The sequence below is a fragment of the Nomascus leucogenys genome, chromosome 8 (assembly GCF_006542625.1).
Source record: "Nomascus leucogenys isolate Asia chromosome 8, Asia_NLE_v1, whole genome shotgun sequence".
NCBI lineage: Eukaryota > Metazoa > Chordata > Mammalia > Primates > Hylobatidae > Nomascus > Nomascus leucogenys.
This window is the reverse complement of record NC_044388.1, coordinates 9,201,475-9,489,832: the sequence shown is the minus strand read 5'-3', so window position 1 is coordinate 9,489,832 and position 288,358 is coordinate 9,201,475. Positions and strand designations below refer to the sequence as shown.

The following is a 288,358-nucleotide window of genomic DNA, read 5'->3' as shown; positions in this document are numbered from 1 at the left end:
ATCCTTCCCCGCTCAGGGAAAAGATGGGTGATCCACAGCAACCAAGACTGCAGGAGTATTGGTTAAACCAACACTCCAGTTTACTCTTATGAACCACCTCAGAATCCCTTGGGGTTTCCATTCAAGGGAGCAGGACAGTAGTATCATTTGGGGACTTCCAAGCACGGTGTTAGGTCATGAGAGCCAGGGAGGTGGGGATTGTCAACAAGCAGATACAAGGACCCTTGGAGGTTGGGGGAGGAGAAGGACTCTGAGCAAATGGGATCAAACAGGTGGAATGTTTCTCTCACAGATTCTCGAAGAGGGTGACTAAGGCTATCACAGCATACATAGTCTTCCCATCCACACAGGAGCTTTATTTCCTGATCTATACTAGCAGAGGTACAGATCAATCCAGGATAATTATCCTCAGCCCCTGTTGGTTGAAGATGCCAGGCAAGCTGGGAACGACACAGAAAATGGACCAATATCTTGAGCAATCTCAACAGAGCCAGGACCAGGCATGGATCAAAGTACGACTCTCCTGGATAAAGCAATATCCAGAAAAATCTGCTTCGAACATTATATCATCTTGAGACAGTTCCATGGCTCAGATTCGTGTTGTTGTCTCCTTTGTCTTTGTGCCCCAGAGACGTGTTCCATTGTGTAAATGACACGAATGAGGACATCATTCTCTTGTCAGTGATTCTCAAACTTTTTCACCCAAGGGCCTCTAACAGTGGAAGAGAGAAAACGTTGATGCTGGGAACTTTGAGGGACTTGAATCTAATCAATATGTCCAAAGCACAAAATCGATTCCATGTCTCCCAGTTACCTTAGGAACCCAGGTGTACTTTGTATTCTAGTAATAGCAGGACAGGAGACCTCCAACTGTGGTCCACTTTAGCTATGTTTTAGTTGGCTGCTGTTTTCTGTTGCTGCTGTAGTAAGTCACCGAAAACTTGGTGGCTTAACACACACAGTTATCTTACAGTTCCATATGTCAGAAGTCCATCATGGGTCCCACTGGGCTAAAATCAAGGTGTCTACAGGTCTGTGTTTCCTTCTGGAGGCTTAGGGGGGAATCCCTTTCCCTACCCTTCCCAGCTTCTAGAGACTGTCCCGATTCCTTGGCTCATGGCTTCCTTCCTCCATCTTCTTCTTCTATTTATTTATTTATTTATTTATTTATTTATTTATTTATTTTGAGACATGGTCTTGCTCTGTCACCCAGATTGGAGTGCAGTGGAACAATCACAACTCACTACAGTCTCAACCTCCAAGGCTCAAGTGATCCTCTTGCCTCAGCCTCTTGAATAACTGGGACCACAGGCACATGCCACCACACCTGGCTAATTTTTTGTTTTTATTTTTTGTAGAGGTGGGGTCTCACTGTGTTTCCCAGGCTTATCTCAAACTCTTGGGCTCAAGTGATCCTCCTGCCTTGGCCTCCAAAAGTGCTGAGATTACAGGCTTGAGCCACTGCACCCAGCTCTTCCATCTTCAAAGCCAGCATTGTGCATTTCTCTGACCTTTCTTCATAGTCATGTCTCTCTCTCACTAACTACAATTGGGAAAGGTCCTCTGCTTTTAAGGACTCAAGATTATATTGTGCTTATTCAGATCATGCAGGATAATTTCCCCATCTCAAGGTCCATAATCTTAATCACATCTGCAAAGCCTCTCTTGCCACGTAAGGTAACATATTCACATCATCTTGGAATTAGGACCTGGACATCTTTGGGGGCCCATTATTCTGTCTATCACAGCTGCTATTGCAAGAAGCCCTGCTGTTAATCCTAGGGAAGAAATTAAGGAAATTCTTATCTTCCTGAGAGGGGAGGCAGGCCTATGGTATTTCCAGACACTTCTTGTCATCTAGAGATCTAAGCTTAACTGTATGTTGCTAAGAGTCATCAACCTCTCTCACATGAGCTACCAAGAACTTTTGCAAAAGAAGCTGGAGAAGACTTTGTGTTGGGGTAAGTTGGAAAAATGAGGCACCCACTCTGGATAGACGTATGGCTTAGGAAGAAGCTCTAGTGGTTTCTGTGGGAAAGGGATGCACAGTGTTCCTGGATGGCAGAACTCTTTTTTTTTTTAACGTCTTTGGGAGGGTTGGTAAAGGTCAGTCCTGTGACACAGATATGGAGGAGCAACCACAGGGCTACCCTTGGCTATGGCTGCAAGGGCCTAGACAGCTGATGTTGGACTACGTGCTGGGAACAGGTGAGCTCTGGCCCATGGTGGTGTATGCATGGGGGCATGAAGAAATGAGGGCTTCTGCTCGGCCTGCAGCTCATTCTCTCCTAGACTTTTCTTTTCTCAACCCATCTGTTTGTATGTAAGATTCATGGTGCTTCTGCTAATTCAACTTTGACCCTATTTTATGTAAACTAATTATCCTGGCCTTACTATGCAAGGAGAATATTCTCCCATCTCTTTCCTGGGTTCCATCTCTTAACTTCCCTGTGTTGGCACATTACTTCTCCCCGAGCTCAGAAAGGCTGCCTATGGTTGCGGTGCATGGGTGTGTGTGGGTGTGTCTTGGGGTGGGAGGTGGGAGGCTGGCAGTGCTTAACCTACGATAGGTTCCAATGCTAGTTTCCTTCCCATCCCTCCCTTGCCCATTCTAACAGCTTGGTTTTCCCCCAGGCCCTCACCCACCAAATCATTGTGACAACTGAAAACACCCCCATGGATTTCCCAAAGACCTCCCCGGGGACAAGGCCACCCCCACTGGGAACGTCTGCTCAGAGGGGTGTGAGTGGAAGGCAATGTCTGTTCCCGGCAGGGCTTTGGGGGCAGTTTCTGGCTTACAGAAGCTGAAGAAATTTCCTGGAATAATACCTACTGGGCTCCACTGCTCTAAATAGTGGCTGTGATTTTTTACCAGTTAAAGCAATCACCTCTCTCTGAAGCTCCTGTTGTTCAACCTTTGGCCATGATATACCCAAGGTGGGGCTCACCTCAGGGAGTCTCCACCCTGGCTGCACGTTGAAATCACAGGGTATCTTTAAAAAATACTGATACCCAGGTGTCACCCCAGAGAGTCTGATTAAACAGGCCCGGTCCTCTAGCTATTTTAACACTCCCGGTGATTAGCCAGAGCTGATAACCTGTTATTAGGGGATTTTCTCTGTGAATAACCTTGACGCTGGATTGAGGAAGGGCTTAGCAGCGTTGAAATAAACGCTTCCCATTGGCTGGAGAAATTTCCTCATGAGCCACTCCCCCTTTAATTTATCCCACTCTTTCTCCTTTCCTCCCTTCTACGCATTTTTGTTATAATTATTTAGAATTAATCATACAGTTCCCTTTCGTTCATCCAAGCTATTACTCTGTTGCAACAAAGGTCAGGATGAAAAGGGCAGCACAGTTGGCAGCTCCATATTTTTACTTCCTTTTGGTGTAAAGTTTTAGTGAATAAAGGGAGTGCTACAGTGAGACGCTCAGATGAGGGGTAAATAGGAAATGAGCCAATGCCCAGCTGGGCTCAGCCTGGTCCACCCCACGTTGCCAGTCATCAGACTTTCTAGAAAACACAGGCTGAAGGCACCCCTGCTGCCTCTCAGACTCTCCGAGGTTTTTTGTTTTTGTTTTTTTTGTGTGTAGTGCGATGCTCACACCTGAAGAAGGCCAAACCTCAAGCTTTCTTCACGTACCTGTACATTTCGGTCTCTGAAAGAAAGCAGTGTCTACTATGAATGTTTTATTCTGCCATCTGCCTGGTGGAAATTAGTGAGGGAAACAGCTGGTTCAGCACTTCCACCACTAGCTTTTATAAAGGAAGAACCAAAAAACTGTTCCTCATTAGTTGTGAAGCCTAGGTTTCAGAATGTACTGCTTTTATATTCTCATGAAAATTACCAAAGAATATTCCAGTTAGTTGTCACTGTTTCAAAAGCCACACAGTTGATGAGTTACATATGGGTGGGCTGCATGGCATTTCTGCAGTCATGGGAATTGTAGTTGTGCATCTTAGACTCTATGCGCCTAGTGTTAGGATTAGAGACAAAATGTGAGGAGAGAAATCATTTCTACTTTCAAAGGTGGTGGGGTGATGTGCTTCTTGGTTTAAAAAATTAAAAGTATCATTTAATTTGTAGCTAAAGGAGCAATAGTTTATGGCTCGTTTGAACCTGATCTGAATTCATTAAGACAGTCTTGACTTGACTGGACAAGACATAATTTGATCTGAGTATACATAGAGCTATAGAGGCATGTACACATATATTTCTATAATATATGTCTCTTAGCATATGTTTAACCTAAGGAATGACCACGCTGTGTAAAATGCATTATACACAGGCCTGTTTGCTTTCAGACTTCTTCCTCACCCTTCACCTACTCTGCTCTTTGTCTTACCAGTGCCCACTTTTGCAAACAGATTTTCTCTGGCTGCCAGGTCATCTAGGCTCCAGCCCGGCTTAGCCAATGAGAAACACTGGAAGGCAGGAGGAAGGAAAAGCCCAGGGTTTCTCTCCCTAAGCCTCTCAGATGTGGATGGTGCCTCTGACAGTAGCAGAGGCCTGGCTCCAGTTCCTGCCAGAAAGGCTGCCATGGTTGTGGCTGTGCTCAGTGACCCTAGTCCCTGGACGTTGGTAACATCATCTCCTCCAATGGTTCCTTCAGTCCAGGATTGGGAGTGACTTCCTGCCGTCACTATTCTAAGCTTCTCAGATTCTCTGTCACCTGTGTAACCAAGTCTCTATATTAAATTCCCTCTGTTATAAATACATGTAACGGTTTTTGTTCTGATTAGACCCTGACTGATACATATGTCATGGTTAGAACACATTTTCCTTTAACATAGATTAGCCATTAGTAGATTCTTTAATTACAGTTGTGGTTGCCAATCTATTATTATCTGTAATTATTTGTTTGAAGGGTAGTTCTTAACCTATTGAAGTTATTTGTATTTGCCCAAAACATTTTAAAATGCTTAAACATCATAAATGCTTGTGAATTCCACCATCTTGAGCTTCAAAGGAGTGGCCTAATTTTACTATATATGTTCATATGGTAAATGTAATGGAAATAGTAAATCATAAGCCAGTGAATAATTGTTATTCATAATGGAACTACTACTGTATTTTGTAGAAATAGCCCACATCTATTCTTGAGCTAATATACATGCTGACTTCCAACAATAGTGCCATGGAGGAATTATCCAATAGTAGTTACAGTAAAAGAAATGCTCATAATAGCTTTGGAACTTGGAAGTAATTATATCTTCCTCTTTAAGTGACTTATTTTTATCATTACTTGCAGTGTCTTTCCTCAACCTTAGCCTAAAATCCTCTCTCCTGCTGACGGCAAATTTAGATCCTTCCAGGAGGGGAATGCATTAGTAGAATATCGTCAAAGGTCCCTCAACTAAAGCAAGTCAATGTGGCTACCATTTCCTTTCTTACCTCCTTTTCTCATCTTACTCAAGCTTAAAAGACCCTACAAGTGTAAGTAAAGCACATAAAGGAGCTAGGATTTCAAACGTGGAACCTGGCACTGTATCTGTCGAGCGCCAATGAGTATCTGACTAAAGATGGCAGATAAGCACACTTGATTTATCCTCACCAAGACCCCACTAAAATGATAGTAATGGCATTTAAAAAGTGATAATCACCATAGTGATGGTAAAGAGACTCTCAGCAGATAAGCAGTTTTACAGAATTTCTGGAGGCTAAACAGTGGATAGAGAAGTGGAGGTAGAAGAAAGATAAAGGAAGCCAAACCTATATTACAAGAGTAAGGGTGGGGGAGGCTAGAACTGAGGAGGAAATCTTTGCAACACAAAATCTAGGAGACTAGGCAACCCATAAACATCAGCCGAGAGAGTGACGGGGCTGAAATCACCATGATTCATGAAATACACCAAAGGAGCAGTTAGCCTCTCACTCCACTTGGCAGCCAGACAGGCCCTCCTCTACCTTTTCTCCCTCACTCCACTAAAAATCTGACAGCCTTGTTCTTCTCTCTACAAAATGAGGTGGCCCCAAAAATGAAACTCCTGATATCCTGACATTTAGGAATTCCCTAGCTAAATAGCTGAGTCCCTACCACGTAATTATAATGCAAGCAATAGAAGCAGCAAATAGTTAAAGAACACTGCAATTAGTACATTATATATTAATTCATTTAATATTCACAACTCTAGGAAGAAACTAAAGCACAGAGTGCTGTTTGAGATCATGCAGCAGTTAACCGCTAAATCACCACAAGGTTAAATCACCACTAGTAAGCTCATTCCAGGTGCAAAAAACAAGCAAACAAACAAACAAAAAACCCCAAAGCCAATTAGCATCTTATTTTCTCATTCTGAATTAAAGACAACCGAGGATGATCAGATATTTGAAGAAAGAATACAACACGATACAAAAATTAGCTGGGCGTGGTGGTGCATATCTGTAATCCCAGCAACTTGAGAGGCTGAGGCACAAGAATCACTTGAACCTGGGAGGCGGAGGTTGAAGTGAGCTGAGATCATGCTGCTGCACTCCAGCCTGGGCAACAGTGAGACTCTGTCTCAAAAAAATAAATAAAAATACATCATGAAATACAGATAAAAATAAAAACAAGAATGGCCCAAGGAAAGAGTAAAGATGAGAAACAGAAGGGAAGAAAGAAACCCCCAGTTGGCACCCCTGAGAAATTTGATGAGACATTACATCATAAAAGAACAGGAGGCAATGAAAAAAGAAAAATCAGAGCATTGTTAGGAGCCCTTGGATATTAAAAACATTCACAAAAAATATCTCTATATTTTTAAACAAAAGCATTAGAATATAAATTCAAAGAAATCTCCCAAAGAGGACAAAAGGATGGAAATCATAAAACAAAAGAAAAGCATCTTAGAGGGCTAATCCAGGATGTTCCACAGCTGACTAATAGTAGTGACAGTAAGAGAAAATGGATATTGAGAAATAGAAGACATTTCCTAGAGCTGAAGGACATGAGTCCATTAGACATAGAATCATTACGTTTACACATAGGGGATAAGAAAAGATCCTCTATGACATTTGTAATCTGTGTTGTGACTAAAACGAAGTCTTTTGTGCTTTCTTTATAGGTTTAGTCTAGGAGTTGAAAATGAGTAACAGGGCTTACATTATGGTGACCATGAAAAATATCGTAGGGTTAATAACCACTCTGATTACATTTCTTTTCTTGTATAGTCTTTTGGTTTTTTTCACTGGAGTTTGTATTTGCCTTTCTGAGCATCTTTGTCATCATTTTATCCCTCAAGTTTATTCAATCTCCTTATGTAATCAGTTATTCTATCAAATCCTCTTCTTTGCTCCTGAGACCTCACCTACTTCAATTTGGACATCTTGCTCTCTGGGTTCCTACACAGGAATCACCCAGGGTCTTCACTGGATTAAATTGCTTGGAGTCTATATTTTGTTCTTTCTGGTCTTAGTTCCTTGGTTTGCTGAAACAGATCCTCAGGTAACTTCTTTAGAAAGGATGTGTAGGTGATCAATTTTCTTTGACATCATATTTAATTATCACCTTTAATTGATACATGAGTCAAAAGTGTACTTTTAGTTTGAAAATTGTTTTTTTCTTGAAACATGGAAAAATTGTTCCAATGCCTTCTAGCATCAAGTGTTGCTAAGAACAGTTCTGATAAAATTCAAATTTTCATTCTGTTGGTAAGAACATTCCTTTCCTCTACTCTCACTCTCTTAAAATGGATACAGCATGTGCTAGCAATATAAGCATATTGCTTAAAGGTATGGAGATATCTACCAGAAAAAATGTCTAAAAAGGTAAGAAACGATTGCCTTTGTACAGTAGTACTGGAGAAGACAGTTCACCATTGCTTTATTTATTTTTTCTTAACAATATGCATTATTATTTTGAAAAAAATTTATATTATAAAACGTGGGTTGCTAAACTATAAAGAAAAGCCAGTGAAAGATTATCACACAGGGCAGGGTTGTGTTATCTCTAGGGTAGGGAGGTGGTTGTGCTCAGAACTCAGAGAGGAATGCTAGGGGCTCCTAGAGAACTGACATTACTGTTATTTGAGTTGAGAAGTAATTGACCAGTTGCTTGCTTCATACTTACCCTTTAAATGGTACAACCATGTTTTATGAATTCTCCTAATATACAATTCACAATTTTTAAAAAGAGGCATATGACAGACATTCATTCCAAATGCCAATGTAAATGTCTGGTCCAAGTCAACTTAGCAAACTAAAAATTGTCTTGCAAAGATAAAATTATCAATAATTTTCTTTAATAGTACAAAAACATATATCAGACCAGACATGGTGGAGAGAAGGTTCCCTCCCTAGGACTTTGGGAGGCCGAGGCAGGATGATTGCTTGAGGCCAGGGGTTCATGACCAGACAGATCCTGTCTGGGCAACATAGTGACACTGTCGCTACAAAAAAAAAAATTTTAAAGCCAGGCACGGTGGCACATGCCTGTAGTCCTAGTTACTTGGGAGACTGAGGCAGGAGGATTACTTGAGCCTGGGAGTTAGCTGTAATCATTCCACTACACTCCAGCCTGGATAACAGAGCAAGACTCTGTCTCAAAAAAAAAAAAAGGTATTATCATTAATTTTCCCTTTTCGCTTTTCGCAGATTCAATATTATAGGTTGAAAATGTTAAGTATTAAGTGCAATCATTATCTAACAATTCATTTATAGATGAGTTAAGCTTATATTTTTGAGGGGTTTTTAAATCCCATGGGAGAGGAAGATACCATTTGAACCTCAGGTTGTTGGAGATTTCAATATAAAGATAAAGTCTTGTTTTTGTAAGGTTATGTTTCTAGAGGTTTACTTCTGATTATTTAATTCAGGTCCACATTGACTGAGTACTTGAGACCTAACAAGAATTCATTTATGCAATAAATATGCCAGGCATGGTTTTGGCCTAAAGCTGCAGACAAAGTCCTTGCTCTCACCAAGCTTACACTCTAGGGGAGCAGGGGAGGCAGATAGTCAGCAATTCAATAAATAATTTTTTTATATATCAAGTGATAAAGAAAAATAGAGCAGAAAAAGAAGCTAGAGTGGAGAGAGCGGGCTGCTATTTCATGCAGAAACCCGAATGAAGTGAGAGAGGGAGACGTGTGGCTATCTGGGATGTATAATCCCAGCACCTGCCTCCTTCTGGGGTTACACAAATAAATATGTCTCTGTCCTCAAGGTATGTATAGGTTATGAAAGAACCCATGATAATCTGAACTCTCAGAATCAGAATGTTGTAGAAGGGGTAAGATTCAGAGTATGTTTAGAGTGAAGATACACAGATGGAGGGAAGGTCAATGGGAGGGCTTCAAGTTTAAGAGAGAGATGAGTAAGCAGGCAAGAATGGAAGAAGCATTTCATAAAGGGAAAGCCAGCTAGGGTGAGCTCAAGGAATAGCTAGGAAAATGGGGTGACGATGGTATACATGAGTGAAGGGAACTGGGGGAGAACTTAAAGCAAAATGAACTATAGGCATAACACAGGACAAATGAGGTAAGCCAGAGAGTGGACAAGAGGGATGGATGATCTTTGCCACAAAGCAGCTCTCTAGGCAGAGTAGAGAGTGAAGCCTGTATTTTCCCCAGATGAAGGAGTGGCCCCGCTGAGGTGGGCCACTATATGCTGCAGCCATAAAAGCCATATCTCTGATCATGACAAACTCACAGGCCAGTCAGCCCAGATATCAAGCATGCACAGACAAAGGAAATCTGAAGACACTCGACTGCAAAATTGAAGGTAACATAAGAACCCCCAAATAAGACTAAGCTGCCTTCAGTCTTAGTAGTACTAGTTTTCACGCCAAAAAAACGAACAAACCAACCAACAAACCCTGACCTCCCCTCCCCCCATCCCCAAAGCTTGAAAAGTAGCAGAGTACGTGCAGACCATGATGAAGGAGTTTCAGGGCATAATGCACAGCAAAACTTCCTCCAGACAGACAAGAGTCCCTTCATCCCAAATCCCTCAGTTCACCAGGGGTGTTTAGGCCTAGAGGCTCTCTCTTTTCTTCTCCCCATCAATCTCTCTGTCTCTGTCACCTTCACCATTTCTCTTCCAGTCTTCTACCACCTCCTCTTTCTTTCTTTCCAAACCAAGCCCTCAGACCTCAACCCAACCCTCTCTTCTTTCCATGAGTTCTGGCCCTTCCCCCTGAGGATGATGCCCCTTTTTTCATCTTTCTCCTTTTGCATCACTTACCCCACAACCTTCCTCCAACCCACACCTCTTGGAAAGTAGAGAAAAGTAAAGAATTCTAAAATTTCTCATTGAATGTCTTCACTCTTGTTACTAACCAAAAAGCAAAAGTTGACATTAGAACTCATGGAAGAAAATTGAGAATCAATTACCTACCAATACAATAGATATTTGTTTTCCAGAGGGAAAGAGTATTGGGAAGGAGAGAAGGGGGAAGAAGGAAAGAGAGAACAATGGCTCCACTATCATTTGTATGTATGTGTGTTTCTCCCATGGATTATGGACCATGCCACACATTGCTGAAGCCTGTATCTTCCACAGTGCCTTAGCAAGTAGAAATATTTGAATGAACGAGTGAATGAATAAATGGACACATTAGCATAGCAAATGAGGCATTGAGTGCAGTGAGATTGCTCCTAGCTGTCTGATGACAGTCCTGGTTCACTGTTACTCACTGTAGATGGAGACAGCTTCTTGGAAGCTATCCTGGACTCCAGCAGTTATCTCCAGGAACACTCCAGTTGTTCCTCTGGCAAGTGTGGTCTTGCAGAACAACACGATCATCAGCTAACTGCTGCAGGAATTCATAACCACCTTATGAAGTCAACGCTTGGGTATCTGGTCTTATCCCAAATTTCTTCAACTCAGGCCCTGTTGGTTGGACTTGTTGATTTCATAAGTCAATAATCCCTTCACACTCTTACAAATAGTGTGGATTAAGTGGTATCAAGGTATAATCTCTTTCAAAATTCTGTGCACAATAGACACAATGCTCATATCTCAAAGTTAACTTTTAAAAAATACCATAAACGTTATTACAAGGAAATCATTACTAACCTACAAAACCCTTAACACTCAGTACATCCCACGTGAGCTGCCTGCTAATCCTCTTTAAACCCTGCTCTCAGCATGGAATTCCTGTGCTGAAAACCCAGCTGCCCAGTGTCTGAAAAACTCTATACAGCAATGAAAGCTGGTCCCACTTTCCAGACCACACTCCATGCATTCCCCATTGCTTCCAACATGCTGCCTTGCAATCAGGTGATGGCCATTCTCATCTCTGTCCCTTTGTCCAGCCAGCTTCTTCTTCCCTGGAGTTTCTCTCTCTTTCCTCTCCTCTCTCTCTCAGCTGACTGAAATCAAGAAATTGGATGGGAAAAAGTTTCCTCCTAGAAGCTCTCCTCCAGGGAGCCTTCCTGACTGGTCCAGTCCTTGCAGCTTTCTGGGCTCCCCACGTCCTCCTTTCCTCATGGTCAGCACAGCCCCACCATGCACCTCGGGATTCATCAGCATATCTCTCCAGGCAGGCAGTATCTTCCTCCTGGAAGTACCCATATCTTTTACTTCTCTCAATCTCTCAGAATACTTAACACATTGCTTTTTGCATAATGGCTGTTACTGCAAAACTCTGATTGAGTCAAAGGAACTAAATCCATTTGTCTAAGCACTTGCAGTTCACCCTGTTTTTCCTCAGATGATGGGCAATGGGAGAATGATAGGTGTAACCAAGATGGAGGGTCTTGGCCTAATTCCAGGCCTCTTTCTCACAATTCTTATTGAAGATCCTGTTTTCATCTTATTTTTAGGATGAGTAGTGGAGCACATGGCAAGATCCTAAGAAGTCTTGTTTCCACTAAATTAATATATGCACACATTGTTATAAACTAAGCTATACATGCTTAGTTTATATTCTCTTAGAATTTCTAAGAGGTGAAGATTACAATGAGAGGAAGGAGAGTTGAGGACGCTCTGCTCAAAATATAAGCACTCCTCTCTTTCCAAGGAGGAATCTCATAGATTACATTATAGAGATAAATGTGGGTAACAGGTAAGAATGCTATATAATAACAATACCCAGAGGCAAAGAATGTCACATTTCTGTATTTCTCAAAAATCAGATTAAACTTGGCTACAAAGTCCTTACTCTCCAAGGTTGGGAAATAGACTAATATCCTGATTACTGGGTCTTCCTGACCCATCCATGGGCATGTACAGGAGCCCCAGGCTTTCACGTGCCCAGAGAAATGGGGATATCCTGATTCATAGACCATGGTGGTTGTCGTGGTAACTGCTGCTCCTGCTACTCCATGTTCTAGCCTTTTCTGCTAGTTGAGCCCTCTAGGGGGCCATGGAAAGGCGTCTTGGTGCTGTGCTTGTCTCCCCTGGCCACAGGTTATCCATGGAGAGCCCTACCCCGGCTCTCAAAGTCGGAGCGTACAGTGTGCAGCCTCCACAGGCTTTCCAGTAGCTCCCACCTGAGTTTACACAGCAGGGGTGGGATGTAGATCCCTGCCACCCTGGAAATCTCTAGCCCAAACACCCACCTCCCACACAGACTTCCCATCTTAGGGGAGTCACCAGTAGGGCTGGACCACCCTCTCCTCCTTTAGCCACAGCAACTGTCTCCACCATCCTGAATAATTCTTCTTAATCAGTCTGGATTTCAAACAAAGATCTGAGTGGAGGGGCTTTATCCTGGGAGCCCAAAAACTTCTCTGTTTTAGGCTCCAAAGCACAAAGGGCTATTTCTTTCCTGAGGAAGGAGAGCCAGCCCAAGACACAAAATTCAAAGCAGGAAGAAATTCCCTTATCATGCTTTTTTGCTGGTAAGGCCGCAGCAGTAAAAAGGACACCAATTAACTTCTCTGCCACTCTCTGTTTCATGGGTGAACACTCAGCCTATGGGTGTGTGTTTGTGTGTGTGTGGTGGAGTGGGGGTTGTGTGGCCAAGTTCATTAACAAAGGCGATGTGGAGCCCTGATAAAATCTCAAAGGGCAGCTCCAAAAGAGGAGCCATCATCTCTACAAATAGCTAAAAAAGAAAGCATTAACTGTAGCAGGTGCTGCTGTGCCCTGGGACCATGGGAAATGAGGAAATGGCAATTTGTAAGGATTTCCTGCGCAGCAGTTGGACTAGGGCTGGAGTAAGGAATAGGACTGCTCATACAGTGGCCCAGGGGTGAGAAGACGGACGGCTCTTCCCTCGCCCAGCCTTGCATCCTGTCACGGGGCTACACTTCAAGGGACGCATTTTCTCACTCATACAAAAGTGTTACTGGGCTGCTGTGGCTCTGTTTAGGAAAGACAGTGGGATAAGAAAATATGCCAGGTTCAGGGGAAGCCTCGGTATTTGGTCGACCGTAAAGACTGACACAATTCTGTACTACATCTAACCTTACATGGAAGCCTCACCAAGCATCAGGGAAACAAAAAGCATTGACACAACCAAATACCAATCAAGGGAAGCCAGGGATGGGGAAAACAAGGCAGAGCAGCATCTTGTCCCCCTCACTGCTCTCCTCATCGAGTTGGTCAATTGGTCAAGTGCTCTGGCTGTATCAGTCCAGGCAAATATGGGGAATTCTTAAATTCTCACTTAAAGTGTTAGAGGAGGGCTTTTAAAGATGATTGTTCCTGCTAGGCTTCCTTATTTGATATTGCAAACAACTGGGAAATTATCTTAATAAGCTTATTCTATATAAGTGTCTTAGAATGGAGAAATTGGGAAAAAAAGATTTGAGATTTCCTTCATTAATCATCAGGAATGACTTTTTTTAAAAGTTCACTTGGGAACTATAAATGTAATATCTGTTAATTGCAGAAAATAATTAGATCACTACCAAATTGCTGTCTTCAAAATTATGTATAATATATGTTATAAATTATATAGAACCAATTTTTTTTCTCATTACTACTACTTGTGTTTGATCTTTTCTCCATACACTTGACCATTAGGCATATTTTTAATCTTTTCCATGTTTGCCAATGTGACAGGCAAATGACCCTCCTTGTATTGGTCTCCATTTCCCTGACGCTAGTGATATTGAACATGTTTTATATACTATTTGTCATTGGTACTTTTTCTATGGCTTACTCCTTTTTTTCTTTGCCCTCTTTCTTGTGTGTTGTTTGTTCAATTAGCACTGATATTAATCCTTTATTATTCTCCTGAAAATACTTTCTCAACGTATGTCATTTGTCTTTCAACAGTGTTTATGGTGTCTTTAGCCAAACAGGGTTTTTGTGCAAAGAAATCTATCAATGACTTACTTTATGGTATTTGGGGTTTTGTGACTTATTCAGGAAGGCACCCTCCATTATAAAAATATTCTGTTTTTCCATTTGGTATTTTTGTCATCTTTTGTTTTTTTGTTTTGTTTTTTTGTTTGTTTGTTTGTTTGTTTCGAGATGAAGTCTCGCTTTGTTGCCCAGGCTTGAGTGCAGTGGCGCAATCTCGGCTCACTGCAACCTCCGCCTCCCGGGTTCAAGCAATTCTCCTGCCTTGGCCTCCCGGGTAGCTGGGACTACAGGCACCCACCACCACACCCTGCCAATTTTTGTCTTGAACTCCTAAGCTCAGGTGATCTGCCCACCTCAGCCTCCCAAAGTGCTGGGATTACAGCATGAACCACTGCGCCTTGCTATTTTTGTGGTCTTTAAAAAAGTTTGTATCATCAACTTAGCTTTTATTTATTTGTTGTAGAATGCAGATGTAAGACCCTTAATTAATACCACCTAACCACATTTTATATGCATTGTAAAGAAAAAAGGAACCTAAGCTCTTTTATTCATCTGAGAGACCGTGGTGAGAACTCTGTGAGAGAGGAAAAGATGTTTCCCAATAAAGATCATACACTCTAATGGGAAGGATATTATGGTAGCCACATAATCCAAATTTTCTAAAGTAGTCCTGGTTTGTAATATTCTTTCTTACTGACACAGTATTAGCACCAACTTCTGATTCAGAAACTGTGGTCATATAGCCAATCAGCCTGTGAAAGAGGACAAGGTAAGCACCACAGGAAGTCTATTGAATTCTACTAATTCAGAGGAGCAAGGGGCATTTCTGCCTGGCTTTCCAGGCAGAAATATTAGGGAGAACATTTGAATTGAACCTCAAAGCAAGTTAAATTTTGATAGACCAAGATGGTGGGAGGGATCCTGCCAGGCCCAGGGAACAAAGGAGCAAAGACAGAGAAGCAGTGAAGCACAGGTTGTGTATCTGGAAGCCTTGCGATCTGTCCAATCGTCTGCCATATAGGGAAGTCATGAAGATTTAAATTAGATGGTAGTTTGAGGCCAGAGGGTGGAAAACTTTGAAAGTCAAGGAAATGAATTTGTGCTTTATTTTCTGGATAATAGATCACCACTGAAATGTTCTTTTAAAAATGGCTTTATTATGATATGATTCACACATCATTCATTTCACCTATTTAAAGTGTAAAATTCACCCGTTTAAAGTGTATAATTCAAAAGTTTTTAGTATAGTCACAGACAAATGCAACCACCAACACAGTCACTTTTAGAAAATTTTCATCACTTCAAAAAGAAACCTTGTACCCTTTGGCTGTCACCTCCCTAAGCCCGTATCTCCATCCCAGCCCTAAGCAACCACTAATCTATTTTCTGCCCCTATAGGTTTCCCTGTTCTGGACATTTTATATGCATGAAAACATAGAATTTGTGGTCTTTTGTCAGTGGCTTCTTTGATTTGGCACAATACTATCACTAAAGCCTTGAACTACAGAATTCTCTAACCAAACTGGCTCTTTAGAGAGAAGGGACTGGATTCAGGATGGTGGATGGGGGCTGGGAGACAAAGGAGAACCATTAGGAGGCCAGTGAGTAGCTGTTATGTGGTCATATGAGTGCTCAGTAAGGAAGATTTTGGCTGCAAGTAAGGAACACTGAACTACAAATGGCGTAAATGACAAAGACATATTATCTTACTAATAGGAAATCTGGAAGTAGGTGGTTCTTGAGTTGGCCCATGACTTACCAGTGTTGCCAAGGACCCAGCTCTTCCACCTTTCTCTCTACTGTCTTAATGTACTGGTTTTTACACTCTGAGCTTCCCCCTCATTGTTGGAAGATGCTGCTGCTCTTCAAGGAATCGCCTCTTCATGCAATTGCCTACAGAAACCTGAATCTCTGGCTTTTAAGGAAAGAAACTTTTTCCCAGTGCCCTACCCAAGAAACTTCCCTTCATGTGCCATTGGCCAGGAACATGCCACACATCCATGCCTTAGTTGAGAGGTAGGCTGAGCATGTGCCTATCTGCCATTGTCAGCCCCTATGGTGGGTGGTGAGCTCTGCCCAGCAAGAAGGAAGGGAGAGTTGGTGGCAATCGTGTAGGCTAACAACAGTGTTTGCCACAAGAGACAAAGAAGATCCAGGATAGTAGAGCATTCTTAGTCCAGCAAAGGACAGTATTTTTTGAAGATAAGAATGTGGTCAAATGGCACAGTGAAGATAAGAAAAACAGTAATCAATAAAAAGATAATGGGGCCAGGTGCAGTGGCTCATGCCTGTAATCCCAGCACTTTGGGAAGCCAACGCAGGAGGACCACTTGAGCCCAGGAGTTCGAGACTGGCCTGGGCAACACAGCAAGACCTCATCTCTACAAATAGTTAAAAAATTAGCCAGGCATGGTGGTGCATGCCTGTGGTTCCAGCTACTCAGGAGGCTGAGGTGGGAGGATTGCTTGAGCCCAGAAGGTTGAGGCTGGAGTGAGCCATGATCACACCACTGCACTCCAGCCTGGGCAGCAGAGCAAGACCCTGTCTCATAAACAAAAACAACAAAATTTTTTTGAGTTGTCTCAGTTTTTCTTATAAATTTGTCATAAGATGAAGTTTTAAAACCTCATATTCAATAGAAAATCAACAGTGCTTGGTATAAAGTGTCCATAATAATAAATACAAAAACAACAAAAGAATCTTACTAATTTCTAGTTAGACAGCATAGCCTACAGAAGATTCTAACCCTGAACCAAGCTCTCTACAAAAGGGTGAGATCCCAAGTGTCAAAGAGGCATTAAAGACATGCACCACGTGATTCAGTGTCCTCTAATGTCTGTCATAGACCATCTTAGCTCTGGGACCCGACAGTGCTAAGCATCCTAAGCTTCTGGGAACATGCAGGAGATCCTTATCTTTGATCTGAAGAAGTACTCTGTTTATTAAATATGAAAAATTATAATTTGTGCTGTTGACTGTAACTCCTGTATGATAAGCAAAGTCAAAAGAATCCCCTGTGTGCCTTGATGCTTGTTTCGCCGTGTGCCTGGAGAGAGGGATGAACATCTTAAGCTTTGCCATCAGAAATTGCCATTTTTGTACATCAAAAAGGGTCTACAATTGTCATTTCTAATACAGTTCGGCCTAATCAACCACCAAGGATGTTAACATTGATTCTGGGGAGGCATGAGGGGATGGAAAATCTTTTAATTATATTTTATTATATTACTCTTATTTATGAGCATGTATTATTTTTGAATCATTAACAATTCTAATTTTAAAAAAAGTAAGGAACAAAAAGAGAGTGCTTAGTCTGAGCTGTCAAAAGCTGTGAATAAGCTGTAAGTCCCTGGGCAGGGCCCGTCATTTTTCTAGTCTAGGATTTCTTCACCTCGGCACTATTGACTTACTGGACCAGATAGTTGTGTTGGGGTCGGGGGATGTCCCGTGTATTGCAGGATGTTTGGCAGCATCCCTGGCTTCTACCCACTGTTGACAGTATTACCCCCCAAAATGACAATAAAAAATGTCTCCAGATGTTGCTAAACGTTTTCCAGGGGGCAAACACACCCCTGGTTGAGAATCACTGCTCTTGTCCTCAGTTTCTCATCAATAAAAGGAAGCACAGAACCAAGGGCTTTAAGCTCCCCTAAAGCACCAAATTCTCTGACTCCGTCAATGTCAAATCTGTAAATGTGTTTTCCAGAAGCTATTTTCCTCCAGAGCCACTAGAGGGGACACTCTGCTACACAAAGGACAAGAACAGAGCACTCAGGCAACTTTGTTTTCCTCTCCTCTTGACTTTGTTTCTGTTTCTGACTGCCCCAGCCTTAAATAAATGGTCTTTGATGTTGAGTGTGATAACCCCTCACCATGAAGCATGAAGAGTTGTTTGTCTTGTGCCTGGTGCCATAAAAGTCAGTGTTTTTAGATATGGAGGGGAGGGGACAGCAAAATGTTCTCTGCTTTTTAAACATTCTTTGTAAGGTAGTCAGATGAATCATGCCTCTAAAAAAAGACATACATTTCCATAAGCAGAGCCTGCAGGACAACCAGGCTGGGAGGTGGAAAATCTAGTTCTCTTCCTGGTCCTGCCACTTCTGGGCTGTGTGATGTTGGCCAAACTTCTTAACTTCTCTGGTTTTATATAGATAACAGAACTGAGGAAACTGAGGCTGAGAAGTTAAGGTCACACAGTATGCTAAGTCGTCAAGCAAGGACTTGCATCTGACCCATCAACTTCATAGAATAGTTGTGAAAACCAAATGAGATGGAGAACATGAAAGAGTCTTGAAAAATAGAAAACCCCACACAAGTTCAAGGTGTGAATGTGTAGATATTGTGGGAATGAGAGAAGGGGATGGCTACAGAGTGGCATGAGGGAGCAGGGTAGGTCCACACAGCAAACAGAAGTTACTCCTTCTGCAAGTGTTGTAAATTACAGGAAAGAGCCTCAGTGCCCCCAAATACTTCACTACTGATGGAGCTTCATCCCTAGGGCTTAAGGTCTCCATCCCTATAAAAGTGGACAGATCACTAAAAGGAGTTTACTTTATGCTCTGATGAGTTGTTTATACACCTTAGCGAAAGTGAGGGATCTACATCAACACTGGTTTTTAAACATTTTTTTTTAAAACCCTGAACCACAATAGAAAATACGTTTCACAGAGAGACCCAGCTCACATACATATTATAAAATTGAAACGAAAGTGTTAGTTATAATGTACTTGGATCTTTTCTATTGTTCTATTTTATTCTATCACTTGAAACCAATGCTGACCCACTAAATGATGAGTCCTGACCTGCGCTTGAAGGTATTACACTAGAAGGTTTTGTGGAGGGGAAAGAGTATAGGGTCCTGGGGCTGGTCTAGGGAGGAAACAGATGTGTCCTCCAAACAATACTCAAGGAGCCCTAAAGATGAAATTTTTACAGTTTTATAGTTTTCCAAGGGCAGATTCTCTGAGGTGTGATTCAGGAGGAAGAAAAGAGAACAATAATTCCAAATCTGAATTCCCAAAATTCACTGAATGAGTGAGGATGGGCCATTGGGTAGCAACCTCTAGACTGGATTCTCAGAGGTTATGATCTAAACCCCCCACATCATTAACATAAAATACAGATAACATAAAATATAGATAGCATAAAATAACCACCAGCATAAAAAACATTTTTAATCTAACATTTATTGAGCCATTATTATATATCAGACATTGCACTAAGCACTTTACATGAGTGATAGGACATAAATTAAGTTTAAGTGTTCCCTGATTTTCTTCTCTTCCTGCCCACTAACAAGAGTTCTGGCTTTGTCTGTCCAATTTCTTTTTCTGCCCCATCAGAAGAAGAACTAGACAGAAGTAGAAGGACCAGAGGAATGCTGATTAGGACTGGAGAAAAAGATTTTAGGGAGTTTGGGAGAAAGAAAGGGAGGCAGAAGCTATGGGGTGTAAGGGGCTTGGATAGGAGGGGAAAAGGATGCTGAGGGGAACTGAAGGGGCTCTTTGTGATGTTTGAGAAATGCAAGTATTAATATGAGTTAATTAGAAATTACTTTTGGTGACTAAACGGGGTTTCTTGGGCTGAAACCCTGCCCCCCACCCCAAGACTGCACGCTGTAGGTCATGGTCTGAATAGGGTTACATATGCATTATCTTATTTAATCTGCATAACAAACCCATGAGGTGGTATTAGTATTTCCTTTTTCTCAGATGAAGAAAAAGAACTTGATACAGTCTAAGTAACCTTACATTACATGCAGCTAATAAATAGCGAAACCAGGACTGGGACTTAAGACTTTTGATCATGAAAGCACAAGCTCTTAAGTCCATGAGCATAGATGATTCCCAGTATAAACAATACCAGTTAATAAAATACTTGAGAATAAATTTAACAAAAGAATTGCAAGACTTGTACACTGAAAACAACAAAACCTTGCTGAAATAAATCAAAGATCTAAATAAATGAGAAGGCTTCCTAGCTTTATGAATCAGATGACTGTATATTGCTAATATGGGATTACTCCCAAAATTGATCTGCAGATACCATTTAACATCTATCAAAACCCCAGCTGTATTTTTTGTGGAAATTGAGAGGCTGATCCTAAAAATCATATGGCAATGCAAGGGATCCAGAATAGCCAAACAATGTTGAAAAAGAACAAAGTTGGTTGACTCACACTTCCTAATTTCCAAACATAATATGAAGCTATAGTAATCAAAACAGTGTGGTACTGGCATAACAATAGATATCTAAATCAATGGAATAGAATTAAGAGTCAAGGAATAAATATTAATATTTAAGGTCAGTTGATTTTTGACAAAGGGGCCAAGACAATTCAATAGAGGGAAGACTAAATAAACTCTTTATTTTAGAATAGTTTTTAAAATAAACTCTTTATTTTAGAATAGCTTTATATGTACAGAATTGTTGTAAGAATAATCTTTTCAACAATTAGTTATGGGACAACCAGATAGCCACATGAAAAGAATGAATGTGGATCCCTACCTCACACCATAAGCAAAATTAACTTAAAGCGTATCATAGATCTAAATGTAAGAACTAAAACTATAAAACTCTCAGAAAACTCAAGTGTAAATCTTCATGACCTTGAGTTAGTTGTTTTCTCAAATATGATGCCAAAAGTACAAGTGATGAAAGAGAAGATTGATATGTTGGACTTCATCAAAATTAAAAACTTTTATGTTTCAAATAACACCAACCAGAAAAGAAATGACAACCATAGACAGGGAGATAATTTTGTAAAATATATATCTGATAAGGGACTTGTGTCTGGGATATATAAAGAATCCCTAAAACTCAAAAATTAAAAAAAAAATCAGGCCGAGCGTGGTGGCTCACGCCTGCAATCTCAGCACTTTGGGAGGCTGAGGCAGGCAGATCACCTGAGGTCGGGAGTTCAAGACCAGCCTGACCAACATAGAGAAACTCCATCTCTACTAAAAATACAAAATTAGCCAGGCGTGGGGGCATATGCCTGTAATCCCAGCTACTCGGGAGGCTGAGGCAGGAGAATGGCTTGAACCGGGGAGGTGGAGGTTGTGGTGAGTTGAGATTGTGCCATTGCACTCCAGCCGAGGCAATAAGAGGGAAACTCCATCTAAAAAAAAAAAAAAGACCAATTTGAAAGATAAAGGATTTGAATAGACAGTTCTCCAAAGAAGATATACAAGTGACCAATAAGCTCCTGAAAACACACTGAACATCATTAGTCATTTGTTAAATGCAATTCAAAATCACAATGAGATACCACATTGTACTCACTAGGATGGCTATAATAAAAAAGACAGGCAATAATAGCGTTGGTGAGGATGTGGGGAAACCAGAACCCTCATAAATTTCTAGTGAGAATGTAAAATGATGCAGCACTTTGGAAAACAGTTTGATAGTTTCTCAAAACGTTAAACATAGTATGATATCACTCAGCAATCCCACTCTTTCATGTCTACCCAAGAGACATGAATGCCATGTCCACAAAAAAAAAACTTGCACATGAATATTCATAGCAACATTATTCATAACAGCCAAAAAGTGAAAACAACTCAAGTGTTCATCAACTAAGATTTGGATAAACAAAATGTTATATACCCACACAGTGGAATATTATTTGGGCATAAAAAGGAATGAAGTACTAAAATATTCTATGCCTTAGTTCATTTGCTGTTGCTTAAACAGAACACTTGAAACTGGGTAATTTATAAAGAAAAGAAATTGACTTCTTACAGTTATGAAGGCTGAGAAGTCCAAAGTCTAGGGATCACATCTGGTGAGGACCTTCTTGCTGGTGCGGACTCTCTGCCAAGTCCCAAGGTGACACAGGACATTACATGGCAAGGTGGCTGAGAGTGCTAGCTCAGGTCCCTCTTTTTCTTCTTATAAAGCCACAAGTCTCTCTCTTGTGATAACCCATTAATCCATTAACCAATTAATCCATTAATCCATGAGTAGATTAACCACCTCTGAAAGACCTCACCTCTGAGTACTGCCATATTGGAGATTAAATTTCAACATGAGTTTTGGAGAGGACAAATATTTGAACCATATATTGTATGATTCCATTTTTAGAAAATGTCCAGAAGAGGAAAATCTATAGAGACAGAAACTAGATGAGTGGTCATCTAGGGCTGGCAGGTGGGGACAAATGAAGAATGATACCTAATAAGCACGGTGTTTTTTGGGGTGGTGACAAAAAGTGTTAAAAAAAATAGGTTACAAATTACATAATTCTGTAAATACACTAAAACCCATTGAATTGTACAATTTAAGTGAGTGAACTTTATGGTATGTAAATTATACCTTAATAATTTTTTTTAAAGAGAGGGAATGAAATGAGAGAAATCTAAGTCAACAAGTATAGACAAGTCTTCCAAGGAATTCCTTGCATTCATAAAGGTTTGGTTTTAATTACCAGCATTTAACTGCATTTGTTGTAGCAAAGGAGGAGGATGCTCCACTTCACGTAGAGACAAGGGAAATGCCATTGTACTTACTTCTCTGTATCTCCAAGTGGATATTTTTCCCAGTTCTCTGATTTTATTTTCACTGTTAGTATCAACCCCAGAGCGTATAACCCAAGAATCTGTGTCTCACTTAAGCTTACTGATCATTTCTGCTTCTGTTCTTTATTTTTCTGTTCACATTATCCTGATAGGATGCAGGGTGAAGAAATAATCAGCCTCTGTTCATCTTATTAGAGAAATAAATACCTGTGTATATGAAGCAAGCAAGGCCACTGAGTCTTTGGGGAAACAGAGCAGGGAGATGCCCAGAGGCATTTTCTGCAGAGAAGGAAGAAAAGAATAAACAAGTCTTCTGCCAAAAATGCCTGGAACTTAAAGCGATTTCCTCAGCCCAAGATCAGGCTGTGTGCAGACACTGACAGTGAACCTGATCAGTTGCTGCTGCTCCCTTGATTAAAAGCATGTGGCTTTCTCTCTTGTGAAATTCACCTCTATAAATTCCACCTGCCTAGGGATTCAAACTACATGGAACAAGTGCAGTTCCTCAGAGTGGCAACTGGCAGAGCTCCCAGGAACAAGGTAGAACTACACAATGTCCCAGGCATCAGAGGCATAGATTGCCTGAGCCAGGGAGAGTGGTCTCTGTGACCTGACACCCCACCCACAGTGGGAAGGAAAGCTGTGGGTGTGTTATCGAGGAGGCCTCCACAAGGGGCTGGAAATTCCTGGTTTTGTCTTCCTCTTGGAATGAGACATTTACTCTAAAAGAATCATGGAAAAGTACAAACCACAGAATCATAAACCACAGAGGGAGAAGCTACCTCGTAGGTCATTCTTATGCTGGGCCCAGATACCCTGATAAGCAGATGTTCTCTTCTCGCCACCCCTCCTCGCCTTTGCTTGCCCACAGCCATTGCCAGGACTCTTCCTCAGGCCCAGAAAGGCAGCTGATTCCTGGTAGGAGGGCACTAAGAGTAGAAAGTAACTACCATTGTCAGGTCCAGATCTGTTCCCAATCCCTTCTCACTCCTCCTGCACTCTAAAACCACACCACAGTTTCAACTCTTTTTCTGAGTCCGGAGTCTTTGAGAGTGCCGTCATGTCCTTCTTCCTGTAGCCTTCTTGTCCACCCCAGATGGACTGACCCTCCCACCTACATCCATGAGGCCAGAAGGCAACAAAGACAAGCGTGGACTCTGGCTCACGCCAAGGTACTCTGTCCCCCGTGGCTCTCAGATTTTGCATCTACCACATGCCACAGGCTTGCGTCCATCCAACCTCCCTAGTTTCTCATCCCCACTTGAACCTGATGACTGACTCGCCCTCCTGGCCACACTGAGTAAGCCACCCACTTGCCAAACCTCAGACCTGGTGTTGACGCAGTAAGAAGGCATGAGGCCCATGTTGCCAGAACATTCCTAATTGTTTCACTGTTTCCTTGTAGGATGTGGTTTCAAGTCCCATCTTTATCTTTGTCTCCTTTCTCCTGGCCAGGGTGCCCTTGGTCAATATTCCTTCATTCACTCCAGCCACTCAGCACCATGATTAAGAAAACAGGATGTGAGATTAGATGATCCAGGCTCTGCCATGAACTAACTAGCTGTGAGGCTTTAGAGAAGTGTCTTAACCTCTCTGAGCATCCATTTCCTCCTCTATGGCATTAGGAATATTAATAGTACCTACCTCACAGCTTTTTTGTTGTGATAATACCAATAAATGAAATAATCTTCATAAAGTGCAGAGGCTTGAATGTTCACTCTAAGTATTTAATGTGTCCTTTACTATTTTATTTTACAATTATCATTCCTTAATTCATCATATAATTACCAAGCCCCATGCCAGGCACTGAGATATAAATAATCCCTTTAAAGAGTGGTCATGTCTTAAATCCAGGAAGAGCTAGTTCATGCTGGCACCCAGGGTAGGAAGTGAAGCCCAGGGCCACAGCACAGAGGCGGAGGAGAATAGACACTGACCACCAGGAGCTGCCCGGGGATGGTGACAAAAGTGCTTTCCACCTTTCCACATCTCTTTCAATACCACTGCAACCCCTTGAGTAAGGTGCGCACCACACAGAAGAAGGGGGATGGCAGAGGGGCAGTGAGAGGTCCCCAGGGAAACACCCTCTCCTTCCCTGCTTCTCCGACGGAGCACGGCCATGCCTCTGCCATGCAGGAGGGTGATGTCCTTTGGGGAGGCCTTGTTGAATCTGTCTGGGGCTGTTCCGGAAGTAGGAAGGGCGGTTGGGGGTGGGGAGACGGCAGGAATGTTCTCCTGGCCTGCTGGTCTGTGCCGGAGAGTGTGCTGAGAGGAGGGCCTCTGGACATCAAAGGTTCCTTTTGTCCCCTTCCGAGTGGCAGGGCAGCCCAGCCCGGGCTGCTGGCGATGACTCAGGCCTGGCCCTGACGTCACCCACGCCCGGCCACTGGCCTCCCTCTGAAGCCAGGAAACTAGTTGGGGAGTGGCACTCGCAGCTGCAGCAAATCTCAAAATAAAGAGGCAACGGCCTTTCTCTTTCCTCCATCTCCCTATAGCACACCTTTTATTTCTTTTCTTCTTTTTTTTAAGCCTCACGAAAGATTTTACTTGTAGATCAACTTTCAAAATGTAGGAAGTCAGAATGGGTGACATCATCAGAAAAATATGTGGAGCTGATCACCACAAGAAGTGAAGAACCCAGAGCATGAAAGCGGTTGTGACTCCTGGGCCCAGGGAGTTGACAGCGTCTGGGCTTCAGAGGAGCCAGCGCCTCCGAGTAAGTGAAGGCCCACTTTTGGCCCCCCCTCACTCGGCGCCCTTCACCATAGGGCGCCATCTTGTTCCCTGACGCCTACAGCTTGCCAAACCCCAGCCCAGAGTTGGGAGTAGGGACTGCATTTGGGAGACCCTCTAAATACGGCCCCAAAGGGATCTGATATCTCTCTTCTCCACAGGATCAGAAAAGAATGCAAAAAAAAAAAAAAAAAAAAAAAAATACTAAGACGGAAACCCTGGGGAGAATGGCCCAACTGATGCCTTTCCCTGTCAACCCTCTTGTTTTGCCTCCTCTTCCTCCCCTCACCTGAGTACTCCGTTTCAGACTGTCAGAATGTTTGTCCAGAGTTCTGGATTGTTTGCTTCCTAGATCTTATACTGAGCGATCAGACATAAAAATAAACCCTGTTCTAGGCAAATACGTGTCCTGTGCCATCAAATGGTATTTTCACACTGAACCTGGTAAAATATGACAGCCCTGGTAAAAAGATGTACACAATTGTGCTGCCTTTACTGAGCACGTTTCTGATTGTTCTGTGTATGAACCTGCATTTATCTTATCACCCTGTTTACAGAGGACTTATTTTCATTCCTACTTGTGCCATCGTATCTGGGATGATATTAAACACAAAGACACAATGTGTCTGTTTTAACTTTGTCTAAAAACTCGTAGTTCTTTACAAAGCCTATAATTTCACGACCTCTGGAAGTTCCTACCCAAGAAAGTTAAGTTCCCAAGAGAAAAGTTTTGACATATACATGAGAACAGCACGTAGGCATAGAAATCATACCCTGATTTTCCCGGCTTCTAAGTCATCCCCTGAGTCAGCATCTAGTCTTCGTATAGCTGACGTATCAGGGGAGATCTGTTCTTCAGAAATTCTATGTTAAAATGATTGGGAGCGGAGAGGCGTAAGTCTCATTTTAAAGCCAGTAAGGAAGCTTGTCATTTACTGGAAAACAGTGGCATATTCCTTTGTAAATAGACAACTCCCTTTGGAAATTAACTATCACATACTAAAATATCTGTTTTATAGGCCTTATGTTTTACTTTTTGTTTTACTTTAATATATTAGGTTGTCTTGAAGTGAGGCTCTGCTGTAGTCCTGTTCTTCTGGCTCTAAGATCTGAACGTTGTGACCACTAATTTGGTAAGTGTCATTTGTCCCCAACAGCTACTTAAATTTAAGTCTCCCAATTCTCCTTTTTTAGTTTGTGGTAAGATTTAAAGAAAAGGGGAAAGGGCACAGAGATTTCTGTACACAATGATAACAGCTATATCAAAAAGGATATTAGGATAGGCTAATTGTTATAATAGAACCCCAAATCTATAATGGCTCAAACACAATAGTTTATTTCTTGCTCATGTAACAGTACAGGTCAGTGGGGCAACTGTCTTTCATGCATTCATTCAGAGACACAGGTAGAGAGGGGCTTTGCCTTCTGCAGCATGTGGTTTTCAAGGTCCCCTAGAGGTGTCTCCACTCCTCAGTGAAGTACGAAAAGAGCATGAAAAAGTGCACATGGGAGTTTTTTATGGGCTCTGCCTAGTCGTGCGTGTTACTTCTACTCACATTCCATTGGCTAAAACTCTATCACATGACCACAGCTAACCACAGAGGAGTCTGGGAAATGTAGTCCCTGGTGGAGCAGCCACTTAGCAGTGACAGCTCTGGAGGGTTTCTGAAGAAGAGGTGGTTCTCTCTGGCACAGCACATAAAAGAAACTTGGAGACACTCAAGGATAAAGTTGCATAGAAACAGTGGGAGAAGTAAAAAATTATCCACATTTAGATTTTCCTGACTGACACTCTTAGGTAACATCTGGCCATGAGGGCAAGATGCAATGGATGAGATTTCTCAACACTTCTGTCCATTATGACCCTAAGCCTTTATGTGAGCACCATCATGTTGCCCATGGCCAGTGAACCACGAAGGACATTTTCCTTATTTCCTTCTCCTTATTTTTCCTCTCAGGATCCTCTTGGTCTAGGACTATACTGGCTTTGTCTCCTTCCTGGATCTAGTCATATTAGTTGGAATTGTGACAGAATTCTGCTCCCCCAACTATGAGCCCCAGTGGTCTATAGGAACGCTCTTGACTTCCTTAGCTCGTAGTTTTCTCTGCTCCTGGAGGCTTTGGAAATGTATCCTACCTGATCTGCTCCAGGTCTTGGGACACTTGATCAGGGGAAAATTCCCTAAGATGAGACCTTTAAACCAAGTTATTAGAGAAACTGTTTTTTCTTTTCTTTCTTTCTCTCTTTTTTTTTTTTTTTTTTTGAGACAGAGTCTCACTCTATTGCCAGGCTGGAGTGCATCGGCATGATCTCAGTTCAGTGCAACCTCTGCCTCCCAGGTTCAAGTGATTCTACTGCTGCAGCCTCCCGTGTAGCTGGGACTACAGGTGCGCACCACCATGCCCAGCTAATTTTTGTATTTTTAGTAGAGACGGGGTTTCACCATGTTGGCCAGGATGGTCTCGATCTCTTGACCTCATGATCTGCCAGCCTTGGCCTGCCAAAGTACCGAGATTACAGACATGAGCCACCGTGCCCAGCTGAGAAACTTTTTTTTTCTTTGAGACAGGGTTTCACTCTGTCACCCAGGCTGGAGTGCAGTGGCACGATCACAGCTCACTGCAGCCTCAACTTCTCAGGCTCAAGCGATCCTCCCAAGTAGCTGAGACTACAGGCATGTGTCACCATGCCTGGCTAATTTTTGTATTTTTTGTAGAAATAAGGTTTCACCGTGTTGCCCAGGCTGGTCTTGAACTCCTGGGCTCAAGCAATCCACCCACCTTGGCCTCCCAAAGTGCTAAGATAGCAGGCAGGAGCCACCGGGCCCAGCCGAGAAACATTTAAAAGTAGACTAAAAAGTCTCAGGCTGGGGCTATTAATGCTACCCCAAAAGATGTGATATAGATGTCTAGCTTTTTATTTTCAGGAAAAGTTTCAAAACATTTCCTGAAATAACAAGTGGTAAAGTTGTAAGCTCTATTTGGAGAACTTTTAATAAGTTTAACATTTTATGTAACCTTCTAACCATTGTTGATGTTGGTGAAGTATTCCCCTCATTGGTAAATACAAACCACATGATGGATGCCTTGTGATGCCCCAGACTTAAAGGCGTGAAATAAAAATGAACTCAAGTCTTTGCCTGAGGTGCCTGGTACCTAGTTCTCTAGTTTTGTCAATATCTGACTAAACACTCTGGTTTCTAATTGACTTTTGCCCCTGGACTTGACCTTTCTGGCACCCACATCCACACCCTGAAGAGCATGTATTGTCTATTGTGTGGGGATACCTGTTACTGGCCAATTTGCCACAGCTTCTCAGATATCTGACAGAGGCTGATGCCTGGCCTACTCTCCTGTTACTGCTGCCTAGCCTCTGCCCAGTCCCCTTACATTAGGATGGAGCTGAGGAGGAATGGAATAGAACAACAAGATGAGTTGCTGCAAAAATACTTCAGCCTCTGAAAGTCTGTCTTTCCAAGTTGTTAGGAACTGAAAGTGTCTATTGATCGGGATGCTGGCTGGGCTAGTGGTGTGGGCTAGTGGTATAAGCTAATGATAAGACCAGGTTGGGCCGGGCACGGTGGCTCACGCCTATAATCCCAGCACTTTGGGAGGCCGAGGCGGGTGGATCACTTGAGGTCAGGAGTTCAAGACCAGCCTGACCAACATGGTGAAACCCCATCTCTACTAAAAAAAATACAAAATTAGCCGAGCATGGTGGTGCACACCTATAATCCCAGCTACTTGGGATGGCTGAGGCAGGGGAATTGCTTGAACCTGGGAGGCAGAGGTTGCAGTGAACTGAGATCACACCATAGGACTCCGGCCTGGGCAACAAGAAAGAAACTCCATCTCAAAAAAAAAAAAAAAAGACCAGGTGAATGGGGAATACAGTGCCTGCTAGAAGGGCGCAGTTGAAGGAATAAGTTAAGAATACGTGCCAGATTTCAAAAGCTGGAGCCAAATGGGGATGACGTGTTGCTGGAAGTCCTAGCCTAACAGAGTCTTTCAGGAAGGGCAGAGCCAAAGGTCTCAGTCAACGTCAGGGTCCATTCATGTGGGAGAGTGGCTAATCACAGCTTGCTAATTTCAACTACCATCTGTTATGACTCCTCAAAGCACTAAGTATGCAGGATTTGACATATGAATGGTGTTAGGGTTGGGGGAGGGGGCCAGCCTCCTGATTTCTAATTTCTAGCTGCATATTACTACAGGAAAGGGAGTGAGACCACCACATCAGGTACCAGAATTTCACTACTGTCAACACTTGGTGTTTGAAAGAAAGCCATAGATCCCTGTGACCACTGGATGCTGAGTGACCTCACAGACAACACCAGCAAAGCAGGATTGTGTACAAACACACATTTTGTAAATATTTTGATATTTGACATTTCAAAAAAAGCATCAAAGTAGACAGCCTGGGAAAAGTTAGACTTTGTTGAGCTTTCTCAACCTTAATTTTGTGTTTTGTTATTTTTTTCTATTTTAATTTCACATGGGAGTAATAATTCAAATTTGAGGCACTATAGTCTTTTCAGAGCTTAGGTCATCTAAAGATCTGAGCCTGGCCTTGTTGAGCCATGATGAGCAGATGTGGACTGAGCACACAGTCTCACACAGGCAGCTCTTACACTAGTTGAGTATTTTAATCCCTGAGGTTTTAGAATTGTCATAGCACAGATGTGCAAGCTCCTTTCTCCCCATGGGTCAGCATCATGAATGTTCTGTCACTGTCCTTAGAGAGTTTTGCAGAAATACCACATCATATTCACCAAAACTAAGAATTCATAGTAATAGGGCTTTATAATTTCTCACACTGAAATCCCCTAATTTCTTGTCAAGAACCAAGTTGGAAAATACCACACTTCAGAGTTTTGTTTTTAACTCAAGAAGCTTCTGGTTTTCATCAGAACTTTAAAGCTCCCTCCTACCTCCAAAATTATATTGTTAGAAAATGTAATGCTGAGACTCTGTCAGAATAAGTAGGTGATATATGCAAAATGATTTGGGCAACTTAGAAAAGTGCATGTCAAGGTAAACTGTTGATAAAGGCCGGGCGTGCTGGCTCACGCCTGCAATCCCAGCACTTTGGGAGGCTGAGGTGCGCAGATTGCTTGAGGCCAGGAGTTCAAGACCAGACCAGCCAACATCGTGAAGCCCTGTCTCTACTAAAAATACAAAAATTAGCTGGGCTTGGTGGCACATGCCTGTAATCCCAGCTTCTTGGGAAGCTGAGGTATGAGAATTGGTTGAACCCAGGAGGCGGAGGTTGTGGTGAGCCACGAATGGGCCACTGTACTCCAGCCTAGGCAACAGAGAAAAAAAAAAAAAAGTGTTGATAAAAAACTAATCATCATAATTATGGTCAGTATTGGTGCTTTGACTTTTGATATTGTTATTATCTTTATTTTAAAGATTTTTTTGTCTTTCTAAGTTGACTTTCATCTGGGATCCTTAGCACCACTTCTAACTAGCCAAAGCATGTTTGATTGTAGGCCAAACTCCCTACGGAGAGGCTTCTGATCTTATTCACAGGGATATTTAACCTGGGGTTCACTGAAACCTTTGAGGAAGGATGGATGAGTCATCTCTCTGCCAAAAGAAGATGATTCCTGGCATTCTATGGGGCTCCCAGTGCACTGGGACAATAAGGCTTGGAAACTACTCCATGGAGGCATTGACCTTGGGTAGTGCCTTCCAAGCCAGAGTGGAGAGAGTGGACCCCTCATCTTTGTCCAAAAGAGCATTAGTATAGCCCCTCACCCCAACGCCACCCCATTCTCTCCTCTTTAAAAGGAGAGAAGAATATATACAAGAAAAAATTGGAAAAATTACATCAAAATGTTAAAAATTGTTGAGATGGTATTTTATGTGGTATTTTGCCCCCATTTAACATTATGTTGTAAACATTTTACCAAATCACTAAATGGTCTTTGAAAACATGATTTTTTAATGGCTGTGTTTCCATTGCACTGATACATTTTAATGTATCAATTTTTTGTTGTTGGACATTTTGATTGACTTTAGTGTTCTACTATTTTTAAAGTTTCTAATGCATATTAGTGAATTGGCCCCTAAAAAGGTACCAATGTCTATTTCAAAACCTTGGTCTTTTTTAGTTTCTCACATTAAAATGCATGCTGCTAGGCCCCAGTGGTATTGGAAGCTCTGAGGAGGAGCCCGGGGAGATGCATTTTAATCTGCCCTTCCAATTTTTCTGCATTAATGCCTGAGAACTATTGACATGCTGCATTCACTTCAACAAATACTCAGTTGGCAAACATTTATTAGACAAAAAAACATTAGGAAACTCTGAGCTAGTATATCTACGCCAGAATTTAACTTAAAGTCTTTTTTTGGCTTCTGATTTTTAGATTTTCCTTTAACTGTAATATGATGCAGTAAAAAGATTATTAGCTAGGAAATCAAGAAGCCGTATTGTACACATGAAATCACTGAGGCCCATAATGGTTCATTTACTTCCTGGTGGTCACTCAGAGATTTAGTGGCAAAGGTTGAACTAGACAAAGGGCCCAGGGTCACCCAACCTTTAGGTAAGAGACAAAAGGCACCAATGAGAAGATTGACTCCTGAGGCAACGCCCTGCCTCAGCCAAGGAGCTCTTACCTGCCCTCAGATAGGCATGCCCGTACTTCAAGACACTCTTGGGCAGCCTAGACCTAGCAAGGGGCACACGTGCCCATCTTGGTCACCTAATGGGGCCAGACCATGGTGTGCCCTGATCCCTGAGGTGGTAGCACTGAAGAAGCTGGACCCAGGAGGACAGAGGGCAGCCGTGCAGGCAGCATCCATGTGATCAGCGCCACAGGAGCAGAGTAGGAGGTGGGATCTGGGCTCAGAAACCAAGACAGCGGAGCAGGGTCAGGGCAAGTGCCAGACTAAAATGTGTGGGCAAATTTGAGGTCAAGGCAGGGATGAGTTGAAAGGAAGACAAGCAAGAGCTAGAGGGGAACTGCAGAGGATTTGGCCTCAAGGATGGAGTCCCACTGTGTGACCTCACAGTCAGGGGAGGTACCTGCCGCAAGCCGTGCCTGCCTTTTTAAATCTGAAAGGTGCTGTGTGCTGGGCTGCCTTCTGACAGCAGGAGAGTAGGAGCACAGCCTGAGAGGAGGCAGGCCGGAGCAGGAGGAACCTGAAAATGGAAATTTAGGAAACAATGGAAAAAACAATTATAGCAACAAAAAACCAATTTCTTTAAACTCTCACCATCCTCTAAGAGGAAGTCTGACTATTCATCCTGCCTGCATAACCCTGCTGAAACCCATCAACCCACCCCCACTGATCACCTGACAGTGTCTGACTGCCTGGCTTCCTCTCATCCCACCACCTCAACTTCTAGAGCCCACCAAGGCATCACTTGACTTTCAAGTTCTGCCTGGACAGACTGCTCAGCTCCCTACCCGCCCCAGTTCATGTTCAGGTTCTAGAAATCAACTTTAGGTTCCTCCATGCCTACGTCTATGTTGATCTCCTGCAAAGGCACCTGGTGACACACAAGAGCCAGAACCCAAAGGAGCTCCTCCACAGGATCCTCCCAGGGCTTAGCCACCGGGGAATTTTGCTGATGATCCCCAAACTTCACTGCCCCATGCAAGTCTCCACTATCTCAAGGGTATCCCTGTTCAGGATTACTACTCTCCTGATTCTTGGCCTCCTAGTCCAAACTCATGGCTCCAGGGTCATGATGAGTAAGAGTTCTGGCAAAGTCTGCAACTTCCCTTGAACAAGAGGTACCTTGAATCAGATGGAGGGTGACTTTCCAAGAATGGCTGGGCTGGTTCAAGTCTTCACTATAATGTTTGCCTGATGTAAAACCCATCACCTTGTTGTCCTGCACAACTTTCTTGAGTGAGGCACCTTCTGATATTCAGATGACATTCTAATTGCTCATGAGACCTGGACCCCTGGGCCAGGAAAGCCCATGTGGTGGTGACAGCAGTGCTTCCAAATCTCACCCACAGGAGACAAAAATAGGAGTTCCATGGCATCCAGACAAGGTGTCCACATGCTGCTGGAGAGTCTTGGGTGGTCACAGAGTACAAAGTTCAAGGGCAAAGATTGTTTAGTGGGTCCCAAGATTTGACAAGTGCCACTGGTGGTCCCACCCTTGCCTCTCTACATTGATTCCATGTCCCACTTCCTCTCACACTATGCTCATAATGATCTAACTTGAGAAATCAAAAGTATTCACACAGCCTCTGGCCAAAGCTACAGGAAGACCCTGGCCCAGGCAAACTCTGTTCCTGCCCCACAGCTGTCATTTCACCTGCCCTACCCCATGGGAGCATGTGCCACTGATATCAAGTCTTCCTGCTGGGCCAAGAGGCACTGCCTCAAAGAGGCTCAGCATCCCCAGATAGCAATGTCCCACCACTGCAGTCAGGAGCAACTGGGCAAACCCGAAGACTCAGCCCCCCATCCAGAGAGACCATCCCATTTTCCATCGCCTAAGTGCCAGACAGCCCAAACTGCTGTGTAGACAGCTACCAGGAAAACTGGAGCAATGAGAGACATCTGAGGTCACCCCAGCTAAGCTCGGAAGGCCACAGAGCTTAACTGCCTTCTTGACTGTGGCCCATCAAAAGGAGCCCCGACACATCTAGTACATGGCTTAAATAAAAAATGCTGAGGTTACCAAATGCTGGCAAACATGTGGGGACACTGGATCTCTCCTACATTGCCTGTAGGAATGTAAAATGGTACAGCCACTCTAGGACACAGTTTGGCAGTTTCTTATAAAAGTTAAACATATACTTACCACATGATCCAGCAATCCTACTCATGCGTATTTACACAAGAGAAATGAAAACTTATGTTCTCGCAATAAACTTTACAAGAACATTTATAGCAGCTTTATTTGTAATACCTAAAAACTGGAAAATAGCCAAATGTTTTTAAGCAAGTTAGTGGGTAAAACACTGGTACATCCACACCTTGAAATACTATTCAGCAATAAAAAGGCATGTGCTCTTTACATACAATTCAAATGGATCACAAGGGCATTATGCTGAAAGCCAATCTCAAAGAGTTACATGCTACATGATTCCATTTAGAGAACGTTCTTGGACTGACAAAATTACAGTGATAGGCCAGGGCACGGTGGCTCATGCTTGTAATCCCAGCACTTTGGGAGGCCGAGGCAGGAGTGCCCAAGAGTTCGAGACCAGCCAGGGCAACACAGGGAGACCCCATCTCTACAAAAATTTAAAAAACTAGCTGGATATGCGGGCGTGCACCTGTGGTCTCAGCTACTTGAGAGGCTGAGATGGGAGGACTGCTTGAGCCCAGGAGTTTGAGGCTGCAGTAAGCCATGATTGTGCCATTGCACCCCAGCCTGGGTGACAGAGTGAGACCTTGTCTCAACAAGCAAAAAAAAAAAAAAAAATTTACAGTGACAGAGAACAGATCAGTGGTTGTCAGGATGGGTGTGATTATCAGAGAGAGCACAGGGAACTGTGGTGGTGACTATTCTCTATTCTGATGGTGATGGTCATTACTCCAGCCTGCACATGTGATACGTTGCATAGAACTGTAGACATACAGGTACACACACACACAGAGTGCATGTAAAAACGGGCAAAATCACATAAGACTGTATCTGCATTTATTTCAACTATACCAGCGTCTGTTTCTTGGTTTAGCCCAAGTACTACAGCTATATAAGACATCACTGGGGGAAGGTGGAGAAAGTAGACACTGAATAACTTCTTGTACATCTTATGCTATTTCACAAAAAAAGGTATTAAAACTTTTTAAAAGTTTTTAAAACTATGTTTAAAACAGGGTTTTCCCACCTTGAGGAGGGGGATTTATCCCCTGGCTTCTCCTTTATGAGCAACTCCTGCTATTTATTTTGCCGCCTTCTAACTTGTGGTTTGAAGTCTACAATGTCCCGCTGGCTTTGGCCGCACCCTCTGCTTCTCAGAGACTGACAGCCCATCTCAGATGGAATCAAAGCTCAAGTATGCCAGCACTGAATGTGAATGTGCCCCATTTACCCCTCCCTGAGACTATAACTTCAAAGCTAGGTAGATTCAGATCTAAGAAATGGTCTCACGGTGAAAATCGAGGACAAATCATCCTTCTCGCCCCTGTGCAGTAATTTCTTTTCTGGAACGACTCTTTGCTTTGCTCTTCATACAGATTATACTCTTCACCTTCACCAAATGGGCCCTCCTTTAATGGAAGGAGATTAACCCTTCTTTGCCCCCTTTCAATCTCATTCAGCTGAGGGCTTTCTTTTAACAGCGCTGCTGTCTCCAGGCCTTGTGCCACAGCTGAATGCTACAGAGTGAGATGGCTGCCTTCTCTTTGAAGCATTTATGTCCCTGTCAAATACCTTTTTGCCAGACTTGGCCCTGGAAAGACAGTTTTGAAATTAAATTTATTGTGAGCTGCCTGGGTTGGCAATATGGAATTGCACAAGGCCATGGTCATTTAGGTCAAGAGGGACTCGCTGCACTCACCACCTTCGGAGCCCTATCTTAATGAAACTCGAGCTGTATTTACTCCCAGGTTCTGCAGAGGAGTCCCCAGCATCACCTAAGATGGAGGCTGAGCATATGGGCTGAAGTCTATGCGGCATCCTGTCCGGATGTGACAATACACTCACAAACCACTGCTACCCCAGGACTGGCCTCAGCCCCCAGCTTCCAACCGTGCCTTAGTTATTAGAGGGACTCATCTCAAGAGACCATGATGACAGGGACAGCGGTGCGCATTTCTCGGGCCTGGCTGTGAGCTGGCAACCAGGATCGTGTGCTAGAAAGGTGACAATTTTAATCGTTGACTTTCTGTAGTCGTTGGTGAATCTCATAGTTTTGCACCTTTTAGTTTCACAACCATACTGAACAACGGAAAATGAAACCTGCAGCTTATTTTTAGCCATTCATGCTAAATCATGAGATTTTTCTTTGCAAACCAAAGAGGATAAAGGCTACTTCAGCAGGCTAAACTTAGTCAATTGACTTAATATAGCAATCAAGTCTGGTTCTCTGACAAGTCTCAAGTGACATTGAGAAGTTCCAGGTGATATTTTGGCCAACATTGACTATTTTGCTTAAAATTATATTTAGTTGAGTTTTGTTTTTAGTTAAACAAATGTAGTATGATATTTTCATCTGAGAGGAATTGGGAAACATGTTATAAACCCTCCATTCTGTCATTTAGTCATTAATTCAATTAACCTATAACTATTTTTAAGTATCTGACAGCTTAGATTTTTTTTTAATTGAGCCAGTGTGTTGAATTACAAAGAGCAGGATGCTAGAAATTAAGGAATATGACTTCTATGCTCATTGCTGAGGCCTTTATTTAAATATGACACTTACTCTCTTTGAACCTAATTTTCTTCTCCCTCAAAGAAATGGTTTAGATGGCATTTTCTAAAGTGTCTTCCTTGTCCTTTAATTCTGTGAAACACGCTCTGCCACTGAGGGCCTGAGGAAATGTTGAGGTGTTCTTTGGGGGCTGTGGCGGTGTTGTCAGGCCACTCTTATTTCTGTCTCCTCTTTCCCTGTTCTAGGAGAGACAGGTTTACACAAAGCACTGTGGTCTGCTTGCCAGACAATTTGTGGCTCCCCTTGGTAAACAAGTGATTAAGTACTTGAAAGATTTTCATAGAGATTTTCAGCCCCCAAGCCCATTCCTTAACTCCCGAAACAAGTACTTTAACTTTAGGAAGTGGCTTCGTGATACAAAGCTGAGGATCCCGCTGGTAGTGGTAGAGAAAGGACTCCAGAGTTTGGTGCTGGTGAGTCCAAAACATCCTCAGTGAGCCTCTCCATGGTGTTAGGAAATGCTGTAGTGCCCTGGAAGATACAAAGATCTTGCAGGAAGCAAGCCAGAGACATGGGCCTAGGTAGATAATTCAATACAACCAAAATGTATTGTGCTTTTATCTTTAGTCGAAAGGAGTTAAAGACTCACTGAGGCTTGTTAAGCTTCTCTGAGAAGAGGTGCATTGTTGTGGCCCTTTCTGAGCTGCAACGTCATGTATCTGAGAGAAGAGAAAGCAAGTAAATTTATTCCCAGGTTTAACTCTTGAAATATTTGTTGCCCAGGGTGTGAAGAAAGATACAAAGAGAAGATTATGCTCTCATATGAGGTGGATTTTTATGGATCTGTAAGAATTCTTACTTTTTTTACCTTCATTTATATCCCCACCTTCCCTTTTCAGCCTAGTTGCTAGTCTCTCCAAAAAGATGAAACTCTACTTCCTTGCTGAATGTGTTTTGGCAATTCAGAATCTAGAAGGCCCTGTTGTTTCACTTGCTCTCCATCTGGTGCGTGACAAGCAGTCATGGCAGAAAATGAACTTGTGATTGGGTAGTAGGAATGGGCACTCAAGGTCATTATTCATGCCATGTTTCAAATGCACTGAGAAATGAAAGCAGCAACTATTCAGTTGCTAAAGCCGATGTAGTGATTTCCATAATGGTGATGACATCTGTTGAGGATGCTCCCACAGGAGGATTTGAGTTGGGTTAGGATGGGTTGAGATGTTGTCCACCACAGTCTGCCTTGCAGCCTATGTCATTTGCCACTTTTCCTTTGTTAAAAAACACATGGTTTACAGTTCCCTTTTCCTTCCAGCTCTTTCCTGGAGGGTAACCCCAGTTTGGTCCACAAGGCTTGCTGCCCAATCCTTGCCAACAGATATGTACTCCTTTCTCACGTCCTACACAGATGCTAACGGATGGACGTGAGGACGCTCGTGTATAAGAACTGGAGAAGGTTTCCTGGAGTTCAGAATCCTCAAGCATGTCATTCACCCAACCCTCCATTCTACTACCTATGAGCATTGAGCAAGATAGTCTTCCTCTCCTATTCCCAGGTGGGGTGGAGCTGGTGGATTAGAAAGCGCCCTTTGAGAGCCATCTTGTTGGCATGTACACTTACTGCAAATGAAGCAGGATAGTCAGCTGGCCACGTACACCAGAAGGCAGGAGACTTGGAGTCCAGCTCTTGGCCTACTTGACCTAGAAAACAAGCTGGGCTTGATTTTTTAGAATCACAAACTTTTAGAACTAGAAGGGACCCGAGACAGAGGCAAAATGAACAGATGATAACAGAGTCATTAAAATGATTTTAGTGTTTAAATCATTTTAATGATAAAATAAAACAGTAAATTTGGTTGAGGAAAATCTCTTACTTCAAAATTAGGCTTTTTAAAAGTCCATTTAAAAATATGTTGGAAAAAAATCATATTGGCTACTTAGGTTATCTGTTCAGGAGAAAAATACTATTTGTGAGTTGCAAGTAGGTCAGTTTCAGCCAGGCACAGTGTTATGAGCCTATAATCCTAGCTACTCAGAAGGCTGAGGCGGGAGAATCAACTGAGAGTTCAAGTACCACCTGGGCAACATAGCGAGACTCTGTCTCAAGAGAACCCAAAACCAAACAAACAAAAGAGAACAGGCTAGTCTGATTGTTACACTGATTTTTCTTTAACTGATCATTTAGAGTAGAACACTCTAACAACCTGATAACAAATTTATTCGCAAATGCTGAATACATTGGGTATAAAAGGAAACTGGCTATAATTTTTAATATAGTGAAAGGCTGCATTAATAATAAACTCACTTATGAAGTGTGTGATCTTGGGCAAATCATTGGATCTCTCTCAGCCTGTTTGGTCACCTGTGAGAGGGAAAAAACTAGACTCCACTAGGTTTTAATAAATACATTTCAAGTGGAAATGTATTTATTAAAATAAACATTCCATCTGAAATATATTTATGTCATTTATTTTCATTTATTTTGCTTCATAAAATATTTTTTGAATTATGGCAAATCTCCCCCTAAAATACTTACTCTGCTTTCTACACTTAACTTTCCAACATGGTCCATCTGATTCCTCCTCTTTCATTGTGTCTTTTCCACCTGCTGGGCCCAGCCTGTCTCCAGCTGGTGGCATCCTAGGTTCCCACAATTCCCAGGTCCTGGAGGGTAGAGGCTGATTCATATAAACAGAGGTAGTCAGGGCTCCAGGGAGATAGAGTCCTCTACCAGGTGTCTGCACAATAAGAAGATTACTGACATCAGGGATGGAGTGTGGACGTAGAAGGAAGTTTTATCCTCTTAAGATTGGTGGAAAGACGTAGACTTTGCAATCAATCAAACTTAGGTTTGAATCCTAAGTCTGCTATTTGCTGTGTGTAATCTCTATTAGTTCCTCACCTAAAATTGAAGATACTCCGTTTGCAGGATTATTGGCTTAGAATGAAATAAACATTGGGCATGTAGCTAAACTATTGAGTATATAGTAGGTTCTCCATAAGGGTAGCTAGTATAGACTTTTTAGCTCTGATCAATGTGGAAGGCAGAAGTTCCTGCCCAGGTCTCTAGGCAAGATGTAGATGTTCAAAGTAGCATTGAACTTTCTCAAAAATCCAAAGGCATTTTTGGTCATTGGTAAATTAAATCACCATGTTGTTTCCAGGACTAAATACGCTATAGACAGATGTAATAACCAACCTCATTAAAAAATCTTAAACTTTTTATATACTAAGAATTTAAACAAAAGTGTATTTGGTAAACACTTTTATTTTTCTTTTAATTTCAATTGGAATAGCCTAACCTGACAACAATGTACCCACAAATGTTGACTACCTCTATTAGGTGTAAAAAGAACCCAGCCGTAATGTTTGATGTGGTGAATGGCATAAAGGAACATGCAAACTGATCCAAATGTTTATAAACCAAGGATTCCTCTGGGACTCAGTGCCCTACTTTATGTTTTTTTAAAACATAGAGAGTCAAGCTTTGTTCATACTTGAATTGTGTACATTGCATTAGCCATGCAATTTAACTTTAACCCACAGGACTGCAAAGAAAATTAGCTCAGCCTGCAGAACAACGAGACCGCGAGCAAGTAAGCACGTTAATCGAAGTGAAAGGCTCACCCCTCACTTCTAGCTCTGTCCTTCTCCAGCCTGTGCCTGCCAGATTATCTCGGGTTCCTCGTGTTTGACTCGTCAAAGTGGCAGAAACAGGCTAAAATGTTCACTGTGGAAAAGGGATTTGCCTTTTAAATTAATGTTTGTGCACATGCCCCGAGGAGGCTGATGAGAAGCACGCAATTTTTTTAAATCATAAGTGAATGCATACCCTTGCCACTAGTAATCATGACAAAGCTGAAGTAATTCAGGCATGAGCATGGTTTTCTGAAAGTATAAAACAGGATTTACTAGTTGAGAATGTCTGCATAAACAAGCTCATTGCTTTGAATATTTTCAACTATAGTTCACATTTGTTTAATCCAAGCAGGTCTGGTAAACGTACCATGTTTACTGATTGTCTTGGAACATCACAAAATAAACCAATACCTGGCTTTTAGGCTGGTTTTGACAGAGGGTGGACAGAGAACCCCACAAGGGGTTTGGAAACTGCCCTGGCATCTGGCTTACAAGTACCAGTATGGGACCTGACCACATTCACCACCCTTCCCTGTAAAGGGAATAGAACACTATTTACTCATCTCCTGGGAACCTAATATGGATTACTGTTGTTGTCACTGTCATTTATTATTCCCGACAGAGGAGGCAGACGACTTAGTTCTATGTGGTCAGAGTTGATTCCATAACGTGTATATTTAGCCTACATGATAATAATTTGCGAGTACTTTTAAATGAATGTCTAGCTTTCAAACGTCATTAATGGGGAATATCTCAACAGACATGAAGAGCATTCAATGCCTAGGTGTTTGCGTCAACCTCCTCCCACCCCACTCTAAGGACTCTGCTTCATAGATGACCGTATATTGAATTGGTGCCTTATAACTCAGCGTGATCATCTCTCTAATTCTCGACCCCCATGGTAAAGGAGGAATTGGCCTAAGGACACTCCATTCTAATTTTCTGACGCTGTCAATGCTAACCAGAGCTCATAGAGCAATGATGTGGGGGTGGGGAAGATGGTTCCACCATTGGTGTGAGACCAGGAGCTACTGTTTTCGTTAGAGCCACATTTATTTCTGGAGTAGTTGTGGGAGAGAGATGTACTCCAAAGAGAAGAGGACTCTCGCTATGGTTCAGGTATGACCCACCATCTGGACAACTCAACTCAGAGACTTTAAAGTATATAGGATATAGGAGGGCAGGGTACATTCCACACACTAAGCTAAAAATCACTTACGCTCTGGGGCAGGAGATAGAATGAGAGCTAGAAACAAAAGATCCAGTTGTGAAACCTAGTACCTCAGCTAAGGTGTTTGAACATATTTTCTCTTTTAAAAAAATTCTGGGGAGCTTCAATGTGTTGCTAACCTGATTATTTTCAGCCAGTCCTTACAGAAGATTGAGGTGCTGGAAAACTAGCAACCCCAGAAAATATTAATTCATTTTTGCACGTGTTAAAATTAACAACAGCATATTCAGTGATGCAATAGGCAATTGAAGACTTTTGGAGAGATAAGAAGAAGAAAACTATAAATATTATATATTCAAAATCAGTCTCAGCATTTTATAAAAATGTTGGCTTATGTCCAGGATCTAAGGGTGGGGGTGGGTATGGTTTCTTTGTAGCTAAAGAAATAGAGTGGAAAAGAATCTGTTCTATTTCCTTAAAAATAAAAGACTTCTTGTTTTATACAGCCTGGCAAATAAAATGCTTTTTGGTTTTTTTACCTGCCGGCAAGATCTGGAGGAAATTTTGCTAGCAAGCTATGCTGTTTTCCTCTTTGGGGACCTGGTGACACTGGTTTTGCAGCAAAACCGTATTTGCTTATTAGGCATTTCTTAAAAATCCTGAATAAGCAGCTCTTTCAACAGTTTTTGTTCCACATGTTAAACATTTCATTGCAATTCGAGCTTCGAGTGTGTGTGTGTGTGTGTGTGTGTGTGTGTGTGTGTGTGTGTGTGTGTGTTGATAGGAAGGAATGAAAGGGGGTGCATAAGAATTCTTGAAGGTTTTTTATTTAAAAAATTAATTCCTCACCATTACGTATTGAAGTATCTGCAGAAGGTGATTCCAATTTATTATATACCACCAAACTAGATCCCATCAATCTTGAGCAGTGGGGGTAGGGAGGTGGTATTGAAGACGACATGAAATTTGGTGTTTGAGTGGATGAGATTTAATTTTCGGAAAACATTTCACTCATAAAACGGGTATCAACCCAGTGTCAGCACTGACCTCCTGATGTCAATGTCATCATGCAAGCATAGCTAAAATAAGCCTCAAAGTAAAACAAAGAAACATTGCATCTCAGCACAATACGATTTCTTCTCTTACAGTATGTACTATCTATAGCCTTTCGGTATTCCTATTAATGGCTTGTTACTTTACAGTTTAGCTTTTGGAGGGGGAGGGAGAAGATAAATCATTTTGCATTTTCTGTGTTCTGAACGCATACAGTATGCTGCTGTAAGTCTTAGTATTATTTAGGTCAGTATCCTAAGGATAGCTTTTATCGTTCATGATGGTCAGCTATACAGCCAGAGGAATTCAGCATCAATTTATTTTTCTGTTCTGATTTTATTCTGCTTCCAAGTTTTAAAAAATCCATTCACATTTTAATAAAATTCTGAGGCGGTATCTGCCGCTCTGTACTGCAGATACATTTAGCAGGATACATTTACACTGCTTGTGGTTAAAGGTTATAGCACGGATACAGACAGCTGATCATGCATTTTTCTACAAGCCTGCCGGCACCATTTAGGATTTTGAAAAATAATCTAGAAATGCTATACTCTTTATGAAAATTATTCTTTACTTTGCAAGAGCTTAACAATTTTGCTTTTTTTCTTAGCAATTCTATAAAATTAACAATCTATAAAATGCATCCCAGACCAGATACATACTGTATTGAAAGCTTTCTTCAGGAAGAGAATATGAGAGTGTTCTTTCCAGCTTATTTTCTTCCTTAGCAAAAGGATTGTTTGATTCTCAGAAGCAGAAGGACACATTCATTGTGGAGCAGCTCTGCTTAAGTGTATGAAATGCCTTCTGTCTGGTTGCAGAATTTGGAGTTTGCTAAACAGTGTTTAGTGATTGGGCTCATCTTGCATCACCAGTTGATGACATTTTTCTTTGTTCCCTCCTACCCAGTTGAACCAAGACTCTGAGGCTGATATGCAATGTCACTTACAACATTAATCAGATACTGCATTTAAGGTGAGCTGTCCCTTGCCTCCTCCTTCCCCAGTGCTCGTGTGCTGCATGCAGTGCGTATCTTGCTTCTGCGAGCCTAAGATGGCAGGCAGGATTAGCCGTGCTTGTGCTGTGTGTGCATGCTGTGTCTAGAATTCATTACACGTTGCCTAGTATTTCAGATGTGAGTATGTAAATGCTCTGTATGCCATATCATCTGGTAGCGAAGACTTGTTTTTGCCTCATTACAGCCATAGATACTTCAACATCACCTTTCATTTCCAATTCATTTGCTTCTGGATGTTTGCTTTTCATCACATTCAAAATATGATTTTACCTGTCTTTTTTTAACAAAACCAAAACCCCCCACAAACCCTAAAAACAAAAACAACAACTAAACTCTGCTACCAGATGGTGTCTCTCCTTTCGTCGTGCATTTGCTGTCTTTTAAATAATGTATGTTGTATTGTTAATTAATGTGAATATCAAATTAAACACTTGAAACTTACATATTTATTATGCAGGTAGGAGGCAAGGTGGATTCTATTTTTAACTCTTATGCACTCCATCATGTGCAAGCAACTTGGGTTCTCAAATTTGTATTTTCAATGCTGGTATCAGTGGTTTGATTTTCAGCAAATGTGACAGTGGCCTTTGCAGTGGTCAGCTCCGAGCTTTGAACTCTCAGAGGAGGAAGGGGAAAAAAATTCAACACACCACCTCCTTGGTTGCAGTCTCAGAAAAACCTTGGATGAGAAACTTCTTTTTTCAATCCTGTTTTCCTGTTGATAAATTCAGTTCTATGATCACAGTTCATTCAAGCTGTTCTGCGTATGATTTTTGTGTGTATGTGACAATTGCATCTAAAACTTGTGAGCAAGAAGACAGAGAAATCAGTTGGTCTCCATCGCTTTACATAAAAATGGCTGAGTGTCTTGTCATGCTAGCACTGCATTAAGTGGTGCATACAGGTAGGTTGAAATTTGCATGTTTTTATAGTTTTTTTTGAGGCATGCAGCAAGAACATTAGATGTATTAGAATATGACTTTTAAAAAAACAAAAATTAAATAAGACAGTTGTAATCTTTTGGGGGAGGGTTTTTAATTGGACAGGCTCTGCTATTCAGATGGTATATAAATGTGTAGCTTTTACAAACTTATTAAATGATTCTGCCATAAAAGGGAGATTTTTTTAAAAAAATCATATATATGATAGGTGTGGTGCCATTAGACAACAAAAGAATTTTTTGAAAAGACTGATGATTCAGCTCCATTTCAGCTTGAAACTAAAAATAAATGGGTTTCTGGAGATGATTTCAAAGAGCGTAAACAAGCTTAATAAGAAACATTAAAAATATTTAAATTTTAAGAAGCGGTCTTTAAACGTGTTATATGAAAGATGAAAATAAAAACTGATATGCTTCCAAAATTAATTTTAGGTAATATACAAGAATACATTATATTATGTATATAATTTGGGGGGATGAGGAGTTACAATTTTTAAAGAGGGAAATATTAAATATAGATGGCCCTCTTAAAAGAAATAGAGCTTCACTAAATGAAACCGAGCCCCTAGAATGGTTCATTGCAGACCATATAGCTGTGGTTCTGGCACTTTTCAAAATAATTTCATGAGCTCTTTCTTTTGAGCTTAACTTCTCAAATATATTTTAGTTTCAAATTTAACACTGGGCCAGAACCTGTTTCCTTGGTAACCAAATCGTATTTAAACATGCAATAACAGATATGCAAAAGAATGTCTTTAAAAAGGAAACAAATGTTTAATGAAAAATTTACAGTTCTTTTTCCTCTCATATAGAATCTGAACTGGTTTTAGATGGTTTTTAATGCGGTCTTCAAGCCTTAAAAATTAAGCCATGTTTCTAAACATATAGAGAAAGCTTGCACAGTGACAGCTTTTCTCTCCCTCCTTTGTGCTCAGTACTTTCAAAATTAAGGTTTTCTTTGCAGTATGCTCCAGAATGCAGGTCAAGGTTTGTGTACAGAGGTGTAGTTTCATTATCACAAGTTCACCAGCACCACTGAAACAAAAGGTATTTCAGAAATTCTGAGAATCAGAAAATGCTTGTACTCTTGCCTTCCCTGATCCCTCCGTTGGTAACCTCAGTGCTGTCGGTAGACAAGGACCCAAACCCAAGCCTACCCCTCCAATGACAAGTGCACCCTGAACCTTTGTGGAAATATCTCTGTAGGTGTGTTAGGAAGATGGTGCTAAACCTGAAACCTCCCCGAGGTTTGCTTCGATGTGAAGAACATTGAGATTCAAAACCATCTGTGTAAATGGCTGCTTTATTCTAGCAGTTTAACTAATACTCTGTTCCATAGCACTATCGTAGAATTGAACCACTCTAATGGGCTGAAGGGTGGTGGTGGTTGTTGTCATGTTGTTTTGTGGCCAACTAAAATATTTTGCTTGGAGTCTTTCTCTGGTTCAATTATTTTAGAACGTGATTCATCTCATACTGATTTTGTTCTACGGGCTTGCCATGAAATACCCTTCCTGCAACACCTTTTTTTTTTTTTTTTTTTTGGCTGTTGGGAGCCATTTTCTTTCTTGCCTGTGACTTTAAATGACTAAGTACATTTTGAATATAGTATCAGTCAGAAGATTGTAAACTGAAGGGAAATATCAGAAACCTGATTCAATATTGCCAATTTTTTTTAGTACCAACAGCATTAACAGTTGCAATAGGATCAAGCTAATTGTCATTCGCTCTTGAGCAAATAATGAGCCAGGCATTTATAATTAAAACACTACTGCTAGTCAGAAAGCTTATAACTACAACGTCTTCTATTTTGATAGGCCAGTACAAAGTAATCATTTTGCACCTATTTGAATCTTAATTACAAGATTAGATGGATGCAATGCAATTGTTTTACCATTAAAATGAATGCCTGATAGATTCAACAGTGTATTTCTTCTTTATAGAATGTCGATTCTTTTGTTTGTAACTCAAGCATGGTTGCGTCATCTTGTAGATTTTCATACTTAATGGGGTTTTTTTTTGTGGCATTATTCACTTATGTTGCTCTTAGTCTTGCCTAAAAGAATTTTAAACCCCATTCAAGGATCTAGAAAGTCAAATAAGATTGTTGGGAAGTGTATCGTATCATCGTCATTCTAATAAATAAACCAGTGAATAGAATAATAATTACTATATATTACTTCGTTGTGTTTCACCTTAATATTTTGCCTTCATATTTCACAGCAATCTTGATAAGGCACAAAGCTTTCCTAAACTTACCCATTTACAATTATTATCGAATTTCCAAGATTAGCTGAAAGTGCTTCTTGATGATTGTAGAGGATGGCACTTACCCCATCTCATTGTTTGAAAAGCTATCCTGAACCCATTTACACTTTTTTGCTCCGGTATTTTTACTGGGCAGGCCAGAGCAGGTGCGACAGGAAGACTGTGCAAACAATTGCACTGTTCTCACCAAAACAAAATGGGCAAATATGTGGTTTTCTGTTGGAATGATCTATAATCTAAAATACTATGATATTTATAATACTATAATACCAAGATTGCATCTCTTGCCATAATACTAGAGTGGTATTGATCTACCTCATCCATTTCCATGGATCCCCCGGAGATGGACTGGTAATCAGACTATGACTTAGAGCCTCTTTACTGTTATATGAGAAGAATCTGGATAGAGATCTAGCACTTTCTCTTTAGTACTAAGTCATGCTAAGTCTTTGAGTTCCTGGTACCATGTGGTTCATTCTAACAGCTCCTTTCCAGGGAAAATGCTGTTCTTAACAGGTCTCTTGGTAAATAAACAGTCAACACATTTATTGAGCATCTACTATATGCCAGGCATATTCCAGAGAATGGGAGGGTGCTTGCAGGGAGGGGAATAAGCAAAAATATAGATGTAAATAAAGAAGGCAAGTGCACAGAGGAAAATTAAAAATTTAAAAATGAAAGTGGGCCAGGCACGGTGGCTCATGCCTGTAACCCCAACACTTTGGGAAGCCAAGACAGGAGGATTGCTTGAGACCAGGAGTTTGAGACCAGCCTGGGCAACATAGCAAGACCCCATCTCCACAAAAAATTTTAAAAATTAAATGGACATGGTGGCTGGTGTGCACCTGTAGTCCTAGCTATTCGGGAGGCTGAGGTAGGAGTATTACTTGAGCCCAGGAGTTGGAGGTTGCAGTGAGCTAGAATCATACTACTGCACTCCAGCATGGGCAAAAAGCAAGACTCTTTCTCTAAAAAAAAATTAAAATTAAAAAAATAAAATAGAAAGTGAGGGTTATGTGGTTCTAGGGAGGAGAGCCACTTAAGAATGGTTGATCAGAATGTTCTGAGGATGTGGCATTTAAGTGCGGATCTGTGTGCTGAGAAGGATCTAGTCAGGTGAAGATCTGACGCGGGGCATTACCAGGAGAGGAGTGCTCATGCTCAGCCTTCAAACTTTCCTTTCTTTTGTAAATGTTGCTATCTCAGAGCCAGGTCTGACAGCTACAAGGGCTGAGGCTTAACTTAGGTAAGCTTCCCCTACAGTAAGAGGATGGCCCAGGTCCCTGTGACTGGTTTTAGCCAGTCAAACTCCCAGAGTCTGGTACTCATGGGGTCATTGCCTTTGACCCAATCACGACCCTGAAACTGCTTCAGAAGGTACAGTACGTTGCAGTGCTAGGTGGTGATGAAATTCTGGCACAGATTCAGTGTCAACCCAAGAAATGCACAGAAGAAAGACCTCTCAGAGTAGAGAAATTTCTGAGAAGCCTCTTGCTTTATTTTTCATAAGAATTCCGGAATTTAAACCAATGGCAAAACGTTGAGATAGTCATTGAATTTTTTTTCAAAGGCAAAATGGTGGAAGGGTTTGTCTCATCTCGTCTGGCCAGTAGATTGTCTTAGTCCTAAAATGCCTCCCACCAGAGTGAAGTTTTTTTCAGGTTTTGCTAAAACGCTTTAGCTCTGCACACATCTTTGCCTGTTGGTGGCTTTCTAAAGAACTAGTGAGGTTTTTTTTTCCTCCATTAGAGCAAGTCATTCTTTAAAAAATTCTTCTTAAGAACCAGAACTCTTTCATGCTTTTCAGGCTGTTCTGTTGACAAAGGTCAGGGAACAAAGGGAGAAGTTTGCTATGCGAGTTAGAAACTATAAGGCTCTTTTGAGCCTTCTAAACATTTCAGAAGCACCTTCTAAAATTGATTCATTACTTAGCAGACTTTGCTTATCACAGTAGAGGCGGCCTGGCTGGCATGTTGTACTTCATTTGGTTTTGAGAGGCCCTGAAACATTCCACAACATGAAGACAAGCTTGTTCGGTTCCTTTGTAGTAAAGTGGGGAAGGGGGCTGGTGATAAAGGGGCTCTCTGCCCATTAGTGAGGAAGGGGACTGCAACAATTCAGTTCACTTCTTTGAGCATTTGTTGAGCATCTGCTATGTGCCAGACACTGCTATAAGCCAAGCAGAATGAAATATGACATAGTCCCCTTATGAAACTGCAGTCCAGGTTCCCACACAAGGGTAGATCATTGTATGGACAAGCACAATTGTGTATCCTCCCTGTTCCAGGAAGAAATAAATGGTGTGCTGTTCTCTTAATGGCCTTTTATACTGTTCGCTGGAGGCCATCCCTCAGTTTTGGGCATTTCAGCTGATGACAAGGACATTTCTTCACTTGGACTTTGTGTCTTGACCTCACCACCTTCCCGAGATGTCTTGGCTCCTAATAAGCCACCGTATGTCTGGCTGCCCTTCTCCAAGCTGGTCCGCCTGCATTGCCAGGTGACCTCAATAACGGCTGCCACTTTTGCATTCATGAGCAGATGTTAAGTTGAGAAGCCCTCAAATGCAAAAATTTGAATTTGTGATGTAGGCAAGATATTTTTGCTTTTTTACCTTCCCTGGTTGACAGTGAGGGGTCTCCATGCTGGCTGTTCTGCAGAAGGCTTTCTGGGCAGCAGGTAAATCAGAGACCAGTTGCAAAATCAATTGTCTTTGTTAGGTGATCCCAGCATGCCACTGCCTTAGCCTAAATGTCTCATTGACCAGAAAATTGCTCTTGTGATCTCATAACTCATTTTGCATTTTTTCCCCCTTAATGTTCTCCTTGCCTCTGCAGCAATTCCTGCTCAGGGTTCAAGACTGAACACTCCCTATGTTTGGCCTGTGGAGGGAGTTTGTTTTCTGGTGCTGTTTGGTTTGAAAATTGCCAGTGTAAATATTCTTTCTGTGCTCATGAAAAGCAGTGGAGGCTTTCATTATATGCTTTCTACAATAAAACAATCCTCTTCCTTACTCTGTGGCCATTGCTACCAAATGGATATTTTGAAATTTCTTTTCCTCTTGCTTGCTAAAATCTCCCACCCTGTCTGAGACCTTGCTCTAATTAAGGCCTAACAGTCCTGCCGACCTTCCCCAGCGCTGAGCATGACGTAGAGTCCCTGCCCCGAGGGCCTTACAAGCCAGTGAAGCCAGAAAACAAAAGCCACCAGCTGAGAGTGTGGTTAAATCCCAGAAGGGCAGTGCCCTTGTCATTTTTTTTTTTTTTCCTTTTCTCTTGTTTCTTGAACTGAGGAAGGGAAGAGAGGAACCTGGAGCAGGGAAAGGAAGGAACTACACCCTGGAAAGATTCTCTGAAGTACTCAGGGTACTGGGGAAACAATGCGGAAGAGAATGGGGTGGTCATCTGGTAAGCAAAATGGGGAGCTGGCTGTAGATAGAGAGGGCAGCACGGGGGCAGGGTGAGGATGCAGAAGATAAGAAAGACGGAAAAAAGGAAGCAGTCAGGAGGCAGCCAGGGGACAAAAGGAGATGCCGCTCTGCTGCGCCATGGAGCTGGCGGAACAAGGTACCAGGGAGAAAGTGGGAAGGGGTTGCAACTAGAAAAAGAAGGCTCAGGAGAGACCTTAAATGCAGGTTGCAGGCCCTGGTTTAGAACTGGGCTTCCCCTGTGACCTCAAGGCAGCTTTAGTAGAAAGAGCACTGGTCTAGGAGTCATGCATGGTTTCATTCCACCACTTAACTCTCCAAGAGACCTTGAGAAGTCCCATCTTCTCTGGGCCACGGTTCCCTCAAAGATAGAGTAAAAAGAGTCTAAAATCAATAAGGCAACAGAAACATGTAGTTCAGATTCCCATAAGAGCATACAGACTGGGTGCTATGATGTACTCTCTGGCTTCGCTCATAATGTTGGCCTTGCTACTTAATTGCCCCACGTTGCCTATTGTGAAGCGCCTACCGATTGATGTCCTTAAAGGTGATTTATTTACTACAGAGTCATATGAACTTTCCATTTCTTTTTTCTTTCTTTCTTTTCTTTTTTTTTTTTTTTGAAACGGAGTCTCGTTCTGTCGCCAGGCTGGAGTGCAGTGACGCAATCTCGGGTCACTGCAACCTCCGCCTCCTGGGTTCAAGCGATTCTCCTGCCTCAGCCTCCTGAGTAGCTGGGACTACAGGCATGCACCACCACGCCCATCTAATTTTTGTATTTATTTTTTTTAGTACACACGGGGTTTCACCATGTTGGCCAGGATGGTCTCAATCTGTTGACCTCGTGATCCGCCCGCCTCGGCCTCCCAAAGTGCTGGGATTACAGGCGTGAGCCACTGCGCCCAGCCTGAACTTTCCATTTCTATCCAAGTCTCCTATTCTACATGCTGAGGATGCCAGAGGGCCCCCTTAACACCACTCCCCACTACCCACTACCACCCTCCTCCCCATCACTGTACTAGATCTGAATTAAACATTAAATGAAATAAGCAGACTTTTTATTCATGCTGTGTGATCAAGTGCTTTTGGTCATCTACAAATCACAGACTGAAGACCTACCCAAAATACCTGCTGTACACTGCAGATTTTAGAAATTATTTTCCCCAAAGTCAGGTTGCCCACTGCAGGCATGCTAGTTTGCTTTGGGAGCCCCCAGAGCCTTCCTCTTCCTTCCTTCACCAGCTTATCCAGCCCCGAGTCTGAGTGCCTGTGGAGCCATCCTCAAAGGATATTCTGATTGTTTGAATCGCTTGGTCTCCAGGAGAACCACACCTGGCTGGCATACCGGCATTTAGCACTGCATCATCCCTGTACTTCCTGCTAAGCTCTTATGGGAATCTGAACTACATGTTTCTGTTGCCTTATTGATTTTAGACTCTTTTTACTCATCTTTGAGGGAACCGTGGCCCAGAGAAGATGGGACTTCTCAAGGTCTCTTGGAGAGTTAAGTGGTGGAATGAAACCATGCATGACTCCTAGACCAGTGCTCTTTCTACTAAAGCTGCCTTGAGGTCACAGGGGAAGCCCAGTTCTAAACAAGGGGCTGACAAACTTTTTCTGTAAAGAGTCAGACAGCAAATACTTTAGGCTTTATGGCATGAAAAAACAAATTTTCCACAAATTGAGTTTAAAGATCTACTTGGTTTTTATTAGCAATTCGTGAATCAGGCAGCACACTATCTATAACAAATAGGAAGGTATTCTGTTGGGCATGGCAGAACAATTGGTTTTTAGAAGGTAGCTTAGGCAGGAATAAGGAAATAACATAATACAAAAAGCAGATTGGTTAACATCAGGTTACTGCAGGTAATTTTCCTTATAAAGGTTAAAGCAGAAGGGACTGCTTTATCATTCTGGCTAAAATTGGCCTATTATCTCTCTCCTAATTTCTCAAGTCAGATAAACAACTTCACTTCAGTTTAGTGATGTGTAACTTTAGCATGAGTGACTCCATTTTGGTTTGGTCTCTTGGGGCTTAGCACAGGAGCCAGTCTAAATCAGTGGCCTTCTATACACTTAATTTAACAGTGGGTCAAGACAAAACTGAAGATACTTCATAGGTATTTATATAACAAGTGACAAAGCAAATTTTCATAAATTTTGTATTGATGAAATTCAAAATACAATAATATATAATGTTAAGTATAGTAATAGTGATATACTATCACAGATACAGAAATGAATAAATGTGACTGTGTCTGGAAACTTCACTTATAAACTCTGAAATCTGCATTTCATATAATTTTCACATCATGAAATACAGGCATACCTCAGATGTCACAGGTTCAGTTCCAGGCTACTTCGATAAAGTGAATGTTGCAATAAAGCAAGCTACACAAACTTTTTAGTTTCCCGGTGCATATAAAAGTTGTGTTTGCAGGCCGGGCGCGGTGGCTCAAGCCTGTAATCCCAACACTTTGGGAGGCCGAGGCGGGCAGATCATGAGGTCAGGAAATCGATACCATCCTGGCTAACACGGTGAAACCCCGTCTCTACTAAAAATACAAAAAAAAAATTAGCCAGGCGTGTTGGCAGGCGCCTGTAGTCCCAGCTACTCGGGAGGCTGAGGCAGGAGAATGGCGTGAACCCGGGAGGCGGAGCTTGCAGTGAGCCGAGATCGCGCCACTGCACTCCAGCCTGGGGGACAGAGAAAGACTCCGTCTCAAAAAAAAAAAAAAAAAAAAAAGAAAAAAAAAAAGTTGTGTTTGCATTATACTGTAGTCTATTAAGTGTGTAATACCATTATGCCTAAAAAAATGTACATACCTTAGTTTAAAAATAATTTGTTGCTAAAATATGCTACTGATATCTGAGCCTTCAGCAAGTCATAATCTTTCTGCGGGTGGAGGGTCTTGCCTGGATGTTGAAGGCTGCTGACTAATCAGTGTTGTGTTGCTGAAGGTTGGGGTGGCAATTTCTTAAAATAAAACAACAGTGAAGTTTGCTGCATTTATTGACTTTCACAAAAGATTTCTCTTTAGTATGTGGCACTATTTGATAGCATTTTATCCACAGTAGAAATTTCTTTCAAAAGTAGAGTCAGTCTTCTCAAACTTTGTCCTTGCTTCATCAACTAAATTTATGTAATATTATATATCCTTTGTTGTCGTTTCAACAAGGTTCACAGTGTCTTCACCTGGAATAGTTTCCACCTCAAGAAACCAGTTTCTTTGCTCATCCATAAGAAGCAACTCCTCATCTGATCAAGTTTTATAATAAGATTGCAGAAATTCAGTCCCATCTTTAGGCTCCACTTCTAGTTCTTTTGCTATTTCCACCACATCTGCAGTTACTTCCTCCACTGAAGGCTTGAATCTCTCAAAGTCATCCATGAGGGTTGGAACCAACGTCTTCCAAACTCCTGATATTTTGACCTCCTTCCATTAATCATGAATGTTCTTAATGGCATCTAGAATGGTGAATCCTTTCCCAAAGGTTTTCAATTTGCTTTGCCCAGATCCTTCAGAGCAATCACTGTCTATGGCAGTTATTGCCTTATGAAATATATTTTTAATAAGACTTGAAAGTCAAAATTATTCTTTGATCAGGACTACAGAATGGATGTTGTGTTAGCAGGCATGAAAACAACATTCATCTCCTTGTACATGTCCATCACAGTTCTTGGGTGACCAGGTGTATTGTCAATGAGCAGTAATATTTTGAAAGAAATCTTTTCTCTGAGCAGTAGGTCTCAACAGTGGGCTTAAAATATTCACTAAACTAGATCTGCTGTCATCTAGTCACTGTTGTGCCATTAATAGAGTACAGGCAGAGTAGATTCAGCGTAATTCTTACAGGTCCTAGGATTTTCATAATGGTCAATGAGCAGTGGCTTCAACTTAAAGTCACCAGCTTCATAAGCCCCTAATTGAAGTTTTGAAGCCAGGCATTGATTTCTCCTCTCTATTTATGAAAGTCCTAGGTGACATCTTCTTCCAACAGAAGGCTGTTTTGTCTACATAGGAAATCTGTTGTTTAATGTAGCCACCTTCATCAATTGTCTTAGCTAGATCTTCTGGATAACTTGCTGTAGCTTCCACATCAGCACTTACTTCACTTTGCACTTTTATGTTATGGAGACAGCTTCTTTTTTAAACTTCATGAACCAACCTCTGCTAGCTCCACATTTTTCTTCTGCAGCTTCCTTACCTCTCCTAGTCTTCCTAGAATTGAGGAGAGTTAGGGCCTCACTCTGGATTAGGCTTAGGCTAAAGGGAATGTTGTGGCTCATTTGATCCTCTACCCTGACCACTCAATCTTTCTCCAGATCAGCAATAAGTCTTTCTTATCATTTCCATGTTCATTGGAGTATCCCTTTTAATTTCCTTCAAGAGATTTTCCTTACAACTTGGCTAAATGCTTAGCACAAGAGAGCTAGCTTTTGGCCTGTCTTGACTTTCAACATACCTTCCTCATGAAGCTTAATCATTTCTAACTTTTGATTTAAAGTGAGAAATGCGCAATTCTTCCTTTCACTTGAACACTTAGAGGCCATTGTAGGGTTAATTGGCCTAATTTCAGTATTTTTATAGATGAGGAAATATGGAGGTCCAAGGAGAGGAAGAGAGGTAGGGAATGGCCAGTCAGTGGAACAGTCAGAACATAAACATTTATCAATAAAGTTCGCCATCTTATATGGGCGTGGTTCATGGCACCCCAAAGCAATTACAATAGTAACATCAAAGATCACTGATCACAGATCACTATAACACATATAATGATAATGGAAAAGTTTGAAATATTGTGAGAATTACTAAAATGTGACACTGAGACACAAAGTGAGCACATGCTATTAGGAAAATGGCACCAGTCAGACTTGCTTGATGCAGGGTTGCCAGAAACCTTCAACCTGTAAAAAAAGACGCAGTGTCTACAAACCCAATAAAGTGGAGTGCAATAAAACGAGCTATGTTTATATTCTCCTTTTGATTTTTTCCCAATAATTAAGAAAATGTATAAACTATTCTTAGCTTGTAGGCCACACAAAAACAGGTATCAGGCCAGATGTGGCCCAAGGGACCTAATGGGTTTTGCGGGCCCATTTTCTCATTGGAAACCTGTAAACTGGGGCCCTATTGGCCAGATTCAGTCCACCTGTGTGTTTGTTTCACTTCTAACAATGTTTTTAGTTGAATGAGTCGCCAATATTTTTGTTTCTTGGTTTTAAAATGATATTACCTTTTTTTTTCAAATTATAAAAGTAGTATATCCCTACTGTGAGGTTATTTCGAGTGCTGAACATTTTGGCCTTTTATCTATGCATGGTGCATTTTTTAATAGTTGAGATAGTATTTTGTAGACAAACTATATATCTTCTTGTCTGCTTAACATCCTAGCAGAAGCATTTTATATCATTTTAAATAAAGACTTTTATTAACATAACCTTTTAAAACTTTATGAAAATCTTAAACATGTGTAGTAGAGGCTAGTTTAATGAGCCCTCAGTTAGTTCTTTGACAATTATCAGCTGCCAGCCAACCTTGTTTCATGTACATCTCCTGTATTTTTTTTTTTTTGCACTGTTCTTGTAACACTTCTATAAGTTTGAAATATTTCGGAATAAAAAGTTTTAGAAATGTAGATTACTTTTAAAATATATTTTTAAAATGTGGATTACTAAAAAAGAAAAGTAACCACAGTACTAGACCACACCAACAAAGAACAGTAATTCTTTAATAACATCAAAACATAATAGCGTTCAAAAAATGAGAGGTCATCTTTTAAAAAACCAATTTATTTGTTCAAGGCTCAAATCCAAATAAAGTCCATACAGTGCAATTGACACTATTAAATTTAATTTATAGGTTTCTCTCCTCTCTTTTTTTCCTTGCTATTGCTGTAAAAATTTTGTTGAAGAAACTGTAGTTTCCTCCTATCTGAAATTTGGTGATTACCTCCCTTGGTGCTGTTTTATGTGTTTATCTCAGAGATTTCCTGTAAATTGGGAGTTACATCTACAGCCTTGATCAGATTTATATTCCTTTTTTTTTTTAAGTAGTCAACATTTCATGGCTTTTATATAAAAATCCTGATTTAGGCTCCCTTAGGAAGTGCTGCAGATCCGGCATTTCCACCTGGCAATAATTGGTCTGGGGTTGGGTAGCCACCATCCCCATTCCCCACCTCCCAACCCCATTTAGGTGGGACTTGAATCCTCCTGCAGGCCAAAATTCATGACACTTCCCATAAGCAGTTTCACACATTTATCTGCCTGGCTCCCACAGGCATGGGAAGTTGACACCCCTATTCTAAACATTGCCTCTTCAAGGGCTTTGGTAGATTTACTACCAAACACATACATCACACACAACAAGTAGCCTTTCAAGAATGTAGTAGAGATGAGAAAAAATGATTTGGAAAGAGACTTCCTTAAAGTGCTTGAAGGGAAAGAGATAAGCAGCCAAATTAGGGGAGGCCAAGTTATAGAATTTGGTGAGAACCCAAGTTGAGGGAAAGAGGAAAAAAAGTAAAACCATGAATTAAATTAACAGAGTGCTGCTAGTGTGAGAGTTGGAATGAGTTAACAGATTCCTAACCAATAGTAGGAAACAAAGACAGCAAGTGGGTTTAAAAAAGATACTTTAGTCTTTTAATATATTATAATATTGAAACCTTAAAGAGAAGACGTTAGTAAGTGTTAAATTGGCCAAGAGTCCTAGTCAGAAGGTGCAAGCAGGCAGTTGTAGGATAACGGAAACCTGTGTGGAGATTAAATGAATGAGGTAGGAAAGCCTTCTAGAAAAGGCCCCTGGAAAAGGATCAGGAACCATGTTGTGGGAATGGTGAAGAACTGGTGGAAATTTAAGAGAGGAGATAATCTTGAAAGTCTTGCTTTTTTTTTTTTTTTTGCAAATGTATTGACATGAGAAGTATTATAAAGATAGAGGAAACACATCATGTTTAGTGGTCTTGAAAATGATAAACTTTTACAGAAAAGAAAGTAATTATGACAACTTGGGCCCTTCCTGGAAATTTCCAGATAGTTCCCCATACTCAGAAGAATGATTAAGAGAGAGAATCTGTGACTGGTTATGAGGAAGGATGGAAAATTTTGAAGGACGGGTTGATTATGTAATTTTTAGACTGTGTTGTTTAAAACTGTTGCTGTGATATTTAGTTATTAATAACAATTTGGGGAAATCTAGCCACTTCTGGAGAAACATTTGGCTCTAATAAGAAAGAAATGCCACTGTTTGTGAATTCCCAAGTGGATGTAAAGACCCATTCACTTGCTAAGCCTCTTAGGAAACCCAGAGCCGGTTTTACCCTTAACAAGCTGTTGACAGAGTCTGGTCAAGGTACCACCTGGAACATGTTAACAATACAAAAAAGTGGATGTGGAGTCAGACCTGTTTCAATCCCTTTATGTCACTCACCATGTGACCCTGGCAGATTACCCATGGAAAATTTCTAGGGTGTAAACTTTGTTTTACACACAGTAGCTATGATTCTCACTGCTTGGATGGTAAGAACTTAGAACTCTCTGAATACTTAACTTCCAGTACCAACAGCAGCCTACAACAGCCTACAATCATAGCACGCTTACATAATACCAAGTACTCTTGAAAATGCTTCACATGTATTATCTCATTTAGTTCTTAAAAAGCCCTACAAGGTAGGCACTAATATTAAAATTAGTCCCATTTTATAGATGAAGAAGCCACGGGAGTTGAGCTAACTTGCCTAAAGTGTTAGCCTTGTAGGCAACAAAGCTGGGCTTTAAACCCAGGCAGGCTGAATCCAAAGCGGAATTGCCTTGCCCTACCACCTCCCACCTTCCAGTCACAGGGAAACACAGAGAGCAATACCGCATACTAGCACTTCCCAACCCTGGTTCCTTATCCATTTGCCTCAGTTTTCTTGGAGGTCTTTGAGTAATTTTCAGAGTTTCCAAAAGCTTCAGTGGAAACATACAAACATGCAATTATTAATAGACCACAAATTTTTTAGGTTGGAATCCACTATTAACAACAGGTTAGCTCAGGTTTTGAGGAAGCTCTGATTGGTAATTGCATATACAAAAACATTGCAGGTTTTTGTTTTTTTTAAGTGGGAAGATGAATCATTACTTAATAAATGCAATTTAGTTGAGTAGATCTTTCTGAACACATGGCGTATGGAGCAAGAATAAAGGGTGCTTGGCTTTGAGGAGGTTGGGAAATGCTAATATACATGTGTACGCATGTTGCCCAAACTATCGGCCTTCAAAACTCTTCATTTTTAAATAACATGATTCTTTAATTTGACTTTGAGTCAATATATTTTTCCCTCATTATTTAAAATGTTTTGTTGGCTTTATATTTCATATTGGAGTCTATTCATCAAGTGATCACATTCTTAAAACACGGTCAGGAACTGGGATGCAGAATTTCAAGTACTGTAGATTCCTGGCTGACAACGTAAAGAATTGACTTTTTAATCTTTTTAAGCTGTGGCCTTGAATTTTTTTTTTTTAAGAAAATTTAATAATAAGACTCTACTATCAAAACACAGGGAACATGGACGATTTAAAAAAAAAAAAAAAAAAAAAACACCTGTCCATTATTCGTGCATTAGCTCCACATGGCCAGCTTGTGGCAGGCCCTCTCTGAATACTTTTTCAATGAGCAGCCCCTGGATCTTGGAAGAAAGATGCCAGCGGCCAGGGCCCTTCATTTAAAGAAGAGGACTGGGTCTTTTGCGTGAAATAGTTTCTGTGCCACGTTGGGAAAAATCAATCTAGGCCTCTCTTGACGGCCATGGAAAAATACAGGTGACTCCTTATTCCTGAGAATTTGATGCAATTGAAACAGCGACTTTGCGAATCCTGTGTGCAGAGTCTGGAACAGGAGCCCACGGACCCTTTTGCGGCCCGAGGCCTTGTGCTGACAGTCACCAGGCTCTGTGGCCCAGAGTCCTAACTGCGTTGTCCTTCGGCAGGTTCTGAATTGTGTCCTCCCCTAGGAGGCTGAGGCCGCTGCCTCCTTGGTGGGGGGCCCCGGCTGGCCACTGGGTCGGGCATGGGGTCTTGCGGGGCCCTCGGGGGTCCCGCCGCCGCCCTCCTGAGGCCTGGTCCTCGGCGCCGCAGTTCCCCTAACCGCGGGCCCGCGGGGCTGCGGGTCGGGCCGACCTCCTCCCGGACAGGCTGCGTCCTCTGCCCCGCGCCGGGGGCGGGCCGGGCCGGCAGAGCCGAGCCGCCGGCGTCCATTTTCTGGGCGGTGCTGTGCAGCGCCACGGCCGGACTCACGGGTCCGGAAGCACCATGGACCCCCGGGGAAACGCGTCGGCGGCGGAGGAGCCGAGCCCCGTAAGTGCCCCTTGCAGGGTCTTAGCGGGGCCGGGGGCGGGACGGGGCGAGGCGCGGCGCCCGGGGCGCCGCCAGCCCGATCGCTCCTCGCTTCTGGAGGGAGCCGGGAAGCCGGGCTGCGGAAACCCTCGCAAGGGTTGAGCTCTGCAAACGCAGCAGAACCGAGCTGCCCGCGGGGAGGAAGCGCCCGCAGGTGCCCCGACTCCGGGGCCCGCGCCCGGAGCGGGGCGGGGCGGGGTGGGTTCGGCTGGAGAGTGCGGGCAGGTTGCGCGGCATCTCGTGGCCCAACTGCGCGGCTGTGCTAGAGGGCGGGGGCCGAGGAGGAATGCGCTCCTGGGGCTGGGGACGTGGTGGGCTCGAGTCCAGCGGGCTCGGGCACTGTTTTGACAGTCACACCTCCCGTCTCCTGGATTGGGAATCGGACCCTAGCCTGAACCTACGGGAATTTGGTAATTTCCTTGATGCAACACTAAGCCCCTGGAATTGAACGGGAAGTGCAAAGGCAGGGCCCTGCCCCCCAGGGGTTTGCAGTCTCAGCCGCCTACTTCTGCAGTAGTAAGGTCTGCTCTGTTGGTACAACATAACAACACAACCGCCCGCCGTTAGCCACTTTTTTATAGGGTACATCATAAATCACCTGAGATTTTAGGCTGTCCGCGGTTCCACTTTATAACTCCTGCACTGCGGTAGGTAAGTGCCTAATTCCATTCTGGACATTGGCCCTAATTGAGTATCCCTTCTAAGCATCAATTATAGGTGATATGTGTTATGGTGCCTTATACATATTTTAAAGGTTAAAGACTTTTTCTGTGAAGCTCAACTACTTGGTCAGATTCTCATGGTTAAAAAATGTGAAAGAGTTTTGTCCTGGTTTCAGAGAAGCAGCTAGTGAGGCGCTATATCTAAGTGTAGCGTTTTTCAAGAGTGGGGGACCCATTCGAAGATTGTGGGATCAGTTTAGTGGGTTGCTACTGGAAATCTTCTTAAAGATATAGAATATATAGTACAATACAGAGAAGAATAGAAAAAATAACGTGCATTGCACATAGTAAGGGTAAGCATTGTTTTATGAGGTTTTTGGTTTTCAGTTTATATCATGTAAATTTTTAAAACAGTGGGTCACTGTCTGAAAAGTTTTTAAAACCCTGACTTACTGGTTAATAGCCCAGGCTTTGGAATCAATTGAATCTGGATTTGAGTTCTAATTGTCACATAAACCAGCTGTGTGACCTTGAACAGGTTCCGTGGCCCATTAGAGTCTCCGTTTCTATAGCTGTAAAATGGGGGAGTGTTCCCTATATCTGAAGGTTGTTATGAAGACAACATGAAACCACATATGTCAACCACTTTGTGGGTGTTGACTTATGTGTTCGATATGTGCTAATTGCAGTTATTATTGTTGCTAAAACATGAAATCCTAGCAGCTAGTCATGGGACACTGCACTTTTTTTTTCTTTTTAGATCTTGATGTGGAAGAAATGGAGGACTCAGAACCAAGGATTTCCAAGTGATTTCTTCCAAAGCGCAGGAATCTCACTCTGTTAAAGCTGGTCTGTTCTAACTGAGGTAACTAAAGTCGCGTCTCTCCTTAGTCTACATGAGATAGGAAATGGTCTTTCTGAGGGACTCCCAAAGGGTATGTGATTCAAGACAGCAATCCACCAAGTTTTGGGGTTACAAAGTGACCATGACACTCAAGTGATATGTTACTGGGAGACCGGATGTGTGAAGCCCCCATGATGAAGGGGAACTAGGAGATCAAGGCTTTAGGACAGCTGGTTTCTTGTTCCAGTTCTGTCAGCAATTGTCGTGGGGTCTTTTACATGTCTCTTCACAGATCTCTAGTTTCCCTAGGCTGGAAGGATGCACTGACATTGCTGAGGCCCGGAGAGTTTAAATGACTCTTCAGGGTTACCAGTGGGTTGGGGTCAAGGCAGGACTGGACCTTGGATCTTCGTTGCTGAGTCACGTAGCCAGCTTCAGGGCCCTCTGTGAGGTGAGCGCTCTGCTAGGCACCGAGTATACAAATGTGAAGAGACCATTCCCGGGACACTTGCAGCTGTCGCAGACAAATATTGACGGCCCAGCACACTAAGCTCTACCTTGGAGCCATAAACAAGGTCCCAGATGGTGACAGTAACAACTACCATTTGTCGAGCATTTGTGTGCGTGTGTACGCTAGGTAGTGTGTGAAGGGCTTTAAGCACAGTATTTTTTTACCCCTCACGATAGCCCTATGAGGTGAGGAAGAATAGGCGTAAAGGATTGGAATGTGAAAATAGAGACAGGTCATGGAGAGCTTTGTGTCTCATACTACATGTATGAAGTCCCTTCTGGGGGCACAGCTCTTTGCCAGGACTACAGAGTGCCCATCCTGGAGGAGCTTGCAGCCTGATTCCAGAGAGGCACAGTAGGATGGATGGTGCTTGCCATTCACCCCCACCTCCTTCCCCTGCTTCTCCAGCAGTTGCAGAGTGGAGTCCATCTCAGGGACAGACTGGAGTCATAGACACACCAAAATTCCTACCTCTAAATTCAATTTTTCTTTTTTCTCCACTTAAATCTATACTTCCACCCATCTATTGAAACTTATGCCCTCAATTTATAAATGATAGTAAGGCCTTCTCTGAATTCATTCATTTATTTTTCATCAACAAATGTTTATTGAGCTTCTACAAGGCACTTGGGTACTCAAGACCAGACAGATTTGTTTTTACAATCATATTAGTCATTTCCAGTCTTTTAGCAAAGAATTTGTTGTTCAAGTGTTAGCAATTTTCTATTGTTAATATGCTGGAATGTCAGCTCCATGGATGTTGGAGATTGACCCATACGTAGAATTCCAAACGGATGTATAGGAAAGTCATTTAAGACGTCTTAATATCTTCAGAAAGGAATTTCACACTTCTCTTTAAAAGTTTGATTTTGTCATTCTTGTTACCTGCTTACAGAGGGCTTTTCATTTGTACATTTAACTCATAATCCAAGAAAAAGCAGTTTGGCAAGGGGGCTTTGTTTGGTTTGAAATGTTCTCTTCTTTTAGCTTTGTAGGCCACAGAAGACTGTGGGTATTCAAAAGTAAAGTAATTTAAGAAATATGTTTGTTTAATTTATAAAGTAGAAAATTAGAGATAGCTCTAAGAATTGCAATAAGCCACAGAAATCAAATCGCAAAACTTGAATGCTACCTGTAATAACTTAATCCCCAAATAAAACGAATGAGATGTTGAATGTGAACCTGCTTTGTAAACTTTAAGGTGTTCTATGAATGTTGTACAGCAATCTACTACAAGTATGACTGTGCTAGAGAGAATGGAGAATTCAGCTGCCACAAAAATCTGGTCTCTTCACTCTCAGACTCTGTTGAGGAAAGAAGATATGCAGAAATGACCATGTGATAAATGCAAAAAGAAGATATTTTGGTAATTTGAGGAGGAAGGGGTCCCTTTTATCCCTAGCAGTCAAGAGACTCTTGAGAAAAAGCATCTAAGCAAGTCCTTGAATGACGTGGCATTTCAATAAAAGAGATGGGGAGGAGGCATTTGAGATAGGAGGACTAGTAGGAGATGGAGAAACTTGGAGCATATTCAGGGAAAAGCGTCAAGTCCAACTGAGTTAGAACTGGTCTATATACAGGCATCAAAACTGGAGAACATTCGGTGCCAGATGATACAGTCTTGAATGCCAACTAGGAATTGTGAATGCATTAACCAATAGGTGTCATTAAAGGTACTTGAACAGGGGAGTGTTGTGGCTGTGCTTCAGGACCAGGCTCTTGTGAGTAGTTTGGGGGGAGATCGGGAGGAGAGGCAGGGCAGAAACTAGAGGCCAGAAAGCCATTTAAGCTACCACAACCCACCAAGGAAAAAGAGGGGCAGGAGAGGCCTGAAATGGATGATAACAATGAAATGGGAAAGGAACAGATGCAAAGGGAAGAACTGACAGAATCTGATGTCTCAGTGAAGGAACAGCTAAAGCTGACACTGCGATTTCCAGAGCAGTGGTACCCATGGAGGAAACTCAGAAGGAAGTGAGGAGCTGCATTTTAGAGGTGCTGTGTTTGCAGTGTTGAAGCATGCTGTCTCCCAGGCAGAAGGGGGCTTTGCGCTCCACAGGAAGGCCAGGGCTCGTTTGGGAGTCTTTGGTTTACAAGAAAAAGTCGAGAGACCAGAAAAGAGATTTTTGAGAGAGAATATAGGGGAAAAATGGTTGAGGATGGAGCCTTTTGAGAAAAGAAAGGAAGATCTAGGGAGGTAGATAGAAGTCTGGCAAGATAGTAAGGAAGAACCATGGAAGAATGCAACTCCAGAAGCCAGCGGAAGGGGGTTCCTGATGGAGGGAGCCAGGCACGTGAGACCGTGGAAGGTGAGGGATGAGCTTAGGAAGACTGGTGGATTGACAAGTGCAAAGTTACATTGTTGGTGTTTTCCTTTTTAAGGTAATATGACGTGTATGATGAATATTAAGTGGTTTAATTTACACAAATTAAACCACTCAAATTTACACAAATCAAGAATCACTCTTAAATTTGTCCCCGGCAAGTCCCAAAACACATTTCTGATTATGAAAATTCAGGCTGTTAAATGTGGTTTTGATAGTAGTCATACACTGTATTCTGTTGTCAGCATACAAATTAAAGAATATCCCTTAATAGAATGAGTCCTTTTAAAACTACATTTCTGTTGACGCAGAAAGTTTCTAACAGTAATATAATTCCATTGCCGTTTACCATATGGCTATTGTAGGCCATGTGCGTGTCTGCGCGTTTTCACGTGCATGTGAGCTTAGTACAATGGAATGAGGAGACTGGGGTCAGATAAATCTAGTTTCACAACCTAGCTGGGCCACTTTCCAGACTTGTGACTTTAGAAGAGTTTCTCTCTAAGCCTGCCTTTTTCCATGCATAACTCATATAGGATTATTTGGAAGACTGATTAATATATAATTGGGTCAGGATTTCTATATACCATAGTAGGTAACTAATTAATATTGGTTCCCTTCCCCTCACAACCTTGTATAGATATGTAAATTTATATATTGTGCATCTACACTTAAAGCCTTATCTTTAAGACTCATTTTAATTTGTTAATTTTATCGCAGAAAGCACACACCTCCTATTACCACTGATTTATTCTGGGTTAGTCCCAGTGACCATCAATTTAGTATGGACAAGAATCCACCTGGGGAACTTGTCAAAATGTAGATTTCCAGGTGGGGCAAGGGAATCTGTGCTTTAAACAGCACTGTCATGGCTGGTGACGAAGATCAACAATTGCCAATTTCTGCGAAGCACAGGAAGAGATAAACCTGAGATTTGAGATGCTAGTTTCAAATCCTGTTTCTACTAGAGATATGTCTATGCTCAAAATTTTTATATCATTAATGTTAATGGATTATATGCATAATCAGATAAAAGCAAATACATTCCAGAGAGTCAGGGAATGGTGGTATTATTGCACCCTCCCACCCCACATGGTCTCATTGCTCTCTGCTGTGTGATCACAGTACTGGATAACATGCTGCCTGCAAACCAGTTTCTTTTTCTGTGGAATAAGTGATGACACCCTGTCCCCATGGCCAGAGTTTGCAAAACCATTGTAACTTGTTTGTTAGCAATATATATATAGTGACAACACTACACAGTCATGCCATTAAAGTATTCTACATGACTCTGTCTTCTGGTGGGTAAACATCTCTGTCATTGTATTATTTCCCTCAATCTCTGCATCTTAAAGTCACTTAATTTTTAGGCTAAAGTTCATATTCTTCATCTATCCCAACTCCATTTTATAGATGAAAAAATCATTTGGCTGGGCATAGTGGCTCATGCCTGTAATCCCAGCACTGTGGGAGGCCAAGGCTGATGGATGACCTGAGGTCGGGAGTTCGAGACCAGCCTAGCCAATGTGGCAAAACCCCATCTCTACTAAAAATACAAAAATTAGCCGGCCTGGTGGCACACACCTGTAGCCCCAGCTACTTGTGAGGCTGAGGCAGGAGAATCACTTGAACCTGGGAGGAAGAGGTTGCAGTGAGTTGAGATCGCACCACTGCACTCCAGCCTGGGTGATAGAGCAACACTCCATCTCAAAAAAAAAGGATCATTTTTTTCTTCCTAGTTGTAGCTCCCCCCTTTGTTTATTCACAACAAAGGATTGAGATATACAGACATGTTTGGTGTTTAACTTAGATATGGAAAGTATAAAACATTTGACATGTATATTGAATTGCTCTTTATGTTCTCTATACATAGTTTAGAAATCAGATGCCTTAGTGGGAATATATTTATGAAAACTATATTGAGTCATTTTAAAACGATGTCAGCATCCTCTTGCTGGTTTGCCTCTTTGGAGGAGGATGCTGATGGCCTGGAGCCTTTCCTAGAAACAGAGTTTCTCTCTCTATACCCACAGCTCCCAAGGAAAGAGGATGGAACTGACATTCATGGAGTTAGGTCTATACCTTATGTGCATTATCTCAGCCATCTTTTAGAACCTCAGACAACATGGTGTGGCAAGTGAAGCAAAAAGAAACTCAACAACTACAGCCAAGATTGTAGAGATGGGAGTTTATTTTTTTTTTAATTATTATTTTTTAAGACAGAGTTTTGCTCTTGTTGCCCAGGCTGGAGTGCAGTGGTGCTATCTCAGCCCACTGCAACTTTGCCTCCCGGGTTCAAGTGATTTTCCTGTCTCAGCCTCCCAAGTAGCTGGCATTACAGGCAACTGCCACCACACCCAGCTAATTTATGTATTTTTAGTAGAGATGGGGTTTCACCACGCTGGCCAGGCTGGTCTCGAACTCCTGACCTCAGGTGATCCACCGGCCTTAGCCTCCCAAAGTGCTGAGATTACAGACGTGAGCCACCGTGCCCATCCTGAGGTGAGATTTTTACGCCCTGGGGTCTGTCTGACTCACAAGGCCAGCCTCTTCTCTCCACACTCTGGGCTGCCTCCCCAGCCACATAGTGAGAGTATGAAACAGGTATTTGTTCCTGATTTTAACTGAGAGGCTCAGAGATCCTCGTCCTTAATATTATTGTAACCTCAGAATTTTTGACAAGAAGCAAATGGAGCAGAGATAATGTGCAAACTTGAATTTGTTCAGCGAATATTTACTTAGTATCAACTACGTGCCAGGTAGGAGATCAGGAGGACCCCACCCTCATGGAGCCTCCCTATATCCCTAACCTATCCTTATCTACTGTCTGTGCTGCTGCAAGCTTTTCTTTTAGAGTAAAACACCAATAGAGTTCCACACTGATCAGATCAATCAATTTGTGTCTTGCTATAGCTGTCACTGTCACTGTGCTGGGCTAAATGTTCCCAGAGCCTATACCAGTTGAAAGTTTAAAACTGCTCCTTGGGGGATTGCCCAGAGGGCTAAGTAAATGTTTGTTGATTACCCTCTGAGGCCCTGAGGAACTCTACAGGGGGCTAGGAAAATTGCCCAGAGCCCCTGCAGGGCTGGGTTGGGGTGAGAAGAAAGACATCCGTGAGAATCCAGAGGGGAGGCCTAGGAATTGTTCCCAGCATGACCTTGCTTGTTTGGTTTCCTCACCTGTAACCAGAGGTTTCGCTCAATGATGGCTGTTTCCTTCCGGCTCTAAGGTGTAGTACTTTATTTTCTTTTGAGCAGAAAAGCAGAGGTGTTGGGACAAGCAGGGGCAGGGACTCAGTCTGAGGTCTCCCAGGGGTCTCAATGTAGGACAGCTCCCTCCTGTCCTCATAGATATGCCGGTATTAGCCAGACTTTGGGTTCTGCCTTTAACCCTCTATACTTGAGGAAAGTGCATGAATTTAAGGGTGGGAGATTGTCCACTTCTGAGGGAATGAAGACTTACAGAAGGATTGCAACTGGCTGGTAATCATGGTTTTCAAATTTAATGCTTATAAGGAACCTGGGAAATAAACTAGCCCGACCTCTTTGCATTCCAGATAAGAAGAGTCCAGAGAAGTCTTAGGACTTGCTCAAGGCCACATCATTAGTGGCAAAGTGGGAACAGAACCCACTGTCCTAGGCCCAGTCTGCCAGAAAAAGGCAGGTTATCAGAAGAGCAGGAGATGGCAGTCAGCAGCAAAGCTTAAAGAAGGACTGGCACTGTCCCATGAGAGCAAGCTGACCATGACATCTGCTGGGCTTCCAGCAGACACACGCAGTAGGACACCGTGATGCAAAGCTTCTGGTCCAGTTGGAGCCCTTGGGTTTTTGCCAATTAAGATAGTCAAGCAAATTTATTTTTGACCTGGGAGAGACAGAAGGCTGTTTTCCATCTTACAAAAGCATTTCTCCTCTCTTATGTAAATGAAAATTCCTAAGCTGTATTATAACTTAATATTGAAAGAAATTAAAACATTTTCACAGGGAGAGAGGAAGACCCAGCTTGCGCACCCCTATTTTTCTGGCCACTACTGTGAGTATTCGTACCAGGATGCATTTTCATGAAAAATCCAGTGGCTGTTTAAGTCCTGAAAGGGTATCCTGGGATTATTTCAGTAACCCATGAAGGCAGGCTTTGTGCAAGGTGAGACAGATATGAGCTGTCACTTCCTGATTTGTGGTTGGATATTGTTTCTAGGCCCTGTTTTATTTATGTTATTTTTCCTGTTCATGTGTTAGAACAACTGACTATTTGTAGAGTTGATTACAATTAGATAATAAGACCACCAATTCAGTCCAAACAAAGATGAATTTATTATCTTGCCAGGCAAGGGAGACCCGCATATTCAGATCAGTCTCCCCATACTTTTGTGCGTTTTCATGTAAGCATGGAGATTTCCGATTAGTTCTAATAGCACAGTGATTGGCTCCTAGACACCTAAATGAGGATATCCTTTTTGAAAAACCTACTCAGCATTCTGATCTGTCCCTGCTTAAACCTATTTAGTCTGGTCTTACAGTCCCTGACTTGAGCCCAAAGAGCAAGGTTTCTCAAGGTCTCCGTGCGGGTCTTTGATGCTCTTTGGTGGAAGAGATTTACAGTGGTTACAGCCGCAACCGGCGCCTGTGGCTGAACCATGCCTTCTGTAGTGTGTTCACCCTTCCCTTGAATTAATGCCTGTTCCACCTTTGCTTTAATGGGAGGGGACAGAAGGACCACTTTGAGGAAGCAGAGGCAAGAAGATAGTCTGCAAAAGCCATGACGTGGCACTGAAATGAAGCCCTGTGTAGGATTTTACTCAGACGTTAGAGAACTGGCTGCCCGTGAGTGCTGTGCTAACTAGGGAGAGAAAAAAAACCCTGACCTTTAAAATTTTTCCTGTAAAGGTCTAGCAATTCTGGAGTGTCTTCAGCGACTACACAGTGTAAAAGCAACTTTTTGCACAAAAGCACCATAAATTACCTAAATGGAAATTTGCTTCTAAGTGAAGTTCTTACCCTGTCTGTTGGATATTTAGTATTGTCAATATTTGTTTTTGTTTTTGACATTTTCAGGAAACCAAGAGCTTTTTGTCACATTTGAACAATCTCTTCTAAGAGTTTCTTTTCTATTTATAATGCATTTCTGATAAGAAGATTTGCACCTTTCTCTATTTTAGAAAATACTTTTTGAAGTCTTTTGTTTTTCCTTTTATGAAGTTTAAATAGTTGTGTTACCTCCAATCCTAGCAACTCCCTTACATTAAAAATGACCTATTTTTTTTTTCTCCCATGAGGTTCCTTTGCTCAGAGAGAATAAGAAAAGTTCTGGTAATTAGTCATTGTGGTATTCTGTAAACAAGTACTTCGGAGGCCATGATTTATGTTACTGGTCAGGAAGAAAAAAAATGGTTTTGTGTATCTCTAGACAATTACCTTTGTGAAAGGCAAGTGCCTCGTATTCCCAAAAGGTCTCTTGGGTGACCTGTTTGTTGTGTTAAGGTCTCTCAAAGCCGGTGGCCATTTTCTGCTAGCTGAATCCCTGTGTGAAACTCCTCCCACTGTGAGGTCTACGAGCATTTGTTTTCTAAAATGAAAGCACAGGCAGAAACTTAAGCTATTCTACAGAACAGTCTGTTCTTTTGATTTTTTTTTTTAGATCAGTATATTTAAAGCATAATTTTTCTAAACAACATAGTACGAGTGTTTACCTGCAGTGGTTTGGAGTTTGTTTGGGGAGTTTTATTTATTTTTTAATGTAGACAACTTATTTACCAACGTCATTGCTCCTTCTGCTCAGATAATTCTACCCCTAAACCAGGTGAACAGGGGAACTATGTAGGCACCTGACTACTGCCAGAAACTTTCCTTCTGTTTCTATTAAATTTCTTTTGGGGTGAAATTGGCAACAGCTGACTGGAACTTAGCTCCCTTAATATTCTTTCCCCCTCCCACAATTTTTTCCACTGGTCTTTTTTTTTTTTTTTTGTCTGAACCATTGTTCATCCATTCGAAAGACTGGCCAGAGTTTTTGTCACTTTTCCATAGTAGGAAAGCCTTTGTGCCTCTCTTTGTACCTCAGACCTACTGGTGGGCTTGCTTGACAGCTCTGCCAAGCGCCTGCGTCTCCTGAGCCTATGAAGAGGCGACTTTCACAATCCTGTGCTGCCTTCGAGCTCTGTGCTGCCAGGCCTGGCCTCCCTCCAGAGGTCGTAGTGTTGCCAGCAGTGGCTTCAAACTGGAAACATGGGAGGAGGAATTGTGGGAAATGGGGAAGAAGAAAATGTTTGTGCAGGGAAAGTGTGTACGTGGACTTAAATAAATATCTGAGGGCCCAGGCCCATACAGATGATCTCTGTAGACTGGTATTTTGCGCCTGGAGCCAGGTGTCTGTTGACAGTGGGGAGGAGGTGGGGAAGACCCGGCCAGCCGACAGCCTCAGCCACCTTCCTGCAGGAGGTCCTCACGCCCCAGACGGTCAGAATGCTCCCCGGACTGAGGAATCAGCTGCACATCCCCCTGATGTCTCTAAAGCTGAAATCTGCTTCCTGGGTTTAGCCACCATTTTCATTGAGCAGTTCTGAGGATTCCTTGTGATCTTGGTGGAGATGCTTCATGGTGTTGACCCTATTGTTTTGAATACCTGACAGCTGGATGGTCCAGGCCCTATTTCTGTGATCTGTTTTTTGGAACTGTTGTATTTGTGTGACACAGTGATGGAGCATGATGTCAACTCCCACATACTGTAACCCAGGAAGGAGCATGATGTCACCTCAGGATACTGGAACTGATAAAAGCTCAGTGACTGTTGCTTCCCCTGTTACACACCTGCTCATGATGACTTGTGGGATGCTTGTTTTAAAGAAGGAGAGCTGAGTGCCTCTGATAGAAAATCTGATTTCATGAAATGCTTATTAGGAGTTAAGTACCCCTTTTTCTTGAAGCTTGAACAGACTCTATCATTAATGTGACTGACTGAAGCAAAGTGAAGAGTTTGATATCTGCCACTCTGCCTCTGAAGATTTACATAGAGAAATTTTCCCCATAGGAATGGACAAACTAAAGGGATCCTTAAGAAATAGTATGTCACCCAAATATATTCTGTGGTAAGGCTTCTCAACACCTGTCCTTCATTAGGACAGAGCACTCTGAGAGTTTTGAAAACTTGAATACTGACATCTCATCATTTAAATTTTAGAAGAACAATGAATCACAGTACAGAGATTAAAATTTCACAGGCAGAACAAAACCTACATGTGATTTATACTTACATTTTTATAGACTAAGATCTAAAACTCACATACATACAGGAACAGGAAGGTAATATGAACGTCAAATGTGGGCTTGGTATAAGAAGGTAAGCAAGTGGTTAGATTGTGGCAAACTGGAGGTTTGAAACTTTTTCACATAGATAGGGGCCTGATGAGAGCGTCTGCAGGCCGAATGGAGCCTATGGACTGCTTCTTGCATGCCGGTTGCACACCATTTGACTCAGTCCGCTGATCTGAATTCCTTCAGTGGCAACCTGCCCAGTCTTCTCCTGCAGAGCATTGGGCTTGAAGCTAAGGCCCAGCCCAGGGAAAAGTAAAGGCCGTTGAACCTCTTTTCCATGTCACCACAAGTAAGTCAGCCACTTTAGATATAACTGTGTCCATTTCATACAGGCAAAGTAATTATGTCAGTGGGGTCAGTAGCAGAGCATAGTATTTGTGTCCAGGGACATCTGGAAGGCATCAGACAGAGCAGCCCTGACTAAGTTGCCCAGTGCTCAGTGTACTGATCCCAGGGTGAGACAGGAAGAACATCAGAGGAAGCCCCTCTGTGTCCAGGCATGTCCCTCTTAAGGCAGCCAAATGGAACCAAGCCTGCAGAGGCTAACCTGGATGGCATCAGGTGATGGATGACAGCAACGGACAGCAGATATGTCCTGATGTACTTGGCCTTTGGTATGTTTGGTCCAAGGATGTTTTCTGAAATATCAAACAGTGACTTCCTAACTAGGCCTAGACTGGGACAATCTGAGGATTGTCCTCTCTCCCTCTGTTGACACTTTATTGACGTTCCACACACCCTGGAATTTACAGTGCTTTCCCTCTTTTCTGCATATCTTTTAACCCTGCCCTTTCTTTCTCAGTGCTGAGTCATAATGTCTCTGACGCACATAGCACATGGCCTGGGATGTAAAAGGTGCTCAGTCAGTGTTAGCTTTTCTTGTTACTGGCATCATCATCATCATCTCCTCCATTCTAGCTATTATTTCCGCAGAGGTCAGGGAACTTGGTTTCCCTGCACTCCATTTAAACCACATCTTTAGGGGTACCTCAGCCATCTCCACCCTGACACAGATGAAGACGCACCAGACATACAAGACCCTTTTCTGGAATCTGTCCTGTTTACGTCACCCATTTTCATTGTAGGAGTTGGGCTTTTATTAGAAATACAAGTTTCTGCCATTGTAAGTGAAGTTGTAGGGCTTGTGCCGTGTGGGCTGGACTCTAGTGGGGCCAGGGTGGAATCATTCTACAAACTTGTTTCAGGATGACTTGACCAAAGAAAAGCCATCAGATGCTGTTGCTGTGGAGTCCTGACATTTGCTACCCCAAGTGTGGTCCTCAGACTGGCGGCATGGACATCCTCTGGGAGTCCGTTAGAAATACAGAGCCTCGAGCCCTACCCCAGACCCACTGTGTCAGAAAATGCACTTAACAAGATCCTCAGCTGACTTACACACATTGACATTTGAGGAGTGCTGCTCCAGACACTCCGGCGAAGCACAGAGACAGACTGACATAGAGATTGGCCTATGTAAGATTGTGGACTTGCTAACCAGGAGGTGCATTGGATGCTTTGGTCTTAGGGGGTGGGGTTGAGGGTTGTGCCTTGTAAGCCCTGCTATAGAAATGTATGATGGGGTGATTGACCACATTAAGAATCTGATTCTGAAGACTCTTGTCCCCTGGTTGTGACTTTAATCTTATAGTGCCACATTCCTTTCCACCATCTCCAGCCCCCACTGACCTTCTGGCCTTGGAAACCCTGTTGCCAAGCAGGGAAGGTCCTATTTTAGGGGACAGAAAACCTTTGTGTATCAGGGAACTGACACAAATAATTATAATGTAGGATTTTAATGGTGGAACGTGTATCAGTATAAAAATGAGGGGTGGTCTGCTCTCAGTGAATTTTTATGGGACCCTTGTAGGTGTTGAAAAGGGAGGTGTCGCTGAACTTCTTTAGTGTTCATGGCTGAGGGCATTGCCTGCTCCTAAGAAAACAATGGGAAAGACAGAAATAATTAATCCCATGCTGCCGTGGTGACCTGTCTGGACTGGAAACTACTAGGGTGGTGAGAAAAGGGCTGCAGAATCTTAGAGAGGAAATTCCAGCTTCATATTACATTAATCTAGTTTAAAAATGAATTAAAAGCCTTTTCAGCCCTTCCAAGTTCTTGCCTACATTTTGAGAGCAGCATGGCCTGGCTTTTTGTGAATTTATGGTTGTTGTGATTTTTTTCCATTCCGTGCAGTACTCTCAGGTGGTCCTTTGCCCTGGACTCACAGTGGCCTGCGGTCCCTTGAGCAGAACACAACTTGGGAGTGCAGCTGGATATCTTAGGAGTCTCTGAGCTGGCTCGCTCTCCCTTCCTCTCTTCTTCGTCTTCCTACCACTGTCAGGAAGCTTAGCGTGGAGTTCTGGATCCCAGCTCCCTCTCACATTCATTCATGTGAGCTACTGCCATGGTGTCAGTAATGGGTTGAATGGCTGCACCCCAAAAGATGTGTCCATGTCCCAGAACCCGTGAGTGTGACCAAATTTGGGAAAAGGGTCTTCACAGATGTAATTAAGGATTCTGAGATGAGAGGTGGACTCTAAAGCCAATGACAAGTGTCCTTATAAGAGACACACAGAAGAGACACTTGCAGAAAGAAGAAGGCCATGTGCAGATGAAGGCAGAGATGAGCGTTATGCAGCCACAGGCCAAGGAGAGACTGGAGCCACGAGAAACTAGAAGGGGCAGGGAAGGATTCTCCCCCTGCAGCCCTCACAGAGAGCACGGCCCTGCTGACTCCTTGATTTTGGACATCTGGCTTCCAGAATTGTGAAATAATGAATTTCTGTTGTTTTAAGTCACCAAGTTTGAGGTAATTTGTTACAGCGGCCCCAGGAAACAAATACAGTGTCCAAACCTAGCCTTGATCCAGCAGCACGAGGGAGCTTGTTAGAAAAGAGATTCTGGGGCCTTACCAGATTCAGTCAGTCTGGAGTGGCATGAAGAAATGAAATCGCAGTAAGGGTCTGCAGGTGGTTCTGATGCACCAGCATCCATTGTTCATGCTCCCCTTTTAGCCCTATTTTCTTTTCATCCAGTTTACTTCAACTTGGGCAAAATGCATGCTCATGTTTGCAACCACCTCCCATATGTCATTGCACTGCACATCTGAGTCTTCACCCCAGCTCCCTTTCAGCACTGAAGTCCATTTTGGATGTCTGTTGATTGAGGGAGCCACCTGCATTTTCCTCAGGCTTCTCAGAGGGAGCACAGACTTCACAAACTTCATTATCCACCTCCCAAACCAGCTCTTTGATCTGGGCTCCTGACCTGTTAGTAGCACATCTAGATGCAGTAGAACTGGCACGTCAATCATTCTTGCTCCACTGCCTTTCCCCTAATTTCCAGTTAGTTGAGTCTTCATCCAAATAGCTTTCAAATTTTTCCCCTCTCTTTCATCCCCACCTGTCTCTTTGCCTTCTTTCAGACTTTTCCAGATATCCTTCTCACCAAACTGCTTTTAGAGTGACCTGTCTGCAAATTTGTCAAATCATTCCCGTATTAAATCTTTTAAATAACTTGCCATTGCTCAAGTTGTACATAGAGAGCTTACTTTAAAAGCCCAGGCTGAGCGCAGTGGCTCACACCTGTAATCCCAGCACTTTGGGAGGCTGAAGCAGGCTTGATCACGAAGTCAAGAGATGGAGACCACCCTGACCAACATGGTGAAACCCCATCTCTACTAAAAATACAAAAATTAGCTGGCATAGTGGTGTGTGCCTATAGTCTCAGCTACTCGGGAGGCTGAGGCAGGAGAATCACTTGAACCCAGGAGGCAGAGGTTGCAGTGAGCCGAGATCGCGCCATTGCACTCCAGCCTGGTGACAGAGCGAGACTCCATCTCAAAAAAATAAATAAATAAAAAATAAAAAGCCCAAGACGCAGGCCCCACCCAGGACTAAACAAATCAGAATCTTGAACTGGGGCCTGAGTGTTGGTGTTTTCTCAAGTTTCCAAAGGCAATTTCGGTATGTAGTTAGGGGGTGAGAACTATGGGACTAGAGGATAAGGTCCAAACTCATCCAATATTGGAAACTTTTCATGACCAGGCCCCACCAGGGTTCCTCCCCATCTCCTAGCACAGCCCTGCACATGCCTGTGGGGCAGCCGTCCCACCTGTTTGCCCCTCCCCAAGTGCGTCATTCTATTTCATACCTTCTTGCCTTTGCTTAGACCTCTGCCTACAAAAGAATGCCTTTTTCCCTCTTGGATTCCAAGGAAATTCTCCCTATCCTTCAAGAGCGAGCCCCACCTCCCGTGCCCTGACTCCTGTTCCCCAGTTTAAGGCTGCTTCCTCCAGAGCCCTGGATGCCCCATCAGTAGAGCACTCTCATCATCATAGGAGCTGTCTGCACGTCTCTCTCCTCCATTGGAGAGTGGGCTCCAGGAGGTTGCTGAATGAGGGAAGAAATAAAGGATTCAAAAAGGCCAAGGAGAGGAAATCATTCTGTTTCTTAGAATTGGTGTACTGATGCTGCATTATACCTCATCAGATACTTGTTAAGAAAACAAAACTGCTTGATTTTAGTGAAAGCATTGAAAATTTGTTAGTAGTAGTAATATGGTATACCATTAATTGAATATTTGCTAGCTAAGGTCTCTATATTCACTGCCTTCTTCAGCTATCACAATAATCTTCTCAGGTGTTATTCTCATTTTATAGAACAAGTTAAACAAAATAATGTGTGATCAAGTAATGCAAGATGGTAGAAAATACAAAGTAGAATATTTATGTGATCACCTGGTCAGCAGTGTGTTAATGGCATGCTACAGGCTGATCAGGAAAAACTGGTTTTGTTGGTAAAGATAGCTAACCATAGTGTATTAGTCTGTTTTCACACTGCTGTAAAGAGTTACCTGAGACTGGGTAATTTATGAAGAAAAGAGGTTTAATTGACTCACAGTTTTGCAGGCTTAACGGAAGCATGACAGGGAGGCCTCAGGAAACTTAATCATGGCGGAAGGCAAAGGGGAAGCAGCCATCTTCTTCACATGGCGGCAGGAGAGAGAGAGCAAAGGGGGAAGTGCCACATGCTTTTAAACCATCACATCTTATAAAAACTCACTGTTCAGGAGAACAGCAAGGAGGAAATCCACCCCCATGATCCAGTCACCTCCCACCAGGCCCCTCCTCCAGTTCAACATGAGATTTGGGCAGGGACACAAACGCAAACCATATCACATATGTAGTTTTTTTTTGAGTGGCAGATACATGTTTGACACTGAATTTGGCATAAAATAAGCACAACTGTTAAGCATACCAATCAAAAGATGAGATGGTGGTTTATATTTGCTAATGTTTAGAATCACACAAATCTAGTCTTCCATTTAAGTATGTTAGAAGTTAGTTTGAAGCTCAACGTCACAAGATCAGGACTGAAAACCCAACCTTTCCAGTGACATGTGATGTGGTGCTGGGACTTTGTCTTCATTTTTCTGAGTCTTGGTGTCCCATCTTTGAAATGGAAATACAATTTCCCAGCCTGCAGTAGCATTGTGAGAAGGAAAATAAGGAGGGGTGTAAGAAAGTGATTTGTAGGCCAGGCGCAGTGGCTCACGCCTGTGATCCCAGCACTTTGGGAGGCCGAGGCAGGCAGATCATCTGAGGTCGGGAGTTCGAGACCAGCCTGACCAACATGGAGAAACCCCATCTCTACTAAAAATACAAAATTAGCAAGGCGTGGTGGCACATGCCTGTAATCCCAGCTACTCTGGAAGGCTGACGCAGGAGACTCGCTTGAACCCAAGAGGCGGAGGTTGTGGTGAGCCAAGACGGTGCCATTGCACTCCAGCATGGGCCACAAGAGCACAACTCCATCTCAAAAAAAAAGTGATTTGCAAATGGTACAAGGCTGCACAGGAATGAGGCCGGGTGTTTTTGTCTTTGTTCTGTTTGGGTCAAGAAGGTTGGCCTTTGGGAGGAGTCAGGATAAGGAAGGTGGTGTTCTGCTGGGTAAGCGGATATGGGCACTGAAACAATCGCAGGCTGCCTGAATTCCAGGCAGGGTGGGGCACAAGGATGCTGGGATGTGAGCCCAAGAAAAACAATTGGAATGAGCTACTTAGGGAGAATGAGGGAATAGAGAAGAACACTTGAATATTAGAGTCTTGCTGTGGTTTTGAAACAGTGAAGCTGAGAGAATGTAATTGAGTTTTGCACTGGGTCACCTGTAACCAAAGACCAGCCCAGAGACCACAGATCAGTTCCAGGGAGCTTGATATCTTGATCTTTTATTCTTAGGTTATTCCCAACAATTCTGCTCCCAGGAGCTCTGAAACTTTCTGGATCTGAGTTCAAGAGCTTACCTGCCTTGTGGCCTCAGTACCTTGATTCCAAACATATTGATGGATTAAGCTGTTCAGAACTGCTTCTTACAGGGTCACATCCTAATGATGTGTGCTCAGTTTCCTTCTTTAAAGATGAAGCCAAGGCTTTCTCTTTTTTTATTCTAATCGATTTAAAACTATTTTCTAAGTATAACAGCACTGATCTCGAAATATGATTTTTGGGGAAGAAGAATGATCCCATTCTGCTGCTCTGTGGAGGTGAGCTAGAATACAGCCATGGCTTTTTATCCCAGTCATCACTGTCCTGAACTTACTGAAAGCTTCTAGAGCAGGAATCAGTAGAGCATGTTTAAGTGACCAGTAGATATATTTTAAGATAGAATTGATGTTCTAAAATATCTCAACAGGCAGAGAAAGGATGGATAAAACAAACGCAATTAAGATTAACCAGAATAAATAAGGGAAATTTTGAGTTTCAGTTAAAAAAAAAAAATTCGGTCCTGGAGTTTTGGAAGCCATAGGAGAGGAATAAAACAAGGGAAGAAAGGAGAAGTTCAGGCAAAAAAAAATGTCTGTATATTATAAATAAAATCAATTATTGAGCACTTACTACTTGCTGTGTACTTGCTGAGTGCTCATATACTCTCAATCCTCCCGGAACCCTATGATATGTATAGTAGTCACTCCATTTTATAGATGAGGAAACTGAGGCTTACAGTGAGGTCAACCACTTTAATAAGTGGGGTCCTAGCATCTGCCATTTGAGGAATATGGCATAATAAGGCATGTGGAATCAGGAGTCTAGAAACTTCTCTCTTTTTTTTTTTTTCTGTTTTTAACTAAGACTGGGTCTTGCTATGTTGGCCAGGTTGGTCTTGAACTCTTGGCCTTAAGCAGTCTTCCCGCCTCGGCCTCCCAAAGTGCTAGGATTACAGGTGTGAGCTACCACACCCACCGAGGAGTCTAGAAACTCCTTTTGGTCACACTATGAGATCTTAGGCTTTTCTGTAAAGTTTTTTTGTTTTTTTTTGTTTTGTTTTGTTTTTGTTGTTACAAGGGAGTAGCTGAAGAAATTGGAGATGTATAGCCCAGGAAAGGGTAAACATTCAAAGGGCTGTCGTATGGCAAAGGCTACAGTTGAGGGCCCCTCAGTTGCTCCCTCCCTGGTGGGGACTTCTCTAACAAGGAGAGTCACACACTGGCTGGAGCCGTCCTCAGCCCCCTACCCCACTCCCCATCTGAAGAATCTCTAAAATCCATTTGTGGCAAATAAGAATGAGTCAGAGCGCGTGTTCCACGAAGCATCATGCCCTCTGTGCTTTTTGTTATCTAAAACATCCCAAGCTCTAGTCATAGTGAAGTGATGCTTACTCATCTGCCCATTTTGAGAAAGGTCTTGGGGCTGGATGACTGGCTACCTGGGACCCAGGAGCATTTCCTTGTGTGGTCTCAGCACCATCTTGTGGACACAGCACTGTGAACTGGGGATAGGCTGTGGTCATCAAATCTAAAGGAACCCCAAAACACAACCCTGAAAAAGCTGCCTCTGGGGAAGGGCTCTGCCCAAGGAATCCTGTTTTTAAGAGGGACTGCCTGCCCTCAGAGCTAGGAACTGCCTTGGGACATTCACTTTTATGACTCTAGCCTCGTTATTAAGCCCATGACACCTGAAAGAGCAGAATGGGCAGGCTCAGCAATGCAGAAAGAGCCAGGCCTTTCCAAGAGTATGCTGCAGTACTGGGCTATCGTTCACTCAGGAGGACAGCAGAGGCCTCCTGGGTAGGGGGAGCCCCATGCCCCTTTCTCTCTCTGGCCTTTCTCCTTCTGCATCCTGCCTCACCTCTCGGGCCAGGACACCCCTGTACCCTGCCTCCTCTCCTTGCCTGGCACTCATTGCCTCTCAGAGCATAAGTCACCTTACTGTGTTTAAAAGGCCCCTCACCACCAAGGCGAGGATGGACCAGGATGAAGCTGTGAAGGGAACAGAGTGCTCCTGTGCTGAGATTCTTTGGCCTTCTTAGCCCAGTCTCCTAATCCTCTGGTGAAGCTGGGTGCCCTGATGTTTCTTTTTTTTTTTTTTTTTCTTTTTTTTGAGACGGAGTCTCGCTCTGTCGCCCAGGCTGGAGTGCAGTGGCGCAATCTCGGCTCACTGCAAGCTCCGCCTCCCGGGTTCACACCATTCTCCTGCCTCAGCCTCTCCGAGTAGCTGGGACTACAGGCGCCCGCCACCACGCCCAGCTAATTTTTTGTATTTTTAGTAGAGACGGGGTTTCACCGTGGTCTCGATCTCCTGACCTTGTGATCCACCCGCCTCGGCCTCCCAAAGTGCTGGGATTACAAGCGTGAGCCACCGCGCCCGGCCCCTGATGTTTCTATGTGTGAAGAAACTGAATAATCATCTAATTCAGGGTAAAGTGATGCTTGGAGGGCAGATTTGCTCAATCTCTTTATTTGGACGGGAAGGGGCAATGTGTGGGCCTATAGAAGCCACTCAAGGGGTAGAAGCTCCCTTCTGGTTGTTTGAACCCCTAACCTCTTCTCTGTTTATTCTTCACGGTGGGGCTGTGCGGGTGCCTTATCCTTAATGGGCATGCAGGGCTCCCCAAAACAATATAGTCACTTAATTTTGTGTCTGTTAACCCACAGTTATTGACTGTATTTATCACAATATTGCATCGTGATGCATGTGTCTATTCTTTGAAAGTATTATAAAAATACTTTTTATATAATTCTTTGAAAGTATCAAAAAATAGGTTTTTTTCACTGTACCAAAAATATTAACATATTCTCCCAAAGCCTTAATATATGAACTCTTACTGTATTACCTATAGTCCCTTATTTTGTTAAAAATTTGGTTTTGCATGTACCTTCCACAAGTACTTTTTCCCTGGCTTCCCTTCTTTTGGGGTCACCCTGGCCTGAGCCCCTCAGCTCCTGACAATATGGCCTGCAGAGCTGATCTTGCCAGGACTTAGAGGAAGCTCTTAAAGCCTGAATCTCTCCAGGCCACTCAACTCTCCACTTCAGCGATAGGGAAATCTCCACTTACGAAGTGACCCCGCTTCCAATACCTTTCAACCATCGAGCGCTTAATTGGTTGCTAGTATCATAATGAGATGGACTGGAGAAAAAAAGCTGTAGTTACAGGTTTTTGTTTGTTTTCTGGAATTTTCATGATTACGAGGGCAAAAAGGAGAAATAGAATGAGATACTACATTTTATCTGTATTATCTCATTTAATCCTCATAAGAATGAGGTCACACTGCTGTGTCCACTTTATGGTTTTTTTAAAAACCAGGTCTAGAGATGCTAATTAACTTGTACATGTGCATACAGCTAGCAAGTTAGCGGAACTGTAATTTAAACCCAGGAGTGGGTAAGCAGTGCTCTACCTCTGAAGGTAAAGATAACTCACTATACAGGAAGAAAAAGGATGCCCCACGGAAGAGGAAAGGAAAGCTTGGAACTATCAACTACATCTGACACTTCCTGGTAATTTAATCAAGGACTTCACGGGAAGCTTGAACCAAAATCTAAAATAAAGCACAACGAACATGCCAAATCCCAAAGTGAACCCAAATTTTTAATTATTTTTTACTGAACAAAATACAAACGAATGAATCCATTAAACTGAGGCTTAAACGAAAAAGATTCTAAAATCAAAAACCCAAAACACCAAAATATTCTCTAAAATAAATTGTAACCAAACTGATATGTTATTAAAAATCCCCTTTGCATGAAGAAAAAGGAGCAGATGTGATTTGTCAAGTCTGTAAACAGATCGCAGAGGTAATGAGGCCCAGTGCAGGAGAGGCTTCTTTAGGAAGGTGAAAGAATGTCACTATCCAAAACAGACATGTAACTCAATACACGGATAAAACCCTAGCTTTGTTTCTATTCATCAATTTATACCCAAATTTGAGTGACCTTCTGATTTAAGAGGATAAGTCCACATAACGGAAATTTATTGATGATCTAAGTATTTATCTTAAACACCTTCCTTTCTACCAAGCTTTTTACTGGAACAGGTAATAAACAGTGAACTTGAAAGATTTTTTATTTAAATAGTTACTGCCAGCTTGGTATGGTGGCTCACACGTGTAATCCCAGCACTTTGGGAGGCCAAAGCCAGAGGATCACTTACGCCCAGGAGTTCAAGACCAGTCTAGGCAACATGGCAAGACCCTGTCTCTACAAAGAAATAAAAAAATTAGCTGGGCATGTTAGCAGGCACCTGTGATCCTAACTACTCGGGAGCTGAGGTGGGAGGATCACTTGAGCCCAGGAGTTCCAGGCCGCAGTGAGCAATGATCAAGCTACTGCCCTCCAGCCTGGGTGGCGGAGTGAGACCCTGTCAGTAAAAAAAATAAAAATAAAAAATAATTCCTTTTTCCATTTGCTCAGAAGAGATGCTAACAATGCAACTAAAGGAAATTATTTAAATGATAGTTATAATTAAATGCCTGTGTGTGTGTGCGTGTGTGTGTGCGTGTGTGTGTGTGTGTGTGTGTGTGTGTGTGTGTGTGGTGGCCAAAGCTCAGGTGTAACTGCTCTCTGAATTAAGAAAGAATAATTAGTTAATGAGCCCGTATGGGGTATCAAGCACTGTGAGGGGGTCTGGGGAACTCTGGGCACACCGTGAAATAGGATATTTGTCCCTGCCATTGAGGAATTTCACATTCCCTAATTTGGGGCCTGGGGCCAAGGCTTAGCTAATACTTGCTCCTGCTGACATTTTTGACTAATAATTAATTGGTAATAGTAATAATAATAACAGCTAATGTTTATGAAGCTTGATTTTTATGCCAGATACTATACCAAGCACTTTAAAGGTATCACTTAGTCCTCATGTTAACCCGAGTATCTTCTATTATTAGCTCCCATTTTGCAGAGGAAGAAACTGAAATGCAAGGAGTTTTTAAAATTTGCACAAGGTCACAGCCAGAGCATGACAGAGCCAGGTCCCCCGCATACCAGAGTTCAGACTTTTAGCCACTGTACCAGACTGGACATGGTGTGCCTTATCCTAAAGTATCTATCGTAGAGCCCTGTTTGAAGAATGGACATAACAGTGCTTTGGGAGTCTCTCAGTTCTTTTAGTTCAGCAACTTTAATCTCCCCACCATTCCTTTTCTATGCCCCCATCTTATGGTAACCCTACGTATACACTTAATATTATCTTGAAATGGGAGTGGATAAAAATCAAAATCGAAATAAGTCATATTCATAAGTGCCATATATTACTTTGAAGTTCACATTTTTTAAGAAAATGAATTAAAAGTAGAATTTATGGAAAATACTGAATTTCCCTTAAATGTTCACCCCAGGGCCACCTCGTGGTCCCATATAGCATCTTTGTACATAGTGAGAAATGGCCTCCTTCTGGCAGGAACTGCAGCCCTGCACCGAGGGACATGCCCAGCCAAGCAGAGCCTGGGCTGCCTCTCAGCCTACCACAGGGCATAGCCTGTACCCCACACATGGCAGCCCTGCTCCAGGCCCAGTTACACTTCGCCAGATGTAAACTGGTCAGTAGGCTAGTGTGATGCCCTATGAGCCTTCAATAGTTTGGTCGCTAAATGAAACCAAGAAAAACATGGACAAGCTAAGTTCTTTATGCTTTGGTGCTCCTGCACCTGAAATGGAAAGTGTGGTTTTTGAGTCATGCTGCCTGGGTTTGAATCCCAGCTCTGCCGCCAATAGCTAAACAATCTTGGCTGAGTTCCACAGCCTCTCTGAACGTCACTTTTCTCATTTGTAAAATGAGAAAGATTGTTGTGAGGCCTAAATGGAATGATATAAATGCAGTGTGTAAAACGGTGCCGAGCACACAGCACATATATGCTTGTTAGGTGTTGGGACACAGCTTGGATGACATATGCAGGTGACTTCCTCCTGTCAAATGATGTCACAATGGGGACATTGTTGCATTTATTAGGAGTATGGGCATGTCACTTTAAAGCAGCTCTCAGACAGGCTGCCCAGAGGGGCTCCAGCATAAGCAGGAGACATGGTAAACTGTTCCTTCATAGTGTAGTGAGAAGTCACAGGCCAGGTCGTGCGGACTATATATCTTGGTAATTTTCAGCAGGATGCAAAAGCACACCTGCCCAGACCCTGTCTCCCAAACCCTGGCTCAGTGTCAGTGATATCATTGATCTCAAATTCTTTTTGTGGTTCCACAGGTGAGTCTGATATGCATAGTTCTGCTGAGAACAACCGTTATAAGTACACACGACCGTGGCTTTTCCATCTACTATTCATTGCCTGATGGGGGGCAAGTGCTGGGATGCAGAGCATCTACAGTTTCATGACCCAGCAGCAGGCCACAGACCCAGCACCATCTCCAGATTAGCTCCTTATGAGAGGAGGAGAGGAGGCCGGGGGAGGGAGCAGACGCCAGAAGGAAGCGACCGGTGAATGCAGGGTGGAAAGCTGCCAGAGTGTGGGAAGGAAAGATGTCACGTGGAAGCTAAGTCCTTTACAAATACCCAGCACCAAGGCCTCACAGGACACCACCATGTCGCCACCTTTACAACTTTTTTAGTATTAAATTTTAAAGAATTTGTTGCCGATTCAGCCCAGGTACTCAAGACAAAGGCCAAATTCCTGGACTTTGAACAAAGCATGTCGGTAGTGCTTGAAAGATTGCTCTTTTTCTTCCTTTGGGCCAAAATGGTGATAGTAAGCAGTTTTTCGGGGTTCCAGAGCTGTGGTTCAGTGTTGTAACTTGTTTGGGCTGTAATAGCTTTGTGGGCAGCAGATAGCTCTGTTTTATCTTATGCAGCTCAGCTTTAGGCCAGCAATGTTGATTTGTGTGTGGGGTGGGTTCTTTTTCCTTTTTCATGTCAGAACAACCTTCTTGGCTTTTTTTTTTTTTTTTTACGACCACACATTAGCATAGGTGGGAAATAGCAGGGCAGTTCAGGTTGACCTGACACTGGGTCTGAAAAGCTCAGTAACAGTGCCAGGTATGATGGGCTCTATAAAGCTTAGTTTTGGGTGCTTTCTGTTTTTGCATTCATTCAGTAAAGGTTTATTAACAATTATTATGTGGCAGTTGCAGGGCTGAGTGCTAGGAAAACTGGTCAACAGTCTCAGCCCTCATGTAATTTTTACTCTGTAGTAAAGGCACAGACTTGTCAAGTAACTTTTAATTACAATCATAATAAGTACTATGAAAGAAAAGTATGCTAAAAAATATATAACAGGGGCACCAGATGGGAGGAGAGAAGTGGGTGGTGGATGGAAGTGAGGGTGGGCTGCTGCCCAGGCTAGAAGGACATTCCAGGCTGCAGAAGCAGCATGCGCAAATGCCCTGGGCTGGGAAGGCCCCAGGCACACTCAAGGAACAGAAGGGTGGCTAGTGTGGGTTAGAATGGCAGGAAAGGAGGTCAGATCACAGGGGACGTTAGAAGCCTTGGTAAGGCAGCTGAGATTTGGATTCAGGGTTTTGACAAGCCCTGCTGACCAGTCTCCACTCTGTGTTGGCCAGGAGACTCTTCCCTCCATCGTGGAGGAGGCTCACACCAGAAGCCAGCTCTGCCCTTGGAGACTGTCTTCCCCCAATGCTCCCCTGAAGCTTCACACTCACCAGTCTCATGCTGCACCCTGACTGGCATGTCCCCAGGATGAGCCCCATAATCCCTGGGGACTGCATTATCACAGACCTGTAATAAGAAAGTAAACCTACATACTTGTGGTGGGGGAGGGGAGGCGAATGAAAACCCATCTTCCTGAGGCATTTACTTTAGATGAGCAAATCCTGGCTGTGCCAGTGTTTTCTGGGCTGTGGGGCAGACACGGATTGATTACATCTCAGGCGGCACCTGGAAAATGCCTACTGGACAGCTGTTGTACACCTGGCCAGCCATGAAGGATCCCAGGCCCAAGGCCTACCACCCAGCAATGCTCAGACCATCCTGGCAACTGCCACCTGGGATCAAGGGGCTGCATGCCTTAACTGCCATCCTCGGCTGCCCTGCTTGGAGACCTCTCTGGCACATTCCTTGTTCTCTCTTTGATTTCTTGGCATATGACTCAGGCTGGTTGCCCCCAACTGCCCAACCTCTTGAATCCCATTCTGGGTCTTTTCCAGCTGCCAGCTTCTTCCGTGGGGATCTTGTATAACAAGCCTGCAGTTTGGACTCACTGCTGGGCCCTTTGGTGCCTTATAGAACAAGTCGCCTGCTCTGACTTAATTACTGCTGTATGTGTGCACACTGATGTGAGGCAAGTCACTTCTCCGGGCTCAGTTACCACATCTGTACTATGAGCATGTTAATAATACTAGCTTCTATATTGGGCACTAACTGTTAATTCAGTGAATCCTGTGAGTATATACTAGTATTTGCATTTTTTTTTCTTTAGACGGAGTTTTGCTCTGTCACCCAGGCTGGAGTACAGTGGCGCAATCTCGGCTCGCTGCAACCTCCACCTCCGGGGTTCAAGCGATTCTCCTGTCTCAGCCACCCAAGTAGCTGGGATTACAGGCGCCTGCCACCACACCCGGCTAATATTTTGTATTTTTAGTAGAGATGGGATTTCACCATGTTGGTCAGGCTTGTCTCAAAACTCTTGACCTCAGATGATCCTCCTGCCCCGGCCTCCCAAAGTGCTGGGATTACAGGCATGAGCTAAGGCGCCCAGCCAGTATTTCCATTTTTTATGTGCCAGCCTCCACAGGATTGTGGAGGTGATTAAATGAATTAATATGCAAAGTGCTTTACAACTTGAAATGTATCTAATAAAAGCAATTTTATTCAATATTGGATAATTCAGACAGATGAAAATTGTAATTGGCAATATTTATGGTGACCATCCTCATGTAATGTTGATTTATAAACATATATCTTTTTATAGTATAGATTGTTCATTTTGTAAATGAATACTGAGGGCCTACTCTGTGTCAGGCACTGTTCCAGGTGCTTAAGATATATCAGTGAAGAAAATTAAAGATTGGTACTCTTATGGGGCTTACATTTTTGCAAGCAGACAATAAGTCCATTTTCTATGTAGTATATTGGAATGTTGAGTGCCGTGGAAAGGTCAAAAAAGCAGAGCAGGGCGAGGGGGATCGTGAGTGCAGGGGAAGGCGGCAGGTTGCCTTTTGGGGGATCGTGAGTGCAGGGGAAGGTGGCAGGTTGCCTTTCGGGGGATCATGAGTGCAGGGGACAGAAGCAGTTTGCTTTTTGGGGGATCGTGAGTGCAGGGGAAGGGGCAGGTTGCCTTTTGGGGGATCGTGAGTGCAAGGGAAGGCGGCAGGTTGCCTTTTGGGGGATCGTGAGTGCAGGGGAAGGCGGCAGGTTGCTTTTTGGGGGATCGTGAGTGCAGGGGAAGGTGGCAGGTTGCCTTTTGGGGGATCGTGAGTGCAGGGGAAGGCGGCAGGTTGCTTTTTGGGGGATCGTGAGTGCAGGGGAAGGCGGCAGGTTGCCTTTTGGGGGATCGTGAGTGCAGGGGAAGGTGGCAGGTTGCCTTTTGGGGGATGTGAGTGCAGGGGAAGGCGGCAGGTTGCTTTTGGGGGATCGTGAGTGCAGGGGAAGGGGCAGGTTGCTTTTTGGGGGATCGTGAGTGCAGGGGAAGGTGGCAGGTTGCCTTTTGGGTGATTGTGAGTACAGGGGAAGGTGGCAGGTTGCTTTTTGGGGGATCGTGAGTGCAGGGGAAGGCAGCAGGTTGCTTTTTGGGGGATCGTGAGTGCAGGGGACAGCAGCAGGTTGCTTTTTTTAGTCGGGGTGAGCCTGGTTTGTGTTTCATATGCATGGTCATGTCACTTACTCGCCAGACATTTACCGCATGCCCCTGCCATGTGCTGCGGCCTGGAGATACAGCAGTGAACAGTGAGTGAGCAGCCTAGAGAAGCAGCTCCTCCTGGAGCTTACTTTCTGGCGGGCAGAGTGGACAGTAAACAAGCAGGCAAGGACAGGTGATAATTGCAGGTTGAGGTAAGCAGTATGAAGAAATAAACAAGCTGATGTGAGTGCAAACCAAAAGGGCAGCAGATAGAGAGATGGGGTGGCCCCTCCGAGGAGACATTTGAGCTGGGCCTGAAGCACGAGCCTGAGCCAGCCATGGGCAGTGGCGGAACCGTGTGCCTCAAAGGCCACAGGGCCAGAAGAGACTGGGCAGGTGGAGTCAGCCCAGGGAGCCTGTGTACCTGAGCAAAGGCAGTGCAAGGAGTGCAGTGGGAGGGAACGAGTGAGTCTGGAGAGTGGACAGCACAGGGCCTTGCTAGGCACTGGGAAGGGTCTGATTTTATCCTAAGATCAGGGGAAGTCCGCTGAAGGGCTCTGAGCAGGGCTTGACTTGATCTCATTTGTGGATTTGTTTTTTTGTTTTTTGTTTTGTTTCGTTTTGTTTTTTTGAGACAGAGTTTTGCTCTTGTCACCCAGGCTGGAGTGCAATGGCGCGATCTTGGCTCACTGCAACCTCTGCCTCCTGGGTTCAAGTGATTCTCCTGCCTCAGCCTCCCGAGTAGCTAGGATTACAGGCATGCGCTACCACACCCAGCTAATTTTTTTTTGTATTTAGTAGAGATGGTGTTTTGCCATGTTGGTCAGGGTGGTCTCGAACTGCTGACCTCAGGTGATCCACCTGCCTCAGCCTCCCAAAGTGCTGGGATTACAGGCATGAGCCACCACGCCCGGCCTCATTTGTGGTTTTTAAAGATCACCCTACATACTGGATGAAGGATAAGCTGCATGAACAGTTCTCTCCATAGCTACCAACTAGGCAGATGCAGCCAGTTCTCAAGCTAATTCCAGCTGACATTTCTTGAACCCCCTGCTAGGTGCCATGGACCACACTTGGTGCTTTTCAGGCGCATCATCTCATTCACTCCTCACTGCCCAGTTTCTGATTTATCCAGGAAGTACCAATGTAAACTGTGATTCACTGTCTTGCAGGAGTCCCCAGAAACCCAGGGTGCAGAGGGGCAGGGGGTGGGGAGCGGCAGTGCAGTGGGGGAGGCGGATTTAGATTTAACACCAGAGCAGCAGCTGGTGCTTCGTCCATTTTAGGACAACTCATTCTTGTGATTAGCTGGAGGTTCACTCTTGTTCAGAAGCCAGAATGTAAACGGCTCTTCCCTCTCCCCTCGCCCAGAGGTAGCAATCAACTGAGAGGTACAGAGCCACCTTCCATTCAATCAGCCAGTCCTTTGGGTTCACAAGGAAATGACGGTTGGCTTTTGAAACCAATTCTTGATAAGCTTACCCCTAAAATGAAAATTTTCAGGAGACAGGAACGCTGTCCTGGGGAACTCTGGGACACATCATTCCCCACAGCATTCAGATTAAAAATACCTTCTATTAATACATTTTGGGGCCAGGCATGGTGGCTCACACCTGTAATCCCAACACTTTGGGAGGCCGAGGCAGGAGGATCATCTGAGGTCAGGAGTTTGAGACCAGCCTGACCAACATGGTGAAACCCCGTCTCTACTAAAAATACAAAAATTAGCCGGGCATGGTGGCAGGCGCCTGTAATCCCAGCTACTCGGGAGGCTGAGGCAGGAGAATCGCTTGAACCCAGGACGTGGAGGTTGCAGTGAGCCGAGATCATGCCATTGCACTCCAGCATGGGGGACAAGAGCAAGACTTCGTCTCAAAAAAAAAAAAATATATATATATATATATATTTTGGGGGGACTCTGAGTGTCAGTGGAATTTGGGTAAAACAAGAAATAGAGACACAGCACTCAAAAGGCTTCAGAGAGATTCTCTAAGCCTGTTTGCCAGATTTCTTAAGCAAGCAGGTGCCCAGGCAAGCTTGATCCTGAGATGAACCCAAGGCACACAAGCTACCCTGAAACACTGCTGCATTTCAAAAAGAAAAAAAGAAACTCAGGACCTTTTCCCCCTTTCATCTTTCCAAACAAGCAACCTAAAATATTTAACTGGCCCATTGCATCATTCATGAATCTGATAGTACTCGTTCTCACAATCCTATGTGCACGCAACTGCAAGTCCAGGGCCCTAATGTTTACCTTTTCCAGATAATAGGTGAGGTTGTCCAAGCTGGCCTCCCTCTCTGCTGAGTGCACTCCAGCAGCTTCCTGATGTTGGCCTTTAGAACAGCCTGAATTTCAGTTAAAAAATAAGCTTCCCCTGTCACACTATGCCTTCTTGAATCTGATAACTTAAGTGCAGTAAAATCTGATAAATGTAGCTTTTCTGTGCCCGTTTCAGGCCGCATTTAGAAGGCAACATCAACAGGATTTTCCTTTTCCTAGACACAGCTCAACTCCATAAAGGACTTCTGTTTTGTAATCTGTTTTCGAGATCTCATGCGTGTGTTTCTAACACCCCGTCACGTGAGGGAGGTCTGACGTAGTCACCCAACATGACTTTGAGAAAATATACTGCAAAGATGTGTGTGGGATGGCGCAGCCAGCTCACTGAAGCAAAATATCCTTTGTCGGAAAACTTTCCGCAGGGAATAACAGACCTGCGCAGTAGATTTCACTTTGATATGGCCCCTGCGCTGGCCCAGTATGGACTGCAGGTTTGACTTTTGCAGGATTCCAGGTCAGTATCCTAATACAGTGCGTTCTTTTTTTAGTTAGGTTTTATTTCTACGTTTCTTTTTATAGAAGACAACTTGCCGTAGAGGGAGGAGAAAGTTGCTCTGTCGATTCAGTTGTTATTATGTACGTTAGGAGCTGCGTGGCCAAGGGCTGGCAAGAGGGCTCTTGGCCTTTTCCTCTGATTAGAAGATTTAAAAAAATGGGATTCAGTCTGGCCCTGGAGAGTGGCTTTGAGTAAGTGACTTGTAGTTCTCACTAAGAATGTAGACTGAAAATGTTTACTTAACTCTCCTCTCTGTAATGTCTTAGAGCTTCACTAATAAAAATACACCAGATTTTACTAACAAGCCCTATAAAGATCTGCATAATAGATGCATTAGTTAACAATTTAAAGAGCTTTTTCAAGATTCATTTTGCATTGTAAGAATTAGAGTTTATATGGAAACTATCATTTTAAGTTTTCTTCTGTGTATTTCAGTAAGATCGCCTTAACTAATTGAAGGGAGAGAAGATTTAATTAAGCTGGAAATACTGGGAAGTAGTTAAAGTCAGATTATTGCCAAGAATTGTTTCCCTTATTTTCAAATTCATTCCCAGAATGAGTGAACCAATACTTAAAGCAATATCTAGGATAGATTACTGTGACCAAGCTAACCTTTGAGACTTGGAAGGCAAGGATGCAAGCAATGATAGCTTGATTGTATAAACAAATTGTAGGTAGCAACCTCAAAGAACGATTTTCACCTGTGTATAGTGTGGACCAGACCGTTGGTCCACCTGGTTTTTCAGTCATGTTCAAACTCGAGAAATACTCATCGCCTCAAACTTGGAAAATTAAGGACAGGTATGGAGAGTGTGTATATCTGTGTGACTGTGGGTGTGTCTGTGTTTCTGTATCCCTTGGTCTCCATCTGTCTCCTGAGGATTTCTGCTTTGTGTTTCACCACATTTTATTCACTGTCTCTTTAGTCCTTTTAGGCTTATGTATATTTATTTTATTGAGTAAAATAATTTTTAAATAATTTCTTAGAAAATTATTTAAGATTTTTAATTAAAATTGTTTTGACTTTTTTTTTTTTTTTTTTTTTTGGTTAGCACAGCAGTTCTCAAATTTTTTGGTCCCTACACTCCCTTACCCTCTTACAGTCATTGGGTATGCAAAGAGCTTTTGTTTATCTGAGTTCTTTCTGTCAATATTTACCATATTCAACATTTTAAATGAGAATTTAAAGATTAGATTGATGCAAAAGTAATTGCAGTTTTTGCCACTACTTTTAATTGCACCTACCTAATATTTATTAACTGATGGGAAATGACTGTGATAAATCCAACTGAATGATAAAATGACATTTTATTAAAAGTAACTATTTTTTAAAACAAAAAAATAGTGAGAGGACTAGTACTGTTTTACATGTTTGCAAATATTTTAAAGTCTGGCTTGATAGAAAGACAGCTAGATTTTCATCTCTGCTCCTGCCTTCAGCTGTGGTAATGCTGTTTTAGTTCAAGTACATAAAGCAAATCCAGCTTCTCACAAATAGGTAGTTGGAAAGGGAAGGAATTTTTTAATAGCCTTTTTAGCTAATTATGGATATTCTTTGATACTACACCAAAACTTGACAAGTGATAATCTCCTAAAAGTGTGTTTTTATTAGTAAATCTTTAAGAAATTGCAGAGAGAAGAGTGAAGCAATCCTACATTCTTAGAACTTGAAGGCACTTTCTCAAGGCCGCTCTCTAGGGCCAGTTCCCGTCTGCTTACTCTCAACATCGCCAACAATGGATTGTCATGCCTACAGGTGCAGAGAGTACAAAAATGAATCAAATTGTCCCTGTACTCAAGGAGCTCACAGGGAAGATATAAATGTGAACAAATTCATGATACCATACATTGTAATGATGGGAAACCCAAAACTAGAAATTCTGGAGGAGCAAGGCTATGCAGATAAGACATCAACTGAGACAAGAACAAGTGAGGATTGCCAGGTAGGGGAACTAGGGACTGGGAGAGAAGGATAATCTTAAGAGGAAAAACAGTTTCTCTCCTAAGGCTTTATTCAGGCAGAATGTAGACGTCTTCCAAAGTTATAAGAAAAGGGACCTATGACGAGGGAGAGTGTGTGCTGTGTGTGCACTGGGGGGGCGGAGGGAGTATGGTTGTAGGGAGTGGGGAGGCTAGGATGGAGAAGGGGACTTCTGCTTTTTACTTTAATGCATATCTGTGCTGTTGCAGCCTTTGACCATGAGCGTAGATTCATTTTTTTCTAAACCTAGGAAATTCTAAAAAGTGAAGAAAGTTCATTTCAGTCATCAAAAGTATCTTAAGTGCCTCTGTTTACATTATATGTATGTGTTTTATTATATAAGGCTGAAGCATAGCAGGAGACAAAAACAGAAAATTCCAAATATGCTAATTTACTAGAATTTCCCAGTGGCATTTATATAAAGTCTAATTATAAAATATGTTTATCAGATATTTATATAATTCTTAAAAGTACTTTACATATTTGTACAATATTCTTTATGTAAATAAATACAAATGTCCTTATAAGTATAATATATAATTTTATATTTAATTTATATAGGCTGGCTGTGGTGGCTCAGGCCTGTAATCCAAGCACTTTGGGAGGCCAAGGTGGGAGCATCACTTGAGCCCAGGATTTGAGACCAGCCTGGGCAACACAGTGGGACCCCATCTCTAACAAAAAATTTAGAAATTATCCAAGGATGGTGGCACATGCCTGTAGTCCCAGCTACTGTTGGGGGATGGGGGAAAGCTGAGGTGGAAGGATCACTCAAACCCAGGAGTTCAAGGCTGTGATGAGCCATGACAGCACCACTGCTGTCTGATAGCTCTCCAGCCTAGGTGGCAGAGCAAGACCCTGTCTCAAAAAAGAAAAAAGATAATAAAAGTAAAATAATTTATATAGAGATTTGTTTATGTATAAAATGCTGGATGACCATTCATCCTGATTTTTTAAGGTACAATCCCAATGTATACCTATTTCCCTGGCATTAGTTGTACCTCCTTTCTTGCTCAAGTGTCCTGTTTTGGATGTTGAATTATATGTTCATCCTATTTCTACATCTGTGCATATAAAATGTATTTAAGTATAATATATGTCAGTATATTTATATATTCATGCTTGTATTTGCACATACATGTGGCTATATACACATGTGTAATATGCATTTTAAAAATATATTTTAGGCCGGGCACGGTGGCGCACATCTGTAATCCCAGCCCTTTGGGAGGCCGAGGTGGGCAGATTACAAGGTCAGGAGTTCAAGATCAGCCTGGCCAACGTGGTGAAACCCCGTCTCTACTAAAAATACAAAAATTAGCCAGGTATGGTGGCACACACCTGTAATCCCAGCTACTTGGGAGGCTGAGGCAGAAGAATTGCTTGAACCCTGGAAGCGGAGGTTGCAGTGAGCCAAGATCACACCACTGCACTCCAGCCTGGGCAACAGAGTGAGACTCTGCCTCAAAAAAAAAAGAAAACTAAAATAAAAACATATTTTAAAAGCTATTCCAGCTAAAATGCAAACTCAGGAAAATAATGACATTAAAGTCAGATGGCCAGTTATCCAATTACAAATTACTTTATGTTTTTAAAAATATTGACTCATCTAAATTTTTATATCTAGAATATTTTTGTTAGCCTTTTTATGCTTATCTGTTCCATCTCGGTGAATTTATTGCACAAAACTTGCTTTTTAGAAAATATTTTAGAAAGTTACATGTAAATTAAACCTCATCTTCTTTCTAACTTATATTTCTTTTTCTGAAATCTGTTGGGGACTTTCCATTGGCAGGATCTCCTAAGACTTCTGTTTTAAGTTACTCTTTATGAAGAAATATAGTGGAGGAGATTGCTTTAAAGTAACTTTAAAGTCAAAGAATACTGTTTTTGGTGAAAATGACTGTCCCCCTCCCACGTGAGCTCTTTTAAAGTCTAAATTTTCATCCTGGGGATATCCTTCAAGTAAGTATGTCTAAGATCTGTGGGTCCAATGTTATTTTACTTACTGTTCTTATCAGTCACACAAACTGAACCTGCCGAAGAGGCCAGGCAGGCCACATTACTGAGAGAAGCTGCCTGGTGATAAATCCCTGGGCAGGCAGCGTGTGTGTGTTGGGGACACGGCCACTTGGTGCCAGTCCTTTTTGCCAGGCAGGCTACAACCGCAGTGTTGCCTGGTCTTCCTATTTTTCAGAAAAAGCTATATTGATTTTCTTTTTTTTTTTTTTTTTTTGAGACAGAGTCTTGCTCTGTTGCCTAGGCTGGAGTGCAGTGGCGTGATCTCGGCTCACTGCAACCTCCGCCTCCCAGGTTCAAGTGATTCTCCTCCCTCAGCCTCCCAAGTAGCTGGGACTACAGGCACTCACCACCATGCCTGGCTAATTTTTGTATTTTTAATAGAGATGGAGTTTCACCATGTTGGCCAGGCTAGTCTTGAACTCCTGACCTCAAGTGATCCACCCACCTTGGCCTCCCAAAGTGCTGGGATTACAGGCATGAGCCACCGCGCCCAGCCGGCTGTCTTGATTTTTATGTTACAGTTTTTCAACATGGTTAACTAAGATTTTCAAAAACATAGTTTTAAAAATCACATGGGTCAAACAAAACCTGTGGGGACCGGATTTGCTGCATGGCTTACAGTGGGCCTCCTTTGGTCTGCAGATTTAGAACTCATTTCCCTGTTGCACTTTGGACCTGTGGAATACCTTTTAGCTGTAGCACTTTCTGAGATCATCCAATGAGCTGGATAACTGTGCTCTAAAGACAGTTTTGACAACACTTGGTGGTTTTGGGAGCGGGCACTGTTAAGATTGGAGAGGCGGATACTAGAGTCTTAACTTTAAATTGCTTCTCCAAGAAGTTTCACTGCTTTTTTTCAAGTTCCATTTGCAGATTTGGACTTTTCGTTTTAAGCAGTTGCATTGACTCCTGGATTATAAACTTCTTGAGGGCATGAAACTCTGACTGTCTCTTTCTGCCTGAAGTTCCCTTTTCTCCTCTTGTCCATATCTGCAGCACTCAATTCCAGCAGCAGGATCCAGTACATGCCACATCCTCCTGCAGGGAGTTTCTCAGCCTCCCCCTTCTGCCTCCCTTACTCTCTGTTGAACTCCCATACCTTTTCCCTGCATGCCTGATCCTGGATGTTCCCTGGGTATCTTTGTTTTGCAGTGTTTCATGAACACATCTTAGTTCCCCTGCCACCCTGCAAACCTTTGAGTGTAGAATTTTTGTTTCTCTTACGGCACTGAGGTTTAGTGTCAGCCCTTAGAACGGTTCTGGCTGGTTGATTAAAAACTACCTGAAATAAGGTGCTCCTCTGGAACAACGTGGGAAGGACACTTTCCAATGTTTACTTTGTGTGCTTTTTCAATTTGATATCATATGAATGTATTATTTATTCACAAAAGAAATTAAGGTATAAAAATACATATGGATTCCAGGGTCTCACCCCAGCTGTTCTAAACCAGAATCTCTATAGGAGCAGGGGAGGTGGAATCTGTAAAACTGTACTATCTGAATACCTCCCAGGTGATTTTGATGCCTGGCCAGGTTTAGGAACCACTGTCTCAAAGCATATAATAGGTATTCAGTAAGCATTCATTCAAAGGAGGAATGAACGCTTGTCTTTTTTCTTTTCCTTTTATTTCTTTATTTATTTTTTTTGAGATGGAGTCTCGCTCTGTTGCCCAGGCTGGAGTGCAGTGGCGCAATCTTGGCTCACTGCAGTCTCTGCCTCCTGGGTTCAAGCAATTCGTCTGCCTCAGCCTCCCGAGTAGCTGGGACTACAGGCGGACGCCACTATGCCCAGCTGATTGAACGCATGTCTTTCTATAGCACTTAGCTGATGCCTTCTGCCTAGCAATTGTTCAATAAATATTTGTTAAGAGAATTAAAGTAAATTTTGAGTTCAGATGCCATCACCACCTCCAACACCCCATCCCACTTTCTTTCTTTCTTTCTTTTTTTTTTTTTTTTGAGATGGAGTTTCGCTCTTGTTGCCCAGGCTGGAGTACAATGGCACAATCTTGGCTCACCACAACCTCCACCTCCTGGGTTCAAGCAGTTCTCCTGTCTCAGCCTCCCGTGTAGCTGGGATTACAGGTATGTGCCACCATGCCCGGCTAATTTTGTATTTTTAGTAGAGACGGGGTTTCACCATGTTGGTGAGGCTGGTCATGAACTCCCGACCTCAGGTGATCCACCTGCCTCGGCCTCCCAAAGTGCTGGGATTACAGGCATGAGCCACCACGCCTGGCCCACCCCATCCCACTTTCTTAGCCGGGAAGTCGAGTCATCTGTTCTTCCCCAGGCTCTCACTCTGTCTGGGGTGAATAGCTACTTCTCACCTGGACCACTGTGATGGCCTATTGGTCTCCTGCCTGCAGCCTGCCTCCCTCTGAGACTTTCAGCATACTGCAGGCTGCGTGATTTTTTTTAAAAAAGCTCAAATTTCATTATAACTCTCAGTGGTTCCCTATTCCCTGCAATATAAAATTTAGCTGTAGGGAGTCCTTTAGGGCCCTTTATGATCTGGTCTGACCCTTCTTTCCCAGGCTGTCTCATTCAACAAATACATGCTAAGGCCTGCCACGTGCCTGGCCCCACGTAGACGCTGTCGACTGGGCCACACATGCCACTCCTGCTACCACTCAGACTCCCTCGTCAGCCCCTGAGAACAGTACCCAATTTGATCATTTTTAATTTTTTTTGCCTATGGTGTTCCTTCTGCTTACAGCATCCTTCCTATACCCCTGTTTTATTTATTTATGGAAGTAATCCAGGGCCTCTGTAAATAATTGTACTTAATTGTACTTACTCTTCTAACATTTTATACTTATCTCCAGTATAAGGCCTGCCATCATGGATTCCAATGATTAGTTGACAGTTCTCTTTCTTCCCCTAGACTCTGGGCTCCTTGAGAACAGAGACTTGCCTTCCTCCTGTTCCTATCTCCAGTATATCTCTAGCACCCAAGTACCATGTCTGACCATATTAACGTGTTTGCTGGATAAAGTTGTTAAAAGGTGTGTCAAGAAGGCAAATCAAGGTGCTACTTAGTAACTATGATTTTTAAAGGCTTTCTGACACACAAAGGTAGATATCCCCCCCTGAAAAATGTCATGCTTGGATTTTGCAAAGTTATGACAATATTTTAATGACATATATAATGATTCTTATTGTATATGTTGTTCTGTTAAGTATGACTACGATATTATTCCATGTTAAGAGTTGGCCTTTTGCCAACCATCCTAACTGAACAATCTGAGAGAAGAATCAGAACTCCACAGACTGGTTGGAGCTTTGTATATTGTAAATCTGAGTCAGGACACCCTAGAGTGTTCATTAGCCTGATGTGAAATGCCGTATTCCCCAAATGGAAGCAGAGCCTAAAGGGAGGTTCAGGATGCTGTGAAGCAGAATGTTTTGGAAGAAGCAGTACTTTTGAATTGGAAAGACAAAATAGATGACGTCAGCATAGACTTAAGCCACCTTTTTGAATCATATAGCATGTGTTTTGTCAGATCTGAAGCTATCTAGTCAGGCTGATAAAGAATTAAAATAACATGTGGGCTTCCAAGAAGCCAGACATGATAAAAATATATGAGTCAGGGGAGAAAGGAGATCCTACAGGGGTCCAGAGCTGAGAGACTTCAAAGAAGGCAAAAGAAACATCAGCAAAGTATATGCTATTGACCTGTGACCCAGGGAAGGACAGACTCCTTCACCCTGGGGTGACCCTTTCTCCCTTCAGAGGCAAAGAGGAAGTCATAAGATTCCATTTCGTTTCATTCTAGTTTTATATGTAGAAATAATCCCCCATACTTCTAGAAAAGATTCATGGAAGATTACAGTTAAAGGCAGGGTAAACAAGAGCAGAAGAACTAATGTTAAATAAAGAAAATGAAACAGTAGGCACACCAGAAACCCAGGCTAAGAATAGCTACAACAATTGATGATAAAAGTTAGTTCTGAGCTTTTTGTCTTGAGGATTAAAACAGAAACATGGTGAATATAGTGTTCTCATTATCTGAATTGAAGAATTTGTTAGTAGAAAGGTACTTTTTTCCTATGACTGGATACGATAAAAGAATTTATCAAATGGATCCTTGTATAAAGGACACTAAATAACATAATAGTCACAGCTTATAATAGCAGCTTTACAAAAAGGTAAAGAGAGGTTCTTTGTGTGGCCATCTGGTTCATCCAACTAAATAAATGCCATGAGCTAAATGTTATACTTTAGTGCTAGGAAAACATTGCCACTGAGAGTTAAAGAAGTATCATCAAACTGTAAGGCTTTCTGGAGACGTCTCTTAATACAGAATAGCATAGACTGGATGAATCGCTGGTTAGTATGTTCTGTAGACCAGAGGGGTTTTTTTGTGAGTGTTTTGTTTGTTTGTTTGTTTGTTTGTTTTGCTTTACTTTTAACTGCATGTGGTGATCTATTAGTGGGTAGTGAAATTACTGAGTTGCTGTAAGCATTCTTTAAAAGAAAAGGCTGGGTGCAGTGGCTCACGCCTGTAATCCCAGCACTTTGGGAGGCCGAGGCAGGCAGATCACGAGGTCAAGAGATCGAGACCATCCTGGCCAACATGGTGAAACCCCGTCTCTACTAAAAATACAAAAATTAGCTGGGCGTAGTGGCATGTGCATAGTCCCAGCTACTTGGGAGGCTGAGGCAGGAGAATCGCTTGAACCCTGAGCCGGAGGTTGCAGTGAGCTGAGATCATGCCATTGCACTCCAGCCTGGCGACAGAGCGAGACTCCATCTCAAAAAAAAAAAAAAAAAAAAAGGAAAAGAAAAAAGAAAAATACTAGCACAGAACAGAATGCATCACACTTAGTAAGGGTGAGTGTTAATTTCATTTGTGTCTTAGGTCACTATATACTGTGTATCTCTTACTGTGGGAAGTATGAAAGCTGCTGCTTTTCACTGCCCCTCACTAAAATATCAGTTAGTAAGCTCTAGCACCCCAGACTCATGGAATAGGACTTATATAGAGAATATAGCAAATACAGAGAAGAATGGAGATGGGATCCTCAGACCAGAACAAGAGCCACTGTGCCTTGAAGTTGTGCTAATTCAGGAATCTATGACTAGATTCATTCTTGTCCATTCTTGTCAAAGGAATTAGAAATGTCCTTTCCTGGTTTTACATTTTGCCTCCTTTTTAGTTGCCTTCAGTACCTGACAGTTCTTTTTGAAAACCCTAGTCTACTTTGTCTCTACTAAAGGGGAAACTAGAAAAGGAACCTAATGAGTCCCCACAGGGCCAACAGCGCAGAGAGGCAGGGTGCCCCTGGTGGTCAGACTTGGTTACACACCCTCCAACTCTAGAGATTGACCCTTCTGAGCCACAAATTAGGAAGGGCTCCTTCAGTTCTTGCTTCTTCGCTGAGTGGGCAATAGCTTTGCATATAGGTACCACTTAAGGAAAATTTATTTAAAAAAATAGCCCAGGCAACATGGCGAAACCCTGTCTCTACCAACAATACAAAAATTAGCCCGGGCATGGTGGCTCGCACCTGTGGTCCCAGCTACTCAGGAAGCTGAGGTGAGAGAATTGCTTGAGCCTGGGAAGTGGAGGTTGCAGTGAGCGGAGACTGCACCACTGCACTCCAGCCTGGGTGACAGAGCGAGACTTTGTCTCCAAAAAAAAAATCATTTTCCTGCTTCATGGTTATGACTGGATCATCAGAGTTCTCTTTGAAAATAGGCAGGAAGCTTGTGGCAGGACCATGGCATTGCCCACCTCTAGTAGTTCAAAGCAGCAGCCTTGAATGATGATGAGACCCTTAACATTTCAGAGAGAAAAAAAAAAAAACTCCTCCCCTCCCAAATTTGGACATGTATATATAGCTCCAACTTTGGAGAAAAGGGGAAGGAGTTCTGGGAGGATTTCCAATGATAACAACTATTAGCAATGGTATGAGAAACAGGCTGGGGCAAGAAAAAGATTTAGCTTCTAATGTTGACTCTTGAGTCTTGGGAGCATCAACAGAATGAGATAAAAACCTGAAGTTTCATACAAAAGAAGAGTTTTTCACAGAAGTGGAAAATAGTCTAGAGATAAAGAAGCCACCTGTGGAAGATAATCTGACCATTTCTCTCCTCTTGTTTCAGATGACAGTCATGTCCCTTTCCAGGGACCTCAAGGACGACTTTCACAGTGACACGGTGCTCTCCATCTTAAATGAGCAGCGCATTCGGGGCATTTTATGCGATGTCACTATCATTGTGGAAGATACCAAATTTAAAGCCCACAGCAATGTGCTGGCAGCTTCAAGCCTGTATTTTAAAAATATCTTCTGGAGCCATACAATCTGTATTTCCAGCCACGTCCTGGAGCTGGACGATCTCAAAGCTGAAGTGTTTACTGAAATACTTAATTATATCTACAGTTCCACAGTCGTTGTCAAGAGACAGGAAACAGTCACTGATCTTGCAGCTGCAGGAAAAAAGCTGGGAATATCGTTCTTGGAAGACCTTACTGATCGCAACTTCTCAAATTCCCCGGGTCCCTATGTATTCTGTATTACTGAAAAGGGAGTGGTTAAAGAAGAAAAAAACGAAAAAAGGCATGAAGAACCAGCCATCACTAATGGGCCGAGGATCACAAATGCATTTTCCATCATCGAAACAGAAAATAGTAATAACATGTTTTCCCCGCTGGACTTGAGGGCAAGTTTCAAAAAGGTCTCCGACTCCATGAGAACAGCTAGCCTTTGCCTGGAGAGGACGGACGTCTGCCACGAGGCAGAGCCTGTCCGCACACTCGCCGAGCACTCATACGCTGTCTCTTCCGTAGCCGAGGCTTACAGAAGTCAGCCTGTACGTGAACCTGATGGCAGTTCACCTGGTAACACAGGGAAAGAAAATTGTGAAGCCCTTGCAGCGAAACCGAAAACCTGCCGGAAGCCAAAGACATTCTCCATACCACAGGATTCTGATTCAGCCCCAGAAAATATACCACCCCCTCCAGTATCCAACTTAGAGGTTAATCAAGAAAGAAGTCCACAGCCAGCTGCCGTTCTCACTCGTTCAAAGTCTCCAAACAATGAAGGAGATGTCCATCTTTCCAGGGAAGATGAAAATCAATCTTCTGATGTTCCTGGGCCACCGGCAGCAGAGGTTCCACCTCTGGTGTACAATTGTAGCTGCTGTTCCAAAGCCTTTGACAGCAGCACTCTGCTCAGTGCCCACATGCAGCTTCACAAGCCAACCCAGGAGCCTTTAGTGTGCAAGTATTGCAACAAACAATTCACCACCCTGAACAGGTTGGATCGGCATGAACAGATCTGCATGAGGTCAAGCCACATGCCCATTCCTGGAGGAAACCAACGCTTTTTAGAAAACTATCCTACCATTGGACAAAATGGAGGTTCATTCACAGGTCCAGAACCTTTATTATCTGAAAATAGGATTGGTGAATTTTCCAGTACTGGAAGTACTTTGCCAGACACGGACCACATGGTTAAATTTGTTAATGGGCAAATGCTCTATAGTTGCGTTGTGTGCAAACGTAGTTATGTGACCTTATCTAGCCTCCGAAGACATGCAAATGTTCACTCCTGGAGAAGAACATATCCTTGCCATTACTGCAACAAAGTATTTGCATTGGCTGAGTACAGGACAAGGCATGAAATTTGGCATACGGGAGAAAGACGATATCAGTGCATTTTCTGTCTCGAAACTTTCATGACCTACTACATACTCAAAAATCATCAGAAGTCTTTCCATGCCATCGATCATAGACTTTCCATCAGTAAAAAAACAGCAAATGGAGGCTTGAAGCCTAGTGTCTATCCATATAAACTTTATAGGCTACTGCCTATGAAATGCAAGCGAGCCCCTTATAAGAGCTACCGAAATTCTTCCTATGAAAATGCACGAGAAAACAGTCAAATGAATGAGTCTGCACCTGGTACCTATGTTGTTCAGAATCCACACAGCTCTGAATTACCAACGCTGAATTTCCAAGATACTGTAAACACCCTGACCAACAGTCCAGCCATCCCGTTGGAAACATCTGCATGTCAGGACATACCCACTTCTGCCAATGTAAAAAATGCAGAGGGTACCAAATGGGGAGAGGAGGCATTGAAAATTGATCTTGACAATAACTTTTATTCAACTGAGGTGTCAGTTTCTTCCACTGAAAATGCTGTCAGTTCTGACCTCCAGGCAGGGGATGTACCTGTTTTATCTTTGAGTAATAGTGAGAATGCCGCGTCTGTGATCAGCTACAGTGGCTCTGCACCCTCGGTCATTGTACACAGCAGCCAGTTTTCATCAGTGATCATGCACAGCAATGCCATTGCTGCCATGACCAGCAGCAACCACAGAGCCTTTTCAGACCCAGCTGTCAGTCAGTCCCTGAAAGATGACAGTAAGCCCGAGCCAGAGAAAGTGGGTAGGTTTGCAAGCAGACCCAAAAGCATTAAGGAGAAAAAGAAAACTACATCACATACCAGGGGAGAAATACCGGAGGAGTCAAACTATGTTGCTGATCCTGGAGGATCATTGAGCAAAACCACAAATATTGCTGAAGAAACCAGTAAAATTGAAACCTACATTGCAAAACCTGCTCTGCCGGGAACCTCCACAAATAGTAACGTTGCACCCCTTTGCCAGATAACAGTGAAAATTGGAAACGAAGCCATTGTGAAAAGGCACATTCTAGGATCTAAACTGTTTTATAAAAGAGGGAGAAGACCCAAGTATCAGATGCAGGAGGACACTTTGCCACAGGGGAATGACCCAGAACCCAGTGGAGACAGCCCACTCGGGCTTTGCCAATCCGAGTGCATGGAGATGAGTGAAGTGTTCGATGACGCAAGTGACCAGGATTCCACTGACAAACCGTGGCGCCCTTACTACAACTACAAACCCAAAAAGAAATCCAGACAGTTGAGAAAAATGAGGAAAGTCAACTGGAGGAAGGAGCACGGAAACAGGAGCCCGAGCCATAAATGTAAATACCCAGCAGAACTGGATTGCGCCGTGGGGAAGGCTCCTCAGGATAAACCCTTTGAGGAAGAAGAAACTAAAGAGATGCCCAAGCTGCAGTGTGAACTCTGTGATGGAGACAAAGCAGTGGGGGCTGGAAACCAAGGAAGGCCCCACCGGCATCTTACTTCTCGGCCATATGCCTGCGAGCTCTGCGCCAAGCAGTTCCAGAGCCCTTCCACACTCAAAATGCACATGAGATGTCACACCGGGGAGAAGCCATACCAGTGCAAGACCTGCGGACGGTGCTTTTCGGTGCAAGGAAACTTACAGAAACACGAACGCATCCACCTGGGCTTGAAGGAGTTCATCTGTCAGTATTGCAACAAGGCATTCACCTTGAATGAGACCCTCAAAATCCATGAAAGAATCCATACTGGAGAAAAGCGTTACCACTGTCAGTTCTGCTTTCAGAGATTTTTGTATCTCTCCACCAAAAGGAATCACGAGCAGAGGCATATTCGGGAGCATAATGGGAAGGGTTATGCCTGCTTCCAGTGCCCCAAAATTTGCAAAACAGCTGCTGCCCTTGGAATGCACCAAAAGAAACACTTATTCAAAAGCCCAAGTCAGCAGGAGAAAATAGGTGACATGTGCCACGAAAACTCAAATCCCTTGGAGAATCAACATTTCATTGATTCAGAAGACAATGACCAAAAGGATAACATACAAACCGGTGTGGAAAATGTTGTCCTTTGAGTGGCAAGAGTTAGAAAAATCTTCAAAAACATAGTTGGTGGTTTTTTTTAGTTATGATTTAAGTTTAGTTTAATTTTGTTCACATGACAGTCATGAAGGAGTTAAATTAAAAAAAAAAAAAAAAAACTCATTTGTGAAAATTCCAGAAAAAGGATCCTAATATCTACTTTGGGTTTTAGCATTAACTTTATGCAAAGTGCACAAAAACAAAATAGCTGACTCCTCCAATATCCCAAGTTTCTTGTGAAAGTTAATGAAGTTCTTAGCTGTGGTATTTCTACCAGTGAAAAAAGGAGTTTAATTTTCGCCTAGTTTAAAACTTTCTAATAATTGCTAATAAGAACTGGCTGCTGAACTGTCTTTAGTCACTGGAGAAAATAAGGGTCAGATATCCTGAAGATGGCATCTTCGTAAATATGTTACGTGGTAATGAGCTGTGTGACGGTGTTTATTCACTTCTGGCTTCTGCACTATTAAAATTTGTTTAAATTAATGGATACACATGAAATACTTAAACAATATAACTGAAATTATGTGCATAATGAGTAACCTAAAGTAGGACATTCATACATTATGTAGAACTACTTTTCTGCAACACAAACCTTGTAAAATACATATATAAATCACTATAACTTTTAACTGTCCATATCCCCTGTAGAGAATTATGAGGAGCAATAGATCTGCAAATAATGAGGACTCATGTAAAAATCAATAGAAAGCATTTTGAATATGATTTAAGAGCATGTGAATGCTTTTAGATGGAATGCTGTTCCCTTGAAGTTATGGCTGAGCTGTTCTTAGAACTGGTCTACTCAATTCACAGAAAACATAGGTCATGCCTTATCTATGGGGGAACACCCTCCCAGAATTTACCTGTGATTACCTTTGCTGCATATTACTTTGCAATGGCCTCATCTCAGAGAATGAAAGAGGGTCACGTTCTTCTGAAACTCTCTGCAGTCTTCCAGCCACCACAAGGCCATGGATGTGGGGGTCTATTCCAGACAGACTTAAAGGTTCAAGTGGAACCTGCCATCTCCCATTCCACTGAAGGACTATCCAAGAGATTTAGTGCAAGGTACACTGCAGTAGTGAATTCCCAGGCACTTGAAAGTGACTGCCTAATCCCTACAATTACTAGCCTTCTTGGAGATTATGCAGCCCACAAGTACAGACTAGTATAAAGCAAAAGGACAAAGGAACCCCCACCCTCCACCCCACCCATTAATGACTTGAGTGGGCAAGAAGAAGTGATGGCCTTCCTTGCCTAAAATAGTAGCTTTGTTTTTAGGGGATGGGAAGGTAGGATGTGGAGTGACATGGTTCTATCCTTTACTTATGAGACTCAGAAATATATCTACAAAGCCAGATGCTCTGTCTTCATATTTGCAGGCATCTAGACCCCTTGCTAAAAACCCAGTGAAGTTTTTTTTTAATGTTCTTTGACCCACACCATCAACATTACCCTAAAATCTAATTGCCCTACAGCATATTCTATCACGTGGACTAGGTTCCTGGAAAGCTGGAACTCATGATTCTTTTTTAAACTGCCAGAATAGAAGGGAGAGAGAAAACATTTCTACCCCTTTGATCACCGGTGTGAACAGAATCCGGAATGCAGTTTCAGCGTGACCTGCAGTCATTCATGTTCATTGGATTTGACAGATGGAAACCCAAGGTTATCGAAGATTGGAAGGTTATCATTGTGAAGAAGTAGCTCAAAGGACTCCGGTTTCTGTCTACAAGTGTGATGTCTCCATGAAGAAGACTTTGTATGGATTTGGGTGGGTAAGAAAGCATTTAAACGCCCAGGAAAGGACATGATTAAAGTTGACCTTTTAATACTGTAGTACCTTGCTGTTAAGTAACCCCACTATTGTATCTGCATTTATCTTTTGTTCATCTACGTTCACTTACATACAGTATTATATAAGTAGAGAAAAATGGGAAAATGCAAGCAAATTCAACTTTATTTTATACATTGTATATATGTATACCCTACACTATTCATTTCGGTTTTATTAAAGAGATAGTCACAAAGGGCTTATGAAAATCATTTTTGAATTGATAATTAGAATATTGAATAAGCAATCCTATGATCCACTAATTTGTTTTATCAGTTACTATGAATCAAAGACAATTACTGTGTATTCTAGTCATTTTGATTTGAGTTAACCCCAAATATAAAATTACCTGTAGTGATGTCTCTCTCCCAGCCCTTATATGTGGATATTTTTTAAGTGGACTTGTATGCTGATAATTCTAGACCAAAGTAAATATGGCAGAATATTTATACATGAAAAAATAATTTTGCAAATATTTTCTATAATTGTACTCATTTAAAATGTTGATAGCTTGTGTTAGTTTCAGGGAGGGGTGTATATTTTGATAAAAAAAATACTTGACTTTGTAATTCTGTATATTCTATACAATTTATAGCAGAGCCGTTTTAAGACAGCCTTGTCACATTTTTTTGTTAATTGTGAAAATTTTATTGAGTGATGTTTAAGTATGCATTGAGTACATGACCAACTAGAATTAAAGTAAGTGTAAACAGTGAACATACTGTATGCTGTACAAGATATAATGTAACTTGCTGTTTTAGCATCTGTATTTTGGTTAGAAGATATTATTAAATGCAGATGTTAAGGATTGGAAAAGTCTAATTTTATTTTTAGAAATAATGGATATAAATTTGTTTTTGCTTGATTAAAATAGCTTATTCCTACATTAAGTCTCTTTTTAAATGTTTTAATGTTATTTCTTTTGTGCAGCTATTTCATCTGTGTGAGTCACAGCTTTGTTTCCACGTATTATTCAGTTTATTTCTGTTTCCTTACTTGTTTATATTACGCGGTACCTACTTACATGCTTAGGAGTCAAATGGATTATGACATTAGGAAAAAAAGCAGAATAAAAGAGATTGAAGCCTTCTGATGATTGAGTGTTTTGGATAGGCCTGATCTTATAATGATAAATCAGAGAATGAAATGCTCTCCAGGAAGCATTCTGCTCCACTCATCCGCGGGAAACAAATTACATTTATTGAGTACCAGGCACTGGGCAATGTCTTTACATAGGCAATTTCATTAACACACACACACCAGAATTCGACCTCATTATCCTCGTTCTATAGTGACTTTGAGAAGGTCTCACAACCAGACAAAGCCGGGATGCTAACATAGGTCTGCCTGACTCCAAAGCCCATGTTTTTGTTCCTTCTCAACACTGTAGAGAGAAATGATTTATAGAAACTGAACAGAGTATGAGGAAAGGAGATACGATAAAGTAATGCAGCTTTAGGATGCCAGTTAGTGACTGCCCTGGAACAGGATTAAAGGAGGCTGGGTCAGGTTCAGCTTCCCCTGAATTGGGCTTCTTTTATATCTCAGGAGATTGCCCTATAAAATCAGTAAAATTTGTGCACTTTTTTAAGGATATGGAGTAAAATTGTAATGGCATTATAAGCTAGTAATTTTCACACAAAGAAAAAAATACGTTCCGTCGTCACAGACTCCTAAACTTAGCTAACTATCTTGCAAATGCCTGCAGTTTGTCCCAGTGGGCAAAGTGAGAGGGGATGTCGGTGGCTCAGGCAGCACAGTCCATCACCAACAGAAAATTACCGCCAGGCCTACCAATGGCTGGCCAGTAGCATCAGTTTTGTATTGGAAGGGCAATCCAAACCAGATTCACCAAAAATTTGATAACTGTTATCTGCTAAACCTAACTTCATTGTGTAAAAGAACAACAGATTTAATATTGAAAGAATTTGTAACAATTGAGAAAGTAAAAGCATAAAACAAAAATGTTAGTATATTTTTTCCCATTACTTCGGATATTTTCATTCTTGCTACTCGTCTTTTCTCATCACCTACTGATTGATTTAGTTCCACTCCCATCTGTCTCTTATCAGTTTATTTTTACAGAAGCAACAGCTCTTCCACTTCAGTTTCCTCCATATCTGAGAACTCATCCCCCTCCCCCTCCCCAAATCCTGACCAGCTATTGATTTCTCTTCTGGAGCGAGAAGCCTCCTTTACTCCCTCCCTAGTTTGTACATCCTAACCCAGTTCTTCAAGCAAGATGGTCAGTGAGCAAGAAAGTTGGCTGGGTGTGCAATTTAGAACTATTCACTCTAAATTTAGACAACGAATGAAGAACTAGTTAGAAATGTTATATTTTATTATTTCATTAGTAACATCTAAAACATTCTATTTAGGATGTTTTCCTGGAAAATCAAACACTTTTTTGCAATAATTTTAAAATATATGATTTGTATGTAATTATAGGCGAAAGTGTTGTATTCCAGTTAGAGAAACTGGGAAACAGACATTTTAAAGATGTAATAATGCGGCCGGGCGCGGTGGCTTACAACTGTAATCCCAGCACGTTGGAGGCCGAGGCGGGAGTTCGAGAATGGGCTGGCCAACATAGTGAAACCCCATCTCTACTAAAAATACAAAACTTTAGCTGGGCATAGTGGCGGGTACCTATAATTCCAGCTACTGGAGAGGCTGAAGCAGGAGAATCACTTGAACCTGGGAGGCGGAGGTTGTAGTGAGCTGAGATCGTGCCTCTGCACTCTGGCCTGCGCAACAGAGCAAGACTCCATCTCAAAAAAAAATAATAATGCTAACTTATGTAAAACTGTAATTCATTTATTCAAAATATACTTAATTTTTACTGCTGAACAAGGACTACAGAGATGTGAGGTAGCTTGTGCCTTTGAGGAACTTAAGTCTGGTGAAGGAGGTTGATGAGACAATAGATGATTATAAAACAAAACTGAGCTCTTAAGAGGCCTAGAACCAAAGCAGAGAGAAGTGATACTGAGCAGGGGCTGGTGGAGCCGGGCTTCACCAAAGGGGTCAGGTCCAGAGAGGAGCAACTGAAACAAAGGAGCCACTGGGGAATGTAGGTTGTTCCAAAAGCCTGGGGTTTGGGATGATGAACCTGGAGAGGCACATGGGACACATCATCAGGGCCTTGGCTTTGCCAGAGTTGGACCTCTATCCTGATAGCATAAGGCAGTGGGCAAGCAAAGGAGGGGGCTGGGTAGTAGGAGGCGAACTCAGAGAGCGGTAACACAATATCCTAGCAAGATGAGAAGCCTTTGGAGGACTCCATCAGAGAGTGGAAGGATCTGATGTGCTTACAAGAATCACTCTTACTGCGTGTGGCGAATAGACCACAGCCCGGGGTAAGGGTGGAGGCAGGCAGATGAGATAGGAGGCTGTGGCCGTACAGGCGGGAGATGACAGTGGCTTGGAAGAGGGTGGGAGTCGTGGAGATGGTAAGAAATGGGTCACATTCTGGAGATAGATTTTTACATTTTGTGATATGGAAATTTTCAAGCCTATGCAGAAGTAGAATAGTTTGGTGAAACCCAGTGTACCCATCATTCGACAATCAACAATTCACAGCCAATGTTGTTTCATCAATACCCTCACCTACTTTCCTTCTCCACTGTATTATTTTGAAGCAGATCGTAGACATCATACCATTTCATCTGTAAATATGTCAGTATACAGATCTCTAAAAAGGTAAACAACATTTTTAATATAACCGTATCATTACCATTCCTTAAAAATTAACATTTCCTTAATATCAAGTTCCTTTCGTTAAAATTTCTGGTTGTCTCATCATTATATATATATTTTTTACAATTGGAATCAGAATCCAACTAAAGTCCCATACTACAATTAGTTGATATACTTGTCTTTTAATCTATAGATTTTCTATTTTTTCCCTTTGCAATTTCGTTCCGAAGAAATTCTGTGCTCACAGTCTGGGAAGAAACAGGACAACCTCCTAGGTTGGGTTATGTTCTTCCGTTAGGAGGTACACTCTGTGTGGCTTAGATATTGGATGTATTTTGAAGTCAGATCTGATAGATTTGCTAATGGTATAGATACCAGCGGTTGAAAAAGAGAGGAATCAAAAATGGCACCAAGGTTTGGGCCTGAACAATTAGAAATATGGTGTTGCCAACAAACGAGATACCTGGGTTGGAAGTTCAGAAGAGGAGACTGACTTGAGGTAAGGATTTGAAAGTTGTATTTCATTCATTCAAAATATATTTTGAATGGGAGTACAGCACAAGAATGGACAAAACAAATAGTCCCTGGAGCCTGTGACATAGTGGGGAACACAAAAGGCTAAAAAGGTGATTAATTACAACCATACTAAATGCTATGCAGAAGAGCTGCATGGTGCTCTGAGGACATCTAATGGGGGAATGTAACCTAGTTGGAAGGTTCAAGGGAGGCTGTCTTTGAGGAAGTAACTTTTTTTTTCAGACCTAGACCTGAGGAAGTAACTTTTGAGCCGAGATCTGAAAGACAAGTAAGAGTTGAAAGGAGAGAGAGTTTCTAGGTTGAGGGACTAACAGATATCAAGGGCAGCCTGTGGAGGGAACACAGTTCTTTGGAGGCCAGTGGTGGTCAGAGTACATGAGAAATTGATTTAAAATCAGACTAGAGGACAGGAGCCATACCATGCAGAACCTTCGAGGTCATGCTAAGAATTTGGATCTTATTCTTAAGATCCAGAAGATCTTAAGAGCATCAGAAAGCCATTGAATTATTTAAAGCAGGTTGGGACAAGAAGAGGTATATTTAATCAGTTTTGTATTACAAAAAAGTCACTGTGGCTGAAATGTAGACAATGGCTTGGAAGACAGTAGTGGCCAAAAGTAGAGCAGTTAGGAAGCTACTGCAATTGTGCAGGCTGGAGATTATAGTGGCTTGGATTTGTTAACTGGAAAAACCTTAAACAAGTTAAATTTAACAGAGTTTAATTGAGCAAAGAACCATTTGTGAATTGGGGACCTCTAAGAACCAGAATAGGTTTTAAGAACTCCAGCCTACAACATAGTCAGGCAGCATTTATAAGAAGAAAACGGAAGAAGTAAGGTACAGAGGCAGCTTCATTGGCTACAGCTCAGTGTTTTGCCTTATGTGAATCAGTCAGCTGCCTGAGATTGACTGAAGCTCAGCTGCTGAACTGACTTGAGACTCAGCTGTTAGTTTAGGCATTTAGTTAGTTTACATACTAAGTAAGGTTGCAGTTCATTTCGAACTTGAGTATGAAGGCATCCTTAGGCCAAATTTAGTTTAGTTTAACTGATGATGTGATTGCAGTGAAGATGGAGAGAAAGGGGAGGATTTGGGAGATACTTCAGACAGAGAATCAGCAGGACTTGATGTTTGATGATACATGGGAAGTGAGGGCTAGGGATGGATCAAGGATAGTCTTTGGGTTTTAGAATTGTTGAAGCTAGGAGTGCAAGATGTCCCCCCATGAAGCTTGTATAGAGAAGGAAGAATCCAGAAAACACCAATACAAATGATCCCTGACTTCTGAGGTTTCCACTTACAATTTTTTGACTTCCTGATTATGCAAAAGCAACACACGTTCAGTAGAAACCACATTTTGAGTACCCATACAAGCATTCCATTTTTTACTCAGTACAGTATTCAATAAATTTCATGAGCTATTCTACACTTTATCATAAAATAGGCATTGCATTGGATGAGTTTGCCCAACTGCAGGCTAAAGTAAGCATTTGACCCACATTTAAGGTAGATTAAGCTAAGCTATTTGGTAGATTTTTTTTTTTTTTTTTTTGAAATGGAATCTCACTCTGTTGCCCAGGCTGGAGTGCAATGGTGCGATCTTGGCTCACTGCAACCTCCGCCTCCCGGGTTCAAGCGATTCTCCTGCCTCAGCCTCCCGAGTAGCTGGGATTACAGGCACATGCTACCATGCCCGGGAAATTTTTGTATTTTTAGTAGAGATGGGTTTCACCATGTTGGCCAGGCTGGTCACGAACCCCTGACCTTGGGTGATCCACCCGCCTCAGCCTCCCAAAGTGCTGGGATTACAGGCTTGAGCCACCATGCCTGGCCTATGCTGTTATATTTTCTACTTACAGTGGGTTGATTGGGACATAACTTCATCATAAGTCAAGGATCATCTGTATTTGAAAGATGAGTCAAATAATAGTCCATATAACAAACTAAGGCAGAGAAGAGCCCAGAGAAGTACAGACCTCAATGTCTGATAGAATGACACAAATGGAGGGTTCAGAAACAAGGTGTCTCAATAAGGTTAGAGTCTATGATCTTTGCACAACTACTGTCTGCTTCATCCCTCACAGCAGTCCTGTTGTGGTGGCGTGATGACTGTCTTCATTTGGAAGCTGCGGACATTGAGGCACAGGGGGGTTAAGGGGCTTGCCCAGGCCAGACAGGACCAACTCTGAGCCTTTTGGTCTCCAAGACACTGTTGTCATCCCCACCTACTGATTCCACATTGACTAAGGTATTTTTTGGAAGAACCTAGAGCTAAAACAATAAAAAATACTGTCCTTTCCTGAAAATGATTGTTTATTGGCCTGAGACCCTAATACTTTCAGAGACCTAGGTCACTCCTTTTTTTATTCGACATATTCTATATGGCAACTAGTACTGCCAGGTTCTGTTCTAAGCATCTAATGAAGATTAACTCATTTAATCCTCATATCACCCCATGAGGGAAACACTATTATCATTGCCATCAATATTTAGTGTGCTTATCTTTTGGCTGTACAGTGTCACAAAACAGTGGCTTAAAACAACCATTTATTATTATTTCGCATGGTTCTGTGGTTTGACTGGGATCAGCTGGGCAGAGGCTCTCACGCAGTTGCAGTTAGATGGTGATGAGGCTGGAGTCATCTAAAGGCGTGACCAGGCTGGCATTAAAGCAGCCACAGCCCACCCAGTTTCAAGGGGGTGAAGGAGTAGACTCTAGTCCTCAGTGGGGGAGTCACAGACACTTATAGGGAGGGAAGGAATTGATGGCAGCCATCTTCAGAGGTAAGCAACAACGACGGGTCATTCCCAACGAGAAAACCAAGCACAGAGAAGTTAAATTACTTACCCAAGGCCATACAGCTGGTATGTGGACAAACAGAAGTTAATCCCAGGCAGTTGCGTTCCAGAGCCTGCTAGGAGAGGCAAAAGGGATTGGAGCTCAATAGCGCAGCCCGGACTCTCACAGCAGAGTCAGGGTTAGAAGAGCACAGCATTATTCATAGCAGAACTGGAGAGTCCTGGAGTCATCTATCAGGGATCGGTGAAAAGGAAGAAATTCTAAAAATACTAGGAAATGTCAAGGACTGTCTAAACAAGGCTGTTATTACGTTGGGGGTGAAATATGGTCTCATGTGGCCCAAGGCAAGTAGAAGCCTTCATACTTTTATCTTTTCAATCAGGAAAAAATGAAAATATGAGTGTTGGGGGGCAGGGGTGGGTGGGGTATGTGTGTGTTATTTTTCCTTATAAATAATTAACATCTGGAACCTTTAGTCAGATACTCAAAGGGGTCATATACGGGAGAAACGAAGGCTTGGACCAGGGAGTTAAAATCTGCAGTGCAGACCAGCTTCAGAAGGTATCTTCAAGCTCCTCTGCTGAACGTCTGGGTCATCGATTACTTTATGCACATTTGCTCCCTCTAATGGAAGGACAAGGAAATGACATGTCTACTTCAAAAAGGTTAGTCACATCACGGGAGTAGTGGGTATTGCCAGAAATAAGCCGACTCACCTCTGGAGTGGTTGGTTTCTCTCTGGAACTCTAGCGACCTGAGACAGTGGGTAGCTTAGGCCATTTTCAATGTCTAGCTTCTCAGAACTTCTGGGCCAGAAAGGGAGGTTCCACACATTGATTTGGACGTGCTCGACGTCTGCGTGAGTGTGGTGAGTGGAAGGGCATCAGGCCATGTCCCAGGTCTTTCCAAATCAGACTCCATTATTTCTGACATTCCTCTTCCTAAAGACCAGAGGTAGGAATTCAGGGCCGCCATTTTCGTCGTCTGTCATCACGATGGGAATCAGCCTTCTCCGCTGCTGCTCCTGCTGAACACGACAGCATTCCAGCCACCGGCAACTGCTCAGGACTCAGTATCAGTCTCAGACCTAGACAGGAGGGTTCCGTGCTTGCCCTCCTCCAGAGGTGCCCCGCCGCACGGGGCAAAGAGTCTGCAGGGCCAACAGGGATGTGCCCACCCGATGTCCACGCCATCCCCAGAGATTGCATTCTGGTACCCAGAACCTGAGAATTCCCTGCAGACTTTCAAGGCCTGCTCTGGCCGCTTCCTTGCCAGTGCCACACCCCTGGGGCAGCCAAAGGGCAGCTGTTCGCAGGGGTTGTGGACCGAGTTTGTGATGGAGTTTCAGCGTCCACATGTGTGCCTGAGGCCCCTAGCACCCTGGGAGGGAGCAGGGTGAGGGGAGGAGGGGATGGGAGAAGATCTGGCCCACCTCTTCCCCTGCTGTCTCATTCCTGCAGGAAATGCCAGAAACTAGGAATTCCACATTCCAACACGGTCTTCCAGATTGCTGTGAAAGTACATTTGTCAAGGGAGGAGAACAGAATATATTTAATTAAGAACTTGCTAGCCTGGTTTATAACTTTTAAATATTTAGACACATGATATATATGCCTCCATCTGTACACTTACTCCCCGCCTTGCAAGTGTTGAGGGGGCGGCTGTCATCACTCTCCAAAATGCCTGGCTTCTCATCATGCTGTCTGTGTATACAAGCTCTGACCGTGCTGAAATGTTCATTCCCATCCCTACCCCAGCCCCATCCACAGACGTGATCATTTCTCAATACCTAATTCAAAGGCCCCATCAAAAGCCTCTTCCTTGCCGTGTTGTGTGAGGCAGCCCCTCACATCTCTGCTTGCCTTGACCTCCAGCCCCACCACAGCTCTCTGGGTTCAGCCGTTTTCAATTCTGCCTCTGCCGTCAGCCAGCGAGCTCCTCCGGGATGTTCCCAGCATCAGCATGCTGCGGTCAAATGCAAGTCATCTGTGAAGTGTGCCGATTCGCCACCCCAGATGACCAACTGCCTTGGTGTGCCTCGCACTGAAGACTCTCCCAAGATGCAAAACATTCAGTGCTAAAACTGAGACAGTCCCAGGCAAATGAGGATGATGGGTCACCCTAACGGGGAAGAACCTCTTCAGAAAGGAAGGGAGCATCAGCAGTCACGGTAGAAGTAGAACTCATTGGCCAATTTCAGTTTCAAACAACTAATAGGACGTTCTTTCCTGAGCATGTGAGGAAACACCTAGGCCACACAGAAGTCTGGCCAGGCTGCGCAAATCCGGCCTGAGAAAATGGAGGGAAGAACCTTGGGACCCAATCTCCAGAGCCCTACTAAAATCCTTCAGTGATTTCACAGACACTCCTACTTCTCTCATTTCTCTGAAAAACTTCCTGGGAAACCAAGCTCACCATACTGCTTCCAGCTGCCCACACAAGGCATTTGCCTCTCAGAATTTTTGATGGCGTCCACCCTAAAAAACAGTGAGTACAAGTCTTCCACTACATCCTGCCCAGTGTGGAGGAAAGCTACAGGTTTTCCTGCTGAGTCCTTTTCTATGTTTATGCGTGAAAGCACCTGAATTTCCTTTAGAAACAACCCCTAACCCTGTTATTCATCAGCCCCACCTTCAGTCCATATCTGAAATCAGGATCAGGTGACTGGTGGCCACCTGATGGGATTGGGAAGGAAGCATATAAGCCGGTTTCTAGCACGTGTTTTTTTACATCTCAACACAAGAATGAGGAAACTGAGTCAAGACCTTCTCCATTGCCAGAGATAGAAACCCAATTGTTCATGATATGGGGAGGATATAGCTGGCTTTAAGCAAAGCTGAATTCAAGGGCTCTAGCAAAATGATATCTCTCTCAACCCCTCACTCTCCGTCCCTTTTCTCTCTTACTTTCCTCTGCATTAGCTTCAGTCTCAGACTGGTTCTCCCCAGTTGATAGACAAAGATATCCATGCTGAGTGAAATCAAGTTCTCCAAAACGAGTGAAAACACACTCTTCAAAAAAAAAAAAAGTCTTCAAAGGGAGCAGAGATATTTCTAATGATAACCTCTCAAGAGCAGAGTCTGAATCCACATCCAAGACATCTAACATCAGAGTTGACACTCAGAATCTCTACTAATATAGGGTACGCACCTCCTTTCAGGACACATTAAAGACAAATTTATCAAAATGACAACAAAACACTCTGCATCCAGCTAAGACTAACTGAGCCAGGCACATACTTTCATCTTTATTCAGAAGAACCTGGAAAGAAGGTCTCTGTTTTCACCATTTAATCAATGCAACAAGTGAAGGCCCAAGTCCAAGGACCCCACTGCTCTGAGTGATGACAATCCACACAGGAATGACAGCCCCAGTTTACTGACTGGCAGTTCCTCAACCTCATATATCAACTTACTGGTGCTCAGACTACACCCTCCACGTTTCCCTTCTGCCCTCACTTTATGTGGTTCCAGGAACACCAGCCTTCACTTCTTCCTGCCTTTACCTGGCCACTCAATGGCTTTTATGCGTGAAAGCAAACATGTTAGAATAGGTGACCCAACCAGGGTGGACATGTATGAAGATCTACCTACCTCAAGTTCCAGGAACCTGTATGATTAAGAGAAATGACTACTCTGTAATTGTACTAGAAAGGAAGATAATACATTTGTGTGTACTTATGTATTATGTATGTATTTTAAAAGCTAATACATGTACACAGAAAAAATAATTTTCAAATACTGCAAAAGGGTACACAGAGAAAAATGGTCTCCCTGCCTCTCCGCCCCCAGGTTTCTCCCTAAAAGTATACACTGTTACCAGATCTTGGGTGTCCTTCCATAGATATCCCATGCATATCTAAGCATATATATATATATATTATGTATATATATATTATATATATGTGTGTGTGTGTGCATTTAAACTTACAAATTTTTTCCTTTCTTTTTCTTGTTGTATATAAATGAGAGCACACTACACGTGCCACTCAATGCCTTATTTCATTTATTTAACAATAGATAATGGAAAACTTTCTATGCTGGGACATATGGATCTCTCTTATTCTTTTAGTGACTGCGTAGTATTCCATTGTATTAATTTGTTTAGGCTCCCTCAAATCATGGGACATTGTATGAATTTTTAACCCATTGTCTAATAATTGGCTAGCATTTGTTTCCAATCTTTTGCTTTTGTGTTTACATTTTAGACATATTTTTATAATAGAGATATAAACAAAGAGAAAAAAAGTTTTCTGCTTAACTCTTATTTAACCAGAAAATATGATGAACAGAGGCCATACAATATTCTGAGGGTTCTTGGTAGTTGGAATGAAGATAATTCCAATTCTGAGCTCTCAAGTAAAACTTTTTGGAATTCTTCTGCTGTGCATTAAATGCAAACTAAACAGAAGTTCGTGTCTTAGGGATCTTTAGTTGCTTAAGCAAACTGTGATGTTGGAAGGAAAAAAGATAGAAACTAAGGGAGGACCGGGAAATCTGGAAAGAGGAAGCAGAAAACTTCCCTCTCTCCACCTCTTGTCATCTCTGTGTCCCCCGTGTCACCTTTCTTCATTTCTGTCTGTGCTAATCATCAGCCTTCTCTGCCTCTCCCTGCCTGTGGATGGAAGATGCTAGGCAGCCCTACAGGACCTCACAGGCAAAGGAATCCACGGCCCTCCTTCCCCACCCCCACTAAAGAGACTGGTTCCCCCACGATCTGATGAGCTCTGCCAAAAGGGACAGAGCCCTATAGTAGAAGATGGCTGCAGGGGCCCCACCCCAAGGATAAACACGGTGATCAGAGAAGGGCGGGTGCGCTGGGAATGGCCATCAAGTGCCACCACATGGTCCCACGGGGACAAGAGCTTTGTGGACAAGAGCTGCTTAGTCAGCAACTCTGCATGAGGGACCCTCAGAGCCGTCACGATGGCTTCAACTTGGCTGTCTAGCTTTCTAGCCTGGAGTATTCCATTATGGATATGTCAGGACAGGTAAGAAAACGTTCTACCGAGGCCTTGTCCGACAACAGCATTTCACACCGATTTGTGGGTGAGATGTGGTGTGCTGAAGTGAGGAGTAGGATTCAGGTGTTTGTAAAGGATGCTTCAGCTCCTGTCCTCTACACACACACAAAAGTTTTGAGAGTGTTTTCACATCACCTTGTCAGATTGTAAATGCGTCATTCTCAAGAAATGTCATGGACTTGTTTGGGTGACACTTGTTGTTTTTGTTTTCAGACAAGGTCTTACTCTGTCGCCCAGGCTGGAGTGCAGTGGCGCGATCTCAGCTCACTGCAGCCTCAAACGCCCGGGCTCAAGTTATCCTCCCACCCCAGCCTCCTGAGTAGCTGGGATTACAGGCGCGTGCCACCAAACCCAGCTAATCTTTTAATGTTTTGTAGAGATGGCATCTCACCATGTTACCCAGGCTGGTCTTGAACTCCTGGGCTCAAACGATCCACCCGCCTTGGCCTCCTAAAGTGTTAGGATTACAGGTGTGAGCCACTGCACCCAGCAACACTTGTTTTGTTCTTTTTGAGAACATATTTTTAAAGAAATATGTTTAGATCTGAAAATGAGTAACGTAAAGAAGCCATATGTGTTTGAGAGAAAGTCCACTGAAGCAAGGGTAAGGATCTGTCTCAACTCCTGACTGCGTAACCCCAGCCCTTAGTGACAGTTTTAGCCGGAAAGTCCAGTGGGCCCTGTCCCTGAGCATCAGTCTTGGGGCATCTCTCTGAAGAACACTACTGAACCACACAGACTCCAAGGGAACTCCTACTCTGTGCACACTGGAGAGGAAAATCCTGCCAGCAGAGGTCACTGCTGTACCAGCTGGGAGTCAGCAGCAGGCTGGCCTCATCCCAATAAGGCTGTGCCCCCCTCTCCCCTGCCCTCTTCTTAACCTGATGGCTGCTTAGCTCAGTGAAGGAGATAAACGGCAGCTTTGCGCTAATCAAGTGTGCGTGGGCCAGCAGTTTTTTTTTCTCAGTAGTAAGCTTTGCTATCCCAAACCTAAGAGTGTTTAACATTAATACTCACAATAAGACACACAGAGAACAGCAGGTTCTGCTTTCACCTTGGATTGTATTTTTCCATGTTTAGCCCAATCATAAACTTAATCCACCTGCTTCTTGCCTGGATGACTGAGAGGAGACTCCCACCCCAGGACACAAGCCCGTGTGCATACACATGCACATACACACACCCCACACACACAACGTGGCCTGAGGTAACATACATAGATCCTCAGAGAGGAGGAAATGATACCATGATATGGCACCTCAAATATTTATCATTTCTTGATGTCGGGAACGTTTCAGCTCTTCTAGCTATTTTAAAATATACAATGAATTATTGTTAATGATAGTCACCCTACTGTGCTATTGAACACTAGAACTGACTCCTTCTAACTGTATCTTCGTACCCATTATTCAACCTCTCTGATCACCCCTGCTCCCCAGCTGCTGGTAATCAGCATTCTACTCTCTACATCCATGATATCCACCTTTCAAGCTCCCACAAACGAGAGGCATCTATGAGCCACTTGTGGGCCAAGAGCTAGCCACAGACAGTACCTATGTATAATGGACTCACTTGCCAGCCCTCTCAAATAGCCACCATCAGAGCAAAGACATGTCACCAGGGCTCATCCACCAATTAAAGGTGGAGGGGAAGAAACTGTAAAATGTGGGAGGAAGCAGTTGGGCACCTACAGACCATTGAATTGCCACATGACGGCATTTGCCTCACATACTGGCCAGGGCCAAGAGGCTGCCGGCCTCAGAGGCCAGGTGAAAATAACAACTACAGGAGCCATTAGGATGTATGACCTGTCCCCCACCCAAGCACCAGGTAATTGAGCAGCCAGGTCATTGAACCTTACAGCCTTTGGGCAGTGGATGTGTGATATGCTTGTTCCCATGCAAACATCTAGGCCATTCTGAATCTTTGTGACCATTCCTGACCCAAAGTGGGACCTAGCAATTGCGAGGCACAAATCTGAAATCTAAGATTAACACGGAGATAATAACTGTCCTATTACATGTTTTCTGCAAAAAACAACACATACTTAAAAGCATCTTATTGGAAACGAAGTTGAAACTGAAGATTTAGAAGAGATTCTAGCAGAAGAGGAATGATAAGTAGAAATTAATTGGACCATTCCCACTATTGTGAATTTAAAATGTGTAAAATATCACAGATATTCCCTTTATTCAAAGAAGTGCATTTATTCCTTTTAGTGATGGCAAAAGATATTTAGGACATTTTTTTCTTTTGTTACTTTTTGGGTTTTTTTGTTAAAGTAAGACATGCCCACAGTACAGCATGCAAATCTTGCATGCAGCTTAATGAATTTTAACATATGTAAAACGAGTGACAAGCTCTATGGATCTGTGTCCTCATTTGTCAAGTGAATGTTACTGAGACAGCATTTCTTAAGTCTCCTCTTAGAAACTTTCTTCTAAGCCAGCAAAATTCATTCTGCATGTTTTGATGCAATAGCTCCTATATCACGATTGCAGTTATGTCTTTTACCCCACACCTAATGCAGTGGCCCTGGCATAATTGGCACTGGATAAATCTTTGTTAGGCTGAGTTATCCAGAACTGCCTCTGATGCTACCTCCAAAAGAGCCTAGCTTTAGGAGGAGAAGGATGTGAACCAAAGAGCCCACAGTCCATGGTCCACAGCAATGCCAGTCATCACAGTGCACACAGAGATCCCATCGCCCCCACTGGTAAATGCTCACATGGAGGGGGTTTAATAGACATGGATGGATGGATGGATGGATGGATGGATGGATGGATGGATGGATGGATTTCTGTTCCAAATCCTTCAGGGAGAGAAAAAGAACTAAACAAAAAAGGAAGCGGGTTCTGAGGTTAAAGGACTGTGGTCTTGACAGAAAAGGGGATTCCCTGGCCATCCAGCCTGATGCTGATTGTTCAAATCAATTTCCAGTTCCTCTGTAGTGTAATGACACAATGAAAAATCAGAAATCCTCCAGAGTTCAGCATCTTGCCTGAAGCCATAACAAAACCAGAGTGTTGATATCAACTATTTGCTGAAGGTTTTGTTTTGTGGCTGATTATGTTAGGTCAGCTGGGAAGAAGTATCTGTATCAGTTAGGAAGCTGTTGTCTGCAATCCACAGAGAAACCACCTTAACAAGGTGTCCCAAAGGAAGCAATTCCAAAGACCAGCTGTGTCAACAAAGACTCAGGCCTTTATTCACACCTGTCAACTCTGTTTGTAATATCTACCCTCATGGCCAGAAGAAGGCCAAAGCCAGTCGAAGCATCCGGCCCTTAAACGAGTCCAAAAGCAAGAAGAAAGTGCAGCATGACAGGACCCTCTCCCTTCCTTATAGACCCTCAGCACTTCACAATAGCCCAATCCCTAGCAAAGAGGAAAGGGATGACTCCCATGAGGGTTCTCCATTGACAGTGGTGGCATGGTTACTGAATAGCTGTACACAATCGAGGCTCCATGAGCATGGACAGAGAAGACGTGAGTTACAGGTGAACAGCAAACATGTTCACCATAGCATGGCCGCAGTGGCAGTCCTTGGCAATTATCCAGGCCAATCAAAACCCAACTAAATAAATTACCTTTTAACTTTAAATAACCAATTGCCATAGTTAAATTGGATCATAGGCTTTGACCAGGCAACCAAGGGCTCTGTGTAAAAAACTGGCTTCTGGGGTCAGGCATGGAGGCTCACACCTGTAATCCCAGCACTTTGGGAGGCCAAGGTGGGCGGATCACCTGAGGTTGGGAGTCCGAGACCAGCCTGGCTAACATGGTGAAACCCCGTCTCTACTAAAAATACAAAATTAGCCAGGCGTGGTGGTGGGCGCCTGTAATCCCAGCTACTTGGGAGGCTGAGGCAGGAAAATCACTGGAACCCAGGAGGCAGAGGTTGCAGTGAGCTGGGATCACGCCACTTCACTCCAGCCTGGGCAACAGAGTAAGACTCCGTCTCCAGAATAATTAACTAACTGACTAAATAAATAAATAACTGGTTTCTGAAGGCCCTCAGTGACAATGTGGGCCTTCTTGCTCTGTTTACCACAGATTCGCTGCAGCAAATGCAGAGACTTGATAAGTGTGCTTGGCCTCTTCCTGGCTAAAGGGCATGGCTTTAGGAGAAAGCAGTTCATTGTGTGGCCTTGCAGAACAGTCATCGTTTGTTCCTTCTCAATGAAACTCTGCAGTCTGGGAACAGAATCGACTAACCTTCAACTTCCCTTGCTAGCTCCACCTCAAGAGCACACCCACGTGAGCCTGGATCAATTGAACTGTGAGGAGGAGTGCGGAGGTGGGCAATGACCCTGGAAGGACCAGAGGTGAGGGAAAAGGGTGATTTCCCAGGAAGTACCAAAAATGTCACCTAAGAGCTTCATATACTAACAATTGGTGTTTCATTTCCATCCTTTCTCTGTAGTTATAGAGGCAAGACCAAGGCTGTCCCTGAATGCCAGGACAGAGAGAGAGAGAAAGAGAGAGAGAGAGGGAGAGAGAGAGATATCAGGGTCTGAGTCTGAGTGTGGGGAAGTGGGCAGGGCCAGAGTGAGTTATACCTGTGGTGATTAAGCCACCCCCAGGGCTTGCTCTGGTTCCACAGGGTGCCAGTCTTTCCCCTCCGTCTCATGGTTGGGAGGAGCTCATGGGACCAACTTGGTAAAAAACAGGTGTGTTTGGGGTCATCATTGCTGTCACATGCTCTCCCGGCCTCTTTTCCACCTTCTTCTTTGTTGTGCTTCTACTTCCATCCTTTTTCCGTGACTCTGCATTGGCTGCAGTAGAAGGAGCCATTTCCCCTAAGACCCCTAAGATCAGGGTATGTGTACCACAAGAGGTGCCCAAGATCATTTCAGTGGCACATTTTATAGTTTAATAGATATGCACTTATTTTACTTCTCTTTACCAAAAAATGGCAAGTTTTGTGGTAGCCATATATACTAGTGTGTTCTCATGCTGCTATAAAGAACTGCCCAAGATTGGGTAATTTATAAAGGTAAAGAGTTTGAATTGACTCACAGTTCCACAGGGCTGGGAAGGCCTTAGAAAACTTACAACCATGGCAAAAGGGGAAGCAAACATGTCCTTCTTCACATGGCAGAAGGAAGGAGAAGTGCAGAGCAAAGCAGAGGAACAGCCCCTTATAAAACCATCAGATCTCGTGAGAACTTACTATCCTGAGAACAGCATGGGGGTAACCGCCCCCATGATTCAATTGCCTCCCATCAGGTCCCTCCCACAACATGTGAAGATAATGGGAACTACAATTCAGGATGAGATCTGGGTGGGGACACAGAGCCAAACCATATCACCATAAGAATTCCATTGATTCTTGAGCTCTTCCTCCCGGAGGAGAATGCTGAACTCCCCATAGAGGCTGAGGAAAACAAGACCCAAATGGAAGGGACTTGCCTGGCATCATGGAGCATAAAAACAGTGATTTCAGGATTAAAAATCATGTCTGGGGTTGCAATGCTTTTCTCTCCACACCACTCTTCTGTTAAATACATCTGTTTCATCTGGTGCACTTTCTATTTTTATGTTAACAAAATTTTTCTTGTAAATTAGTGGAAATGGCTGCTTTCTAGAGGACAATATAGAGAACTGGTAATTTCTGGATTCTAACCTGATTTGTAATGCCACTTGCACCTACAGCTTTTAACAACTCTCTGAATATCTATTTCCTCATCCAGGAAATTATAGGACATTTCTGACATTTCAATGAGTTTTTATTTAGGGACTTTAAAGGTAATAAGTATCTATAGCCTGGTTTCAAAGGAAGCGTAACTGAAATTAAAGTCTAATACCCCAAATAAAAAGCTACATCATAGACAAGATAGCACAGCTTACATTTCTTTGTCAATCTGTTTTGTAAATGTCTGCATTTCTCATTGCAGACTCGATGTGACTGAGACATGTAGTGTTCAGTCCTAAGAAAAACAAATTTCCATGAATCTGGGTTTAAAGAATTCACAAAATCCCTTTTATGTTCCCTCTGAGTAAAACTGAATTCTTCTCCCCACCCCCGATCCTGGGAAACCTCTTTATGGTTCTTCCTGGGCTTAGCCCTTTCCCAGGTGAAAATTTTTTTCATATCACAGACCCTCATGAAATGTTTCCCACATTTAATGTTCTTGTTATTATAACTGTGTTGTGAATCACAGGGATAAAACCCATCCCCTCAGTCCAACCTCACCCTCCTCTAACTTTTAAAGCAATTGTCTCAGATAGAAAATGCCTTTCCTCGGCCGGGCGCGGTGGCTCAAGCCTGTAATCCCAGCACTTTGGGAGGCCGAGGCGGGTGGATCACGAGGTCAGGAGATCAAGACCATCCTGGCTAACACGGTGAAACCCGTCTCTACTAAAAGCACAAAAAAATTAGCCGGGCGTGGTGGTGGGCGCCTGTAGTCCCAGCTACTTGGGAGGCTGAGGCAGGAGAATGGCGTGAACCCGGGAGGTGGAGCTTGCAGTGAGCCAAGATCACACCACTGTACTCTAGCCTGGGTGACAAGCGAGACTCCCTCTCAAAAAAAAAAAAAGAAAAGAAAAAGAAAATGCCTTTCCTCTTCAATGGGGATGCATGTAGGTCACACCTTGTTTTCTGGATTTCTAATAATTAAGAATGTACACATAAACCCAAGATATTTAAATTATTTCATATGAATGTAAATAACATTAATTTCTATCACATAATGAATAATATTTGCATATCAGGATAACTTATAAAGGTGAATTATATATTAAATATGGCAGCAAAACCACAAGCAACAAAAAATAGGTGAACTGGACATCACCAAAATTTAAGACTTTATGCTTCAAAGGGCACTATCAAGAAAATGAAGACAACCCACAGAATGGTAGAAAACGTTTGAAAATCATGTATCTGATAAAGGACATATTTAAAATATGTAAAGTACTATTACAACTCAAAAAGACAACCCAATCTATAAATGGGCAAGGAATCTAAATAGACATTTTTGTCCAAATTTTCAATTTGGGGTGATAAGTACAGTAGAAACCCACCCACCATTATACAATATACTCATGTAGCAAACATGCACATTTGTATATTTTTTCAGATATACAAATGGCTAATAAACACATGATGCTCAACATAATAAGCGCAAGACGTCCAACATCATTAGCCATTAGGGAACTGCAAATCAAAACCACAATGAAATACTACCTCACACCAACTAGAGTGGCTGTAATAAAAAAAAAAAAAAAGATAAAAACAAGTATGAGGGAAAATGTAGAGAAACTGGAACCCGCATGCATTGCTGGTGGAAATGTAAAATGGTGCAGCTGCCTTAGAAACAGTTTGGCAGTTCCTCGAAAGATTAAAGAGAGTTACCACATGACCCAGCAATTTCACTCCTGGCTGCAGTGAAATTCACTGAAAACAAATGAAAGCCTATGTCTATACACACACTTGAAGACAAGCATCCTTCATAATAACCAAAAAGTGTAAACAACCCAAACATCCATCAACTGATGAAAGGTTAGATAAAATGTGGCGTATCCTCACAATGAAATATCATTCGGCTATAAGAATAGGCAAATCTACAGAGACAGAAAGTTGATTATCAGTTGCTTAGGGATAGGGTGGGGACGGAATGGGAGGGAGAATGAGTTGGAGGGAAATGGAAAGTGACTCCTAATGGGTATGGAGTTTCTTTGGGGGGGTGAGGAAAATATTATAAAATTGATTGTGATGATGGTTGTACAACTCTGTGAACGTACTAAAAAACAGTTAAGGTCAGGTGCGGTGGCTCACGCCTGTAATTCCAGCACTTTAGGAGGCCGAGGTGGGTGGATCACCTGAGGTCAGGAGTTCGAGACCAGCTGGCCAACATGATGAAACCCCATCTCTACTAAAAATACAAACAATTAGCTGAGCTTGGTGGCAGGCGCCTGTAATCCCAGCTACTTGGGAGGCTGAGACAGAAGAATCGCTTGAACTTGGGAGGTGGAGGTTGCAGTGAGCTGAGGTTGTGCCACTGCACTCCAGCTTGGGCAACAAGAGTGAAACTCCGTCTCAAAAAAAAGCTTAAAAAAAATAAATTAAAAACATTTAATTATATTTTAAAGTATAATGGGTGAATTTTATGGGAGGCGAATTATACCTCAACAAAGCTTTTATTTAAATGTAGGTTATAAGTAGTAACTTTTTTCCATTAAAAATTCCATTTACACTTGCATTGAACTGTAAACTAATGTAAAAGAGTTAATTTCTTACTTAGTGATTAGAAGTTCATGATGTTTTCTTTTTTAATTAAATTAATTTTCAAAATTTTAGATTCATAGGGTACATGTGCATGTTTGTAACATGGGCATATTGCATAATGGTGGGGTTTGGGCCTCTAGTGTACTAGTCACCCTAAATTAAACTTTGTCTCCAATAGGTAACCTTTCAACAGTCAACCCCTTCCTCCCTTCCCCTTTTTGGAATCCCCAGTGTCTGTTATTTCCATCTTTATGTCCATGTGTATCCATTGTTTAGCTCCCACTTATAAGTGAGAATAGGCAATATTTGATTTTCTGCTTCACTTGGGATAACGGCCTCCAGCTCCATTCATGTTGCTGTATGAAAGGAAATTATTTCTTTTTTTTATGGCTGCATATCACATTTCTGTATCCAATCAACCATTGATGGATACTACGTTGGTTCCTTGACTTTGCTATGATAAATAATAGTGCTGCAATAAACACACAAGTGTGGGTGTTATTTTTTTTTTGTAGTATTTCTTATGTTTGGGGTAGATTCCCTTAGTGCGATTGCTCTGTTTTAGTTCCTTGAGATTTTTCCATAAAGGTTGAACCAATCTACAGTCCCACCATCAGGGTACAAGAGTTCTCTTTTTTCACATCCACACCAACATTTGTTGTTTTTGACTTTTTAATAGTATTCTGAATGATGTAAGATGGTATCTCAGTGTGGTTTTTAATTTGCATTTCGTTAATGATTGAGTGATGTTGAGCGTTTTTTCATGTGTTTGTTGGCTGCTTATATTTCTTTTAAGAAATATCTGTTCATGTCCTTTGCCCAGTTTTTAATGGAGTTATTTGGTTTTTTCTTGTTCAATTGTTTGAGTTCCTTGTAGATTCTGGATATTGGTCGTTTGGTGAAGGAATAATTTGAAAATATTTTCTACCTTTCTATAGGTTGTCTGTTTATTCTGTTGACTATTTCAGAAGTGTTTTAGCTTAATTAAATCCTATCTGTCTGTTTTCATTTTTATTGCATTTGTTTTTGAGGTCTTTGTTACAAATTCTTTACCTAGGCTGATATTCAGAAGTGTTTTTCCTAGATTTTCTTCTAGGATTTTAATAGCTTCAGGCTTTACATTTAGGTCTTTAATCCATCTTGAATTAGTTTTTGTATGTGATGAGAGAAAGGGGTCCAGTTTCCTTCTGCAGGTGGCTAGCCAATTTTCCCAGAACCATTTATTGAATAAGGGTGTCCTTTCCCTATTGTTTATTTTTGTTAACTTTGTCAAAAGTCAGTTGGTTGTAGGTATGTGACTTTATTTCTGGGTCCTCTATTCTGAACCATTGATCAATGTGTCTATTTTTGTACCAGTACCATGCTGTTTTATTTACTATAACCTTGTAGTATAATTTGACATCAGGCAATGTAATGCCTCCAGATTTGTTCTTTTTGCTTGGGATTGCTTTGGACATTTGGGCTTTTATTTAGGTTCCATAAGAACTTTAAGATAGCTTTCTTCTAGTGAGTAGTAACTTTTAAATTGATACATAATAATTGTGCACATTTATGGCATACATGTGATATTTTGATACATGCATACAATATGTAATGATCAAATCATGGTGAATAAAATACCCATTACCTCAAACATTTATCGTTTCTTTGTGTTGGGAACATTTCAAATTTTCTCTTCTAGTTATTTTGAAATATATGATAAATTATTGTTAACTTAGTCATCCTCCTGTGCCATCAAACACTAGAATATATTCCTTCTATCTAACTGTATTTTTGCACCCATGAACCAACCTCTATTCATCCTCCGACCTTCCCAGCTTCTGGCAACCATCACTCTACTCTCCGCCTCCATGAGATCAACTTTTTAAGATCCCACACGTGAGTGACAGAATGCGGTATTTGTCTTTTTTCACTTTTCTAACCTAGTTATTTCACTTAACATACCAATCTCTCGTTTCATCCATGTTGCTGCAAGTAACAGGATTTCATTCTTTTTTATAACTGAGTTGTATTTCATTGTGTATAGGTACCATATTTTCTTTATCCATACATCCATTGATGGACACTTAGATTGATCTCATATCTTAGCTATTGTGAAGAATGCTGCAATAAACATAGGTATGCAGATATCTCTTCAATATACTGATTTCCTTTCTTTTGCATGCATACCTAATAGTGGGATTGCTGGATCATATGGTAGATCTATTTTTAGGTCTCAGTGTTTTGAGGAACCTCCATACTGTTTTCCATAGTGACTGTACTGATTTATATTTCCATCTGCAGTGTATGAGTGTTCCCCTTTCTCCACATCCTCACCAGCATCTGTTATTTTTTGTGTTTTTCATAATAGCCATTCTAACTGGGATGAGATGAGATCTCACTGTGGTTTTGATTTGCATTTTCCTGATAATTAGTAATGTTGAGCATTTTTTATATGCCTGTTGGCCATTTGTATGTCTGCTTTTGAGAAATGTCTCTTCAGTTCATTTGCCCATTTTTAAATTGTATTACTTGTCTTTTTTTGGTTTTGTTTTGTTTTGTTTTGTTTTTTGCTGTTGAGTTGAGTTCCCTATATATTCTGGTTATTAATCTCTTGTTGAATGGATAGTTTGCAAATATTTTTTCCCAATCTGTAGATTGTCTCTTCACTTTGTTGATTGTTTCCTTTGCTGTGCAGAAGCTTTTTAGCTTTATGCAATCTTATTTGCCTATTTTTGCTTTAGTTGTCTATGCTTTTGAGGTTTTAACCCAAAAAAATTTGCCCAGACCAATGTCATAAAGCACTTTCCCAATGTTTTCCTCTAGTAGTTTCAAGTCTTACATTTAAGTTTTTAATCCATTTTGATTTGTTTTTTGTATATGGTGAGAAATAGGGGTTTCTTTTTTTTTTTTTGAACGCTGAACTTTTTATTGGCCTCCTGCTCCCCAAAGGGTACCCTGCTTCTGCTGTCTTAATGTCTCAGAACTTTGGTGTCATTGGTCTCAGACACCACTTTGCTAACCACTGTCTGGCAGGTGGTGGTCTTTTGAATGGTTTGCATGGAGTTGCTGCTGTCCAGGGCATCACCAAGATTGAAGTCCTCGACATTTTCCAGGAGGCAGTGGTAGGTGGTGCTGTCAGCCTCCAGCTTGACCTTGATGTTCAGCAGGGCCTCATACTCCTGGGCCTAGCACTGCCCCTCTGCCTGGGTCTGTGCCAGCTCTGACTCCAGATACAGCAGGATCCCATTGAGCTGCTCCATCTGCAGGGCATAGCGGGCCTCCACCTCCCTCAGGCTGTTCTCCAAGCTGGGCTTTAGATTTCTCATCGAGTCCAGGTAGATCTCCAAGGACTGTACTCTACATCTCAGCTCCCTGAGCATCATCTCAGCAGCTCCAATCTCAGCGGACTGTGTGGTGACTACTGTGGTACCCTCCTCAATCTGCTGAGACCAGTACTTGTCTAGTTCTTCTGAGCCAGCTCATCATATTGGGCCCAGATGTCTGCCATGATCTTGGCGAAAACCTGAGATTTGGGGGCATCTACCTCCATGGTCAACCCAGAGCTGGCAACATGGGCTTGTAGGCCTTTTACTTCCTCTTTGTGGTTCTTCTTCATAAAGAGCAGCTCCTCCTTGAGAGCCTGGGTCTCTGTCTACAGCTGCAGCCGAGTAACATTGGTGTCATCAGTGACCTTGGGGAGCTCATGGATGTCGCTCTCCACAGACTGGCACATGGCCAGCTCTGTCTCATACTCAACTCAAAAGTCATCAGCAGCAAGACAGACATTGTTGATCTGCAGAACCATGCGAGCATTGTCCACGGTATTTGCGAAGATCTGAGCCCTCAGGTCCTTGATGGTCTTGAAGTAATGGCCCCAGTCTCTGACCGGGGTCCCTTCTTCTCCAGGTGCTCCCGGATTTTGCTCTCCAGCTTCTGGTTCTCTGTCTTCAGATAGGAGGCCAGGCAGTTGTTCAGGCTTTGCACGGTCTCCTTTTCATTTTGGATGCCTCCCATTCTTACCAGACCCCTGGCCATTCCTGCAGCCAAGCCTCTGGACCCCAAGCCACCCTGGAAGCTGATGGAGTGAGACACAGAGATCCAGGAACCAGAGCCCCCCATGCCTGCATAGACACTGGCCGTGCTGCTGACTGGCCAGGTGCTGTAGCTGGGTGCCTGGACAGACCCCAGGGACCAGTAGTTGGTGGAGAAGATGTAGTGAGTGGTGAAGCTCATGCTGTCCAGGGAGGAGAGTGAGAGGACAGGACTCAGGCTTTGCTGACAACTGAGATAAGGGTTTCATTTTTCTGTCTATGAATATCCAGTTTTCCCAGCACCATTTCCTGAAGAGACTGTCATTTCTCCATTGAATGTTCTTGGTACTTTTGTCAAAAATTAATTGGCTGTAAATACATGGATTTATTTTTGGGTTCTCTACTGTGTTCCATTGGTCTATGTGTCTGGTTTTGTACCAGTACCATGCTGTTTTGTTTACTATAGTTTTGCAGTATATTTTGAAGTCAGGTAATGCGATGCCTCCAGTTTTGTTGTTTTTCACTCAGGACTGCTTTGGCTATTTGAGGCCTTCTGTGGTTTCTTTTGTTTAAAAAAAAATTTTAAGCTAACGTTCTTACTGGACTTCTGTGGTTTCATATGAATTTTAGGGTCATTTTTTCTACTTCTGTGAAGAATGTCTTCGGTATTTTGATAGAGATTGCACTGAATCTGTAGATCATTTTTGGTGGTATGGTAATTTTCATAATATAAATTCTTCCAGTCCATGAACAGGGATGTGTTTCCATTTTCTCTGTGACCTCTTCAATTTCTTTCATTCATGTTTTATAGTTTACCTTATAGACATCTTTCATCAACTTGGTTAAATTTACTCCTACATTTTTTGTAGCTGTTGTAAATGAGACTGATCTCTTGATTTCTTTTTCCACTAGTCTGTTTTTGGTGTATAGAAATGATACTTATTTTTGTATGTTAGTTTTTTATCCTGCAACTTTACTGAATTTGCTTATCAGTTCTAAGAGTTTTCTGTTTTGTTTTGTTTTGGTGGAACTTTTAGGGTTTTCTATATATAAAATCATGTCATCTGCAAATAGGGACAGTGTGACTTCCTCCTTTCTAATTTGAATGCCCTTTATTTCTTTCTTTTGCTTATTTGCTCTGGCTAGGAATTCCAGTACTATGTTGAATAAGAGTGCTAAGAGTGGGCATTCTTGTCTTGTTCTAGTTCTTAGAGAAGAAACTTTCAGTTTTTCCCCATTCCGTATAATATTAGCTGTGAGTTTGTCATATATGGCCTTTATGGTATTGAGGTACATTTTCTCTATACATACTTTTTGGAGGGTTTTTTTTTATCATGAAGGGATGTTGAATTTTATAAAATGCTTTCTCTGCATCTATTGAGATGATTTTTTGTACTTAATTATTTTGACGTAATATGTCATATTTATATATTTGCATATGCTAAACTATCCTTGCATCCCTGGAATAAATCCCACTAGATCATGATGAATGATCTTTTTAATGTGCTGTTGGACTCAGTTTACTAGTATTGTGTTGAGGATTTTTGCATCTATGTTCTTTAGGGACACTGGCCTATAGTTTTCTTATATTGTTGTTGTGTTCTTGTCTGGTTTTGGTATCAGGATGAGCTGGCCTCAAAGATGCATTTGGAAGAATTCTCTCCTCTTCAACTTTCTAGAAAAGTTTTTTTAAAAAATGGTATAGTTCTTCTCTAAATATTTGGTAGAATTCAGCAGTGAAATCATCAACTCCTGGATTTTTCTTTGATGGGAGACTTTTAATGCTGATTCAATCACGTTACTCACCATTGGTCTATTCAGATTTTCTGTTTCTTCTTGGTTCAATCTTGGTAGTTTGTACATGTCTAGGAATTTATGCATTTCCATTACGTTTCTCATTTTTTGGTGTATAGTTGTTCGCAATAGTTTCTAACAATCTTTTGGACTTCTGTAGTAGCAGTTGTAATATCTCCTTTTTTCGTTTCTGATTTTATTTATTTGGGTCCTTTCTCTATTTTTCTTGTTTAGTCTACCTAATGGTTTGGCAATTTTGTTTATCTTTTCAAAAAAACACCTTTTTCCTTTGTATTTTTTTGGTCTCAATTATATTTGTTTCTGCTCTTATCCTTGTTACTTCTTTTCTCCTACCAATTTTGGGGTTGGCTTCTTCTTGATTTTCTAGTTCCTTGAGATGCATCATTAGGTTGGTTATTTGAAATCTTTATACTTTTTTAATGTAAGCATTTATTGTTATAAACTTCTCTCTTAATACTGCTTTTGCTGTATGCCATAGGTTTTGGTATGAGTATTTCTTCTCAATAATCTTCTTAATGAATATGTTGCCATACCATCACTATAGAGTGTATTTCTATCACAGATATCTGTGTCTCCAAGTGATCGATGCATGTTGCATAAGGTAATTTATTAATGCGATACTTCAATTCCCTGACTACTTTTGTGAATCAGAAATTTTACTACGATTTACTACGTAAGATTTCTTTATCTGAAATGTGGAAAATGGGGTGAAACAAAGCTATTATTTAATAGAGAAAGAGTGAGAAAACAGTAAATTTAGCTGAGGAAATGAAGCCAAATGTAAAAATTTGTTAATGCCAGAGGAGATGCCACAAAATTCAGATGGAACTACGTGTTTCTTTGCAAAGAGAAAATGTGACTGTGCAAAAAGCCGAATTTTCTGTTTTATCCAACAGGGGGCACTACATTAGCACCATGCCTCAGTTGCCAGGAACTACCAAGACCACTTCACCTAACAGCAACTGCAGGATCCATTATTTATTTGTGTGTGATTGTGGCCTTTAAGAAGCTCATTTTGTTAAAAACAAACAAACAAATATCCCTCACACAGACACTCAGTAAAGTGTACTTGATGAAGAGATTCCAATTACTCTTCCTAGAGGTACATTCATGTGTTGATTCGTTTATTGAGTGTTTTTTTGTTTTTTTTTTTTGAGATGGAGTCTCACTCTGTCGCCCAGGCTGGAGTGCAGTGGCGCAATCTTGGCTCACTGCAAGCTCCGCCTCCCACATTCACGCCATTCTCCTGCCTCAGCCTCCCGAGTAGCTGGGACTACAGGTGCCCACCACCACGCCAGGCTAATTTTTTGTATTTTTAGTAGAGATGGGGTTTCACCGTGTTAGCCGGGATGGTCCCGATCTCCTGACCTCATGATCCGCCCGCCTTGGCCTCCCTAAGTGCTGGGATTACACGCGTGAACCACCATGCCTGGCCTATCGAGTGCCTTTTTTATATGTCAGGCACATACTTGGTGCTAGAGATACAATCGTGAGTAAAATAATGAGCCCTGTTCCTATGAACCTCATGGTTTAGTGGAGGAAACAGATATTAATGAGATGCTTATGTTAATGAAATAATCCAAATTGTGGTAAGTGACCCAAAGGAAAAAGGCAAGTCATATTATGATACAGGCACCAAGGTGGAAGGGCCTGTACAAATGTGGACTAAGTTCTGTACAGAAGAGACAGAAATTGTCTAAAATGTTCAAATCTACCTTGTGCATATCTATTGGATTTTAAAGAGTGTCTGTGGCTCTCTTAAAAATCACCTGGTCCCCCATGGCAACCAACAGACACAATAAATAACAGACGTAGAAAACGTGCCCCATTCATGTCGCACTAGATGTTACACTTCAGCCAAAGTCTGGGATAGGTTCCATGCTTTCTCTCCTGAATGGCTTTCCTTCCTCTCACTTCTCTGCCACAAAATGCAGTAATTCCACCAGCAGCTGCACATAACCTACAACTTAAATTTCCCAAATATGGTTTCCTCTTAGTCAATTCCCTCTTCATGAAACAGACAGAAGCTCTGACTTTCTCAAAGCTGACATTCTAGTCCTCACCCTGTTACTCAAGGATCTCCAGGACATGCTCCAGCGTCCTTTCGGTCTCACCTCCCATAGGCCCCCGTGCAAATCCTGTGGGCAAAGAAGTATACTTACTAGCCTTGGAATGACCTTGTTTAGCTCCCTTCTCTGGCTCTGTTCCATGCCTTTGCTCCATGCCATCCAGGCATCTGAAGCGGCTTTCTTGCTTGTCAGTAAATGACGCTTTCCTTAAAATAAAATCATCAACTTTTCAGGTACTAAATGAAACACTGACTATACAAATAATGCTCTTACCTTTTTTAAAAGAAACATTTACAATACAAATAATGCTTTGTTTTAAACATCCGTGCTTGGCAAAATACAAAGTGATACTCCTATGTTAGTCCTCTTACTAAAAATATTTTATTTTGCTAATCTTTTGAATTGTAGATTCAGGGAAGCAGAGCCCTACGAAGAAGTCTCCCTTCAAAGACCCTGGCCTGACTCCATTTGAGAGAGAAAATTGGCCCACATGTGGGAGGACTGTCCTGAGGGTCCTGTGAGGCCAAGAAACCTTGAGATGGCCAAGAATGCTTTCTCCTGTCTGCTAAGATTGCCCTCAGCATTCTGGTTTCCTGTCTGAGGACCTACATCTTCTTCCAGCCATTGGCTGGACAGATGTGGTCTACCCACAGGGCTGTGGTCTCAGCCTTGCAAGCCTCTGTGGAACAACCACATTAGAACATGATGTGCGTAGGAAAAATTATCAATGTATATAATGGTGATAATATCATTTTGAAGTCCCTCAACTCGCTGCCTTCTTTTACATTTTCTTGTACTTACCTTTTCCCCAATCTTTAGAGGTTTCCAGTTGCCTCAGGGAGGTTTAGGATTGTCACAATGGGAATGCAAAGAAAAAAAAAAGAAGAAGAAGAAGAAAAGGAGAAAAGAGAAAAAAAAAAGTTAATTATCAGCTTCTAAATAGGATGTGGGGGCTTTTTGGCCAGGTAGTAGCTTAAAAGCTAGGCTTTATAAGAGAAAAAAGACGTTCTAGATTCCATCTTGGGGGTTGTTTTTGTTTGTTTTGTTTTTTTGAGATGGCATTTCACTCTTGTTGCCCAGGCTGGAGTGTAATGGCACAATCTTGGCTCACTGCAATCTCTGCCTCCTGGGTTCAAGTGATTCCCCTACCTCAGCCTCCTGAGTAGCTGGGATTACAGGCGCACGCTAGCATGCCCAGCTAATTTTTGTATTTTTAGTAGAGATGGGGTTTCACCATGTTGGCCAGGCTTGCCTCACACTCCTGACCTCAGGTGATCTGCCTGCCTCAGCCTCCCAAAGTGCTGGGATTACAGGCATGAGCCACTGTGCCTGGCCAATCTTGGAGTTTTTCACAAGGAAAGACAAGAAGAAAAAGAGGAAACCTCTTCCCCGCTATTCATCCCAGGGGACTACCTAGGAAAAAAAAGAAGAGAGAGGTAAGGGAGGCCACATCTAATCTTCCTTTTCCTGATCCTGCCCAAAGTGAGAGGTTTGTTAAGCAGATAGGGGAAAGGCTGAGGGCTTCGGAGTACTGCATCTTTGGGACCCTGGGAGGAGTTCACCTTATCGGTTGCCTGACACCACCCCAGAAGTGGCTATATCAAAGTTTAACTCAATAGCACAGCATAGCTTGCAGGGAAAGGGGCGAAATATAATTTCCTGAGCTTCCCCCAAGACCGGTATGGACTAGACTGGACCAAGGAGTTCCCACATACTCCAGGGAAGAGGCGTGGAAAGCAGCTGAGGTGGTAGCCACCAGGCTTCCAGGCACCAGCCATCACAAGGGAAAGGTGAATCAGCAGCGAGGCTGGGGAGAGGTATTCTAGTGAAGAGCCAGATGGAGGATGTAGGGTCTGAGTGGCAGCCAGAGTGGAGTCTGAGTCATCAGGGGAAACAAGCAGGCACTGCCAAGCCAGGAGGAACCAAATCACAGGTGCTATAGATATGGCCTCAATAGCAGGCCCTCGCACAACTCCCAGGATTGAGCCCATCTCACCCTCAAAAGAAGTATCCAGAAAGTATCCAGACCACCCACCCACAACAGAAATCTGCAAAGATGCAAAAGATACTGCATCGATACGAGGACCCCACCTCTTCTGTCTCTATGGGGTCATTTAGCCACAACTCCATCAAAAACTCAGACACCATCTCAAAAAAAATAGAAAAAAAGAATGCAGATATCTAAGGGGCTGAGTATTATTTACTTAAATGGATGGACCATTTATATAATGTCTATTTAGGTCGCTGACACCTGTAATTCCAGTACTTTGGGAGGTCAAGGCAGAAGGATTGCTTAAGCCCAGGAATTTGAGACCTGCTTGGGCAACAAAGCAAGACCCCCCATCTCAACAAAAAATAAAAATAAAAATAAATGGCTTATACCTGTAGTCCCAGCTACTCAGGAGGCCCAGACGGGAGGATCCCTTGAGCCCAGGAATTCGAGGTTGCAGTGAGCTATGATCATCCACTGCACTCCAGCCTGGGTGATAGAGTGAAACTCTGTCTCAAAACAAACAAACAAACTGGTGCATCAGAATATTTTCCCCTCTATTCAGTTATTGGAGACTCATAAGGAAGAGAAGAACAATTTTAGAGAAATTAAGATGCTACATCTTCTTTGCACATCTGTGGGTAGGATGAAAAAAATCTGCAACCCTTCACACATACTAGTGTTGCCAGTTTTTCTTGTCCTCCTCCCCACTGCTAAATTTGGTGCTGCTTGGGCTGCTCAGTTCCTCCCATCCACCCACACCCAACTGTAGAGAAGAGCGTGGAGGGTCCAGACCGGATCTTTGGGACTTTCGATGCAAAATTTAAAAAAATAAGAGAGGAATAGAAATGACATAAGCCACATGGGTACATTCTAGGGAGAAAAGAATCAAAGCCAAGCTTTTCTTGCAAGAGGCAACTGAGAGTGGGGGCATCGATGCGTTCAGAGGCATCAAGTGGGAGCAGGAGGACAGTCAGAGATAGAAGGAGAGAACGGGTGGGTGGGGGAGTGCGCTACTCTGGGGAAAGGGGGTGAGGGATCTTGGTTTTGTTGGATATTGGAGAAGATAAGATGAAAAACCTTTTGATAAGAACTGCTCCAGCCTGGTGCTGTGACACACACCTATGGTCCCAGCTACCTGGGAGGCTGAAGCAAGAGAATCCCATAAGCAGGAGTTCGAGACTCACCTAGGCAACATAGCAAAACCCCATCTGAAAGAAGAAGAAGAAGAAAAAAAGAAGAAGAAAGAAGAAGAAAGAAGAAGAAGAAGAAGAAGAAGAAGAAGAAGAGAAGAAGAAGAAGAAGAAGAAGAAGAAGAAGAAGAAGAAGAAGAAGAAGAAGAAGAAGAAGAACTGCTCTAGGTTATATACTTGTATCTCATTTTTTAACAGTAGAATTCCTATCAGGACTTTGCTTCTTTGAACTCTACTCACTCAGGCACTGAACAACACAGACCTCAGCTTTGACAGGTTTACAAACACAATGACCCCGTTGATACAAGAGATGTATTAACATACAGCAGAGATTCTCAACGGGATGGTGATTTGTCTCCCAGAGGATATTTGGCAGTATCTGTAGACATTTTTGATAGTCACAACTGGAATATGCTGGTGGCATCTAGTGGATAGAGTCTAGGGTGCTGCTACATGCCCTATAATGCACAGGACATTCCCCAACAAGAAAGAATTACCCATCCTAGCCAAAATGTCAATAGTGCCACAGTCGGGAAACCCTGAAATAGAGAAATGGAGGAAGAGCAGTTGTTTCCTTACAGCTTCCCTTTCCAATGACAAAATAAAAGACAGCTTTGTTTCATTCGAAACACCTTTTCAGGTGTGTGATATTCATTCTTAATCAGCACTACATACATACAATAATCTCAGCCAAACCATATAAATCAGTTCCCTAAAACCCTTTAAGGCAGAAGAATTCCCATTGAAGAATTCCAGATCCTGTGGAAAAAACAGAGTTGAATAAAGAAGCCTCCATAAAATTTTGGAAAATCTTTATAAATATTTGTATTTTCAATATGAAATATGAAAATATAATAAAACTAGCACAGCAAATAAAATAGCTATGGCATGTAAGACATGCTTATTATGGGTAATTAGGTTATCTATGCTTTGCTCATGGCTAGAGAGAATCCTCAGAATCTAGCTTATATCCCATCACGCCCCTTGAGAAACTTTAGCTGAGGTGTTAGTATGTTTGTTTTGCCTCGTTGCAGATAAGACATTCACTAAGAAGGATTATTTGGAGTTAAGGGTGCTGGGGACAGTGGTGTATTTGGCCTTCCATACAGATGCTCTATAAATGCCTCTGGATTTTTATTTCAAGCTCCCTGGCCCCTCTCTCCAACAGCCCTTCCCAGTTCTACCTCTGCACAGACAGTCCCAGAATTCAGTCCTAAGGACCCACCTTACATGGCTTAAAACAACAATACACAAACTAGATGTTTTACATTCTGGTGGCCATGTTGAGTCAATTATTTGATAGGCCACCAGCTTTCATTTGTGGCTGTATATCCAAGTCAGTTTTCCAAAATTCAGTTATATGCTTATAAAATAAGTACCAATGTCTTCAGAACTAGATAAAATACAATTTATTAAAATATTTTATCTTTATATATGTGATAAGGAGTGAGGGGTTCACTCCCTCATTCCATCCCCAATCTTGCCCTCTTGTAGATGAAAGGCAGGATGCAGTTGCCTAGGAGAAGGCAACCAATAGCCCTGGCCTAGGCAGGTCAATGCAGGCCTCTCTCGTTCCCTTGGACCCTCAACTGTGAGGGCTAGGATACCAGGCCGGGCTGTTCCTGAAGACTCTGAGCCCAAGCAGTGCAGCTTTGGGCCTAGAAATGGGGAGGTAACCCTTCTTGCCAGGTTTGCTGAAAATGTGGAAGCCCTGTGGGTTCTGAAGGATAGCGCTCTTGGCTTGGGCCTTGATATTCTCATAGCAGGCATCATAAAGTGGTGAGGGTCCCTTTTTGTGACAGTAGCAGGGGAAGCCAGAGCAGGAGAGGAAGAATATAACAAATCCAGCAACCCTATCATGTTCCCCACACCCTACTCTGCCAATGTAACCCACCGGGCACTCCTGAAAATCAATAATTGGGAAGAGGTTTAATTATTTGGGCAGGTAGAAAGTGGAGACAAGATAGAGAACTGTGGATTATTTATGTTAACAGGATTTCATTTGTAGCCACAGACTGACATGCTGCCTGGATATTTGGTCATAATAACAAGTATGAAAACACCTTGCAACTTTGAAATCAGTTTTCCCAGCTTCTACAACCACCCACAAAAAATTGAAGACGTTTGTATCTAGCCTACATTTAGAACACAGAATATGATCGATGAGCTTCTGCTCTCCTTGGCTGTCTCTGACAAAAATGAGCTGCTTGTGACAGACGCAGCCCCAGCCCAGTGTGAGGATTGGAAACCCCAGACCCTGACTCTTTCCCTTTCTCCTTCCTCATCAGACTCCTGAGCTATTGCCTTTTCTCTGCACCTAAGCTTTCTGCAAAGCCCAGGCCCAGCCAGCTGGTTCTGTGGTCTGCTCTGATTTCCCTGGTGGATTTTAAATTCAGAATTCTAGGCTCATTTGTTAGCAGCTTCTCTGAACACATTATCTCATTTATTTGCTCATTCGTTCATTCGTTCATTTATCAAACATTTAATAAGTGCCTTCTGTGTTCTTCTGTATTTTCTATGCGCTAGGGAGGCAAAGACAAAATATTGTCCAGTCTTTGAGACTGTTTCAGACAGGTAAACAAACAGGAATAGTAAATGTGTTATGAGCACTACAATGATTATGTGTATTCATATATACAGGGTACATAATGGCCTAAAGGAAAAAGAGGCCAGTTCTGTGAGACAAAGTCAGGAGGTGAAGACTGAGCATTAAATGTATTGAAATATTTTCATTTGAACTTAGGCACTATTATTGGAAGATAAGTATGTTGATATGGTGAACAGAGTTGGCTGCCTACTCCATGTCTTACTGCTCCCCTTTCTGTGTCACAAGAAAACGGTGGTTTGGTTCAGGCTTCAGGTCTCAAGTAGCAATGTACTTTGGGAAGGAGGGTTCATCCCCAGACCCAGGGGTATCAACGTTGCTTAGACTAAGAAAATATTATATATTCCTTGTGATTGTCAGTGAGCCTTAAGAAGATACCTCATGGTGGTGATTTACAGGAAAGCTACCTGGAAAAGCGTTCCTCCCTAATATTAGGTTGGTGCAAAAGTAACTATGATCTTGCCACTGAAAGTAATGAAAAAGACATTTTAGAAAAAAAAAATATACCCTCCCGCCATTGGATGTTGAGATGTTTGGAGCTACAGCAGCCATATTGTGACCATGAGGCAAAAGCCAAAAGAATTGCGAAGAAGCTAACCCAATAAAGTCCTGTTTATGAATGACTACAGAGTAGAAAATGAAACAAGTGAATGGCTGCACAACATTTCCAGTTTGCTTTTTACACTCATTGTTTTGTATGTTTTTATTTGTTTGGTTGGTTTTGAGTTTTGGGGGTTTTTGTTGTTTTTGTTTTTTGTTTTTTGTTTTGTTTTTTAAATAGATTTGGGGTCTCACTATGTTGCCCAGGCTGGTCTTGAACTCCTGGGCTCGTGATCCACCCAACTCGGCCTCCGAAAGTTCTGGGATTATAGGCATGAGTCACCACACCCAGCCTACACCCATTGTTTTGTTTTATCACTAAAATGACAAGAGTGCACTGGAGATGGAATGGATATGGCAAAATAGTTCAAAAGGAGGGGGATTGAGAAATAACTGAAGTCACACTGACCTAAGGGCATTAGCTGTATTGTGCTCAGATATTCAGGCCTTTAAAGTTCTGTCGCAAGAGGTGACCGAATTTGAAAAAAAAAAAAAATCTTTTTTTAGAGACAGGGTCTCTCTCTGTCACCCAGGCTGGAGTGCACTGGGATGATCATAGCTCACTGCAGCCTCAAATTCCTGAGCTCAAACAATCCTCCCACCTCAGCCTCCTGATTAGCTAGGAGTACAGGCAGGCACGTGCCACCATGCCCAGCTAATTTATTTATTTATATTTGTAGAGACAGAGCCTCACACTGTTGCCCAGGCTGGTCCTAAACTCCTAGCCTCAGGTGATCCTCCTGTCTCAGTTGGTATTACAACCGACTGTTGGATTACAGGCATGAGCCATCACATCTAGCCTTGAAAATATTTGTACCGAAGGAGTTGGAGGTTTTAAGGTAAAAATTTGTCCACATTTTTGTCCACACAGCCTAGTCAATGGCCTTATTTGATCTTCAAATGAAATGTTGAAAGTAAGTTTTCTGAACATTTAAGGTCTCTCCTCACCTTCTACCACTCCAATTTTATTTTTTAAAATGCCAGTTGGATTTAGAGATTTTTTTTTTTATAATGTAACTGAGTGCATAATGCTTAACATCAAACAGTACTCTGATGGGGTAAACGGGGAAACCAAGTCACCAATGATCAAAGGAACTTGCTTTCCCACCAGTCCAGCAGAAACAGTTCTGTCTCATGAGTGTCCAGCCCTATGAAAATGATCTACATTTAAATATTAAAAAGAAAGCACATTTCTCTTCCCCCTACTCACCAGAAAAAATGTAATAAATAACCCAAGGCCAGGAGACAACCCCTTACAATGCCATGTTATAGGTTGGTGGGTGCTGATTCAAAAATATGCCATAACAGACAAGTTATGGAATTAGTTTCTAGCTGCAGGTTATAGTCTTCTTATTAAGAGACAACATAGTTTTCCTACATCATCTGCCATAAAGCAAGCCAATGTATGGGTTGAAATGACTGAATGAGTTTAAAACTGGTGAAGAAATAGGATAAGACATAGCAGTGAATGGTTGCTCATCAGAACGAAGAGTGGTAGGGATAGGAGTGATGGCCTTCAAACGCATTCATTAATAATTTGAGGAAGGAAGTGAAGTTCAAGCTTGTGATGATGCAATATTGTTCCAGTTACTAAACATCATGAAGAAAAGAGAGGAACTCTAGATGAATTTAAAACATAATGCAAGGGCAATAAGGGGAATGAGATGTAACAGCCTTCTTGTAATTATACTGTATGTCTTGTTAGCCTTTAGAAAACTTTATTTTCGGCCGGGCGCGGTGGCTCACACCTGTAATCCCAGCACTTTGGGAGGCCGAGGCGGGTGGATCACGAGGTCAGGAGATCGAGACCACGGTGAAACCCCGTCTCTACTAAAAATACAAACAAAAATTAGCCGGGCATGGTGGCGGGCGCCGCCTGTAGTCCCAGCTACTCGGGAGGCTGAGGCAGGAGAATAGCTTGAACCCGGGAGGCAGCGCCTGCAGTGAGCCGAGGTCGCGCCACAGCACTCCAGCCTGGGCGACAGAGCAAGACTCCGTCTTAAAAAAAAAAAAAAAAAAGAAAACTTTATTTTCCAAATATTTTATATTAAGGAAACACTGACGTTACCCAAGATCTCTTCAAAGTAGGCAAGTATCAGTAAAAACAGAATAATTAGAAGTGACTTCAGATGAAAAAGCAAAGGAGTTTGGGGATTTTAGTGAAACGGTAGAAGTCTGAAATCTGCAAAAGGAAGACTGTCTGGAAGAACAAAAAAAGGGGAGTGTCCCTTTATGTAACATTGTTTTCATACCTTTAGTGACCATTTAGTAACAGAGTTATGCACTTGGGGTTAAGCTAGAGAAAAAGAAGGGAAGTTGGAAGATTTTGACACAAATGGACAAAGATATTGTTACTTTGTCCATTGTATACATTTGTCCATTGTATACATTTGTCCATTGGATACATTTGTCCATTGGATACATTTGTCCATTTGTCTGTTTGTACATTGATACTTTATCCATGGATACATTTGTCCAAAGGTTCAAATAATTTCTCTGTTTATTGGAGAAAGAAATAGATGGATGAGGCATCGCTTGGCCAAGCAGGAGGAAGGCCAGAATCAGGCTGGTGAGAAAAGGGGCTCAGTGTGGCTGGAGATCAGGAGTCAGGTAGGCTGGATCCAGTTCCAACACTTGGCTGAAGAATTTGAACTTTAGTCATTTCTAGCATTGTTCATGACCTGTAGTGTGCGCTTGTTAGCTGGCTGAAGGGATAAATGAAGCCACTGATGTCTTCTTGAGCAGGCAACTGATACGCTCCATTTTTTTTGTTGTTGTTAGGAAAGTTAATTTAAGTGGGATGTAGGAGGAATGAGAGGGATGGGGGACTTATTACCAGAGTTCCAGTCAAAAGCATGAGGTCAGTTACTGAGGTAATCCTACTACGTGCTCAGCATTCCACCAGACACTTCACATCCTGCTCCCAATAATTATTTAATCTTAATAACAACCCTTCAAAGAAGAAAGTTTAGCATTTCCACTTTACTGTTAAAGAAACAGGTTCAACCGGGCGCAGTGGCTTACACCCAGCACTTTGGGAGGCTGACGCGGATGGATCACTTGAGCCCAGGAGTTCAAGACCAGCCTGGGCAACACGGCAAAACCCCATCTCTACCAAAAATACAAAAATTAACTGGACATGGTGGTGCGCACCTGTAGTCCTGGCTACTTAGGAGGCTGACATGGGAGGATCGCTTGAGCCCAGGAAGTTGAGGCTGCAGTGAGCTGAGATCGTGCCAATGCACTCCAGCCTACCAACAGAGCAAGACTGTCAAAAAAAAAAAAAAAAAAAGAAAGAGAAAAAAGAAATAGGTTTAGGAAGGTTGAGTAACTTGCCCAAATGTAAAAGGGGTAGAAACAGGCTCTGTGTCTGATTCCAAAAAGGGATGCCTTTAAAAATAAGGGGGAAAAACCTCCCTGTAACCCGTTGATACTCTTTAAATGAGAATAATTTTAACAAGGGCAATGACAGAGAATGGAAAGGAAGGAAGAGATTTCAGCAGAGTCGGAAGGATGTGGCAACTGAAAACAGCATTGGGACAAGGGATAAGAAAAAGTCAAAGTTTCTGGCCTGAATAACAGTATAAGGTGTGAACTCAGATTTGGAAAGGAAGACAGGAAATTAAGTTTTGGACTTATGTTTGAAATGACGGCAAAACATTCACATAAGAGGAGGTGGTTCACTTTATCCAACAGGTGTAAAGATCACATGTGGGAATAGGGGTCACCTGCAACACAGGCAGAACTGGAAGCTTCGCTGGCCAGGTCCATGTTAAACTCTGACCATTCTCTGGGGCTGTCCAGCCTTTGCACAGGCGGCGCGTTTGTCTTCAGTTTTCAGGTTTCCCCGTCCTATTTCTTATCTCCCAGTGCCTCTGGCCTTTTCTGTGTCTGCCTCCAGAATGAGCTGGAGCTCTCTTCATCTTGATCTTTGTGTAGTCTCTGAGGTCTGAGGCCATCACTATGTCTGACCCTCAAAAAATATTTGTTGACTGACTGGCTTATTCCTGTTGTTGCCCTGGAAAAGAATTACCCTGCCCGATTAAGTCACAGTTTCTTCCTTCTTAGGGCAGCGTAGTTAACAACCTCAACACCAGGAAATTGTCTTCCTCATCACATACCAGGGTATTATTCATGCAGTTTACTCACTGTAAAGAGTTCCCTTGAAATAAAGCTAACAATTAGTCAAAGATTTACACATTTCCTAGGGTCAGTCAACTTTTTAACAAAGCCAACTTTTAGTAGTGGTGGTGGTGGCGGGGGGGGGGGGGAGCCCTTCTTTGCTTTTTCTGTTCCTGAAATACAAAAGTGATGGTAAATGTTTCAGAATTTCTCTCTGAGAGGGTCTCAGGCGCTGCACTCACGCTGGAGTTGGGGGTGGCTGGTCCTTTTCTTGAACCAGCTTTTGCAGAGAAGTGGTCCTAGTAAACAGTATTTGTGCGGGAGGAGTTTGGCTTAATGGCGGGGAGTATTTGGATAATACTGGAAGAGCCTCAAATGCATCTCTTGCCTCCTTTTGAATAAGATACTTTTGAGGTCCACCCACCTGCCAAATTCCATTCTATTTTCTTCCCACAGGGAGTTTCCCTGATTGGGAAGGGCCTGTATTTCCCGCGAGCGTTAGGAGACGTGCAGGTCTATTCATTGGGGGAGCCCAATTCCCGGGAGGATTTAGGGATCACGGGAGGACCGGGGCTTTCTCCTGGTGGGGATTTTAAGGCCGCTCAGAGCCACGACTGGGAGCTACCCTTAGCCAGCGCCCCAAGCCGGGTTCTCGGCAGGGCAGCCCGGCTCGGGGGTGGCGACGGCGGTGAATGGAGACCCGGGTGGGGCGGGGACGGGGCCGCGGCGGGTGGGGCGGGGCGGGGCGAGTCAGGCCGCGGCCCGGGGGCGGGGCCAGGCGCGCGGCTGTCCTGGGCCTAGACCGCCGCTGGGCTCCGCCTCGCCCGGCTACGCAGGCGGCAGGGCTGCGGCACGGGCCGGGCGGCACCATGGCGGCGGCGGCGCTTGCTGCTGCGGCGGCTTCTTCCGAGGCGCCGGCGGCGAGTGCGACCGCGGAGCCCGAGGCCGGGGACGAGGACAGTCGAGAGGTTCGAGTGTTGCAGAGCCTGCGGGGCAAGATCTGTAAGCGGGGGCTGGGCTGAGGGGACGCCCTGGCCGCGCCGGGCGCGAGGCTGAGGGGGCGGCGGGTGCGCGGCGGTGGCGGCGCCGAGCTGCGCTGGGATCGCGGGCCCGGGAGGGGGCCTGGGCCGGGCGCGGTTGAGGCTGGAAGGGGGTGTGTTGGGGGGCGGCGTCGCCTCGACGGGGCGGCGTGGGCCGGGGCTGCTGCTGTCGGGAGGGAGTGGGAGCTGGAGATTGGCCTGGGGTGGGAGAGCCCGGGCTGCGCCGGCGTGAGGGGCTCGGTCGTGGGGAGCGGCCTGGACGCGGGGACGCTGGAGTCCGGGGCGCGGCCGGGGGCGCGGTCCGGGGGCGTGAGGAGCTTCCGGCCGCCCTCAGACTCAGGCCTTCGCGCGGCTGCGGACGCTGGGGAGCGGCCCCGGGGTGGGAGCCGAGCAGTAATTACACGGAGGCGCGGCCCGAGGAGGTGGCGGGCCGGGAAGTGGGGCTGGCCCGAGGGGAGGGGGCTGTTCGTTTCCTGGGCTCGGCGAGCCTGGGAGAGGTTGAAAAAGGCGCCCTGAGCTGCAGGAAACGGGCCGCCCTGGGGCCCGAGTGGCTACCGGGCGGGCTGTTCGCGGGTGAGCGCCCCGGGAGGAGCTCGGCGGGACACCTGTACTTGCCCCACCTCGCTGCGGCGGGGACTTGAATCGAGGGACGGCGTGACAGGCGGGACTAAAGGCAGGATGTAGTGGCTTCCTGTGAGCAGGTCTCAAAACACAATCACCCAGCCCGCACTCAGCCCGCTTAATTCCCTTCCTTCTCATGCGTGTAATTGCTACTTTAGTGAGCGAGCCTACCAGTTGACTAAATACGAAATTTTGCTCAGAGTTGTCCGAGCATTACTGTGGCCAGATCATTTGAGTTCTGTCATTTGAACATTTTAGTTTTAAAAACGACCCTTTGGTGTCAGGTTGCAATTTTTTTTCACAGTAGTTTATTTAGATGAAGCGCTTTTTGTTTTCTGTTTGTAAGAGAGATCAATAAAATTTATTTTTGCATTTGTCGAAAATTAGCATTATTTTCTTCATGCAGTATTCTCAGATTGGAAACATGCTTCATGTTTCTTATAAATAACCCTCCATTATGAGGGCGTACTTTTCACTTTGAAGAAAATTGACTCGCATCAAAATGGCTAACAATTCTTTCCTGGGCAGGTTGTAAAATTTTCCTCTCCTCTAATACCAATACCATTGAGCTCACATTCTCCCACTTTTCCTCTTTTCAGGTGGTTCACGTATTTGGGATTTTATGAAACCTCAGAAGCAGACATGTTAACTTTTCTTATCTTTTTATTCCCTGAGGTAGTCCTGGGGCTCTTAAGAGATTACACTGCTTAAAGCCTGGAAGGTGACACCACAGAGGTAGATCTTAGTTCCCAAAATTAAAGTTACTTTCTAGGGCATAAAATCTTTTCAGAATTCAGATTAAATTTTATTTTGTGTTTTTCTGTAACCTTGTATTTGACGGGAAAATTTTATTTTCAACTTTTGCATATATCTAATTTACTATTTGGGAAAACTGTAAATGGGCCAAAGTTTCTCCCTTTATATGATTTTCCAGACTTTTACCACTTTCTTAGTGCCACTTGATGCTAGGCATTGTCTCTTGGAGCCTCACTGGTACGTAACTGCAGGTTTTGCCATGGAACTACATATACACATCTTGGAATTTAGGGTTAGGGTTTCCAGAAGGACTTAGTTGTCCTGTGCTTTTGTCTGCCCCATGCCAAAGACCACTAAGAACAGTTTTGTAAGTGAAACTTGGGTCTACACCTTAAAAAAAAGAACAAAAAACCACTTTGTTTCTATGGTTTAAAGCAACCCTGGCTTGGAGATTGATCATCCAGCTGCTGGGAATGATATTACTGCTTTAACCACAGTTGAAGTGTTGTATCTGTTATCCTAGTCAGTTTCTTGCTTTTTAAATTGCTTATCTTATAGCTCAGATTATGGAGTGTCTGCTTTCTAGAAAAAAATGTATTTGTATACTTGTATACAGAAGCTCCCTTCCCATTTCTTTGTCCTCCTTTTAACTGATGTAATCCACAGTTGGTTGACATTCAGAACCTTGTGAAGAGATGCTGTTTTCTGTTTCCCTGAAACTAACATGTGGGTTTTGTAGGGTGGGGACTGAGGGGTTGGAAGAGTCATTAGCAGGTGCCAAGGTCACAGAAATGAGACGGTGGTGGTTCTGACAAGATATTAAGCAGCTTGGGGAGGGTGTAACCGTTGTCAGCTTTTCTCTTCACTACAGTAGGAAACCTTGGAAGAAAGCCTGATAGTGCCCACTAGGAGATGTGCTGGCAGATTTTATACTACTGATTGAGAGCCTCTTTTCTGGAGAGTTAGAGATCTGTAGGGGCTGAAAATTAGTCTGAAGAAATTTTCTTATTTCTAGACTTGCATAGGACCTTTTAACTGCAAATCACTCCGGTAAAAAGTGAAGATGGATTGGTTTATGTGTCGTGAATGCTCAAGAGATAATAGTCCATAACCTTCTTTAGGGATTTCATTCCTGTAATTATTTCCCCGTAATACTTCACAAGGTGAAATATCTGTCAGTTGGACAGATATTTGTCTGTTGGACAAGAGGAAACTTAACAAAAAATGGTAACCAAAAAGGTGGAGGTCACAAAATAACAACATGAGACCTCAATATATATAAAGGATGAAGCCCCGATACCCTTTTTTTGCATGAGTGTACTTTTTTTTCTTTGTTTTTTGCTGGGGGCTTGGGGAGGAGGGAAGAAGGGGCATGCAAATGTGTTTCAGGTGTTTTATATGCGCTCAAATGAACCCAGGGAATTCGAGATCCATCTATAAGACAAAATATTGTCAGCAACCCTGAATTTGCTGCAGTTTGCGCTAGGAAACCATGACAGTTCTGAATTGTCTGCTTCCTTGAACTTTTTCAAGAGGTGAGTTTGGTTGTTTGATATCCTAAGGTTGTCGTATGAACCCCTGATAAAGGAAATTAGGGATGTACTCGACTCCATTCTTTGGTCTGAACTCCTGTGTAGCGAGTAGCAAGTATGCTAGAACACCTGAAACACATTTGCATGCTCCCTCCTCCCTTCAAAGAAAAAAAAAAAAAAAAAAAAAAAAACGTACTCAAGCAGAAAAGAGGGATTGGGGCTTCCTCCTTTATATATCTTCAGGCTTCATGCTGTTATTTGGTGACCTCCTTTTTGATTAGCACTTGTTAAGTTTCCTCTTGCCCAATTACATTAGATTGTAAAAATGTTGCGGAGAGCACCCATGCCACCATATGTGTGGGCTTATCTATTCAAGGAATACCAGATCAATAAGAGAGCCAAATGGGAAAATTTTGTGTGAATTTTCAGATGTGTGGTACAGTGCGAGATCTGTGGGACCATGTGTTCCAAAACTCACTTGGTTTCCCTGATGTCTTCAGACCAAGAATAGCCTAGGGTTATTTGACAGAGTAGGGAGGATCTATAGGATATGGTTAAGTGCTTGAGCTTAGAGGCCTGGTGAAGAAGTTAGTTACCTGGGTTTGAATCTTCACCTAATTTCCAACTTTTGTTAATGTCTTTGGGCCTCCATATTCTCATATATAAAATGGGGATAGTAAAAATACCTATCTCACAGGATTGTTATGAGGTTTAAATAAGCCTCCCTCCCTACTCTGCCCCTCCTCATCTCTGCCCGCTCTTTCTCACTCCCCAGGATCTGGGTCATACACGGACCATCTCTTACGAAGGAGTAAAGTAGGAGATAAAATCTAATCTTTATCTGATGTTCTTGTCCAACGTGTACTGGCATTTCCAGGCGTACAAAGCTGATTAAAATCTGAAGACCTGTATTCTTCTTTAAACGTTGTTAATTAATCTTCATATGGCGTTAGCCAGCTCACTTATCTTGAAGCTTACCTTCCGCATCTTTTAAATGGGAATGATGCTTTCCCACTATCCATTGTATACAGGTTGTTCCCTCTGCTTGGGATTGTCTTTCTTTACCCCACCCCATCTTTATGTCAGGAAGCTCCTACTCATCCCTCAAAAGCCTGCTCTATGTGATCTCCTTCCCAAAACCTTCTGAGACACTTCCAGTGCCATCTCTGGCCAGAGGATATTAGGACTTTCTGCTGCTGGGGTATCACAATTCCTTGTTCATTTCCTTATTATAGCACGTTTCATAGAAATCATTTGTTCACTTCTCCTGTTAGATGGTGAGCTCTTTCATGATAGAATTGATTCTTGTTCATTTTTTAAAAATCATCCCAGTGTCAGCACAGTGCCTAGAACAGAATAGGCCTTTAGAATATACCCTACCTCGCAACGTTATCCTGTGGATAATTACTAGGTATGAAAGTATTTTATAAATTATATACCTAAAAAAACTAGAAGGTGTTAGTATTAAGAGAAGACTGCATGAGTCTGCATCAGGAAGTTCATCCCTTTCAAAATCACAGTGCCCACTAAGCTTAGGTTTGAATTGATGCCAAAGTTGCCTCATTAGGAAAAAGATTAAATTTTTCTTAATGCTCTGATTACTTATTATTAGGGCATTTGAATATTGTTACTAATTGGTCCTGGAGCTTGGAAAAGAAAATCTCATATTCATACTTTACACATTAAGTGTTTTAATTTGACATGACAGGTTTGAATAAAACCGTCTATTTAATTCTGTGAAGTATAAATCAAAACATTTTATTGACTATCCAGTAAAGTTGAGTGGAAGAGATTAAAAAGGGTGTATTCATGCTAAGAGTTCATTTTTATCAGATATTTGAAATGAGATGATGAGTTATTTAGGATGGAGGAAGAATCCATCTTTCAGATGGATAGAAACTAGGGAGAAAAGCGTTCTTTGTAAAAGTTCACAGAGCAGTCTGCTAATCATTTGCTCTGTGGAAGACGGGAGGTAAACCTCAATGAGTTCATAGAGTTGTTTTTTTAAAACTTAGAACTCTTTGAATAGATCCTTAAGTGACTAATATAGCCAGAATAAAACCATCATTTTATCCTTTAATCATAGCTGCTAATCCTATTTCCTTGTTAATGTGCTTTATGAAATTATTTGACAATAGTATCAGATTACATGTTTTTGCTACTAATAAAGTTCTATTCTCTTTTGAGAACTGCAAACAAAATTTTGTTGTATAGTCATATATTCATGTAAGTTAAGCTTTTTATGTGTATTAAGACATTTTTATGGCATCTCTTTAGGTTTGTATGTAATTTTAGTCATCAAAGACCCCTATCTAAAGTGATAAACATTAAAAGTTTGTATCAGTACACATACAGAGAACTATAAATGACAAATTTGTTTTCCTGTCATTAATGACAATGACTTTGGGCAAATTCTTTAACCTTGCTGAGCCCATATTTCCTTACTTGTAAAATTAGAGGTTTGGATGTGGTCTTTAACATCCCTTCTACCATTTTGATTATTGCTTTTTAACTTGAACCATTTGCTTTAAGACAGTACATCAGATGCTTTATTTTAGTGTTTAAATGTATTTAGTACACTTGTTTTGCATGATTCACTGTTTTAAAAATATTTAAGATTTATCAGATAAGAGCGTTTGAATTCTAAATTGTTTTTCTGTGATCGTTAATTAATTCAGCAGCACATAATACATATCTAAGGGTCTGTTAAGAGACACTAACCCACTGGACTGAAATGGGCCTAAGCTGTGAATCGGATGAAAGATCCTATTTTATCCTAAAGTCTATACTAAGCAATAGCTGTTTTTAGACATCTGTATTCTTAGACAATTATAGAAATTTAAAGCTGGAAGGGAGAGAACATGAAGGTAGACAAAATAAAGGTTCTTGCCCTTCATTTTACAAATGAAGAATCTAACAGAGATAGCAAATGTCACACAGTTGATGGCCTGTTCGGCACTGGTCCACTATTATCAAAATTCTTTCTAGAATGCTGTATGAGATTAACTTATTACTATGAATGTTGCAAATGTACTACATTTAATACACAGAGATTATACTACTTATCTGTTTATATATTGAGAGGTGGTAATAAGATTTTCACTGTGCCGTCTACACACTCTCAACTGTTCCTTCTTAAGAACTTTGTGAAGTGGTTAGGATTAGTGATGAAACTATGGTTATGACCTAGGTGGAGATTGAACCTGGATGTTTAATTACTTGTGCCATGGTCTGCCTCAGCTATTTTCAGTTCTGACTGTCTGTCACCATCACCTGTGAACTAAAAAAATTATGATGCCTAGACTCTACCCCAGACCTACTAAGTCAAAACTTCTGGGTTTCAAAAGTTCCACAGGGAGTGATGTTGGGCAGCTAGGATGGTGAATTTCTGCTTTTGTCACAAATAGATTAGCCACAAACCCTACCTAAATGATAGCAACCTGCTGTGCTATCATTTAAAAGGTACTAGTAGAAAGGTTGGTGTAGTTACAGTGATATTTTAGTTTGTTTGCATGTATATTTGATGTGTTAATTCTGTTTGATTAGATAATATGAACACTTGGTACAAAATTCAAGAGGTACAAAACAGTATATACATTGAAAAGTATTCCTTCCTTTCATTATCTTCTAGCCATTCCCTCCCCAGAAGCAAGCATTACCAATTTGTTATATCCTTTTTGTTGTGTGTTCTTCCAGAAATTAAGCATTTACAGACATAAATTTATGTGCACTAATACATTCCTTCCACCAACATACAAATTATAGCAAAATATATACATTTTTCTGTATCTTGCTTTTTTACACTTAACAACATAGCTTGAAGATTTTTCACATTCACATAAAGAGAGATCTGCCTTATTTTTTAAACAACTGCATAATATTTCATCATTTGGCTGTACCACAGTTTGTTTAGCCAGTCCCCTATTAGTTGACACTTAGGTGGTTAACAGTCATTGCTATTACAGACATTACTACAATGAATAACCTTGTAAGCATGTCATTTTTAATATGAGTGTCTTTTTGTAGGATACATTTCTAGATAGATGTTAAATTGGTGAATTGAAAGATATGTGCATTTTTATTTTGGAAAGACAATGCTAAACTATAGCAATTTAAGCTCTCACCAGCAATGTACGAATGTCTATTTCTTTATACCCACGTAGGGTGTATTTTAAAACTTCTCGATCTTTACTGATCTGTGAAATAAAAAGGAACATTTAATTTGTAGTTTTAATTTGCACTTTTAAATGAGAGTGAGGATCGCTCTGTCACCCTGTCATCAGGGCACAATCTTGGCTCACTGAAACCTCCGCCTCCCAGGTTCAAGCGATTCTCCTGCTTCAGCCTCCCGAGTAGCTGGGATTATAGGCATGTGCCACCACGCCCAGCTAATTTTTGTATTTTCGGTAGAGACGGGGTTTCACTATGTTGGCCAGGATGGTCTCGATCTCCTGATCTCGTGATCTGCCTGCTTCAGCCTCCCAAAGTGCTGGGATTACAGCCATGAACCACCGCGCCCGGCCCTAGGTTTTAAATTTTAAATTTTTGTAAGGCTTGAAATTAAGTTATAGGATCTCTTCATATTTTTAAGAGCCATTTTTTTTGGTGTGCTATGTGAACTTGTCTATTTCTTTTGTCCTTTTTTTTCTGGTGAGTTATGGTCTTGTTGATTTGTGAGAAAATGCTTTATGCTGTAAGGAAGTTAGCTATTATTTTAAAACCTGTGCAAAGATTAAAAAAATCTGTATACTTTGGCTGATGCCTGAATTTATTCTTAAGTTGATTGTGAGATCCAGTGAGGGCAGTCAGTTGTAAGTTTCATCTACTTACATAATGTCTGATGGTCGAGAAATTGAGAAAGAACTGCTTGAGGAAAGGTAAGCGAAGACTTATAAACAAAAGTTAAAAGACAATAGATTGGGAGAAAATATTTGCAGCGTATCCTTCAGACAAAGGAAATGTGTATTAATTCTTTGCCAGGCACTGTTTTAAAGCACTTTATGCATATTAACTAATCCTTACAGTAACTCTAAAAATACCGTTATTATCCCCATTTTACACATTATGAGGAAACAGATACACAATAGCTAAGCTAAGTAAATTGACCAAGGTTAGATGGCTGGTGAATGGTGGAGCTATCAATCAGACTGGGCAGGTTGGCTCTAGAGTCCATCCTGTTAACTCTTAACCTACTATGCTATTATGCCTCTCTGTTTATTATGTTCAGATTATATAAATAATTCATACAGACTTAAAAACAAGAGGCCATTAGAAAAATAAAGAATACGAATAGGCATCTCACAGGAAAGGAAATACAAATGTCCAGTAAATGTGAAAATATTGGTAAAGTAAAAATTAATCAGGGAAATAAAATTTTAAAACATCATCAATTTACAAAAAAAGGAAAGTTTATCTTAGTCTTTGGTGAGGGTTTAGGGAAATAAGTGTTTTCCTCATTGTTGCTGTGAGTTTAAATTGATAAAGCAATGTTGGAGAGCATTTTGGCTATATATATTAAGAATTTAAATGTCTATACTCCATGCATTTTTACTTCTACCTATTTGCCCTACATCAACAGTTGTACACTTAGAGAAGAGGCATATACAAAGATATTCGATGTTGCCTTGTTGGTAAAACAGAATAATTGGAGACGACTTAAATGTACATCGGTCAGAAAATGGATAATATGTTCATATACATATTCTATAGCAACTAAAAAGAATGTGGTATATCTATGTTATGAAAGGAAAGAACTCCAGGATGTCTTGTTGGGTAAAAACAGCAAGTTGTAGAATAATATGTGTAGTATCCTATGTATTTTTTTAAATCTCAAAACATTTTACTTTTCTGCATGTAGATGGATAAATACATAAAAAGAGGTCTGAACAGTTGTAGAGATAACAGTGATTGCCTCAATGGTGGATAAAGGGAGTTAGCCGGTGCTGGGAAAACTGGCTAGCCATATGTAGAAAGCTGAAACTGGAACCCTTCCTTACACCTTATACAAAAATTAATTCAAGATGGATTAAAGACTTAAATGTTAGACCTAAAACCATAAAAACCCTAGAAGAACACCTAGGCAATACCATTCAGGACATAGGCATGGGCAAGGACTTCATGTCTAAAACACCAAAAGCAATGGCCACAAAAGCCAAAATTGACGAATGGGATCTAATTAAACTAAAGAGCTTCTGCACAGCAAAAGAAACTACCATCAGAGTGAACAGGCAACCTACAGAATGGGAGAAAAGTTTTGCAATCTACTCATCTGACAAAGGGCTAATATCCAGAATCTACAAAAAACTCAAACAAATTTACAAGAAAAAAACCCCATCAAAAAGTGGGCGAAGGATATAAACAGACACTTCTGACAAGAAGACATTTACGCAGTCAACAGACACATGAAAAAATGCTTATCATCACTGGCCATCAGAGAACTGCAAATCAAAACCACAATGAGATACCATCTTACACCAGTTAGAATGGCCATCATTCAAAAGTCAGGAAACAACAGGTGCTGAAAAGGATGTGGAGAAATAGGAACACTTTTACACTGTTGGTGGGACTGTAAACTAGTTCAACTATTGTGGAAGTCAGTGTAGCGATTCCTCAGGGATCTAGAACTAGAAATACCATTTGACCCAGCCATCCCATTACTGGGTATATACCCAAAGGATTATAAATCATGCTGCTATAAAGACACATGCACACATATGTTTATTGCGGCACTATTCACAATAGCAAAGACTTGGAACCAACCCAAATGTCCATCAATGATAGACTGGATTAACAAAATGTGGCACATATATACCATGGAATACTATGCAGCCATAAAAATGGATGAATTCATGTCCTTTGTAGGGACATAGATGAAGCTGGAAACCATCATTCTCAGCAAACTATCGCAAGGACAAAAAAACCAAACACCACATGTTCTCACTCATAGGTGGGAATTGAACAATGAGAACACTTGGACACAGGAAGGGGAACATCACACACCGGGGCCTGTCGTGGGGTGGGGAGAGAGGGGAGGGGGGAGGGATAACATTAGGAGATATACCTAATGTAAATGACGAATTAATGGGTGCAGCACACCAATATGGTACATGTATACATATGTAACAAACCTGCACGTTGTGCACATGTACCCTAGAACTTAAAGTATAATTTAAAAAAGGGGGGAGTTAGCCTTACCTGTAATGGTTTGATTTCCTATAGGGAGTATATTTATATATTATCAAAAGTAATTGTTTATATAAATGAACTTGGTACAGTATTAATCTTAAGCTGTGGCAGTCTCTGTTACTCTACTTTGGAAGACTATCCTATCTGCAAAAACAAGAGTAATCAAATGTTAGGTTTTGTAACATTTTGAGTGCTATAGAAGAAATAAAGTCAACTTTTCTGTTCAGTTTTATTGGTAACTTTTGATATAATTTCAGACTTACAAATTGTAAGAATAGGCTGAGGGGGGTGGATGGCTTGAGCTCAGGAGTTTGAGACCAGCCTGGGCAACATGGCAAAACCCCATTTCTACAAACGAAAAAAAAAAAATGCCAGGCATAGCGGTGTGTCTTTAGCTAGAGCTATTAATACTTGGAATGCTGAGGCCAGAGAATCACTTGAGCCCAGGAAGTTGAGGCTGTGGTGAGCTGAGGTCACACCACTGCACTCCAGCCTGGGTGACAAAGTGAGACCCTGTCTCAAAAAAAAAAAAAAAAAAAAGAATAATACAGCAAATTCTTATATACTTTGCCTGTTTGACTAATTGTTTATGTTAGAAAAACTTTTAAAAATTTAATACATTGTTTCAGAGAAATGTGGTAAAAAGGGTCTGAAAAATTTTGATCCTTTAAAATATGACATTTGTGTGAGTGGTACAGAATTTTAGTTTGGAATTTTACAGTTTTATATAAAATATTCTTGGTAGATGGGGTGAACTAATGTTATATTGAGTATTTACTGGTTTCCAGATGTTGTGTTAGGATACTTTGCAAAATATTTCATGTATTCCAATTTCATGAAGAAGATCGTTATTCCTATTTTAGAGAAGAAGCAACAGACAGAGGTTATTTGCTCAGGACTGTAAGGGAGCAGAGCCGAGTTTTCAGAAAGTCTTTATGTTACCAAAGCCCACATCCCTTTCTCTACAAAGCTGCCTGTCAGATGATATATTGGAAGGAATTGATGAGTACATTTATATTGTCAAGAAGTTGATAACTACTCCTAAATTGGCTATGGCCCAATGTAATGGATATTCAATAAAATTATGATGTTTGAATGCTATAAGAATTTATCTTCTGGCCTGTTTTGGGGGTTCATGAATGTAATTATTTTAGCTGCCTAACTGCTTATGTGGGTTTGTATGTACTTTTGAGTGGTTCTTGAATATGTGTACACACATACATACATACACACACACAGGTATACACATACACACTTTTATATGCTCATGGGTGTAACTTCTTTATGAGTCTAGGTGTCTTTTTTTGGGGGGGGGGGCGGCCAAGATCAATATGAATCCTATTTTGGCTCGCTGGATGCTGTCACCAGAAATAACAGCCATATCCCATATATAGCCTGTCCATGTAGCCCTGAATTCTGCCAGCACCTGGCTTTTTGCCTTCCTTTTGTTTGCCATACCAGGCTGTCTTGGTCACCTTAGTAGCCTTGCTAAGCTTCTTGTAGCTATAGGTACCATTGGCTTAGCCCAGAAGAGATTCCTGCCATATGTACTTCAGAGTTTGGTTTGCCACTTGAGGAAGGGGTCTGTAGGGAGCTTGTAGATCAGCACACGTTCAAAACTGAAACCGGAAGTGGGCAAGGCAAACCACAGGAAGATCCTGCCCGCAACTTGGTGACGTATCTATATAACCCATAGACACTTCCTGGCAATACCTTGTGAAACTTGCCTTTTCGTGTATAGTAGTTTCCTAACTTCTTGTTCTAGACTAAGCTTCAGTCAGAAGTGATTAATATGATAGCAACGTAGATAACTGTATGATAATTATTGTGCACATGACTTCCATGCAGCAACTAACCCCTGATTATGTTCTGTAGACTTTACCACTGAGGAGTTGCAGTGGTATTTATGCGTTTACTTTGACTTTATCTTGTCAGCCATTGTCTTACTTATGTGTAATTGTACTTATATATAGTTCAGGTTTTATATCCACAAAAACCCTTATGATATATTACCACTACATAGGATTGTCTTACTTATGTGGAATTGTACTTATATATAGTTCAGGTTTTATAGCCACACACACACAAAAAAAAACAGTTCTTTGCTTCACTGAGTCTCGGCTAGCCACCCAAACTGTGTCATATTCCTAGAGTCCTGTGCCCACTCAAGTGTTTGCTCACTGGTACTACCTCATTTTATCATAGTGCCTTGTCCTTAGGCAGAACCAGATTTCTGGTAGGAGTTATTTAATGTGTTGATTTTTTTTTTTTTTTTTTTTTTTTTGAGATGGAGTCTCCCTCTGTCACCAGGCTGGAGTGCAGTGGCGCGATCTCAGCTCACTGCAACCTCCGCCTCCCAGGTTCAACAATTCTCCTACCTCAGCTTCCCAAATAGCTGGGACTACAGGTGTGCGCCACCACACTCAGCTAATTTTTGTGTTTTTAATAGAGGCGGCATTTCGCCATGTTAGCCAGGATGGTCTCGATCTCCTGACCCGCCCACCTTGGCCTCCCAAAGTGCTGGGATTACAGGCATGAGCCACCGCGCACGGCCAATGTGTTAATTTTTTTAAAGATTACCAATCGAGTGGGATTATAGAATCTTGGATTATTTTACAGATACAAGTCATTTGCCAGGAGTGAGGAAAATTGCTTGACAACTGAGTTATCTCACCATGTTAATTTATGCATTGGAAAACTCTGCTTACTGGTAGATATTCCAGCAGTCACCATATGCCTATTGGTACCATTTCTCATTCTCTGTCTGATTAATATCACAAATGTGTAACTTTCCAGTGGTGTTTTCAAGATGACAATTAAGGAGCCACTAAGGAAGGAAATAACAGCTACATAACTTTTCTCTTTTCAGTAGTTCTTGACACTCCCCCCTCCTTTTTTTATTTTTGTTTTTTTCATACACTGCAGCAATCTGATGTACTCTGAAGGGGGTAAATTTGAGACTCTTTGGAAGGTCGTGTGATAAAGACAGTTCTTCTCTTCCTTTCTCCCTTCAGAACTGTTAAAGATAAATCAATGGGAGTGTTTTTTTCTTGTGTAAGATTTATTATATACAAAATATTTTTTAAGTGTGTGAAAACTGATTGAATGGTAAAGGCTAAGGTAGCATGTTTAAAGCATGGTTTTCTGCTGCTTTTCTACTAATCACTTAACTTCTCTGAGCCTCAGCTTCCTTGTCTACGAATTAGGAATAGTAGTTTTACTAATCATATAGCATGGTTGTGAAAAGGTTAAATGACTTGGTATACTGCCTGGCATTTTGTGCTCAGTTAAGTGTTGGTTCTAACACGAGCAGTAGTGATACCCATAAAGTATCTTTTCATAGTTTTCTTAATGGATAACTTATTTGATAGAAATGTACTGGAGTATTTGTACCTACATGTATATCCAGTTCTTGTAGTGTTCATCAGGTTAAACTGGCAATAAGTAGTACTACCGTAAAACATTAGAAATCAGTGTTATTCTGTGCTTTTTAAATTTCAAGTGTTGTCTCTCAGATTTTATGTTTTTATTTTTTATTTTTTTTGTCTCTCAGATTTTAGAGCTATGGAGAACCTAGAAGATTAACTGGCTAAGGAGTTGCAAACTCAAATATACACAGACCAGGTATAATGCAGTAAAGCCCAGCAGAGATTATTATGGTTTAGTAAGATACACCTGTCTGCAGTTTCCACTCAAAATCATTTTGCCAGATTTTGATTATTAAAGAGAAACCAGAAATTAAAATTTATTTATTGTTAGCTCTCAGTTTCTAGATGGTCACAAATTATTTTTTAAATTTGGTGCAGGCCAAACAAATCTCTGGCTAGCCAACCCCAGATTTGTATCCTCATTTTAGAGATGTGGAGCTTGAGGTATAAAGGTTGGACGTGTTTCCATGTATTTCCTATAATAGAAATGCATTGATTTTGTAACAAAGGACTCATTTTAAAAAATGACCTCCTCTGTTATACCCAGTTCTTATATTACAGGTTATTTTTGGCAGGAGCTAATGGCTTGGATGAAGGGAATTTGTATATAGATGCTAATTTTTAAGAATGTCTAGCCAAGAAAGGGCACTAATAGTTACTATCCATTGGATATTTACTCTGTCGTAGGCATTGTGCCAAGCGCTTTGCCTTAGTTAATGCTCACAACAATCCTGAAGCATTATAGTTACCTCTTTTTACATAAGAGGTTGAGAGTAAGGACATACGGATAGTTAAATGCAAAGTTCATTTTGAAACGCAGATGTCTGCCTCTGTAATGCATTCATTTAACTTGCTATACTATACTAGTATGTATATGTTTTTATAATTATGCATACCTTTTATCATATTACAAAAATTGAAGTTAAACTTCAGAAGAAAATTTCAAAGACCTTATGATATATTACCATTATATAGGATTGTCTTATTTATGTGTAAGTAGATTGGCACAACAGCATTTTAATTTTACTCTAAACTAGTCAATACCAGAGACTATATCATATTTTTACATGTGCATTAGATTCATTCTTTCTCTTTCTTTTTTTGTTGTTGTTGTTGTGAATGCAAATGACAAAATGTGCATATTTTATATCTTTTCATCACCTGAAGTTCTACTGTTCTGTTGAGGTTGATATTTCTATTACTGGTTGAGCATTCCAAATCTCAAAGTCCAAAATCCCAAATGCTCCAGGATGCAAAACTGAGCACCAACGTGATTCTCAAAGGAAATACTCATTGGAGCATTTCAGATTTTCAGATTTGGGATGCACAACTGGTAAGTATATACAATGCAAAATTTCAAAATGTAAAAACATTTGAAATCTGAAATACTTCTGGTCCTAAGCATTTCGGATAAGGGATATTCGATCTGTATTAAAACATTATATCCTGAGTCATTCAAGCCAGTTAATGCCAAATTCTGTGGATTCTGTCTCCATAGTATCTCTTCTATTTTTTCTTTCCTCCCATCTCCCTTTGTTACCTTAATGTAGGCTCTTCAGTCTATCAGAGTACTTTTCCTGAAGTATGAACCACACAGAAACTTTTAGCGACCCTTGTTGCCTACTGAATAAAGTTAAACCTTAGCTTGGCATTTAGGTTCTCTGTTTGATACTACCTGTCCTTTATAATCTTTTTCCCTCTCATTCCCCTTTCATCTCTCTTTATGCTTTAGTCAGTTTATACTATTCACTGCCTCCTGGATGGTGCTCTTCTTGTTGCCCCCCTCCAGAACTTGTTCATGTTATGCCTTCCTCCTGGAATGTTATCCTCCGATCCCCAATTTCTGTATTTTGAAAATATATATCATTCAGAAGAGTTATTGTGAAGATTAAGTAAAATAATATATATGAAGTCAATGAAAAATCTGTGTGTAATACATGTATTAATTTATTCAGTAAGTGGTAGCTATTACTATGATTTGGCTTTCTCTCACCCCAAATAATCCTTAACTTTGGATCATCTTGTCCAGGACCCTGGCCCTTTGCAGTTTTTCTAGGGGATTAATCCCACTGGGACCCATGTTGGCTCCTACCTTTGTACTTCAGGTAACCTTTGAAGTAGACCTGGACCTACTACATCTCTTTCAGATAGGAATAGTTTCTCAGCACTGCTGTATTCAGAAAGACCTTAAGAGTTGAATGGAAAGACTCTAGGCTTTGGAGTTTGATTTATGCCAAATAACCTTACCAGCTATGTAACTGAATTTTTTTTTTCTTAATTTATGAAAGGGAATAGTAATGCTTATCTCACAGGGTTGTTGTACCGATCAAATGAAACATTTGAGAAAATATTTAATGCTGTCTTGGAGCATCTAACTACTTAGTAAATCTTTATCTTCTTTTCTGTCTTATCCCTGTAGTGTCCTCCCCTAGGACATAAAGAAACATACATGCAAACCTTCAGGTATAAATGCATGCACATAATCCTCAAACATCCACATAGGCACATATGTACATACTCACATACATGAACAGAAGCATATACACCAGAATCTCTACCTTTGATAGTAGCCTGATATTGGAATTTTTGTCCTAGATAAAATTTATATGGTAGGATTTGAATTAACTGTCTGATGACTGTTACATGGAATCATTGATCTTGTACATAGAGAGTTAGCTGTTTTTCCATTTCTGTTAATCTTAACAGTTTTGATTTGATGGTGTTTATCTTCGCGCTTTAAACTATTTACTTTTTAACAATGTCTAAAAGCTGCTGTTTTATACAGTTACATGTCTCTCCTCTTTTTTCAGGTATTTATGCAGAAGTTACTTTCTCAATGAAGCCTTCCTTGAGTTACCTCATTTCTTGTGGTGCCCATACTTATTAGTATTAGGCCATACATTTTTACTTATGTATCTTATTTGTTGTCGATCTCTCCATGTGTGTTAGCCTAATAAGGACACAGACTTTTTGTCTGTTTTGCTCACTGTCATATCCTAGCAGCTTAGTAGGTACTCAGTAAGTATTTGAATGTATGAACTTCAGCACTGGTTTATTTTCAAAACGTCTCTGTATTAATACAATAAAGATTCTTTAAGTGCTCTTGGTAACTGTATACAGGAGACTTTTTAAAAAATCTTTGGAGCAGTTGACATAAATCAACTTAAATGAAATGGAAAAAAGAAGCTTACATACAGTTTTATGGTTTGTGATGTGGTATTGGAACCTTTTTTTTGCCCATGCCAAAGTTATATACATACATATTGGTACTTATTCAGCAGCTGTTTCATTATATATTATATGCTAAGGATGGTGCTAAGAATTGGTCCCTTTTCTCAAGAAGTTTATAGTTTAGTGAAGAGACAACCAAACTGCCTTTGCTTGGTTGTGTCTCATCTTTACCACCTGAAAACATTAGAGAGCCCTGAGGCTCAGTCTTCAAATTTCTTTTCTATATTTGCTCCCATTGTGATTTTGTATTGTCTCTTGGTTTTGTAAATTTTATGTACTTACTGATGATTCTCAAATTTTATCTCTATCCAGGACCCTTTGTCCTTGGACAGATTGTCTGCATTTGGATGTATAAGGCCTCTCAGATTTAATATTCAATACAGTCTCTTGAATGTGGTCCCAACAAGAGGCTGTGTCCCTAGAAATAGCATCTGTATTCATCCAGCTGCTCAGACTAAAACTCTTGAAAGTCATTCTTGACTACTCTATTTCTCACACCCTACAGTAAATCCTGTTGGCTCCATCTTCAAAATACATGCCCAAATGACCCATTCTCTCCAGACCTGTGTCTGCTCTGTGCCTCCCCTGACCTGCAAGTTTTCGCTCATCGAGATTACTACAGTAGCCTCCTATCTAGTCACCTGCTTCTACCTTTCCCCTCTGCATTGATTTTAAAACAAAAAATCTTGCCATTTTTATGCTCAAAATCCTTCAAAACCTTACCATCTCACACACAAAAAAAGTCTAAGACTTTCCAGTGCCTGTAAGACCTTATTTAACCTGCCTCCTCCCATACCCTTACTCCATCTCTTACTATCTCCTCCTTCTCCCCACTTCGCTTATTGCTTTATAGCCATACTGCCCTCCTTGCTACTCCTCCAGTGTGCCAAACTATCCTGTCTCAGGGCCTTTGCACATTTTATTCTTTCTGCCTGTGCATCTCCTTCCCCAGATACCTGTATGGCTTATACCCTCAATGACTTCCTTCAGGTATCTGCTTAAATATTTTAATTGAAAGGCCTTCCCTGCTTCCCTATATAAAATAACATTGACTTCCTGCCTGTCTCTACCCTCTGGGCCTGCCATTCCCTAACTCTCTTAACTTGCTTTGTTTTCTTGAATAGCCATACATATTTATTTATTCCATGGCAATAAGTACTATATGCTTATTTAAGAGTTTGTGGTATTTGTTGTCCCTGTATATATTGTACAACAGTTTCGTAGGGGCAGAGACCTTTTTTTATTCACTGTTATATCCCCAGCACTTAGAACAGTGCCTCGTGTGTTTAGGCACTTAGTAAATATTTGTTGAATGAAATGCAACAAGTACAAAACAATATGATCACTGTAGTAGAGATGCAAGGTACAGTAGAAACACATGGGAAAGAGTGACATGACTGCCTAGGAATTGAGGAAGGCTTTACAAAGATGCCCTTAAGCAGAGCTCTTTGGAGAGAAAAACAGGTAGGGCATTTCATACAAAGAAAATAGCATTGTGGATACACAGAGGAATGAGAGAACAGTGTGTTCAAGGAACTAAAAGTATAGTACTGCTACAGCATAATTTGTGGGGGTAAAGATGAACTAGATGAGGCTGAACATGTAGTAGATAGCACCTGCTCATGGAGGGATGGAGGGTTTTTGTGCCAGACTAAGGAATTTTAGATTTTGTCCTGCCAAGTGGACAGTGGTAGATAGGGTGAGCCATTGAAGACTTCTGAGCAAGGGATGTTTTATTTATATTTATTAATACGTGTCTCTGTGTGTGTGTGTGTGTGTGTGTGTGTGTGTGTGTGTATTAAAAAGGTAACTAGCAACAATGTGAAGGTTGAGTATCAAAGCTAAACACAGCATTTTATTTAAGATATGTATGATTTAGAAAAATATGATGTAGAAAAACAATTACTATCACATGTGGGCAAGAGGATATTTCATTTTATGTTTGGACAAAATCATGGATGTATAGTGGGAAAATGTTCTTGGCATACTTGCAGTACATTTGTGAAAGATAAGAAATGCACAATGGAAGATTATTCTGTTTGTCTTTGAAAATCCACCCTTTAAGAAAGAAGACTTTAAAAAATTAGTTAACAGTTATGTTGTAAGTCATAATGTACACTAGAAAAGTGCTTAAGGAGTACCAGTTATGAATCAACAAGAAAAGATGTTACAGAATAAAATAAATTGTGCTTAAATGTCAACCTCCTTTCTTCATAGAGGAACAGTTGGTTGTCATTGATATACCTCCTGATCTTGATTTATTGTTGAAGGAAATAGTGACAGTTGTACATACAATCAAAAATCTATACTCTTTGCTGTGGGAACAATGTATCTGCCTTGTAGGACAAATGTCTGCTTTTGCATATCGCAGGACTCCGCATGCACAGAATTTTTGAAATGAGGGATGAACTATAAAAACATTTCTTCCTTTCATTCAAATGCAAGTAAAAACCATTTTTATTATTTCAGCTGGCTTGCTTGTGTCATATCTTAGCAATATATTGAATTTCTTGAATATTTTCTTATTAATTTAGGGTCAAACTATGATTTGTGAATTTAAGGACAAAATAGAAGCACCCAAAATGGTACACATGATTTGAATGTTAAGAATTTGGATTTGGCACTCCCAGCCAGGCATGGTAGCTCACGCCTATAATCCCAGCACTTTGGAAGGCCAAGACAGGCAGATCTCTTGAACCCAGGAGTTCAAGACCAGCCTGGGCAACATGGCAAAACCCTGTCTCTCCATAAAATACAAAGCAAATTAGTCAGGCATGGTGGTGTGTGTCTGTAGTGCCAGCTACTCGGGAGGCTGAGGTGACAGAATCACGTGAGTCCAGGAAGGCAGGGCTGCAGTGAGCCATGATTGTGCCACTGAACTCCAGCCTGGGTGACAGAGCAAGACCCTGTCTCAAAAAAAAAAAAAAAAAAAAAAAGAATTTGGCATTCCAAATTCATGAAAATATGAATACTGTATTATTGAATATGTTTTTAAAATTTTATTCAAATGCTACAGAAGATGAAGAAATATTTTGTGAAGGTAGAGACAACTATATATAGAGTTAAGATCCATTTCCCAAGTTAAAGGATTCCCTTTTTAAGTGTGCCGCTATTCAACTCACTTTCTGATGGAACAATGAAAATAATTTTCAGTGAAAAATTGCTTTGTAATTTCTGAGTCCGTGTTTGATCCAGATAGCCACGTGTAGCTGGTGGATTTACCCAACCATGATGACCAGTAACTGAAGGTGGGATTTTCTAATTTGTTGGAAACAAAGGTTAGAAAAGAATTGAGATTAGGTGACAGCATCAACTCTAGTTAGTTTAAGCAGAAAGAGATTTAATAAAAAAATTTTAAGTGGCTTATAGAATTGTTGACAAGACTGAAGAAACAGACTCTAGATCTAGAAAAAGCCACATTGCATCTAGGCCACCAAGAGGGTTATTGCCTCTTTTAGGATCAGAAAGGCTTTTGCAGAATTGTGAAACTGTAGCTTTTAGATGCGTGTCTTAGAACCTTGCCATAGAACCTTGCCAATAGTAGTAGACTATGCCATGATCAGGAGTCTACTACTATTAGGAAATAGCCATTAGCAAGCAGCCACCTTCATCAGTAAGCCCTTGTCGTTGCTGGCCCTAGAGCCAAGCTCGCCTACCACAACCTGTACTGCAGAATGGATGCCTTGTACCTTTCTTAATATTCATGAAATCTGTGACTGGATACTAGGACTTCTACAAATACTGCTGCAGGACATGAACATCTCCATGACAATGTTTGCTAGTAAAGCAGCCCAAACTCAACCTCCCTTCTCTTCTGTCCTTAAAATTTCTAGTGAGTGCATCTGATTGGTGGAACTTAAATCACATTTACAACTCTAGCCACAAGAGAGACTGGGAAATGTATTTTTTAACTTTCTCTTCTCTGCAGCACAGGAAGACATACACTGAAGGAGGTTGAAATGGATGTTAAACAGTAATCTACCATATTTACTGCAGGTTTAGAACCTGATTCTTCTTAAGGTTGGCTGTCATTAAACGGGCTATAGATAAGTTGAAAAAGTTTGTAAATAATACCATCAAACAGTGTTGAGAAACTCATTTGTTTCTTTGTATGTTTTCATTGTTTTATAATGACAACATTAAAAAAAAAACTAGAATTTGTCCTTTACCTTTATGATGAATTAAGTGGTCTGTGGATACCAAAACTTTCCTCACATTTAAAATGTGGTTAGTGGATAAAAAGCCCAAAAGAGGGAGTATAAGAAAAACCCTCATAAAAGGTTACCTGAGCTGAGGAAAGGTTAGTGTTGTCAAATAATGAAGAGTGGTTAAATAAGGTGGGATTGAAAAGCAGTGATATGATTTGGGCACTTAATATTAGTGGTTTTTTGGTTTGGTTTTTTTTTTTTCTTTCTTTACTATTGAGACAGGGTCTTGCTCTTTTGTCCCAGGCTGGAGTGCAGTGGCACAGTCTCGGCTCAATGCAACTCCCATCCCCTGGACTCAAGCCATCCTCACACCTCAGCCTCCCAAGTAGCTGGGACCACAGGCATGCACCACCACGCCTGGCTAATTTTTTGTATTTTTAGTAGAGATGAGGTCTCACCATGTTGCCAAGGCTGGTTTCGAAATCCTGTGCTCAAGCAGTTTGCCCACCTTGGCCTCCCAAAGGAGGTTGGGATTATAGGCATGACCACTGCACCCAGCCTGTTAGTGTTCTTCAAGGTTCTAAACAAGAAGTAGAGAAGTAGGCAAGTTGCAGGTTTAGGCTGTGAGTTGAAGGGAACACTTGAAAGCAGATTATAGAATAAGTTTTCAAGAAATTGGGCAATAGATTTTTTTTTTTTTTGGTCCAAGGCACATGCTCATTTATATACCAGAATTGGCTAGAGTTCATGAGGCCCTGAACAAATATCACACACAAGCAAGTACAATCTTCCAAAGTTCTTCACTTTTGTCTTTTTGTGTAGCTTGATATAAAGTGTGGCTCTTAACATATTCTCTTTATGCTTAGAGATATAATAGGTACAACATTACTCTTATTATATCTGTAACCATTACTTCCTTTTTGATTATGTTGTTTATAAAGTGCCAATTAATCACTACTATAGTTTGGAGTTACAGTAGCTGACTTAACATATTTGTACAATTGATTGTTGAGCCGGGCATTGATTAGATGAATTAACTTTCAGCAAAGTTTATTTGAACTTCAGTCAGTGGTGGATATTTAAGAAGTACAGATTATGATAACTGCTTTTATAGGAAAGGATGCTTGGTACATTTTTTCATATTACATAGAACTTATGTTTTTATTTATTCTAGATAAATATCTGATAATGTCAGGTTCGTTGGATTCTTCAAAATAACCTCATTGTCTCTCTCTTAAAAGGGAGAGGGAAGTAGAATATGTGTAAATTTGTATAATATTGTTTTCTCAAAACTGCACTTATGTGAATGAAACAGAAACACGTTCAGGGACAGTTAGTGTTTCAAATTCTCCCAATTAGATATGGAGCATATTTATTATGGAGCATATTTATTAAGTAGAGAATTATTATGATCTAATTCCAAATTTTTTGTATTTTAGGTCCTATATTGTGACCTAGTTGGACTTTCGTTTAAAAAAAAGTCTAAATTATGCAGAAGGGAGATGTCAAAGAAAAAGGAGAGGCTGAAGAACAAGAAGGCTGAAAGTTATGAAAATAGAATTGCTAGACAGTGTCCTGGAGGGAGAAGGGGGAATGGGGTGGAGAGGGCACAGGTAAATGGATGAACTTTGGATGAGAAGAGGAATAACTAGTCTTTGGAGGAAGAGGAAAACAGATGAACAGGTTCAGATATAGATTATTTTTCTTAGGAACCTGGTTTATTTGTAAGGACTAATCCATTTTAGGCAGTTAATTAAATTAATCATTTAAAAGGTGAGATTCCTCGATTCTGACTTGAGATGGACATAAATTTGTTTATTCTGTTTAAGTGGTAACTTTATTTTTTAAAAAAATCTTTCAGTGACAGATTTAATAAGTATCTTACTGGTACTATTCCATTGGTTTTCTTTTTTTAATTTTATAAATAATTTGTTTACTGAGTTTTTTTTTTTATAGGTGCTTCTTAGGTTTCTAATAGACTTCTCTAAAATATATTGGTTTAAATGGCCTTTAAAGTTGATAAGCAGAAAGATACTTGAGTTTATCTAGTCCAAACCTTCATCAGGAAAGCTGTGATTGAGTGATTTGTCTGAAGTCATACAGCCACTTAGTAGCAGAGTAAGAGAGGAATATTGGTTTTATGGTTCTTGGGGCAATGCTGTTTCCCTTATGCCAACTGATTGCATAAGGGAACTAGTGTATTGATTTCAGTGCCCATACTTGTGTATGTCCTTTGAGCTAGAGTATCAAAGGACTTCAAAACTTCAAAACTAGACTTTTTAGGTTATTTAATATTCCTTCAACAAATGTTTCTCAGCTGTCTACTGTATGACAGTCACTGTTTAAGATCTTGAAGATCAACAAGTTCTTGGGCCTCAAGAATGAGGGAACCAAAAAATAAACACTGAATTAAAAATGAACAGAAATTTAGATAATTATCAGTGCTATCAAAGAAACAAAATGGAGAAATAGAATATGGTAGCAGAACTATGTGCTTTAGATAGAATAGTCAAGGAAGATTTCTCTGAGTTAGTGATATTTGAGCTGAGACTGAATGATAAAGGCACTAGCCATTGAAGATCTCTGGGAGTGTAACATTCCAGACAAAAGCCCTAAACTTGAACATGATGTGGCACAGTTGATGAATGAAAAAAAACTAAACACTGACCGGGGTTGGGGGAATGGAAGGAGAAGAGATCAGAGAGACCATTAAGTAGGGCTTTGTAGACTGTAGTATAGAAAGATAATTTTATTCTAAGTGAAATGGTGTGGTATTGGAGGAGGGGAGTGAGTGAGTAACCTAAAGAATATGTTTCAAATATCACACTGCTTGATAGAAAATGGATTGTAGGAGGGCCAAAAGTGGAAGCAGGGGCACCAGTTAGGCAACTCTCATGTTTGTCCAAATAAAAGATTGTGGTGGCTTGGGCTTGGTGATTCTAGTCAAGGCAAAGAGAACTGGTTGGATTTGGGATTTATTTTGGAGGTCTGCTGGATTTGCTAAGAGACTGGGTATGGGAGTTTGGGGAAGTAGTGAGAGGATGGTGAGAGTAAGAGAGAAAAATGGTAGACTGGGGAAAAGGCACATTTCAGGGAAAGAAATCAGATGGTTTTTCTGGGACTTGTTAAATTTGAAATGCCTACTGGATATCCAAGGAGACAGTTGAATAGTCACATCTAGTGTTGAGGAGAGGTTAGACCTGGTGTTGCAGATCTGGGAGGCGTTAGCATTAACACTGTATACTGCAGAGTTGGCAAAGAGAAGGAAGAGAAGGTGGTTTGGAATTGAGGCATTGCATGTTTAGAGGTAGGGAGGGGGAGAAGTCAGCAGAGAGCCAGTGATGTAGGAGAAAAGTCAGAAATACTGTGCTGTGGAAGCCAAGAGAAGAGAGCATTTTTAAAGAGGGATATTAATGTTCTCTTGGGTTAAATCATGCTGCCTGGCCGGGTATGATGAAAACAGAGAAGTGACCGTTGATTTGGCAATGTGGAAGGCATTAGTGTCCTCAGCTAGAGCAGTTTCAGTGTCATGGTGGGGTCAGAAGCTGATTGGAGTGGGTTGAAGTATGAATGGAAGGTGAGAAAGAAGAGACAATGACTAGAGATGATGCTTTTGAGAAGTTTTCTTTTCTTTTCTTTTTGTGTGTTTTTTTAAGTTGAGAAATTCCCATCATCATTTATATGCTGATGGGAATGATCCACTAGAGAGGAAAATTAATGGTGATTCTGGAAAGAAAGATAAATTGTGAAGTAAAGTCCTTGAGGTAGCACTGGTGGAATGGGGTAGAGAGCACAAGTAGAGGGATTGCCCTTTCATAGGAGTGGGGATGCAATTACATAATATAAAAAAGGGACCTCAGGTCACTTTACACACAGCCCCTCTCTTCAGTCTTACCAGTCTCCTTTAGACCAACTTGATCTTTCTCTAATTACTAGTTTTTTTTTTTTTTCTGTGCCACATTAATATGTTCTTTCACATTGAAGTCATCCTATATAAGGCTTAGTATGAAGCAGTTGATGATATTTCATAACAATTTCAAATTTTATGCCAACAGGTGAAGCAAAAAATTTATTGCCATATCTTGGACCCCACAAAATGAGAGATTGTTTCTGTACCATAAATTTGGACCAGGAAGAAGTTTATCGTACCCAAGTTGTGGAAAAATCTTTAAGGTTGGTAGAAAAATTGGTAAATTATAATTTTTACTATATAGATTGGTAAATATTATGCATTTTCCAGATTATGATAATCAAGAAGACAAGATAGAAACAGTGCTTACTTTCATGTGGCTTTTCATGGCCTCAAAACGTATCTTCCTCTTAATTGTTCCTAATTTTATCTTTGTTTTCTGGAGAAAAGTTTTTTCACATGACAGGCTAAATATTGCCTATTCATTTGAACTTTCCTCAAAGTACATCTTCATTTTATTTATCTAAAGAATAAGTTACTTAAAGTTCATACAAGTTGCTTAACTTAGTAGTGCACTATCAGGGAATGAATGCTCAGATAGATGTCTCATCTTTGAAAGTGTAATTGCCCTTTGAGAGTATCATATTAAATTCTAATTCATAAAATTGGAATATACCACTTCTGCACCATAGCAGTGTGAACATAATTCTGGTGCAGAGCTGTGCTGAGAATCTTGTTCAGAGACAAAAGTCAAAATAAGGAGGCCGGGCGTGGTGGCTCACGCTTGTAATCCCAGCACTTTGGAAGGCAGAGGCGGGCAGATCACCTGAGGTCAGAAGTTCGAGACCAGCCTGGGCAACAAGGTGACACCCCTTCTCTACGAAAAATACAAAAATTAGTTGGGCGTGGTGCTGGGTGCCTGTAATCCCAGCTACTTGGGAGGCTGAGGCAGGAGAATCGCTTGAACCCAGGGGGCGGAGGTTGCAGTGAGCCAAGATTATGCCACTGGACTCTAGCCTGGGCAACAAGAGTGAAACTCCATCTCAGAAAACAAAAGCAAAAACAAAAAACATGGTGTGGGGTATTATTGGAATGAGCATGTGGTGGATGAAATATTGAATGCCATGCCTTATCTGAATCATATTTTAGGTCAGTTGTATTTTAGGGATCTGTTTTTTTTGATGCCTTTTTAAAAATATCTTTCTTTTACATTTGCCTTTGAAGTTTCCTTTTATGTCTTTATTTTCATTTTTTATAATTTTAAATATCTATTGAATTCTTCTTAGAAAAGGTATTGTATAAAACTGAAAATACTTTAGTAGCCCAAAAACATTTCAAGTAGTAAACTTGAAATCTTTAGTCTTAATTCTCATATTGTTCTTATTTGGCTTTAGAATGTACTTTAAACATAGTATTTGAATGTGGATGTGATAAAGGAAATTCTGCATTTATAATTGTTTATAAAATAATGCAAAGAGATACATACCTACACATGTCTTGTCTTTCATATCATGTGTTTGACTAATAGTTCTTTTTGCATTGATTTCTATGTTGAAATTAATTAGAAGGCTCTAGTTACTTTGTGAGACCAATTTTTAAAAGTTTAGTTTGGTTACATTTGAAGGGAAAAATATAGTGACAAAAGTTCACCAGGCATTTTAGCAACTAAAAAGCTGAACCAACTGTTTTCTGGACAAGATCAGATATGACTTCTGTAGGAGTGTTTTACTTTATATTTCAGCTTCTCATTTAGTTATGACATCATAAAGATACTGCATTTCGTAGTGATATTTCTAGAGAATCTTTTTGTTCTTTAAACTTTCTCAGGAAAGAGGTACACTTGACAAAAGAAACTATCATTTCAGAGATTCACGTCTTCATAGAAGAATCATAGAATAATAAATATATCAAAATGGCATTCTTAAAATGAACTTATAAAAATAAGCTTTGCAACATGAGGATGGGCAAAGATTTCTTGCTTTGAATGCAAGAAGCACCACTAATTATAAAAGATGAAAATTGGTAAATTAGATTTTATCAAACTTAGAGGCTCCTTTTCTTTAAAAGACACTGTCAAGAAAATTAAATGGCAAGCCACACCTGGGAGAAAGTATTCTGACAAAAGACTTGTATCCAGAATTTATTTAAAAACAAAAACGCTGATAACTCAAAAGAAGACAGATGGCCATTTAAAATATGGGGAGAATACTTAAACAGATATTTCGGAAAAGATATGGCCAAGAGCACATGAAAAGGTATTGGACATTGTTAGTCATCAGAATATCAATTTAAAACCATTTTTGTCACTATAGATTCTAGAACATAATCTGCAGTGATAGAAATCATATCACTGGTTGCCTGTAAGAATATGGTGGGAGTGATTGCAGAGTCACAAGGGAACTTTCTGAGGAGATAAAAATGTTTTATATCTTGATTATAAGGTAGAGATTACATAGGTGTATACATTTATCATGTTACATTCACTAGAATAGCTAAAGACTGTCAGTACCAAGATGTGGAACAACTGGAGCATTGCTGTTAGGAGTGTAAAACAGTACAGCCACTTTGAAAACAGTTTGACAGTTTCTTGTAAATTACACATTCACCTGCCTTTTAACTCAGCAATTGCACTCTCAGTAATCAAAAGCATGTGTCTAGAAAAAGGTTTATATAAGAATGTTCATAGCAGCTTTACTTTTGATAGCCCAAACTAGAAACAACTCAAATAACATCACTAGGAGAATGGATTTGGAATGCAGTGGAATACTATGCAGCAATTAAAACAGTTGAACTACTATATACACAACAACATCGAAAAAATCTCACAGACATTAAGCTGAATGAACAAAGCTGGACATGAGTACATACTATATGATTCTATTTATGTGAGATTTTAGGATAGATCTGTAGTGACTGAAAACACATCACAGGTTGGGGCAGGTATGGTGGGGTAACTGAAGGAGAAGCATAAGAGAACTTTCTGGGGAGATAGCAGTGTCCTGTGTTTTGATTGGGGTGGAAGCTACACAGTTGTATAAATTTATCAGAAGTCATCAACCTCTATACTTTAAATTGGATTTTTATTGTTTGTAACTTATAGCTCAATAAAATTGATTTAAAAATGGTTTGTTTTAATTTTTTAAAAATATTTTTAAGTTGATTTTAAAATTACATATTTTAATTTTTTAAAAATAGCTTATTTTAATTTTTAAAAAAATTTGAAGTAACCTTTCACATAACACTGGCTGTTTTAGATACCATGTATTGTAAATAATACAGCTTTACACATTTCTAAGACAAGGATGGTATGAATGACACTATCCTCACCTCTCAAATGGTCTACCTTAGGCGAGCATGACCCCAGGCAGTTACTGTATCTTCTATCCACAGGACTGCTGAAAAGCTATTTGTTCAGAACTCATACTGGCGACTTAGACCCCCTCAGTGTTCAGCTTGGTTTGTACAGAACTTAGTTGAAATTTAGCATTGAGAATTATTTTGGGGCTTTTTAAATTCTTTTCAATGGCATTTTAGTCCATAATTTCATTAACTTTATTGAAAGTGATATTATTTGACCAGGAGCATTGGCTCGCTCCTGTAATCCCAGTACTTTGGGAGGCTGAGGTGGGTGGATCATGAGGTCAAGAGATTGAGACCATCCTGGCCAACATGGTGAAACCCCATCTCTACTAAAAATACAAAAATTAGCTGGGCGTGGTGGCATGTGCCTGTAGTCCCAGCTACTCTGGAGGCTGAGGCAGGACAATCGCTTGAACCTGGGAGCTGGAGGTTGTGGTGAGCTGAGATCACGCCACTGGACTCCAGCCTGGCAACAGAGCAAGACTCTGTCTCAAAAAAAAAAAAAAGAAGAAGAAAGTGATATTATCATTCTCAGCAAACTATCGCAAGGACAAAAAACCAAACACCGCATGTTCTCACTCATAGGTGAGAATTGAACAATGAGAACACTTGGACACAGGAAGGGGAGCATCACACACCGGGGCCTGTTGTGGGGTGGTGGGAGGGGGGAGGGATAGCATTAGGAGATATACCTAATATAAATGATGAGTTAATGGGTGCAGCACACCAACATGGCACATGTATACATATGTAACAAACCTGCACGTTGTGCACATGTACCTTAGAACTTAAAGTATAATAAAATATGTATATATTAAAAAAAGAAAGTGATATTATTTGAGTATTTATACAATTATTATTGAAAGTGATATTAATTATTGTTTAATTATTTTATATTATTTGAAGTAATGAGCTTTCCTTTTCTTTCTAGCCCATTTTTCAGTGAAGAATTTTACTTCGAGATTCCAAGAACTTTCCAGTATTTGTCTTTCTATGTTTATGATAAGAATGTTTTACAAAGAGATCTCCGTATAGGTATGTACTATTCATAATTATCTTTAATCACAATGTTAATGTTTATATTCATTCGTTCTCTTAGTATAGTGTTGAAAACTGCGGAATAATATATGCTCAACATCTCTGATCTTTTTCTCTAGACTACATGTTGATTTGTGAAATTTTATTTTTAATTTATATGTTCAGCTTATATGACACTTTCTCAGGGAGGCCTTTGCAGCTCCCCTAGTCACTATGTCATATGTTTTTATAATACCTGATGGTTCCCTTTCCATGATACTCATTATGTTTATTCATTAGTTGGCTGTTTCATATCTAGATTCTCTAGTTAAATATGAGTAAAAGGGCAGGGACTTTTTTTTTTTTTTTTTTTGACACCATCTTGCTCTGTCTCCCAGGCTGGACTGCAGTGGTGCGATCTTGGCTCACTGCAACCTCTGCTTCCCAAGTTCAAGCGATTTCTCCTGTCTCAGCCTCCTGAGTAGCTGGGATTACAGGCGCGTGCCACCACGCCTAGCCAATTTTTGTATTTTTAGTAGAAACAGGGTTTCACCATGTTGGCCAGGCTGGTCTTAAACTCCTGGCCTCAGGAGATCCACCTGCCTCGGCCTCCCAGAGTGTTAGGATTACAGGCATGAGCCACCACGCCCGGCCGGGCAGGCACTCTTTCTTATGGAGCACCTTACATTTAGTAAGTGTTGGGTAAGTATTTGTTTAGTGGTTCAAATAATGTTTTTATAGAAAGATTGCAGTTTTGATTCTTCCAAAGAACATCTGTTGTTGAGGTTTTTCTAATAGAAGTAATAATTCACTTTATTTATAAATTTTCTTCCTGTCTGTATTAGTGACTGTATTAGTCCATTCTCACACTGCCATAAAGACATACCTGAGACTTGGTAATTTATAAAGAATATAGGTTTATTCGCTCACAGTTTTTCAGGCTGTACAGGCTTCTGCTTCTGGAAGGCCTCAAGAAACCTACATGAGTGGAAGGCAAAGGGGAAGCAAGCACATCTTCACATGGCTGGCAGGAGAGAGGAGAGTTGGGACGTGCTACACACTTTTACAATAACCAGATCTCATGAGAACTCACTGTCATGAGAACAGCAAGGGGATGTCTGCCCCCATGATTCAGTCACCTTATGCCGGGCCCCTCCTCCAACAGTGGGATTACAGTTTGCCATGATATTTTAGTGGGGACACAGAGTCAAACCGTATCAGTGACCAGTAAATATATTTATCTTTTTTATTTATTTATTTATTTATTTATTTTGTTTGTTTGTTTGTTTTTTTTTTGAGACGGAGTCTCACTCTGTCGCCCAGGCTGGAGTGCAGTGGCGTGATCTCAGCTGACTGCAAGCTCCGCCTCCTGGGTTCACACCATTCTCCTGCCACAGCCTCCCGAATAGCTGGGACTACAGGCGCCCACCACCGCGCCTGACTAATTTTTTTGTATTTTTAGTAGAGACAGGGTTTCACTGTGTTAGCCAGGGTGGTCTTGATCTCCTGACCTCGTGATCTGCCCACCTCGGCCTCCCAAAGTGCTGGGATTACAGGCGTCAGCCACTGTGCCCAGCCAATAAATATATATCTTAAATAATTGTCAGACTAGAGTGTGATATGTGGGCATGAACTAGAACAGAGCTAACTGGCCACATATGTGTCACATTCCTGATCTTTGCACCACTATCTTTGTATTTTAATCATAGGCAGAGGTCTAATTTACATTTATTCTCTTTCTTTTTAGTGTCCTAAATTTCATCTCCATTTCCTTTTTTATTTGAAATATGGTCAAGTCTCCTACAGCTTAAAAAATTAAGCATTATTTGGCCAGGTGCAGTGGCTCATGCCTGTAATCCCAGCACTTTGGGAGGCCGAGGTGGGCAGATCACGAGGTCAGGAGTTCAAGACCAGCCTGGCCCAATGTGGTGAAACCCCGTCTCTACTAAAAATACAAAAATTAGCCTGGAGTGGCGGCACGCACCTGTAGTCCCAGCTACTCAGGAGGCTGAGGCAGAAGAATCGCTTGAATCCAGGAGGCAGAGGTTGCAGTGAGCTGAGGTCGCACCACTGTGCTCCAGCCTCGGCAACAGAGTGAGACACCATCTCAAAAAAAAAAAAAAAAAATTAAGCGTTGTCTTTGTCCTCTTAACTAACTTCTGATGTTTCTCTGTGTTTGATATTGAACTCCTTAACAAATGGTCTGTGTCCGTCCTCTGCTTGCTACTTATTTCTTTTAAAATCTCTATAATCTGGCTTCTATTTTTTTTTTGATAAACCTTTCTTGAAATTTGCCAACATCATTTTAATCAAATAACCTTTAAAACAATATATTTTTCTTAATTATAAAATTATTATATGTTCTTAGTGTCTGGTAGTGATTCTCTACAGAAATAACTACAGTTAATAATTTGGTGTATTTCTTCCATTCTTTATTTCATACATTTGTATTACTACATTTTATTCAGATTTTTTCCTTTTCAATTAATATCATAGTGATCCTTTCCCCATATCATTAATATTTGTCAAAACTATTTGTTATATAATATCCTTTATAGAAAAGTGTTTTATTTTAACCACATCCTTGTTGGTGAACATTTACATTTCCAAATTTTGGGCATCCTCAATGGTGTTGCTATGAACAAATGTCCTTTGGCATAAATTTTTGCGTGTCTCTCTTTCCCCAGCATAAATTCCTAGAAGTGAAAATACTGAGTCAAGGAGTATGAACATTTTTATGATTTCCTCTGTAAATTTCTGTATTGCCCCTCTACCCCACACAGTATCATATTAATATGGACGACAGAAATGTTGTACTACTTTACATTTCCTCAAAGATGTCATGGGCATAACCATTTTACTACCCTCTGGCCATTCTTGCATATTATCATTGAAAAAAATTTGCCAATATGATAGGTGAAAAATAACACATTATTATTTTAATGTGTGTTTTCTGATTTTGAAGGAATTTGAGGAATTTTTTATATGTTTATTGGTATTTACATTTTTCTTTTTTTTTTTTTTTTTTTTTTTTTTTTGAGAAGGAGTCTCGCTCTTTCACCCAGGCTGGAGTGCAGTGGCACGATCTCGGCTCACTGCAGGCTCCGTCCCCCGGGGTTCACGCCATTCTCCTGCCTCAGCCTCCCGCGTAGCTGGGACTACAGGTGCCCGCCACCTCGCCCGGCTAATTTTTTTTTGTATTTTTTAGTAGAGACGGGGTTTCACCATGTTAGCCAGGATGGTCTTGATCTTCTGACCTCGTGATCCGCCCACCTCGGCCTCCCAAAGTGCTGGGATTACAGGCGTGAGCCACCGCGCCTGGCCGGTATTTACATTTTTCTTCTGTGAATTGATTACTCATTCCTTTGCCTATTTTTCTTTTGGTTGGAGTTCCAACATTTATCCTTAAGCCTTCTTATTTTTAGATATGTTAACTTTTGTCAGCTATATACATACCAAATACTCTGTCTCACAAAAGGCATCTTCTTAGTTTTTATTGTTATCTGCCTCTGTGTCACATTTCACTCTCTTGATTGCTTATTCAGTTTGTTGAAAGTGAAAGAAAAGACATTTTCATGGTGGTGTATTTTTTTAGATGTGTTTCTCCCTCTGATGGCTTCTTATATGCAGACTCTTCTGTTTCTAGCAAACCGTTGATTATAGATCACCCTTGAAGCTGTGTCCTCAATTCAGTTTAACATTTACCAAGCACTTCTCTGTGGCACACAAAGGATGAGGCTTTTAAGATGAGTAAGACTCAAGTTGCTCATCAGAGAGGCAGACTTGTAGTCTAATACTAATATATTAATACTAATATATTAGGGTCTGTGCTGGAGATATGAACAGAATACTTGGAGAGAATAGTAGGGAGAACAGCTCATTTTATTTGGTAGGGGAGTAACAGAGACTACATAGGTAGGAAAAGGAAGAACAATTTCTTTTCTTTTTCTTTTCTTTTTTTTTTTGAGATGGAGTCTTGCTCTGTTGCCCAGGCTGGAGTACTGTGACGTGATCTCCGTTCACTGCAACTTCCACCTCCTGAGTTCAAGCGATTCTCCTGCCTCAGCCTCCAAGTAGCTGGGATTACAGGCGTACAACACCACACCCAGCTAATTTTTGTATTTTTAGTAGAGACAGGGTTTCACCATGTCGGCCAGGCTGGTCTTGAACTCCTGACCTCATGATCCGCCTGCCTTGGCCTCCCAAAGTGCTGGGATTACAGATGTGAGCCACCATACCCCACCAGGAAAAACAGTTTCAAGGTGACAGGGATTGGCAGAAGCAGAGGGAGAAAAATGAATCATGTTTGTGGTGTACCTGCTGGAGGAGGGTGATAGAAGCTGAGGATATAAATTGGGACCAAACTGATGAACCCTAGAAACCATTCTTAATTCCAAAAGCTAAGGAACTTGGACTTTATTCTGTAGACAGTGGTTTTGAACCTTTTGAGAATGTATGTCACTATATATAACTGGAGTGTGTGTGTGTGTGTGTGTGTGTGTGTGTGTGTGTGTGTGTTATAGAATATACATGCATTTGTATTGCTAGAAACAGAAGGATCTGCATATTGTATTATATAATATACAGTTATATATAGTTACATACACAGTTATATATATATGTGCACACACATATATACACATACACTTATGTACACAGATATACACATACAGTTATATATACACACAGATATTATATATTCTAATTTAAATATGTAATCTATATACATCGAGTTTGTAGTACTGTTGTAAGCCATAAGAAGTTGTTGATTTGGAATAGGGAGCGGTTAGAGGCAGGAAGACCAACAGGTATGCTATTATCAAATGAAATGAGTTAGGGCAGTGGCAGTGAAAATACAGATGAGGGAATGTACTTTAGGGGTTTCAAATAGAGCATAGGGACCAAGATGATACAGGAGATGTGAAAAGGAGAAGAGTTTAAAATGATCTTGCTTGTATGGCTGTCATTAAATGAGATAAAGAACACAGCAAGAACATTCGCTTTTGAGTGAGAAGGGGAGAGGATGACTTCGGTTTCAAACAAATTAAACTTCGTATTACTGGGGTACATCTTAGTGGACATGTTGGTTGACAGCTGGAAATATAGATCTGAAGCTTAGAGAAAAGAGCCAGAGATACAGATTTGAGAGTTATTAGCATTAAGTGATAGGTGAAGCCTGTGTTGGAATGAATGAAATTACCTGGAAGTGGATAAGGAGGGTTTCAGGGAAGAAGAGGCTTGAAGATAGATAAGGCATATCAGGAAGTAGAAAGAAAGATAGGAGAGATTAATGTCAGAGAAGATAAGGAAACCTTTTAATGTCTGCAACTAGAGAAAGGTGGAGTCAGATAAGGATTGATAGAGGCTATTGGTAATTATTAATAACCTTTGAGAGAGTGTATAACTTCGGCCATCATATCTTAAGAAAAATGTTTAGTAATTTTCATCGTCTCTTTACATGTTATAATCTTAAGGTAATATTTCTTGAAAAGGCCTTTAAGGCCTTTTAAATAGCAGCATAAAGTTGAGGTTTATGGTTTCTAGAAGTTGCCTTTGTTTTTTGTTTATTTTGAAAGTAAAAATCAATTTTAAGTAAAATAATTTCTAGTAAAAATCAATTATTTAGGGAGTGGTGTCAGAAAGCTGTAAATGTTGGTGTGATAACTTTTTCTTAAATGTTTATTCTTTCTAAGGGATAAAATTTCTACATTTAACAGAAAATTTTTTCGTTTTGCATATAGTTATTATTAAACACACTACATACCCTTTAAGGTTAGAAGTGGTTGATGTTTTTGCTTATACATTTTTAACATTTTTTCTAGTTCAGTATCATTTTCTTTTGTCATTAACACACAAGTTTTTTTTTTAATTTTGAGCTATTGGAAGTTGAGTTTTCTTAATTTATAATTTGGAGTCACTCAATTGTAGATTGAACACTGACATAGCATTTTCTGGAAATGAAATTTGAGCTAGAATTGACAGAATCATCTTTTATACTTAAGATCTGTGATTCAGTACAAGTTGAGCATAGATAGATTTTAGGGGCTTTTTATTTTTAATTACATGAGTAATGTATGGATTTTTTTTTTGTCGTTCATTTATTTCACATTTATTCTCATTGTACCAGGCGAGGAGAGGAAGGAGTCATGCACCAACACACACAGATTGTGCTGTTTTTCAGTCTTTCTAATAGAATCAGGATCCAGATTCTAACTGTCTTCTAAACCTGGATCAGTCAGTAGGGATGGACCACTGTGTTAGAGGGCCCAGGGCTGCTGAGAGAAAGGCAGGATACATCTGTAGAACTGACCATGGCAGGCTCATGTTCCAGGGTTCCCATCTGGGTACCTGAGCATTTTCCATATAGATCACAGGTGTTGGGGCCCACATCGGCTCCTGAGAGTCTCCGGGAATGCCATAGGCATGGGGCTGGTGCTCGGGAGGTGCAAGGTCAGCCACATCAGCACAGGGAGGACCTGAGAAGATGCTGATCTTCCATCTGTATCCCAGAATCCTGTGCAGGGCCTCTCCATAAGGACATGGCAAGGGTTGGCACCTTGGCCTCTGGTTGGCCTCATGAATAGTGAAGTATAAGTCCTGCAAGCTTATCAGCATCTGGAGACATTCCTGCCAGCTCTTCTTTACACCTCTGTGCTTGAGATGGGGGGCAATTGCTTTTGATACTGTGTGATACTTCTTCACCCTGTACACTTCACACTCAAGAAATTCCATTCTTGCAGGAAACTCTGGACTTCCTGGCTACTCCATGGTTTAATTAATTGGACTGAGGGCTTTTCTGGTCCCTGGACTGCTTTTTTTCTGCTTCATTTTCTGGATGTTTCTGGTAGTTTCAGTCTGAAGTGTCACTTTCTCCATTTTTATTCCTGAGTTTTCTTCTGGGATGATTCTCACTGAGTCTGCAGGGCCTGTTCCTGGGTTGGCGGAACACTGGCACTTACTCTGCTCTAATGGAACCTAGGAGAGTCAGAAGGAGCCTGAGTGAGGAAATGTGTTTGCTTCTCTCTGCTTCTTATGTATGGATATTTTTATTTTTGTAAAAAATTTTAAATTATGGCATAGATAATCCTTTTTTTTTTTTGAGACGAAGACTTTCCCTGTTGTCCAGGCTGGAGTGTGTTGGCATGATCTCGGCTCACTGCAACCTCCGCCTCCTGGGTTTAAGCAATTCCGACTCAGCCTCCTGAGTAGCTGGAATTACAAATACCCGTCCCCACACCCAGCTAATTTTTATATTTTTAGTAGAGACGAGGTTTCGCCATTTGGCCAGGCTGGTCTCAAACTCTTATCCACCTGCCTTAGCCTCCCAAAGTGCTGGAATTGCAGGCGTGAGCCACCGTGCCCAGCCTAAATTACTTTTGACCACTGCCTCCAACCAGTCCTCTTCCCAGAGGTAATAATTGTTATTAATTCGGGGCATAATTGTTTATATTAGGCATCTTTATATGCTAGGAACAGTTAGTACAAAATGAGAGAAAAAGGAAAACTTTAAGCATATATTTTTATTTCCAATGAGGATTCTAATAATACTGAAATTAAAACATAAATGTTTTACCTCCTAATATGTATTTTTTAGTTATTTTGTTATGCAAGAGCTCAAACAAGTAAACTACGACTATTTTTCTAGAGCTCAAACAAGTAAACTGACTATCTTAGTAGATTCTGGCAGTTCTCCCCCACCCCTCACCCCACCTTGGTTCAGAACCATATAGAAATGAAAGGATTTTACTAAAATGTCAGAGACCTGAATACCAATCATGACTATGTCACTAACTATCTATGTGATCTTTATTGAGTCATTTTCTTAGGCCTGGTTCATCCATAAAATAAGATTGGGTTTAAAATTGCTAAGGTCTTTTCCAACAGTTTGAATTGTAATTTCTGCTGACATTTAGCTTTTAAGCAAAATTTACTGTGTATAAATTGCTTATGGCTACACTTTAGTGTCTGTTTGCACAGGGACTGTATCAGTTATCTACTGCTATGTAACTGCTCCAATACTTACTGGCTTAATACAGCAACCTTACATTTACTCGTGATCCTATTGTTTGTCAGTTTGAGCTGAACCTAGCTGAGTGGTTCAGCTGGTCTCGCCTGGGGCTGATGTGCAGTTATCTGGGAGATTGGGGCTGGCTAGTCTGATTCATGTGTCTGATGGTTGGTACTGACTATTAGCTGGACCTTCCTCACCACATGCTCTCCTGATTGGTTCTAAGAAGGCAAGCCCTAATGCAAAGGTGTGTCACATTTGCTGATGTCCTGTTGGTAAAAGCAAGTCACATAATCCAAGAGTCAGTGCTGTAGGGGACCACACAATGGTGTAGATAACCAGGAGTTATGGAGGCCATTAATATACCAGTCTACCACAAAGACCAAAATATATCTATTGAAACCTCGTACACTAAGGCTTCGAAGTGCTGCCATTGTCTCTAAATTGCTGCTGTTGACTATCTGCCAGATTGTTCAGTCCTCTGGTCCTATTTCATTTTTATATAGACAGTAATATTTGTCACTGTTTTTGTTTGTTTTTTTGAGACGGAGTCTCGCTTTGTCGCCCAGGCTGGAGTGCAGTGGCGTGGCATGATTTCATCTTACTGCAACCTCTGCCCCCTGGGTTCAAGCAATTCTCTTGTCTCAGCCTCCCGAGTAGCTGGGACTACAGGCGCACACTGCCACGCTCGGCTAATTTTTTGTATTTTAGTAGAGATGGGGTTTCACCGTGTTGCCCAGGCTGGTCTCAAACTCCTGAGCTCAGGCAATCCACCCACCTCGGCCAATCCACCCACCAAAGTGCTAGGATTACAGGCGTGAGCCACCATGCCCGGCCTGTCACTGTTTTTATCTCCTCCTTTAGCCATTTCTGCTAGTGCTCAAGTAGGAACAGGACTATCAGGATTTTGCCAATTGGTGAATTGTATCAGGCTGAAATTTCTAAGAATATATTGTATCTAAAAATGGGTCCCAATGGTAACACAGTATTTACTGATGGCAAGAAAATGCTGCTGAAAAATGGTATTAGAAAGCTAAAAATGCTTTTTTTATTTAAAGATCAACAAAGGTGGTTTCTGTGCCCACAGTTCCTTCATTTCCTATTGTGTTTCCTTTCTTTGTCTGATTTTAAGGAGCTAATACAGCATCTGGTGTGTATATGTTTGGTTTTAAGCTCTTTCTGTCCGTGAGTTTGTCAGGACAGTAAGGAAATGAAGTACTAACTTTAAATGATTTGTTGGAACGTTTGTTTCTTGTTGACTTTTTTTTTTAAGAGTTGGGGGTCTCACTATGTTGCCCAGGCTGGACTTGAACTCCTGGGCTCAAGCAGTCCTCCTGTCTCAGCCTCCCAGGTACCTGGAACTACAGGCATGCACCACTGCACCCAGATGTGTTTGATTTTTTTTTGAAGTTGGTAATTTCATAGCTAGTGAAATAATGAATTAATTTTGTTTAAAATAGTAATCAACAACTGGCCACAGTGGCTCATGTCTATAATCCCAGCACTTTGGGAGGCCAAGGCAGTTGGACTACTTAACCTCAAAAGTTCAAGACCAGCCTTGGCAACATGGTGAAAACCCATCTCTACAAAAACTATAATAATTAGCCAACTGGGACCAACTATAAAAATTACTTCCGGCTACTTGGGAGGCTGAAGTGGGAGGATCACCTGAGCCCAGGAGATCGAGGCTGCAGTGAGCTGTAGTCATGCCACTACACTCCATCCTGGGCAGCAGAGCAAGACCCTGTCTCAAAAAAAAAAAATTAAAAAAATACATAAATAAAAGAAAATAGTAAACACTAAACTAAAACAATCTTTGGGACTATTAGAGGCACAAAAAGGTTTTTAAGATCATTAAGTTAAAAGTCATTCGAATGCAGAGGAGGCACATCAGATGTAGAGTTTGAGTAATTCACCCAAGATTACACAGCTAATAAGTAACAGAATTGACTCTAGGTTATGAAATTAGTGTTTGTTGGAAGGAGCACGAACAGGCATGCCTTGGTTTTGAAATCTGACTGCAGCACCTGTGGCAAGTTTAAAAATATTGTTCAGCTTTCCTCATCTGTAAGATGCTGATTATACCCTCTACCTCCAAGATGGTTAGGAAAATTAAACAAGAAAATATATAGGAATGTCTCCTACCTGGTAGAGACTCAGTAAATGCTGGCTTTTCTTTCAGTTCAGTGCTCTTTCCACTGTATTGGGCTGCCTACATTTTACTGTTAATGCCTGCCAGTTTAGTGATAAAATAACAAATCAGAATCATGAGGCTTTTTTAAAATTCTATTTGTGTTTCAGAAACTTGTTCCTTCCTTCCCCATCCTCTCTTCTCCCTCTCCCATACTTCCTTCTCATTTATCCTCCCACCTTTTTTCCTCCTTCATTCTTTGTCTCTCTTCCCCTCTCCGCCTTCCCTGTTTTATTCCCTTGGGCTGATGATGTATATTTCTTTTTATATGTTATATTGCCTAATAAAGTGCTGGATATGTTGTAGGTATCCTGCTACCTGTTGACTTCAAATATTTTTCTTAATTTTCCTGTGCCATTCTTATATATCATTTTCTCTAACTTTGTGGGATCATGTACTCTTTCTTCCCTGCTTCTTCAGGCCAACTAGCCTCATGCAGCTAGATATTTACATATCAGAAACTGACATCTTAAAAAGGAACTTAAGAATAAGAGCTGGCAATAAAATTATAGATTATTCTCAACTCACAAATGGCTTATTTATGCAGCTAGTCAGAGAAGGGTTTCCCTCTCATAGGACGAGGAACATTCAACTCTTCAGTGACAGTGAATGTCATGATACTCATGATGCAGAATAGGAGGAAGAGGCTATTTGCTTTAGAATATATTACCTGTGTGACTAAGAGGATTCTCTTTTGGGAAGGCACCTGTGACAGATGAGATGTATTTCCAGTGATCTGAGAGTAGTGAGTCATAAATAGGACAGGTACATTTCTACTCTAGTTTTTAGCAGCATTGTTAGTTAAATAGAGTTTGGTTAGGGAAGCCTGGAAATCATATCAGCATTTACAACACGGTGCCGTTGTGATTGTTGAATGAGGGAATGAATTTGTCAAACCAATAAACTCCTAAATAAACTTTGTAGGAAACCCTCTTTTAGAATTTGGGACTTCTTTTAGTGATGTTTGTATATAATATATGTATGTACATATGTACATCTATATACATATTCATAAATTGTGTACAAAACTAAAAATTATGGAAATCGTAAAGTAGAAATTTCACCAGAAGTCTACTGATTCGTTTCTGGATGGTAAGTAAACTCTCTTAAAATTCTGTGCCAGATATTACCTGTGCCTTTTTCTGGGGAGAGGACACAAAAGATACACAGTTACAAAGATTCTTAAAGGGAGGGGAATGGTTCTTAAAAGGTAAGAGCTTCAGCTATAGGATGTATAGATGTATTTCTGTATGTACATATATATTTTTTGAGTATCAAACTATTATGCATTGCCTTAACATTTTATTTACGTCTGGTGTGGAATCTGTGGTAATTAGGACTACTTGATAGAATTATGGTAATCACTTGTGGTGTGCAATATTGAATACTTTGTCATAATTTTATATCCTAAGCCATTCCTGGTAGTATATGGATTTGCCAGGAATTTGATACAATTCATAGATAAAACATATCCAGAGATTTGGATGATTTGTCTCTTAACCTAAATTCTTCCTGCAGTTTAAGGAATATTTGAGTATTCCAGTTAGTGCCTGAATTTTATATTTGGCTTTTAATCTGTGTATTTAATACTATAAGAATTTCTGTTTTCCCATCATTTTTATCTTAAATTTAACCAAAAAAAAAACTAAAATACATTATTTCCCTAGTGTCATTTTCCATGTGATTTGAATGAACTATAAATGCTATATATTCACATAAAGATTTTGATCTTCAAATTATATTTTATCCAAAATATTCAAAAGAAAGTTGGGAAGATATGTATTTGTTATCAGGACCAATTTATTTAAAAATTTTATATGTTTTAACTTCATGTATTAATAGACATATAAAGATGAACTTTCAATAGGCCTCCTTCGATTGTGTTTTTTTAATACAGTCACCACTCTTTAATAAAATACAGCTGTGTACTTTACTATTTTCTTTAAAATTAGATGTATCGGTTGTCTTTACAGTTGGAATTCCAAGACATGAATGAGAAGCTTATCAAAAACTGTAATGTGGTTACATTCTAAAAATAACAATTTTATTGAGATGTAATTCACATACCATTAAATTCACCCTTTTAAGGTATACATTATATTTGCTTTTCAGTGGTTCAGAAAAAGAATCATTATATACGTTAGAGGGCGAGAAACATTATAAAAGTTAACAGTAGGGGAATCTGAGTAGAAAATATGGAAGTTTTTGGTGTACGGTTCTTGTAACTTTTCTCTGTTTGAAATTATTTCAAAATACATCTTTTTTTCTTTTTTCCAGCACTAATGGCTTGGGTGAATTAAAATATTTTTTAAATTAAAAAAGTGTATGGTGTGGTGGGGACCTTAATATAGTCACAGAGTTGTGTAACTGTCACCACTATCTAATTCCAGAATGAAATTTTAAGCATAGTTTGTGTTTGTTTTCCTGTTCCTTCCTTTTCACTTGATATACAAAAGTTGACGTGTCTTGACAGAAAAATTTCTTTACAATTTTCTTAAAGTTTTCAAATGTTGAACTAAAAGATCAAGGTAAATCATAAGTACAAGGAAATAAAGTAGAATTAGGGCATATAAAATGAAAATTCTTACTTGACAAAAGAAAGTGAACTGCTTTTAACTTTATATATCCTTTGTTGAAACTTTTGTGTAGAATCCTGGAATACATCGTCAGTCTTATGCAAAACTGTGTCTACTTCTTAAAACTTGAATTGAGGAAGGAAATGCTTTGTACCAGGATGGCAAATATTTTATTATAAGAACATTTCTGTTTCTTCCTCTCATACTACTTTGTTCATTGTACTGTATCTTCCTCTGAGAGGGTTTAAACTCTTTAGAGAACTGCCTTAATTTTTGTATGTGTTGGAGCAACGTAATCAGTGTTTGCAATGTTTTGATAAAAGTAAATTCTGAATAATAAAAGTGTTACAATCTCCCATAATTTTCAAGTCAGTTTTCACTGTTGTTAATGATGTATGATACTGTTTTTCCTTTTCTCTTAATTGGAATTTATAAACTCTTACTAAATGCAGATACATCTGCTCAAAACTTGTCATTTGTTCATAGGGTCAAAAAATTGGGAAGATTAGTTTGCACTACCATTGTACCTTGCTTTTTATAATGAGTGTACTCTGGGTAAAAGCATGAATCTGAGTAAGTACTAAAAAAATGCAGTTGCATGTAATACAACTGAGGTTTTATCTAATCCCCTGATTCAAAATGACCCGGACAAAGGTCTGCCAAGGGGCAAGGAGAAATGAGACACTTTTTCATTCTTTAGAATGTAGAAAAAATGCTTTATAAAAATGGATTTTTATGTCAATAGGTACAAATGATTTTAAAATATTTTCTATAAAGTATTATATAAAACAGTGCTAATGAGTCTTAGGATTATACAAAGCATGTTTTCTTATATTGTTTTACTTATTTTCTGTAGGAAAAGTAGCCATCAAAAAAGAAGACTTGTGTAATCACAGTGGCAAAGAAACTTGGTTTTCATTACAGCCTGTGGACTCCAATTCAGAGGTTCAGGTAAATATTAAGGCTTATGTAATACAAGAGATTGTCACAGGAAATGAGTAAAAAATGAACTAATTAAACTGGTCCATGTAAATAGAGCATATTATACCTTATTTTAAATTCTGGCATCAAATATTATAGACTTTTGGGTAATATAGGACAGGAAGGTAATGGCTTTGTCATATTGTTTCAAGAATAATGCTCATGTGTATGCATATGTGTAGATTTGTGGAGATTAGGGCATTTCTTTCTTACCTTCTTCTGTTTGAGTCACAATAGCAAATTATTATTTTGTCTTTGAGGGGAAAAGTTTTAAGGGAAAATATGTGTTTTATTAACTCTGACTTTGGGGAGAATCCCTGGAAGTCTGATTTTGTCTGTCTTGATTCTCTGTTTACTCTCTAGTAAACTGGACTTGGGGAAATGTTGTTCATTTAAACCCTGCCTGAGCCCACTGTGCACAGCCTTCACTCCCACACCCACCCTTTCCTGTTGTTCACCTTGCTTTTTATTTGAAAGGGTATCATTACTCTTTAATCTTTTTCTTTTTTCCAAAATAAGAGACCTTTTTCAGATTCTGAGTAAAGATGTGTGTTTAGCCATGTAGCTGAAGTTTCTATTTGTTTTTAGAAAATATGAGTTGCTCTGTCTTAGAAATTATTATTTCTAACAAAAGGGAATCTTTTTGTTGTAGCCTTATTTATTTATAAAATATGGTAAGGATTGTGAAACCATTTCCCAAGGGCATAATTGCAAGCAGGATTCTTCCTCTCTAAAAGAAGTTTTAATTTGCTACTGTGACTCAAACAGAAGTTTAAGACAAGAAAAAAGTGCTACACCCACACCACAGATAATTTGCAAATAAGTGCCTGTGTCTCCATTTCCTCATAATCTCTCAGGCATTCTCTTTAATTATTAAATTGTCAAAAAATTAAGTACTTATGCACTAAAATCCCTTCTTAACTGCAAAATTTAACATACTTTTCCTGTTTAACCTACTTTGCCATGGTTTAATATTCTTGTCTTTCCTTATGACCATAGCTATTACTCAGATCCCAATTGTACAGTATTGTAAATGATCCATGTGAGAAGCAATGTGAAGAAGTGGAAAGGGTTTAAATTAAAAGGCAGAAAACTTAGGTCCTAGTTTTGATATGTAGTTACTTAAATGACATTGAATTTCATGTCTATAAAGTGGGAATAAAAGTTGCTGTGTTCGATTCATATGGTTGTGAGAATTAAGTGGAATATCTGTAAGAATAGTTTAAAAGCTGTTAATGCTATACAGATGTAAAATATTGTCGGTTTACCACCAGTCAGTCTGGTGGCTATTTCCCTATTAATCCTTTACCAAAAGGCAGATATGAAAGTTTTAAAGTACCAGTTTTTCTTTTAATAGTTTTAAGAAAAGGCATGATAGGAAAAGGCTTTGAAAATTTCAGTTTAAACTGAAAATTTAAACTGAAATTTTATGAACCATTACATTTTATAAAACTCATAAATTTTGTGAATTTTATGTAAATTTGCTAAACAATTTAAGAGTTCCAGCTCTCAAAAGGTAGAACTCTATATAGAATATAGAATTCTTAGAGATGGTACTAAAGATTAATACAGAGACACAAGCCTTTATTTGATGGTGTGTGTGTGTGTATATATGTGTGTGTATATATATATACACATTACATACACATGGGTATGCATATTTATAGATATACACACATTTGAGAGATATCTATCTCATCTATGAAACATGAAAATTGTGGAAGCAGCAGTTACCCAGATATAATACAGTCATTTTAAAATTTTGTGCAAGTTATTTTCATGACTATGAGTTATTAAACTTTACAACTCCTTTGTCTTAAATGATACTTAATAAGATTTACCCACTATTTAAAATAGATTTTAGAAGGAAAAGTACTTTAAGGGGTGGAAGAGACATATAACACTTTTGGGTTAATATGGTACCATTGAAAATGTTGTTGTCCCACTAGTGATAAGGGAATACTAAATTATCTTTATGAGTCTAGAAAAGGTAGAAAATCATCCCATGGTTCATAGAAATCCTACTTTGTTAATAAATTTGTTCACTTCCATAAACTTTATAAAATTTTACAAAAATACCATGAAACATAAGAGCAATTAATAGGGAAATAGGTGAAAGCTTGAAACAGATTGCGTTCAACAGGAACTCAGTCTGATAATTGCTGTTAGTAATTATACCAGTATATCCTAAGCACAGTACTAAGTACTTAATGTCATTTAACTTTCAGAGTAGCATTATGAGGTAAATAGCATCACCTGCATTTTACAAATAAGGCAAATGAAATTCAGAGGTTAAATGTCTTCTCCAAAGTCACAGAACTACTGAGTAGGGGAGGCTTAATTCCAAAAGAGATCTGTCTGATTCTAAAACTCCTAACCACAGTGCCTTTACTACGTTTCACCATTCTGTACTATTAGTCATAAAAAAAATAATAGATTAGGAGTATCACTTAAGTAACATCTGAGTGTAAGGAACAGAAGCCTCCTCAGATTTGCTCAAAGAAAATGGGAGAGGCCACTGGAAAGCTCCTAAAGAGTTTCTTGGAATGTCATCATGGGAACTTTACATTGCCAGTGTGAGCTAGAAAGTTGTCAGGCATTTGCAGAGGAGATGCATCTTAAGTGGAGGTTAGATTCTTAGAACAACAGACATTAAAATTTGCCCAAGTTCATCTGTGAAATGAGTATACAAAATGAAAAGTTAAAATTTTTTTGCATAAGTTACAATTATTTTTGAAAATAGTTGTTTCTTATAAAATACCCTAAGGTATTTGGGTGATTTGTTTGTTTTTGGTTGACTACCACATAAAATAATTGGCTTGCATTCTGGGCCATGGTAAATGAAAACTATATACTGTATCTTTAAAATGTAGACCTCCCCCCGCCCCGACTCAGTACAGCAATAGATACTGCAGGTGGCACGTGGAAACTGAGACCCACTAATCATTTCTTCTATTCCTGTGTTCACTGTGCTTATTGAGTATAAGTTCTCACTGTTTAAATATTGGTTTTGTTCTTTCCCTTTCATGAAATGAATAATGTTTTCTCTCAGTCTTTCCCTCTCATCTTAATAACTATTCACTTTGCAAAATATAAAGGAAAGAACACCATTTTGAGATTCCATTGTATTTTTTTTGTATGTATGATGAGACATGTCTCTTCCTCTGCTTCTCTGTAAATCTACTCCAGTCTCTTTCTGAGACCTAAAAGAGGCCACACCAATTTTTGAGTCCATGTGACCATACAGCTTCCTCACCTCCAACATCTGACTCAGTTTTCTGCCACAATCTAGAGAGAAAGTTTGGCTAAACTTTGGTCAGATGTCTACTTCAATCTAATTTGATATGGTTGGAGGAAAATTCACTGTAAGGCAGTCCACTTTAGGGCTTTGAGTAGGCATGTTCCCTAAGGAAGGGGTTTGAGTAGAGGAAATGATTGACATTGCTACCTCAGAGGGAGAGATGCTTGTTTCCTAGTTCTACCACTAATTAGCATTTGCGCCCCAAATAATCACAAGCCTGCTACCTGAGGATCTTCATCTATGAAATGATAATGTCAGCATAAAGGGTTCCCTTGGTTGTGAAGTTCTAGGGAAATAACATGCAGAAATGTAATTTAGCTTTCCAGTGGAAAGATCCCAATAGTATTAAGATGGGCTTTATGCCAAAACAGTTGAAAAATTGTTTAGAACTGTAACCTCTTACCTTGAATTGTCTACCAGAGATAATTTTTTATTATTGCTGATACTGTTATACTTGTCAATAATGTTAATAGTTCTTTTCAGTCTCATCTTCAGTAGTTTAAAATATTGTTAGTAACATTTCATGAGTGTATTTTTCTACTTTTTTTTTTGTATTTAGGTTTTGGCTTGATTCTACGTTTTGTAATTCTTCCTTCTGGGCTGAACCATTTTTTTCCTCAACCTATTCTAATCTGCTTTCAGACTCTGCAGTGGGTCAGAGAGAGAGCAGAAATGGTTCTTTTTACCAATGACATTGTGTCAATAAGTCTAGTGGACACTTTTCAGTCCTCATCTTACTTGATCTTTGAGCAGCTTTTGATACTGGTGACCACTCCCTCCATTTTGAAGCATTCTCTTCCTTAGTTTCTGATCCTGTTTATGGTCCTAGTTATCATCTTCATTTGGTATTCTTTCTCAATATTCTTTGCCACATATGTGAAGTTAATATGGGTAGTGCTGGTGCCTTCTATAAATCCTCTTTTGGCTTCAGTGAACTGCAGCCGTGCTATTAGTTATTAGGTCCTGTAACTCACCAGGTATATTAAGTATTTATCCTTTCTTTATTTCTTAGGCACTGTGATAAAAAGCATACTTTACATATGGTTGATTAAACAAGGCCGGGTATGGTGGCTCACTGTAGTCCCAGCACTTTGAAAGGTTGAGGCAGACAGATTGCTTGAGCCCAGAAGTTTGAGACCAGCTTGGGCAACATAGCAAGACCCCATCTCTGTGGGGCGGGGGGGAGGCGGGAAAGAGTTATGAAACCAAATCTCCCATATGGAGAATTTGCTGCTCTCATTAATTAAGGAGTTTGTCTCACACAACTTGTCCAAGCAGTAAATCCAGATGTGCTATCAACCATGTCCTTTATGATGCAATTACTTGGTTAATAGGTCTTCACCAACAAGCATATCTTGAATTTCTGGATCATGCCATAAGTTATTGATTGTTTTATAGTTTTTTTTTTTTTAAAGACCTCTGCCTTACCTGTTTAAAAAGACATTTAAAAAGAAATGCAATGATTATAGCTAATAATAAATACACGAGGATTTTTGAAACATGCCCTATTCAAGACATAACAAATGTAAAAACGTAATTCATTATTGCAGGTTGATTTTTTTAACTTCATTTTAAATTTTTATATGTGAATTAATAATGAGCCATTCTAGATCATATTAAGTACTTCTTTAAGGAGAAAACAACACCTTCATAAAGAACTGCCATTAATATAAGAGATACTAAATAAAATTTGTATTTTGCTTTTTCATCTGATGGGTGATTGTGTCCAAAATTATTTATAGAGGTAATTTCTACATATTAAAACATCCATCAGAAACCCCGAAGTTGGGATATTTTTCACCTCATGTTCAGGCATACCTTCTTTCATTGTACTTCACTGTATTGTGCTTCACAGATACTGCATTTTTTACAAATTGCAGGTTTGTGACAACCCTGTGTCAAGCGAATCTATCTGCCTCATTTTTCCAACATCATATGCTTACTTCATGTCTGTATGACAGCCTTTTTTAGCAATAACATATTTTTAAGTTAAAATATGTATATTGTTATTTAAGACATATTGCACACTTAATAGACTGCAAAATAGTATAAATGTAACTTATATGCACTAGAAAACCAAAAAATTTTTGTGACTTTCTATTTAGATATTTGCTTTATTGAAGTGGTCTGGACCCTTAGACAGTATTTCCAAGGTATGCCTGTAAAAACATTTTTTACCAGTTGAAACATACTGAGTTATTTTATATGGAAATAGTTATTAAAATTTAGTGTTTTGTGATAAAAACAAAATAAAGTTTAGACTTGAGAGGATTTTGAGTGCATGTATTATGTTTTGCTCAAATACCTCTATATTAGTCCATTTTTGTGTTCCTATAAAGGAACATCTAAGGCTTGAGTAATTTATAAAGGAAAGAGGTTTATTTTGGCTTACAGTTCTTCTGCAGGCTGTACAGGAAATATGGTGCTGGCATCTGCTTCTGGTGAGTGCTTCAGGAAGCTTACAATCATGGTGGAAGGTAAAGGGGGAGCAGGCATATTACATGATGAGAGAGGGAGCAAGAGACAGAAGCAGAAGTCCCAGACTCTTAAACAACTAGATCTCACATGAACTAACTAAGCAAGACTCACTTATCACCAAGGGGGTGGCACTAAGCCATTCATGAGAGATCTGCCCCCATGATCTGACACCTCCCACTAGGCCCCACCTCCAACATTGGGGATCACATTTCATCATGAGATTTGGAGGGACATTCAAACCGTATCAACCTCTGTTCATCTTATTTTCCCAAACTATATGCAGAAATTTACACAGTATCTTCTATATGGTACCAAGAACATATGTAATATACAATTAAAATAATCACAGATATTTTTGTGTGAAATTTTTGTAAAATTAATTGAAATAAAGTTAGCATATAAAATACTAAATCTTCAAATAGTACCTGTATTAGCCCGTTTTCACACTGCTGATAAAGACATATCTGAGCCTGGGAAGAAAAAGAGGTTTAATTGGACTTACAATTCCACATGACTGGGGTGTCGTCAGAATCATGGCAGGAGGTGAAAGGCACTTCTTACATGGCAGTGGCAAAAGAAAATGAGAGAGAAGCAAAAGCGGAAACCCCTGATAAACCCATCAGATCTTGTGAGACTTATTCACTATTACGAGAATAGCACAGGAAAGACTGGCCCCCATGATTCAATGACCTCTGCCCGGGCTCCTCCCACAACGCATGGGAATTCTGGGAGATACAATTCAAGTTGACATTTGGTGGGGACACAGCCAAACCATATCAGTACCAGAGTAATGTAAATTCCTCAGAATGCCTCTTAATACAAGATAATGTGATATTATAACTGCATGTATCAGCCTAACATAATCAGTGCTATGGAAGTCATATAGAGCCATACCTTCCAAGAATTTGGTTTATTTTTTATTAAAGACGTATAATACAGTGCAAGGTATCTGATCTTCCAACATTTTCTGACATAGATGAAAAGTATACTGTCATTGAGCTTCCTTTAGGAGATTGAATAATAAGAATGCAATTGTAGACCAAATCACATTACATGTTTATTATCAAACATAGTACCTTGTTAGATTGTTAGATTCTTTTTTTTTTTGAGATGGAGTTTTGCCAGAGTGCAATGGTGTGATCTCAGTTCACCACAACCTCCGCCTCCTGGGTTCAAGTGATTCTTCTGCCTCAGCCTCCCGAATAGCTGGGATTACAGGCATGCGCTACCACGCCTGGCTAATTTTGTATTTTTAGTAGAGATAGGGTTTCTCCATGTTGGTCAGGCTGGTCTCGAACTCCCGACCTCAGGTGATCCGCCTGCCTCGGCCTCCCAAAGTGCTAGGATTACAGGCATTAGCCACTGCGCCCAGCCTCCTTGTTGGATTCTTAATGTTACATCTTTGTAGGTTCTTTATTTTTCTCATTTGTCCCTAGGAGTTCTTGAATCTGTGGCTTGTCTTCTATCAGTTTTGGAAAATTCCAGGCAATTATCTTATCTCCTTTTTCCTTCTGCCCTGTTTTTTTTTTCTCTTCTCTGCTGTGATTCCAGTTACATGAATAATAGGCCATTTCACCATGTCTCATATGTCTCCTATGCTTTTTCCCTCTCTGTGCTTCATTGTGAATATTTTCTACTGACCTGTCTCCCATTTCATCAGTCCTCTTTTCATCTGTGGCTACTCTGCTACTAAATACATTTTCATTTTTGTTTATTACTTAGTTCTAACTTTTTTATTTCATTCATTTTATAGTTTCCAGGTATCTGCTGGATTTTTCATTTTGTTTTACGTCTTTTAAAAAATAGCTATTTTAGGCTGGATGCAGTGGCTCACACCTGTAATCCCAGCACTTTGGGAGGCCGAGGCAGGAAAATTACTTGAGGTCAGAAGTTCAAGACCAGCCTGGCCAACATGGTGAAACCGTCTCTACTAAATATACAAAAATTAGCCAGGCGTGGTGGCACATGCCTGTAGTCCCAGGTACTCGGGAGGCTGAGGCAGGAGAATCGCTTGAACCCGGGAGGCAGAGGTTGCAGTGAGCTGAGATCACACCACTGCACTCTGGCCTGAGCGACAGAGCTAGACTCTGTCTCAAAGACAAAAAAAGCAATTTTAAATTCTGTCAATTCCAATATCTGCGTCTCTTGTAAGTCCACTGCTTTCCTCATTTTTTCTCTTGGTTTTTGATCTTCTGGCATATTCTGTAATTTTTAATGGAATGCTGGAGATTAAAATATAAAATATATTGGAGATAATTTGAGGGCCTGAATGATATATTTCCCCTAGAGAAGAAGTATGATTCCCTGCCAGCAACTTCCGTTTCTATCTTGTTGGGCAGAACTACATCATATGGCTATCCCTGATCTCAAGGGAGGCTACAAAATGTCAGTTTGCTGGGCTCATAACTGCCCCATCAAAAAACAAAACACACACACACATACATACACACACACACACACACACACACACACACACACACACAAACTTGTTTTGCTGCAATTCAAATCTATAAAATGATTACAGATATAAGTAAAACTGAACTTTTGTGTGAAAAGAGACTAAAAAGTATTCTAAAATGTTCACTGATTTGAGTTTCTAAAACTGAAAAGCAGTTTTAGATAATTTAAAACTTCGTTCATTTTTCTTTACTAAGAACAACACAGTAGTAGTAAAAACTTTGAAAATTAAATTGGTAGTATAAACTTTTAAAATCTGAAAATTAAATTGGTAGTATGAACTTTTAAAATCTAGAGCAAAAAAGCAAAGAAAATCTTCTGAAATTTCACCAACCAAAGGTATCTTCTATCAACATTTTGGTAGATGATCTTGTAATTTTATACTTACATGTTTTTTATTTTTATAAGTTAACATTATAGTATGTACCCTATTTTGTGATTTATTTCTTTTGCTAAGTATTGTATGTATTTCCTTGTTAAAGTATATAATGAGTTAGTGTTTTACGGTTTAGAAATTGTAATTTCCTTAATTTAACTCATAATGCCTTTTAATTTAGTGTTCCACCCTAACAGTATGTGTTTTGTGTCTGCCTGTTCTGTCCTCACACTTTTCTTGACCAGGTTAATGGATAATTATGTTATTGTTGATTAATACCTAAGGAATGTTTTATTTACCAGTCAGTGGGAGTAATGAACATATTAGGTAGACTCTGACTCAATAATAATGATTTCTGGCAGAATCTCATTAAATATCCTTTTGACTTGCTATAATACTATGATTTTAGTTGTAAACAAAATGATTATCTTTTTCTACTCTGTTGTCATAGTTTTTATTTCTTAGAACTGGAATAGATCCTAGACATTTCCTGAAAGATTGTTGTGTTAGCATACGATTTCTGTAATAAAATGTATATATGTTAAAATTGTAAAACTGCAAATTTTTGTGCAGTTGGCTTGGCTCCCTTGCTAGCCAAGTAATACATACGTGCTGTCACAACAGAAAATATGATTTCAAAATTCTAGTTGAGTAATATTACAAATTACATATCATGGACCTTCAAGATCACCCTTGAATAGTAGAGATTGTAAATACTAAATGCAGGAATAATGAAAGACCTGGTTTACAAATTATATATAATTTTATAAATATTTGTGCCTAGATTTTTAGTGGAAGATTTGCTTAATTTAATGCCAGCTCCACGTAACTGCTATTAATTTTGCTACCACAGGTGTGTTTGCTGCTTTAGACCTTAGCTTTCTCAGGCAGATTTTGTTTTAAGATCCATCAGTATTTATTGCTCATCTCTTACTATTCATCTAACCCTGAGCTTTGTACCTGGTGGACCTCAGATTCATTCTGGTATAAGTCCCCTTAAAATAGTGAGAGTGTTTCAGGTTAGGTTTCTGTGAAAGAATTTTTGAAAGGAGTTGTTCTAAAGAGGATCAGTGACTAGATAATGAACTTTCCTACCTCTAATGAAATCACTCACGTCATCAGTCCCTAGACATCACTCCTCTGAAATCTCCACATGGCAGTGTGAGAATTTGTCTTGTCATCTGGGTGGAGGTAATCTAGTACTGTTTCTTAACCAGGTTAGAATTGCTCATGATTAGCGCAGAATTGCTCATCACCAGCGGCAGGGTAGAAATATCAAGCTCTGGATTATATTGTTCCTAAGCCTTTGTTTCTTGAGAAGTTGATAGTTTGAATTCTTTTGAACTTACACTACTTAATTTTTAAAAATTCGTCTTTTAATATCTCTTAAAGTACTCCTTTATTTTCAGTGTCCCATCTTTCCATCAAGACCCTTGGCCATATGTTATCTTTTGTTTATTGTCTTCCCAACTAGATTGTACGCTGCTTGTAAGCAGTGACTTACATCTTTGACATCTATGGATTCCTACCCACTCCCACAGTGCCTTCTGAAACATAGTAGACATTCCGTAAATCTTTATTGTTTGATCAAAGTTAAGTAGTGGCAAATTGAGTTTTATTGGCTGTAACTTAGTTTTTAGTTGTTTTAGAATTGTGTGATTTCTCTGTGTTTTAATGATACTGCTTCTGTCCTTAATGCTGGTTTATCTTCTGGAAAAAGCATCCTACATTTTATAATTTGGTTTTATCTCAAAATTTCCTTAAATTTAGGTATTATCTTTCTTTTTAGTCTATGATAATTAGATACATAAATATTTATTGAACTGGACATAAAATTCTTAAATTTGAACACCATGTTTGACATAAGTATTTGTTTCATATCTTTCAGAACTTTGATCTTTGGTTTTGGTTATTATTCATTTAACAAGTACTTAGTGTAGGCAAAGCCATGTGCTAGTGGTCAGTGGATAAATACTGTGATGATTTGAAAAGGCACACACCTTTAATATTTTGTCAGTAAAATAGACTACTCAGTTTGTAATTTTTTTTTGTCATTATAGGGTAAAGTTCACCTTGAATTAAAACTGAATGAACTGATAACGGAGAATGGAACTGTATGCCAGCAGCTTGTTGTACAGTAAGCATTTTTTTTAACCAAAATCAACTAGAAATAATTCTCCATTTTGTATTCTTTCGATTTTAAGCCAACTCCTTATTTTAACTTCAGAAACTTTTTTCAAAAACAAAATTCTGCTATGTCATTCCTTTTGTGAAGTTGATTTTCAATTTAATTTTCTCATACTCTACTCAGGTTATGGTGAGTCATTAATTTATTTAACTAACATTTATTGAATATGGGTTAAACGATATATATGGGCATTAAGGATAAGGGTGTCTAACTCTCTGGCAGTGGAGAATTGGAAAGGCTTCCCAAAGAAAGTCCTCTAGAAATTGTCATACCACAGAGCAGAGCTTTAGAGACCTTGGAGCAAGAACTAATGCCCACTCAGAGATGACCAGTATTGATTCCCACGTACTTTGAATTCCTTTTTACCTCTTCCACCCTCATTTTTTACCACCCAAACTCTAATCTCCTGGCTGTTCTGGAAATCTGTTGTAGCCCAATCCCCTACTCTTTTCCTCCCCTCCAAACCCCTACTCTGTGATATCAATAGACTACCAGATAACCTTCACTTCTTCTGGGTGTTTTCTCTGTTTTTGCATTAGTTGACATCTGAATATCCCACAAAGAACTGCAGTTTCACAGCCTTCTCAGTTAGAGGCTTTGTTTTTCTATCATGTCTACATACTGTAAGGCCAGGGAGTAGAGTAGCTATTACTCTCCTATTGCTGCTCCAGCCTGTAACTTATTCTCATCAATTGTGAACCCCAGCTCCTTTGAGGTATTCTATCTGTATATAAATATGTCTGTTTACTACTATATATAATATTTATTTCATTAATTTTTTCCAACCTCTTTGAAAAAAGATTGCATGTGTATGACTCTTTATCTCTTAATATATCAGTATGTATTTCCTAAGAATAAGGAATATTATCTTAAATAACTCCAGTACAGTTACCAAATTCAGGAAGTTTAACATTGTTACAATACTTTTTAAAAATCTGTAGTTATTTTCTAATATTTTAATCTGCAGTTATTATGTTCCACTTTTGTTAACTGTCCCAATGATGTCTATTAAGGAGCTTTTTTCCTTCTAAGAAAGGATCTGCTCCAAGATTATGTTTTATGTTTAGTTGGCATGTCTCTTTAATCTCCTTTAACATGGAATAATTTTTTGCTTTTCTTTGATTGTATTAACATTTTTAAAGAATATAAGCCAGTTTTTTTTTTTTTTTTTAATGTTTCTCAATTTGGGTTTACCTACTAAAAACAGTTCAAGATCTGTTTGCAGCTTTTTCTCCACATACTGACTCTGTAGACCAACTGAGAGCATATGGTGAAAATATCTGGATTAGGTCTTCCACTCCTCCCTCCCCTGCTTCAGTTTAATTATAATAGTCATTTGAAATACAGTTAGTTTGGTTGGTTTGGTTTGTTTGCATTCAGTTTAAGGGTTTTCTTGTGTCCCTTCCCCCCAGTTTAAGTTTTTTCCCCCATCCTTGTAGGCTTAATTTTATTTTTGAATAGAATATTTGCATGATTTCAAAAATCAAAACTATAACAAAAGGCGTTACTCAGAGATGTGTAGTTCAGTTCCCTCTCCCCACACCCAGCTCCAAGCAACTATCATCTGATTTCTGTCCCTATAGTTTTTGCCTTTTCCAAAGTGTTACTTGAACAAAAGTGTATGATACGTCTTTTTTGTGTCTGCTGTCTTTCACTTAGCATAATGCTTTTGAGATTCATCCACATTGTACATATATCATTTCCTTTTTGGTGTGTTATTTGTTTCTTGCCATATCCTCATTTTGCAGATGACAAAACTGATGCCCATATTGGTTAAATAAGCCTAATTTCACACAGGAAGTGTTGGAGCCTGAATTTGAACTCTGGCAGTTTGATTTTTTTCCCCCAACTTTAAAATTTTGCAATAATTATAGATTTACAGAAAGTTATAAGGATAGTACAGAGAGGTCCTATGTACCCTTCATTCTTTTTCCCTCAGTGGGTACATCTTGCATGACTATAGCACAATACCAAAACCAGGAAATTTACATTGGCATAATGTAAGTATATAGTTACAGATCATTTTATCATGTGTGTCGATTTGTGTAACTACCACCACCAAGATACGAAACTCTTCTGTCACCATAAAGATATCCCTCATCCCATAGCTTTATAGTCATAACCACTCCTCTCTTTAACCCTTGGCAACCTCTGATCTGTCTTTATATCTATAATTTTGTCATTTCAAGAATGTTATGTGAATGGAATCTTATGTGACCTTTTGAGATTGGCTTTTTTTACTCAGATCTATCTGAATGACTGTGTGTAGTTTTTTGTAGATGGAATATAGTTGGGTCACTTTTTTAAAAAATCATTTTTGCCAATCTCTTTTTGGTGAGTTTTTTCCATTTATTTTTAATGTAATTATTGAATATTAGGCTTAAATCTGCCATTTTTTGTTTGTTTTCTGTTTGTCTTCTATTTTATAGTTTTCTGTTTTCTTTTTCCTGTGGGTTACTTGAACACTTTTTAGAATTCCATTTTGATTTATTTATATTGTGTTTTTAAAAAATTTATAGTCTATCTCTTTGTATAGTTTTTTTTAGTTGCTCTAGGTATTACATTATACATGCATAACTTATCATAATGTACTGATGTCAACATTTTACCAATTAGAATAAAATGTATATACTTTACCTTTCTTTAAATCCCTTTACCCTCCCCCATTTGTAATATACTTTGTCTTAAATATTTCATCTACATATATTGAGAACCACATCAAACAATGTTATAATTTTTGCTTCAGCCATCTAACACAATTGAGAAGAGTTAGAGGAGAAGGAAAGTGTAAGTCTATTGTCTTTACCCACATTTTTGGCCTTTCCATGTTATTTTTTTCCTTTCTGATGTTTCAAGATTCCTTCTGTGATTAAGTTTATAGAGTTTCCTCTTAACATTCTTTTAGAGTAAGTCTCTTGGCGATACATTCTCTTGGTTTTCCTTCATCTCAGAAGGTCTTGATTTCCTCTTCATTTGTAAAAGATAATTATACTAGGTATAGAATTCTGAGTGGACAGTTCTTTTCTTTCCACATTTGAAAATGTACCACTTCCTTGCCTCGATGGTTTCTGATGTGAAATTCATTGTCATTCAAATTGTTTTTCCGTATAGGTAACACACTGTTTTTCTCTGGCTTCTTTTAAGGTTGTTCTTTGCCTTTAGATTTCTTTTCTTTTTTTCTTTCTTCCTTTTTTTTTTTTTTTTTTGAGATGGAGTCTAGTTCTGTCGCTCAGGCTGGAGTGCATTGGTACAATCTCAGCTCGCTGCAACCTCTGCCTCCTGGGTTCAAGCGATTCTCATGCCTCAGCCTCCTAAGTAGCTGGAATTACAGGCATGCACCACCACGCCCAGCTAATTTTTACATTTTTAGTAGAAACGGGGTTTCACCATATTGGCCAGGCTGCTCTGTAACTCCTGGCCTGAAGTGATCCTTCTGCCTTGGCCTCCCAAAGTCCTGGGATTATAGGTGTGAGCCACCACGCCCAGCCTGCCTTTAGATTTCTATATGTTTTAGCTTGACTGTGATGTATCCTGGAATAGATTTCTTTTAGTTTAGCCTGTTTGGGGTTCGCTCAGCTTCTTGACTACGTATATTTATGTCTTTTGCCAGATTTGGGGAATTTTCAACCATTATTTCTTCTATTCTTTATCACCTCTGCTATCTTCTTCTTTCAGAACTCCAGTGGCACAAATGTTAGGTCTTTTTTTTTACAGTCCCAGAGGTCCCCCTGAGGCTTTGTCCTTTGCTTTTCCCCCCAGTCTATTTTCCCTCTGTTGTTCAAATTGGGTGATTTCTATTGTTATGTCTTCAAGTTCACTGATTCTTTCCTCTGTCCTCTTCATTCTTCTGTTTAGCCTATCTGTGGAGTTTTTTTTTGGTTATTTATATTTTTAAGTTCTAAAATTTATATTTGATTCTTTATAATTTTTTTCCTTTGGTGAGAGTTTCTTTTGCTGAGACTTTCCTGTTTGTTTTTTTGTTTCAAACATATTCATAATTGCTCATTGCATTATTCACAATAGCAAAGACATGGAATCAACTTAAATGGCCATCAATCGCAGACTGGATAAAGAAAATGCAGTACATATATGCAATGGAATACTAGCTGTAAAAAAGAATGAGATCATATTCTTTGCAGGAACATAGGTGGAGCTGGAGGCCATTATCCTTAGCAGACTAACGCAGAAACAGAAAACGAAACCAAATACTGCACATGCTCACTTACAGTAGGAGCTAAATGATGAGAATGCATGGACACATAGAGGAGAACAACAGACATTAAGGCCTACCAGAGGGTGGAGGGTAGGAGGAGGGAGAGGATCAGGAACAATAACCAATGGGTGCTAGCCTTAATACCCAAGTGACAAAATAATATGTACAACAAACCCTTGTGACACAAATTTACCTATATAACAGACCTGCACATGTACCTCTGAACTTAAGTTAAAAAAAAAATTGCTCATTGAATTATTTTTATGATGGCTGCTTTCTGATCCATGTCACATAATCATAACAATCATGTCATCTTGGTGTTAGTGTCTTGTATTAGTCCATTCTCACATTGCTATAAAGAAGTACCTGAGACTGGGTAATTTATAAAGAAGTTTAATTCATTCATGGTTCTGCAGGCTGTACAGGAAGCATGGCAGCATCTACTTCTGGGGATGCCTCAGGAAGCTTCCAATCATAGCGAACGCCAAGGGGGAGCAGGTGTCCTACATGGCAGGAGTAGGAACAGGAGAGAGAGTGGGGAGGTACTACATACTTTTTTTTTTTTTTTTTTGAGATGGAGTCTCGCTCTGTCGACCAGGCTGGGATGCAGTGATACGACCTCCACCTCCTGGGTTCAAGTGATTCTCCTGCCTCAGCCTCCTGAGTAGCTGGGATTACAGGTGTGCACCACCACACCTGCCTAATTTTTGTATTTTTAGTAGAGTCGGGGTTTCATCATGTTGGTCAGGCTGGTCTTGAACTCCTGACCTCGTGATGTGCCCACCTCAGCCTCCCAAAGTGCTGGGATTACAGGCATGAGCCACCAAGCCTGGCCCTCTTTTAGTTATTTTTAAATGTATAATAAATTCTTGTTGACCGTAGTCACCTTCTTATGCTGTTAAATACGAGATCTTATCCATTATATCTAACTATATTTTTGTACCCTCACTTCCCGTCCCAGCCCCTGGAAAACATTGTTCTACTGTTATCATGAGTTCAATTGTTTGAGTTTTTAGCTCCCACAAGTGAGACCATACGAGGTTTGTCTTTCTGTGCCTGGTTTATTTCACTTAACATAATGATCTCCAGTTGCATCCCTGTTATTTTGAATGACAGGATCTGATTCTTTTTTGTGACTGAAAAGTACTCCATTATGTATATATACCACATTTTCTTTATCAGTTCGCCTGTTGATGGACACTTAGATTACTTCCAATTCTTGACTATTGTGAATAGTGCTGCAGTAAACATGAGAGTGCAGATATCTCTTCAATACACTGATTCCTTTTCTTTAGTGGAATTGCTGGATCATATGGTAGCTCTATTTTTAGTTTTTTGAGGAACCTCCAAACTGTTCTCCATAGTGGTTTTATTAATTTACATTGTCACCAGCACTGTACAAGAGTTCCCTTTTCTCCATATCCTCACCAATATTTGTTATGCATGTCTTTTGAATAAAAGCCATTTTAACTGGAGAAAAATTATAATTTCATTGTAGTTTTGATTTACACTTCTCTGATGATCAGTGATGTTGAGCACCTTTTCATAAACTTATTTGCCATTTGTATGTCTTCTTTTGAGAAATCTTTATTCAGATCTTTTGCTCATTTTTAAATCAGATTATTCTTTTCCTGTAGAGTTGTTTGACCTCTTTACATATTCTGGTTATTAGTCCCTTCTCAGATGGATAGTTAGCAAATATTTTCTCCCATTCTGTGGGTCGTCTCTTCACTTTGTTGATCGTTTCCTTTGCTGTGTAGAAGCTTTTTAACTTGGTGTGATCCCATTTGTCTGTTTTCGTTTTGGTTGCCTGTGCTTGTGTGCTTGTGGCAACCATTATGCAAGAAATCTTTGTCTAGTCCAATGTCCTGGAGAGTTTCCCAATGTTTTCTTGTAGTAATTTCATAGTCTGTGGTCTAGATTTAAGCCTTTAATCCATTTTTATTTGATTTTTTTAATATGGTGAGAGATATGGGTTTAGTTTCATTCTTCTGCATATGGATATCTGTTTTTCCCAGCACCATATATTGAAGAAACTGTCCTTTCCCCAATGTATGTTCTTGGCACCTTTATTAAAAATGAGTTCACTATAGATGTACGGATTTGTTTCTAGGTTCTCTGTAATGATCTGTTGGCCTATGTGTCTGTTTTTATGCCAGTACAATGCTGTTTTGGTTACTATAGCTCTGTAGTATAATTTGAAATCGGATAATGTGATTCTTCCAGTTTTGTTCTTTTTGCTCAGGATAGCTTTGGTTATTCTGGGTCTTTTGTGGTTTCATATAAATTTTGGGATTTTTTTTTCTATTTCTGTGAAGAATGACATTGGTATTTCGATAGGGATTGCATTGAATCTGTAGATTGCTTTAGGTAGTATGGACATTTTAACAACATTGATTCTTCCAGTCCATGAACTTGGAATATCTTTCCATTCTTGAGTGTCCTCTTCAATTTCCTGCATCAGTGTTTAACAGTTTTCATTATAGATACCTTCCACTTCTTTGGTTAATTCCTAGCTATTTTGTTTTATTTGTAGCTATTGTGTAAGCAGTATTACTTTCTTTCTTTATTTTTCAAATTGTTCACTTTTGGCATATAGAAACCCCACTGATTTTTGTTGTGTTAATTTTCAATCCTGCAACTTTACTAAATTTATCAGTTCTAATAGTTTTTTGGTGGAGTCTTTAGGTTTTTTCCAAATAAGATCATATCATCTGCAAACAAGGATAATTTTACTTCTTTCTTTCCAGTTTGGATGCCTTTGTTTCTATCTCTTATCTGATTGCTCTAGCTAGGACTTGAATAACAGTGGTGAAAGTGGGCATCCTTGTCATGTTCCAGATCTTAGAGAAAAGACTTTCAGTTGTTCCCCATTCAGTATGATACTAGCTATGGATATGTACTATATGGCTTTTATTGTATTGAGGTTTGATCCTTCTGTACCTATTTTTTTGAGGGTTTTATTATTATGAAGGACTGTTGAATTTTGTCAGATACTTTTTTGGCATCAGTTGAAATGATCATATGGTTCTTGCCCTTCATTCTGTTGATATGATGTGTCACATTGATTAATTTGCACATACTGAACCATCCTTGCATCCCTGAGACAAATCCCACTTGGTCATGATGAATGGTCTTTTTAATGTGTTGTTGAATTGGGTTTGCTGATATTTTGTTGAAGATTTTTGCATCAAGGTTCATCAGGGATATTGGCCTGTAGTTTTCTTTTTTTGATGTATCTTTCTCTGGTTTGGTATCAGGGTAATACTGGCCTCATAGGATGAATTTGGAAGTATTCCCCTCTCTATTTTTTGGACTAGCTGAGTAGGATTGGTATTAGTTCCTCTTGAAATATTTGGTAGAATTCAGCAGTGAAGCCATCAGGTCCCAGGCTTTTCTTTGCTGGAAGGCTTTTTATTGTGGCTTCAATTTCATTACTTGTTATTGGTCTCTTCAGGTTTTGGATTTTTTCGTGGTTCAATCTTGGTAGGTTGTATATGTCCAGGAATTTATCCATTTCTTCTAGGTTTTTCCATTTATTCTTTTTTTCAAAGTTTCTTAAGTCTTTGCTCTCCGTACTCACTGTCTTGTAGCAGCAGAGTTCCAGTGGTAGCTTTATGGAATTCATTGTTGATTTCTCGTCCTTACAGATATTCTGAAATTAATGACATTCTCTGTTTTTTAGTATTGCTAAAGGCATGGTTTCACATATGGCTTTCTTTGTGCTTCTTGCTGGACTTTGGATTTGGGGGAGTAATGTATGGAAAGATTCATATCCTAGTAGTTACTATTATCCTCCAGACCTAGAAAGTCCCCACTGCAACATTTTTTTGAACTTTAGTGAGACCCCCCTGCCATCCATTGATCTTCACTGTGTTCCTGTTTTCACTTCTTCCTACATCTTTTTCCGTGATCTATTGCTGTAGTCATTTTCTTGCAGGTTCCGTAAACTCCACTATTGTTCTCATCATTCTTATTTATCTGGAAAAACTCTGATTGAAAGTGACCTCTTCCTCTGTGTTTAATCTGCACATGGATATTGCTGGAGAAAATCACCTAGGCTGATTTCACTTTAAATTTATCATCACAGGCCTCACATGGGCACTTATATCTGCCCTGGAACTTAATTGTGCTTCTCTAATACAGCTATAAGATTCTCTATCACCACAGCCTGGAAATTGCTTACATCTTCCTGAATCCAAATCTATAAACCTAATTTGCATCCATAATTTTGTCCTTATAGCAGAGGAGGTACTCCTTTTCTTGACATTGAATTCTTCCATCTGAGCTCTGGATTCCCTTTATTTCCTCTACTTAACGAGTTTTGCTCCTTCAGTTATGCCTTGTTTTTCTTGTTTTGACAGCTTTAGCTTCTCCCCTACATGGTTCTCACCACAAATAAACATGTTCTAGTATCTCTATCCTAAAAGGCATGCCTCCCCAGACCTCATCTCTGCCCACTCATACCCCAGTCCTTTTTATCGTTCCCATTCCTCTGCTCTGATTTGAAGGCAGACTTCTCTAGGGAAAAACAGTGGTAGGAGTGTGTATGAGTGAGTATGTGTGCGTGTGTGTGTGTGTGTGTGTGTGTTTGCAATTCTCCAGTCAGCACTCTCCAGTAGATTTTTCTGTGATGTAGAAAATGCTTTGTATCTTCACTGTCCGAAACAGTAGCCACTAGCCATGTGTGGATATTGAAAACTTGAAATACAGCTAATGTGACCAAAGAGCTGAAGTTTAATTTTGTTTAATTTTAATTAAATGTAAATAACCACACGTGGCTAATGACTACAGCATTAGTGCAGCTTCAGTAAAAGAATCTGGACTCCTTTTTAGCAGTAGCTTATTTCAGGACTTGGGCAGGGAAAATATGAGATGAGTCTGGAGCATCTTAAGGGCTCAAAAAGTAAGAAAGTGCTAAAAATAATGGGGATATGTAAAAAGGACATTGAAGCCAATGTAAAGGGACTTCAAATTACCAAATCTGGAACAATTTGAGCTTCAGAATAAATAACAATAGTGGGTTAAAACTTATAGAATAAAATAAATGTAAGCAAATACTGATACAAATAAACAATTAAAAACTCAAATACTTGGTAGGGAGAAAGGACTGCTTTTTCCTATAGTAGAATTCTAATTAATGAATGTAGGAGGAATGATGGAAATGAAAATCAACATTGGCAAACATCACAATAATAAGTGGGTGAGGGGACAATTCAACAAATCATCTATGGATGCTAAGTGAGCATAAGTATGATGGCAAACAGCATTTTTGCAAAGTCTCAAAGAATCTTTCCCACAAGATGTCTGATAGATGCCACCTTAATTGAGTGATCAAAGTTAACCTCACCAATAATGAGACATCCAGTACCTCCCAACAGGATGCATTGAGAAGGACACCAAGATACATAACCTCAACCTAATCATGAGTAAACATCAGACAAACTCAGATTAAGGAATACACTACCAAATAACTGGCCAACACTGGCAAGATCATGGGGCAAAGAAGGAAAACTAATGAACTGTCTCAGGATGGAGAGGAATAAGAAGACATGACAACTAAATGCAGTATGGGATCCTATATTGTGTCCTAGATCAAAAAAGGACGGTGAAGTTTGCATAAGGGCTACAGATTTCAGTAATTCTGCTATGGTTATACAAAACGTTAGCATTGGTTGATGAGTATACAGAAACTATTATTTTAACCGCTTTTTTGAATATCTGAAATTATTTCAAAATAACAAGGTTTTTAAAATTGCCTATACCTTATGCATTCAACCCAGGTCTGTTTTCTGAGTTTCAGATTAATATGTCTACTTTGATGAATCACATTGCAAACTTAACACATTTAAAACTGAAGTACAGGGAGGCTGAGGCAGGAGAATGGCGTGAACCCGGGAGGCGGAGCTTGCAGTGAGCCGAGATTGCGCCACTGCACTCCAGCCTGGGCGACAGAGTGAGACTCCGTCTCAAAAACTGAAGTACTGATTCTCATGTCTATCCAACTCCTCCCCCAAAGTCTTAGCAAATGTTTAATTCCACTCAGTATGTTTTTCATCACTAGATTTTTCCATTTTTATTGTCTTCTGTGTCTGGATGGATCATATGGAATATAATTATAACTTTTAAATGTCTTTGCTAGTTCTATCTTCTTTGTCATTTCTGATTCTGTTTCTATTGATTTTTCTTTTCATTATGGATCATAATTTCTTAGTTCCTTGCATTCCTGGTCATTTTCTGTTGCATGCCAGACATTGTGAAGTTGTTGGATATTTTAATATTTCTATGAATGTACTTGAGCTTTGTTCAGCACTTGGTTAAGTTACTTAGAAACAGTTTGATCCTTTTGTGGTTTACTTTTAACGTTTGTTAAACAGACAAGCACAGCCTTTACTGGAGGGCTTATGTTTTCCTACTATTAAGGCAGTACCCATGAATTACCAGGTTTTCTACTGTGGCTGATGGTACCTCTTGCTAGCCATGTGTGGGTTTTAGGAACTATTGCCTCTATTCTTTTCAAATGGTTCTTTCCCCAGCCTCAGATGATTTCCTCATATATATTACACATATCAGTATTCAGCTGAATACTCAGTGGGGATTCTTGTAGCTCCCTGGAGGTTTTTCTTTCTCTGTGCAACTTTCTTCCCTTTAGTACTCTGCCCTGGGGACTCTAGTCACTTTGACCTCCTCCTGCTGACAGCTTTGCCTCCTCTTCTCAGAGAAACCATTTAGCTGTAAGCTGGGGCAGTTGGAGGGCTCACCTGTCCTTCACTGCTGATTTTGTCCAATTCATTTTGGGTGGAGAGTAAATCTAGTTCCTGTTACTCCATCTTACCTGGATGTAGAAGTTAAAATTTTCTTTTAGTTTAAAAAAAAAATCCAAAGAAAAGAATCAGATCAGTCTGATTGTAAACTGTTTATAATATTTACTTTGTAAATTTTAGATACCGTATTATAAATGCTTTATATGTCACATATAAATAAAATATAAAATTCCTTATATTGAGGTTATTTTCAACATTTGTTTTCTGCCCATCCATGATTTATGATATGAAATTGCTTGACTTACAGATTGGAAGAACAGTGCTATCCTAGGTAATTAGAAAAATAATATTTCCAAATATATGTAATGAATAACCTATATTTAATAATATTAAGTTTTGCAGAAAACTCGATTTTTAACTGTTTTATATTTAAAAATTAAGAGTACTGATGATTTCTGTAGGGTGACACTTCTGGTTTATGGCATCCTTGTTTTGGTTTGTGGGTATTCTTATCCTTTCATAAGTTTTTTATAAGTCAGTACTGCATTTTCCTCTGGTTTTTTTAGACCTCATAAAATAGAAAATTGGATTTCTGTCATTAAGGTTTCTCATAATTGGTGTTTATGTGACATAAATATTGTATTTGGGGGCACAGTGGGAATGTAGAAGGGCACTGGACTTCAGTAACGAAATTAAAAAGTAGAAATTGAGTCTTGGCCAGCTTCTTACAAGTTATGCTACCTCTTTGAGCCTTACGTTGTAACTTTCTCACATAACCTCTGAGCCTTACTTCTTTTAAATGGCATAATTCTCTTCACAAAGGCAGTTGTGAGAATTAGGTGCATTTTGTGAAAGTGCATAGTAAACTGTAAATGCCGTATTAGATATCATTTTGAGGTTTAGCCTGAGAAGGGTAAGTTTTAAGCAGTATGTACAGTGGGAAAATCTGACTATACCTCAACCCAACATTAAAAACCAGAATTATCTTGGCTTGTGTTTTCTTTGGCTAGTTTCAAAATTTCTTTATTTATTTTTTGATGCTCAGCTTAATAGAAATGAGTCATATTACCATTTCTGTCTTTACTCTGCAGTATACCAATAGCACTTCACTCACATCTGTGACCTGTGGGTTGTGGAGAGAAATAAGGATGTTACTCAACAGCTTGCATCTTTCAACAAAGAATACTTTTCAACAACACTCATGAGTTTCTCTTAGGCATTAGAAAATGCAGACCCTTAGACATTAAACTAAACTCATAAACTCAGTAATATTTAGTGAGAAAATTGGAGGAACAAATCGCTAAAGTTAGATTCTGTGTTCTCTGTAAATACCAACAACTGTGAGCCATGGAGTAGATTAGATGACCTTGGTTTTTATGGTCTAAAACATTTTCTACAGAATGGTGCTTACTGAGGAGCTGTTTACTGAGAATTGGAATAAAAGGCTACAGAATTGTGTGAGGCTTGCCCTATATTTATGAATCAGATTTTTAAGTGGAAGCCACAGTTGTTTCCTTGTTTGTCATTCATGCTTTAGCAGAGGATATGATGCCATAGGGCTGGCTTGGCTTGTAGCTTCTCATTTAGGGTTTGCACCGCTTTCTTTTCCTTTTTAGAGGCCACAGCAGTTTTGATGTACTAGCAAACCACAAAATGTACCTTGTTGGGGATTTAGCAGAAGGAAATGTGTTGACTATTACACGTCCCTTATCTACAATGCTTGAGACTAGAAGTGTTTTGAATTTCTTATTCTTGTTGGTTTTTTTTTGAGTATTTGCATTATATATACTTGCCCATTAAGCATCCCAAATCCAAAAAGCCCAAATTTGAAATGCTCCAGTGAGCGTTTCCTTGGAGCATCGTGTCAGTGCTCAGAAAGTTTCGAATTTTGGAGGACTTTGGATTTTTGAATTTGGAATGCTCAGCCTGTGTTTGACAGTTTCATTAATGATTGTGGCATTCCTGTTTAGTCTCATTTTGAAAACATAGCATAAATTTAAAAATGCATACATATATATGTATGAAATAGGTAGTATATAGCCATACAACTGCAGACACATGGAAAACAATTCTTAACCTTTTGAATGTATTAGTTTGTGTTTAAAGATAATGTTTTGTCTTGTTTAACTGGAATCTAATATGTTAAATCTCTTTTATTCTACCTTAGCATCAAGGCATGCCATGGGTTGCCTCTGATAAATGGCCAAAGCTGTGACCCTTATGCAACAGTTTCTCTAGTGGGCCCTTCTAGGTAATGTTTATTGAATTATTATTAGGTTTTAAAGTTTTGATGTTTGATTTAAAAATTTAAAAAGATTCTACGAGCAAATGATAAATAGCTATTTATAACACACAGTAATAAATGCTTTGAAAGAAAAATCTTTAGTGAATTCTATTATACACTTGTCAATAACAAAGCCTTCTTTTTACAGACAGAAATTGGTACCCCATTTTAAATCTGCCATGCTCTTAGGCTTTAAGGAACAACCTCAGTTTTATACTTTTACAATGTAGTACTTTAAAACATAAACTTGACTTTTCATGCATCAGCATTCCTACTTTCAAATATCCTGAATTTTATGCATGTAAAATCCTGTTTTAATGAATGCCAGTTCAGAATAACAAGACAATTTATATATTTTTGTCTGGAAGGCAGCTCAGGACTGAAAATTGCCTCTTCTACTCATGAGATCTATCCTCTACAGAGAGAATTCCAACTGTAGAAAAACTGCTGAAGTACTAGAGCATGGCAAAGTGTACCATATCATTGATTTAAATGATTTATAATAATTTGTGAAAAAACCTATAGCATTTTGTAATACAGTGTGTTATATGACTTCATTATGGTTTCTTTAAGGAACTAACACATCTGAAATATGTCTACAACTTGAAGGTTTAGAATCAGGAAGCAAGAATCACAGTATTCCCTCTACGCACACATACATGCATACATACACACCCCTTTTCCCCATCCCCAGAATCTCTAGTTATTCTTACTTTGTAGAAAATCACTACTAAGTCACTTTGAAAAATGTCTTTATGTACGTATGTAAAGTACCTAGTACCATGCTGGTATTTATTAGGTGCTCAAACAATAGTATGCTATTAGCAGATACTCAGTCGTATGACATTAAGTGCTATTAGAAAGATTTATTTTTGCGTGTTAAAAATGTTCAATCTAGTGGAGCTATTTTTGTTTTTTTTAGTGATCTCTACCTGACAAATTCTTTAATTATTTGGTAACATACAGTTAGAGACAATTTGGCATATGAATTTGTGTTTTAAAAAGTCTGGCCAGGCGCAGGTGGCTCACGCCTGTAATCCCAGCACTTTGGGAGGCCGAGGCGGGCGGATTACCTGAGGTCAGGAGTTCGAGACCAGCCTGACCAACAAGGAGAAACGCCGTCTCTACTAAAAATACAAAATTAGCTGGGTGTGGTGGCGCATGCCTGTAATCCCAGCTACTTGGGAGGCTGAGGCAGGAGAATCACTTGAACCCTGAGGCAAAGGAGGTGAGCCAAGATTGCACCATTGCACTCCATCCAGCCTGGGCAACAAGAGCAAAACTCCGTCTCAAAAAACTGAAAAATAAAAAGTCACTGTTGGTTTTGCTATTGTACCGTAGTTGTGTAAGATGTTAACACTGGGAGAGGCTGGGTAAAGACACAAGGTTTCCTTATACATTTTTTGTGATCTCCTCTGAATCTGTAATTAAATTAAAAGATTTTTTTAAGAAGTCTCTATTGTACCTGAAGCCTAAGAAGTAAGCTGAGTTAAGAATGTTTTTCAAGTTCCTTGGGTATTTTTCAACATAGATGAAGGTACTCTAAATCTTATTGTCTTCCTTCTATTTATTCTGAGTTGCTTATAGAATAGAATGTGTTTTTAAAACCCCTGAAAAAGGTTGGCAATCTAGTGTGTCCGTAGAGAGAATAATACAATCTTGGCACATAGGGGATGCCTAAAGCTTATATATTCTTTGATTTGAGTTTATAAGGACACTTAGTTTTTTCCAAGCAATATTTAAAACTGAATCTTCCCTGAGACACCTTAACTTTAAATGGAGGTCAGGCTCCCTGGTTGGAAATAGCATGTTTTATAATTGTGTACTGTTAAGTTCTACAAGGTAAAACTCTACCACATTGGAACAGGAATGACCAAAAGAAGACAAAAGTAAAGAAGAAAACAAGCAATCCGCAGTTTAATGAAATCTTTTATTTTGAGGTAATTTTTTGTTTTACGTAAATGTTAACATTAAATATGTAATATTTAATGCTAGTTGATTTCTTTTTTCAAACCACAGTCATAGTAATCATTTTATCAATTAATGCAGATCAGCATTTCTCTCCTGAAAGCAGTAAAACCATGGTGTGATGCAATGGATGCCCAATATATAAAATGAATAAAAGCAGAGCTCTAATTTGGGAGCAGGAAGGGCCGGGGCCATACCCACTCCCCAGTCATCATCACTGTCATGCCCTCCTTTGCACCCTCCCTTACCCTACCCAGCTCCCTACCTAACACATAGTGGCCACAGGACTCTTCTGCAGGGTAGCCTTTGACAGTCACTAGTGAAGTAAGTATAATTATCACTCAATAAATCTGAGTTCCCCTCAGGTTGACTGAAAGAGTCACTAAATGTGACTCAAGTTTCTTATCCTGTGAAAGAATAATTGGAAGGGAAAATAGCAGCACTACCTGACTCATAGAGTTTTTGTAAGACCCAAAGCATGTGAGAATCCTTTGAGACCATAAAATACTGTATGATTACAGCCTTATTATTACTCTTTTTTTAAGCCTAATTCATTCTGTGGACACCTGCTTATCTTCATAGATAGCTTTAGCTGCCTTGAAGTTGTCCCAAATACAGTGCTTTGGAGTGCTTTTCTTTGGAGCATTTGTTAAAGAAATCCTTTTTCTTATTATTTGCAAACTACAGAAAAAGAAATCAAACTCTCAAAAAGATTGTATTCTAATAAAGCATGTTGCAGTTCATATCAACGTGTAGGGAAGGTTTGAAAAAAGGAGTTACATTTTGTGCCTTTTCTTCTGTGTGTTTATTTTTCTTGGTATTTCAAAGTGGAGAGAATAAGGGTACCTCTAGTCATGCCTGATTGCTGTACTTTAATAAAGGAACACAGGCCGAAGAAAATGCCAAAAGTGAAGCAGGAAGAATTGTGGAGGGGAAAGCAAGGGAGAAAAAAAAACAAAAGAAAAAGTACCAGTGTGAGACTTTTCCATTTCCTGGCTAAGGACTTGGTGCAGTTGTTCTACATTTATTAATGGCGGTTGCATCTAACCTGGAGAAAACAAAGAAGGCAGCAATGTAAAGGGCTGCTGACTAAAGGCACTCACACTCCCCATTAGCCCACATACCTTAAACCTCAGCTGGATGGAATCTACTCTGCTTCATGGATCCTTACAGTCAGCAGATGACCTTTTAAAAGTAGAAGGCCTGACCTGCCTGCTGTAGCAGGAGTACTTGTTAGGCCTTGCAACATTCATTCAGAGGGCCTTTTGTTGGTTATAAAGATAGATACATTTCCATCTCTGTCCTTTATCTAAAGCAAGGAACACAAAGCAGACACATGTATGCATATACACAACAGTAAAATGCGGTAGATATTGGGGAGGTCAGATGAACTCTGCTCCATTAAAGGCTTGAAGAAAGATTGGATTTTCTAAGATTGAGGAAAGAGAGTATTAGAGATGACGAACATTTTGAGCAGAGGCACAGAGACAGAAAAGCAGAAAGTTATGTCCAAAGTACAGTGAGTACTGATTTTACTGGGCTTGTGTAAGGAAATAATGGGAACTAAGATTAGAAAGGTAGAGTAGGACCAGCTGATGAAAGGCCTTGAGTGCCTAGCTGTGGTGCTTAAGTAAATGAGCCTATAAGTAATGAGTAAAACAGTGTTTGGGAAGGAATTAAATATGATCTGAGGTCCAGGTGGCTTAGGGAGAAAGAACAAAGATGGGGAAACTGTTGTACTTTAGGTGTAAGAAAAATGGGGAGGGGATGGGGTATCTTTCAAGAGAGCACTATGGAAATAGAGAAGAAGAGGCAGATAAAAGAGAGAATGCAAGGGGCAAGGTAACAAATTGGTGATAGAAAAAAAGAGAAAGGAAGTAATTGAATGCTGCCCCTAAGGTTCCAAATCTGGAAAAATAGAAAGGTAGGGAAGAAGGAAAATGAAAGTGGTTTAGTTTGGAGCATAATTAGCTTGAGGGCTGACATTTTAAATCCTCCAGTAGGGAGTTCATGACTGAAACTTAATATGAGTGATAGCTATTGACCAACATTCAAGGTTTGTTTATATAAACAGCCAAGAAAGCCAAGAGAATAGAGGTATACGATACAGGAGAAAAGTGAAGAAACTAATTTCTGCGACTTAAATATTCAACTTTGAGCATGTCATTTAATTTCTGTACTTCAGCTTCCTCATTTTTAAGTGAGGATAGTAAATCTAGCCCTGCCTGCCTCTGAGCAGCATTCTGATGAACAAAGGAGATAATGGATGTGAAAGCACTTTGTAGACTGTACAGCACTGTGCAGCTCCAAGTTGTTTTTAGTATAAAACATAAGATTTTGAAGAATAATATATCTGTAGATTCTGAAAAAGAAACAAAGACAGCAGCATAAGGTTGCCAAGGTAGTGCCCGGGTAAACTCTACAGAGTGTTTCTGGGAAAGGAGATACAGTTCTATGATCACTAAATTAAATAGGAGATCAAGGGAGGTAAGAACTGAGAATTCATCATCAGATTTGGTGATGAAGAGAGAGATTTTAGGAGAGTGATCTGTGAGGAAGCCAAGATTATAAGGAGTTACTATAGTGAGTGGGTGGTGAGGAAGTACAAGCTGTAAGGATGGATTACAGTTTTCAGATATTTGTCTGAGAAAGGAAAGAGATAGGAAGACCATAATTTAAGGGGAGAATTTTTCTTAGACTTGAGTGAGATGAACAAGCTGGTATAGAAAGCTGTAATTAAAATAGATCAAATAATGCTTACTGAATGCTTATTGCATACCCTGTGTGGGTGGCTAGTCTTAGAAAAGAAGAAAATCATCTCATTCTCTTGTTCAGAAGAGCATGAGAAAAACTCAAGTAGAGAACCCTGTGTGGGAGTGGACAAGTTCAGGTGAACGGTCATTGAGGAAGTTCCTGCCAATGGCCTTGCTATTTCCAGCAAAAATGTGAGAAGGAAGTGCAGGGTAGGATTGGTGTCTTGAGAAATGTGAGAAAATCTTTAAACACTTCTGAGTCACCAACTGACTACCTATGAGCCAGAGAATCTAATGTTCATTGATATATTTATTTTATTTTATTTTTGTTAAAATAGAGACAGTCTCACTTTGTTGCCCAGGCTGGTCTTGAACTCCTGGCTTCAAGCAATCCTCCCGCCTTGGCCTCCCAAAGTGCTGGGATTACAGGCATGAGCCACTGCACCTGGCCATTGCCATATATTGAGTTGATAGGAATGGCATAGAGACAAAGATTATTTTGATTTTTTTTTTTTACACTACCTTATTCTTTTCTGCTACTTCCATAGTTGCTTTTATATTCAGGTATTGAGTAAAATATTACGTGGACATTTTCCTCTGCTTTTATCCACAATTGAATATTTTGCAGATGATCATTTTTAAGCTGTAGGAAAAATGTATTTTTTTAAAAAAAATTTTTACTGAAATATTTTGTTTACAGGTAACCAGATCCAGTAGTTACACCAGAAAGTCCCAGTTCCAGGTAGAAGAGGAGGACATTGAAAAGCTAGAAATCAGGTATGTGCCTTGGGGTTTTACAGAATTGCTTTTTTGTGTACCAAAAGAAAATCCTAGATTCAACCAAAAACGATAAACCAACTTTAATAGAATTGTCTATAGCAAGTTGGTTGATGAGACTTAGAGGAATATGCAACTAATTTAAATCCAGATTATCTTTCCAAAGTCTGATTTGTTTGCAGAAATAGTCAAGGTGTATTAATTTTATAAACAAAGATGATCTAATTTTCATCTGTTTTATTGTATTGATTTTTAATTTTTCCCAAGTTGTTCCTTACATTTCTGGATTATAGTGTAATGGATGGAAAGGAAGTTATATCTCAGCCAATTTAGAAATTTTTTTTTATTCTTCTTAACATATCTGCTGTCTAACAGAAATTTCAGTGAGGTAAGAAGATAATTCAACAGGTGCATGTGTTTGAAGTTTGTGCTGTTTCCTAGGTCTTAAATATCTATGCCCTTTGCGAAGGAAAAATCTTATAAATGCATGTGTAGGTGTGATGTTAACAGTGTGTTCATCTAGATGGTATATTAATCATGTGTTTGGAGTGATCAGGTAATGTATTTTTCTAATTTTTCTATATAAATTGGTGGTAATCTAGAGAGAAACTAGTCTTAAGTTGGTTTCTTTTTGTAGTTTCTTTCTGTAGTCCTTATTGCTACAGGTTAAAATAAAGCCTCGACTTTCAAACTAAGACAGGTTTAAGTGCCTTCTTTTAGACTATTTAAAATTACTTTCTGTGCTTTTTAAATAAAAGCTGCTGTAGTATTTTGCATCTCTAGTCTGGATAGTGAGGTATGTATATGGTGTCGCTAACATCTTTTAAGCATGTAAAATTAATGCTATAATACAGATCAAAGTAATTTGAAGCTGTTTTGTGGTGTGAACTCTCTTAAACATTGTTTGCAAAACATAAAGCCGGTTTTCAATTTTCAGGATCGACTTGTGGAACAATGGAAACCTAGTCCAAGATGTTTTCCTAGGTGAGATTAAGGTTCCTGTGAACGTATTAAGAACTGATTCCTCTCATCAAGCCTGGTAAGAGCCCAGAATTTTAGTGAACTCCATAGTTTAATTCTCTTTAATACAGTATATATATGCAAATAGATGCTTACTCTGAACATATTTTAAATTTTCCATGTAATAAGCCAAACGTTATTAATATTGATATGTTCATTAATTCATTGTTGCAGAAGTAAATTGTAAGTTTTATTACTTGACCTGTGGTACTGAGAAAAAAGAACTGAATCATCTAGGAATATTTTTCTGTTCGGAAGTGAAGACTTGACTCTTAAGGAGAAAAATGGGAAACATTTAAAACATTACGTAAGAGTTCATGTAAGAAAACGCTTGGTCACAAATCAGTGTCTGCATTTCAGAAGTTTTATTAGTGGTTATAGGAACTGTGGATATTTGAAAGCAAGGGATTTTATTTAGGGGGCTCAGTTTATGAGAACTAACCACTGTTCTTCCTTTACCACACCCCATTGAAATGTACTGTAGATGGCCCTAATGTTACTTTTTGAATGTCTAAGGTCTTATGTTGTTGAGCTGGCACTTTTTAGGGCTCTTGGTGTTCAATAATGACTATAATATTATTTTAGTTTTCAGTGACTCTAATAATAACATTAAACTGATGTTTAATTCAAATTAATGTTCAGACATTACATTGAGCTAGTTTCTTTAGCAGAATCAATGTGAAACTATTGTTTTTTTCTGTCTATAGCACTTAAAAGCGTGTGTATCCTTTCAGTATGTTGCCCAGCATCTCTCTTGCTAGATTTTGGTTTCAACTGGATATAAATGAACATGCCTTTCTCACTTGCCTTTTAAGGAGCACTTTTTGGAACTCAGTTTCTGCTGCCTCAAAGAGGAGTGTTTAGGTGTTTCTTATGGATATCAGTTTCATCTGTCCCTAAAAGAGCCTGCCTCTTCTGATTGGCCATCAGACATCTTCATTTTAGAGTCTTGTCCTGGAGCAGTTATCACTTGTAGACTGATTTTTACTTTATTTTTGCCTCTCTAGTTTAAGGCAGATCTAAGATTTATTGGTCTTTATGTTGGCATTTTGTGTATTATAGTTTGTAAAATGCATCCACAGAGGGGGAAAAAAAATCAAACGTAGTCACTATGAAAAATTGACGAAGATTTGGGACCTGTCATCCTCCCACTACACCGTGTTTTCCACCTTCCATCAAATAGCATACATTTTAAAATGAAAATTTCTGAGCTCAGTTTGTCAAGTTTTTAAAATTATGTGCCAGACCACTCAGTACAGAAGAGAAAAACGCGTTGTAGTGCCTCCAGGTCCCTCAAAATGAACTTGAAATGTGCCACATAATCTGTTTTTTAAGTAAGACTGTCTCCAGAGATCCCTTCCAAATTTGGCAAAACTTTGTGCAGCTTCCTTGGCAGTATGTAAGAACATTAACAAACTAATTTTATTTTTATAGATGTTTTTGGCCCATGATATTTTAAAGTAACCTACCAGAAATATAAGTGCTAAAATTTATATACCGTGAAATAGGAACATCTGGTCATTCATATATACTTCCATAGTTGTAAGGAAACATAAAAATGTGAATGCTGTTTCTTCTAAGTTGGAAATAAAACTTTTAACCTCCTCCGTCAACTGTAGAGCCATAGCATCCCCTTGTGGGGTTGTTGGTAACTGCATGAAAACTCTAAGAAAAGATTTATTTACTCTCAGGATTTCGGGCAAATTCTTTCTCATCTTGATGTTAAGAGAGTAATCATCAGTAATTTAATTCTGTTGTTTGAAAAGTCTCAAAATAGATATAAACATCTTTTCAGTTGTAATTTTTAAGTTTGAAAGTAAGATTCAAATAATAGATAAAATGAATTACTGGGTTTTTTCTTTTCAACAGAAGCACTTCATACGTGATTTTAGATTAGATGAATATTTGATATGATTTAGCTTTCCAGTTTGTTAATTTTGACACCTTTTGTCCTCAAACATTTTTTGTTGGTGGGGGGGTCTCACTTTTTTTGAGACAAAGTCTCATTCTGTTGCCCAAGCTGGAGTGCAGCAGCATGATCTCGGCTCACTGCAACCTCCACCTCCCGGCTTCAAGCGATTCTCCTGCCTCAGCCTCCCAAGTAGCTGGGACTTCAGACACACGCCACCATGCCGAGCTAATTTTTGTATTTTTCGTAGAGATGGGGTTTAACTATGTTGGCCAGGCTGGTCTTGAACTCCTGACCTCGTGATCTGCCCACCTCAGTCTCCCAAATTGCTGGGATTGTGAGCCACTGCGTCCAGCCTTTGGTCTCACATTTTTAACATATCTGTTTAATATTTGAATTTAGAAAATATAACAAGTCTCCTGTCTTCAGTTAAAAAAAAAAAAAAAACAGAAATAGGCCTGGCGCGGTGGCTCACGCCTGTAATCCCAGCACTTTGGGAAGCCGAGGTGGGCAGATCACGAGGTCAGGAGATCGAGACCACCCTGGTTAACACGGTGAAACCCCATCTCTACTAAAAATACAAAAAATTAGCCGGGCTTGGTGGTGGGCACCTGTAGTCCCAGCTACTCGGGAGGCTGAGGCAGGAGAATGGCGTGAACCCAGGAGGCAGAGCTTACAGTAAGCTGAGATTGCACCACTGCACTCCAGCCTGGGAGACAGAGCGAGACTCCGTCTCAAAAAAATAAACAACAACAACAAAGAAAACAGAAATAACGTTCAACATTCTTTTTTTTTTTTAGACGGAGTCTCGCTCTGTCGCCAGGCTGGAGTGCAGTGGCGCAGTCTTGGCCCACTGCAATCTCCACCTCCCGGGTTTAAGCCATTCTCCTGCCTCAGCCTCCTGAGTAGCTGGGATGACAGGCATGCGCCACCACACCGAGCTAATTTTTGTATTTTTAGTAGAGACGGAGTTTCACCATATTCACCAGGCTGGTTTGATCTCCTGACCTTGTGATCCCCCCGCCTCAGCCTCCCAAAGTGCTGGGATTACAGGCATGAGCCACTGCACCCGGCCCACATTCAGTTATTAATAGAACTGCTTCTTTATTCTCTCATTTACATAGCGTTATGTACAAATAATTGTACTTTGGGTTTGTCTACCTCAATTTTAATTACACAGACCGTATGGTTAGAATTGTTTAAATGCTGATTTTTTTCTGTTAAGGGACTGTCAAAACTGCTTACTTTTGAGAGCGTAAGGATTGCTTTTATGCCTGTGAATGAAAAGTACATGTGTAGAGCAACTGAATGCTTCTTTCAGTTAAAAATTTCTCTTTATTTCCTGTTTCTTTTTCTTTCAAACGGAAATATTTCATTCAAAAACTGACGTATATGTATGAGTTTTTTGTTTTATTTTCACTTAGAAATGCCAGATAGTCCTGAACTATTTAACAAATCTTGAGCCTTTTCTCTTTAGCTCTAATTCATACAGAATTATTTAATTCACAAGGATCCTTCAGGTAGTTTATTAAATTGAGCCTTTGTAATAATATTTTAAAATAATAATCACATTTATATAGTTATACAAATAACTATTGATAGTTATTATTCATATATTTAAGTGGTAATAGTTATACATCATATATATAAATGTTATATGTGTAACATTTACATAGTGATTACTGTGTGCCAGGAACTATTCTAAGTGCTTTACTTATAATAACTTTTTTAGGGCTGTTGTAGGGTTTTAATGTGTTAAGACACTATTAATACTCCTTATTTGACAAATGAGGAAAAAGCACAGAGAAATTTAGCAACTTGTCTAAGGTCACACAGCTGGGATTTGAACCAAACTGACCCCAAAGTTTGTGCTTTTAACCAGTGTACTGTAAGTTTGAACTTCGGCATATTTCTGAATATATTTAAAACTCAAAAACATTCTCTCTTTTAAGCCATTAGCAAAGATTTGAGTGCCCCTTGCTTATAAAATATTATTTAAAAGAGAATCAGAGCATTCCCTACTCATTTAAAAAATGATCTTTTCAAGGGATGGGTAAAACAACATGTTGTGAGATCTTTTTTTTTTTCAAGTAGACGTAGATGAGATGTTTTGTCTGTGGGGATTTCTTATCCTGCAAAGAAAATCCAAGGAAACAAGTTTGGAAAGTATGGCAGGAGTGAACCGTTCTGGAGTTCTTAAGCATCCAAAAACAATATGTGCATAAAAATGAGTAATTGGCATAGCACTACCCTAATTCCTCTACATAGAACAATGCTATGTTAAGACTGTAGGCCTGGTAATTTTCAGTTATATGAGAGTAAAGAGGGATGTCATACCCCTCTCTCAGTTATTTGGAGCTAAAGGAAATAAAGTTGCACTCTGAGCAAAATTTCTGTAGTACAAACCAAAACAGAGTTTGTTTTGACTGTAGAGTGTAGAGACACTGTTTAAGATGGATAGGAATGGTCCCAGAGAGGCAGAACCAGTTGTAACTGAGTAAACAGTAATACAAGTAGTGTTACTCTACTGTGCATGGAAAACATTAGTTCAATAGGAGGAAAAGATTCATCTAGAATAATAAAAAAGGATTCCAAAGAGGTAGGCATGGTACTGCCTACTCAAGCACAATTTAGGGGGAAGGGGATTCTGGTCCAGAAGAATTACTGTTTCCTTGGCAAGACTATTGTCTTAGCTGAGAGATTCTTAAGGCTGCATAAAACTCCTTGTCATGCCTCTGTACTCACCACAACGCCTTTTGATAATTTGCCTTTCCAAATAGCCTACGAACAGGTAAAAAAATACAGTGAAAGATATAGATGAAAACCCTATGGTAAATGGTGATAATTGTTGTAACCAAGTGACAAGCACATGGGGGTGGTGTTAACAAAGGGTGTTCATTATTACTATTATCACTCTTCTCCCTAGTTTTGTAAGTGAGCATTTCTATAATAAAATGCATTGGTCACTTAACAACCCAGGTACTTATGCCACTTGACTATATTTCTTTTCCATAAATTTAATAATTGACCTGCTTTTAAGTATATCAGGCTCTGCACTCAGTCATTGCAATTCAGGTTCACCTTATTTTATTATTTTTTTTTTTTTTGAGATGGAATCTCTCTCTGTCGCCCAGGCTGGAGTGCAGTGGTGCAATCTTGGCTCAGTGCAACCTCCGCCTCCTGGGTTCAAGCGATTCTCCTGCCTTAGCCTCCCAAGTAGCTGGGACTACAGGCATGTGCCACCATGCCTGGCTAATTTTTGTATTTTTGTAGAGATGGGGTTTCACCATGTTGGCCAGGCTGGTCTCAAACTCCTGACCTCAGGTGATCCACCCGCCTTGGCCTCCCAAAGTGCTGGGATTACAGGCATGAGCCACCACACTTGACCTTCAGGTTCACTTTAGATGTGCTGATAAAACAGATGTCTGAATTTGCAAGGTTGCCGAACATGCCCTGGATTGTGAAAAATTGACCAAAGTATCAATTGTCAGGATGCTTGGTCATCAACCAGCTAAACTTCCTGATATGGTTTGGCTGTGTCCCCACCCAAATCTCACCTTGAATTGTAATCATCCCCACATGTCAAGGGCAGGGCCAGGTGAAGATAATTGAATCATCAGGCGGTTTCAAACCCCCATACTGTTCTTGTGGTAGTGAATAAGTCTCACCAGATCTGATGGTTTTATAAATGGGAGTTCTCCTGCACAAGCTCTCTTGCCTGCCGCATGTAAAACGTCCCTTTACTCTTCTTTGTCTTCTGCCATGATTGCGAGGTCTCTCCAGCCATGTGGAACTATGAGTCAATTAAACCTCTTTCCTTTAGAAATTACCCAGCCTTGGGTATGTCTTTATTAGCAGCATGAGAACAGACTAAATACACTTCCCTTAGAGGTACTTCTTAGTCACCTTTGCTAACAGGCTTGTTTCTAATTATTTCATTGACCATATCTTTACATCACTATTTCTTAAATCAGACAGTAGATGTTCTGAAGGTTGATCTTCCTCTTTTGTGGGATAGTGATACAATTTCTTCTTGTATTAACCATCCCTTCATCCTTTAAATTTGCCTTGGTTAATTCACTAGTTGTCTTTTCCGTCTTTATCTTATCTTTCTCAAAGCTAATAAATATTCTATTAAAGCCTTCTTCCTTCTATTTTTAAATGAATTAATATATTAGAGGAGGTCATAGCTGATAAATATATAAATTTAGTATTAAAACTACTGTTTCTTTTATAAAAAGCATCTCAGCATTCCAGCTAAGTGAAGGAGAAGTGATAGAGTTATAAAATTATCATTTTGATGATTAATGGCTCTAAGCCGTGATCATCAGTGGCTGCTGATATTGCAAAAGGAGAAACAACCAGACATTTGTGCCTCTTGGTAGAACTACACAGCATTATCAATGAAGCGTTCTTGCCAGAACATCAAATCTGAATCTAACCAAGCCTCTAGATCTAACTACCAATATAGAGGAAATACAGAGAGGATGAAGGAATATGGTAAATGACATTGTGGAGGTAGAGAAAAGAGTTAACACAATTCCAAAGGTGGAAAGCTCTATAGGACCAACAGTGAGGAATCTATAAAAGAGACTTAAGAATGCTATTACCAATTCTAATTTATGGACCTTATTTGGATTCAAACAAACTGTAGAAAAACATTTATGATAAGTTTGGGGAAATTTGAATACTAAGTGAATAGTGATGACTTTTTAAAATTATACATGAAATTATACCTGGAAATTGCTTTAAAATAATAATGCAGAAACAGGATGGGAGAGTGAGTGAAGGTATGGCTGAAACAAGATCAGTCTTTTATTAAAAAAATTCAGTGTATGTATTTTTAAATTTTGTTTGGCATTGCCTTTAGATAGAGAATAGAGAAGATGGCAGCTTTTTTCTCATGTTAATTAGAAACTTCTTTCTAATTGCTTTCAAAAAGTGACCCAAGGCTTCAAAACCAAAGCATTCATTCGCTCACTCTCTAGTCACCATCCATGGAATGTCTACTACTAAGCCCATGTGCCCTATGCTGACCCATCTACTGAAAATAAAATCGTGGGTTCAAACAGCAATGCTTAAAAAAGTTCAGACTGCTTTAAAATATTGCACCTGTGAATCTATTTTAGTATTTTTAGGGAATTACTTTACTACTGGGCTTTGTAATTTCAAACTTAAGAAAGGCCTTAGCGCAGGATTTATAAAACTCGAAAACTGTGAGTATAAATAAATAATTCCAGGCCAGGCATGGTGTCTTACACCTGTAATCCCAGCACTTTGGGAGGCTGAGGCAGGTAGATCACCTGAGGTCAGGAGTTCAAGACCAGCCTGGCCAACATAGTGAAACCCCGCCTCTACTAAAAATACAAAAATTAGCCCGGTGTGGTGGCACGTGCCTGTAGTCCCAGCTACTCGGGAGGCTGAGGCAGGAGAATTGCTTGAACCCGGGAGGCAGAGGTTCAGTGAGCCGAGAGCATGCCATTGCACTCCAGCCTGGGTGACAGAGTGAGACTCTGTCTGAAATATTAATAATAATAATTCCAAACATTCTACATTCTTAGATAAAATATATAATTTATTTCTCAATATAGGGGAAATATTGACAGCATTTAAAATGCATTTTAATGTATTTTAAAACTTTTTAAATGTATTTTTAAAACATTAAAATGCATTCTTAATGTATTTTACATGTATTCACAAAATATAAGAAAATGCAATTTGTGTCATAATTGTGACATGATACCAAAGGAGAGAATCCCTCCCTTTACTGTAGCAAGTGTGTACCATAGAGGCAGTGAGTAAGAGAGGAACAGAATAGAGCAGTAACAAGATGAAAATGGAAAGACAAACTCTTCCTCAGTATAAGTAACCAGTGCTATAAATTTGCTGTGCTTAGTACAAATGTTGAACAATTGTATAAACAGAGGTTGAGGATTTTCTGCAAATAATAAAAGAAGTATCAATGCAGATTATTCTGGGAGAAGAATGGCAAAGAAAATCCAGAAAAGCATTTTAGCAGAACTTGGGAACAGCAGACTGAGAGAGAGAATTTCCCAGACCCACAAAGCAAATAAATAATTTTCCCCAGTCTCTTAGTAAGGAGGGTTGAAATTAAATTCAGAATTTTAATGTTTGCTGTTTATTGCCTTCTGAACACAATTATTTTTAAGTTACTTATGGCCTATTAAGCTGTATAGCATTTTCACTTCACAAGACAGTACAATTATTTTTCATTATATTCATAAACACCTCTCTTAAAGAACTTGAGTCCATTCATTGCATGAATGTTATGTACCTGTTAAAAAGAACAAACTGGATCTATGAAAAGCAGTTTCAAAGAGTTAACTAGGAAGTGCTTTCAGGTAAAAAAAAAAACAAGATACAGGAGAGTAGAATATGATAACATTTTTGTAAACTGACTAATAGGCTCAAAACTCGTTTATAAATGTGTATATATGCACACATTTTAAAATATCTATAATAAAATTATATAAGCATGAAGAAAATAGAGAAGGGTCCATAGTAGGTAGTTAACAGGTTCCTAAGAGAAGCGGAGGTGCAGAATGGTAGTGTTTTGAAGATAAGAGAAAAGATAAGAGAAAAACAAAGTTAAAAGAGAAAAAAAAAGAAAATGTTCCCTAAAAAAACAAAAGCATTGATTTGATGGCATTGTTTATATATGTATGCATCGTTATCTATTTGTCTATGTGTAGTAAGGATTTTTTAATATTAAATAAAGAAGATTCTGGTTCAAAGAGTGATGAAAATAATAAGTGGCACTCCACACAGATTCTTTCTTGGTTCTTGAAGTTTGAGCTTCACTACAAAAAGAATCTCCATTCAGTTGCTTTTATCTACCTACAGTGTTTGTTAATAGCAAATCCAAATTTGTAAATTTAATTTGGAGTTATTTCTGAAAATAAATTTTGTGGGCAATATGATGATAAGCCACAGGAAAAAAAATATGCAGATAAATATTTATAAATAAATTCCCTTAATATATTCTAATTGTGATAGTTTCTGCAGCATAATTTAAAATTATGCTATTTTCAGTGTCCAAATAAGGATGTTATCAGTGTTACTGTTGAGCATCTGGCTGCACATAGTAACTTAAAATAATTTTGTTTTAGAATGTACTAATAAAAGACATATATAATAGAGTTTTTCTGCAGTTTGGTTTCTGGTTATAGTTAAGTAAAGCAAAGATTCACTATTTTATATACAGCGTAAGAAAACGCCTTTTTAAAATAATGAATTATTGAAAAATAAGAATACAGTTAGGTTTTTTTCCTGGATGTTTTTAGATATTTTTCTCTAATGGAATAAAGGGGATGAAGTATTTGTAATTGTCATATTATTTTAGATAAATAAATGTTTAAGAGTTTGAACAATTTTTTAACTCCTGGAACTCCTGTGATATCTCGAATGAGTAGCAAACTTTTTCTTTTTTCCAGTCCTAGAAAGATATGTTTTGGCTGAAGCCCAGCAATTCTGAAGTTTTAATGTCCAAATTAGTTGAGTTCAATTGTTTTTGCAAACTTAGGCTACTATAAGAGTAAAAATTGCCTTTCTCTAAACCTGATATAGTCTAGAAAAAAAATAGATATTTACACTAACAACAAATCGTAAATTTCAAATTTAGGCAAGCATATTGCTGAGTATCCCCCAAAAAATGAAATAAGAATACTTGATTGTCAATGGTACTTTACAATTTTTATCAGCCTTCATCCAATTTTGTTTTGTTTTGTTTTTTAATTTTAGATTCAGGGGTACATGTACAGCTTTGTTACATGAGTATATTGTGTAATGCTGAGGTTTAGGCTTATTATCCCTTCACCCAAGTAGCAAACAAAGTACTGGGTAGTTTTTTTCAACCCCTACCCCCCTATCTCCCTCCCCACTTTTGGAACCCCCAGTGTCTATTGTTAACCATCTTTGTGTTTGTGCATACCCAGTGTTTAGCTCCCACTTACAAGTGAGAACATACGGTATTTGGTTTTCTGTTTCTGCATTAATTCACATAGGGTAGTGGCCTCCAGCAGCATCCATGTTAGTGCAAAGGACATAATTTTTTTCTTTCTATGACTGCGAACAAGATTAGTCTTCAGTTGATAATTGTTTAAGCTAGATAATGGATACATGAGAGTTCAATATTCTCTTCTGTTTGTGTTTTTAAATTCCCATGATAAAAAGCTTTTTTTTTTTTTTTTAAACTCTTAGATTTCTGGTTTTGGTCCTGCAAATTTCTCTTAAGTTCAAATTTTTGGATAAAGAATTTACTTTAAAACAAGGTTACTTATGCATTCTGATGTGTCTTATCTACTTTTTTTTTTTTTTTTGAGACGAAGTCTTGCTCTGTCATCCAGGCAAGCCCAGACTGGAGTACAATGGCGGGATCTCAGCTCACTGCAACTCCGCCTGCTGAGTTCAAGTGATTCTCCTGCCTCAGCCTCCCAAGCAGCTGGATCACAGGCACCTGCCACCATGCCGGACTGATTTTTGTATTTTTAGTAAAGACAGGATTTCACCATGTTGGCCAGGCTGGTCTTGAACTCCTGACCTCAAGTGATCTGGCTGCCTCAGCCTCCCAAAGTGCTGAGATTACAGTCATGAGCCACTGCACCGGCACTGTCTTATCTATTTTCAACTAAATGCCTCTTTCTTAAATTTAGTTGGTAAAAATTTATTTTTGATAATACATTGGATTTTAAATGTTTACCTTTTATTATCATTTTTTCTAAACCTGTAAGCTAATCAAACTCTTATTCAACTCCTTTGAGATCTTAATTTCTGTGATATCTATGCTTTTTGTTTCCTGAATAAAAATGTATTTATAGCTTTCTAATCCAATGTATAACCAATATGAGGTTCCTGAAGATTAGTATCCTGCTACTTAGGAAGTTTCCTAACCGTAAATACTAAGTTGACTTTTTTGGTTTAGTTTTTTTATAGCTTAACTCTTAACTTGCCTCATTGGCTTGAATGCGTTTCCATCACATGGAATCACTTATATTTTTACTTTAGGTACTTGCTACAACCAAGAGACAATGGAAACAAGTCATCCAAAACTGATGACCTGGGGTCTCTTCGATTAAATATATGTTATACAGAAGACTACGTGCTTCCTTCAGAGTACTATGGTCCTTTGAAAACTTTGCTGCTAAAATCACCAGATGTTCAAGTATGTTAAGAATCTTAAGGATATGATTTAACACGAAACGGCTAAAATAATTCTATAAATGATAAGGAAAAGATTTCAAGAGTATCAAGTCTTATTAAAACAGTAAAAATTATATACATATATATATACACACACACACGTTCCTATTTATCTGAACCAGAGTACTGTGGTTCCTACGTGTGCTCCCACAATCATCTCTGATAAAAAATTTCAAAAATTAAATATCCTGTATCACAGCTTTAGTGACATTATTTCAGTTCCTTTTACAGGCTAGTGATTGAACAGTTAACCATGTTTCCTTGATTTTTGTGCTTGTTTTCTACCTTTCTATATTTAGCCAATATCTGCCTCAGCTGCTTACATTTTGAGTGAAATATGTCGAGATAAAAATGATGCTGTTTTGCCCCTTGTACGACTGCTGCTGCACCATGATAAACTTGTTCCTTTTGCCACTGCTGTGGCTGAATTAGACTTGAAGGATACACAGTAAGAGTTATATTTTATTAAATGTTAATTACATGTTGTTGAAATTGGACCTTAGTTTAACAGATTGATTTTGTAGTCTGAATTTTTTTGTATTGATTAGCCTTACTGTATAGTAGGCTGAAAAGAAGTACTTAATAAATAACAAAAGGCAGTTAAGCTATCAAACAGTATTCACCTACCTTAAGGACAACAATTAATGAAGGATGTTTTTCTTTAACTCAGGAAATTTCATTTGTTACTAATCTGCTTCTTAGTGTAATGATTCACGTGTCACAAGTAAAAACACCAGAGCAGAAGTGTTTTTTTCTTTATTCATTATGTATCACCCTGATATGCATATGTATGACATTCTAAAAAGCAATCAAGTGACTTCTAACACTGTTGTTTTTTTACACACACAGACATACATATACTCCACATTTTTGGTTCATAAACATGATTTGCCTTTTTAAAAAAACATATATATACACACGTATTGAGTTTTTTGTTTGTTTTTAAGACAGAGTCTCGCTTTTTCACCCAGGTTGGAGTGCAGTGGCATGATCTTGGCTCACTGCAGCTTCTGCCTCCTAGGTTGAAGCGATTCTCCTGCCTCAGCCTCCTGAGTAGCTGGGATTACAGGCACTCGCCACCACACTCAGCTAACTTTTGTATTTTTAGTAGAGATGGGGTTTCACCATGTTGGCCAGGCTAGTCTCACACTCCTGACTTCAAGTGATCTACCTGCTTCGGACCCCCAAAGTGCTGGGATTACAGGCGTGAGCCATCACACCTGGCCATTATTTTTATATATTTTTGGTAAGTTTGAAAAACCTAATGGCAGCAAGCTTTTAAATAAATGGTAAAAATTACTAAAATTATAGGTAACTTATGCCTTCTAGGACATCTTAATCTATTTCAGCTAAATGCTTCTTTCTTAAATTGGTCAAGTATGTTATATTATTGGTTTCAAAACCTTTGTTTACTACATTTGGTTTCATCTATTTCTATTTCAGAGATGCAAACACAATTTTTAGAGGAAATTCCTTGGCTACCCGATGTCTGGATGAGATGATGAAAATAGTGGGAGGGCACTACCTGAAAGTAACATTAAAACCTATTCTTGATGAGGTACAGCATATATCTCCAGCAATGATAGTTTGTGGCCTTATGATAGTTGTTCTTTTATCAAGTGATCTGTTGATGGGAAGGATTTATTCATTCATGTGTTACTGCAAAAATAGACTGAACACTTTAGAAACAAATTATTTACTTCTCTGTCAATGGATTTTTACTCAAAAGGTACAGTATAGTGTAATCTACATTATTTCTTTGTTATGAGATTTCTATTTTAGCTAGAGTTTCAAACGTATGACAAATACTTTTTGATATTGTGTTTTAAGAAAATTGTATATGTTATCCCTGCATAGGACGTTTTACGCTTTGCTACAATTTAAATTTCTGTAATTAACTTTTATTATCAGAAAAATGTTATTTTCATTTTGTCAGATTACTTAGAAAAAATCATTAACTGAAAAATTTATTTTTCAGATATGTGACTCCTCAAAATCCTGTGAAATTGATCCTATTAAATTGAAAGAGGGAGATAATGTAGAAAATAATAAGGTAAGTCCTTGTTATATTATTAATAATTGCATTAAAATTGGTCTTAATGGTGTACCTTTCTACCACTTACATTATAATAAAGCCATATAGAGGGAAGCAGTGCTGTTTATTCTTCACATAAGCCTTTATTATTAGCAGCACTTCCTAGGATTAGTTTTTAGAATGTTATTTCCTCAGTGGTTTCACTTTATTTTTGTTCTTGATTGTCTCTTTTTGGCTCTAGTAACAATAGTGAACTTAAGCTATAGCTAGTTGCAGCCCCTGTTCTAGCCATTCCTTTGGGCTCAAACTGATCAGGCTAAGTGACACAGTGACTTTGTCAGTCAGTAGTTTCAGTGGCCTCTGAAAAAACAATGATTGTGTTACGGTCACAAATTTTTATTGCAGTGGATAATAGTGTCACAATGTCCTTGTGCTTGTGTATCCGAGTTATTTTGTGATTTCCTTTTGGATCATTTTATTCCCTCTTGCTTCTTGTGAGGTTTATTCATAGATTCACCTCTTAGACCTAGCAAATCTAAATTTAATTTATTAAATTAAGTCAGCATATAAATTGTCCTTAAACTGAATGAGTTTGGAAAAGGGTAACAGTGCTTTAAAAAATGTTAGATAGTGACTGTCTAATAAACCTCATTTTCTTACATTTTTCTTTCATGAAGGCTATTGAAGATGTGTGAACATCAAAACCTTAATGTTTACCTTTTTAAATCCTGCAGGAGAATCTGCACTACTACGTAGACAAGTTATTCAATACAATAGTAAAATCAAGTATGAGCTGCCCCACTGTAATGTGTGATATCTTTTATTCTCTAAGGCAGATGGCTACTCAGAGATTTCCTAGTAAGTGCCTTGTTTTACTAAAACATGCCATTTCTTTTTCTTTGACTTTTTTGTAGATATTAATTACATGTTTGGTTTGTGTGAGATATTTAAGGTTTTTATTTATTTATGTATTTTTATTTTATTTTATTTATTTATTTTTTTTGAGACGGAGTCTTGCTCTGTCACCTTGGCTGGAGTGCAGTGGCACTGTCTTGGCTCACTGCAACCTCCACCTCCCGGGTTCATGCCATTCTCCTGCCTCAGCCTCCCGAGTAGCTGGGACTACAGGCGCCTGCCACCATGCCCGGCTAATTTTTTGTATTTTTAGTAGAGACGGGCTTTCACCATGTTAGCCAGGATAGTCTCGATCTCCTGACCTCGTGATCCACCCGCCTCGGCCTCCCAAAGTTGCTGGGATTACAGGCGTGAGCCACCACGCCCAGCCTAAGGTTTTTAAGTACAACCTTCTTTAGTTTTTCAAAATGATTCTAACTTTCTATTCCATTTTATTTCAGTATAATGCAACTTTATACAAAGAGCAAATCAAAATCACCATTAAAGAAAGGCAAAAATTTAGAACTGTAACATTATATAAGTAAGCACTTATACCAGATGCTTATGAAAGTTAAAAATACCTTTGTTATTTATACCAACCATCTTTTCCAGCTGCATGCATTCAGATAGTGAGAATCTTTAGTTCCATAAAATTGACTAGATTTGACAGTATGAGAATGCTAATCAGGTTTTGGTGGTGAGAGGTTTTTACAGAAATGCTCTTAGACATTAGAAACCTTTCTGTTGTAACATACATAGAGTTTTAAGGCACGTATATCAGTAACTGGCATATTTTAATTTTGAAAAAGTAGCTATGTCAAGGTTTTGCTTAGAGACTTTTCATAAAATTAAGTGTTACTCGGTCGCTGTTAATACTTAGAATTATTCACATTTTAATATATTTCTGATAAGTAAATAAACTTGCTATAGGTATCTTTCCAGATCTGTCTATAATGAGAGGTGGTGGGTAGGAGGGTAAAATTAGGCAGGTACTTAAATTATCAGTCTTAACCAGCTGTGCAAAACTGTAAGTTTATTTCTGTAACCATCTGAAGAGATTTTGCAGTTTTATGTTCTTTTTTAAGCGTGTGCTCACGCTGTGCACACATGTGTGCAGTTAACTGCCCTTCTGCTAAATTGACCCATTACTAAATCAGTGGGGCTGAGTTGTCTAACATGTAGATAAATTCAGATCTAAATGTCTTTGCTAATTATAGTTGCAAATAAGTAACTAAATCTAATCTTCATAACAAAAATAAGGGGAGCCAGAGACACACGGAAAGGTGAAATGCTCACTGAAATTATTTTTTTAAATAGTTAAATCATGATAACCACATTGACTACTTAGTAACACAGTGTTAGCGTGTTAGCTTCCATTATCTCCTATTCTCATCTTCATAAAACCATATGAGGTAGGTACTACTCCCATTAGGTGAGAAACTAAGGTTTAGAGAAGCTGAGTAACTTTACCAAGGTCTATAGTGTGGCCAACAGGTAAGCAGGGCCTCAAACCTAGGCCTAGTCTACTCCAAACCACATGCTGCCATTCACTATACTCTATACTAACTGGTGATCTTGGCCTTAAATCTGTTTTAGCTGTTTAATTCTTGTTTATATAAATGATCTTAAACACTTTATGGGGTTTTTTGGGGTTTTGTTTTTGTTTTTGTTTTTGAGTCCGAGTTTCACTCTTGTTGTCCAGGCTGGAGTGCAGTGGCACAATCTCAGTGCAATGGCACAATCTCGGCTCACTGCAGCTCCGCCTCCCAGGTTTCCAGCCCCCCGAGTTGCTGGGATTACAGACATGTACCTCCACGCCTGGCTAATTTTTAGTAGAGACAGGGTTTCTCCATGTTGGTCAGGCTGGTCTCAAACTCCTGACCTCAGATGATCCGCCCGCCTCGGCCTCCCAAAGTGCTGGAATTACAGGCGTGGGCCACCGCATCCGGCCAACACTTTATGTTTTTATATACATTCAGATGTATCTCTTTAGTTATGTTTTTGTTGACTTAACTATTAATATGGTTATCATATCCTCAGTGGACTATAGTAGTGACAGTTTTGTTGCCATAAGTGTTTCATATTCTCTGTTTTTTGTTGTTCTTACTACCCTAGAAGAATGGGGGAAGGAGAGGGTAGGAGGGCAGGGCAGACAGCAGGTAGAAAGCAGATATTATTAAAGAATGACAAATTAAACGACTTGTTAATGGTTACCTACTGAATGACTTAGAAGAGTTAAAACTCGAACCAAACCTAAAGATTCTTTCCCTCGCCATCTGCTTCACCACCATTTGTCTGATTGCTGGGTAAAGTGTTGACTCCAGTCTGAAACGAAAGTTGTAGGTGAATGATCAAAGCCACCAGTAGTCTTCAGTTCATCTGCATTTTTATTTATGGACTATTGATAGCTTTTTAAAGTAAACATTTCTGCCTAATTGTTTTTGTTGCATAACTTTTGATATTATCAAGATTTTTGGGGGGAAATTGAAAGAAGAACCTAAAACTGAAAGTAGCCTTGTATCATACTCTTAAGGGATTCAGTGTTAACCACTAGGTAGTGCTAGATGCTACTTTTATTTTTGTTGTAATTTTAGCAGTCTCTTGCAGGTGAGGAAAGAGGTATTTTTCAAATTAAAATATTTCTGAAAACCTAGCAGCTTTGTCTTTTTTCATATTATTTCTTACTTCTTTTGGATTTTTTTAATCATAGGGGGTTTTCTTTTAATTTAGTCATAAATATCACTATCATTTCATCAACTCAGTTCTTACTAGACAAATTATGTTGCTCTCCTAGTTTACATGTCTTTTCTATATTTTTTAATTTATCATCTTTGTTTTTTAATTAAGTGTTTTTGTGCATGACATTTCACCATTTTTTTCCTGCAGATGACCCTCATGTTCAGTATTCTGCAGTGAGCAGCTTTGTATTTCTTCGTTTCTTTGCTGTAGCCGTAGTATCACCTCATACTTTTCATTTGCGACCTCATCATCCAGTAAGTGTTCGTTCTTCTGAAAGCTTTATTCCATTTTTTAAATTTTTATTAAAACGAAGAAAAGATAAACTAATTTCACTGGGCTGTATTTTCTTATAACTGATCCTTAAATTTACTCAGCATTTTTCTTGGCCATTTCAGTCTTTCAAGTGAGGCTAATAATCCTATTTTTTGTTGTTGTTAAAAGATGTTCTACAAGAGTAATAAAATGTTGTTAACTATTGAAGCTTGGTGATGAGTACAAAGGGGATTTATTATATTTTTTCATCTGCTACTGTGTGTGTTTGTAAATTTCCATAAGACTTTTTTTCATTAGTTAGGTTTCATTTTGATAGATTTTTTATTTAAACAAAATCTGCTTTCCTGATTTATTAAAATAGGTTAATTTTGCAGGTATTTTTAAATTTCACAGAAATTTGAAGAGGCTCTTCTCTAAGAAAGAAGGCTACAAGAGAAATTCCATTTAATTTAGAAACAGCATCTAAGATAGAAGATTTCAGTAGCAATGAAACTGACAGCATATAATTAGAAAATATTAAATGGCAGGTGAACTGGATAAGCATTAACAGTAAAACAGAAAAAGAAACCAAGAATGCAGTATAGTGAAAGGCGTAGGAACTTTTATTGGAATATAACTTGTTAAATATATCAGTATTTTTACTTTTTATTTACCTGAGGTAATACTGTAAACATGAGATTTAAAAAATTTTTAAGCATGCAATCTTTGTTCTGGAGTCCTATTTAATTACCAAAAATCTAAATCTCCACTGCATAGATTTACATGTTTATTTCTTAATTTTTAAAATTATTTATTTTTGCTATACTTCTGATTCCTTCTTATATGGTGTAATTTGGCTGATTCTTTAAGCTTTTATGTTCCAAATACTTTATAATCTTATCTAATTGCTCTTAGTTGCTGATTTGCATAACAAATAATAATAATAGTCCACATTTATTTAGTGCTTTGTACTAGGCCTTGTTCTAACTACTTTATGTTTTAACTTATTTGGTCGTCCTAGCAACCCCGTAAGGTAAATTCTGTTACCATCCACATGTGCAGATAAGGAAATCACAATACAGTAACTTTTCCAAGCTCACACAACTGACAAATTATGATTTGATCTTACTCAATTTGAACTGGATTTAACTGGGATTCAAATTCAGTCAGTCTTTATCGTCTGTGAGCTTAATCCTATCCCTTCCAACCTCTTAGACAGATGTTCAAGTACCTATAATGTATCATTTCATGCTCAGTACTGGAGATGCAGTGATGAATAAGATACTCTTTGCCCTTAGGAAACTCACAGCCAAGAGGAGTTGCTCAATAGTGTAGGGAAAACACATGAGTTTTAGAATTGAACCAGGTTCTGAATACCCATTTCTTCTCTCAACGGCTACATGGCATTGACACTCACTTAACTTTGTGAGAACTGAATAGAACCATGTTGCAGTGGCAGCACCATGCCCTTTCTTGCCAAAGGATAAATGGTCTGTGAGTAGCCCCAGCAGAGAGTGGGCCAGTGTCCTTTTGTTCACAGGGCTGTCCATTCTGTGGCTTTGTTACTAAAGCTGCACAGAACTCTGAGGCAGTGAAAGCCTGGTAGCAACATTCTGGACATAAACAGAACACCTACTTCTGAACTTGTGAGTCTGCCTTGTATTCATACTTGAATTTGCATATTCCTGTAACAGATGTTGGTGGATACTTAGGTTGGTTCTATGACTTTGCTGTTGTAAATAGTGCTGCAAGAAACGTGAGTGCAGGTGCCAGGACATCTGTAAGAATATTATTTTCTTCAAAGACAGAGAATTGTAGGGACCTTTTATGGATATAATGAAATCCCAGATGTTATAGCTAAAATGTTTTCTGAATAGCCTTAATTTAGGTGTGTATCTATTTTAAAAGTATAAGGATGATATTTCAGATATTCCTTCCTTTCCAGATTACCTTATATTCTGGTCATCTCTTCCCCTTCACATTCATTGCCTATTTTCAGTGTGGGGGTGGGGGGGATACTAAAATATTAAGGAATGTGAGCCAAAAATCAAACTAAAGCTTTTCTGTATCTAAATTTTTCTGGATATGTCTTTAGATGCAAGATACTGTTTACTTGAATCCTTAAAACAAATAAAAATGGTCTGTGTTTTGATAGAAACTTACACAAATGTATGGATTGGTGAAAATTCAGCAGGGTATTCATTTAAGACCTATTCATTTTGTCATATGTAAATTATATCTCAATTTAAAAAAAAATGAAGGAGCAAAGATTCCTGAGGGAATACCATTTAGTCAATTTTATATACTACTATGTATTACTTCTTTCAGATAGACAGGCCTGAAAAACCTCTTGGATAATAGACCCAAATAATCACCCTCTGGTAAGATCCAAAAAGAACTAGGTGACTTCACATTTCCTAAGCTGAATTTAGGTCTTTGCTTCCGTGGTGAAAAGAGTTAATTGCAAAAGCCATTTAAAGTATTGAATATGTTTAGAGGTGAGCTGAGCACAGAAAATTTGGAACATCTAAAACTGCCATTTTAAGTTATAAGGTAGTAAAGTAGAAGTGACTATTCCAGAAGTGACTATAATTTGTCAGGTAATCTAAGGTGCCATACTGTACAAAACAACTCATATATAATATTGATAAAATTATGGCTTTTGGCTGGTGCCAAAAGGCTCATGCCTGTAATCCCAGCACTTCGGGAGGCCAAGTCGGGCAGATCACCTGAGATCAGGAGTTCAAGACCAGCCTGGCCAACATGGCAAAACCCTGTCTCTACTAAAAATACAAAAATTAGCCAGGCGTGGTGACAGGCACCTGTAATCCCAGCTACTTAGGAAGCTGAGACAGGAGAATCGCTTGAACCCAGAAGGTGGAGGTTACAGTGAGCTGAGGTTATGCCACTACACTGCAGCCTGGGCAACAGAGCGAGACTCCATCTCAGGAAAAAAAAAAAAAAGAAAGAAATACATATATATATATATATATATATATGACTTTTAAAAGCACCACATCTTTAATAATTACTTTGCGAAGAATTGTTAATTATATATGGCTTCTTTAGTCTCTTAATTCCTTAGGCTGGTGAGTTGTACCCAGCCTTAGCTAGATTGTAACTGTGGATGGTTTGAACGTTTTTGAGTCATTGTTTTACAGCAATGTAGTCCATTTACTCTATTCTACTTTTTTATACAAATTATTTTCTTGAAAACTTAGTAGTTTTGGTCTTTTTTACATTCTTTAGGATGCACAGACAATTAGAACATTAACTCTCATCTCAAAAACTATACAAACTTTGGGAAGCTGGGGGAGTCTGTCCAAAAGCAAGGTAAGTCCTTACATCTTTTATTTTGTTTTTACACTTCTAAATGTTACATCCTATGATCCTTTGTCCTTGACTTACCTTCTTCCAAATTAAAAACAAAACATATATGTGTGTATATATATATATATACACACACACACACACACACACACACAGACATAATAGCTGTCTTTTAAGTAGATACTCTCTTAGTCACCTGTTAAAGAGGACAGTTTCAGAAGCTGGGCATGGTGACTTGTGTCTTTAATCCCAGGAAGCTGAAGCGGGAAGATGACTTGAGGCCAGGAGTTCAAGGCTGTAGTGCACGATGATGGCACCTGTGAATAGCCACTGCACTCCAGTCCCAGCAACATAGCAAGACCCTGTCTCTAGAAATTTAAAAAAGAAAAAAAGTGTAATGAGAACATTAAAAAAAAAAAAAAAAGCAGACAGTTTCATGAAAACTGCTAAATAAGACGAGAGCCTAGTAAGGAGGTGCAGGACAGTCTGTCTGCCTGCCTGCTTGGGCCATAATCACATGACAGCTTTGAAAGAAGTCTTCCACTCCAAGCCCTGAACTCTCTGAAAATATATAATTGAGTCCTTTTAGGCCTTAATCCTCAGCTTAAAAATACAGTCCATTCTATTCTTAATTCTCTGTTTAACACATATAAACCCTGTGTTTGTTTTTTCTTAGTCAAGTTTCAAAGAGACATTCATGTGTGAATTTTTCAAAATGTTTCAAGAAGAAGGATATATTATAGCAGTTAAAAAGGTATGATGGTTTTATTCTGGAATTGTTAATATTTATTTCATATAACATAGGGGAAATAACGTTTTATATATATTATTATTATCAATCCCCAGTTTAAATAATAATGTTTAAACTGTTCATCAAAAAGGCTTCATTTTTCTTTTTTCTTCTTACACAAAGCTGTGCTTTTCAGCTTTGAAAATACCTAAATAAGTTTAACAACAACTACTTTTGCCAGTGCATTAGAAACACAAATTATAGATGTCTAGGGTTAGGATTTCTCAAAGTGACACTATTGGCTTTTGGGGCCAGATAATTCTTGATTCTGAGGGGCTGGCTTGTGCATTGCAGGATATTTAGCAGCATCCCTGGCCTCTACCCTTTAGATGCAAGAAGTATGCCTCTGTTTTGACAGCCAAACATGCCTCCAGGTATTGCCAAATGGTCCTTGAGGGACAGAATTGCCTCTGGTTGAGAACCTCTGGTCTCTGGGGGTAAAGGCTTTGTATGGTGTCTGATGTAGAGTGGGCACTTAATTGCCATAGTAAAAAATATATACATTATTGAACATTTAATGAACAATATAAATTTATGGTAGTAACCTGAGGAAAGTTACTATAAATGTACAAAAGCCTATAGTATATAATATCCTAACACAAGGCCTGCAGCATACAAAAATCACTGTACTTAGAAGTTGAGAATGTTTTGAAAGGATCTTTAATTTCTTGAGTCTTTAGTCCTGAATCATCTAAACAAAATATAGCATTATTGTAAAATGCTGAAAATTTATAAAGAAAGGTTACCTTTGAAGTACTCTATCCCATATAGTCTAGAAGTTAAGAATTAAAAAATACGGAAAGAAATGAATTATATCTAAACTGGGCCTGAAGAAAGTACTGTATTTTATGTATCACAGTCTTAATGAATCCAAATTAGCAAAGCCAAATGTTAAAGACTTCATTCAATTTCTGTAGCACAACTAGCAGTTGGTTGCCAGAGTATTTATTTTGTTGAGATACATGTTTGAGCCTTTTTTTATACTTAGGGTTCTTACAGAGACTTAGTAAGTGAAAAATGATGATTTAAAAAATTAAAGTCCGTTGGAATGTTTTTCATCTGGAATAGTGCCTGTTTAACCAAGATTTTTTTAGGCAACCGTTGAAGGCTTTTGAGGAGAAAATCTTTCAAAAGAATAGGCAAATAAAAAGCTGCCCTTTTATTTTTCAGACATTGTTGAAACATTTGTGACACCGTAGGCAGACTTTTATTGGCAAGATTATGATGTACTGTCTTTTGTTTGAGGGTTGTTTTTCCATGTTTTGTGACCGAGGCTATGGTAGCATCTGATTTTTTCTCCCCTGATATAATCAGAATGTGTAGAGTTGATAATGTCAGTGGAGAAAGGATTTAAGGGTTCCAGGAGTTTAGTCTGTTCCTGATCTGCTCTGAGTCACCCACTCACATTCTAATGGACTATCGCCATAGTGTGCCTCTGTCTCAGATTTGGTTCTAGATCCCTAAGCTGACATAGGGTATTTTGCCCTAATATCCTAGTTTCCTATTTAGTAGTTACAACAAGATATGTGCAGTGCTATAAATTGTAAAAGCTTGTGAAGCTCAATTTCTCATTTTATATTGGCACTCTGACTAGTGACATTTACTATTGATGCAGAAGAAAACAGAGTATGACTCTGAATCATATGCTATTCCCTGCAGAGTTTAGAAAGGATAACCTGGATAGTTCTATAAACAAGGTGACCATATAATTTGTTGTCTAAACCAGAACACTTTTAAGAGTGAAAAATACTATTAGTGATTATTCTGGGATGATAGGAATGGTCCTGATAGGAATGGTCCTGATAGGGATGGTCCTGAGCAAACTGGGACCTATAGTCACCCTGCCTATAGTCCATCTTAATTACTGGGTTTTCTTTCACTTTATATCTCTGTATTTACCCCATAGTTCCTTAAGAATTATAATAAATAAATTATTGGCTGGGCACAGTGGCTCACGCCTGTCATCCCAGCACTTTGGGAGGCCGAAGCGGGCAGATCACCTGAGGTCAGGAGTTGGAGACCAGCCTGGCTAACATGGTGAAACCCTGTTTCTACTAAAAATACAAAAAATTAGCCAGGCCTGGTGGCACGTGCCTGTAATCCCAGCTACTAGGGAGGCTGAGGCAGGAGAATCGCTTGAACCCAGGAGGTAGAGGTTGCAGTGAGCTGAGATTGTGCCATTGTACTCCAGCTTGGGCAACAAGAGCAAAACTCTGTCTCAAAAAAATAAAATAAATTATTATAAATAATAAATATTTGCTAACAAATCAGTGACTTCAGGTATATATTAAGAAATAAAATATTCACATAACTCAGACTCCATTAGTGTATGGTCTGTCTGGGAGAATTGATGCTGTGATAGGGTACTTCTTCAGTTCCCTTGGATACTTGTACCCACATTACCGACATATAATGCAAAAGGAACTCTGTTCTTGTTCTTTCACTTACCAATATTTTCTCCCAGCAAACAGACGTAAACATTCCATTTCAAAACTTCTTAAGTCTGAGCTCTGGCAGGCAATCGTCAGCCACTCTTAGGAGAAAATGGCTGCGCCTACGAATTCCACTTTAGAATAGGCACTGGAGCCTCAATACCATCCTTATTGGAATGTGGTTTGTTTTTAAGTCCTAAGCAGAACAACGTAGAAAAGTATAAAGGAAAAAGAAAAGAAATGCAGACCCTCTCTGAGTTTGTAATATCCACCTAATGAACTAAATAAATGGATAGCTCATTTAGGGGGCAAAATAGGATTCTTCTTTAAGAACAAGAATTGTTCCTCAAAATCAAGGTAATGGTAGATTAAAAGAAAAAAAAAAGAAAGAAAAGAATGGTTCTGTCCAGGCACGGTGGCTCACGCCTGTAATCCCAGCACTTTGGGGGGCCAAGGCAGGCGGATCACAAGATCAGGAGCTCAAGACCAGCCTGGCCAATATGGTAAAACCCTGTCTCTACTAAAAATACAAAAATTAGCCAGGCACGGTGGCAGGCACCTGTAGTCCCAGTTACTCGGGAGGCTGAGGCAGGAGAATCACTTGAACCTGAGAGGTGGAGGTTGAAGTGAGCCAAGATCGTACCATTGCACTCCAGCCTGGGCGACAGAACAAAACTCCATCTCAAAAAAATAAAAAAGAAAAGAAAAGAAAAAGGAATTGTTCCTTGAACTGCTAATTTCCCTTTCCCATGAAGAGACAGCCAAATACTAAAAAGCCCTTGACCAGTCAAGGTAGCATATTTATGAAGTTAAATGTTCTTCACTGGCTGACTTGGTAAAGATGGATACTATAAATTTTCTTGATGGAAAGTTTATAAATGGTGATCAGATTTCCAGATTATCCCAGATAATCTGTTTACACTTCGATCATGACTGTGAAATACCATCTCTCAGAGCTAAAGTCAGTTATATGTAATAGAAGTTGGCAAACTCTTTTCTGTAAAGGGACAGTGAGAAAATATTTTAGGCTTTGCTGATCACATAAGGTCTCTGCCACTTAGTCTTTGTTTTCACAACCCTTTCACAATCCTAAATGTAACCCTAATTGTCACATTTAGAAAGGTAATAGTTACAGGTTGAGTATCCTTTATCAAAAATGCTTGAGACCAGAAGTGTTTTGGATTTTGGATTTTTTTCAAATTTTGAAATACTTTTATTCATTCTCTGTCTCTCCATATATATTTTTTTAACTGGTTGAGCACCCCAATCTGAAAATCCAAAATTCAAAATCCAGAATGCACCAGCAAGCATTTCCTTTGAATATCCTGTTGGCACTCAAAAAGTTTTGGGTTTTGGAACATTTGGGATTTTTCAGATTAAGGATGTTCAACGTGTATTCTTATGGCCCTTACAAAAACAGGCTACAGGTCAAACGTGGCCCTCTGAGCCATACTTTGGTGATCCTTAACCTATAATAAAGGTTCACAATCGTATATGTAAAATTATTGGGACCAAAAGTATTTCAGAATTCCGTTTTTCAGAGTTTCAAAAGGTAATCAGTATATACTATATGTAACACCCCCCAGTGGAGCCTAGGTTAGCACCCCACAATCAAATACACAGAGCCTAGAGTAGCACCCCACAATCAAATACATTAATACAGTGTATGAATACTTACAGTAAGTAATATAAGTACAGAGTGTAAATAGCCTTACACCAGTTCAGGTTAAGTTATACCCCTAAATGAGTACTTCAAATCAAAGACAAGATTAAAAAACTTTGTATTCAGAGTGTTATATATTTCAGAATTGCAGTTAAGGAATTATGGATTTAATTATTCCTACAAGGAAATATGTTGTGGGTTTTAAGTAACTTAAGAACAAAGTTTTAGACTGGGCACGGTGGCTCACACATGTAATTCCAGCACTTTGGTAGGCTGAGTCAGGCAGATCACTTGAGGCCAGGAGTTGAAGACCAGCCTGGCCAACATAGTGTAACCCTGTCCGTACTAAAATTCAAAAAAATTAGCTGGGTATGGTGGCACATGCCTGTAATCCCAGCTACTTGGGAAGCTGAGGCATGAGAATCACTTGAACCCAGGAGGGAGAGGTTGCAGTGAGCCGAGATTGCACCACTGCACTCCAGCCTGGGCAACATAGTGAGCCTCTGTCTCCACATAAATAAATAAATAAATAAATAAATAAATAAATAAATAAATAAATAAAACTTTTATAATACTTGTCATTTGTAAATTAGGGATTTCCTCTGTAATTAAATATGTGTTTTGTTTTATAAGTTACTATTATGTGTATTCATTAATAATGAACTTCCCATTATAATCAATGACATGTAAGATAAACTGAATTTTTTATAATGTACCTTATCACACAGTGTAATATTTGCCCATTTCCCCATTTAGTTCTTGGATGAAATTTCATCTACTGAAACTAAAGAGTCCAGTGGTACGAGTGAGCCTGTGCACCTGAAAGAAGGGTAATTTAATCAAATTAGACATGAAAGTCATATATCAGTATAGATATTAAGTAAGTACAAAAAGCGTGGGTCTAAGAGTCAGGAGGTTTGGCTTTGTGTTCTGTGTTAGAACTGCCAAAATTAGCAGTCAGGTAAGTCACCTTTACTGTCCTAAAACTTTATGGCAGAAAAGCATGATTTCCTGTGCATACAGTCCTAGAGTTGTTTTGCAGTTATAGTGAGATGATGGGTATTTAGAGTACTTTAAAAAAGTAGCAGCACTATTAGTCTTAATGTAAAGTGTTTATTATAAGTTAAGGGGGGGAATCACTCATTTGGCCCTTTTTTGTTCTGTATAGTACAATTAAAAATATTAAATTAATTAAAGACCTTACTCCTTTAGTATGGCCAAAATAAATGCAACAGTCATGGATAGCAAAAACATTTTTATATATTTAATATAATCTTACAGTACTATTCATGTCATTTAAAATTAAAGGATACTTTTTGTTTTGGATTAACTTTTAATTTTTATAGCTAAATGTTTACATCTGTTATGTTGGCAGTGAGATGTATAAAAGAGCTCAAGGAAGAACTCGGATTGGAAAAAAGAATTTTAAGAAACGATGGTTCTGCTTAACAAGCAGAGAGCTCACCTACCACAAACAGCCAGGTAGTTGTGTTTATGCTTTATTGTGGGTTTTTTCCTGGTTCTCAGTGAAGATTTCTTTGCCGCTTACTGTGACTCTAGTGAATCCTTTCAGTAATATTACTGTAGTTTATGGTTTCTCACACTGATACATACGTACTAAGAATGAAAAAATATTTGACAGTAACCCCATGTATATTATGTTTTTCTCACATTAAATTTCTTGAGTTTCTGAAAATGGTGTTCCTTCAGTGTGCTCTGTTTTCTAAAAATCCATAGTAATCCATACTGTTATTTATCAAAGAGCAGCAGCTAAACCTCTTAGAACATGGGAGTTTCTTTAACTCTCAGAGGCAAAATTAGCAAGATTCCATATCTAATAAATGAGAATATTTCTGTCCTTTGCTTGGAAATATCAGCCAAAAATTCCCACAGTTATACCACAGATTGTGATCCCTATACGGCTGTCAAATTCATCCTAGGCTCTTAGCTAAGCTAACCCCAAGGTGGATGACTTAATAATTTGCCTTGTGTGAAGATTCTGTTGCCTTTACAAGTGGGCTATTTGTGTAAATGAAGCTGTCTTCCTACAGTGTGATTTGAGAGCTGCAGAGAGGCAAAGCTTATCCTTCAGTAGACTGACACAGTCTTTAAATAAACTACCTTTGAGTTTATTCCGTTGGGTTAATTTTCCACAGAAGGCCAGGTGTGGTGGCTCATGCCTGTAATCCTAGCACTTTGGGAGGCCAAGGCGGGCGGATCACTTGAGGTCAGGAGTTTGAGACCAGCCTGACCAACATGGCGAAACCCCATCTCCACTAAAAATACAAAAAAATTAGCCGGGCATGGTGGCGCATGCTTGTAGTCCCAGCTGCTCTGGAGACAGAGGCAGGAGAATCGCTTGATTCTCAGCAGTAAGCTGAGATCGTGCCACTGCACTGTAGCCTGGGTGACAGAGCAAGACTCCATCTCAAAAAAAAAAAAAAAAAAGGAATTATCCACAGAAGGCCATTAGCTTCTGATATTTTAGCAAGAAGAATTTAGTATCTAGATGACAGATCACATCTATATAGTAGGATCCCTTCTGTCCAAAATGATCAGGATCCAGAGATGTTCACTTAACCAAACCAAAAGGTTGGTTAAAGCGAGAATCATTTTAAAATAAACAAAAAGATGCATACAGATCTTAAATATTTATGTATTTGTTTACCAGCATTTTGGTAGAGAACCAAGATTCTTTCTTTGACTATGGACCTATAGATCAGATTTCCTGTCTTTCTTGTGTAAATATACCCATAATGCATCAGTTTTCAGGTTGATTTCTCGAAAGTAATCTAGAACTTAGATACTTGAAAAGTAATTCAAGCACAAAATCCTCTTAGATTTTCAGGATAGTTACATTAGTCTTTTACAGCTGTCTTACCCCCACATAAATCAGCCTTAATTGTGGAGGTATGTGTCTCCTTTTTAGAGGCTTTTCAAAGCATTTACCTGATTTTCAAATAAGTAATAAACCTCTTGGTAGTGGGCGCTTACTTTGTCTCTTTACATAAAGTAAATTATAATTACAACATAGAAAACTAGCATAAATAAGTTTAGCAACAAACCCAATGGATTTAGTAAGCAAAACAGCCTAACCGATGGAAGTAGAAGGACGCAGGCTTAACAGAGTACCCAAGCAACCACAAGCGTGTAGCACCCCGTGAGCAACATTCAGTATGTTTTACAGAGGAAATGGACAGTCTGTTAATCCATCAAATCTGTTAGGTAAAGATCTGTTAAGAGAGCTTCTGCTGTAAATTCTGTAATAATACATCAGACATAGGGTGCTTTAAAGAGGATATAACACAGTTAAAAGTAGAGTGCTTCAGTGGAGACTCCTGAATAGTAGAGTGATAAGAAAAAATTTTTATTTCATAATTCTTCCTTAGGAATGGCTTAACCAGAATGACTACGTGTGTCCCAGTATATTAGAAAGATGTAAGAAACCAAATGCATTATACTTTTGGGTATATTACCCAGATAATTTGTTACATTTACATACTCAAATAACTAAAAGTCAATAGGCTACATACATGCCTTTCCAGATAGCTATTTATATATATATATTATTTTTTTTGAGATGGAGTCTCTGTCACTCAGGCTGGAGGGCAGTGGCATGATCTTGGCTCACTGCAACCTCTGCCTCCCGGATTCAAGTGATTGTCCTGCCTCAGCCTCCCTAGTAGCTGGGATTACAGGCGCCTGCCACCACACCCAGCGAATTTTTGTATTTTTAGTGGAGACGGGGTTTCACCATGTTGGCCAGGCTGGTCTTGAACTCCTGACCTCGTGACCTGTCCCCTCGGCCTCCTAAAGTGCTGAGATTACAGGCGTGAGCCAGCACACCCAGCCCAGATAGCATTTCTAAGCTAAGCATATTTTGAATGTTTTAGAAATTATAACTTACTGAATACTATATAAATGTTCTCACCTATGCATAGCACTGGGTGCTAATTATGTTTACATTAATAGTACATTTAAATAAAAGTTAAGGTAAATTAGTCATTCTCCATGAATAAATGAGTTCTTTTTTCCTCATTTAAAGCATTTTCTAATCTAAACCAATATTCTGAAGAATTTTTTTGGTTTATAATCTTCTTTAAGAATTAGATAGCTATGGCTAGAAAACTGTACCTACAAACATAGACAAAAAATTTTGCATTTAACTTCAGGGAGTTCATAGACACAAAATTTTGCATATAATATCAGGGAGTTCATAGACCTAAAGTTCACCTGTGATTCTCAAGTTAAGAACCTCTGTTCTGGCCGGGCGCGGTGGCTCACACCCGTGATCCCAACACTTTGGGAGGCTGAGGCAGGCGGATCACGAGGTCGGGAGATCAAGACCATCCTGGCCAACGCGGTGAAACCCCATCTCTACTAAAAATACAAAAATTAGCCAGGTGTGGTGGCGTGCATCTGTAGTCCCAGCTACTTGGGAGGCTGAGGCAGGAGAATTGCTTGAACCTGGGAGGTGGAGGCTACAGTGAGCCAAGATCGTGCCACTGTACTCCAGCCTGGGTAACAGAATGAGACTGTCTCCAAAAAAAAGGAAAGAAAAAAAAAAAAGAATCTCTGTTCTGTCCACTGATTTTAAGAGGACAAACTTCTCTAGAATGATGAGGCTACTATAGGTATAAGATAGACACATTAGAAGCTATGTTGTTTTTAAGCATTAAGAAGTTTAAAATTTTGGAATGACATTGGAGGAATGAAATATGAAATTTCAAGCTTATTTACCAAAGCCTGCAGTTTTAAGCTTCCATGCTTTTTGTTTTAACTATTTTGATGGATTTTTCCAAAATATATTACATGCTTCCCTGCCTTCTAAAAAAGAGTTCATTGAACGTAAGTTAACATCTTCTAGATGACTTGGGGCTACCATTGATAATATTAATTGTTATATGGATTCTGATTTAGTGATATTTTCAGGGCTGCTTAAGGGTGTGTGCAGCTGTTTACTCCAGCTAAATGCATTTACTCTGCAGCTAAATGCCTTGGACTGCTGTGCTTTTTGTGTTCCTATGTTCGCTTTATACAGTTTTTCTGTATCCTTTGTGGTAAGGCTGTGACCTTAAATTTCTTGTGATGTCTGTGAACCATAATATAACACCTTATTCCCATCCCATCACCCACCTCTATTTTTTACAGCAATGTCCTATGAGTGAGGATGCAAGTGCTATGTTTGTTTAAATTATGCCTAAGATTAAAAGGCTTTGAATGAAAACGTCAGGACTTTCTCCTGTAAATAAAATACATGGGCCTTGCATTCTCTGTTTGGTTGTTGAGCAAATGTTTTGCTTACTTCCAATTTCCCTGCTGTTTTCTAGATAGCCAAGACTGCTAGTTAATTAGTCTTTTGCTACACTTACTATGTGACTTTGGTGTCTGAAAGAATACCTCCCAAATTTCCTGTAACATAGACCTAACTCATTGAGTCTTTCACTCTATCTTCCTATTATACAGTAGTATTGTGAATCAAGTATTTCTGTCACTTAGTGTCAAATAATATGCATAGTCCTTTCCCAATTTACTGGAAAATGAATTAGTAGAATTTTCTCTGTCTTAAGGATTTTTCTTCAATAAGTTTTTAAATTTTTGAGGCCCCTTTAGGCAAGTGCTAACAGGCAATAGTAAGCAACTAATCAGTAGAGTTAAATTAGCATGTAGCAAATGAATATTATCAGACACTCAGCCATCAGTCATGATTACCTTGAGAGATTTTTATGGCCTTGTGTACTTACGATTATGATTTTATATTGCTATACTATAATTTAGTCATCTTCTACAAGTAAAAGTTCTCTTAGTTGTATGCGGAGATCAAACTAGTTACTGATGTTCCAGCCTGTTTATGTCTCATTCAGCCTCATCTTTTGCAGTATCCATAGGTAGTTTCACCAGATTACTTTTTGCAGTTCCTTCTTTACATCTTTTGCATGCTTTTACATTCATGCTTTTGCATATGTACATAAAAATATCTACCTAAAAATTCCTTTATTTTCTTCTTTACCTGTGTAATCTGTTGTTCTTTAAGTCTTAGATCAAGTGTCAGATCTTTATGGAAGCCATTGTAAGCCTCATATGGCTACCTCGGTGTAGCCATTCCCTTACTGTGTATCTTTAGCCACATGGCATACTGTGTGGTCATTACTTCTGTCCGTCTCTTCCCCTAGTCTTTAAGATCCTCAGTGGTAAGGACCGTATTATTACTAGTGGCATAAAGGCATATAGTAAGTATTTTTCAAGGAGCACCATGTCTTCCATATGTGCTGTCATCTGAATTACGTTAAGAACCACTTGTCTTTCTAAAATTTCTGCCAGGCATACTAATTCATCTTTGAAATTCTGTTCTGTAGAATTTAATTAGATATTGTCTACTTTGGGGAGACCTGTTATACACATATACATACACACAACTTTCATGTGACATTAAATGCCCTAGCTTATATAGCCAGCCCTACCCTAGTTCATATAGCCAATGGACATTGTAAAAGAAATGTCCATGATATTTTAAACATAAATGTTCAATACACTGAGGTTGACATGGTTTTCACCTACCTGTATTTTCACATACAGGGCTCTGCAGCTTTTTTTTTTTTCTGATAGCTAAAGAACAAAATACATCATTGATTCAATCATGCATTTATTCAACAGGTATTTTATTGGGTGCCTACTATGTACCAGACACTGTTCTAGGCTCTGGAGAGAAAAGTAGTAAACAAAACATACCAAAATCCCTGCCCTTACAGATCTTTACTAAGACAATAAACAGTAAAAAAAGAAAATTATATTTATGTTGGATTATTATAAATGAGATGAACAAAAAACAAGCAAGGACAAGGAACAGAAAATGATGAGTTCAGTGAGGTGAGTTAAAATATTAAAAGGTCTAACCAGGGAAGGCTTCATTGAGAAAGTGACATTTGAGCAAAGACCTAAACCTAAAGATGGTCGGGGAGTGAACCATGTGGATATTTGGGATAAAAGTGTCACAGAAATAGCTAACAGCACCCAGAACAAATGCCTTGAAATAGAAGCATGCCTGGAGTGTTAAAGAGTTAAGAGAAAGCTCTTGTGGCTCAAAAAAAATGAAGAGGGTAAGTCATAGGAACTAAGATCAAAAAGATCATAGAAGTGCTAGATTTTATAGGACCTTGTGGGCTTTAACTTTGAGTAAAATGGAAAGACATTGGAGAGGTTTAAGCAGAAGAATGACATTGTTTAACTTATGTCTTAATAGGGTAACTTATGTCTGTGGAGTGTTACATGGAGAATGAATGAAGGGCACAGGGAGACCAGTTAAGAGACTATTAAAATATTCTAGAGGAGAAAAGAGAATGGCTTGGATCTGTTGATAGCAGTTGAAATGATAAAAATGGATCACATTCTGGATCTATTTGAAAGATAGTACCCAGAGGAGTTAGATACTGGGAGTGAGAGAAAAAGGCAAGTTAAGGATAATTCCAAGGAATTGGGCATGAAGTTGCCTTTTTAAAAATAGATACAGAACTCTTTTTGAGGAAAAATAAAAAAGAAGAAGTAAAGAAGGGGAACAGAAAATGATGGAGTCAGTGTAAAACTGAACTAAAAAAAAACAAGAGTCCTGGTAATGGTAGAAAAAAACCAAGAGTCCTGGTAATGATAGAGAAGCTTGTATTAGACTAACTCTCATAGATAACAATTATAAACCTTGAGCAGAATATATATAGCAATTCTCTGAAGAATTTGACCCTTGAAAGAAAGGAACCATGCTGGCTAAGATTGATTGATTGAGATGGAGTTTCACTCTTGTTGTCCAGGCTGGAGTGCAGTGGTGCAATCTCAGCTCACTGCAACCTCCACCTCCCAGGTTTAAGTGATTCTCCTGCCTCAGCCTCCCCAGTAGCTGAGATCACAGACATGCGCCGCCATGCCCGGCTAATTTTGTATTTTTAGTAGAGACAGGGTTTCTCCATGTTGGTCAGTCTGGTCTTGAACTCCCAACCTCAGGTGATTCACCCTCCTTGGCCTCCCAAAGTGCTGGGATTACAGGCATGAGCCACTGCGCCCGGCCTAAGATTTATTTTTATACAGCTTTTCCCCTTGAAAGCACTCCCAGTCTAGTCAGTTTGAGGTGGTGCTAAAATGCAAGCAGAAAACTAAGCTTTATTGGCTTGAGATACCAAAGGATGGAGTTTAGGGCTACCAGAGAGGCTGGAAATTGAGGCATAAAGAGGAGTTCTTCAGTCTGCGTGTGAACTCCTCTGAAATCTTTAGTTGACTCTTAAACCGCTAATGCAAGAGGGACCTCCAGAGGGGCTAGTGAAAAGCAACAACTGAAAACTTTAAAAAGATGAACAGAGAGTTCAGTTTCTGTCCCCCTCAAAGGAGACAGAATTTGGAATTTTACTTAGAGAGCTTAGCAAACACTTCAGTATTTTCATCAAAATCTCAAAAGAGTGGTGGCTTAGTAGTAAAGACTATATTCTAGGATTAAGAATAAACAAAGTATAGTATAAACAAAGTATAAAACCAACCCTCATGATAACCACCAATGATGTAACTTCAAGGGAAGGTAACTGAATCCATAGTTTCTACAATGTTTTATTCATGATGGCCAGTATGTAATGGAACATTAACAACTCAAGAAGAAACACAGAATTATAATGCATAATCTGGAGGAAAGGCGATCAGTAGAAGTAGACCCCTAGATGATCTACATGTTGGAATTAGCAGATGTGAACTTTAAAGCCTCTATTATAAATATTTCAAGGACTTAGTGGAAAAGTAGTCATCATGAGTAAAGAAATGGGGAATCTCAGCCAAAAAAGAAAATAAAAAGGGAATCAAATGGAAATTCTAGAATTGAAAAGCACAATATCTGACATGAAAAATCTGACAGGCTTAACAACAGATTGGTTCACTGAACTTGGAGATAGATCAGTAGAAATGAACCAGTCTAGAACACAGAAAAGACTGGGGGAAAATGAACAAAACCTCAGTGACCCTTTAGTACAATATCAGGTAGTCTAACATATGCATGGTTGGTGTCCTAGAAGGAGAGCAGAGAAAGAATTGGACAAAAAAAAAAAAAATTTTTTTTTTAAGAAATAATGGCCTAAAATTTCCCAAATTTGATGAAACAGTATCTTATAGATCTGAGAAGCTCAATGAACTGCAAGCATGATAAACGCAAAGGAAACTGCACTTAGACATACAATAGTCAAACCAGAGATAAAGAGAAAATCTTGCAAGCAGAGAAACAAAAGACAAGATACATACACAGGGGAGCAACAGTACAGTTGACAGCCAACTCCTCATAAAAAGCAACTAAAACTGGAGGACAGTGGAATGACCTCTTTAAAATGCTAAAGGAACAAAAGTCTCAACCTAACATTCTAGAGAAAATTTTCTTCCAAAATGAAAATATATTTTAAATAAATGAAAGCTTCGACTCCCTTGTGAGCAAGCCTGCACTATAGGAAATGCTAAAGGAAATTCTTCAGGCTGAAAGAAAATAATACCAGATGGAAACTTAGATCTACAAGGAGTAAAGAGCACTGGAAATGGTAAATATGTGGGTAAATGTAAGAATGCCTTTTTTTTTTTCTCCATTTCTTTAAAAAGCAACTGTTTGATGCAAAATGTATAACATTTAATTATAGGGTTTATAACATATCAATATGAAATATATGACAGTAACAGCACAAAGGAAGAGGGTGGAGTAAATTATTCCAAGGGTCTTATATTTTATGTGAAGTGATGCAAGAATAATTTTAAGTAGACTGTGATGAGTTAAGGCTGTATATTATAATATCTAGAACAAAACTTTAGGAAAAAACTTGATATAACTAATCCATCCCCTCTCCTCCTCCCAAACAATAAATAAATTAAAATGTGAGGAAGGGAAGAACAGAGGAGCAAAAATCAGATGAGACAGACAGAAAACGAATAACAAAATGATAGCTTAAACCCAGCCATATCAATAATTACAGTAAATGTAAATGAACTACATTACATTGCAAGTCAGAGACTGTCAGACTATATTTTAAAAAGCAAGATCCAATAATATACTTTCTACAACATATCCACGTTAAATATATTATAAAAGCACAGATAGGTTGAAAGTAATTGGGTGGAGAAAGATGATGTAAAAACAGTAAGCAGTAATCCCAGACCAAGTAGATGTCAAAACAACTTTTACCAAATACGTTTGGGCACATTTTATAATGACAGAAGGAGCACATAATCCTAAATGTGTACATACCTAATTACAACTTCAGTGTAGTTGGAGAAAAAAAAACAGAATTGAATTAGGACATCTACAATTCTAGTTGAATTTTTTTTCTTTTTCTTTTTCTTTTTTTTTTTTTTTTTTTTTTTTTTGAGACAGGGTCTTGCTCTGTCTCCCAAGCTGGAGTGCTCAGACATAGCTCACTGCAGCCTCGACCTCCTGGGCTCAAGAGATCCTCCTGCCTCTGCCTCCTGTGTACCTGGGACCATAGGTGGATGCCACCACATCTGGCTAATTTTCTGATTTTTTGTAGCTGCAAGGTCTCACTTTGTTGCCCAGGCTGGTCTCAAACTCCTGGACCCAAGTGATCCTCCTGCCTCGGCCTAGAATTACAGGTATGAGCCACCGCACCCGACCTGTACTTGAATATTTTAATAGTCTTCTCTCAGCAATTGTTAGAGCAGCTGAGCACAAGGACCAGTTTTCTTACAGAAGTTTGAAAGAATACTATCAGTCACCTTGATCTAATTTACATTTATGGGACACTAGGCCAAACAGGTGCAGAATACATATTCTTTTGAAATGTGCATTGGAGGCCGGGCGCGGTGGCTCACGCTTGTAATCCCAGCACTTTGGGAGGCTGAGGCGGGCGGATCACGAGGTCAGGAGATCGAGACCACGGTGAAACCCTGTCTCTACTAAAAACACAAAAAATTAGCCGGGCGTGGTGGCGGGCGCCTGTAATCCCAGCTACTCGGAAAGGCTGAGGCAGGAGAATGGCGTGAACCCGGGAGGCGGAGCTTGCAGTGAGCTGAGATTGCACCACTGCACTCCAGCCTGGGTGACAGAGTGAGACTCCGTCTCAAAAAAAAAAAAAAAAAAAATGTGCATTGGAACATTCAGTAAAATAGGCCACCACATGCTGAGCCTGGAGTCTCAGTAAATGTCAAAAGATTGACTTTTTACAAAGTATGTTCTCTGATCACAACAGAATTAATGACAGTATGATATCTGGAAGAGCCCTAAATATTTGGAAATTAAATAAAATACTTCTAAGTAACCTATAGATTGAAGAATTCACAAGGAAACTCAAAAATATTTTTAACTTAAATGATAATGAAAATGCAACAAATATATCAAAGTTTGTGGGATACAGCTAAAACAGTACGTAAAGGGAAATTGATTGTTATAAATATTTATATTAGCAAGTAAAGAAAATCTTTGAGCCTTTATAGGTTAGGCAAAGATTTCTTACATAACTAAATGTATGGTCTATAAAAGAAAATATTCGATAAATTGGATCTCATCAAAATTCAAAAACATTATTTCAAAAGAGGATCATTAAGAAAATGAAAAGGTAAGCAACAGACTGGAAGAAAATATTTGCAAAACCCTTATATACTTGTATCCAGAATTTTCAAAAACCCAATTTAAAAAGAGGATGATAGATGTGAACAAACATTTTATCAAAGAGATTATACAAATGGATATAAGCATATGAAAAGATGCTCAACATCATTATTAGAGAAATGCAAATTAAAACCACAATGAGATACCATTTCACACCAACTAGAGTGTCTGTAATAACACACAGTTTACTAAAACAGATGCAAGAAAAAAGTAGAATATCTTAAAAACCCTGTATCTCTGCTTGTGATGAAATGTGTCCTAAAAAAGAATGCCAGGCTTAAATAGCTTTACTGGTAAAGTCAGCCAAACACTTAAGGAAGAAATAATGTCAGCCTTACCCACAAAGTCTTTTAGAAAGCAGAGGGAAAGAATACTTGCCAAGTCATCTGCTGAAGCCTGCATAACTCTAGTACTAAAACTGAAGATTTTACAAGAAAAAATACATATAATGAATTAAATCCAGCAGTATATGAAAAGGACAATCCATAATGAAGTGGGGTTTGTCCCAAGTATATAAAGTTGGTTTAATATCTGAGAACTAATCAACATAATTTATCTTATTAACAGACTAAATGTATTTGACGAAATTTAACACCTGTTTGTGATTAAAGAAAATAAAAACTCTGAAGTCTAAAAGATAATCTCCTTAATCTGATCAAAAGTATATGTAAGAAATCTGCAGTTAAATCAAGGATTATCCCCTTTAATAAATTCTGTTCAATACTGAAGATTTTAGCTAATTCAGTAAGACAAGAAATAAAAGGCATATAGTGTTATATTGAAACTCCTGAAGAATCCTCAGAACAGCTACTTGAACTAATAATTTAATTTAGCAAGGTCTTGGGATAAAGGATAAATATGTACAAATCAATTATATTTCTACAAGTTGCAAACTGTTAGAAAACAAAATTTTAAAAATCATACCCTTTACAGTAGTCCACCCCCAAAAAAAACCCTAAAATACTTAGGAATAAATGTAACCAAAGAAGGCTGGGTGCAGTGGTTCACGCCTATAATCCCAGCACTTTGGGAGGCCAAGGTGGGCAGATCACTTGAGGTCAGGAGTTTAAGACCAGCCTGGCCAACATGCTGAAACCTTGTCTCTACTAAAAAATACCAAAAAATTAGCTGGGCATGGTGGTGCATGCCTGTAATCCCAGTTACTCAGGAGGCTGAGACAGGAGAATCACTTGAACCCAGGAGGTGGAGGTTGCAGTGAGCCGAGATCGTGCCACTGCACTCCAGCCTCGGCGACAGAGCGAGACTCTGTCTCAATAAATAAATAAAATAAATTTAACCAAAGAAGTACAACACCTCTACACTGAAACTACAAAACACTCTGGAGATAAGGTAAAGAAGGTCTAAATAAAAAGAGACATGTCGTGTTTGTGGATTGAAGATTGAGTTTCTTTGTTTTTTGGGGTTTTTTTTTTTTTGGTTTATAAAATGTAATTTTATTTTATGTTACTCTGCTGTTACATAGGGCATAACATTTTCACAAGGCTTTTTGGGACTACAGTCAATGATTAGCAACACACAATAGTGTTCCAACTCTAACAATCAGTAGACAAACGGGACACCCTCTCACGTGCACAAATCTGCATAGAAAAGTGCAAAGGTTTTAAACTTAGACTTGTGTACTTTATTTCCCCTTTCTAGTGTATTAAGAAATGACATGCACTTTAATTTGCCAAAAGCAATGTTGTATTCTGGCAGCAACATGCTACTTCTATTACATAGTAAAGTGAATACCAGAACTACAAAGACAGGAGGTATAAGTGAATTTTTATTGGGAAGGGAGGTTGTCAACTTAAACAGCAGCAAATAAAGAGTGAATAAGGAAACTCCCATTGCCACAGATATACATGACCTCCTTATGTGATAAAGGAGGCATTTCAATTTGTGAACCATAGCCAGAGATGGCAAGTGCGTTTTCATTCAGTCTAATACTTCTGGATTCCTACTAAAAAGGAATACCTTAAGAGCATGGAAAAGTTGCTTATTGAAAGGAAACCCTCGAAGAGTAAGGGAGGGAATATAGAAATTAAGAAGTTATGTGGAACACTCTTTAAATTGTAATTAACTACATTTTTATATCTTCACAGTAATACAAAACACAGTCACTTGCAGAACTGTTTCAGATTACTTGAATACCAGATACATTTTTAGTCCTCTACATAAGTGTGTGGAAGTTACTTACGTTTATATGAAATGAAGCTATTAATACTTTTCTACAGCAGTAACTGCACACCAGGAAGGCCAAGACAAACACAAATCAAGGAATGAAGTTTTCCCAAAGCTGCAGTGTGAAAAGACTATAAACAGTTGATTCCAAACACATGAATCGGTTTCTTTGCTATAGGAAATCCAAGTGGAATGAGGAATGGAGATGTGTAAAAAGGTTTCTTGAAGGAAAGAAGGATGACACCCTGTATGGATTTAGTTTTCAGCCCCTTCTACTGCCTCACATTCTTCTCCTGCGCTGTCTGATGTCCAAAGTGTTAGGCTGTCTCTAAGCAATTGCATGATGAGGGTTCTGTCTTTATGAGTCTTCATTCAGTGTATCAAGTTCAGCAATGGCCTCATTAAAAGCCATTTTAGCCAACGTGCAGGCAAGCTCTGGGTTATTAAGAATCTCATAGTAAAATACAGAAAAGTTAAGAGCAAGCCCCAGGCGTATTGGGTGTGTTGGTTGCATCTCTTTCTTGCTTATATGAAATGCCTCTCGGTAAGCTCCTTGGGAATTATCTATTATTTGTTTTCAGTCATCACCACATGCAACCACATACAACTTCAGCAAGGTACTGGAAGTAATCACCCTTCATTTTCAGATAGAAGACCTTACTTACTCTCTGGATTAGTTGCATTGGCTATTAAATATTTATCCAACAATTCCAGGACAGTGGTGCAGATGGATCTCAGCTCGGACTCCACTTTCTCCCAGTAGTCCTTAATCAGCTGCAGCTTCTTGTCGGAGGTGTCAGTCTTCTGCTCGATGCTCAAGATGAGCCTCCAGGCAGACCTGCAGCCCCCGACCACATTCTTGTAGGCCACAGAGAGCAGGTTGCGCTCCTCGTTAGACAGCTCGGCGACCCACTCGGTCATGACCTTCATGCAGGTGGCCATGTCATCGTAGCACTCTGCCTGCTTGGCCAGCTTGGCCTTCTGGATCAGCTCTGTCTTCTCCTTGGCGGGTGCAGGGCGGAGGGCAAGGAGAGCAAGGGCAAGCGCCAACCTGGAGCAGGAGGAGTCCTTCAGAGCTTCACATCTCCGTGGCCACAACTAGAGTCCCACCACTTTGATCTGCCTTTTAGATAAATATTTTTTAAGAAGCCACATCTCCCTGAATTCATCTCGATTTTAACACAATCCCATTCCAAATCCCAGCCAGTTTTTAAAATGGACAAATTGATTCTAGAATATACATGGATGGAAAAATAAAGGTCTTAACCATAGCCAAAGCAATGTTGAAAGGTAAAGCAAAGTTGAGAGCTAATTTAAAGACTTACTGTAAAGCTGCAGTAATCAAGATTGTAGGTTTAGGATAAGAGAGAAAGAGATCAATGGACAGAGCAGAAAGACACACACATATATATATGGCCAATTCTGTTTTAACAAGGCTGTCAAGGCAATTCAGTAGGGAAAGAAAAGGCTTTTTAACATATGGTGCAGGAACGACTGTGATAAACATGGAGAGGAAATGAACTTTACCCCACCTCACACAACACAAAATTTAATTCAAGATGATGGGGCCGGGCACAGTGGCTCACGCCTGTAACCCTAGCACTTTGAGAGACCGTGGCAGATAGATTGCCTGAGCTCAAGAATTCAAGACCAGTCTGGGCAATATGGTGAAACCCCGTTTGTATTAAAAATACAAAAATTAGCTGTGCGTGGTGGCCCACGGCTGTAATCCCAGCTACTCAGGAAGCTGAGGTCCGAGAATCACTTGAATGCTTGAACTCGGGAGGCAGAAGTTGCTGTGAGCCGAGATTGCACCACTGCGCTCCAGCCTGGGCAACAGAGAGAGACTGTCTCCAAAAAAAAGAAAAAAAAAAAAGATAGAATCATAGACTTCAATGAAAATGTGGAAAAATATCTTCGAAACCATGATATGCTAGGATTTCTTGAAGAGAACATTAAAAGCACTGAACATTTTTCTTAAACAAATTGGACTTCATTGAAAAGAAAGGTGTGTTTTCTCCATTATTCATTGTCGTTCCTTTTTTTAATATGATGACCATAAAATGTATTACTTGGTGGTTGAAATTTTTCAAGAGCTTGTTGGGGTTTGTTGAATTTTTTAAGCCATAAGATAATGTTTTTCACCAAATTTGAGACTTTTTTGACGTATTTCTTCAAATTTCCCCCCTTTTTCTTCTAGGGATCCTCCAATTTATGCTGATAAATTGTCTCATAGATCTCACTGAGACTCAGTTCATTTTTCTTTTATTCTCTTTGGTCTCCAAATTAGATCATTTTTGCTTAAGTTCACTGATTTAGCTCATGTGAATTTTTCATTCATCTATTGTACTTTCCAGCTCCAGAATTTCCATTTAGTTCTCTTTATACTTTAGATTTTTCTGTTGAAAGCCTATATATGTTCAGTTGCTATTAGTATATTTTTATTGAATTATTTCAGCATATTTAGAGTAACTGCTTTGAAGTCTTAGGCTGCTAAATTCACTGTCTGGACCCATTCAGAATCAGTTTTAGTTGGCTGCCTTCTTTCCCAAGTTATGTGTCACACTTTCCTGTTTTTTTATATGTCTTACTTTCTTATTAAAAGCTAGACATTTTTAAGATCAGCAGTCCCCAACCTTTTTGTCACCAGGGACCAGTTTCACGGAAGACAGTTTTTCCACGGACTGGTGGCAGGTCATGGTTTTGGGATGAAATTGTTTTACCTCAGATCATCAGGCATTAGATTCTCATAAGGAGTGCACAACCTAGATCGTTGCATGCATATTTCACAATAGGGTTTGCACTCTTGTGATCTCATGCCACCCTTATCTGACAGGAGGCAGAACTCAGGTGGTAATGCTTGCTTGCCCACCCACTGCTCCTCCTGCTGGGTGGCCCAGTTCCTAACAGGCCACTGACCAGCACCAGTCTGTGGTCCAGATTTTGGGGACCCCTCTTGTAGATAGTACACTGTAGTGTGTCTGCATTTGGTTTGTTCTGAATGCTTGCCTAGACTAAAACTGCAGTCTCTCTCTTACTTACAGTGTATCTCTCTGTTCAGATGTTTCCCTCTAACCCTAGCTAGCTCTCTAGGGGGCCTCACCTGAACTTGATTAGTTTAGTGGTCAACAAATGAATTTAGCAGGCAGCTCAGATACCTCAAAGGCTTCCACCCTCTGTCACCTGAGCTGTGTGTGAATTAGAGAATACATTCAGAGTCACAGCAAATTGACGTCTCCCCAGGCTTTCAGTCTTTGCCAGACTCGGATATTCCACATACATGCCTACGTTAGCAGTCAGGCAGGGATCTGGCAAGTTTATTATCAGGCTTTCATAGCCCTCTTGCTTCTAGATTTCATCCTTAAATGGAATCTGTAACCTCCAGCCAGTAAAACTCTTGTATTTTCACTGCCTAACTTGGGGATAATGGAAACACCCCCAGGTAGGAAGACCATAAATCCACAGTTCTTACCCTATGCAGTTTTTCATGAGTAAACTTATCACTGTTGGTTGTTTTCTCGTGCCCTGAAGTTGTTTTTAATAATTTGCCCAGTTTTGTACACCCATCTTTCTTAACACTATTATCAAAAATACAGTCATTATAACATTGTTTTAGCTGTGTCCCTTGGGGCCAATATGTAGTTGGACATTCATTTTTATTGTGGTGGTAATGGTATTTTTTTAAATTTAGGCCAGGCACAGTGGTTCAAGCCCGTAATCCCAGTACTTTAGGAGGCCAAGGTGGGTGGATCACCTGAGGTCAGGAGTTCGAGACCAGCCTGGCCAACATGGTGAAACTCCATCTCTACTGAAAATACAAAAATTAGCCAAGTGTGGTGGTGGGCACCTGTAATCCCAGCTACTCAGGAGGCTGAGGCAGGAGAATCATTTGATCCCAGGAGGTGGAGATTGGAGTGAGCCGATATGCCATTGTACTCCAGCCTGGGTGACAAGAGCAAAACTGTCTCAAAAAAAAAATTAAAACTTAGATATAATTCACATACCGTAAAATTCACCATTTTAAGGTATATAGTTGATTGGTTTTCAAGATATTCATAGTGTTGTGCAATCGCCACTAATTCCAAAGCATTTTCACCACCCAAAAAGAAACCCTATACCCATTAACGGTCATTCCCCATTCCTCCCTTCTGCCAGCCTCTGACAACCACTAATATACTTTCTGTCTCTATAGGTTTGCCCATTCTAGACATTTCATATACATGGAATCATATGTAGCCTTTTGTGACTAACATCTTTCACTCAGCATAATGTTTTGGAGGTTCATTCATGTTGTGGCATGAATCAGTACTTTATTTTCGTGACTGAATCATATTCTGTTTTACAGATAATACCACATGTTGTTTATTCATTCACCAGTTGATGGACATTTAGGTTGTTTTTGGTTTTTGGCTATTATGAACAATGCAGTTGTGAACATTCATTTACAAGTTTTTGTGTGGATGTGTCTTCAGCTCTCATGGTATATACGTAGGAGTGTAATCAATGAGTTAATAGGGTATTTCTGTTTAATTAGGAGGTAATTACAACTTTAAAACCTGATTTCAGCCATTTAGTAGGAAATTTAATGCACTCACATTTATTGGTGATTATCATTACTACTACTTTGTTTTGTGTTTTCTATTTACTAGGCTTTTCTGTTTCTTGGGTTTATTTTTCCCTTCCTTTTTACTGGAATAGTTGAGCATGTATGGGTGTTTGCACTCTATCTTTCTGTCTCTATCTGTTGAGGAAACTTGACTATCCTATTTTTACTTTTTAAATTGTTAACAAATTTAAACTTAAATGTTTATATTAAGTTGATCCAAGTCTCCATTCAAGCTGGGAAAGAACATTATCATGCTTTCAATTATTCTTTTCCTAACATCTCCCTAAAGAAGTCATCTGGAATTTTAATACTTGTTTCTCTTGTTTCTTTTACCTTTTTACATTATGTTTTAATGATTTTGCATCCTTGCCTGTCAGTTTTCCTGATTTCTTTGGCCCAACACTATTTTTTGTATAACACATCTTTTTCCTGGATTCATTATTAATTTGTGGGAGTACTTAAGGAATTCTTTCAGATAGGCTTTATGGCTGATAAGTCTTCTGAGTCCTTACATATACAAAAATGTCTTTTACCTGGGGTGGGGGGGAGGGGGGAGGGATAGCGTTAGGAGATATACCTAATGTAAACGATGAGTTAATGGGTGCAGCACACCAACATGGCACATGTATACATATGTAACAAACCTGCACGTTGTGCACATGTACCCTAGAACTTAAAGTGTAATAAAAATATATATATTAAAAAATAAATAAATAAATTGAACAGGAATAAAAAAAATGTCTTTTACCCTTACTCTTGAATGATAGTTAGAATACTCCATTGTTTACTAGCTTCCATTGCTGCTGATGAGGATTTTGATGTCACTCTGATTCTCAGACTTTTGATTCTTCTATCTAAAAACTCTTAGGACTATCTGTAGCCTTCAAGTTCTAATGTTTTTCTGCCTAATATTTAGGTAGTTTTCTTTTTTCTTCCATCCTGCTTAGTACTTGGTGGATAACTTTCTATTTGAAGATTTCCGACTTTATCTTGGGGACATTTTTATCTGTAATTTTCGCCTGAATACTCTTATTTGTCAGATATTAAAACTTCTAAATCCATCCACGATGGTACTTAACTATTCTATTTTTGCGTCTTTTTCTTCTTGTACTGTATTTTTGGAAAATCCTCAGTAAAATCTTTCATTTTCACTAACTCACATTGCAGTTCACTCCAGTTAACACTGTTAATTATGAAATTAACCCTAATGATATCATGACAGTATATGTGCCTGGGAGCAATGCCCTTTCTCTACATATGCTGTGTTATAATTTGTCCAGAAATGAATAAATATAGCATTTTTCAGGGTATGTGCATTCTTTGTGTATTCAACAAATCTAAAAATAGAAACTCCTTGCAAAATTTTAAAATTCTCTGATTATAATGCCCCCTGTAAATTAGTACCCAAAGACATAGGTCTCTTCCCCCCAGTTTCTTAAACTCCTGATTTCCTCAGATGTTATCCTCCTTTGTTGCATGTATGTCTCTTCTTCAGAGTGATGAGTTTCCTTAACTGGTGATTTTTTTTTTTTTTTTTTTGGTGTTTTACTCATCTTTGTGTTTTGCAATCCATTTACCTACTTGAGTGTTGAGTAGCTTACTGCCAATGATTTTGAGGGAGGGACAGGACAAGCTGCTGAGGGGCAGGAGTGCTGTTGCTTGTCTTCTGGTGTGGGTATTCTCTCCTTCCCTTCTGAGAGTTAGCAGCTACCTGTGACATTGCACTGCTCGGCAGCCCAGTATGCATCCTTGCTGCTTTAGCCTGTGAATATATGCCTCTGTTGACTGCTGCTTAGCACAAACCTGGGAATGGGGAGGGCCTGATTGACCCAGCTGTTCCACATGCAACTCACCGATTAATCATCCTGATGTATGTTTGAGTGCCCCAACCTTCAGCTGTCTGTGTCCACTGGCTCTGGCTTGAAACTCTTCCTTAACCACTCCTACTTTTGCAGATGTCTTATCGTACATCTGGCTTAGACTATGGCTTCCTTCAGTTACTGCCTCCCTGCCCCGCCATTCAACTCCCCACCCCCATAAATATAATCTCATCTGATTCTAGGAGATTGCTGATAGTCTTTCCTTATTATCTCATGCATTTATGATTTATATTTGTTAACTGTAAATGTCATTTCCTCAGAAAGTTTTTTCCTAACCACTCAATTTAAAGTAACTTCTGACTTTCTATCACATCACCTCAGTTTATTTTCATTGTAGCATTCATCTCTATTTAATATTTATGGTCTTTTGTCTTTCCAGACCTAAATGCATACTCCTTTAGGAGCCTTATATGATCTGTTTACAGCTATATCCTAAGTGGTTAGAACAGTGCCTGATATAGAGTAGACATTCAATATATGATAGTTGAATTAAGTGACTTTGACATTATATGTCACATTTGCTTGAATTACATAAATTTTAGATTTTATACCAGAAACCAGGCTTATCAAATATTCTATCTTAACATCTTTGTCAAGACAAAAAAAAAGAAACATATGTTTATTAACCAAATTGCCCAAAACTATGCAATTAATTGGTTAAATAATATAAAATGCAAAGTTTCTTAACCTCCAGCACTTCAATCTATATGTCATTCAGGCAAAGCTTGGGGGTGAAATAAAAGCAAAGCTTTGATTTTTCTAAGAACAATATTACAAAATGACCAGAAGTTAGAATTATGTTTGCTTATAGTTTCTATGACTATGTGAGATATAATTTATTCTCAGGTAAATCGTTAAGTTGAAATGCATCATGTTCTTATGCCATATTATTATGGAGCTCCTTTAGCAAACTCAAATTTCCTTAATGGAATTTCCAAAGTCTTAGGTTAAGGATTCACTCTACCAGATAAGATTTTTACTTTTTTTCCCTACATCTCTTAAATTTTGTAGCTTTTGATCAGGTGGCTGATCAACCCATGTGGGATAATAATGAACAGTTTTTCAGTTTAGAAATACTGTTTTGAGGGTTAATCCCTTAATTAAATTTAGGTTAGAAAAATATAAAAATGCACATAGGTAGTCATAGTCACTGCTTACATAGTAACTCCTCCATGAAAGAAAAGCCCTTGTCTTGGCAAGTTTTGAGTTGGCCTCTTTTGCTGAGTCTGTTATTTTTTTCAGTCCCCATATATAAAATTTTGTAATGTTCTTACTTTCTACACAGCGATCAAATTTAGTCCCAGATTTTTCCTTGAAAATGTTTTAATATTATATGGCAAAGAAAAGCAGTAGTCACTTTAGAAGACAATCAAAATTCATCTGTTCCATGAAACAAATATTTTTATATATGCCATTTGTAAGTCTTCTGTAGGTTATTTATACTCCTACCATCAAGAGGATGAGCTTAAACCCTACAGAATTAACCTCTCATCTTTATAATTCGGATGGAAATTACTTTAATTTTGTTTTACTTTTTTTATTATTTAGGCAAAGATGCAATCTACACAATTCCAGTAAAAAACATTCTTGCTGTGGAAAAACTGGAAGAGAGCTCTTTCAACAAGAAAAATGTAAGTTATGTAAATAAATATTTAAAGCTTTCTGAACTGCATATATTACTTATTTGTATTTCAAAGTATTTGATAATACCTTGTATTTGTATCACCTATTACTTAGATATTGGTATTCAAATTTTCAAGAGGTTGTTTATTGGATTGTTTACCATTAATCATTAATAGTTCATAAATAGCTAGCTCAAACTCTGTCTTAAAATTGTCCTTTATTGTTGATGCCTCATATAGCTTGCCTAATTTGTTAAGTTAAAGATACTTTTCTCAAGATTTCCCTGTTATACCGCTGTACGTGATACTCAAGTCTCTAAGTAATACAGTCCCAAGCTATCTGTCCAGCTTTGTCTTCTGCTCCCATTCAGTGCATACCATACACTCAAGCCAACCAGGATGATTTCCTTGTTCCTAAATATTTTTCTACTGCTTTTCCTTTATACTTTTTCTTCCATTAACAATTCCTTCCCTTTATTCTTATCTATATGACAGTCCATTCCTTTGGATATGTGTGGCTTCTAAAACTTACATTCTTTTGTACTGCTTAGTACCATGTGACTCAGATTATCCTTGGGACTAACTTGCTTGAAACATAATAATTTCTAAGACATCTTAGCACCAGTTATCTAGCCAAGCAAACTAGATTCCTTTAGGTACTTTTCTTCTGTTTTGTACTGTGTGTTGGTTTTTGGACTCTTGTCACTAACTTTTTATCTTAATTGCCTGTGAAGATGTTCCAAGTAATACATACGGAGAAACCACTCTATGTCCAGGCAAATAACTGTGTAGAAGCTAATGAATGGATAGACATACTCTGCAGGGTGAGCCGATGCAATCAAAACAGGCTAAGTTTTTATCATCCCTCTGTGTATCTAAACGGAAATTGGCTCTGCTGTCAGGAGACGGGTGAAAACACTCTCGGCTGCAAGCCATGTACTGCGTAAGTTTCTTTCTGATTATAAAAGCAATGTGTCAAAATTTGATATATCCATGCAATGTTAATATTATTTGTCCATGAAAAGGAATGACATATTGATCCATGCTACAACAAGGATGGGACCTTGAAAAATTATGCTAAGTGAAAGAAGTCAATCATAAAGGCCACGTATTATCTGATAACATTGATATAAAGTGTCTAGAATAGGTAAATTCGTAGAGACACAAAGTAGATTAGTGGTTACAAGGGATAGGAAGGGAGGAATGGGGAGTGCTATTGGATGCAGAGATTCTTTTAGGAGTGAAGAAAATGTTCTAAAATTAATAGTGGTTGCACAAGTTAAAAAATTTTAAGGCAATGTTTAAATAGAAGCATGAGCTTGAACCAAGATATCAAGAAAGAAGGGTCCTTAGCATTCTCTTTCTAATTGTATGGAACAACCATTGTATTTCTATAGACTTAAGTAATAATGTATTGTTTTGTGATGAAGCATAGGTTGTGGAAATGATTTTACTTTAAAATTTCCCTCCTTCTGATTAGAGTCACATAACAACCAAACCTCTCCTTGGCCCCACTTTATTTTAACTGTCAAAGGAAACTAAATTTCCAGACTTCCTTCTGCAAAAGTCTGTGGTTCTGTTTTTAGTCTCAAACCATCAGAAGTCCTTGGCATGTTAACAAAATAAAATTTTACAATATCTTTATTTTTTATTTTTATCATAGAGGTGTCCCTGCAGACATCCAAATAGATATTGATGAAGACAGAGAAACAGAAAGAATTTATTCCCTTTTTACCCTCAGTTTACTTAAGCTGCAGAAGATGGAAGGTAAATACACAATCTGTTTTTATATAACCATAATCTTTCATTACCAATTCCTAAAGTATTGCTTTAGCATTATAGAAAAGTTGAAAACACTCATAGATTTACCAAAATGTTATTTATTGAAAGTTGACAAACCCACAGAGAGGCATTTTTCATTGACATTCATGAAGTAAAAATACTGTTTTTGCATGAATGTGATGATCCTAATAAATAAAATGTATATATTTTAGTTATCTGGGCTCTGCCAAGGGAAATCCCCTCAGCATAAGACACTTGAAAAATTCTTATTTGTACTACATATTGCATTTATATAATTTATTGTCTGATCAGAGATTTATTTTCCTGCTCCTTGTAGAGGCTTGTGGAACTATTGCAGTCTATCAAGGACCACAGAAAGAGCCTGATGATTATTCTAACTTTGTAATCGAGGATTCTGTAACAACCTTTAAGACAATTCAGCAAATAAAAAGCATAATTGAGAAGCTGGATGAACCTCATGAAAAATATAGGAAGAAAAGATCCAGTAGTGCAAAATATGGGAGCAAGTGAGTAATTTTTAAGCTATTGTAAACATATTTTTAAACAAGAGTTTGAGATTGCCTCTCCTGCCCCATCCTCACACCTCCTGCTCACCCACATCTGTCAAGATCCAGCTCAGGGCCATTCTCTGGTGCAAGTTTCCCTGGCCACTCAGACTCAAAGTGCTCTTTGTGTTGTTCAGTTTAGCCATCATTTCACTGTGTTGGTGCTATCCTTTATCGACTTTTTAATTTCATATATGTATATGAAATTATATATGATATATAGTATATAAATATATATTTTTTATATATTTATGTTTATATATTATACATATATAGATATAGATATTTCGTTTTTGTAGAGACAGGTTCTTGCCCTGTCACACAGGCTGGAGTGCAGTGGTGTGATCATAACTCACTGTAACCTCCAACTCCTGGGCTCAAGCGATCCTCCCATCTCAGCATCTTGAGTAGCTAGGACTACAGGTGTGCACCACTGTGCCCAGCTATTTGTTTTATTTTTTGTAAAGACAGGGTCTCGCTATGTTGCCCAGGCTGGTTTTGAATTCCTGACCTCCAGCGATCCTCCTGCCTCGGCCTCTCAAAGTGCTGAGGTTACAGACATGAGGCAACACTACCAGCCTATCACCAGTTTTAATGTTACATTCAATTGTAATTCATTTCTTGAATACTTAGTAGCTCTTTGTTTTGTTTTTGTTTTTACTGATCCTCCTTCTACAGTACATAATAAGAATTCACAAAACTCACCCCCCAAAAAAATAAACTGTAAAAGTGCTAGAAGTATTTTATAGTTGATTTTTTGGACCACTTCAGGTGTAGATGGATACTACAATGGATAACAACAGCAACGACTCGCATTTACTGGGAACTTACTCTATGAAGGGGCACTGTGCTTAGTACTTTACAGCTTATTTAGATTGCTTTTAGAAGCAAGTTAATGAAGTCCCAATTGAGGTGGCTTAAACAATAAAACTCTTTACTCTTGCAAATTAAGTAGTTAACTTCTACAGTTGATTAATTCAGCAGCTCAGCGCTGTTATCAAGGAACACCTGCCACTCAGCCAACCTCAACAAGGTGATTTCTCTCTTCCTCAGGCTTGTTCCCTCATGGTCACAGATGAGCTGCAATAATTCAGAGCCCCACATTTTTATATGATGGCATCCAGAGGCAGAAAAGGCTGTTTTCTCCATACTAGTAGAAGGGAACCTTCTCTAGAGTTACCCTCAGCTTTCCCTGAAACACATGGCTGCCCAGTGTTAGAGCAGAATCAGGGTCTGTTTACAAAGAAGTGAATAGGGAGGGGATGGATCTTGGGCCAGCAAGTAACAGTGTTTGCCACAGTGAACACTCATTGGTCCTCAAATCAGTCCAACTTGGTTTTATCCTCATTTTACAGCTAGAGAAATGGAGGCTTAGGGAAGCTAAATGCCTTGCCCAAGGTCACACAGCTGACTAGGGCTCTGAATCCTGGCCCTACCACTTTAAATGTTCTTTGAAAAGTATGTGTATTAATAATTATATTTTTTATTCATGTACAATAAAAATCAATTTGACAGGGGGCTGGGCGCGGTGGCTCACGCTTGTAATCCCAGCACTTTGGGAGGCCGAGGCGGGCGGATCACGAGGTCAGGAGATCGAGACCACGGTGAAACCCCGTCTCTACTAAAAATACAAAAAATTAGTCGGGCGTGGTGGCGGGCGCCTGTAGTCCCAGCTACTCGGAGAGGCTGAAGCAGGAGAATGGCATGAACCCGGGAGGCGGAGCTTGCAGTCAGCCGAGATTGCGCCACTGGACTCCAGCCTGGGCGACAGAGCAAGACTCTGTCTCAAAAAAAAAAAAAAAAAAAAAAAAAAATCAATTTGACAGGTATAAATATATGTTCTTCCTAGATAGATGCCTCAATTAGAAAGGTTATTATAAGCATCCTAATCCTGTCTTTTCTGTGTTAATGTAATTGGTTCTCTTCCAACAATAGTAATCCAGTTTCCTTGGAGCCCTGGGAAGTTTCCATATGAGATCCCAGACATTTTTTCTTAAATAGTACCTCTCTACTCATACCCATACACACCATATCACTTCCCAGCTTTATTTTTCTCTATTAAAAAATATCAACCTCTACTGTACTAAATATCTTATTAATTTTATTTACCCTATACCAGAGTGTAAGTTCCATGATGGCAAGGGTTTTCTTGGTCTGTTTGGTTTACTACCTTATCTTTAAGTTCTGCACTAGGGTCTAAGATTGAATAGGTGGTCAGTAAGTACTCGTTGAATTAATGAAACAAGATTTGGCATGAGAGATTATCCAGGGAAAATTCTAAATACTTAATGGATTATATATTTGTCACCCTTTAAATTTTTGTATTTCTTAAATTTTGAAGAATGACTGTTTCTTTTCTAGGGAAAATCCAATTGTTGGGAAAGCATCTTAGAGTTTAACAGATTGGTTGAGAAGAACTGGAAAATATTATTTTTCTTGGAGCTTTTCAATTCATCTATATTTTGTTCATAGTATTTAAGAATGAGCATCTGCTTCAATGTCATTTGCCTCCACATTGTATTTAATATTTAATAATTGAAATTAATTGTTTGGGAATCCTGATATTGATGTATTACTAGAGAATTTAAAGCCCAGGATTCCCTTCATACCTGTGTGACCAAATCCATGTTTCTGCAACTTCTTTTTAATCGTAAAAATCTTCCTAGAAAAGCTTTGTAACAAAGGGAGAACTCCTCCATAGCAAGAAACCATCTCTGCTTGTAACACTCTGTTCTGTGGACTTGTTTTCACTACCATCGGTGCCTGCTCTATACTGCCAACATTGTGTTTTACTAGAAAATTCCAATTCATGACAGTTCAGAGCTTTTCATTTAGTTCATGTAGACCCTCCCGCTTTAAAAAAGAAAAAATAATAAGAAATGTTTTTCCTTTGGTCCATCAGTCATTACAGGTTCCATTCAAGACAGTGATAGAAACTTTAGAAAACTGCCAGAGCATCCTTGAAAGTTGGTAGATCCTTTTGCCTAAAGATGTAAACAAAACTCAAGACAGAAGGAATCAGGGAATATGTGCTATTGTGTGCATCTGTTTACATTTGGAATCAGTGATGGCAAAAGAAGTAATGAGACCACTGAAATTGTTTTCATTGTTTTAAATACCAGGTACTCATTTTCTTGATTTGAAAGTTTAACATGACTTTTAAGGACATCTCTTCTGAAAAAGAAAGTAAACAGGGAATGAAGGTGGTGGGAAAATCACTTCACTTCACCTGCTATTTCCTGTTGTAATAAGGGCCACCATAAGGATGCCCTCCTCATAGTGTTCGGTTCTGATCTTACTCGAGAACAGTCACTCGGCGCACTTTAATAATCTGGACTGCTCCAGATTATACTTTAGATACTCCTTGGTATCTAATCTTTATGATCAGTTGAATGATCAGTGTTTAAGTCTAAAAATAATGCTTTCCTGAAAATGTTTATATTTCATTGCTGTTTCCTTATTGCCTGCTAGCCAAATGGAATTTGGGCAAGCAACTCTGAAGACTTTTTTACCCTAGAAATTTACTTTTGTCCTAAAAACCCTAACTGTAAATAAGCAGTCGAAGCAAGTTGCCACCTTGAAGTTGAGGGATACACTTTGCTTCATCAGTATTAAAAACCATGGTACTCTTATTCTGTCTTTTTTAATTCAAAACATTTTCTAAATGTGGTACTTTGAACCTTGGAATATTTACATGTTTCTCTTCAAAACTGTGACTTATTAATGTAAGTCTGCTAGTAGTACTTTTTTTGTTTCCTTGAGCATAAGCTATATTTCAAGATATACTTTGCCAATTTTGTTATTGGTGAGTAATCGTTTTTAAATTATATTGTTATTAGGTAATTATTTTTAAAGACTACTGGCATACAATCAAAGTTCTTCCATAAAAGAATATAACTGAGCAATGTATTTCTCTAAATGACTTGTAAAAATCAATGAGTTACGTTTAAGTCTGCATTATGGTAGATTATTACTCCCAGCTCATTTTAAAGACAAGTTTGAAAGAGTCCTTTAAATTTTATAAGCTTGTAGATTCCATAAACTACGCTGATTTGTACATTTGAAAGAATTTAGCCATTTAATAAATTTCTTATTCTCAAATTGCATTTAGATTAAAATTCCTTTTAAGAGTCTCTGAAATGTCTACCTGCGAAGAACATGTAAACATTGCCAGGTACCAGTCATTATTCTTTAGTGGCTTTTTAGTCCTCTGCTATTTTTTTAAGGCAAAAGAAATATGCATCTAGCATTTCTAATATCAAATCCCCAATTGTGATTGTTTTAAAGATCATGGCGTGATCACAGGGACCAAGGCTGTGTGCATATATAACTCTGGATTTGAAAGAAGGAGAGTTCAGCCATCTAGTTCTTTTCTTCGCATGACACTTTTAAACAGCCAGTTTGACTGGAATTAACCAACTTGACACAGCCTAAAAAAGAAGTAATGTGAAATTAAATTATTTTTCTTTGAAAGTCTTTTGAAATAAGAGACCATGTAAGTAGGACCCTAAGACAACCAAGGAATTTGCTTCCAGGGCCCTCATTCCTCCGCCGTTACTTACAAATGTTTTAATTTTTACTACCTGATATTCTTTCTCTACCTTTTCCACATTTGAAAACATACAAGGCAGCTCACTTCATCCTAAAAACCTAAAAACTCCAGGAAGGAAAGAAAAGGATGATATGGGGAAATTTGCCATAAATGCTGGTTCTGGTTCTTAGTTTAGCCATTTCCGTCAGTTGAAATTGTGGTGTGATCTGTTGCTTGTTTTGTTGTTGTTTTGTTTTTGTTTAGCTTTGTTTTTTAATATTCATTTAATAAGATGATGGGCAATAGCAAAGATTTTTACTCCCAGGAATATAATTTATCAAATTGAACTATTTTATTTGCCAAAGAAACTTGTTTTTAATATCACGGGTAATGGGTAAGTGTGAAAACTAGGCTTTTTTTTAATTAAACAAAAAAAGGTGATGAATAATATGGCTTTTGTTTCTGTTTCTGAAGCCTGATTTCATTTATGCCAGGTTTTGAAAAACAGATCTTTTTATTAAGTGAAAGCACCTTTAATTTGCTCTAACGGTACATCCTGTAAAGACAGAATTCTGCATAGCCTTTTAGGTGTTTTTACAGTATGTGAAAAATACAAGACTCATTCTAGAGTTAAATTACCAATGTTGGTTGACATTATCTGCTTCCATTTTTATTAATTTGGAAATTAATATGTTGCTAGTAAATATCGGTTTTTACAGTACCCAGTTTGAAAATGTAAGTTATCAAAACTTAATGTAGTGAATTTGTGTAACCATGTTGTATTGTTGAGAATGTATTTTTATTTAAATTTTATTTTCTTATCAAGAGTATTATAAAAATTAACTTTTGTAACTGTCGCTTGGAAATAACTCAAATAAATTACAAGAAGCCTGTCTGTTCTTTGTGAGACTGTATTTTCTTACTGACTTAGTAATTTCTTCTTAAAATTATTATACCTTTCCTATTAGTAAGGGAACTGTGGAAGTGAGAAGTCTCCAGTAAGAAAGATGGAATCTGAAAAGTGTTCAGTTTTCTTGTTTTCTTGCACTTAACTAGGCTGATTTTTGATGGGTGTGTTCTTTTTTTTTTTTTTTTTTTTTGAAACAAAGTCTCGCTCTCCCCAGGCTGGAGTGCAGTGGCACGATCTCGGCTAACTGCAACCTCTGCCTCCCAGGTTCAAGCAATTCTCCTGCCTTAGCCTCCCGAATAGCTGGAACTTCAGGTGCACACCACCATGCCCAGCTAGTTTTTGTATTTTTAGTAGAGACGGGGTTTCACCATATTGGCCAGGATGGTCTCTATCTCTTGACCTCGTGATCTGCCTGCTTCGGCCTCCCAAAGTGCTGGGATTACAGGCGTGAGCCACCGCGCCCGGCCTCTAATGGGCTGTGTTCTTATATGTTCATTCATTCAACAGACTTGTTTTGAGGACCCATGGTGTTCAAAACACCTTGCAGGCTCCTGTCATTCCCTAGAGCCATGTACAACTGTCATGGAGGAATATAATTCACTTGTGTCTAGATAAAGTTTAAAGCTGAGTTTTCCAGACTATGTTTGACTTTTTAAAGAAGAGTAGAAAGAAGAATTCTTTCAGAGCCTCTGCTTATTCAGGCCCTGCACTGACCCCTGCAGATTAACCTACCCCATAGCTTGACCTTCAGTGCGTCATCCTTCAGGATGTTAGAATTTGCCCGTGTTCTGCCATTTTGGTGAGATGCCTGGAGAATATAAAGTGACAGCACCAGAGAGCAGGTTAGTGGGTATAACTTGTGCCCTCAACAAGAGAAGCCAGGATCCTCCCCGATTCGTGCCTGAACCCTTTTATAATAGCATCCCTAAAAAACCCTTCTATAAAACAAAGCCCCTGGGCTCCAGAGGAATTTAAGGTTAACAAAGTAGAAAGGATAGGGTTCTGAATCTCTATATTTATTGAAACATTAGAATTCCTCTCATACTAGCCCATGTATAGAATAGAACTTGTGAAAAGCATCAGATTTAGGGTTCTAGTCTACGATAGAAGTAAACTAGGCATTTAAGGGAGAGGGGACCATACTCCTATTTCAAATTGTATGATTCCAAAATGAGAGACACCTAGGGCCAGAGTCCCTTTATTACACAAGAATAAGAAACAAGACATACTTTGGCACTGCTGGTATACGTTTTTCTACTCCAGTGGCAAGTACTGAACTCCTCTGGAAACATTTCAGAGAATAACCTGTCTTGGGTACTGACCATATTCAGAGATCTTTGGTCTTAATTCTTCATACATACCTTCACCTGAGGTTTGCTCTTTTGTGGCCAAAAAGTTCATTCTTTGCCATTTGACTTCATAGTTTGGGGACACCATTTGCCATCATATTTTGAGCTTATGCCTATTTTTTATATTGACAGCAGAGGTGTGACTTGTTTAATTAAAGTACTATTAAGATTTCATCACTTTTCTGCCTTATATTTCAAACCCTTTTTGTTTTGTACTATTAGTCAAAGCCTTTGTGCTTTTTATTGATCTGCTTTTTGAGATGGAGTTCAGTCTTAGATACATAAATTTTACTCATCAAGAAAGAATTCTGTTGTCTAGAGCAGATAACATTGGTTTCCAAACTTAACATTTTTCTCAACTCCATCCAGAACCAAGAAGACCACACTGCCTGCAGAGTTAAAGGAGCAACCATTATTTTAATGGTTCCCGGTGCACAATGAGGTAAATGACCCCTAGACAGACACTTCAGAATCGCATCAGAATGTAGTTTTTTTGTTTTTGTTTTTGTTTTTTGAGGTGGAGTCTCACTCTGTCACCCAGGCTGGAGTGCAGTGGTGGGATCTTGGCTCACGGCAACCTCCACCTCCCAGGTTCAAGCAATTCTCCTGCCTCAGCCTCCCGAGTAGCTGAGATTACAGGTGCCCACCACCATTTCCGGCTAATTTTTGTATTTTTAGTAGAGATGGGGTTTCACCGTGTTGGCCAGCTGGTCTCAAACTCCTGACCTCAGGTGATCCGCCCGCTTCGGCCTCCCAAAGTGCTGGGATTATAGGTGTGAGCCACCTTGCCCAGCCAGAATGTAGTTTGAAAGAGATTGTCAATATTTTACGTTTGGAAATGCAAAATATCACCTAATTTTGTAATATAAACTACCAAAAACAAAGGTCAACAAAATCATCACTGAGAGAGAGTCATAGATAAGGCCATAATTCTCACCTGGAGACCTTTGGGGCCTGAGGTTTTGGTGTTAATGTGGGACATTTGCTTTTAAAGCTTGGAAAACACAGGAATATAGGCTAAAGTAAATTCCAAATCTTGACCTAAAGTCTTAGTACTAAACTGTCATCAAAATTTTGTGTCAGGAGTAAGAATACAGCAAAAATCACTGGTCCCTTACAGCTTATACTCTGGGAAATTGAAGAAAAGTAAAATATGTCAGATGGTGGTATGGAGCAAAGTAATGTGCAGGAAAGAGGCAGGGAGTGTTGAATAGGATGAGGGGTCAAGGAAGGAGAGATTTTTCAACAAAGACCTGAAGAAGGTGAGGAAGGAAGTGATGCGGATAGGAAGTGAAGTGATGTGATATGAGGGGAAGATCCTCATAGGAAGAAGAAATAAAATTACACGGTATACTCAAGAACAGCAAGGGGTTTCGTGTGGCTGAAGCAGGATGAGTGAGAGGGAATGGGAGACAGGAGACCTGGGTGATGGAGGGGTCAAGTGGCTCAATGACGTGATTCACTTACCTTTTTTGGATTGCTCTGACTGCTATGTTGAGAAACATCTCAAGGAGGCCATAGGAGGAAGAGGGGACAGGGTAGGCCAGTACACTCATCAGGTGAGGGGTGATGGTGATAGCGAGCGCCATGGGTGATTGGAGTGGTCAGGTTCTGGTTATGTTTGATGGTAGAGCCAACAGGATTTATTGACAGGCAGAATGTGGGAGAAAGGAGTCTGGGAAGATCCAGTAGCCTAAGCAACTGGAAGAAAAGGGGTCATTCACTGAGATGGGAAAGACTATAGGAGCAGCAGGATTTTATGTGTTTTATCTATGTCCATGTTAATGACTCCTGGAAGCCAGGTCCACTTAAATCACTTAGTAGCAGCACGTATTTTATCCAGTTTTGGACATTTATCATAACTTCCTCACCAGATTGTAAATGACTCCAAGGATAGGGAAGGGCTTTTATTGTACCCTACAACCCTTGCTCTTAGTTGCAAAAAGGCGCAATAAACATTCCATGAAGGAATAACTTACTGTGGCTAATGGTGGAACAGCAAGGTCTTGGCTGACAGTGATGACTCAACTAGAAACTACATTTATGATCTTGGTTAAATAACCTCTTTGGGTTTGGGTGTCTTTACACATGTAAGATTTTAAAGATTATATTGTCTAGAAAAGGTACTGGGCCCCTGCTACGCACTACACACCCTGCTAAACCCAGGGGCCCTAAGATGCTGCCCTCAAGCTGCTCTGGGTCAAGCTAGGGACTGGACCAGAGGGACCTGAGGATTTTTCACAAGTTCAATGCCCAGACAACCCCTAGAGCCCCTCCCACCCCCCAATTATTTGTGTAGATCATTCGATAATCCCTCCAGTGGACTCTTCCTGAGAGGATGTTCCCAGCCTTCCCCAAAAACTCCATGACAATGGACCAATGTAGCAGCATCTTCAACCCTATAAAGTGTATTGTCATGCTTCCCCCAGAAGAGTCCTGGTCATTCCCGAGATTTTTGGCTTAACCAATGAAAGAGCCTGATGTGGGAAATGAAGCCAGCACCCATTCTGCCAAGGTGTATGGACACAAAGCAGCCTTGACCGGGTGCGTTGGCTCACGCCTGTAATCCCATCACTTTGGGGAGCTGAGGCAGGCGGATCACTTGAGGTCAGGAGTTCGAGACCAGCCTGGTCAACATGGTGAAACGCCATCCGTACCAAAAAGTACAAAAATTAGCTGGGCGTGGTGGCGCACACCTGTAATCCCAGCTACTCCGTAGGCTGAGGTGGGAGGACTACTTGAATCCAGGAGGCAGAGGCCACAGTGAGCCAAGATTTTACCCCTGCACTCTAGCCTGGGTTGGACAGAGTAAGACCTTGTGTCCCAAAAAAAAAGCAGCCTTATGGCTCAAATAAGGAGCGGACTGACAGTTGCATTCTGTTGGCACAGAACACATCTTGGATGATAATGGCCCTTCCAGTGTGCGGCATAGATCCAGATATTCTCTCCTCTGGCTGGGCAGCCACTCGTCTACCCCTCCCACTGTTTACAGGGAACATGGAAAAAATTAAAACGTGGCCAGTAAGAGTGTAACCATCATTTGGAGACTCAATTGGATTTTTTTGTGTGGTGGTTTAAAAGAAAACAAAACAAAACAAAAATGCTACATTTCAAAAACATTTGCAGCAAAAACGTAAATCATTATCTCAAGCTAATTTTTATAAGTAAATGCTCTATTCACTTGTATCTTGGAAAGTTTCAAGACATTTTATTTTATTTAAATGCTTAAGGGAATGTAGAGATTTGCTCAGTTATGAGGTAGAAGTGCTTAAATCTAATCACTCTATTTGAAACATTTTATCCACATATTGAGAAATATGTGAAAACTTTTACCAACAGACCACTAAAACATAGTAGGGAAGCAAATCATATCACCTGCGTACCCTAAATTCCTAAAATCTATATAGCATTCATTGAAAGTGCCAACATTCAGTTAACCTCTGTTTTTCAGCCACCCTAACAACAGCAGAGGGGAGCTGGGGTGGCGGGGAGGGGGATGGAGTTCACGTTTCCAGTCATAGTTAAAGAGGTGTTTTCTCAAACCAGACCCAGCCTTCCTACAATTTCCTGCAATTCCAATACAACCAGCCCCACAGGGTTGGGGGTGGGAGGAAGAGTTGTCCTTTGTCCTCCTTTCCACTGGAACCCTTCACTTGTCATCTTAAGAAGACAAAATGGCCTGGATGTGGGGGCTGTGGGGGCTCCTCAGGCACCAAGAGCCACTTACAGAGCCTGGGAAGGCCTCGCCTGCACCAGCCTCAGACCCCACAACCCTCCTTCAGGGCTTCCAGGGCCACTCGTAGGGCCACATAGGTGGGCTTAGAGGATCAGTGCTATCGTTCCCTCTGCTGAACTAGTGCACATAATAAATTCTTTTTTTTTTTTTTTTTCAGAGTTCACATCCTGTTTCTTTATTTTAGTACAACTTTTTATACTAATATTTCTGAGGCATCTCTTTAGGGTTTTAGGGTACATGTGCACAATGTGCAGGTTTGTTACATATGTATCCATGTGCCATGTTAATTTCCCGCACCCATTAACTCGTCATTTAGCATTAGGTATATCTCCTAATGCTGTCCCTCCCCCCTCCCCCCACCCCACAACAGTCCCTGGAATGTGATGTTCCCCTTCCTGTGTCCATGAGTTCTCATTGTTCAATTCCCACCTATGAGTGAGAACATGCAGTGTTTGGTTTTTTGTCCTTGCGATAGTTTACTGAGAATGATGTTTTCCAGTTTCATCCATGTCCCTACAAAGGACACGAACTCATCATTTTTTATGGCTGCATAGTATTCCATGGTGTATATGTGCCACATTTTCTTAATCCAGTCTATCGTTGTTGGACATTTGGGTTGGTTCCAACTCTTTGCTATTGTGAATAGTGCCGCAATAAACATACGTGTGCATGTGTCTTTATAGCAGCATGATTTATAGTCCTTTGGGTATATACCCAGTAATGGGATGGCTGGGTCAAATGGTATTTCTAGTTCGAGATCCCTGAGGAATCGCCACACTGACTTCCACAATGGTTGAACTAGTTTACAGTCCCACCAACAGTGTAAAAGTGTTCCTATTTCTCCACATCCTCTCCAGCACCTGTTGTTTCCTGATTTTTTAATGATGGCCATTCTAACTGGTGTGAGATGGTATCTCACTGTGGTTTTGATTTGCATTTCTCTGATGGCCAGTGATGATGAGCATTTCTTCATGTGTTTTTTGGCTGCATAAATGTCTTCTTTTGAGAAGTGTCTGTTCATGTCCTTTGCCCACTTTTTGATGGAGTTGTTTGTTTTTTCCTTGTAAATTTGTTTGAGTTCATTGTAGATTCTGGATATTAGCCCTTTGTCAGATGAGTAGGTTGCAAAAATTTTCTCCCATTCTGTAGGTTGCCCGTTCACTCTGATGGTAGTTTCTTTTGCTGGTGCACATAATAAATTCTAAATAAATGTTACTATTACTACGAGGCCTGAGACAGACACCCAATCTCATAAGAGATGCCCAAAACACTGAGGTAGCCCTCCTTCAAACCCTTGATGCTAACTCAGCCTGTGGGGGTTTTGACTGGGGGTCACACTTTTAGAGCCATTGGCTGCTCCAGCTCTTCATAAGACTGGCTCTGCCTGTGACAAAGCAACACGGGGACCACCTTAGAACAGTGGTTCTCAACCAGGGATGGTTTTTGCCTCCAGGGGACATTTGGCAGTATCTCAAAAAAAAAATTTTTTTTTTTAATTTTTGAGACAGTCTCACTCTGTCGCCCAGGCTGGAGTGCAGTGGTGCAATCTTGGCTCACTGCAACTTCTGCCTACCAGGTTCCAGTGATTCTCATGCCTCAGCTTCCCAAGTAGCTGCAACTACAGGCATGCCCCACCACGCCTGGCTAATTTGTGTGTGTGTGTGTGTGTGTGTGTGTGTGTGTGTGTGTGTGTATTTTTAGTAGGGGTTGAGGAGGTTCACCATGTTGGCTAGGCTGGTCTCGACCTCCTGACCTCATGTGATCCTCTCATCTTGGCCTCCCAAAGTGCTGGGATTACAGGCATGAGCCACCATGCCCAGCCTCAAAAAATTTTTGTTGGTCACAACTAGGAAACTGCTGTTGACATCTAGTGGGTGGAGGCCAGAGATGCTGCTAAGCATCCTACAAGGTACACAACAGACCCCAACCACAAAGAAGTGTCAGGTCCAAAATGTCACTAGTGCCTAGTGTATCCAACAGTTAAGAGCACACAGGCCTAAGGGACAGACCTGGTGCCACTGGCCAACCGAGCAGCCTTGGCCTTGTTCCGTAAGCTCTGCAAACCCCAGTCTCCAAGCATCAAATGGGAATGATAACGATATCTGACCTCAGAGTTGGTGTGTGGAACATTGTAAACAGAGTCACACAGCTCAGGTCCTTGAGCACACAAGCAGCTGCTCGGTGAGTGCCAGGCTTTATTTTCGGGTAATCCAAAGCTGTCTGCAAGGGGAACTCCACTTTGCTCTGTCTGAGCTACAGAGACCTTGTTTTCACAGATCAGAGCATCATGACCCCAGGTTCTCCATTTGGCTGTGCCCCTGACTTCTCCTCTCTATTACCTTTGCTCAGTGCTAGGGATACTCATGCAGGTGTGCAGGTGGAAGCCTACCAGGGGCGAGAAGTACAAAGAGAAATCTCCACCCTGCCGAGCAAAGCAGCAGCATTACCACACAAGAGCTCCAGAGAAACCTCTTTTCTCAGAGCTGCTGGCTCAGCGGAGCAAAAGTGACTTTGTGGTACTCTGTATGGGTTGAACCAACCCTAACTAGGATATTAGGAGCCATGCTGGTCCCCTAGTAGGAGAGTCCAAGCCTAATAGTGGGGCCTCAGGAGGAGTGGCCTCCACACCACACCTGAGAGGAGGGAGGCGGGGAAGCTGCTGGGCCTAGGGGATGGACAGCTGAAGGGCTCCCTGAAGAGATCAGAGCCCTGCCCAAGGCCCTGGTGGCCAGAAGGGCACAGAATGGGAGGCACGCTGTGATGATGACCCCATGCCAGAAGGAAATTTCTTTTCTTTCTTTCTTTCTTTTTTTTTTGAGATGGAGCCTTGCTCTGTCACCCAGGCTGGAGTGCAGTGGCACCATCTCAGCTCACTGCAAACTTCTACCTCCTGGGTTCAAGCGATTCTCCTGCCTCAGCCTCCTGAGTAGCTGGGACTACAGGCATGCACCATCATGCCAGGCTAAGTTTTGTATTTTTAATAGAGACAGGGTGTCACTGATACATACAAGAGACAGGGAAATACTGGATAGAAGAGGGCAGTTCCCTGGCAAAGGCCCACCCTCATGCCTGGAAACCTACGGCCCTAAATGAGGACAGGCATTCCTGTTTTCGTACCCAAAAGTTGCCTTTTGACCTGCCACGCTCCGCTATCCTGTACCCGTATAAACCCCAAACCCCAGGCTCCACAGGCAGATGAGATGAACAGAAGAGCAGAATGGCAGAATGGCCTGGCGGAGAGAAGAGGAGTGTGTGAACACGGAGAAGAGTTCAGCTGCGGACAGCTGGGGAGGAGATTGGCCACTGAATGGCCAAACTCAAGGGGAAGATCATCTTCCCACTCTATCCCCCTTCCAGCTCCCCATCCATCCCACTGACAGCCACCTCCACCACTCAACAAAACCTCTGCATTCACCATCCTTCAAGTCCATGTGCAACCTGATGCTTCCTGGATGCTGGACAAGGACCTGGGTACCAAGAGGGCACTGAAGTTGGTTAAAACTTGAGCCATCCATGGACAGCAAGGCTAAAAGAGGGCACTGCAACATGCACCCACTTGGGCTTTGGGGGTCACAGACACCCACCGCTGGGTGCTGCCCTGGGGCTGGAGCCCAGGGGTATTCGCCCCAGCTCCTGCACCTGCCCATCTGCTCCCCCTCCCATAAGGGGTTTGAACGCATATGGCAGCCAAACAGATGAGCCACACCCCTGTCACACGTACTGTGTGGAGGGGTCAGGGAACTCTCCTGTTTTCATCACCATGTAGCCCAGGCTGGTGTCAAACTACTGGACTCAAGCAATCCACCCACCTCGGCCTCCCAAAGCGCTGGGATTACAGGCGTGAGCCACCGCCCTTGGCCTCCAGGAGGAAATTTTTTACTGTGTCGCACCAAAAACTGCCTCCTGCAGGCCCTGTCCTTCCCCCAGCCCTCTGCCCCTCGACCCTGCCTCTTGAAGGCAGCCCCACCCAGTTCTGGAACCGTCCTGGGGGCAGAAAGGACTTCAGGAGCTCCCACCGCAGCAGCATGTGGGTTCTGCCTGGGCTAGGGTTAACAGATTTAGGAAATAAAACACAAGACACCCAGTTAAGTTTGAATTTCAGAGAAACAACAAATAATTTATTAGTCCAAGTATGTTCCATGCAGTACTTATGTATTTTATCTGGCAGCTCTCCTCTCTCCACACACACAGGACACAGTTCCTCAGGAAAAGGAGCCCCTGGGGAGAGGCGCTTTGCCCTCGGCCCGCCTGTGGCTGCTGGTTCTGAGGGGTGGAAGGTGCCTGCGGGGGGTGCACCCCTGAGCTCTAAGCAGGATGCAGTCAGCTTATGAGGGACCATCCTCAAGTCTCCAGAAAGTCCTAAGTTCAAGGAAGGGATAAAACTCCAAGCAGGCCCAGGGTAGCCCCAACCTCCCTTTCCCAGCCCTACCCTGTCCCATGGGCCCCTCCTTCCTCCCTCCAGCAGCGCTTCCCTGCCCAGCCTCAGTAAGGACTTGGCCCCAGGAGGCCTCTCTCAGGTGACTCACTGGACACCCAGCCTTTGCTCCATCAGTGGAATCGCACTGGTGCAGGTGTGTCTCAGAGCCTGGAAGCTGGAGTCAGGGCCCTAGGCTCCTTTCCTTGCTGTCATGTCCCCTTAGACAAGTCCCTTGCTCACCCAGTCTCCATTCCTTTCACTGGAAATTGGAGACAAAGGCCTCTGCCTCCCTCAGGAAGTGTGTAGTTGGTGGTAAAGGAGGACACCTGTGTTCAGGGCAGTCATTATTCTTTGGGGCCCTAAATCTAAGTCCATGCAAGGGGTCACCACTACGGCCATCTGCTCTTTCCCATCTGAAAACGTAATAGCGTGAAGAGTAGCTTCAGGACGGGCTCCAGGGACCCTTTAAACTCTTCTAATAGAAACGATGCGGCCGGGCTTGGTGGCTCGTGCCTGTAATCCTAGCACTTTGGGAGGCCGAGGACGGTGGATCACCTGAGGTCAGGAGTTCGAGACCAGTCTGGCCAACATGGTGAAACCATGTCTCTACCAAAAGTACAAAAAATTAGCTGGGTGCAGTGGCACGTGCCTGTAATCCCAGCTACTCTGGAGGCTGAGGCAGGAGAATCGCTTGAACCTGGGAGGCGGAGGTTGCAGTGAGCCAAGATAGCGCCACTGCACTCCAACCTGGGCTACAAAGGGAGACTTGGTCTCAGTAAAAGAAAAAAGAAAAGAAAAGAGAGGAGAGGGGAGAGGAGGGGAGGGGAGGGGAGGCGAGGGGAGGGAAGGGGAGGGAAGGGGAGGGGAGGTGGGTTCTACCCCTATAGAAGGATTAGTCACACCTCAGAGTAGAAAGGCCTCCTCCATTCCTTGCAGTTCAAAAACCCTCATTTTGAATCTTTTCACATTCCAGTAATCATATTTGCAGAGCATCGCTGACTCTTTTTCAAATTCCCACATCATCTAAACTTTCATGGCCTCGGGGAGAGAGCCTAGTCCACCCTTCTAGCCTCACCCGGCTCTGCCTCAGTGCACAATTCTGCCAGTATACAGCCCACGGTCCAGATCACCAGGTGCAGGCCAGATTCAGGTGCCAGACACTGGGGTCAAAGTGGACCAGAGTTCTAGAAGCAGGGATGCGGACTAACGCAGAGGGCATTCATATGCATTTCATGAGCACTCTCTTACATAATCCTCACAACAGTCCTGACACTGAGGGAGATTCTGCTGCCCAGAGAGAGTAAGTGGCCATCCCAACAAGGAAGGTACGGCCCAGAGCAGTCCAACTCATCAGGCCAGTGGGTGGAAGCCTGAGTGCAAGGCTTAGAAAACTCGAAGGCGGGCTAGCGCATGCTCAGTGCCTCTGTGGGAGGTTCAGCTACCACTGCGGAGCAAGGGCAGAGTCACAGGATGCAACGGGGCCGCTGACCAGCCTCCGAATGCAGGGGCCCAGAAGGGAACCTGGAGGACCAGGAATGGGGGAAGCTGGATGAGGAAACAGGAAGCATCGTGGCGGGCACCTGTGATGTCTGACCTGCAGCCCACCTCAAAGATGCCACATCTGACACAAGACAGCCCAGGAGCGTGCCCCTCTTGGGTCTGAATGGGCCCAGCAGGAGGTGTGGAGGACAGCCACGTGAGACATCAGTGGGGGCCCAGCCAGAGCTCAGGGGGACAGGTGTATCACCAGCCCTGGAGCCCTGAAGTTTGTCCCTCACATGCCCTGGTGAAATGCTTCCCAGCCCCAGACCTAAGCTGGGCCCAGACACAGGGCACTGTGCCAGGATGGGGCCTGAATCACCCCTGCCCTCCCGAGCTCAGAAGCCACGTCCACCCTCATTTCCCCACACTCTGCTCTGCTCCTTCCTCCTTCCCTGCACCTCCAGGCCCAGGCCTCAGGCTCACTGGACACTTGTTTCTAACTCTCGTTCACTGACAGAGTTTTCTGCCCAGTCCTGCGGATCTGCCCACCCCGGACAGGCTAGGGGCCAAGGTCAGGCCTCAGACTCCCTCCTCTCTGTGGCTCAGTCCCAAACACTGACTGGGCTCAGATACTTAAAACTTTAAGGACTTTCTCCCAATATCGTGGATGCTCTGTGTGAAGTTCAGACAGCCACAAAGAATCCAGGATAATCCTCTCCCAGCACAGTCATCTCAGGGAGTGACCACATCTGAGTACCTTCCAGGAATTTGTCAGGTACCAGGCAGATTCTTGACCCTTGAAACAACCCCTTCACCCAGACCCTGGGAATCAGCCAGAGGGGCCTTTCTCACCCACCCTCCCTAAACCTCCTATTTCAGTGCAATCCCTGGGAGATGGAGTGTCTCTTCTCAGGCTTCTGCAAATCGGTTTCCCATCTGAGAGTTAACATTTTAGGGAGCTTTGGAAAGAAAGAGAAACATTAGACCAGTGGTTCTCCAAGTGTGGTCCCCAAGACCAGCAGCATCAGCTTTACCTGGGCACCTGCTAGAAATGCATCTTTCCGGCCAGGCACAGTGGCTCACACCTGTAATCTCAGCAGTTTGGGAGGCTGAGGCAGGTGGATCATGAGATCAAGAGATCGAGACTATCCTGGCCAACATGGTGAAACCTCGTCTCTACTAAAAATACAAAAAAAAATTAGCTAGGTGTGGTGGCGCGTGCCTGTAGTCCCAGCTATTCAGGAGGCTGAGGCAGGAGAATCACTTGAACCTGGGAGGCAGAGGTTGCAGTGAGCCGAGATCGCACCACTGCGCTCCAACCTGGGCGACAAAGCCAGACTCCGTCAAAAAAAAAACCAAGAAGAAATGCATCTCTCCAGGCCCCAGCACAGATGAGTCAGCCACTGTGGGGTAAGCCTAAGCCATCTGTTTCACAGGCCTTCCAGGTGATTCTGACGGTGACTCAAGTTGGAGAACCCCTGCTTTTAGCACCCTCCAAGCTGATCTGGAAAGGTGATCAGGTGCTGTAGACCTCCCTGACACATGCTGCCAAAGGGAAATCGGCCGCCTGCCTCTGGGGGGCACAGGCAATTCCTGGAAGCACCGGGTTGTCCTGCAAGCCTCCTCTGACTTATTGTAGGTGTTAACATTGAAGGGGAGCCCTGAGCTGAATCCAAGTGGCATGGAGCCACCCAAGATAAAAAATTAAAGTTCTCAAAATATTATTGTTGGGAGTACTTGGGAAGGCTCTAGTGTGGTGCCTTTTACACAAATATTGTGAATCACAATAACTGTGTTTATCTTCTTTTTCCTTCAGCAAATAAGGAAACATCTGTGGGGGTGCTGATATTTATTTATTTTTGAATGAGCATCGTAATAGTGGAAATATTTTGTATGTGATTATAGAACCCTGGGGCTAAAGCACTGCCCCTGAGGAGGAGCAAGGAGTTAATTGGTAAATAATGTAGACATTCCCTTCTAATTAAGAAGACTTAAACGATAAGGCCTTGTTTTTTAGGTGACATTGCTTGAGGCATCTCTATAAAATGCAAGGTCAGCCCAGTGGGGAATGAAGGCAGTCCTAGCAGAGGGTGCCTGGCCCAACAATTTCAAATTATACTGCCTTTTCTGGGCCTCAGGTTTCCCTTGTTTCTCTGCCTCCTGGAAGAGCTGAGAAACCAGGTGTACGTCTCTGAACTCAAGCCTCTGATCCTGTCTGGAGCCAGCCCCTTAGGAAGAATCCATCAGCGCGGATCCCCACTGTGGCAGCCATAAACCTTCTGCCTAAGAATCACATTGACCTACGTGACTCATGCACTCAGTGCAAGAGAAAAGAAGGTGCTCTGTGTCCTGGGGTGACAGGGCAGAAAAGAAGAACAGCCTCTTAAACACTCACTTAACGAGAGCTTGATCCTGAGGCTGGATGTGTGCTCCGACTCTACAAGATAAAGAAATGCATAACAGGCTGGGCCCAGTGGCTCACGCCTGTAATCCTGCACTTTGAGAGGTTGAGGTGGGTGGATCACGAGGTCAGGAGTTCGAGACCAGCTTGGCCAAAATGGTGAAACTCTGTCTCTACTAAAAGTAAAAAAATTAGCCAGGCATGGTGGCGCACGCCTGTAATCCCAGCTACTCGGGAGCCTGAGGCAGGAGAATCGTTGGAACCCAGGAGGCAGAGGTTGCAGTGATCAGAGATCGTGCCACTGCACTCCAGCCTGGGCGACAGAGCAAGACTCCATCTCAAAAAAGAAAAGAAAAGAAAAGAAATGCATAGCAGGTACAGGTAACAGGAGGGGTGAATCTCAGCACCATTATTCAGAGTAAAATAATTAATAATTGCTGGACAAAAAAGAGTACTTGCTGTGTGACTTATTTGTATAAAATTCTAGAAAGTGAAGACTAATCTATAGTGACCGATAGCAGTGATTGTCTTGGGGGAGGGATTACAAGGGGTCCAAGAAATCTGTCTTAATTGTGGTGATGGTTTTGATGGGATTCAGGACCAACTACTCCCAAAATGTGGTACTGTAACTGAGAGGTGAAGCCAGCTGGACTTCCTGGGTCAAGTGGGGACTTGGAGAACTTTTCTGTCTAGCTAAAGGATTGTAAACACACCAATCAGTGCTCTGTGTCTAGCTAAAGGTTTGCAAACGCACCAATCAGCACTCTGTAAAAACACACCAATCAGCACTCTGTGTCTAGCTAACAGTTTGTAAACGCACCAATCAGCACTCTGTAAAAACGGGCCAATCAGCACTCTGCAAAATGGACCAATCAGCGCTCTGTAAAATGGACCAATCAGCAGGATGTGGGCGGGGCCAAATAAGGGAATAAAAGCTGGCCACCCAACTCAGCCGCAGCAACTTGCTGGCGTTCACTTCCTTGCTGTGAAACGTTTGTTGTTTTGTTCTTCACAGAAAACCTTGCTGCTGCTCACTCTTTGGGTCCATACTACCTTTATGAGCTGTT

At 40.2% G+C, this 288,358-nt stretch overlaps 2 protein-coding genes and 2 pseudogenes across 16 annotated transcripts; 2 read left to right on the top strand and 2 right to left on the bottom strand.

The window, feature by feature from the left end:
* The first annotated feature begins 24,855 nt into the window (after window positions 1-24,855).
* Window positions 24,856-106,774, top strand: ZBTB38 (zinc finger and BTB domain containing 38). 13 transcript variants are annotated; one of them, XM_030816726.1, is made up of 5 exons: window positions 24,856-25,418; window positions 26,494-26,568; window positions 43,508-44,520; window positions 61,059-61,163; window positions 100,253-106,774. In XM_030816726.1, the coding sequence occupies exon 5, from the start codon at window positions 100,253-100,255 to the stop codon at window positions 103,835-103,837; it is 3,585 nt and encodes a 1,194-aa protein (XP_030672586.1). In that variant the 5' UTR covers window positions 24,856-25,418; window positions 26,494-26,568; window positions 43,508-44,520; window positions 61,059-61,163; the 3' UTR covers window positions 103,838-106,774. The 13 variants fall into 13 exon arrangements, with proteins under 13 accessions (XP_030672586.1, XP_030672589.1, XP_012364043.2 ...); XM_030816729.1 differs by lacking the exon at window positions 24,856-25,418 and having other exon boundaries at window positions 26,430-26,568; XM_012508589.2 differs by lacking the exons at window positions 24,856-25,418; window positions 26,494-26,568 and adding an exon at window positions 40,091-41,493 and having other exon boundaries at window positions 43,508-43,573.
* A 22,086-nt stretch (window positions 106,775-128,860) lies between these two features.
* LOC100594821 lies at window positions 128,861-130,184 on the bottom strand (annotated as a pseudogene).
* A 15,010-nt stretch (window positions 130,185-145,194) lies between these two features.
* RASA2 (RAS p21 protein activator 2) lies at window positions 145,195-273,891 on the top strand. Of its 3 annotated transcripts, none has more exons than XM_030816723.1 (25): window positions 145,195-145,378; window positions 170,373-170,490; window positions 174,519-174,622; window positions 188,236-188,330; window positions 199,033-199,109; window positions 212,305-212,388; window positions 214,289-214,361; window positions 217,843-217,919; window positions 218,857-218,958; window positions 229,873-230,029; window positions 230,367-230,515; window positions 231,511-231,625; window positions 232,046-232,120; window positions 232,837-232,960; window positions 235,883-235,989; window positions 239,237-239,320; window positions 239,994-240,071; window positions 244,959-245,032; window positions 245,578-245,684; window positions 249,039-249,050; window positions 266,044-266,126; window positions 266,852-267,060; window positions 267,781-267,884; window positions 268,237-268,426; window positions 270,827-273,891. In XM_030816723.1, the coding sequence occupies exons 1-25, from the start codon at window positions 145,246-145,248 to the stop codon at window positions 270,855-270,857; spliced, it is 2,562 nt and encodes an 853-aa protein (XP_030672583.1). In that variant the 5' UTR covers window positions 145,195-145,245; the 3' UTR covers window positions 270,858-273,891. The 3 variants fall into 3 exon arrangements, with proteins under 3 accessions (XP_030672583.1, XP_030672584.1, XP_030672582.1); XM_030816722.1 differs by having other exon boundaries at window positions 145,217-145,378; window positions 245,578-245,687; XM_030816724.1 differs by lacking the exon at window positions 249,039-249,050 and having other exon boundaries at window positions 270,827-271,328.
* LOC105740110 lies at window positions 257,920-259,546 on the bottom strand (annotated as a pseudogene).
* Window positions 273,892-288,358: the final 14,467 nt, after the last annotated feature.

Excerpts from the sequence above, each read along its gene's own strand:
- ZBTB38 (XM_030816726.1), top strand. The coding sequence starts at position 100,253 with ATGACAGTCATGTCCCTTTCCAGGGACCTCAAGGACGACTTTCACAGT.
- RASA2 (XM_030816722.1), top strand. The coding sequence starts at position 145,246 with ATGGCGGCGGCGGCGCTTGCTGCTGCGGCGGCTTCTTCCGAGGCGCCG. Across the intron at positions 199,110-212,304 it reads TGCCAGCAGCTTGTTGTACA|CATCAAGGCATGCCATGGGT; the intron begins GTAAGCATTTTT and ends ATTCTACCTTAG. Across the intron at positions 230,516-231,510 it reads TTAGACTTGAAGGATACACA|AGATGCAAACACAATTTTTA; the intron begins GTAAGAGTTATA and ends TTTCTATTTCAG.